General features: G+C 36.3%; 16 protein-coding genes, 2 long non-coding RNA genes and 1 other non-coding gene across 19 annotated transcripts; 7 read left to right on the forward strand and 12 right to left on the reverse strand.

Moving 5' to 3' along the window:
- Nucleotides 1–16,542: 16,542 nt before the first annotated feature.
- Nucleotides 16,543–101,547, reverse strand: b3glcta (beta 3-glucosyltransferase a). The gene is made up of 15 exons (XM_028045145.1): nucleotides 101,275–101,547; nucleotides 88,011–88,048; nucleotides 69,690–69,729; nucleotides 53,486–53,595; nucleotides 47,522–47,598; nucleotides 46,841–46,952; nucleotides 42,668–42,804; nucleotides 42,502–42,565; nucleotides 40,659–40,790; nucleotides 36,149–36,218; nucleotides 33,854–33,967; nucleotides 21,464–21,563; nucleotides 20,966–21,085; nucleotides 18,833–18,977; nucleotides 16,543–17,061 (listed from the first exon to the last, which is right to left on the reverse strand). The coding sequence occupies exons 1-15, from the start codon at nucleotides 101,336–101,338 to the stop codon at nucleotides 16,894–16,896; spliced, it is 1,491 nt and encodes a 496-aa protein (XP_027900946.1). The 5' UTR covers nucleotides 101,339–101,547; the 3' UTR covers nucleotides 16,543–16,893.
- Nucleotides 66,176–66,249, forward strand: trnai-uau (transfer RNA isoleucine (anticodon UAU)). Its single transcript has one exon. It is a non-coding gene; the product is annotated as a tRNA-Ile (tRNA).
- Nucleotides 101,548–107,657: 6,110 nt separating the features above from the next.
- wdr95 (WD40 repeat domain 95) lies at nucleotides 107,658–143,741 on the reverse strand. The gene is made up of 31 exons (XM_028045147.1): nucleotides 141,443–143,741; nucleotides 141,066–141,252; nucleotides 140,397–140,977; nucleotides 139,753–139,858; nucleotides 138,691–138,856; nucleotides 137,605–137,658; nucleotides 137,446–137,529; nucleotides 136,465–136,530; nucleotides 135,900–136,130; nucleotides 134,584–134,669; nucleotides 134,400–134,492; nucleotides 134,278–134,323; nucleotides 133,679–133,725; nucleotides 132,421–132,538; nucleotides 130,053–130,122; nucleotides 129,444–129,684; nucleotides 129,234–129,339; nucleotides 128,275–128,426; nucleotides 127,984–128,086; nucleotides 127,326–127,432; nucleotides 127,166–127,245; nucleotides 127,034–127,088; nucleotides 126,909–126,954; nucleotides 126,529–126,588; nucleotides 123,126–123,288; nucleotides 122,956–123,051; nucleotides 122,798–122,856; nucleotides 110,559–110,691; nucleotides 110,391–110,430; nucleotides 109,893–109,981; nucleotides 107,658–108,294 (listed from the first exon to the last, which is right to left on the reverse strand). Exons 4-31 carry the CDS (start codon nucleotides 139,818–139,820, stop codon nucleotides 108,077–108,079), a joined length of 2,877 nt encoding a protein of 958 aa, XP_027900948.1. The 5' UTR covers nucleotides 139,821–139,858; nucleotides 140,397–140,977; nucleotides 141,066–141,252; nucleotides 141,443–143,741; the 3' UTR covers nucleotides 107,658–108,076.
- LOC114161675 (uncharacterized) lies at nucleotides 115,193–117,812 on the reverse strand. Its single transcript, XR_003599062.1, has 3 exons — nucleotides 117,703–117,812; nucleotides 116,747–116,961; nucleotides 115,193–116,612 (listed from the first exon to the last, which is right to left on the reverse strand). It is a non-coding gene; the product is annotated as an uncharacterized LOC114161675 (long non-coding RNA).
- Nucleotides 143,742–144,179: 438 nt separating the features above from the next.
- On the forward strand, nucleotides 144,180–148,196 carry hmgb1b (high mobility group box 1b). Its single transcript, XM_028045146.1, has 5 exons — nucleotides 144,180–144,459; nucleotides 145,551–145,706; nucleotides 147,050–147,195; nucleotides 147,303–147,477; nucleotides 147,624–148,196. Exons 2-5 carry the CDS (start codon nucleotides 145,560–145,562, stop codon nucleotides 147,753–147,755), a joined length of 600 nt encoding a protein of 199 aa, XP_027900947.1. The 5' UTR covers nucleotides 144,180–144,459; nucleotides 145,551–145,559; the 3' UTR covers nucleotides 147,756–148,196.
- A 19,196-nt stretch (nucleotides 148,197–167,392) lies between these two features.
- On the reverse strand, nucleotides 167,393–168,388 carry LOC114161992 (olfactory receptor 2AT4-like). Its single transcript, XM_028045736.1, has one exon. It carries the CDS (start codon nucleotides 168,386–168,388, stop codon nucleotides 167,393–167,395), a length of 996 nt encoding a protein of 331 aa, XP_027901537.1.
- Nucleotides 168,389–173,900: 5,512 nt separating this feature from the next.
- Nucleotides 173,901–174,836, reverse strand: LOC114161382 (olfactory receptor 52N5-like). The gene has a single exon (XM_028044630.1). It carries the CDS (start codon nucleotides 174,834–174,836, stop codon nucleotides 173,901–173,903), a length of 936 nt encoding a protein of 311 aa, XP_027900431.1.
- Nucleotides 174,837–175,912: 1,076 nt separating this feature from the next.
- On the reverse strand, nucleotides 175,913–176,890 carry LOC114161381 (olfactory receptor 2AT4-like). The gene has a single exon (XM_028044628.1). The coding sequence runs from the start codon at nucleotides 176,888–176,890 to the stop codon at nucleotides 175,913–175,915; it is 978 nt and encodes a 325-aa protein (XP_027900429.1).
- A 4,325-nt stretch (nucleotides 176,891–181,215) lies between these two features.
- On the reverse strand, nucleotides 181,216–182,193 carry LOC114133297 (olfactory receptor 2AT4-like). The gene has a single exon (XM_027999086.1). It carries the CDS (start codon nucleotides 182,191–182,193, stop codon nucleotides 181,216–181,218), a length of 978 nt encoding a protein of 325 aa, XP_027854887.1.
- Nucleotides 182,194–190,499: 8,306 nt separating this feature from the next.
- Nucleotides 190,500–192,044, reverse strand: LOC114161993 (olfactory receptor 52K1-like). The gene is made up of 2 exons (XM_028045737.1): nucleotides 192,038–192,044; nucleotides 190,500–191,449 (listed from the first exon to the last, which is right to left on the reverse strand). The coding sequence occupies exons 1-2, from the start codon at nucleotides 192,042–192,044 to the stop codon at nucleotides 190,500–190,502; spliced, it is 957 nt and encodes a 318-aa protein (XP_027901538.1).
- Nucleotides 192,045–193,136: 1,092 nt separating this feature from the next.
- On the forward strand, nucleotides 193,137–193,567 carry LOC114133613 (uncharacterized). Its single transcript, XR_003593218.1, has 2 exons — nucleotides 193,137–193,303; nucleotides 193,415–193,567. It is a non-coding gene; the product is annotated as an uncharacterized LOC114133613 (long non-coding RNA).
- Nucleotides 193,568–196,240: 2,673 nt separating this feature from the next.
- On the reverse strand, nucleotides 196,241–197,173 carry LOC114161995 (putative gustatory receptor clone PTE03). The gene has a single exon (XM_028045738.1). The coding sequence runs from the start codon at nucleotides 197,171–197,173 to the stop codon at nucleotides 196,241–196,243; it is 933 nt and encodes a 310-aa protein (XP_027901539.1).
- A 2,421-nt stretch (nucleotides 197,174–199,594) lies between these two features.
- On the reverse strand, nucleotides 199,595–200,533 carry LOC114133415 (putative gustatory receptor clone PTE03). Its single transcript, XM_027999304.1, has one exon. It carries the CDS (start codon nucleotides 200,531–200,533, stop codon nucleotides 199,595–199,597), a length of 939 nt encoding a protein of 312 aa, XP_027855105.1.
- Nucleotides 200,534–203,601: 3,068 nt separating this feature from the next.
- Nucleotides 203,602–204,537, reverse strand: LOC114161996 (olfactory receptor 52J3-like). Its single transcript, XM_028045739.1, has one exon. The coding sequence runs from the start codon at nucleotides 204,535–204,537 to the stop codon at nucleotides 203,602–203,604; it is 936 nt and encodes a 311-aa protein (XP_027901540.1).
- A 4,587-nt stretch (nucleotides 204,538–209,124) lies between these two features.
- LOC114161997 (olfactory receptor 52N4-like) lies at nucleotides 209,125–210,063 on the forward strand. Its single transcript, XM_028045740.1, has one exon. The coding sequence runs from the start codon at nucleotides 209,125–209,127 to the stop codon at nucleotides 210,061–210,063; it is 939 nt and encodes a 312-aa protein (XP_027901541.1).
- An 831-nt stretch (nucleotides 210,064–210,894) lies between these two features.
- On the reverse strand, nucleotides 210,895–216,419 carry chrna10a (cholinergic receptor, nicotinic, alpha 10a). The gene is made up of 5 exons (XM_028044544.1): nucleotides 216,296–216,419; nucleotides 214,629–214,774; nucleotides 213,972–214,126; nucleotides 212,619–213,151; nucleotides 210,895–212,518 (listed from the first exon to the last, which is right to left on the reverse strand). The coding sequence occupies exons 1-5, from the start codon at nucleotides 216,354–216,356 to the stop codon at nucleotides 211,833–211,835; spliced, it is 1,581 nt and encodes a 526-aa protein (XP_027900345.1). The 5' UTR covers nucleotides 216,357–216,419; the 3' UTR covers nucleotides 210,895–211,832.
- Nucleotides 216,420–216,588: 169 nt separating this feature from the next.
- On the forward strand, nucleotides 216,589–219,872 carry LOC114161325 (post-GPI attachment to proteins factor 2-like). Its single transcript, XM_028044543.1, has 6 exons — nucleotides 216,589–217,178; nucleotides 217,408–217,581; nucleotides 218,210–218,459; nucleotides 218,642–218,748; nucleotides 218,848–218,956; nucleotides 219,119–219,872. The coding sequence occupies exons 2-6, from the start codon at nucleotides 217,414–217,416 to the stop codon at nucleotides 219,247–219,249; spliced, it is 765 nt and encodes a 254-aa protein (XP_027900344.1). The 5' UTR covers nucleotides 216,589–217,178; nucleotides 217,408–217,413; the 3' UTR covers nucleotides 219,250–219,872.
- Nucleotides 219,873–223,122: 3,250 nt separating this feature from the next.
- Nucleotides 223,123–239,666, forward strand: LOC114133307 (alpha-2-macroglobulin-like). The gene is made up of 36 exons (XM_027999097.1): nucleotides 223,123–223,220; nucleotides 223,320–223,500; nucleotides 223,616–223,772; nucleotides 224,343–224,395; nucleotides 224,607–224,627; nucleotides 225,004–225,172; nucleotides 225,262–225,346; nucleotides 225,435–225,576; nucleotides 226,518–226,635; nucleotides 226,770–226,879; nucleotides 226,964–227,131; nucleotides 227,243–227,461; nucleotides 228,128–228,188; nucleotides 228,294–228,439; nucleotides 228,546–228,695; nucleotides 229,561–229,704; nucleotides 229,821–229,902; nucleotides 230,000–230,162; nucleotides 230,331–230,556; nucleotides 231,868–231,994; nucleotides 232,145–232,266; nucleotides 232,414–232,465; nucleotides 232,874–232,957; nucleotides 233,095–233,271; nucleotides 233,447–233,522; nucleotides 233,996–234,152; nucleotides 234,269–234,343; nucleotides 235,661–235,823; nucleotides 235,910–236,097; nucleotides 236,335–236,547; nucleotides 236,704–236,822; nucleotides 237,799–237,889; nucleotides 238,513–238,581; nucleotides 238,665–238,770; nucleotides 238,883–238,993; nucleotides 239,150–239,666. Exons 1-36 carry the CDS (start codon nucleotides 223,123–223,125, stop codon nucleotides 239,344–239,346), a joined length of 4,620 nt encoding a protein of 1,539 aa, XP_027854898.1. The 3' UTR covers nucleotides 239,347–239,666.
- Nucleotides 239,667–242,072: 2,406 nt separating this feature from the next.
- tbcela (tubulin folding cofactor E-like a) lies at nucleotides 242,073–249,905 on the forward strand. The gene is made up of 11 exons (XM_028045093.1): nucleotides 242,073–242,192; nucleotides 243,984–244,090; nucleotides 244,206–244,270; nucleotides 245,021–245,200; nucleotides 246,604–246,743; nucleotides 247,058–247,239; nucleotides 247,495–247,751; nucleotides 248,515–248,641; nucleotides 248,763–248,879; nucleotides 248,983–249,094; nucleotides 249,452–249,905. The coding sequence occupies exons 4-11, from the start codon at nucleotides 245,053–245,055 to the stop codon at nucleotides 249,656–249,658; spliced, it is 1,290 nt and encodes a 429-aa protein (XP_027900894.1). The 5' UTR covers nucleotides 242,073–242,192; nucleotides 243,984–244,090; nucleotides 244,206–244,270; nucleotides 245,021–245,052; the 3' UTR covers nucleotides 249,659–249,905.
- Nucleotides 249,906–257,545: the final 7,640 nt, after the last annotated feature.

Here is a 257,545-nt window from a genome sequence, read left to right on the forward strand (position 1 = left end):
CCTGATTCTCCAGCTAGATTTGCATGATAAATTATATAACTGACTGAATCTTATTAATTTGATGTTTATTCAAACATTCTGACATTTAGTCGCTGTAGTTTTTATTGACTATCTAGCTAGTAAGAGTATCACCTTATGTTTTTATCGCTACATCCTAAATGCTAAATACCAAAGAAAGGCTCTCATTCTGTGACTTTCTGAATCGTCTCCAAAGTCTCGGTTGGCAGGATGACAGCTCCACAAGGCAGCAACTGTTAATGCCGAAAGACACTAAAGATAAGAGGGGGCAAAATCTCAGCTCTGACACAAAAATGAGCTCTGTGAATACTTGGCGACAAATTTTCAATATTTCATTGAGCACTGGCGGGATAAGAAAAATGTTTTTCATATTCATTATTCATGATTCTTAAAGGTGAATGTTTCTTACCAAACACATCAGCCTTGGGCCACTGTCAAAACTGTTGCATAAATTAAGGACAGCGTATCACCACATCAAGCATATACATTTCCATGAAGAATAATCCCCCCCTTAAAAATTTCTTCTGCTTTTGATTTTGTCTCACTTAAATATTTTAAATAATCTAAGAAGTTAACACTAGACGTATAATCTAAGTAAACAGATCATGCATATTTTGAAATGGTGTTTAATCTAGCTTTCTACACTTACCTTTTCGTAACTGGAAAGGTAATTGCAGCCTAAATCTAATGGTTCCAATACCTTTGGCAGCAGCAACGACTATCAAGCGAGGAATTTTTGGATTCAAATTTAAACCCATGGTTTCAGTATGGCTGCTCTAAACTTTGATTTTGAAACCAAACCATTCAGAGTTTTAGTTTGTTCTTCTGCTGCATAACTAAAAGCATTGCCAAAAACTTTCGCTCAGAATTTTCTGGTAGAGAGCAGATTTCATGGCTCCATCATAATGTCAACTTGTTCACTGTTGTCCAAAGAAAAGTAATTTGCTACAGTGCCATCAGAACAAGAAGAAGGTTTAAGGCTACAGTTCCAGAAAATCACATTTCTGCTTTTAGATCGTTTTAAAGGCAGACACTGCATCAACTCTTTTAAAACTCAAAATCAAAAAGGAAAATTTTGAAAGAGATCCATTTACTTGCTTAATCTTAACCCAAGGGTCGGCTGGGCCCTATCTCCAGCAGGCCAGGGAACTTTGGAACACGGTGACAGACAGCGTAACACAGAAACACACCATATAAAACAACCATGCGCACACTCGGTCACACCTGGGGGAATTTAGTGTGTTGTAATAACCTAACGTACACAGTTTGGCCTGTGGGAGGAAGCCGTAGTGCCCAGAAGGAACCCATACATTAATAAGGTGAACATAAAAACTCCACACAGAAAGACCCAAGGGCCTGGATTCAAACCCAGAAACGTCTTGCTGAGAGACATTAGTGCGTATGACTGCTCTACTATGGAGTCCATTATCTTGCCAAAGAAGACAAATTAATGCCAAAATTGAAATAGTACCTTTCAAGCAGTCATGTTTAGCGTATGCAGGATGAACTGTAGTTGTGTTTATACACAGCAGAGATAAAAACAGCTAAAGGCTTTCAAAATTCTGACAAATGTTTTCCTCAAGATGTCATTAGTTCTTTTGCATCTTATTATTCGTTAGGATTTTGAGTCTTTTTATTGTGTTTAGTGCAAAACAAAATATTTTGGGGGGGAGTGGAGGAGGAACTGATTTCTTATTCTGCACAGACCCAAAACAGAAGGCATGAACACTATTCGTTACGTTTGTGTTTTCTGCATTTCAATATGGTCATCCTCACAGAAATCATTGCTGATAAAATATCCCAAAGATTTTAGGTTGTACAATCATAACTAAAATATAAAATCATGTGATGATTTAGCTCTACAATTTGAAACTTTCTCAAGTCAAACTTATTTTTAAATGAAATGCTGCATCTGGAACTGAAATCCACTATTAAAACATATAGTAAAGCTGAAAAAGCAGGTAATTTCCAAAGTCAATTAGTTACAGTAGATTTTATTCAGGGGTCTATTTTATTTATACATTAGAAAAAGTCTATTTTCCCTCACATTCCCAAACATGCACCACCTTATTTTGGTAAATCCTGTAAAATCCATGCAAAACACATTTTTATTGTAACTTTACAAACTTTACAATTTCATGGGGTATGATTAGTTTTACAAGAAGCAATATATTTCATAATTTATATACACTGTTAAGACTGTTTGTTTCTTGTCAGCTGGCAGTGTTTGCCATGGCACTCCTTGCCTTTAATGCACTGCTAGCCAGTTGGCAAACAGTGTGCGACGCCCTGCAGCCTAAAATCTTTGAACAGCTAATAGGACTGTAATGGCTTTTTCTCTCTGCTTTAATGTTTTGCAACAGCACTTATTTGCAGTTTTTGGTCAGGAGATCTGTATACTTTCTCTTGTCTTGTTTCAGAGACTTTCGCATGGCCAGCATTTTACAAAAGCCTTGAGAGATTTGCTAGTAACCAGTAGCTTTGATGTTTAATCTTTCAGCTCCACTTTGACATGCTGATGTAGATGTGTCTCCCTTGTAGATATAGGTCAAGAAACTTACACTTTTTAGAGCTTTGGGTGAATTTATAGCAACACAGTTATTATGAAAAGCTTCTGATCCTCCTTGTTTTGCATAGAATCAATGGCACTGTACTTTCTAAAGGAGACCAAGCATCACATTACTGTAATTTTCAAAGAGCTGCTGGTCCTCGTTCCATTATTTCTGTTTCATCCTGTATAATGAACCATCTTAGTATAATTACTCATCCTTGATTACTGAATCTGATCTGGGCTTTTTTGTTGTTGTTGTTGTCACTGCCACAATTATTACTGATGACTCAGTGTGTACAGCAGGCAGCAAATAATACCAGAACAAACTGATATAGAAACCATGGCTATAAATGCAAGAACACAGCTGTACATTGATATGAACAGCTGCGGTTATGTCACTTCTCTGTAAAGGAAAGTGAGATTTGTGTATCACTTTCCCGTCTCTCCAGCATCTTCTGTCTGACTGATTTTAATCTGTACTCTGCCAGTTAATCTCCCCTGAGGAGGACGGGAGGTCCAGGTCTGCCATAAAAACGCACAAGAGGGTGTCTTTTTAATCTTCCATTTTATCAAACCCTCTGGGAATATATAACACGTTACAGAACAGCTTGGAGTTATGGGGCTGTAGTTGGAAACTCTTTGAGAAATTGCAAGATCTTATCACATCAGGTGACTTAACGCTGACAAGTGCATCCTCAGCTCCGTCAAATCTGCAAGGGTGCACAAAGCCTGTTTTGGTCCGATAGCTGAAAACGACCAGTCTAGACAACACTAACGACTCTCATCTGTCACTGCAAGACATCTGATAATATTGAACCTTAATTCTGGCTGTCACTCCACAGCCTGCTGAAAGTGCTCAAACATTTATCTCTGTTGGAACATGCTTTGTCTTGCAGCTCAGTGTGTCCTTTGATCATCTCCTAATTAGGTTTGATGGAAAATGCATCCACCTTTTGTGTTTTGCTCTGATTTGCAGCACAACAGCCGTTCAGACAGACAGCGAGAGGAAAACAAAGGAAAAGATTATACAGGAGGTCTTCTGCACTGAGCACATTTGTTGGGAGAGTAATGCAAAGAGATTGAATCATATCATTCACAATATATCCAGAGATCTCTCACAGCACACATAATGCTGCTATCACTCATGACGTGACATGTAATCCAGCTCGGTAAATTGAATAAAGCTGAACAATTTTAAAGTCTTTACAGGTCTTGTGGAATTTAGTTTTTACCTGTTTGCAGGTATGGAAAGCCTGTTAAATCTGACCGACATTTCAACTAATTTACCATAGGTGAGTATAGCACGGTTCATTCAGTTCAAATAAATGAAATAATGTATTTTTCACTCAAATCAACCACTTGCTTGCAGTACAGAGGGATGAATAATGCATGCAAAGCCAGGTACAGTTGTTGAAGCATTGAGCATAACGATGTGCACATTTTTGGTCAATAGTTTTCTGCCACAAGTTGTTTTGCTTTTTGATTCACTGTAAAAATGCTGATAACTACTGTATTTAACACCATCAGAGACATACAAATTAAATGCGCTTTAACATGGAACTATTAAAATGGCACAGTTGGGGCCAAATTTGGCATTTTCTATATGTCCACTGGATTGTTTACATATTACAACGTCTCAATTTTTCCTCTGCTTAACTTCATATACATATTTATTTGTTAATATGTTTTGAGTTGACAGAGGTTTGGGGCTTCATTATAATTATTCTCTACAGAATACTTAGTCTAAAATTGTTTTTTTTAAAGGTGAACTAGAAACTTTTAAATTTGTTCTGTAACATCTGTACTGATATTTACGACTCCTGACAAATTTCACGATGTTTCTCTTTGCTAGAACATAAAATAAATTCCAGATAGACCTCGTGGTTGTAGAAACACACATTTTAATATGGGTATGCCATCTTTCAAGCAGAGAAGAAAAATACTTAATCATTTTAAAATGGTAACATTAACAATAAGATAAGATAACAGTCAAGAAAGTTTTAATCCCTAATTGAAAACATTACATTATATATATCCAATGAGAAAATATTTTTTTATGTTTTAAATTCATTGATTTTTGAGACAATATGCCTACTCTACTATTAGAAGCGATCATCTGATCCAACACAACTCCTGACTCTCTGACTGCTTCATGAAGCTGACACTTTGTTTCAAACGTCAAAAGAGCTTCTGACCTAAATCCTACTGAGATTTTGAAGCAAACATTTGCGTTCTTCTGGATGAGCAACTTTTAATGTTCTTCATCAACATCTGGAAAGTATCACTCCCTTGTGGTAGAGCACTGCTTTTAACGTCTGACTAATTAGTAAATTTTAAGAGTTACAGCACACTCCCATTATTGGTTGCTAGTTTCAAGGTGGTGTTGGGTTAGAATGGATTAGGTTTGTTACAGTTTATTGTACCTCATACCCACTTTATACAGGTAACATGTTCGAGGCAGCATCGTATTGAGGGACAACTCAAATAAAAAACAGTTATCTGTCTATTCTCTGTTGCTTACCATCATGCTCCATCAATGACGAGTGGGTGTTTTCTACACAGAGAAAGAAAATATGGCCAAACACCACAGCTGGACAATTATAAAGACGCTCAATTCTTGATTCACTGCTCCCAATATGGTAATATTTTATTTCTCTTAAAGGAATATGAATTGCATTTGATCATTTCTTGTTCAAAATCTAAACTTTTCACATACTGTCTTCAGATATTGCTGGGACCTTCTATTATTAGTTGTTTTGGGCCTGGGGAGCTTGTTTATGTAACAAGTTAATTATATTACTTGAAGTTAAACTTCGAATTCCACCAAATCAGTCATTGTATGTTATGTAAATCAGTTATTTCTTATTATAAGTACCTGTTTGAAGTGAGCAGTTAGTTTTCCTATTGCACTTGAACGCACCTCACGCAGCGTACTGACGTAGCTTGTTGCATGCGGAAGTTAAACGCTGCGCTGGGCTAGCAGGAGGCAAGACGTGCTACATTATCGGTCCAGATGTAAAACATTTTTCTTGGTTAATTCACATTTCATAAGTTATATATTTATACCAGTATCTGAGGGAAATGTTTTTTTCTTGACCGTGGAATGTTATATGGTCTATTTAAGCCGGAATTAGATTGTATTTAAATGTACAGCAAGCTAATACGAGTTCCTGTGGTACAGTTACGCTAGCTTCATTTCACGCAATTGTGACGGGATTTTCTTGGTTGTTTTGATTTGATTTGACAATTTTTTTCTTTATTTTGGATGTTATTTTCTTGCAAAAGGAGGCGTTTTGGACCAGATTGTGCAGAGTGCTCACTGCTGTTTCTTTTGATATTTGAAACAGACAAAAGATGGTCGACCCAGATCTGGCTCCTTATTTGATACACCAATAGAAACATACAACGGCGAGATAAAGATTGGACCGGTCACACTTATAGCAGCTTTTACAGATGAACTGTTGCTGCTCACAACAAAATCATGGAGCCACTTTAAGTTAAAAAGGAACAACTGTAGAGCTTAAATTTTAACCAGACAAAAGATTGCATAAAAACAGCACTAAAATTACAAAGTCAAAGTACCTAGAATATTAAAACAGCACTGTTTTGATTAAATCAGACCACCAAATTGAAGTAACAATGGTTATTCATGAGTACAGGGAAATTACTTCATAAAACCTTAGTGAAGCGTGTCTGTTTCTTGTCTGCTGCCCTTTAAAACAGACCCCCAGTCTGTTTTAAATATCACACTTGATTAAATTCTTGTTGCAACGCTTCGATAAATATTGCTGCACTATGACTCCATTACTGCTGTGTGAATGTACATTAGACCTGCTTTCAATGTGGCCAGAGGGAAAATAAAGAAGCCAATCAAGATAATGCAATAATTATAGCAGTTTAAGTCGTATTAAGGCCAACTGGGCCATTGAACTGATCTGAGCACATTTATATCGTTGCGCATGCCTGGCTTTTTTAAACACCGACAGGGGACAAAACTTTGAGTGCTTATGTGTCTATTAGCAATATTTTTCATGTTGGCAATACGCCTGAGCAGAAATTATATCACTGACGAAGCCATTGAAGCCACTGACAGTTTAATTACACTGGTTAATATTTCAAACACGCTTGAGGATTCACTATAAATCATGCCTCTCATTTTAGCACTGTTAAGTTCAGGCTTTAGACACTTGTGAGAAAAATGTTTCTTCTCAAAACAATTTCAGCCACAATTTTCTAACCAACTGACACAATTCTTTGCCACTTGAGAGCAATATCAATCAGATCCAATCAGATATAAAGAGCTTGAAAAATAAAAGCAACTACTCCCTAAAAACTGCATCCAACATGGGTTACTTTGCTTTCCGTCATGGGTCAAATTTGTATCAGTCCACATTCTGTCATGTTAGATCCAAAAGACTCAACGCATACAATTTGGATTTTACATAAGAGATAACAACCAAAGCTTTGCTAAATTTTTGTCAAACCTTCTTATATGTAAAAATCTGCTTGTTGAACTGCTGTGTTCTGTTCCCCGAGCTAAAAGTCCCACTTTTTTCCATCTAAAAACTGACATTTTTGTCCATTGTTCACAGTAAATAAAACACAAACTCAGTTAAATTAGATAAGCGTTCGTGAACCTCCAGTTTTAAGAATTGTCATATGCTCTCAATTAGGTGAAGGTGTAAACTGTAAGTGGGCCATTCTAACACATGAATATACTTTGACCTAAGCTATTTTAACATAGCTAGCTAGCTACGGTATGTATTTAGCTTTGTCTTTCCACACTTCCCTGATCCTGCTGCAGAAAAGCATCCCCACACCATAATGCTTCCACTATCATGTGTCTCTATAGGGACTGTGTGTTCAAGTTGTCTTGAACTTAAAGAGTTTTGCTCTTTTTCTAAAAATTCTGGTTTGGTTTCATCTGATGAAAAACTTGCCACTTGTTTTCTTTGTCCCCTAAATTAGTTTCTGGCAAAATGGAAACTGGACTTTTGTGTCTTTCCTTTAATAATGGTTTCTTGCAAATATTCAGGTGGAGTCTGTGACTTTTGAAGGGAAATATATGCACTGGACTTTATTTGGGAGAATCAGAGTAATAAGGGGTAAATACAAATGCAAAGAACGTGATAATTGTTTTCCAAAACTAATTGAAAACAATGCATGTTTTTCTTTTCACTTCTAAGGTGTGTGATGATTTTGTTTAACTATTATCTAAATCTGAAAACAGTACAGAGAACTTTGTGGTAATGATGCAAGAAAAAATGTCCAAAGGATTTGAATACTTAAATACTTCTAAATATTTAAACACATATAAGTGTTTAAGTATTTAATAAGCAATTTTACCATTAAACACTAGACACAGAATTTACATTAAAAAGTTTACAACAGTAAAAACCCTAATGTTAGAATATGATTAAGATCATTTTAATCAAAACTTCACGAAGTGATTGTTGTTTAGTTGGAGTTGTCATGCTGCTTTTCATTTCCCAATACCTGCACACGTAGACAAGGAGAGTAACCGTTCATGTTTGCATTCTCTTTTTGCTGCTGCCATCACTGTGATTATGCTCTAATTAGCCAATGTTTAAAGCGTGCAGCCTGGCATGCTTTTAGAAAAACAGCAGGATGACAAAAGAATGACAATACATAATTGTTGCTGATTGCAGTCAGACCCATCTGAAGTTTCACTGATTTCATCTTGAGTCAGAGTCCTGATTAAAATGCAGATTGTTTTCCCCTCTAACACTGCAGAGTATTGTTCTTACTAAAGGGCCACAGGTCACAAGTTCAAGATGTTAATATTTTATCCTGATATGTTCAGCCAAAGTTTTTCCATACGTTGAAACATACAATTAAAAATATGTGCTTTTCATTTTATTCATAAATCTGATTCAGACTAAAAATATCAGTACGGATTAATAATTTTTAAATATTTCCCACCGATGTAAAGCAGGAAATATAGTTTCTAGAAATACAATACTTGCACTGATTTTGTGTTTCCATGTTACAAGAAGACCAACTAAATAACTTTTGAAATCCATCTTGGTATCCAAACAACATAATCATGCAGTTTTGTTACTTAGAAATCAATAGAAAGTAAACTTTTATGTCAAAAATGGAAAAAAAGGAAACTTCAATTTAGATGATCTTAGTCAAGACAAAGATGATGAAATTGGTCTGCAGCATTGCAGGAGTCTGAGTTTCAAAAAAACTGATGCCAGATGCATCATGGAGCTCACGGCTAGCTGTGAAAGTACAAAACAAAAAGTTTTTGTGGCTATCATAGCTTACTAATGATTAAAAAAAAAAAAAAATCTTTGTCTCAGTTTTGTCCACATCTCTCCTTAATAAGATTCTGCTGAGTGAGACATTAAAACAAGCTCCCTTCCATGTATTATTTCCATTAACTTGCACAAAATCCAGAGTTTTTCTCTCATATAAAAAGCCACAGATGGAACCCGAGCTTGCCCTCACCTCTCAAAATAATTACATTTCATGCAGAGATGAATGTGAGCAGGTGGCCATTTTTCTCTGCTTGCTGTGTCTCGGAGATAAATGAGGGGAAAAGTGTGTGAGGAATTTGGACTAGGTGCTGTACCAAGGCAAAGCCACAACACAGTGAAATGCTTTTCTTGATGATTACTCAGCAACTGTGTGGAACTGTTTCATTCTAACACAAAATTATGAACACAGAAAAGTATAAAAAGGCTCCTTGAAATGCAGATGTTCACCTGGTACAGCAGTAGGGATTTCTGTGGGTAAAAAAACAGGATTGGAGCAAATTCAGAAGACACAATTAGCTGCAGGCATGTGCAGCGGTTCTGCAGAAAACATTATTGCAACACATGTTACAGTCTTTGGACCACGATAGAAGGAGACAGACACAGCCAGGTGTTGCACTGCTGAAGCAAAATCAAGAGTGTGAATCTGATCTTGTGTGACAGCAATACAAAAGTCTTCCTTACTAACTCAGCCATGTCACACAGCCCTGCAGTACGTGCAGTTTGCACAGTTTCGGAAATGAAAAATAGAAGTTCCCTTTAACAGGTGCTTTCACTCTTCTGTCACCAAATACAATGCACTCGTTGGATGTGTTGTAAAAGTATTCATAACTCTTGACCTTTTCACATTTTGTCATGCTACAAACACAAACTTTTAATTATTGGGAGAGACCAAATCAAAGTGATGTAGGAACGATTGGTTTGCGCACTGTATATATAAACATACACACACACATGCACACACACACGTATGTATGTGTGTACGTATGTATGTATGTATGTATGTATAAATATATAATGTAAAATACTATATAGGCTGCACAGTGGCGCAGTTAGTAGCACTGTTGCCTTGCAGCAAGAAGGTCCTGGGTTCGATTCCCGGCCGGGGTCTTTCTGCATGGAGTTTGCATGTTCTCCCTGTGCATGCGTGGGTTCTCTCCGGGTACTCCGGCTTCCTCCCATAGTCCAAAAACATGACTGTCAGGTCAATTGGTTTCTCTAACTTCTCCCTAGGTGTGTGTGTGAATGGTTGTTTGTCCTGTATGTCTCTGTGTTGCCCTGCGACAGACTGGCGACCTGTCCAGGGTGTACCCCGCCTCTCGCCCGGAACGTAGCTGGAGATAGGCACCAGCAACCCTCCCGACCCCATTAGGGACAAGGGTGAACAGAAAATGGATGGATGGATGGAAATACTATATAATTGTAATGGTGAATTTTTACAGTTAACTTTTGAGATTTGTTTCCTCGTCTCTCCTAGAAACTTGGACTTCTCATTCAGATTCAAGGGCAATAAATGTAGCTCTCTAATCTAATCTTTTTGTGCAATCAGCAGCTGGCAGATAGTGAGTATCCAGAATAATTTAATCTCTCTCTGTTTCCCAACACTGTGACAGCACACTGTTTATATTACTATTAGACCAGATATAAACTGGTCTTGCACAGCTGACAGTTGAGAGCTGATCACATTTTGACTTTCAGTGTTTGTCCTCTGAGGATTTTGCTGCTCTTACATGTAACACTTACAGGTTGCATTTTATAAATTGGAAATTTCTCAAACTCAGTTATTAAATTTGCCACTCATTTTGTTCAATCAAATTAACCTTGAAGAGAAAAACAATGTATTTCTGAACATAAGTAATTTTTCATCCTTGACAATGTTCATTATTTTTGGGTCGTTCTTATTCTCAATAGAGAAGCAAAGAAATTACTCCTGCTGAGGAACAAACTTTAAATGTGGTTGGCTACTAAACATATAAGTTTGACTAAATAGGATCTTTTGACAGCTTTTCCAGGTCTGTATCAGTGGGAATATGTTGTACTCAACCAAACTGTTTGCTGACATTGATGGTAAAACATCAAAACCATTTTCTATATATAATTTATTTTCTATATATAAATTATTTTTCTACATATAATTTATATATAGGAAATGTGCAATATCTGACCCAAATGTAAGAATTCAGTCCATGTATATCCTCTAATTATACGACAGAGCGTATCATGTTCAGGATATACACTCCTGCAGATTTATAATTTACAAAGATTGTTTTCAGCAATGTGTCAGATGTCTACATTGGTTAATGGCTTGTTTAAATTACTGGAATTAGACTTCCAAGTGATGTGGAAAGCAATTAGGGAGTACAATACCATGGATACTGTGTGTGTTCAGAGGATAATGTGAATTTAGCTCTGTAGGCTACTTAGAGAGGTACTGTGGGAGTAATTATCTTCGTCTTCTTGGGTCTCATAAATATCTGCACAAATATTGATCCTTATTCGTAAGATGTTTGCATCAAAGGATTTATTTTGCAATGATGGACAGACATTATTTTGCTGTATTAAATACAGCGGAGTGGAAATATTCTGCTCAAAGATTTGTTCTATTTTGCTTTTTGTCACAGTTAAAATGTTTCAAGGCATTAAACACATTTCTATGAGACAAAGATAACCAGAAGAAAATAGAAAAAGAAGCCTTGGAACTCCACAGAGCCCCGAGTGAAAATGTTGGGGCTCTGTGGATCAGTTGTGCTGCCATAAACAGCAACAACAGACGTCCGTAAAACTGTCAGCCTTTTACATCACTTTGGAGAAAATTGGTCCCACTCATCTGTGAAGAATTGTATTGATTCAGCCACAATGAAACAATGGAGGATTTTTGAGCACAAAAGGGAGTATTTAGATAATCTCACTGTATCTCAATCCAATCTGGACTTCATTTCCTTTTTTGAGTTTTTTAAGATGACATTGCTGTTGTTCTGATAACTTTGCTGCAGCATAACACAAGTGTGACGGAACTTGGGTTTACAAAACGAAGGCTGGACATTCCCCATCAGAATTTTATGCTAAGATCAGAATTCATGTTTTCATCCATTATGACAAATCATCCAGGTCCTGAAGCACAAGAAATCTATTTTGACACTACAGCTTTCCATCTAAAATAATCTTTGCTGCTTCATAAAGCTCATTCATGAGAAAAGGGAAGAGATTTTGTATTAAAATTGCTCCTCTTCTCTCTGGTATGGAGTTGCATCCACTGTGTTTGTCACCTTCCTAAAATCATGACTGATATCATGATTTTAGGAAGGACATTGAGGAAGATGGAGCTTGTTGATATCATGACTGATATCATGATTTTAGGAAGGTGACAATATGATCGTTGGAGAACTGGTAGACACTAAGCAATAAGAAGAAACCGTTACATCGGCATAATACTTTAGTTTTAGTAGAGGATGTCCTCTCTGAGTGTTTTAGTAGCTTTTCTTATACGATCATGACTGTAGCTTAAATAAAAAGTGAGATTTGACTCCTGCACCTCTTCTCATCTGCTCTGTTCTGATGGTTCTGCTGGTGAAAGTGAATGCAGTTAACAGTTATTGAACATGTTTGGCATGACTTCAATGTTTAAAGCACCTTAACGGTCAGGGTGTGTTGATGGACCCATTGGATGACATGTAAACAGTTTTAGGGTTAAAGCAACAACTGAATTCTACAATTCACATTTTTCTCCCATCAGCATGGTAAATTTGGAGGTGAGGGAGGCCCGAGGGCATATGTGTCAACACTAACTGCAGCTAAGCAGCTATAATGTTACAACCACCACAGGCCTGGGTATTAAAGAACATCCGGGTGTTCCCTGGGGCTGCTTTTAACAGGCTCCCAGCAACACATCCTTTAGGTGCTGTGAGGAGACTGTTGGGGGTTTGGATGGTTGCTAGCAGACACTAGATTTAGATCTAGAGATTTTAAAAACAGAATGAACAATTCAAACAGTTTGTTGTTTTTTGTCATTGAGGCTTTTGGGTTGCAGTTTTTGCAAGGTCCACTGCTGTTCGACTGAAGTGAGGCTGCTGCTATTCATAAACTCTGTTCTCATTCATTTAAAAATGCTTGAATTAATGCATCATGCAGTCCAAAGAGAAATTAAATGTTTCAAACTTTTTTCAAGAGTCGTTATTTCAAATTATGATGGCTGTGGAGAGGAAGGACTTCTTGTAGCAGACTGGATTGCAGTGAACCTGAAGAAGACTATGACGAAAGACTAACCCATTACAGTGTTGTGAAGAGGATGCTGAGGGTTATTCACTGTGCTTTATGTTTTATGAAGCATCCATTTTTGCACAGCCATCTCCAGAGGCTCCAGCGCAGTTCACAAAACATTCAGCATTCTTCACCAGCTTGTTGAGCTTAAGTCGCAAGACCTGATACTATTCCACCACATGATAGCAAAATAAATGACACTCTCCACAACAGACTTTTAGAAGATATGCAGCATCTTGCCTCAAACAACAATGGACCTAGTATTCCTCAAGTACAGTCTGCTGCCTCTTTTTGTATAAAACGTGACGGTCTTCAGTCCTGACTGTTGTTTGCGTAAACACTGAGGTATTTATACTCCTCCACTTCTTCGCCTATGATGGAAATAGTTTTACACACTACTGTTTGTCTTAAATCTAAAATCCTATTTGTTTTTTTGGTCACATTCAAGAAGAGAGGATTCTTTTGACACCATTACCACAGAATGGTCCACCAGTTCTCTTTCTCTCTGTGAGGATTTGCTGACACTGGAAAAAAAATATCAGGTTCAGTAGAACTGCCAAAGTAGATTTAATGCAAGTTTAATGCTAGAATGTGGATTTTTTAAAGCTGCCGCATGTCTTTTATGAAAAATAAGTTTTTAACATATTTGTTTAAACTGTCACAACGTCATGGCATTATAGTTTCGAGTTCCCCCACCTCTTTCCAGTGCTCCTATTGAAAATAGTGAGGAATCACAATAATATGAAACAAGGACAATGGATTTCAGAAACGGAGTGGAAATCTTTACTCTGACATGGATTATGACCATGAAACAGCAAAGGTTGGACTGAATTCATGGTTTTGGCTTTATGAAATGAGCCATGTTTTAACGTCTTTGGCTGCTGGTTCAATGAGTTTTGCATGTAGTGTGGTGATTCTGGTGCCACTGGAAAGAGCAGAACTTGGATTTGAATCTAATAGGTAGTTTGTGTGGGTAGGACCATATTGGGCTGCCGTGTGTTTTACCGCGTCTCTAGCATCTATTTATGTTTATTTTTTTCATTTAACTGCTTAGTGTTGAAGGTAGAAAATCTCGTTTATATCATTTTGATAAACTTCTGCCTGTTACATGGATATGCTATATGCCTATATTGGTTAATGTATAAAATGTGTTTGGATTGATCACCCAGAATGCTGTGCGGTACTGGATCGGAGTTCAGTGAAATTATTGAACATGCTATCAGACATGGTATCTATTGTTATTGATCAGGTGTCTATCACAATACATATATTTATTATTATGATATATATTATTTTTTGTCCAGCCCTAGTTGTAATGTGAAAAAGTTCCAGTAGTGGTTATACTTTTACAAGGCACTACTGTAGCCGTCAATGAATTTTATCAACAAAAATAATCAACAAATACACAAATCCCTCTGTCAGTAAAGTTCACAACCTTGCACTTTCCAAACTAGCTATAAAACTCTGGCAACAAGCAGAACAACACTGCTTTATTCATAAATTATAGAGTTGCTGATCTGCCCTTTCCCTGGTTTTCCACAAATACTGAAGACTAGATTTAATGTGATGAAGCTGAACCTTGCTCTTTCAATTTACACAGTGATTCCACCTGCAGAACACTGCCTCAACACCTCTCTCTGTTCCTGTATGGGTAAATCCCAAAAGGTATTTAATTTGTTTCCTGCAAATAGCTTACATTTCATAGGTGTGTTAGAGGATGTCTACTTGAGTTACTGCACTGCTTCAAACGCCTGGAGCTATTAGACTTCTCATGAAACCGTGCCAGAGCACCGTACTATCAGGGCAGCATAAATCTAGAACCACAATGGAGACACAATCTCAAAGGAGAAGAACACATTCTGCTTTACAATGCGATTTTCCTACTTGGTAATGAGTTTTACTTTATTAACTTTTTATATTTGGATTTGATGGGAGCAATATGAAGCCTCTCATTATACTGAGCTTTGCAAAAGCTCTTATTACCATTGTAAGACAGCAGTCGCTTCAGGTTTTTTTTGTGAGATTACAGCTGGCTTGTGTTGCTTTTTAAGATGGCAATGAGCCAGAAGAAGAAATGTTTAATTTCCCGACTGAAGCTTTTACAATAACGGTCAGCAAATTTCTGAGTCAGCTCATTAATTGTCACAGGAAGTAAAAAAGGGAAATGAAAAATTGATTAGACTAAATTTCATTTCTTTTTCCCTCTTCCCGGTAATATTTATAATAATAATAATATAATATAATATCTTACAAGAACGAGTGAGCATAAAATTTTGCACTTTTTCTACCTGTGCCTCAGTTTGAGGTAAAAGTGACAGAAATATATATATTTTTTTGCCAAAACCTGCATAGACTTTAAATTAAAGATAATCGGGTTTTCCTGCCAATAAAAAGTAGAAATTTTTTAAAGTTCCCATTGGTGACATTTTAGAGGTCACTTGTTCCAGACTGAGCCAGAATTATGGCATAAAAAACATTCAGCCAGAGCCTCACTGGTCTCAGCAAGGCCTTAGAAGTCTTCTGGGGTGAATCATGAATGCGTTCCCCATCAGGAATGATGGAGGATGCAAGTTCCCCAACTGCTTTGAGCATGCACACTCCAATATATGCCATGTAGTTTGCCTATAACACTGAACTGCAAAATTTTCACCTTTCATTCTTAAACATTTTGTCATTTGATACCACTTAAAAAAATGTTAGGAATAAATTACTTTGAAAAATAATAAAAAAAGTTGTATTTGTCCTGTTAGGAGTATGGATATGCATCTATATTTGAAGAAAAATAATACATTGGGATTAAAACCTATTAACTCCGTGAAGGAAACTGAGTTTTTCTCACTGCAGTTTCAGGTTTATAGGGTTTTTTAAAGAACAATTCAGCATCAAGCTTCACAGGCTGTGTGTAATCAGCAAACAGTGATTAATAAAAACACAAAATTGGATTTTGTGCAGCTTGCAGAGTACTGCACCGGCTACGAAAGCCATCTAACATGTCTCTTCTCATGTTGCTAATGAATTGATAAAAAATCTTAAACTTTCTCCTCTTTACCAGCAAGGTTAAAATTGATGGTGCAAAAATCTCCATGATGTGTAGGGAGAAATTCTCTAATCTGTAAAGAAACTTCTTGGTGTGGATGTGACAGCCTAGGCAGTTGCACTTTGGTAACATGGTCAAGAAAGCAGCAAATGAAAATGTATTAATGTGTTAATAGTGTCAAGGCAGCCTTCACACTGAAAGAGGGTTTTCTAGATTTAGTAATGTTGGAACAGTCAAGACCATCCTAAAAACATGTTTAAATCTGGTGTGGACAAAATCCTATGATGGCTTAAAGTCATACAGCAACTCAATAACTTTAAACAACTTAATTATTAAGGCAGTGTTGCACAAAAGTCTGATAAAAGGCCTCTAGTGAAATTGAGATGCAAAACATGTTAAAATATGAATACTTTTATGTCAAAATAGAAGGCATTGTACAGCATCATTGATTATTTTGAAGATTTTTTAAGATACAGAATCTTGTGGAGAGCAAAAAAGTATGAGCAGTGAGATGTGTTTATATATATATTTATAAATGAAATATAACCTCAACATGCAATCCCAGTCCTGATGCCGCACCCCCCGCCCCCAAAACACACACCCTCACATGTTTTTTCTTAATAATAATAGTAATAATAATAATTCACAGTAACAATAGAAAAACATTTACATCTGTGAACTGGTACCCTTTAATAATACAAACACATTCTATACATACATGTTTTAACAGGTTAGAAGGGTTTTTATCATAACTCTGTTTTACTCTTCTCATTATGTTCATCTGAGGTATTTGTTCTCCAGTCATCCCTTAACCACTTATTGAAAACAGCAACAGGGTCTATGTTCCAGTGTTTATGGAAGGATATAGGCACCTGGTGAGCTAAGAGGTCCTTGGAGTAGTCCTCTGGGCGCGCCTGAAAGCAAATAACATATCCAGTTAATGTATTTATATTTCAAAGTAGCCTCAGCAACACTGAATGATAAAAAACTCAAGGAAATTATTGATGTAATTATGACCTCAAATAATAAAATATTAAAGCAGAAAAGCACACGTATAAATACTTAAATGATTGATATATAAATTCCTCCTTGCCCTATGGTGCCTTGGAAAAACCGTAATGACACTTAAATTATTTTTGAACATTTTGTTACATTAAAACCACAAACCTTAATGTAATTTATTAGAATTTTATATAATAGACTGACACAATGCAGTATATAATTAAAGTGGGGAAAAATATGTATGGTATGGCATACATACCTATTGCTGAGTCTTTTAGAAAATTTCTAAGTCTTGCACATTTAGAGATCAAATTTATGCCCATGCAAACTATCCCACACTATGTTAGATAGGATGAAGACCGCATGCCTTACTGCTAATATTTTCTGATTCTTATTTCCTAAAAGAAAACAAACTCTTTGCACTTTATAGTTTTGCTTATTTTTTGCTGGTTTGTCACATGAAAATCCCGAATAAATTAAAAGATGTTTGTGGATGTAATGTGACGACATTTAAACACTTTTAGAGAAATGCTTTGGCACCACATGTTTTAATATTATGGGATTTGCAATAAAGATGCTCACTTTGCAAACTTTATTCATCTCATAAAAGTGACTATCCTTCATCCTTCTTTTATCCATTTATTCAACCATTTATTTATTTTCATCCATTGTAATTGCTTGTTTTGTTTTTAGACCTTTGTAGCCTTTGAAATCTCAAGATATAAAGGGCATGATGAATAAAATATATTATTATTATATTGTACAAAACAGCAGCTGTAAGGTTCTGAAAAGCAAATGTGGTCTACATTAACACTTATATTATTGTTAGGCAATTTTTTGTTACTGTTCTTAACACATTCATGACTGCGACAAATACACAGCTCAACAAAATATTAATGATGTTTGCTCACCATAACATGTAGGACTTTTTCTCTATGGCTTTTGCTTTTGTAATTTTGCTTTTATCCATCAAAAGATATGATTCAATTATTCTGCTTTCTGACTGAACATTCTTTGTACCAATTACCTTTTAGAACCACTTCAGCTAAGGTTCAAACTGAACTTAGCTCATCCTAACAAGCAACATAACACTTCAGAGGAGAGTCAGGTCAGGGGAAATTCCTGCAAACAACCGTCCACTCTTTGAGGTCTGCAGCACAAAGTTATTGTGCTCATTCTAACAAAAACGCATCGTGCAAACTCACCACGTTTTTGCCGCCACTGATTTTCACTCCACTGAAATAATGAGTACATCATGTTCACACATAGAGCTGACTATCTGCAGTGAACTCAGATTTTCTCTATCTCCTTGCATGGCTGATTGCTTCATGACTGACTGGTACATGTTCTTTCATCCCCCCCCTTAACTCTCCTTGTGCATAAAATATTCCAAAAACAAGTCTAATATCCTTTTCCTTATGTCTTTACTGCAACATGACAATCAAGTAAAAATAAATTACTCAAAACTTTGGAGTGTGTCAGTCCATTTGTAATTAATTAATTAATTGATATGTGTTTCACTAAGTGAATTGAGTTGCTGCAATAAATGAACCTACTATGCAAGAAGCACAATTCAAGGCAAAATAATAACTTTAGAGCATTCTATCAAGATAACATGTCATAAAACATTGTAGCTACAAAAAATAAAAGGAGAGACATTGAAATGAAAAATCTGAATACAACCTGGTGAAATAGTGGACTGTGTGTGATGGGAAGCCCGAGAGCATTGAGGCACATTCCCAGCACCATGTCATCAGGCGCATCGTTACTGTAGCACTTGCAGCCGCTGTTAAGAAGTCGGACCACAGCCTCCCTGCTGAACACCATGCTGCAGCAACACAGCAGACATTCAAAATAAGGCAAACATACGCCAGCCACTGAGGCAGCAAAGTAAATCAACAGTGTACAGATCCTGAAGAATCAGAATCAGATTTATTCCCAAGGTCGTGTGGACAAGCAAGTGCTCACTGCATACAGACAGCAAATATATACAAACTGTAGAGGAAATAAAGGATAAAGGAGCTTTATGTGCATCCATTTGCAATCATTTATAAAGAGAGAAGAGGAAGGATTATTGTGACAGTGTTGTATTTAGTGTCTTACACGGTAATTGGTCATTTATGTTGGCTCATTATCCTGTTTAAAGACCCAAAGATGACCCATTTTACATTTACTGATAGAATCCAACAGATTTGCATTTAAACTATCTTGTTGTTTGAAACAGTTTATGATGCTTTGTACTCTAATAAGGTCAGCAGAGCCTTTGGAAGAGAAAGAGTCCCAGAGCATCACAGACGATACAATAGGGGCAACTTTTGTGCCCTGGGTGAGCCTCTCCTTCTGCCACCCCATACACAGCCAAACACACCGCCGCTCCTCTGATGAAACCCATTTTTCAAAAAAGAAAAAAAACACAACCTTCTTACTCTGTAATTTAACTAGAAGCATCAGAAACCAAAACAAATTTCTATTCTAGACTTATTAATTCTATGCAGTCAATGAACTTTTTAGATTTTTATAAATGGAAGAAAAGGTTTCAAAGGTCTACAGATTTCATTGGAGAACTGTTCAGTCCAGTTCTAAGTATTTCATATTTTAAAAAAGTAAATGTAATTAAACATCTTCAGTGTGTATTGGTGGTATATTCAGAGATTTACAAATCAGGGAACTTAATTTAAAGTCTATTCTCTGAGCTACAAGAAGCCAGTGTAAGAGCAAGTGCTCTTACACTTAAATAAATAAATTAAAGCCGATGTGCTTTAATTTATTGTTTTACTGGGAACAGTGCAATTTTGGTGCAGTTTCTGAAAATTGCCCAAGGACAACACAGGCTGGCTAATAATACACTCCCAAACAAGAGTTAGTGTCTAATGGTAATGGAGACTCGGTGACCCTGACAAACCACTCTTTTTTGCAGTTCTCCAACAGTGAGCTTTGGAGTTTTCTTTTTCTTTTTTTAGCCCATCTAAACCTCCTCTTCAATTTTGTAGTGCCAAGAAAAATATAGGGTTCCTAGTCAAGCCTCGTGGTCAGCTGTTAAAAGAAGAAGCACCTCTCTGTCACGTCATATTTTCCCAGAAAAAGATTCATGAAAGAAATAATGAATTTCTGAGTAGAAATTCTCAAAGAGTAAAGTATGAAAAATCATATTTCTTTGCATGTCTTGGCACTAAAGAAATACTTTTTCACATTGAACTTTGAGCAAAGTTGCAAACTGAGCTGTTACTTGCTAGAAATGAGCAAAAGCTACAAATGAAAGGAATAGAAAACCTGTAAGCTATCGGAGAAGTCACTCATCACCTGTGATCTTTTTTTTTTGTGGGTGACACCTGAATGAGGAAGTGTCACAGCAACAGCGAGGTCCTTAAATAGATTTTTCCTGCACCTCTCACTCTCAAGTTCAAAATTCATCTTATGTATAAGCTTTTTCAAACGACCGAACGCTGCATCAAAGAATTTTAAATAGTAAAGCTAGGGCATTAAAATCAGAATTTGATCAAATCCACTTCTTGATAAGCTGATTTTTCTACCATTGATTAGCAATTAGTCCTTCTGAGAGAACCATGGAAACCATCGAATAACTGTCCTGTCATATCAGCTGATTAAAACTGTTTATCGACTTTCTTCTGTGGTGATTTACTTCAAAATATTTCATCTCTGTAGACAGCAGCCCTGTAAACAAGGTTTTCCTAAAAGCTCACTCAAATGAAATCGCAAAGGTTATTCTGTAAATTAAAGATAGCTGGGGTTTTATCGCATGCTTTATAATTCATCTGCTGCTCCTTATTCCCAAAGCATCTGAGCAGTCAAACTTACCCTCCACCTCCTGTGATGTAACTGTAGCCACCTTGGCTCAGTCCGTAGCCGTATCTCTCTCCGAGGCACACCGGCGCGGAGGGGTCGTAGCAGCTCAGCAGGATTCGTAGTCGGGGGAGGCTACGAAAAGCACAAGTCAAAGGCATGACACACACTCTCATCACACTTACACACGTGTGCCTAAATGACTATAAAACGCTCCATTTAGAAGCTGGGACAATCTTTCTCCCTCCAGAGCCTTCTGCTTGAAAGGAAACCTAACTGCAGGTGAATCCAGCTGGAAGTGTGATTTTAAATCTTTGACAGGATGTTAAGTGACTTCTGGCATTTAGGAGTTTTTCTCTTTCACTCTGCAAATTATTTTAAAGGTTGGACTAAACCTGTAAAAAAACATTTATGAATAAATGTCAGCGAATCTTGGGGGACACAGTGAAGATATCCCTGACGTGCAAAAGTAAAAAACGGCTATGCTGAATATTCTTATTAAAGAAACCTTACCTGATGAGTGTGTCATCATCCACAATAACAAGCCACTTGGTGTCAGGCACAGCGCTGCTCAGGAATCGCTGAAGGATTGCAAATGTTTTCCCACAATGACCTATGAATGGAGGCATAGCATCAACCAGTCTGACTGAGTCACATATTGACCATGTGCAGAGCTGTGGTTCGCAAAGATAAATGACCCTGTGAGGAAAGCGAGGCACAACTGCATTTGTTTAATTGATTTACAAAATTCACAGAACTGAGCAACATAATTAATGTCAATTTATCATGTTGACCCTGAAGAGCTTAAAAAGCACGAAGCTACATATGTGAGCAAAAGTCTTAAGACCTGATGACATTTTTTTAATGTATTGAAATATTACAGTCATAAACCTTATTGTATTTCATTTGGATGTCAAATAAAATATCAACACAAAGTAATGAATAATTGTAAAGAGGAAGAAAGTTGCATAATGTTTTCAAATAAACATGAGAAGTCTGGCATCCATTTCTATTCAGTCTGATAAATAAATACATTTAAAAGATCCTGTGAAATGCAGGTCCCCTAACTATTAAATAGAGTCCACTTGTGTATTTATTCTCTGTATTTAGGCCGTTGCTCGGCGCTCAAGGGTTTGTTAGAGAACAATAATGAACAAACAGAGTCACAAAGACTAAGGAACACAGCACACAGATCAGGGATAAAATAGTTGTGAACTGTAGGTTCAGTATATAGTTCAGTCCATTATCTGAAAAAGCCAGGAGTAATTTAGACTGAAAACTTTCTAAGACGCTCCTCTCCACTCTACACCAAACAGAGGCGTTGCATCACTTGGTTTTCTCTGCAGATTCGCCCACCTGAGGCTTTACTTCTCACCAAAGTGAACCTGTTGCTATTCTGCATCCAACCTGACTGAGAAGAATTGGTCCCGATTTCCATCTCTAGATTTTCAAAGCTGGCAGAGATGTGTGGCAAAAATAACTGCAAATGTAAAGGCAGCAAAAAGTCATTCTAAACAGTTAACCTTTCACTCAGGGGGGCTGAATAGATGTGCACAACATTCCAGACCTTTAAATAGAAAAAATAAATACAATTAAAAAAACATAATTTTCTTTCTACTCACAATTATGTTTGTATCTCACTTAAAATCCTAGTAAAATACGTCAAAGTTTGCGGCAGTAATTTGACAAAACATGGAAAAAGTTGTTTTTGCAAGTTGCCGTATGAAGAAAAAAAAAAGATAGAGTAGGAACTTCAACCAGATTCTATAACAGAAACCTTTAGAAATGTAATAAATAGATGTGAGAAAAAAGCTTCAGAATATGCACTACTTTGTGTTTGCAGCTTTTGCGTGACAGCCTTGTGCATCGTAAGCATAAACATGCATCACTTTTGCCTTCTCAAGGACACCGTACGGTACTGTATATTTGGCTCCGGGTGCACATATCAGCTACTCCCTGAGATCAAACATGTGAACTCAGGCTTACTCTGTCTTTGCTTCAAAATATTCATATTTGTAAGACCTACTTTGCACTTCAGCCAATATGATTTCCTAGAGTTAGAGTTTTTATTTTAAAAAAACTTCCAGCTAAACTTTGCCAGCAGTAGAAATGTCAACTTACTGATATGTTAGAAAAAATAATGAGAGTTTGGCAGGATCGGTCGCAAAGATGAAGTGTTCAGCCTGACATGTTTGACATGACAGGCAGAAGGAACAAAATGCTATGCCATCTCCTAAAAACAAAAACCCATAGTATGGTTGTGAACAAACAAAACCAAGAGCCAAGAGAAATGCACTCGCCAGATTTCAGATGTCTACACAGCAACGGAGGCACAGAAATCCCTGGTGGCATGCATTACTACGAATCCTGAGACCTTGCTGTATTATTTATAGGGAACCTTAGGTATTTTTTAGTCTTTTCTTTGCTGAATATAAAATGAGAAAGGACACTGACAGAGATATAATCCAAAATCCCACTTTTTAGGGCAGATCTTCTAACAACACTGGTAATCCTATTTCAAACAGGAAGTGGTGAGTAATGCTGCTGACACCGGAGAGATGAAATAAATAACTTCTTTTGTACTTTCTATGATCACAAAATACACACATAAGACTTTAAAAAATCTGGTAAATTTAAAGCTTCTCTTAGGCTGTTTCTATATGTTATTTATTTTTTAAGTCAATATGGGGTAGGGAGGGAAGAATGTGCATTTTCTTGTTCTGCCACGAAAATTTCAGGATCTTGTCTCATCCTTTCTTTTCATGCACAGACTAGATGTCAAAATACACATTTTGTGAGAAGCTGTTGGTTTTTCACCTAACTTGGTATCACTTTGTGACAGCAGGGTGATTAGACAGATGGTCTTTAATTAGGTCATTGAAGCAAAATGGAGGCTGTTTCTTTAAAGGGGCAGTATTATGCATTTTTCAGGCACATGGAGACATTTTATAGCATAATTATGTGTTTCCTTAGTTGTTATAAAAATTGTGTATATATCTGACGCTGCAACTTGGCACCTTGAAATTGGCCTCTGTCGCTTTAAGAAGCTCCTACTCTTTCTGAAACTCTGCTTTCAGCACATCACCACAACAATGTTCCTCCATTAGGCCATTTACAAACGTTCTTAGGAGTGCTGGACAGAGAACTAGTTTGTGAGCAAAGCCCAGCTCCACTGCTAGCTGGTGCTGTCGCTAGTCTGGAGGAGCTGAGTGGAGAAGGCGTTGGGGAGTGCTGCTCTGTGAGGTGGAAGCTATGCTGGAGATTGTAGCTTCAAGGAGGAGCTTTGTGGAAATAGGCGGCACTTTGAGGGAGAAAGTGTTCAGGCAACCCCCGAATAGCTGCCATGGGAGTCACACTGTTGCATATTTGTTTTCCATCTCCATGTTGTGTGAAAATACATAGCTTTAGCAAAATAACATTCCAGCTTTGCATTTGATCCCAAACTGACCATCTCAGGTTCAAAGCACAATGCGCTACACACAATCTATAAGTGCTCTCTTGTGGTCAGATAATTAGTTTGATTACTCAAAAATATATGGCCAACTCCACTACCAAATCAGCCACTTCAAACATTTGGCATTTAGAGATGACTCAGACCTCATTAGAGCAGAAAGAGCCTATGATTAGGATATCATTACATGAAATAATCTCACTCTCAGGTCACTGTAATGACTTTTCTACAGCACTTGGGAAACTTCCCAAGTGCTGTAAAAACATTCAGTGTCTTACTGAAGTATTCATACAGCTAGAATATTTTCACCTTTTATGATGTAAAAGTCACAAATTGTAGGAATATCATTGTATAAAATTGTAAAAAAAAAAATGCAACTGTTGATTTTATTCCTTTTTGCTCAGGCTTTGCTGCACTGGATAAAAAAAAAACAACAACTCTATTTTCAAGTATTGTTTTAAGCCTGGTTTCTGACTGTATCTAAGAAACATGAATATTCTTTAATCTGATTGGCTCCATTATATTACTGACTGTGTGTTTGGAGTTATTGTCTTGCTGGAAGTAAACTTTCACCACAGTCTAAAGCCTTCTGCAGCTTTTAACAAGTTTTCTTCCAGGACCTCAGTTTGTTATAATGTGACTTCTTATTAACTTAGCTTTTTACTACAGCTATGCAAATTCAAACATCTTGTTTTGAAGTCATCTCACCAGAGCATCTTGTACCAAATGTTTGTCATATCCCTTGGCTTGTGGCGAACAATGACAAATTATGATTAATTGCTTTTTGCTCATCTTCTTATAAAAGGCACAAACATGTTTTTTACGCAGACTGATCATATTGCATTTTTTTTTAGGTTCAAACTGCAATCCATCAATTCATTTTCTGCAGCTACTAGGAGCCTTGTGCCCGTCTCCAGCATTCGGATGCAAATTAAAATCAGAGTTCAAAATCCATCTCATGCACATGTACTCCAATATATGAAATCTGTTATAAGCTACATTTTACTGACAGTGTTTACTGACAGAAGCTTTGTAAACTGGCTGTTTACCAAACCCCGATTCCTGCCAACATTAGATAGATGCCTCCTGAAAGCAAAAGTCTGGCATACATTTCAAGTCAATACTGTGAAGGAGACACTATCTTCGGGATGATCCTTGAGAGAGACTTTGCCAGGATTCGCATTGAATAAATACTGACATAAATCTTTGGATGAAAAAAGCAGAGCTGCAGCTTTTTGTTGAACAAGATGTCAAACAAGATTTGGTAATGCACTTTCTCTTATTCTGTTTATGAGAAATGAAACGACTTTGTGTTTTCTGGTGTCGGGTGTTTTGCGTTGGTTATTTATGCACATCTCCAGTGTGTTTGTTGCAAGCTCAAGATTGAACTAAAACAATATTTAGAAATATAATTTTAATTGTCAACTTTTTTTAGGATGCAGGAGCATATGTTTAAGTTGCCCTTTTGTTATATGACACAATCCTATAGTATAACAAGTTATGAAAAAACAGTGACCTGCCAGGGTATTTATTCCCCTTGAACTTTCTTACAGTTTGAGACACTACAACCAGTACATAATCCCAGCTACTGTAACCCTTCAGTGAAACGTGGGAATCATTTTCTTTTCAGAGTTATTGGGCATCTTCCAGGCTAAGGGGGACTACATACAAATAAACATGACACCTTAAGACAAACCATTTAGAAAACATACATACTTGTCCTACTGTCACAGAATTATGCATCAGTTTGTGTTGATCTGTAACGTAGCATTCAACACATTGAGGTTAGTTTTTTAAAATGACTAAATGTCCTGGAATATGAATATTTTTGCACAGCAAAGTAAATGATTCCTAATTGAACTTAAAGTGACAGAAAGTCTTTAGACCTGTTTGGTGATGAAAGACCAAAGGCTTAATTTATCATAATATAACAATAATATTGATCTGGCTTTTAAAATAAGAAATAAATTGTGTTAAGAGAATGAGTGTTGCAGTGGCTATTGCTCAAGCCTATTTAGCTAGATGATGCTAGACATTTCAGCATAATAAATTCACCATTTTAATACACTTTGTATTGTTTTTGTTTTATTTTTTATCTATCAATTGGCCAGCTCATTTAATCAGTCTCATCACACATTCAGATACAAGGATAAAAAAAAAATGCAGCTTTGCGTAAGATAAGCGAGTGATGCTTCATTTGTAATCTTTAGTAAGACAATAATGCTATTGTCAAAGAAGAAAGTAGAAAAAAGGTATTTTGAAAATGTGATTACCAAAAGAGGGCTGCACAGTGGCGCAGTTGGTAGCACTGTTGCCTTGCAGCAAGAAGGTCCTGGGTTCGATTCCCGGCCGGGGTCTTTCTGCATGGAGTTTGCATGTTCTCCCTGTGCATGCGTGGGTTCTCTCCGGGTACTCCGGCTTCCTCCCACAGTCCAAAAACATGACTGTCAGGTCAATTGGTTTCTCTAAATTCTCCCTAGGTGTGAGTGTGTGTGTGCATGGTTGTTTGTCCTGTATGTCTCTGTGTTGCCCTGCGACAGACTGGCGACCTGTCCAGGGTGTACCCCGCCTCTCGCCCGGAACGTAGCTGGAGATGGGCACCAGCAACCCTCCCGACCCCATTAGGGACAAGGGTGAACAGAAAATGGATGGATGGATGGATGGATGGATTACCAAAAGATTAATTTAGAAAATACCAAGACATTAGTGCAAAAAATTTAAATCATTAGTTGCAGCAATTGATTCAATTAGCTGTTGTAATATGGGTTGTTTGAACAAGCCCACATGACATTTTCAGTCCAATTAATGCTTGAAAGCCTTAAAGCCCATCTCTCTTTCTTTTTTATTCTTTATTTTCAAAGATTTCCTGTCAAGTTGCAGCAGAATGGTATTCCCATTGCATAAACAGATAGTGGGAAATAAATTAAGGATGGTTTTATTTTGATAAAGATCCAAGAGTTGGGTCATTTCGAAAAAGTAAGAAAAAAAAACGTCAAAAGAACAGAAAGCAGGCTGCTTTCACTCAGATGTGGTCTGGCTATAAACAGCAGCCTATTAGAAATGCATTATATGCTGCAGAGTGGCACTCTGCTGGCCCAGGGGACCACGCTGTCACCTCCCCTTTCAGTCCTGTCATATGAGGCTTCAAACTGAGCACTTGTAATGTCATCTCAAAATTAATAACTTTTTTTTTTGAAAAGCTTTAGTGAGCATTAATGCTCACTAATTAGGTGAACATCCATCTATACAAGCATTAGGTTGTATAGATGGATGCTAACTGCAACAATGAACTTTCTTCATCTAAAAGAGAAAATTAACCTGCAGGTTATATTTCACGTATTAAATGAAAGATTTTATCATTTTACACCTCAAATCAAGTGACAGCTGAGAAAGGTTTTGAAGCATTAAAGGAAAACTGACACAGACAGCAAATGTGAGAAAAAAAAAATCTAACTCCAGGATATAAAATCTACTATTTTCTTAATCTTAGAAAATCAAAGCATCTTTTCATTCAGTATTTTTCTGGCTGTTGATGAGGAAAGTGGCTATATTTCACATACTGACTACATACTGACTAACCACAATGAATGTTTGGTTACGTTCTTTTTTGCTGTCGTGTTCCTGTTTTAAAGGAGCGAGTAAGGATGTAGCAAGAACTCGTAGTGTGAAATTTCATGATATAAAACCTGCACAATATTTCTCGTCACAGTTAAGCATGTGTGGCGTTACTGGTAGAGCGGGTGCCCCATATTCAGAGGCTATTACTCCTTGAAACAGCTGTCTGGGGTTTGATTAGAGACCTTCAGACCTTTAGTCCTTTTCTCTTTGCCCATTTCCTGTCTAATTACTGTGAATAAATGCTACTGGTACCACAAAAACGTTTTAAAAAATCCTTTCGCAAAGTACTTTCCAGTTACCTTCAGTATACCACTTCATCTGAGTGAGTGTTAGCGGCTGTTGTAAACCTGTGACTTAAATATGAGTAATTTAATGAAGCATAAACACCTTGGGTGTAAATAATAACTTACAGAGCTACAGTTTTATAGGTTATTCCATATGTCCTTGTACAACCATAGATTTCTACATAGTATATTCTTAAATATGCAAGTAGTGGCCCAGGATTTTAAAGCAAATGAAATCGACTGCCTTGCTAAGTTGTTTTTGTCTCATTGTCATGATATGAATAGTATGTATGAAATTGAAGAGTTTTGAAGTCTGTCTCATTGGTTGACCCAAGGAATATTTTAGCTGAAATTAAGCTTGAAAAATCAATGACCAAATACTTTTCAGGGATTAATAATCAATTACAATGTCGTAATGTTCATCTTAGCCACAATGAAAGCTCTCCAAGTTTTTTCTTGTGTAAAATTATAGCTTCTACATGCAGGCATGCTCATCTTGATCCAGTTAGGGATTATAAGTTGTCTTTTCCATCAAATTAGCACCATTTGTCGTCATGACATAGATGATTTTAGATCATCGTCTGCTCCTTTATTGTGTGGAGTACCGCAGGGCTCGATACTTGGACCTCTTTTGTTTTCTTTATATTTGCTTCCCCTTGGGTCAATATTTAGGAAACATAATATTGCTTTTCATTGCTATGCGGATGATACACAAATTTATGTGCCCCTCAATCGTAAGGGAGTCAATACAGTACCAATTTTAATGGAGTGCCTTGATGACATAAAAACTTGGATGGCTCTGAATTTTTTGAATTTTAATGAAAGAAAGACGGAAGTTATTATTTTTGACCCTGGTACTACCTGCAAGTCCACTCCTGTGGATTTGGGTCCGCTATCACATTACGTAAAGCCATTTGTTACAAATTTGGGCTTTGTAATGGACGCAAATTTTAAGTTGGATAAACAAATCAGTGCCGTTGTGAAAACGAGCTTTTTCCATTTGAGGCGGCTTGCTAAGATTAGGAATATGGTACCAGTGGATTATTTTGAAATATTAATCCATGCTTTTATTACAACACGACTGGATTACTGTAACTCCTTATATGTGGGTGTCAGCCAGTCTTCTTTGTCCCGTCTTCAGCTGGTCCAGAATGCGGCTGCTCGGCTCTTAACTGGATCGCGGAAGAGAGAACATGTTACCCCGATTTTATATTCTCTGCACTGGCTGCCAGTACATTTCAGAGTGCATTTTAAGATTCTTTTATTTGTATTTAAATCTTTAAATGGCCTTGCTCCCTCCTATCTCTCTGAGCTGCTACATATACACTGTCCTCCTCGAGCTCTTAGATCAGCGAGCCAAATGAACCTGGAGGTGCCGAGGACTTCCAGGAGGCAGAGAGGAGACAGGGCGTTTGCTGTTGCAGCTCCCAAACTTTGGAATTCTTTACCTATGTTGGTAAAACAGGCCCCCTCTTTAGCAATTTTTAAATCTGCTCTTAAGACTTACCTTTTTCGGTTGGCCTTTGATTCGGTTTGAGATGCTGCTTTTCTGTATTTATCTGGGTATGTTTATGTATTATATAGAGTGTTTTACGTCACTGCATTGTTGGTTTTGATGTGTTTTAATTTTGTTTTTATTTGTTTAATTTTGTGATTGTACAGCACTTTGGTCAGTGGTACTGTTTTAAAGTGCTATATAAATAAACTTGCCTTGCCTTGCCTTGCCTTGCCATGATCCAAAAGTTGGGACCATCCAGTTATCAAATGTGCCAGAGTGAACCGAGCAGGACTGCCTTCTCTCCATGTAGTGACCTTAGAATGATGAAAAAGCAGCTTCTGCCAAGACCCAATAGTAAGTGAGCTGAGAAATAAGTGGCAGAACGGCAAAACTAGCCCTGAGAATTAGAAATTAGAAAAGGAAATGTGAGAGAATCTGGAGTGACAAATTGGACCTCATAGAAGCTGGATTCTTTTCGCTGTTGCTGTTTGCTATGACTGACTAATGAAGGTGGTTCTAGGACTTTTGTTTTATTCACTTTCCTTTCTTTGTTCAGGCTTTGTTCTTACAATTCAGAAATAAGCGATAAAATGTCCTTCCTCATGACTTTTAAGAAACCAATAAGCTTCTGGTAATGCTCAGATTTGTAATGAGTTTAATTATGGTTGCCTTAGTATTTACTTCCTGAGGTATCATTCTGTCTTCATTAAGTAGGGTATTAATAAGAATTAGTCTTGTTTTGATTTATTTATTGTTGGTTAATTTATAGATTACATTACGTTAACCACAGCAGCTGTTGGTTGAAATTTTTGTCTCACCATTTGCAATAGGGGTTAGGGTTTACAGCAAGGTGCATTGTTTGGAAGAGAAATCAAACATTCTTACTCAAAATAGGAATGACTCAAATAAAAGTAAAGAAAATTTTCAGGTGATTCTCAGGAGCACTTTACTGAGTTTCTGCCAATTAGTCACTCAGATTTATAGACTAAACTGTTTCTTACACACATATTTGTGTTGTTTGGACTCCAATCTAAAATCACTCTGTAATTCCAATAGATTGTTTATTCTCTTAGATGTAGAATTGATTTTAAGTTTTAATACAATGCTCTGACAGCAGCTCTATTGTCTGGCATTTTACCAAACCAGTCGATGATGGGATGTGGATTGCTGCCAGCACCAAGTTGTTGCTTTCCAAAAAAGAACCTGGCATGCCTTAGAAGACAAATTATAGAGGACACACTCTCTACTGCTTGATCTTTTACAGAGACTTGGCCCAACATTGACTTCCAAAAATACCAACACCAGTTACTGGCAGGAAGGATGTGTGGATTTTTCTGGAGAAGAAAACTTAGAGGTGGAATGAATAAAAGGTTTTGGTATTAAAGGTAATGTAATGCCCAAACACACAGAAAATTCAAGCTGATTTTTATTTTTATTTTTGTTAAAGCGCAGTTAGAAGAAGGCACTTTCAATAACAAATACGCAAACAGGAAAAAAGAGACATGTTTTACTTTGAAATGAATCCAAGGATCAGTCATAAGGAAGAAGATATGAAAAATGCGATTAAAAATATGTCTATCGTCACTAACATCTTGAGTCCATCCATCCATCCATCTTCTTCCGCTTATCCGAGGTCGGGTCGCGGGGGTAGCAGCTTCAGAAAGGAGGCCCAGACTTCCCTCTCCCCGGCCACTTCTTCTAGCTCTTCCGGGGGAATCCCGAGGCGTTCCCAGGCCAGCCGAGAGACATAGTCCCTCCAGCGTGTCCTGGGTCTTCCCCGGGGCCTCCTCCCGGTGGGACGTGCCCGGAACACCTCACCAGGGAGGCGTCCAGGAGGCATCCTGACCAGATGCCCAAGCCACCTCAACTGGCTCCTCTCGATGTGAAGGAGCAGCGGCTCTACTCTGAGTCCCTCCTGGATGACTGAGCTTCTCACCCTATCTCTAAGGGAGAGCCCAGCCACCCTACGGAGAAAACCCATTTCGGCCGCTTGTATCCGCGATCTCGTTCTTTCGGTCATGACCCAAAGCTCATGACCATAGATGAGGGTGGGAACGTAGATCGACCGGTAAATCGAGAGCTTCGCTTTTTGGCTCAGCTCTCTCTTCACCACGACGGACCGGTACAGCGCCCGCTTGACAGCAGACGCTGCGCCAATCCGCCTGTCGATCTCCCGCTCTTGAGTTAAGGGGTTTAAATAAAAAATCAGAGCTATTAAGATATTGACATGGCAAAAGTTACTGCACCTTCATATCACTAAATCTCAGTACTGCAAGTCCACATTTACCAACAAGGGGCCAGTGGCAACCTACCTCCTTTAGTCTCTGAAAACAGGTTGCAAAGCAAACTTGTTAAGGAGCTAGAAAGCAGCAGAAGCAAGAAAGGACTAGACTTTTTTAGTGCAACCTTTACCCACTCTATTGAAGGCTGAAAATGTCTACAGCCATTGCACATCCCATTAAGTTGCAACATGAATCACAGGTCCATAGAGCAATTCTTGTGCCAACGGCAATCTCACTGTAGAGTAAGTTTGGCTCCAGCCTGCAGCAAGAACAGAGGCAGAGAGCTTGTGCTGGTTTTATGTGAGAATTCAAAATATTACCTATTACACAAACATTTTGAGAATGCTCTCTTGATCTGCTTCAGTTTAATGTTATAAAGAAATTCTAAATTTGAAAATGTTTGGGCATTTGACTAAAATATGTGAGGTGTCAAGACAAAATGGCTCAATGGCAGAGACAGGAAAAAATAGACCTTCCTGACAAGTTCATTCAGAAATGACGTGACTCGCACTCCAAATCTTGCCTCGGGGTGAAGCTTATATAAAGGTTTACACAAGGAAAGGCTGACTCTGCCATATTAAAATACTAATTAGCATATCAATAAATGTATTCAGCTAGAAATGAGGGCAAAAAAAAGATATTCACCATTTTGTCCTCCATTCCATCCATATAACCGTCCATCAGTATAAGATGCATCACAGGGACACTTGCTATGTCCCAAGGTCTCCTTCTTCCTGTCAGTTATCTGTAGGGCATTCCCAGAGGGAGCCTCCTTTGGGCTTTGTTGCCAGGTGCAGCTTGAGGTTGCTAACAACTAAGCAAATGCCAGACTGTAATGTTTTCCTCTGGGTTTATTTTTGTTCTTAGAAAGTTGAATTACAATTTCGTCATCTAAAATCTTCTAAGATAAAAAATTTAATTTGAGTTTATGTAATAATTAACAGATTGATTGTTTACCTTTATTGTTGGATTTAAAAATTAAATTTTTTCACCTATACCCATACTACCCTTAGGATTGTATGATTTTTACAGGATGTGAGGTATCTTGTAAGGTAATTTGTACTATTTTATTATCAAATAAGAGCTTAAGAGAAGTGATTCAGCAACATCTGCTAAGAGTGAAAGGGCTGACGTGTGTTGGGTGAAAACAATCAAATTTGCATACAAATTAACTAAACATTTCCTCTACTAATACAAAAACAAAACTGCTGTTATGAAGAACCAAGTGAAACACATTAGTCTAAAAATATCTGTGAAAAATAGCAGATGATAATTTAACAACTTGTTCCAACTAGCGTTTCACCCCTGTTATTGTTCACAGCTGCCAGAAAGACCCTCCCAATATTCAAAAGTAAAAGGGACACACAGATGCATTTATCACCACCTTGCAGTTTTCCTCTGAAATATTTTTTAAAAATTGAAAAAATAGGTGGGGATCTATCTACAAAAAGCTGACACTGAACCAAAAAAAAGCTAGTGTAATAGCCTATTATTTTTTCCTTTTCAGAGGTAACATAAACACAATTTTAGAAACAATCTGTGGAGAAATTCCCTGCTGACACTTCATTTACTTCCAATTTTCCTCCAATATTCGGTTTGAATTACATTCCCTTCACAAGGCCTTAGACTGTGTAACTTTCAGCCTCAGTTTGCCGGATCATTTTTCATTTACCAATGTGTGCAGTGCAGCTGACAGCGTCAGCCAAGGCCACTAACTGCATCTACTGTGGAGAGGCTGAGGGTGTTGAGGCTTGAAAAAGGAGGACTCACCTCTCTCAGTGTTTGGCACTCCTAAATTAATGGTTGGTATGGAAGGCTCGGCGTGGTCGCTGTAGTACTCTAAAAATAAGGCATCCTTTTCCCAAGTCTTCTTTATTACTGGAACTAGAGCAAAGCACAGGAAAAATCAATACAATATTCACAAAGTTTATAAAATAAGCAGGTCTTTGGTCTCTGAGGGGTATACACAATTTATTTTGCAGCTGATCTAATTACTATTTTATATAAAGTGAAAGCACAGATATAGAAGTACCCTATCTTTCTGTCTGGTATTGGTGAAATGTTTACTTGTTGACTGAAAAACCTAAACCGATCAAAAAAATCTAATTTGGAAACAATGCAGACACACGATACTGTTTGATTTAATATTTTTTCTTTATTTGGTAAAACTTTAAATTAGCACATATAGCAGATATACAAAATCTTTGTATATCTTCTAAATACCCAAATAATGCAAGACTGAATTTTTAGAGTCAAAAGTTTATACAAATAAATGTTCAAATACATTTATCTGTATTTGAACAAACTTTCAGATTATGTGACTTGAGCCAAACAGTTTGATTATTCTTCCAAAAGCTTCACAATAGTTTGCTGGAATTTTATCCCATTCCTGCAGACACATCTGGGGTCATCAAGGTAGGTCAAACCATTTGAGCCCTGCCTACAAATTTTCTCAGGAAATGATATCAGCGCTTTGTCAAAGATACTCCAAACCTTTGGCTTTGTTGTGTTTAAGCTCCTTCACACCTTGGTATGCTTTGGGTCATTATTCATTTTTGCCAAACTTTTAACTGATGTTTTGTGGTGTTGCTTCATTATTTCCATATAATGTTCTTAAATTCTTAAAATGTTAGAAGACAGTGGCATGTAAATGGTGGGTTGCCAGTTCAAACCACTGCTCCATCTGTCTCAGTTGTCGTTTTCCTTGGGCAAGACATTTCACATACCTTGCCTACTAGTGGTGGTTAGAGGGCCCAGTGACACCGACACATGGCAGTCTTGCTTTTGTAAAGTGGCCCAGAGCAGCTGTGGAAACAATGTAGCTCACCACCTTCAGCGTGTGAATGACTGAAGGCGCTTTGGTCTCCTCTCAATTAAAGGTAAGCATTAGACTGAATGAAATGCGTGGAAATATTGACTTTTTTAAATCTAACTGCGGAGAAAATTGTTTCTTTCCAAATGAACATCTCACATTTACTCCTTTAACGAATGCCAGCTGGCATATGTACACAAAAATCATTTACAAAATGTGCTCATTCAATTGCCAAAAAAAAGAAAAAAAGATTTCTCAGTAAATGAGACAATAGAGAAGAATTGTCCTTCGCCTTCTAATATCGAAAAGTTTACTCTCATAATATTCTTATTGTAAGCGTTACTGGGCTAGATTTTTCAGAAATACAGAATATGGAAAATAGTAATAACCACCAAAGCTTATCTGTCAGAGCTTGATCTTTTTTTGGAAGCCTTTGTTATCTGATCCAGGTATTATCAAGCATCTCCAGTCTAGCCAGCTTTATTACTTTGTGTAGCTGTGTGATGTCACACACATGTTACACATAGGATGTTTACTGTTGTTGCAGCAGTCATTCTCTAAATGTGCTATCAAAGCATATCATTGCATCCGGCAGGGAAAAGGATTAGGCTTTTTTTTAACCCAAGTGAGATATTGAATGAAACACAAAACATTTCTATGTTGCTTACTTTATAAGTCTGAACTAATCTGTGTTATTAGTAACCTGATTATTTCCATTCTGCCAATGTCTTAACGTAATATTAACAGCTTGGAAAAGGAAGCAGTAATTAAAGTAATTAATGAAATTACATTTCAGGCACTCCTTTTAAATATAACACACAATTTGTCCGATCTCTCTATAATTAATTTGCCATTTGCTCTATTGACTTAACCTACTCCATTTTCATCAGGTTAAAATAGCAGCAGGACTACTGTGAGAAGCTTAATGGTGGCCAGAATGTGCCAATAGGAGTTACTGTTGGATGAGTATGCTTTTCCAGCATGAAACACAGTATTAAGTACTTCCAGGGTGAAACACAGCATTAAGTATTTCACACGTTTTTTTTTTCTTTTTACTTCAGTACAAATAAATCCTTTCAAACATGATGGTAGAGTAATTTAGTGAAGGATTTTAGTATAATAAGAGAAGGCACTCATACAGTTTCACATGTCAGGGGTAAAACAAATCCATTACCCAAAACAGCAGGGCATAAATGTGAAATATTTACATGAAAATTAAGTGGCTTTTTTCTCAGAGTGAGAGCGTGACTCACCTCGTTCACTGTGAAACTTTCTGCAGGTTTTCACAGCAACAAATATGTCTTCTTTTTTCACAGGCTCCTCCTTGTGAAGAAAAGATCAAAATTGAGTGGAAAATATGACGCATGAGTGCTAAAACAAACTCATCGTTGTGTCTATAATATGTTTTTATGATCATAAAACATTATTTTAAAAAATAAATTTAAAATAATGTTCCTTCACACAGGGTTACAACAGTATAATGACATTAAAAAACAAAATTAATATGAATGTGGAAGGACATTTCAGGCTTCTGGAGAGGTCTTTCGGGATGCAACAAGAGTTCAGGTCTTTCGGGATGCAACAAGAGTTCAGGTCTTTCGGGATGCAACAAGAGTTCAGGTCTTTCGGGATGCAACAAGTTCAGGAGCCCACCCAACTGTTTCGAATATCAAAAAAACTTTTGCACTGAGATCAGTGGTTCAGTACACCGAGGTCCCTGATGTGGTGTGCAGTAGCCTGTTAGCAGCAGCGGAAGATTATCCATGACATCCGACCCACGCGCAGTTGAAAGAATTTGCTCTCCATGCTAGCCTGATGCCAAAGCTGCAACCTCGTCACGACTAAATCATGCTGGCTGTGCTCCAAGTAAATTACTGTATTGGCGACAGGGTTGCTATGGGCATCGAGTCCTGCTGCTGTTAGCCTCAAACAAAGCTCAAATCTCACGGTGTGAACTATAACTGAGGTTGAAGGTGAGCACACATCACATATTCTGAGAAATCCTGTATATTTTAAGGTAAGGTGGTGCAGATGTGGTGGGATGGACAGCAAAGTAGCAGTGGAAATCCTATTTGGCCAATACTGAAAGCGTAGCAGCATCTTGTTTTTCCTCTCACTCAAATTATTTTTGCATTTTCCAATTCGGCTGGTTTGAACAGACGTAGATGTCCTGGAGATGGTGAGGTAATTTTAATCAAAGTGTAAGATAACATTTCAACGAAGTCCTGTTCTGTGTTTGTGTCTGTGTTGCATCACTGCTTTTTAAATTAGTATTATTATTGGATAGATAGAGAGAAGCTTAGGGCTAAAAAACAACAAGAGGATATTTATCCTAAAGAAACTTTTCTACAATATTCAAATGTCAAGTAACATGAACATAACTAAAAGTTGCCCAGCAAATTTTAGGGGTACTACATGCCTAAGAAAATCATGTAATTAGAAGACTGGAGTAAAAACTGAAAATAAAACAAACAACAGAAATCTTCATGATGCTAATACTTTAAAAAGTAAAAGAACTTGAAATCAACAAAATAATGTTTCACTTGTACAAGGCCAGGCATGGTTGTGCAGAAGTCGAACTACAAAGGTGTGTAACACTACATGTTTTGATATTGATCAGATGACAAGTAAAAACAGGAGGTATTGGTATCGCTGATGATGATATTTTTATTATTTAAGTCTGATATATCATCAAATTTCTTACTTTTAGGTCTGACTTTTATCTAAAAGCGTTTTTACTTTTAAAAACACAGCTATGTTAAAAATGTATAACCTGAATAGTAATCTCTATCTAATTTTAAACAAACCCAAGCTGCCCATAATGCAGTAATTTATTGCCCACCTATTATCTCTCAAATATATGGGAGAATCTAAAAAAGATTACCACCCACATAATTATTCTTCGCTGATCTTAAGTTCAGGACTTTCAGACAAAATATTTTTTTTAAATCTTCCAAGATAACGGCACTAAGTGCAATGTTGAAGATTCGTTGACCAAATTCCTTTTATTCTTAATCTGTCTTTTTCTGCTCATTCTTGTTTGCCTGCCAAGACCTCATGGAATATTAGATAAAAGGGCCTGAAAACCATGAATGTATAATGGGAAACCTACCACCAGCCAGTCCTGAAATGTCAGGCATACTGAGAAAAAGCATACAGGACCTGATGAGTTGCTGCCAAAAACAAAAAGGATGTGTTGCACAGCCCTCTGAAAGTTGCCCTTCATCTTGGAAAATCTGCCTCTCGAGAATCTGGACTTTTTTGCTGACAGTGAAGCCAGATGCCATTCTCAATGTACTTGGCAATTTACCAAGCAACTATTTTATAAAAAAGGCTGAAAATGCCACGTCACCTTCTGTTTCCAAGAAAAACTTCTCCCTGAATAGTTATTAAATTTATGACCTCTACTGTTTTATGTCGAAGATAATGCTGTGGCAGTGTTTTCTGTTATAAGACACAAACTTTATGAGGACCGTGATGTCTTTAAATAGGATGGATCATGGCAAACAAACCAGACTCAAACTAAAGTTGCTCTGGTTGTGTGTGTGTGGGGGGGTGTGTGTACATGGTGCGTGTGTCTGTGTATGTCCTTTGAATGCTAAAGATAGTGATTTCTGTTTCAATCAAAAGTGTCTTATAGGGAAGGAAGAAAAATGAATAAAGACACCTTCCACTGCTGTTCTGGCAGCACAAATATATCTCAACTCATCAGTCAATAAATCTAGAGACACAAACACATCCAAGCAAAACTTCAGCTTCTTTCCAACATTACTGACATTTTTCTCAGGGTTGTCAACAATGTGAGTCTTACAGAATTACTTTTAAGTTGTTTTTTTTCCTCTGGAGCTAAAAACTGATCTTTCCTCTGTACAACATTCAGGATTACTCACAAGTTTTCCTGGTGGACACTAAAATCACCACCTTTAATGTGGGGATATTATGTAAAATTGTCTTTTTTGATGCTGTTGCTTTAAAGTGGGAATTCATCTCTTCTACATTGCGTCTTATGTGTCTAATCTTCCTCTCTACGGGGTTTAGGCCAGGCCAGTTTGCTGGCCAGTCGAGCAAAAATGATACCAGGTGATAAGAAACCAGATACTGGTACTCTTAGAGTGGGCAAAATGATGATTTAATTTTCCATCTGACAAATTAAATCATCATCTCCATATAGTTTAGCAGTCGGCAGCATGAAGTGCTGGTTGATTGCTGTGTGAACCTCAAGAAATGTGGATTCTGTGTCTCCCAACTTTGCTCCAGTTGCAGGGACCTTCATTACTGACTAAATGCAAAATCTTATTTTCATCTTAATCAAGAACTTTGGACCACCGAGTTACAGACCCAGTTCTTTCCTCTTTAGCCCAGATAAGATGTTTATGAGATTGAGGAGGATCTTTAATCACTGGTTCAAGCCGAAGTCAACATCTCCTGAATTGATTTTGGTGCATAATCTTTTAAAGGCTACAGTTCTTCCTGTTCTAACATAGTTTTTTGCTTCCCTCAGTTTTACATTTACATCCTTAGACACAGAGCTCTATAAATAGCCAGCCACTTAAATAGTGACCTTTTGTGCCTTATGCTCCTTGTGTAAGGTGTCAATTAATAGTCAAGTCAGTTGTCAGATCAGAATTCTGTCCATTAATTTATGTGCTTCAAATTCTTTTTATTATTATTAGTCTTATGTATTACTCTGCTTTTCTAAAAGTGTATTCACACCAGGAAAGTCCTTTGGTCTGCTTGTTTGGCCGAGTCCAAAAGTGAACTGTTTACTTTGTTTGCTGCGGTTTACATTCAAATTGTGCATTTTAGCAAGCAAACTACAATTTGTAAACAAAGTCACACAGGTGACAATCATTGAATAGATAATTATTGTAATAAATTACTGAAATAAACCCACTTTTGTATTATATTTTAGTTTACTGAGATGCACTTGTATGATACAAGTTGGGACTATAATGCTATAGAGCCTTTCTATATCTCCAAAAAAAGCAGTGACACTTTATAAGCCAAAGCATCAGATGTGAAGGACCACAATGATAGAGAATTATTTAATTAAGCCATTGCATCTTCCATTGTCACTGAAACAAAATTAGCCACATAGATCACAGAACACAAGCAAGCAAGTTACCATGTGGACCATCCTTTGCAAAAAGGTTACTGTAGAAAATACAGATTGCATATAAATAAAGCATGGATGGTGATTTGTGTTTAATCAGAATAGCAACAAATGTAGAAAATTTCATATTTTAAGTGCTTAAAGATAAATAAATCCTATAATAAGAATGCTTGTTAGGAGAGCATACGAGATGGGGAACTTGAAGCCTCTTTCAATTGTGTCATTGTGCAAAATTTACATTTTAATTAAAACGTTTTAAGTCCTGTAATCTAAATAATGAAGATAAGCTACAGTGCAGTTTGGCAGGCTTATTATAATAAAATTAATTGATAACAGAAAGTATAAACTTGAAAAGATTTAGATTAAAGAAAATAAAACGGAAGGAAATACCAGGAAGAAATATGAGTGGAAGTTGCTTAGCAACAGGGGGTGACTTCAATCTTGGCACAAAACTAAATTTAATTTAGTAAAACAAAATCAAGACTTTTTCCTTATAATGCCATATAAAAGCAAGGCTGAATCAATCCAATGTCCACCAGAAACAAACAGTACCCTACTCTTGATGTTTGGTAGTAATTTAATTTTTAATTTACATTTTTTTTTAGGTCTTAGGACAGTTGAACAAATGTGGAAACAGAGCAGACACTCACACACAGTGGAGGGTCTTTTCTTAAAGTGGTTGCACAATGCTGAGCATTAAGAGAGCCCTCTGGGTCCATACACAATTCAGGAACAGCAGTGAGATGGGGTCCGTTCCCACCGTCCCAGATATACAAAGCAATCTGAGAAGAGAAAAAATAGATTTATTAAGGTAAATGACCTAAATTAATTATACATTAAAAACAACAACAACATGACATTCAGTATTATTTTATAACTAAATTGTATTCACAACAAAATCAAATTCAACACATGTACAGAGTGAAAATAAATATCAGAAAGGTTGACAGAAGGACACAAGGGCAAAAAAAGAGGCTGAACATGCTGGTAAAAAATAATCTGCTGAATGTTACTAAGTTTTTAAGATGACTAAAATAAAACTGGATTGTCCAAAAGTAACCAGTCAGCTCTAAAGGCTGTTATGTTAGTGCACAAAAAACTCTGATTGAAGTATCATCATATCAAGATCTAGATAATGTACAATTTTCAAAGCTCTGATAGTTTAATTCATCTTACTTTTATTAGCTCAGCTTGTAAATGAATCACAGTAAATGCTTAAATCTTGTAGAAAATGATACAAATCAGCTCAGAAAGCTTTTATTGGAAAGCATTTTTCTTCTTTGTATTCATTAGTATTTGGTGTTGTGATGATTTTTGTACATTTTCCCTGTTTCTCTTAATTTATCTGGCTGTTTTTATTATGTCTCTTTCAATTTAAACCTCTAAAAAACTATACAACCATTCACACAACCATTCACACTCCTTGAACAGTAATCACATTTTGTCACATTACTTTCACAATCTTGGCTAGTCAGCACCGGGTAGAGTAGGACTGTGAAATGGAAAGAAAAAGCCCACATGGTTTCAATAATAATAATAATAATAAAAAACAATCCAAAAAGTGCAGCATTCATTTGTACTTGGTCTCCTTTACTTTGACACCTAAATTAAATCCAGTGGTAGCGACTGGATTTAATTTACTTTGTATTTCAGAAGTATGAAGTATGTACACCCTTATCCCCTATGGTGTAGCAAACATGGTTGTAACATGTTGTCAGCATATAAAAGGAAGCTGATGAGAGTTAAAGGCAAGATGGTTGAAGCCAAACACAGGACAATCCTGGGTGAAATAAACTGTTAGAGGCTGAAAATAATTTCAGACTGCGCCCAACGTTCACCTTCCGTCAGAACAACGACCCAGAACAAACTTCCAGAGTGTCGGAGTGACTCAGACTTAAATCGAATGAGAATTTTTGGAAAGAAATGAAAACTGATTCATGGCATGCATGCTCACTCCCCATTCAATCTGACAGAGGTGAGCTATTTTGAAAAGATGAATGAGCAAGAAAAAAAAAAACATAATTACAAGCTGCAACGACAGTAATAAGTAATGCAGCTGCATGTCTCAGACATAAAATAAGCCCATGTGCCATTTCTAAACAAAAATAGTACCAAAAATAGTATACATATTTTCTTTGTATACCTAAGGAAAGCACAGCACATTTTATTTAAATCTGCAGGAAAGAACGCATGCCATCTAAAATTCAACCACCTTAAACAGACGTCTGATCATGTCGTGTTTACTCAACCAAATCCCAAGATGCTTCCCTGACTGAATTTGGTTGATAAAAAAAGAGCCTCAAAGCCACACTATGATTATTCTCCAAAGTAACAAGATTTACTTCAAGGTTTAGATGGCTGCCATGCTTTTTCTCTTTCTGTGCAAATAGATTATGCAGTAGCAGACCTGTATAGAGTGGAGTCTGAGAATTAAAAAAGTTTTAAAACATTGAAAAAGTTGCAGGTAAACATTCAACCCTTGTATCTCTTTACCTCATGTTTTAGGTCAATAGTGAAGTCAGATTTCAGTGGCTCATCTCTCACTTTGTTGGCAAGCCTAAAGAAAAAAAATCCAAATCATGAAAAATAAATACCCACTACAAAGTAGTTTGTCTATTGACTCCTGTTTGATGTCAAATCTGTCAAATTTTCGACTCACCGAACAACTAGCGGCATGCTTAAGGCCCAAGCAGCAGCAAAGTCTGGATATTTAAAGATTGAGGGATTTTCTGCAAAGGCGTAGTGATGAATGATGGTCGACTCTTCATCATGCAGAGGCTTGCCGAGAAACCACTCCTGCTAACAAAATATCCAAGGACAGACAAATTTCATCATGTTAGAAGGAAGTAATTATTTATTTATTTTTTTTACTTTTACTGTACCTTTAACATGCTATAAAATTGAAAACAACATTCCAGCTTCTGGCCTAATTAAACAAAATTCATACTGCACTTGTCAGAAAACCTTTGAAATTATTTCCAGTGAGTAGGTTTGCAGTGAGCAGGTCTCTGGGGAAATAGCCAGCATTTTTGAGGGAATAAACTTAAAATAATGTCATATATTGCAGCTGATAAAATGCTGAGTGTAATGTTTAATATCTGTGGAGAAAAGAATTATCTTTACAATATTACCTATTCCTGGATAATTATGCCTGATAAAAATATATGTCATTAAAGTCTTTAAAGGAGATGCTGTAAGCCCAACTATATTATTTATGATAAAAAAAAACACATAAAAGAGCAAAGAGTTTTTTTAATAGATTTAAATTAGTAGGCACTGCATGTCACCAAAATAATATTTGATCTGTATTATTTCAGAACTGTCAACTTTGGAGATGTTTTATGAATTTATTTGTTAGTTTTCAAGCAAAATGTCATGACAACTCTGAAATGAAGTAGGTCATGGAACAAAATGTCAATTCAGTTCAAACTTTTAGCACTGAAATCATTCAACTGAATAGTTAAAGAATGTTTTGGCAAACATTTTCTAAGGTGAATTATTTTTGTTAGGAAACCTAATAACATTTGTGTGAAAGCAGTATTTTATAAAAGAATGGTACATTTCTTTTTCTTAAACTGTACAGCAAAGATCAACAGAAACAAACATTTAATTTCTTAACTGGGACAATTTGCACTTTAAGAAAAACACCATAAAGGACTTAAATTACTTCAGAGAGTTTTAGTCAAAAGGTTTTTTTTTGTTTTTTTAATGGTTTTCAGTGACTTTTTAATCTTACTCCACAAAATTGATTAATCAGAACAAGCCAGATAAAATGATTCATAAAAGGGGAGATGTGAGCCATAAAGGATGGAAGAAAGAAAGAAAACAAAAAAATACAAATAAAGGAAAAAGTAGAAAAGTAAGAATGAAAAAAATGGAAGGACGGATACAAGGTAGAAAGATTGACACATTCAGATAAATATTTTTCCATAGTCTTGTTGTCAGTTTCTTATGCTCAGCCAGAGGTGAAAAACATGAGGCCATTGAATGTGAACCACATGGAAATGTTTGAGTATAAATGTTTTTAATGTATTTTAACTCAGTTTAGCATAATTATTACATGTCTCTGGTTATATTTGAAGAACCACATCTTTCAGAAAACAATACATAAATTAATTTCTGTTAAATGTTTGTTTCAAACTGGTTTGGTAGAAAAGTAAATCTTTTTTCTTTTCTTGTGAGAGTGACTAATTTTCTGAAATATTCTGAAATGAAAACTTGGCTTGCCTTCTTCGACTCAAACTGACGCTGACCACACAGAGCTGGTAACACTTGAGAGAGAATATTTTAGCTGTAGGGCATGTTGTAATGAATCAAGTCATCAGGATGTTGTACTTTGTCTTCTCCTCCTCCTCAGGAGGAAGCTGTTAATATGCATACAATATATACCATCTTTTCCTTGGAAGTAAAACACCATGCAGGATTTATACAAGACGGAAAAGGAGCAGAGCAATGCTAACCTCTGAATTTGTTGATGGAAATGAGTGATTATTAAATCCTGCTGGCTTCACATCAAAGTGTAATTAGAGCAAAATGTATGCTCTTGTTTCAGACAGTGTGCAACCAGCAATGAAAATGCAAATAATTAAATGTTAATGGTACAGATCAAACAAAAATGTGCCCCAGTTACTTGGATTAGCTTGAAAAATCTCAAATAAGCAACTTAGAGGAGGGAAATCAGATGATTTATTACTGTGTCTTTGATAGCTTTTTGCATCATTAACTAATTTATTATCTGCCAACTTTATTAAGCAATATAGATGGAGTTTTTAAATGCAATATTTAATTAGTGTTTAGATGGCATCTGAGACATTTAATTGAAGGGTTGATATAATAAGCTGAAGGAGCTTTGTGGATTTTAACAGACACTGATGAACTACAGTCATGATGGTATATTGTGCTTTAACCCCTTAACTGGCGGCATCCCAGCCATGGGACAAATCTAGTTTGTTTGAATACAATGCCTTTTTCGCCACCAGTTAACGGGTTAATTAAATATTTGCAGCCCTTGATTTTTTTCTACATTTTGTCATGCTGTAACCACAAATCTACTTCCTTGCTTTTTTATCATCAGACCAACATGAACTCATTATTTGTAAAGATAAGGGAGAAATTATTCATGGATTCATTTTTACAAATAATCTGAAAATATGTCCTCCCCTTTTCTCAAAAACTCTTAAATAAAGTGCAAAAAAAATCAGTCCTTTATGTAAGAGTAGGAAGCAAAAATCTGTTGATGCATTTTGCCACAGTTGACAAGTTAAAAAGAAAGCATTCTTTTCATATGGGACAAAAGAAATTACTATGTTTTGTCCACATACCAAGTGCTATATTTGTCAGAAAAAAAGTAAGTAAATATTGAATGTTTTCCTTCTGCATAAAAACACTTATTAGTCAAAGTTAATAAGAAGGTGGATAGAGTAATATCTAAAAAATGTAAATAAGATTTGATGATGACAGGAAACACATAACCAAAGAACAATTTTCCAAGCAAAAATTGTCAAAAATCTCAGTTTGCACAAGTGCAAAAGTGGCGAGACACACCCTAAAAGACTTGGGCATGTTATTACAGCAAAGGTTTGTTTACGTTTTGGCTCAAAGGAGCTGAATACAAATGCACACAGATAAAACATTTTTAAAAAACATGTGTAATATTCCTTCCGCTTCACAAACATATAGACCAACAACTCCGTGTTGGTCTATTGCATGCAGTCCCAATAGCATACATTGAAGTTTGTGACGATTTTGTGACAAAATATGAATAGGTCATAACGATATGAATTAGAGATGTTAGGCTGAACTGTGTGCATCCATGTGTGGGTGCGGATGTAGAAGATGTAAGTGCATCACAAGAGCAGCTGTGAAAAGAAGAGATTAGATCTACATCCATCGTTTTTTTACGATCTACCATCTATCAAATTTGATCCGTTTAGTGAGATACTCCACGTGCATTTTATTTTTAGCATTATCCACTCAAATTTATGATGAGATGACGCCTCCTATTGACATTTTCTAGCAATGCTTTGAATGGGCACCATGGGTTGGATAAACAACTGTAAGAATAGTTGATGATGGAGGATTAATTAACATACAAACCATCTAACTATATATTAGTGTAGTTAACCTTATTAATCACTTGAGACAAGGCCGTTCTGTAAATGTGGAGGTCTGCTAGTGAGTCAGTTTTACCTGCCTCAGGTTTGGATTTGTCTCTGGTGAGGCGCTCTAACTTTTCTTTTGTTCACATCCTCTTTTCTAACACCTCCACTTATTTATAGACAATTCCACATGTCAGCACTATATTTAAAAATATCCAGTCTTACAGACAACAGCGCTTTCAGTACCTCAATACATAATTCTCTGCACAGCTATAACGCACTATCATTACAGTTTGCCTAATTATAGAGATACTGGTTTAGCACTGAATGTGTTATAAGTTATGATACAATAAGTTATGAAAGAAAAGTCTTTGAAACACAAGCTATTCATAAAATAGAACATCCATTTTGCCGTTAGTGTTAAAAACTTCTGCAGTCTGGAAGGTTTTTCATGTTCCAAAAAAGCTAATTATTTCTGTTCAATTTAAATCAGGTTTTATAAAACTACATTGCAATCATTAGATAAAACCTCTGTGAAATATTCTGTAGTTGTCTTAATAAGTTATTTATTATGTACTTAGCTGCATGATATCATTCCTTTGCTTTGTCTTATAACCTATAACAGACTCAATCATGCAAATAATTTTGAAATTAACTGTATCTTTGAATTGGAATGAAAAGTTTAAAACATATAACAGAATCATTTCACGATTGGCATAATTAAACATGCTCACCTTATTTTTGGGAAATTTTGCCAGGACTTGAAGAAGAGTAATTATCTTCACATTTGTTTCCTCCTCAAGAAATACAATCCAGGATGAGTTTTTCCCAAAAGAGCGGGACAAACTGAACAGACAGAAAGAAGAAAAAAACAGGCTAATCAAAGCTAGAGCTGCATAATAAAGCAGCGATAAACAGAGCAGTGACATGCACAACACAAACAGACAAAAAAGCTGAGAAACAATCCAACTGGGGCTCCCTCTCAGCCAAATCAGATCAAGGCAGTCACAGTTTCATACAAGCGGAAATAAAATAAAAAAAAAAGGGAACTAAGTTTACACAGTCAGGCTGCATAATGGTGTGATCTTACTTTAAAGCTCCAAGTGCTGAATCTTTTTTATGAATAAGAACTACAGAAGTTTCAAGATTCTTGTGAAGCACGGAGAATTTTATCCTGCTGTTAACGCTTATGATTAACTGCACCAATAGGCCCATTTTAATACCCACAAACAAATTAAAAATGAATTTATCATAATGTGAAGCCATCAATAACAATTACTGTGGGGCTTTGAAGCAAAATTAGTAAACACACAAGCAGAAAACCTTAATAAAATCTTAAAACTTCCCCAACAACAGTGGAGTTGGGTGAGAATGTGGTTTTAAAGTGATTATAAAATGTGAACAGTGATACTTACTAAGGCAGAAGAGGAAGAATGCTCCAATCACCTTCATTGTCTGATAAAGTGTGAAGAAGCAACACCGCAGGTGGCCTCTGAAACAAAACAAAGAAACCAGAGAATTCATAATAACTTAAAAGCTAAAGATGAACTAACAAGAGACAAAGAGAAACTGAAAGGCCAACACTTTTAACAATGCTCGAGTGAAGTTTTGCCAAGGTCTTTTATTTAAAATGTGCATCTCCATGGTTTTGAATGTTTTTGCTGTTTTAGAGCTGAATTCATACTGTATTTTTCTGGGCATATCAACCTCTCAAGTGTTAGTGTCAATATTTTCACAAGTATCATTTCCTGCTCTTCACAGCTATTGTTTTGTAGACCGTTTATGAAAGCAGTGCATGCTCTGAGTGGAAGGACTGCTTGTGGGCATGTAGGAGTTATGAGATCAACAAAAGGAAGATGAATCTGCGAATCCGTGAGGACAAGAAGTCTTCATCCAATTAGGTCGGGGTCACTGGCTACAAGCATACTGCAGAAAATAGAAATGGGAGCTATTTATTTTCTAGAAAGGATTTCCTCTGAGAAGAGTGTACATGTAGCAATGAAATACATGCAATAAGTCACTAAGGAGATTATCTCCAGTTGAATATTTTCCTCATACTGTAATTTCTTTAATAGAAACTCTTATTGACATTACACTTATAGTGCCTGCAACACTGACTGCCATTCCTACCAAACTTAAAGAAAATCTGTACCCACCTGAGATGAAAATTTAAAAAATAAAGTGATTAAAAATGATCACTGGAAAGTAGGAGAAGATTGATTGAAATAAAAACAAACAGTCAGACTGAGATGTTATGATTAAGAACGGCATGGTTCAGAGGCAACAATGACGATTTCAGGCTTTCTTTAGTGATTTCTAGCTAAAATTAAATTTTATAACATTAAGTGGACCAAAACAAGCAATCCAGCTGAATAATAAGAATAAGGGAAGAATGTATAACATAAATAGTTCCTTAATAGAGCCAAGAACTCAACCCTGTGGTACCTCCAGATGTCAAGCTTCAGGTCTCAAACATGATCTTGTTGACATGATTCTCTTGGGAGGATTTGACCAAAACCACTTTATAGCTGTATAAACTGATCATAATGTGGAGCCTGCTAATTAAAATGCTCTAATTGACAGAGTGAAATACAGAAGTAGATAAAGTATGGCTTGACCTGCGAACCAAACTGTGCTGGTTTACTACCTGTTGCACAGCACCTTCCTCGAGAGAGCTTGGAAATACAGTTTTAAAGTGATTTGGAAGCTTGTGATTTGTAAAGGCTTCATTTGTGAAAAGAACAACAAGAAAAGGGGGCTGTTAGTTTTTCGCAAATATACTGTAAGTATCCGGTCTCGACTAATTCTCGACCAAAATATCTGGTGTATTGTTAACCCTCAACCAGTCTGCTAATAGTCATCTAATACTATTAGAATTTTGTTTAGATGTTCTGTTTTCTTTAAGCCCAACATATGAAGTAAAAAATATCTAATCTACAAAATGAATAATAAAATGACCTAAACTGTATTAATCAACAGAAGCATAGATTATTGATATCTTTTCTTTCACTTAATTGCTTAACATACATGTTTGAAAACTATCTTTAACTGTGTATTATTCATGTTATGAAAACATATGAATTATTATTTGCATATAGCATTCAGTATTTGATTTACTCCTTTTTGTTTTTGAGACGGACATTGAGAGATTAACAGCTCACTGTCGTAACATCTTGTCACTGAGCTCTGCTGCCGTCTGCTCTCATAACAAGGGGTGAACTTCTAAAACAGAGAAAGATCTGAAAACAAGCACAAGATGTTTCGTAAAAAAAAAAAAGGAGAAAAAAGACAGAGCTCACAGTTGCCTGCAAATGAGAGGAATATGTTTGAGCACAATTTTCAGTCGTACAGACAGGAAAAATATGCGGGGATTTTCAAAGCGAGCTTGTGCTGGCAGAGAAGGGAAAAGCAGCAAAGTCTGACCCAGTGGTTCATTACATCACGGTCCAATCGTCAGACAGCAAGCCAGTACAAAGACTGACCCACTGTGTCTGACTGCCGCTTGTTTCTGATGCTGTCTGATTAGTATTAGTCATTAGTTAATTAGTATTAGTCAGTCAGGTATGTTTTGTATCAAACCCAATCATCTATATTAGCGAGTTAAATGATTATATAATATAATGGATCTCTAATGTCCATCTCTGCTAATCTATAAAGAAAGCAATGATGAAAAATACAATACAAGGAGTGAAACCTTTAGCCAACACATTTTTTTGTTGACGTGGCTGTGATAAAGTGGCTACCCTCACAAACTCTATAAAAGCTCTGTGAGAATAAAGTTGCAATGAACAACAAACCAAGTGCTTTGGCATCAATAAAATGAAGGTTAACGGAACCTTAATGGCTACAAAAACAAACAAAAAATAAATAAATAAGTAAAAAAGGACAATGATTCGTTTTTGGCTTAAATTATATTTTAGTTGCTTCTTGACTCTACAAATGGCTACACTCCAACTGCTGCATTAAATGCATGTTAAAACAATCTTTTTCGCACCACTGATGGAAAAAAAATTTTTTTGCCTTGCTTCATCTCATTCCCGCTCCCGGTCTGTGTCTCTGTGGATAACAACCTTGGCTAAATGACAAACATACTTCATAAATGGATGTGAATTTTCCCAGAAGGCAGAATGTTGGACTGCAAAAACGCAGGAGGTGGGCAGACTCACACATATGTCTCTGCTTTTAAACAAGCAGCTATCACATTATCTTCATCTGCTATGGGCGAAAAAAACCCAGAGGTATAAATATTTATAGTTCTGAACAAGTTCATGTCACTAATCAGGTAGTCTAATTATTTAACACGTTATTAATACCATCTTGACATTTTTCACATTTTGTACAGCATAAGGTTGACTTTAACTGTAGATAAAAGACAGCATCGTGATTTTGTTGTACAAATCCTATGATCTTGATTTTCTTTGTGACTGGTTAATTGCTGCCTGCAGCTTTTTTTTTTTCTTTTTTCACAAGATGAGCAATTGCAGATTTTCTTATTCCAGTATTCTCTCTTTTTCTGAGTCACAACATGAATTTCAAGATATTTAAAATGCATAATGCAAAACACCAAAATCCACAAGATGAGAATGTGTGAGTCTAACACTTTGGTGTTCAAGAAGCACAATGTAAGACTTAGAGAACATTATCTGCAAAACTGCTCTGTTTTGTCTTGGTGTCTTGGAAGCGGAGGAAGTCATGGAAAGGTCAGTATAATTTATAATCAGTTTAAGAAGAAAGGGAGGAGGAATGTGTTAGAGTTTACATTTTATTTACCAATTCCAAGTTTGTCTGCACATATCTTCTTCTATGTTTGTGATATTTCCTTGAATATCTTCCTTTATTATCGACCGGTAGCATAAATTCTGATATTGGTAAATAAATCTGATGTACAAAGTGTGAATGTAATGCATGATATTACATGACGCCATTATAAACAGCTTAATTCCCAAACTACTTCTAAATAAAAATAACTCAAGTATTCAGGAACTTTTACACATTTTCTCAGTTTATTGCCTAAAACAATAGTGCATTTAATTGGGATTTTATGTGACAGCAAAATGAAAGTACTGGATTAATAATGAAGCATTGTTTTCAAAATCCCAATTTTAAAAGTGCGACATGGGTTTGTATTAGGGTTCTAGACTAGACCAGTGCAGCCATTTGTTTTTGAAAGGAACTTGATTAGAATTTATTTTTTGAGTTATTTAAGCTCAATAATAATAATAATAATAATTACTAAACAGATAGCAACATGAAGACCACAAAACATATCAGGCTGCTTTGGAGCAGAGCTTTAAGCCCCAAACTAAGAGTAATAAAATAACCTAAACTGTATTAATCAACAGAAGCATAGATCATTGATATGTCTTTTCTTTCACTTAATTGCTTAACATACATGTTTGAAAACTATCTTTAACTGTGTATTATTCATGTTATGAAAACATATGAATTATTAAAGTTCTTCAAACTCATGTCTAACACATTTAATATGAAACTAAAGACAGACAAATAAACAAACAAATCACAAACTGTGCAACTCCTAGAAGGAAAATGAACTGTCCAAGTTGATAGTAACAAAACGTCACAAATAGACTTTACAATCCACACGCTGAAACCCAACAAGGCTCCTTACTTAGCATTAAAGAACACTGAGATCAATCTAAAGCAGCTGAGAGGAATCCTTTGGCAGATTTGTCTCCAAACATCTCACAGTGTTCTGCAAGGTGTTTGGCAAATGAATTTAAATAACTAATTTCAACGCACACTCTGACACAATATTTTTACTCTATTAATTTTGCTTAATTTTGCTAAAAGCTCACTTGTAAAACTCAAATTATAGCACACGTCTAAAATGTAATAATAATTAAAAAAAATCACCATCTACCAAACCTGGAAGCACTATTCTGTTGACATAAGTTTGAAAAAAACTGGGTCAATCAGGGCCATTTACTGCAGTGGGATCTTTCCCCCAAAGAAATGTTTGGTGAGGATGGATACCCAATTCTCAATGTTTAACATATTTTACTCCAACCCTTTCCCTTTCCGTTACTGATCTTTAGTGCACTAAAGATGTTAAGGTTCGATTCACACAGCAATTAAATGGTGCTAAAAATTTGCAAATCTTAATCTGCACATTTTTCTAATTCTGAATCTAGATGCAAGCGCAGATCTGTTCCTAAAATTGCATCACCAAGTACGTCACTTTGTTGATGCGGTTTGTTAAAATGAGGCAAAACATGTCAGGATATTAATCCTTTCTTCTGATGAAATCTGTCTGATATTTCAGCAACTAACTAAAGATTCAAATAAATTGTCTAAGCCAGGGGTCAGCAACATTTACAATCCAAAGAGGCATTTTAAAAATTATTCAATTTGTGAAGTCACAGAAATGGTAACCTGGGACCTTTTATTCTAAAATAAAATTTTGAATATCAAGAAATGAAAACACAAATAAAAATGGAAATTGCATTGCACTATTTTGAATATGAGTCAACAGGAAAAAAACACAGAAGGTATACAGATTCCTCTTTTAAAAAAAAAAAAGAAAGATATCAGAAGAAAAATGACTAATGTTATGTCATTTGCATCAAACTCTGTTAATTAACCCAGTAAGGTCCATCAACATAATCATTGAAGGGTAAATTATTTGAAATTTTAGCTACTTCTGCTGCCTTCGTGTTTGTGGCTGAAGAGAGATTATAAACAACAGGTGCAAATTGCTCACATTTGATAGGTGGAGCTGCTACTGCATGTATTTAAATCAAACTGCTTTGTAAATCCAGAGCAGAAATTAAGCGAATAGCAGAATCAAAGCAATGGAAAGAAAAAAATAGCAGATGTAACTGCTTCGTAAATTTCTTCCTCAGTGTTCCTAAAATGTGGAAATCATTTTAGGGCATTGCCATCATTTTTACCTCTGCAGCACCATCAAGTGCAGCACATTCAGATACAGTGTCCTCAGTCTCCTTTAGAGTGCTGCTCAAGATTTCCTAATTATATAAAATTATAAGTAACCACATGTCACAAAAAGCTAAAAGTGTTAAATATTTTACACTGTGCTTTCATATTTAAGACTTAGATGTGCTTTACACGCAGGAGCTGTAGATGATATAAATAATTCTCAATGCTATCATTTAATTTAAAATCTAGCAGTATTTCTTTATGTTATCGCAGATGGAAAATGAATTTGTTTTCAGTGGAAATATATAGTGTGTAAATAATGTTTACAAACCACTGGTGGCAGCATGGGGCATAAACATTTAGATTCAGGGATGTGTTCATTTTTATGACATGAAAGATTAATTTCAACACATTAACGCTCTCCTAGTTTATATGTGCTGTTTTCTGTGCCAGTCTAACTGTAACAGAGACTCAAATCTTACCTCTGTCAGACCATGCACCTGCTTCAGTAAATCTGCTCTCCGCTCTTCCGCCTGCCTCACGTGGAAGGAGTTCCTTTGACTCTGGACAACAAACACTATCTCCCGCAGGTCTAGAGGAACACAAAGGACAGAGATGTGGGACGGCTGGCGTACTGTGAAAATGGATCATGGCAATCGATGACCTTCTGAAAGTAAGACAACACAAGAGTCACAGCCAGAATAACTGAGGTGACTTTGGCTAATCTCCATTATTGGCCTGATGATAATAACCACAACTCCATGAGCGTAATTGACTTGGGAGAGAGTATGTAAATGCCACAGCAAAGACTGTTTTATTAAATAAAAGATTAGCAGTCAGATGGGGTGAGGTTCAGTAATACCCAAAAGGTTGACAAAGCCCAGCTGTCCACTTCTGCTGTAATTAAAGTGGTTGCAGCATCAGTAAAAGTCAGCCATGAAAATGAAATGTTTAGGCTTTAAGGATAATAAAATCTGCTTATGAATTGATAATAAAGGCTGTTCTGACATCATGCATGGATTCTATTTTTGTCATTGAATCAAGTGGCTGCAGGTCGTCTCTGTGTGAAATATATTCACAGGACTGTAAACAGAAAACGGCTCAGGGAGGAATCCTGTTATCTTCACAAACAAGTCCAGATAAACCCTGTAGCTCTCAACAACAAGAAACAAAAACAAAAGACCAGAGGGAAGGGATAAAAAAAGTCTGTCATTTTGTCTTAGGCTCTGTGCAATTACATTGGACGACTCTTCAATCCCACAAGCTGTCCTTTATGTCAATTTAAAATCTGCAGAACCTGACAGAAATGACTGCTACAACAAAAAAGCTGCACAGTAATTTAGAGCTCGGAGGTGGGGTGCAATATAAGGCCAGAAGAATAATGAAAACAGCCAGCTTGGTGAAAAATGACCCCACATACCTCAGCAAAATTTATTGGTTAGTTGAGTATTTGCACAGCATATGGTCATAAAGTGTGTACAGTGTAATAAAGTTTAATTACCTTACAGAATGATCTCATTGTAGACTACCAAATTTGATTACCAACAGAATTTTAACATTTCAAAAGTTAAATAGGAACAGTGACTTGCAAAATTTATCACATCCCTTATACGTTTACAGAATTCATAATGTGATAGCTGCAAACTTCACTGTATTTTGTAACTGTATTTTCACTGTATTTTGACTGTAACTGAACAAATAAATAACGTAATTATGAATAAATTCAAACCTATAAAGTGTAGTCTGCACTGGAATTCATGCACTCTAATTTAATGCACCTTAATAGGATGCAGCAATACTAATTGCCAAGCACTTTGAAACAACTGTAAGCGTCCCAAACATGGCTGTCCACTTTATATGACAGGCTACGCAAGGCAAGCATCAATCAGGGGAGCAACTCTGGAGGAGCCGCAGAGATCTGACCTTTAGATGGGAGGATGTAGTCAACATTAAATCGGGCCTTCATGCAACAATGCCAAGAAACAGAAATCCATAAAAAGCTCCTGCTTTTCACAAGCCAAGAAAAGGACACAGCAATCATGTGGAAGAAGATGGCTTCTATGTATTGTGATTATCAAGTTTTGCCACAGAATCTAAGCTGGATTGAGATCTAGACTTTGACTGGACCGTTGTAACACATAAGTATTCTTTGATCTACGCCATTCTATTGTAACTCTGCCTGTTCCTTAGGGTCATTATAATGTTGGCAGTTGAACCTCTACTCCATCCTCAGCCTCCAACAGGTTTTCTTCAGGGATTTAATTTATTCTATCCATCTTCACATCAACTCTCAACAGTTCCCATGCCCCTACTGATACACAGCATCCCAGCAGTCAGGATGCTGGCGGACCTGTTAAACAGTGGGGATGTGTGTTCAGGGTGATGAGCACCGTTTATTTTCCCTCACATTTGTTAAATTGACTAAAAATGTTTAATTTTGGCCTTATTTAAGAATTATTTTGTATTAAGCACCCAAGTCATCTTGGGGAAAAAAAGAACCAATTTAAACAGGACACAGATGGTCTAAAATGCATGTGGAAGAACTGTCCAGTGCAAGGATTAACAATGGCAAGATGAGATGGATTAGCTCTACTTCAATTACTTGTCCTCCTAACACTACAGGTTCAGTTATCAGAGGCCAAGGTTACAGACAGACAAGTCACAGTATAGTATCTGTGCTAGATCTTTTTTAAATATATATAAAAAGACAGGTAGGAGTTTAACACCCTTATCTAGTTAATGACAAATATCGTCTTGAGCCTTGAGGTCTGGCGAGGCGAGAAATTACTCTCTAAATCTCTGCATGTCCATCTCAAAACAGATCCAGTCTCAAGAGTTGATGTCAGTGAGAACACCACCTCCAAATGTCCTTCTGCTGTCAGTGCTAAATGAGTGCGTGTGTGTGAGCGTGTGTGTGCATTGAACTAGTCCTAAAGCAGCCATTCTTGAGATCCCCAGTGGGGCATCAACCTCCTGATGCTGCACTGTACTGCAACAGCAGCTAAAAGACACTGAAGGCAAAATCAGATAAGCACTTTGCCAATTTCTCATTGTGTAGATAATGCATACGTTGTGTCAAAGTAAACGAGAATGAGAAGCAAAAAAAGAAACTAATTAAAGCTGAATTCACCGGTCTTGACTCCACACTAATGGCTTTCGATTAATCATCCAACTACGAGGCAAAAAAGGGGAAAGGAAAAAATCCTGTTGTTGTGCCCTTCTTCCTCCATCTCTATCATTCCTGTGTCCTTCCGCTTGTTCAAAATCACCTTTGTGCACCACGCTGATAATCAAGGCAGTGCAACCGTCCAGTCAATACAACTACCTGTCTTAAAAGGAGGACAAATGGGACTTATAGCAATGCCTTTGGAGGCAAATATGCCTGAGGTTATTTTTAATGAAAAATAAATACACAGTAAATATTTAAAAGGTTGAAGGTAGAAAGTTATTTGAAACACTACAGTAAAAAAAAATATGTTGGGACTTAATGGTTCAGTTTGGACTCATGATGTGGTTTAAGTGACAGGGATCAGTGCTGGGATGAATGTTATGAGACTTTGCTTATTCCTGTACTGTAACAGAAAAAGTGAGGCGCTAGAGTTGAACTAGGGTTGTTCACTGTGAGATGTTTGTTTTGCAATCTGACAAACGGTTTATATTTAAGATCCTCAGAGCCAGAACTGCACCAAGGGCAAAAATAACTCCCAGTGGTGGCATGCCTTTGCTCTGTTTGATTCTGACAGCATGCTGCAAACTTTAAATGAAGCCACCAGCGCATTAAAACCCACAAATCTTTCAGCATGAGTCACCTATAAAACACAATTATAATTCTTCTTGCAACACTACACTAAGTCTAATACAGTAATTATATAATTCAATAATATAGCCATATATTTTCATGGTATCTGCTCTTGAGGAACAAATACTGATACATACATGTTCTCTGTGATTTAACACATTCTTGTTACACAAAATATGCAGGTTTTCTGAAACTTAGCAGTAGCCCTCATACATTTTTATATTGACTGAATGAACACATTTTATTTTAATTGAATTCCACATGTGAAAACACAGAAGATGATAAAATTTAGAAACATTTCCTAATTATTACAAACATTGTGTCCTACTTTCAACAGAGTTTACAATACCTTGGAAAAGTATAAGCACCTCTTTAACATGCATATGTTAAAGGGTTGCTTATACTCAAGCTTCAGTGTATTTTGTTGGGATTTAGTGCGGTGGATTAAAACAGAGTAGAGCATAATTGTTAAGAGAAAGAAAAAAGGATTTCCAGTTTGCAAATATTTGCAAATAAAAATGACTAAAATGAAGGGAACATTAGTATTCAGTGCTCCTGAGCCATTACTTTGTTGACTCACTCTACAAACTTCCAATTGGAGCTAGGTCTGAATGATTTGACAACATGAAGATAAATATATTCCACTGCAGGTCTGGCTGTACTGTAAGTTTAGGGTTGTTGCCCTGCAGGAAAGTTGACATCCTCCTCAGTCTCAAATGCTTTGCAGCCTCAAAGAATTCCATCCATCTTCCTATCAACTTTGAAAAGCTTCTGGCCTGTCACAGTCTCAGATGTTCAACCTTTCTTCTGTGTTCCTTGGACTTCATGATTCTGTTTGTTCACTGATGTTCTCTAACAAACCTCTGAGAATTACAGAGAACAGATGGAGCTATAGCGAGATTAAATTACATAAAGTTGGATTATCTGAATTATTTCAAATGTAATTATTAGCATTAATATTTTAAATACGAGTGTCAGAGTAAGTGGGGCTAAATAGAAATGAGAACTTTTAGAGATTTACTTAAATAAATAACTGTATAGTCTTCCTTCAAGTTCACTTGTTATACATTTATCTATCATAAAGCTTCTCAAAAACACAGAGTTTAAATAGACAAAATAGAAAAGAGTTTAAGGATTATGAATACTTTTGATAGATATGATAATAAAATAATTAAGTTGCTATGAAAACATATTTTCTTTGCTAGAAAGTTAAACCTTAGAACTGAAAAATCAGTTCTTTCATACATGGAGCAGGTAAGAGAGGGGGGAAAAGAAGATTGGAGGTTTTATGGGAAATGCAGTTAAATCCCTGGGCTCCTCAGTGCAAATGATGTTATTTTGCCAGGTTGATGGAACTAGAAAGCATGAGTCCAGAGTTCAATTATGTCTACCAGTTCAGCATTGCTCAGGGGCCACTTCATGAAAAAAATAAAAGTCTGCATCAGCCTTGAAATATACTGGATGAAATAAGAAAGAGGAGAAGTCTCCCTCCCCGACTGTGTTATTATCTGATGCTCTTCTTAAGGTGCAGAGCTATTCTCTGAAGGCCATCACCATCTGGCTCATAGTGAGCTCAACAAACATTTCGAGTGCGCAGATGCTGCTTCAAAATTTTACATATGAGAACTTACGCAATTAGTCTATTTTGTAGACTAATCATCTATAAAGTATCTGTTTTTCTAGGTGATTGTATGTAAAAAAAGACTGTATTTTCCAGGCCACTTGTGATGCAGTGTTGTCACCTCTGACGCAAATTGATAGTGACACTTCCTTAGAGCAGATTCCAGATGTCGCCAAGTGGTAGAAGAGATGAGGCTGCATCGACCTCCAGGGACTCAAAAAGTAGGTGTGTGTAGTCATGGGAATGGTTTATTTTAGCTTAGAGTATTAGTATCCACACCGCCCAAAAATGCAATATGGGAATGAACTGCAAACATGCAAAACTCATTCAGCTCTAGCTCACAATTCTGCAAGAGCAATGAGGATTCTCGGTGCAAAAAGTGGATAAGTAGAACAATTTTCATGATAAATGTCTGCAGAAAGCCTGATGGATCAGATTCAGTGGATGGGGCCATTAGGCTGTTGTGGGAGCAAATCAGGTCCACAGCATGTCTTTGCATGCACACAGGCAGAGAAGTGAAAGGATGTCAATAGCTTATTTCCATACTATTCCCAATTGTGCTGGTGTGAAAACCTGATCCACTCCAATGCCTCATATGATTGGACTCCTGGAGACAAGAGGGTCCAGAATTATCTCTCACCATAAAAGTCAGCTTCTATTTTTTCCCACATCATGTTCAAGACAATGCAGGGGAGAAAGACAGTAAAATCATATTATTGAGAATAAAAGATTTAGGAAGTTAAATATTTAACACATTACATTTTTGGGAATTGTTGAAAGTTTGATTTAGATATAAAAACGATTTATTTCCCTCCCACCGACACTCATCTTATGTGGCACAAGCCTATGGATCACGCGGTAAGTGCAATGATTTTCTATCAGCCGCCGTCTTCTGTTAATACATACTTTTAATTGCCTTGCAAAAGATCAATACAGAGCATAGTGTATTTAAGTTTCAGCATGCTGCAGAAAAAAGAAAATCAATATCACAAATATCAACTGATAAAACACAGAGAACAAAATATCAAGGGGTCAGCAACCCAAAATTGAATAAAATGAAGAAAAAGAATCAGCAGGGAGAGCAACAAAGTAGCAGAATCATCCGAGGCATCAAATTAAGAAAAGAGGAAGACAGGTTTTCAACTTATACTGGGTTTATATGTGTGTTGTGTGAAAGCACTGCAGTGGCTAAATGGACAAAAAGCTGCCTCCAACCCACGATAATTACATTTATTTGAGGTTCTCAGAGTTCAAGACTTTTTGCCTGAATATTCTCAAGACTAATGAATGCTGAACTCAACCTCGGAACCTCACTTAGCATCAATAATTCAGGGAGTTCAAGCAATTAATTCTTAACAGATTCCAGTTTTTGCCTATGAAGTCCATTTATCACTCCTAAGACCTGTGGATTAGTTGAAAGAGTATGGGACATGGCTTAAATGCTAACTATTTTCTTTAAAAAAAAGAAATCAATAGAATGCATGATTTAATTCTTCTTATGCTATATGTAGTCAGGGCTTCTGGTATGTCTCACGATGGCTGGCTGAGTTTGGCTTGAGATGCAGATTTTATTAAAGCCAGTAATATGGCGGATTCACTCAAGCTGAAAATAGGCAAATTTGAGGCTGCACCCAATTTTTGGGCACATCTCTAGATAAAATAAAACCAAAATGAGAAAGGAGAGCTTAAAACTTGGGGGGGCTTCAGAAAGTAATATATATATATATATATATATATATATATATATATATATATATATATATATATATTCATATTCCTTTATTTAATCAGGTAAACCCCGTTGAGATCTAGATCTCATTTTCAAGAGGGACCTGAGCAAAAATTTGCAATAAATTATATATATATATATATATATATATATATATATATATATATATATTCTCCTTGAATAACACCAAGTTAAAACTATGAAAATATAAAACTGCAAAAAATAAATTCTTACAAAAATCCTCTTAAAACTTCAGTTCAGTCTGCTCGCCTATGTGCATTTCTTTTTATCTCAAGGATAAAGAAATCTCCCGGTCATTTATTTTCCCACACCAGCAACTCAAAACGTCTATTTGGTGCCACACTCCATAAATTCGAATAGCACGAGTTTACTTCTAAGTGCCTGAATGGAAGGTAGCTGCAATTTCTTTTCCTGGTTCTTAAAGGCTTTTCACCCCTCATCAGAAGGGCTTCTTCACTTCTAACTGACTGAAGAGTTTCAGGCTCATAAACCTTTGCAGGGACATTAACTCTTTCAGCATCCTTGGATCTTGTCCACATGAAAAAAACCAGGGACAAGTGTAGTATATGCAGCCTAGTGAGGTGAGGAGTGCACAGACCACAGTATAAGAAAACTGAGAAGCTTATTCAAAAGCATGTTGCAGATTACAGAAGGCTTGTCTCCTTAGCTCAAGACTAATAAGGACTTTAAGATAGAGTATATAAAAAAGAAGACAAGCAGCAGTAATTGTCAAGATCTGTGCTTTCTGTGTTCATTTAGAGTTTTTTGTGTCCTTGAGTCTCTTCGTTGTCCTGTCCTCCCCTTGATTGTTCCCAGGTGTGTCTCGTTCTGTCATTACCCTCCCATGTATTTAACTCCACCTGTGTTCCTTGTTCCTCGTCGGGTCCTTGTCAATGTCTTGCCAATTCGTTGTCGATGTGTCCATGTGCGTGCTGCCAGTTGTTTTGGACTGTGAGTTTCTTCATTAAAATCATTATTCATCCTACCTGGGTCCGCTGCGTCTGCCTCACCACCAACACCGCACCGTAATTCATGACAGTAATAAAGGAATCAATGTTGAGTCAAGTATGTTAAGTGGTAAACACAACAATACTCAGCGGAAGAGGAGGCTTCAGCAAGTATTTATTCTATATTTACAATCAGGGCTTGATACCTCGACTTAGAAAGTTTTATGGCTATTTAAACCTTGAAACATGCTAAATGCATTCAGGGTCAGTGACTCACATGTACCACAGGGTTGGTGAGTGAGTAAGTGACACGTAGTCAATGACTCTCTCAAGTTCAACCAGTTTCTTACAAAAACTATTACTACGCCTTTTGACATTATTTTATAATCACAAAAACAAATGCATTTTAGTTATTAAAAATCCTTTTCTGAATAGATCAAAATAAAGTTGCACATAACGTGGAACAAAAACAACAGCTATGGATTATGACTTTTTTTTTGTTTTACAAACAGGCCACAGGTGCTGTGTGAATTGGCTTTCCATTGAAGACTTTGTAGCCGCCTTTTACTGCACCTCCATCTCGATCTTCACTAAAAAGTATCGATATAAGAATCAGCATCGGTGATACTGGTGCTATATTTACGAGGTATTGGATCAATACCAAAATATGCGGTATTGTACACCTCTACTGTCTAGTGATGATGTTTGTTGACTATTAAACCTCTGAAATTTCCATGAAGCAGCTGTGTTTAAGCTACAAATTACTAACGCAGGTCATAATTAAATTGTGTTTGAGGGCAATTAGTGGTCATTTAGTAAAATGACTGTTTTTTATTGCTATGTACATAGTCTAATAATATTAGTATCACATTTAAAAATAGAAGAAATTCAATAAGCCTAAAAAAATGTGGCCTGGATATTTAATAAAAGATTCACAGTTCTTGCTGTTTTTCTACAATCCATGTCCACACACCAGCTCTTGTATAAAAATATAAAATATCATTTCTGATTCAACTTATTGACCGTGCTGTGAGAAGGTTATATTCTATAAGGCCTTTGGCACAATTGGAAAAAGATATGCATCTCTGCAGGTTTTAACACTTATTTTTGTAAAAAAAAAAAAAAGCCTTTTTATTTTATTGCAGCTGGGTGAATGATTTCTTCTCCCCAGGCATTCAGGTAGAATATGCTCTCCAAGGTTTTTTTTTCCCTTTCTCCCAGATTTGCTGAGATGAACCATGCTGCATTTTTAATAAGACTATGCAGCTGAATATGAATAGATGAATACTGTTTCTTTTTAGTTTGTGCCCAACATTCAGCAGCATAGCAGAAAATGGGCATTGTGTCAGATATTGTTTACCATGAAGTGAAATGAAAATGAAAAAAACTAATATATTGATTATTGTCTGCCTAACATGTTCAATATTAGAAATTAATTCATAATACACTTTCTGTGAAAGGAAATTAAATTGCCATTATAACACAGGTACAGATCAACATGTTTTTAATTTCCAAGTTTTATACTTTCACAGACTCAAAATTCTAAAATTCTGAAAGTCGAAAGACAGTTTTTGATAGGACAGCTATAAAAGGGATGGATGGATGGATGGATGGATGGATGGATGGACAGACAGTGGCATGTGGAAAACAATTGCAATATAGACATTTCTTCCCATTTTCTATTTGTTGTCAATATTTGGAAAATACTTAATCTTAATTTACTGACAGTGATCCTGTAAAGACACTATTTAGTTGGTTGTACAAAGAATCTCTTTTAAACAATTGTTGATAGCACTGTATCATTTATATTTTAAAGGTTTCTTAAAGTTGTCTCAATCTACAGTCATCGGGGTCATGTAAACGCAAAGAAGCTATCTGAAATCATTGATGAAATAATTGATGTAATAATTGATGTACACAGAACCAGGTATGGCTGTGTTAGCTTTCAAGGAGAACTCCTACTCAAACATTTTTATAGACCTTTAAGAAGAATGAGGTCAGCCCAGCTGCAACATTCACAAAGCTCCATTTAAAAGAAATGAAAGAAATAATTCCCTTCTTTGTACCTAAATATCTTTATACCTAAAAACAGCAAGTAAAATTTACTTCTAAAGAAAATTGTTTAAAATAAATCTGACAACATTTCTTTTAAGCAAGGGAAAGAAAATTCACCAGTTTTATCTGCCACTGTGGTAAATCTTATGGGCTACCATAAAAAAATCCAAATCATCATTGAAATGACATGATTAAAGATGAATTGTTTCAGACGTGTCACAGAAGACACAAGCAAAAGAAGACAGCAGGAATATTTCAACCAGTAAAACCAAAACATGTAGCTTTATTTTTAACTTTACAATTAGGCTAAATTCAGCATAAGATAGTTTTTTTTTTTGTTTTTCATTAAAACATGCATAAGGAGTTAATGAGTCATCTGTCTCCAGTCCCCATTATAGCTTCCTGCCAACATGGCTAAATACCTGTTAATAGCTCATTGCCAATATGTCAACTTTAAGGCTTTGTTCTTTATAAAGCTCTGGTTTGACTCTATAACTGCTTACAAGCTTCACAGATGTCTTGAAGCACTGTTATAATAAGCTGAGATTCTGTTTCTAATTGCAAAGAATGCCAAATAAACAACATAGGGACTTTATGCCTGAAGACGTTTGACAAATAACTGGGACACAACATTCGAGACAAGAGCCTGAGGCATTTATACTGACCTCTGACCTTCAAATAGCATATTTTAAAGTTAATTAAAGCAACTTAAAGTACCTTAGTAGTCACAACACACTAAATGCTAAGTGCATTGTGTGCTCAGATTATACTATAAGCTATTCCTGAAATCAGTTTATGTGGTGCAATTGCAAGCTTGTTATTTTTCCTAATTAAAACACTAGAAATAATATCAAAGCTGAGTGTAGTATGACTAATGTTTGGTATATATAAATTAAAGCCAAAACAAAATTATTTTAAACTACAGATTTAGGTTCAAAAGTAATATTTTCATTTTCACAAAATGTTTCGTCTGACTGGAAGTAACATTAACATTTTTGATCAGCCCAGCAAGAATATCAAGTTAAATCTGAAAGAAAATCTGGGCAGGGAGCTAAAAAATTATGGAGATGGCAAGGAGGCCATCCAACTTCAACGAGTTGAAGGTTTAGGGCAAAAATTAAAATTCTAAATACCAGACTAAAAAGCTGCTCAGTAATTATCAGAGTATTAGGGTTTGATTGCTGATGAGGCACAAAAGATTTTTAGACCATTATTGAAAAGAGTATAAACTAATACTGACATCTCATTTTTTTAAATAAACTGTAGATGGAGTAATAGTGTACGTACGCATTTTACATTCTAATGTACAAAAGTTGTCAAGCTTCTTGTAAATTTCTAATTTCTAATTTCTTATGTTAAGTCTATGGTTATTTAATTGGAAGCAATATCGTCTTAAACCATTCTTGTAAAAAATGTGAAAATATATAAATAAGTCTATTGTTATTAGACTTATTATTCATATATATGCTTACTTTTGTTTATTTTTTTATAAAGGGAATGTCACTGACACATGCTCCTACACTTAAGCAATAAAAAAAATCTAAATGATATGATAAATTACAGAAATATAGTTGAAGTGTCGGGTAGAGAATCAATATGATTGAGTAAAATGTTAAAAAACATGAATATATTAACACCAACAATAGTTGTGCAGGAAAGGTAAAATGTAAAGTGTAATATTTTTAGCTTGAGCAAACCTTTACCTTTAGCAAACTTGCAATGCATTTGAACAAAATTGTGATAATATTAATAAAAATAATTATGCAGACGCAAATTTTTCCAATCATTACATCCTTCTCGTTGAGTAATAAAGTTTAAATTAACAAATCAACACAAAACTTTAAAAATTATTTACTGAAGCAAAATAGGTATAGAATTATTTTCATAATGAAGCACATCTGCTACTAACTGATTTGTCAGGATTGTGTACAAAAATATTTAATAAAATATGAGCTAATTGTGTGAGAAATTCTAAAATATCTCAATAGAATTAAATTGTGAAAGCAGAATGTCCTTCACAGATTGAAAGTTGCTCTAAATATTATATCCAAAGAACTACACAGTCTAATAACCGAACATCACCAAAACTCTGTAAATATATAAACCTTAAAGTCAGATGAAGTGTGAAAAGAGATTAGAACTATGGAAAAAAATCCTTAAAGAAGAACTAAGCTAAGAATGTTACTCTTAGCTTACCAACACTACGAAGTACAAAAACATCTAAGATCATTTTTATCTTAAGAAGATAAAAAAAATCTTGTCATCTTTGACTTGATGTCCATTTTCTTTGTGTAAATTAGTTTATGCATGTACAAATAAATCGAGCATTGTCCTCCCGCTGAAGTCAAATTATTGGAAGAACGTGTCCAGTCCAAGCGCCTTGTTAGACATAACCTCTTTTAAAAATAGAGGTTATGTCTAACAATATATTAAATGAAACCATTATGCATGTTGATTTTGAAAAACATTAGAATATGAGCATTTTTCTCAAATCTTCATTGTGGTAAGATCATGCAAGTTATTCTTAAATCGATGAAGACTCAACATTATGTATGGCCGGTTAGCTTAGCTGGTCAGAGCGTGGTGCTAATAACGATAAGGTCATGGGTTCAATCTCCATACTGGCCAATTGAAACATCAAGTTTTCACGAAAATCAACACTTCAAAATAGCAGGAGGCTTTAAATTAAACCATTATGCATATTGATTTTGAAAAACATTAGAATATCACAGCTTTTGTCAGGATCATGTCAGTTTTTCTTAAATAGATTAAATCTCTAAGTTATGTATGGTTGGTTAGTTCAGCTGGTCAGAGTGCGGTGCTTATAATGCCAAGGTCATGGGTTCAACCTCCATACTGGCCAATTGAAATCTACACAAAATCAACACTTAAAAACAGCAGAAGGCTTTAATTTAAACTATTATGGATTTGAAAATATCACAGCTTTTGTCAAGATCATGTCAGTTTTTCTTATATCGATGAAAACTCAATATTATGAATGGCCATTTAGCTCAAATGGTCAGAGTGTGGTGCTTATAATGCCAAGGTCATGGGTTCAATCCCCATAATGGCCAATTAAAATCTAAACTCTTCAGAAAATCAACACTTAAAAGCAAATAAGTTGGGTTTTCCATTTGATACTGATAAGTCAAAGGAACTCTGCCTTTATTTCATTCCTACCACACAGCACTCTCAGCAGGATTGTTTTGAGCTATAACACAGGCAGCAACGATGAGGGTGTTAGAGAATGCAGCTCCAGTTCTCCGATGGCTGTTTGTATTTCCTCTCTGTGCTGAGGTGCCAAATGAGAGACTTAAGAAGTTGCTTTTGTGTTTGTTGTGACCTAGTTGAAGGGAAGGGCAGAGGTCCAGAAAAAATGGGCAACCAAAAGTTTTCTTTTTCTGGTGATTCTATGAGCTTCCTGAAACACAATTGGTATGAACTGAAATCTTCTTACTCCCTTATAAATGTTGTTGCTGCTGTCCAGTTAATGCTAAAATGTTGCACTGAAAATCTACAAGCATTATGTTCTGATAAGACATTCTCAGAAATAATCTTTTCTTTAAATATTACTTCTATAGCATATTCCTTCTACCAGGAAATACAGGTCAAACATTAAATACAATAATGAAAATCAGAGAGAATCAGAGAGTCGAAATGTCACTGTGATGAATTCAAAGCACATAATCAAAGATACCAACATCCAGAAACTACTATTCTTTTCTTTATGAATTGTAATAATTAGATAGAGCAAGTCGATTTTGGTCCTACTAAAAGTCAATAAAAAACAGTTGTGGATATAGATATCCTTTGGTGTTGAAAAGATGTAAATATGAAAGAAAAAAATTATAATTTTTCATGACTCCATGCATAATTTTACAATTATGAAGCTATGATATTCTCTGAAATTCTAAAGTCAGAAATTGGAATGAATTAAAAATTCATAAGTTTTAGAAGGTTACAAATGTGCTCTAATGTATAAGTTGTAAATTTATGAGATGCACGCCTGGATATCTTCCAAAGTGTAAATGGTACACCCAAACTGTTTTCCTGTTTCAGAACATCATCTCCCAGGTGCAGACATGCCGTCAAACTTCAAACTAGATCCAGAATACATTCCTGAGACAGAGAGGAAGAAGCTGTGGCATCGTTGCATTGGGGAGATGTTCTGATACCAGGAAAGACCCAGGATGTTTCACTTACACTTTGGAAAATATTGAGATGTGCATCCCCTATTTTTACTATGTCAATCTCGGAGGTCTTCTGGCATGTCTTGTTGAAAATAGTTTTTATACTGTCAGAGAATATTTGAGTTTTAATATTTAAGCCTTTAATGATGGCAAATTATGATTTCTCACAAATTCTGAGTTCTGGTATTTATTCCTTGTGAGTATGTGAAATTAATTTAAAGTTTTGTAGATTTAGGGTGGAAATTTACTCGTCTGTGGCCAGTTATAATTTTTTTCAATTATGTACCATAGCCCTAAGACTCCTCTGTATAAGACATCATTGCAAAAAGCCAAACAAAAACATATGCATGTAGTTTTGTAATCATAAAACCAGACCACAACACACAATTATACATATTACAATACTGGATTCATGAGCACAAAATAATACAAAATGTTAGCTTTTTTAGTGCATAATGTACACTGCTATTTTTATTTTTGTGTAGTTTAACTGTAATCCAATGTGAACTAGTGAACTTTCAGCACAACAGGGCAACTCAAGTCAACTTCTTTCTTTCTTCTTTAAAAATTAGTCTTCATGTATTTGATGAGAAGATTTCTGTTTTAATTTACAGGTACTTGCCTCCTGCAGACAGTCACAATGAGAGTGCTGATGCCTTACATACGTAAACCGCAGTTGACTTTCATTTATTTATATGTTTTTCTTTGTCAGTTAATTGTCATCTATGTTGAGTTGAAGTACAAATTGTAATCTTTTTATCTTGTGCTAATTTAATTCATTTCAGTTTTAGTTCTGTTTCAATCCATCTGACAATATACAACAGTGTCATGGGTTGACACATAAAATATCAAATAACTATAATGAAATGCCTCAGTTCCTTTAGAAACATTTGAGACCATGTTTATCACCGGCCTCTACTGTGTAAGACACAGTGGTATTCTGTTGTCATGACTGATTTGTTATTACATCAGCAGAGAGAACGCCACCTCTTGCCTCACTGCCCCTCCCGATATCAATTTTTACCCTGAAAATTAATCTTTTATTGTTACTCTATCTGCCACAAGTCACTAAAAATGACATCTTTACAGTGAGTGCACACTCTACCCATTTCTATCTGTTACGTTGCTCTCACACATTGTACATTATACATGTCAGGTAATAAGTGGCAGATATACTGCCTGAAAAATACACCACTATTCTTTAGAGCAGATATGTATTAGTAAATGTATACCTTTCAAATAATTTTTCCAAATACTTCACGTTTTTCATATTCTTTTCCGTCTTGAAAACTGTGCCTGATATTAAAATAGTGTAGCAAACATCAGACACCCAAATTTAAGAATGCCTTTGACAAAAATGTGAAGTTAATCGATTGGAGTATACACCATAATTTTTTAATCACAATAATTTTAAATGGTTGTAAATAGGGAGTTCCAGAACAATACATTTTTAATTGATCAGTATCAGAGTCTCAGATGAAACAAAATTATCGATACACGTTGCTGTTCTGCTGTTTGTGATTTACCAGTTTGCAAGCCAACTGAGATTTGCACAGTTCAGTTTTAGAAAGTCACAGCCTACTTCTTATATTTGACGCTTATAAAACTGTGCTATGGGATATGTATATTACTTACATTCACATTATAGTCCACAACTAACACTGATTTGGAGCACATTGTAGCTATCTTGCACAGGACAGACAGCATCATTCTGAATGTCATTTGTGAGTATGTGTAATACTGATGAAATTCAGTGTTTAATAATATATTTAACTGAACTTTGACAATACTGAGTTTTCAGACAAATACAACACACTGATTTTATTAACTTAGTGTCTGAAGGAGACTCGATGTGTCTAATTTAAAATCACTGGGGCTGGTGTCAGGAGGAAAAAAGTTCCAAACAGACGTCTTTAGTTGTAAGCTTGACAGAGTATTATTGTGAGAAGCAGAAAGCTCAAAGTGTACCCAGGCTGTTCCAAAAAGACATCTGAGAGGACTTAATGAAGGGATTGAAGCCAAAAGTTACAGCTACCAGAACTACTGCTCTGAAAACAAAAAGGCTAAGCATGCAGTTCTCTAACTGGATGCTGTAGTTCCCACATTATCCTATTATCCTGCTTTTCACATTAGCCCAAGACAGATTTCCGCTAGAAAAATACAAACGAAAAATACAAACGTGTTACCCCTTCTTCTTTTTGCTTCTTTAAGTACTGGCACCCAAATTGCACACAGCAATACATTTCCATCTATCTTACAGGTGGCATAAACTGCTAATTAACAAAGTGAGCACACAGTGTTATTATTTGAAAAATAAGACTCACCCAGCTTATTGTTGTGAGGGACATGCATGTCACTGTGGTTCTGAAAAGACAAAAGAAAAAAAAAAATTAATAATTCAGGCAACTCTCTTCAAATAACAATCTCTATACATCCAGTTTTAACAACGCATAACTAGGTTATGTGAAGATGCTGGTGTTCAGCCCAGTACTGAAGCTCCTCTTCCTAATCACTAATGAAGAATTAATGATACAAAGTATTGAATCCCCTATGGCTTATTTGCAGAAATAATGGGCAATACCCCATGTCATTAGTCCTTCCTAATTGTGTGGGTTTTGTGCCTGCAGCATTTAAGCTCCAAGTATTCAGCTCAATTAAGGCACTGTTCCACCTTCAGAGCTGTCAGCACAAGCTGCAGACCATGGAGCGATGACTAAATCAATCACAGGCCATCGAAACGTTTGACGAACCGCTTTCACCTTCGCTTTTCAGATAAGATCGTTCAGTCCTGGGAGAAGGCGAGAAAGCACAAGCGGCAGAGCGAGAGCGGCACAGTATTAATAGATAATGATAAACTGGGTTTGATTTATGACTTCCTCTAGACTAACAATCATTTCACTGGCGGGCTGTTGCAGGCTTCAGAGAGCCTAACTAAGTCATAAATTCTGCCTTATAGGATGTGGTGCGGTAGTGACAGGGAATCCCAAGTTTGATGACAGCAGCACCAACCAGCTTGTAAAGAATCATTTAATTTGGAAAGATTATTCATTTTTCAACTAAAAAATAATGTTGTATTTCTTCCACTTGGCTCTTATTGCTGTCCTCCATAATTTTCTTTCCAGACATATATTTTTTTAATCTCTTCTCTAATTTAAATCTTGGATGTTTTGACAGGCTTCAAGTGAGCTGAAGCAACAATAAGTTCACCACCTATGCAGACGTATTCATTGCAGTGATTTATGTGAGGCCTCGCGTCTTCACTCCACCCCCCTCAAGTAATCAGAGATACAAGGAAATGTATGCATGGGCAGACAAGATCATATTGGGGTGATTTGATTCAGAGGGTACATCAGCTTAATTGGACTCAGTAGCATTAGTCATGGCCACAAGGTTTCTGTCTCATCTCATCAGACACTCCTCGTATGAAATCACGATTTAAGCTGGAGAAAGAAGATGCCTCCGGAAAAAAAGAGAAATACGGAGTGTTTTTTTTCTGCTCAGAAAATGCGAGAACATGACACTTTATCAGATAATTACCCTTATAAGACCTCTTCAACTAGAAAATACATCCCACTTTGCAGGTTAGTATTATTGAGGTAGAAAATTCTCAAAAATTGAAGGCATGTACTGATAAAACAAATTAAGAAGCCTGAAATATGATGTACATGGTAATTCAGGAAGAGGACAGGCAGTTGTTGTTCATCATATCTCTTTCAAAATGAGGGTAACAGTAAACCACAGTGTTGTGACAGCCATGTAACACTCAATTTACTGCTCTGTCAAACATCACTAATTAACCTGACTGTACAGTGGGTGTACAACAACATGTTTGGGTTTTCAACACACATATCAAAATAGGGATAATTATTTAAAAACTTTTTTTTTTTATCAAATTGTGAGCTGGATGTATTGCTACTGATGTTTCAGGACAAGCGGTGTTTAGAATGTTGAAGTCATTCAGGTCATACAATTCAAAAAGTGGTCTGAGCATCCATCTGGGTCAACAAACCTTTCCACTTTTTTGCTTTTGTCTACAAAATAAAACTTTCCTGGATCTGTAAAAAATGACTTTCTAAATGTGTACTACATCAAATGTTTTATTATGGACAAAAGCAATATGAAACTAAAATGTATTTCTATTTTCAGCTTTTAAGGCAAAATGAATCTTCTATTACAAGAGGAAAAAACTATTTTGTAAAAGGAGGTGAGTCTTTTTTATAGGAAATATAGGTAGCTTAGTTTAAAGGTAGTTGTAGCTACTATATGCAGACTTTGCATAAGAACCTACAGGAAAACTGTTAAAATGACTATTTCTTATTTTGTGTTCATAAACAAAAATATTTCCTTTTTTGGTTTTGTAAGAGCTACAGTGGTGGAGCAAAAGTCTGGATCTAATTAATTGGGGATGTTGGCCAACTGCTTTAACTGTTACTTCAATTTAATGTTTTTGGTGGAAAAAAAAACTGAAATAATGCATCCAGGTCCACTAAAATGTTTTTAGGATGTTAAAAAAAAAGGGAGACAAATTGAATGAAAGACTGATGTTGCTGTGGAGCAAAGATCCATATGAAAAGGTAAAAGTGTGGACCCACAATTTTTCTCCTCCTTTTTAACTTTACCGCACTTCAAATGACCTGCAGTAACCTAAAAGCTTACACATGCTTTAATTAATTAATAACTCACAAACGCACAGATAAGCAAAGGCAGACACTCACTGAGGGGAAAGAATCCCCCTATCGTTGCAAGAACAACCGACCTGCATGCTTTTCATGTTTCCCTGCTTCAGCACATTCGATCTCACTGAATGAGTCACACAGTGGCTGTGATTTGCTAAAACTTAACTGTGCAAAACACAGCAGTCTTTTACAGACCTTGGGGACAAGTGGCAAAATTATTTAAGTAAACTGAACTGCGCATGTTGCAGTCAAAAAACACATCAAACCTTGAGATGTGTGTCAAATAACATAAAACCTTGTTTTAGCTGTATCGACGCACCTTGAGATGCATCGATACAGCTAAAATTGCAACACAAATCTTGTACCTGCAAAAGATACACACTTAAAAGCACAAAATATTATTAATGGACAGTATAACTATAGAGGAGAGCTGCACAGGGGTGAAGTTAGTGACACCGATGCCAGCATGAAGTTTGCATGTTCTCACAGTGAGATTTCTTCCATAGTTCAAAAATCATGACTGTTAGGTCCAAGTTGCCCATAGTTATGAGTCTGCATATAGTTGGCTGTTCTGTGTGTCTCATCCTGTGATGGACTGGTAACCTGTAATCACACCCAATGCCAATGACCACTGGAGATAGGCACCACTCAATAGCAGTAGTTTGACTTGCCAAAGGCTTCATTATGACCACACTTGGTTTGATGACGTAAAGAAAAAACACTTCTTTGCTTGAGCAAGGAGAAGTCTGGGGGTTCTGAATTTCTTCTAGAACATCAATTCAACTAATTTCCTTTCTTCTTTAAAAAATGCCATATCACTTTTTAATACACTTCTTTGAAAACATGCCAGGAATTTGCCAGGATGGCACACCATGATATATTGGGGACACGCAGCAGCACAAGATCATATTTTCATTCTTTAAGTGAAAATCTCATGATACATTGATGGTTAAATCTGTATTTTACATGAGCTGCATTCGACTTCCAAATCATTTGCAGTTATGTCATACAGTAGTGATGTATGACCTTGCTTGAGACCTTTCTGTCAGATTATTGAGTCATAAAAAGCCCCTGCGTTTATTTTAATTTGAATACTACTTTGGCACAGCCTGGATGCGGCCGTGGGGAACCCCAGGCAAATAAAAGCAGTTGGTCATCAGGTAAATAAACTGAACCTGGCACAGACTTCTGCAGTGCAACATCATCCAGTGAGACAGTGCTTAGTCAAGCATGTGTTCATTTTAGGCAAATTCCTCGTAGCAATGTTGTGATGAAGGAAAACAAAAGTTGCTGTGATCGTTTTCCAGAATTGTTTGTTACAATGTGACAACTGTCTGTGCACTGTTTTCATCTTCTTTTACCCGTCAAATTTACGGATCCATTTTTCAGTCCAGACTCAGTGATTCTGAGTTTTTTTTCTTTAACCTTAACTTAACAATGAATGCTTTTTTTTGAACTGCTATGTCAATTTGTTCATCTCTGATATATATCTTTCTGAATTCTTTAAACTTTTATTTCAATGAATAAAGACACAAGTGTTTAAATATGCACTCGTTTGAATAAAAATATGAACAACTTGGTTGACAAAATTGACGTTTTTGACTTTAATATATTATTAATTAGAAGAAAAGTACACCACAATGTGCTAAAAGTCTTAAAACACAATTATCTTCTTAATTGCCGGAACATAATTTCTAGAAAATTTTAAAAAGTCAAATTTACATTACTGAGTCGCATAACTGATAAATTATTGGCATCCCTCATAATTCTTAGAAAATAAATGGTACTAATAATTAGGACCCCTCTAAGTCTGGGCGTTCTAAGCAGCTGTTCACTTTGCTTATGCCTTGGGCCGCCTCATGTATTAATGTCATTTTAAAAAACCACTGATATGCTGTTTATTGGGGCATATTAAGAAAAATTGATAAAATATGTGATTTCTTTCAGTTAAAGGAAATGTCAAGATAATTAAGATACAATTTTACATAAATTAAGAGGAATAATAGAATGGAGAAAACAACCTCAACAGCTACAAAACCAACAGGAAACATCCACATTAGTGAAAAATCTGAGCAGCATTCTTTAACTGAAAAAACTTTTAAAAATGTCATTTTTCTTTAATTACATTTACTTTCACTAAGCATTTATGACAACTGACAGGGATTAATGGATAAGACGGCATTCATTTGCATTTACTATTCAGGTATTCTTGTAAGGGCAAAAAAAAAAAAATCAGGGAGTATTGGATAAAAGCACAAGTTATGTTAATATTGTAAGAGATACATTTTTTATTAAAAAGCTACAATCTATTAGGGAACAAGTTAAAGCAATATTACATTCAAATGGTAAAAAATAATTTTATTTTGATTGTTTTTTTAAGATTTAAGCCAAAGTTCAGTTATTAAGTCTAGTGGGTTGGACAACCTAGGAGACAGAAGTCCTTCTCTGATAAATGATCTCATTCTGCAGCTGGGAGATCTTAGATCACGCCCCATACATTGCTTTTCATTATAAAGTAGAGATCAATGTCTTGGCTTACAACCTGACTCTTTTCTTTGCCATCTGCAGCTCTGCACTCATGTAACATCCTCCCTCAATCTCATTTTTACAGCAAGCTGCCAGCCATTTCCAATGAGATTCCAACTCTCTTTGGTGTTAATAAGAAATTTCTCTGAGTCGACATAGCTACATGAGCAAGAGCTTTTTTTTCAAGATTAACTTTCATCTTTTTAATCAAATGCTTAACAACAGAGTTGAACTCAAACTTTAAGATTGAACCTCACCTAAAGTAAAAAAAAATACATTACTAAAAGTCTTGATCTACAAGAAAGATGTTCAGCCTACTTAATATGATTGTTATGTAATCAAGGGCACCCACAGTGACAACCCCTTAATCCCTGCCTTTGATTTAGAACCTCTTCACATACTCTGCTTCGCTCTATCTCTGAGCCCCAGAGAGCACAAGTGCTGCACTGATGTGAATGACCCATCAGTTCACATTAGCTTCCTATTCACTGATGGCAAGAATTATTGAAGGTTGCAGGATTTTCTGAATTTTGACACAGAAGAGGACTTTGAGCAGGCTAAGTACCTGAAAGGTCATCTTAATTTTGCAGCTTGAAGACATATTGAGCTATTAAAAGAAACCCCTCCTCTGCAGTAGAGTGACCAGAAAACTGATAGATTCAAATTTTATTCGGTAAGCACGTTGCACTCACCAAGCCTCTTAATGTGTAATGACCGACTTTGAAACCTAGAATTTTTTTCCCTGCAAACAGAAGCAGAATATAGATTTGTCAAGTTTTCATCTTACATATTTTCCTGCACTCTGCGAGTTTCATTTGGAAATCATGGATGCACAGTCCAATTTGGTCACTCAACTACATGACTGAAAGTTGATTGGTTAACGCGTTTAATGAGAAAAACTTAAAATGCAAATTACACTCTTATTAAAATATGTTTTTAGCATTAAAAGCCCAACCTCCTTAGTGAGATGTTCAGTTTACATCACAGGCAGTATTGTGAGAGTTAAAGACCACAGAACAGTGAACATTGCAACTACAAATTTCAAAATATTTTATTGCATTTTATGTGGTGCATATAATTTTCCAGATTTTTAGACAAAATGCCCTGCTCCACTGGCAGAGTATTTCACTTGTAACTTGTAGTTTTTTTAATCAATATTAGAAAAATATTTACTTAAGACAAGCTTCTAAATCATGCTTAAAAGTTACTTTTAAGTTAGTTTAGTCTTATTTCAAGAATAAGATATTAGAACCAGAAATCAGACCAAAAATATGCTATTTTTTGTAAAACATATTTGATAAAACTCTGCTACTGAGCTGAAACTATTCAGTCTTCCACCTTACTTCTTTTCTTATGATGTATGTTTGTTTCTTAAAAACCAAATACAAACTTTGGCTTTATTTACAGTTACTAGATCACTTATTTCTCTGCTCTGCAACAAGGAATTAAAATTTATTTTTCTTTAAACATAATGGAACAAATTTAAGAAAATAAATTGAATGGCATAACTTAAAAAATAGGCATTACTAACATTACTTTTGGCCAATCATTGGAACATTGTCACAAAACTCCTCTTGTTATAATACTTTAAATACAGTTTTCTGACCTAAAATTAGCATGTACATGCTAATATTAAAACCAATAGCTATCCGCTTGTGAGGGCAGGAATTGTACAGAGGAAATCAGAGTGTGTTTGCAGAGAAAACATCATTTTTTTTCTCTCTCTCAAAAACAGAGACACATCAGTGGAGTCTGCCATCGCTAATGGTTTTTCATGCACCGAAGACCGAATTGAAAGTACAAACCTACATGTTTGCATTAATACAAGAGTCAAGGCAAAAATAACCAATTACTCAAACATGCCTGTGTTAGGAGTGTGGGAGAGAATTGCAGAAGCTGAACTAAAACCCACACAGGCACAGAGAGAACAAACCAACTCCAAACAATCATACCACATTCCTATGGCAAGGTTTTGATTAGAAGATTCCCAAAAAGAAGAAAGTTTCTGGGGAACAACCAATTGACCAAAGGAAAAAAAAGTTCTCAAGAAAGATGAAAATATACCTTTGACAGGTAAAAGAATTACTATGAATAGCACAGACTGAGAAACAACTGAATTCCTCTTTCACATCCTGCATGACTTCTTTTAAAACTGATATTTACAACATTAGTGCCTCCTCTCACATTGCTCTTCAGCTCAGCTCAGAAAAAAACAACTCTACTCCTATACATTTCACAGCCAAGTAACCTTTCTGCTTCTCTCTTTAATCAATGTATTTACAAAGAAGATAATCACCATCAGACAACTTTCTGATTCATCCTGTGATAAACATGCATCTCCTCCAGATGCAAATCTCTGCTCAGAGAAAGGGAATTTATAAGACAATTATATTGCAGCCTTGTCAACATTCCCATTTCTATTATGGATTGATTTTAACCATTTCTTGCCTTTAATGAGAGCAAAATCATCAACACTGACGACATACATCAATCTTATCTAAATGCTTTCTTTTCGATGATGGAACAAAACCTCCTTTATCTGAATTAGAAAAACTTCAATAGAAACTGCTCTGACAAAGCAGTTTTTCTGTCTCACAGAGGCTCTCAAACAGCAAAGTCCTTGGTATTCTCTTATGTGACTTCTCTTTATATGACATAAACTACCGCAACCTTCTCTCAGAGACAGGCATAACAGACATGGTGCATTTGTCATTGAATGAAATCCAAGGTAAAAAGTCCAAAGTATAACATTAAGCTGCTAAGTATCTTTTCACATACAATAGGTCCTCCAGGGCACAGCTATAGGACACTTTCTTTTTCAGCCACCAGAATAACATAATGTTCTGTATGGATGATGGACAAATGCACCTGTCAGAAAGTGCAGCCAGCCTCTCTAAGATATTAAAATGAAAGAACAGGCCTCTTCAAAGTCACTTCCTTATGATGACAACAAAGACATAATTCCTTTCCAGGCAGTCTATTACGTGACATAACATTGACTCCTCTGTCATATGCCAAGCAAAAGTCGCAACTAATCAAGTTGTTATTAGTGGTGACCAGTTGTCCTTTTCTAACCATGTTCCATCTGTCTAATGTTTGCTTGTAGTCAGAAATATAAGAAATTTGTTAAGAAAATCTCTCATTTACAAATTTGCCTAATTTATTGAAGTGTTGTCACCATCACAACATGAGTAAGTGAAATATTAAGGGTTGAATAGGTGACAAAGCAGGAGTTATGATACCGGAGGAGATTGGAATATTGCAACCCTATCAATATAGTCATTACAGTATTTAGTAGATACATTTGGTGGGCTAGAATATTCCACGCACCATATATTTTTTATGGTGGAAAAGAAGCACAGCAATGAAAAGTGCTAGGTTTGACTCCACCTTATATCATCAATATTATTTTCATTTGCAACTTTCAGAAAGGCAAAATTAAATTCAAGTCACAAGTGCCTGCCTTCAGACCGCCTGCAGGTTTTTTTAACCAGAGAAATAGAATTTTATTCCGTCTCAACCAGCAGGCTCCTTTTAGGAAGGTCATCTTGCCCTACTGTTTCTATTGTCAAGAGATTCACAGTCCACACTTAACAGAGAGATCAGGAACAGCAGTGTTTCCTCTATCTGGCAACATAACAAAACATCTATGTTTTTAAAAAGTAAAATCATGTTCTTCAAATTTAAATTAGTGCAAGAATTGTGAATTATTCTTGCACTAATTATCCTAATTATTATTGTGGATAATTGTGATTAAAGTTGACACTTTAATCACTGTTTAAACTGCCCAACTTCCAATTAACAGTTGATTTCAGTATCCAATCTCTTGAAAAAACAAAGAACAAGTCCCCTGAGAATATGCATTATATTCATTATATGCATATATACAAAAAAAGACAATAAATAATGTAAATAAGTGAATAAATGATCTGTAAAACATGCTGTGATTATACCAGTCCAAAACAGAAGGGCCAAAGCAGTGTTTTGAGGCAGCTTTTGGTATTGTGGGGGAGCAGGGCTCTATTTGGAGGCTATTAGTCCTTGAAACAGATGTCTGGGGTTTGACTTTCTGCTGCACATCATCTTTCTTTACTGTTCCTGTCTGTCTACTACCTGAAAACTGTCAACAAACGCTGCTAATACCACAAAATCTTAAAAGCAAGGGAGAAAAAAATAAATAGCAATGCCTGATAAATTAAGCTTGACATTTTTTAGCGAACTAATGAGCTTCGTCAGAATATGCATAGAAACTAACTCATATGTTCCATTCACTGTTCTCAAGGACAAGGCGAATGACAAATCAAGGCACTGTACATTAGGCATAATAAGAAAAAACACTTTAAAAAAAATTAATGTATTTTCTTTTTTTTTCAGAAATATTGTGGGACATACACAAAAAAGGAGCTTATTATCGGCAGCTACCTTGTCCAAACACAGCATATCAATGAAAGCCTGAGTTTTCTGATTGTACTCTCTTATATATCCCACGTGAGCCTCCAAATGTTGCGCTGACGCATGAACAAACAAAAACTAAATGTTTTATTTTCTGAAATAAATACTTCATTGGACTGCTATAAAAATAAACTGCTTCAATTTCTCCATCTTGCTGAATTTCTGCAGACGGCCACAATGGGAGGAATTCGACTTTGTTCTTTTACGCCCTGGAGAGCTCTTGCCAGCTGAGACAACCAGCTGTTCAAAATCATTGACAGTTGTCCAAATCTGAATGTCTGGAGGAAAATACAACCTTCCCTACCTGACCCTGCTGTGCAAGTACTATATGGTCATATTATACTCAAGTCATGATAATAGAAGGTTGGTCCATAAATGCTTCTGAGAAAAAAAAGTCCCACCAATAAACTACATGTTTCATTATTCCCCAACCCTGAAATAAAATGCATCATTGTGTCAGTAATACCTTTTATACACTTATCCAAAAAGCAATATGGGTTGAATCCACAACTTGATGAGTCAATCACACTGTGGTTTTCAGTATCAAGATTAGGTTCTCAAATACTAGCAGCAGCTGAAATAAAGGATAAAATACAAACTGTACCAAGAAATCCAATCAATTTAGATGCCAAGTCATTAAATGATTGATGATACAGACATGTAAGTGGAAGTAGGTAGTGTATTTGCAGCTGTATGCTCTCAATTGTGTTTGTGGCTGGAACAAGTTGTATGTTTATCAGTGGCAGGATTTGAGTAAGTGCAGTTACTGATATTTCTGATAAAGTCCAGACATGATCGTCCAGCATTGTCTAGAATTCACTGCAAGAAAGGTCAGTTCAAGTCCAGTTGAAGTTCTGAGTGGTTCTAAAACAGTGTGCGTCAAGATCTGACAATATTTCTCAAAGTTAAAGCTATCAAAAAAAAAAAGAAAACCACTGTTCAGTTTCTGCGACTATGTGACTTTGATAACATTTGATGTCAGCAGTTTTCCTGAGCCCCAGATCTAAAGGCGAATACTTTAAAAATTGATAGCCTAGATCTACTGTATGTTTGAGACTCCAACTTGAAAAAAGAAAGGAAGTAGTCATTGAGCTGTCACACTCCTGTGTTGACCAAGTTAGCCAATAAAGATGACATAAAGCTGGCTGGCAACACAATGTTGCAAAAGCACTGAGGTGGCTCCCAACAATTTTAAACCATTTGCGAGGCAGCACTTTGGGTAATGGGTAGGAAAAAACAAACGGTGACAGAGTCACACACAATACAAAGAATTTATAAGAACAGTGAGTGGCTAAAGGTTAGCAGCTAACAACACAAAAGGATGCAAAGTACAAGTTTTTAAAAAACTCTGAACTGCATCTGACCATCTAAAGTTCTGAATCTAAAAGTCTAGTCTAGCCCTGTTCACACTTTTAGACATTCTTTGCAAATATGAGATTTATGTTTTTATATCTACACCTTCCATCCACATGCAAATGGAGTTTTCTTTATCTAAAAAATCAGCGACTATGAAATATAGTTTGGTGTACTGTTTCTATAGCAAAAAATAAAAAATAAAAATGATTACACATGGACAGGAAGTGTAAAAGTGAACAGGACCCTAGAATCTTAGATTCAGAATTTGGTCTCAGCAGAGAAAAGTTTTTATTGATTATTTGACATCTGTTTCACATTATTCTCACTGTCTTTTCACTGAAGTTCAAATATAAGCTGAAAAAGGTTAGTGACTGAGTTTATTTTTTCAGAAAGAGAAATCTCTAAAGGTCTGTACACATCAGAGTTCAAAGTACAGAACTCTGCCAAGTTTCTATACTTGGCAGAGTTTTTTTTCGTATTATTTAGGCTTAACTCTGACCTATAAATCAATAAAGGCAAAAAAGTCATCTAAAACTAAATTATAAATTGGTGAAAATTTATACCTATTTCTTCCAACATACCAAAAATGAAACTTTGACAAACCTAGCATAATATTGTAGCTTTAAAAAAAAAAAAAAATTAAAAATTAAAAATTGCATCCAGAAGATGATGAATTGCTCATCTCCTGGGTCCCGTGTCAAGTCTTTTCTAGATTTCCTCCCATTCCTTAAAGCCATGGCGTTGGCATAATCATCTCCTGATACTGAACGAGAAAGTCAGGAATGGAACTGATCCAGATGGTCTTCAAGAATTATTAAAATGTCTTTGTGTTAAGAACGAACATGCAGAGAAATTACCTCTAGGAACCTTTTCACAAAATTCTATATTTTATTTTCCATTTACTTAATAACAAAAAACCACAAGAAAACGCCTGTTAGTATCTATCTTGTAAAGTTGTAAAGATTAAAAGTAAAAAAAAGAAGGAAAATAACTCCCATTACTTTTAACCAAACAATCTTAAACCCCTCCAGTTTAATCATGTAACAAAAGCAGCTCAGCTGCTGCAACATTAGAGAACTCCATGCCTACCACTTCCAGACCCTCTAAAGTATATCCACCGCTCTGCAGAGTGACATGCTGTGACGCTGACCTGCCCAGTGTGTATGGGTATCACAGAGCAGTGTGTTGTGAAGCATGGTGATTGTATCAAAGCATCACTGCTACCTGTTCCATCTGTGTGTTTAAGCAAACATACACTCCTCCAGAGGTTTAATGCATGAGGTATTTTTCTATCATGAGCTCTGCAATGCCGACCAATACAACCGTCTGGGTGCGGTTCCACATTAACTCTGGTATCGTTCATTCATGGCGTGATTGTGAGCCAACATCAGTGCAACATAACTACCAGGTGTACACCGCAAGCATAAGCCAAACTCATTTCCATAACCATTATAGTAAACAAAGTCTGTTTCATAAAGCATAAAAACCAATGCAACATCATCTCAAAATCATTTGGTATACTTTTCAAATATTTTTGTCTGAAATAGTACCCAAAATCACACTAATGATAGCGTTAAACTCTGAGTGGTTTTACCCGCTCTTAACAGAGCATCTACTTCCTATATTTACATTTGGTACTTCCACTCCAGACAGATCTGATCAATAAACAAGCTAAACATTCCAGCTTTATTTGTAGCTATAGATTTTGGTCCATCACAGACTTCATGGTCTGTGATGGACTGGCGACCTGTCCAGGGTGTTCCACGCCTCTCGCCCGTTGACAGCTGGAGACAGGCACCAGCACTCCTCCCGACCCCGGTGAGATAAAAGTGTAAGACGATGGATGGATGGATGGATGGATGGATGGATGGATGGATGGATGGATGTACCACCATGAAGCCTAGAACTGATATTTTAACTTGTAGTTATGGGATCTTTAGGTTACTAATGGCAGCTTTCACACTGATATGTGGGCTCAATAAAATAACTCTTCTGAGCTGAGGTTGCTGCAGAGGGGTTTCAGCAATGATTCATACATCAAACTGGCACATCCCGTCTTGAGCTTAATTTCCTTAAAAGCACTACCTGAGGTAATAAGATGTGGGGAGATTCAAAAAAGTTCTTCTGCCTCAGAGTGACAGCTGTTTCGGATTAATGAATGATGTTTGGCAGGAAGCAAAACATTGTGACAATAACAAGTTAGTACAGAGTCAGATGTCATCATTTAAATGGAGAGTGTTGCCTCTGGATGATGAATACTGGTCATTTAGTACTTAAACATAAGTGGAGCCTCAACAGAGATGATCTCTAGTGAAGGACAAAGATGCTCAGAGTTCAAGGAAAAACCACAATTTCATAAAAACACATGAAAACTAGTTAATCTGGAAAGACACTGTTAATGTATTTCAAACAAAAACCTCTTGTTTTGCTTTTACTTTTCATTAATATTAAACAGAACCACAGGAAAGTTAGGCATACCCTTTCAGAATAAAGCCTCCCACCTGGGCCTTGAAATCCTTCAAGGATGTCCTCATATACCTAGCAAAAACTCAAAAGGATCAAAGCAGCGAGAACTACCAAGGCTTTTTATTGGCTTAGCAGGACTGTCAGCAGGAGGTTTGAAAGCAATTTTCTACACTGTGCTGTCCTCCTGAATCCATAATCTCACTATTTCCCCAGGCACACAAGATCAAGGCACTTCTGCTTACATGAGCAAAAATGTAGCATATACTTCTTGTTTAGACCCTTTACCAAGCCCTGAAGTGACAGAGACACACAGTACCTGTGCAGAGCTTTTCTAAAATCTTCAAGTCACTCACAGTTCAAACTTCTGTCATTCATCAAGGGCTTCAGGCTATTTCCAAAGAGAGCAGGGGGCGGGGGTCTATTTTTGATATGCAAGCTACTGAAATGTTTACAGCTGCAACTATACACTGTGCTTTACATATCATAACCTTTTTACCTCCTGCAGCGCTGATCAAAGCAGTGTGTCTGATGAAAACATTTTCCAGTAAGGCACAATAAACAGAAAACTTTTCCCCACAGCAGATCACACACACTATATACTGTACTTTACGTGATGGGAAGAGGAGCGCAGCTTTTTGAAGTCTGATGGGAAGCAAACCCTTTATGCTGATGATTGGGTTTGGTTTGATCATGGAGATAATCTCAAAAATAAAAATCTGGCTTAAGAACCAGTCAGGGTTAAAAAAAAAAAAAAAGATAAACAGCTGTTTACTAAAAAAAAAAAAAAAAAATCACTGATAAACAATTCTTTGTAGCAAATGCAAAGAATTTGTTGCTTCATTAAAGTGATAAAAAGCTGACACTTTTTATCACTTTAATGGAGCGTACAGAAAATGGGGTCCATGATCAGTGCTCTGCTCAATCTCTCATCAATAGTTGTTTGTTCTCTCATACACTCTCTTTTCATATACGCTCATCTTACAGGTTTTCTATATTTTTTATGACTGAGACTGAGATAACTATGAAGGAAGGTTGACTAGGTGGCTGATCAACCATTTCAGTGCTGATTTGGCCAAATGGTTTTTGGTCACTGTCTCATCTTTGTTCTTAACTGCGAGAAAAATTTGGTTTCTCAATCAAATATCTATTAACAATTCCTCTGACTGTAGAAACGAACTCTTTCTTTTAGAGTAGTAGCTGTTTTCTTGTATCCATTTCCTTATTTTTGGAGATCACCATACAAATGCAATTATCTGAATAGCAAGATATCTTGTTATTTGTTTGCATATTTATGCTGTAAGGTTATAAGATTAATACATTACTTTGGTTAACTTTAGTAAGTATAACTAGAATAGTTACTGCTGTTATTTTTTTAATAATAATTGTTATGAATAGAGATAAATGTTCCACCTCTTCTTTAAGGAGAAAAAAAACTTTTTAATGTGTTATCTGGTTTTAAAGATTTTCTGCATTTAACCAAATTATTTGTAACTATGCATAGTTTGTTATTGTGAAAAGACTGGAGAAAAGAAAAAAAACACTTTAAATATAAATTGTAATGACTAAAAGAAAAACAATGTTGCATTTAGAAAACAAATCCAGCCATTTATTTAAAAAAAACAAACAAACAAAAAAGTTCAAATCTATGCCACAAACAGGACGGTTAACCAATGTTTTTTTTTTTTTTAAATATTACTATGAAAAGCAGCTCACTGATTAGATTTTTTTTAATTGTCAGACGTTGATGGTTAGAAACTTGGCAACACAAAGTCTCTTGAGACCGTTTTAATCTCGTCAACATATGACTGCCTCTCAAGGTGATAAGTACAGCCCTGAAAAGACCCCTTAGAAATTAAATAACACCCTATGGAATGATCCATAATTAATGGCTTTATTCGTAAGCAACTTAGTGTTTGGAATAATACATTAATTAGGTTTGCTTTAGAGGACACAAATTTATAAACATCTGTTGCAACATTTTTATATGGATGGCCTAGATCCAATTTCAATGACAACCCCTTCCCAGTGGCCCCAGCAGCCACCCTTCCAACCTGACTCAAGTGCCTCATTGACCTAAAAATTGGTATTCCTTCCTCATTTGTTATTGTTGGCCTTTGGTGCAATTCAGAAAAACTAAAGAGACAATCTAGTTCACATTTTATTTCTGGAAAATAGGCATGTATTAATAATAATATAAAGCATGTACTTGATGGGGTAAGTTTAAAAAATTAGCATTTCAATTTTGTGTGTTTAGGGAGTGAACAGAGCACATTGTTAGAAGGGGTAGTCAATATGGCAAAAATATGTCAACATTTTTTCACCGAAAAAAATCTATTTCATCAGAACCTATCAATATAAAAACAAAGCTCTTGAGGATTATCATTTATGAGAAATTAAATGAGACAATTAAACCAATATGTAAAGTGCAAAGCATACATACTAAGGAAACACAAAATTATTCATAGCATGACTTAAAGCAAACTTTTAATCCTGCTAATATGTTTCATCTGACTGCAACTAATGTTGATGGTTTGGCCTCTAAAACTTGGAGCTGATTACTAGGGTTGCACCGATAAGCCTGCTAGCCGATAAACCGGCCCTGATTTCCTTTATTTTGAAAGATTGGTTATCGGCCGATGCTTGTACGTGAAGCTGATTTTATCCACTGATATGATCTACTCTACCTCTGCAAAGGTCTAAAAATCAGCCATTGTACTCTTTTGTTCTGCCATGAGAGACGTTTGATTGACAGACTGGCCCACCAGGTCATGTCTGCGTGTCTGTAGTTAATAGTCACCCACTGTTGCCAACTCAACGGCTTTCTTGTTATATTTACCAATATTTCAGATAAAAAAAATCGATATTGGCCAAAATTGGAATTGCCAGGTTAGTGTTAGAGATCGGTAATGGCCAATCAGCCACAAAACTGCACTCGGTGCACCTCTACTCGTGACAATACGAATAGGTTGAATATCACACATTATTATTATCATCATCAATATTATTATTGTATCCTTCAGCATCCTTCTAACCTCATTTTGCAACATTATCCAGAAATACAGTACAACAATAAAAACCTCAACTCACATCTAACATCCCACACAACACAACTATCTCAAGTCAGCAAAATACTTCAAATCAATCAAATTACATTTACTGATGTAAAAAAAAACTATTACCTGGCTTTTATTCCTATTCCTCTTGACTCATGTGTCTCAGTATCTACTGCCTGAAGGAGGAATTTCAAACTCATAAAGCATTGCAGAAGGTAGATTTGGATTCCAGTGATGGTTCTGGCTATTCGTACCTGCTGCTCTTTCACAGGAAATGTGGAATATCTAATATTTTACTGGCTACTTTACCAATAACCTTTGTAGAACCACTAATTCTGATATTTCCAAATAAGACAATGTTAAAAAGTCTTGAAATGGATTTTGTTAAAAAAAAAACTTAGAATGAAGAATTAACATAAATCTATTCACCTTAAAAACCTCAAACCTCCAAAGAATATACAACTCTTAGTGACTATTATTAAGAATGGTTTCCAAGTTAGCCTGAAAAGTTGCTTTCATTGCATAATTTCACCACCAGCTCATGCTTGTCACCGTGAAACAAACTAACAATAAACATTATCGACTGTCGATTTGAATACATACCTGATCTCATAGAAACTAAGGTTCATGGTGTGCAGGACATACAATGTAACACAACTGAATACATCCTTGGGGAGACCCAGTGGATAAGAGATGATACTCAGACATTGTACCATTTTCTACATCTGTAAAACCTATCTGTTAAGAAATTAAAATCGAATTTATCAAGGTAGTATCAAGAATCATTCAACAGCTTGTGTGATAAAATTATTGGCTGAATAGTACTGAAAGTCAACGTGAAACCCACAAACAACAGGCAGGTGAAACATCCTAAAAATTTGTCAGCAATTACAAGAACATTTTGATACCTACTACTGAGTAGGATTTAAAAATATTGAAGCAATTTTTCAATGAAATACAACTAAAAGCAGACTTTTCTAAATTGACACTCTATTATTGTTATTTTTTAAAGATGCCTCTCTAGTTTCCTTTCCAACTTTTATATATGTCCAGCACAGTAAATCCACTTGTATTGATTTAGGTCAACTCTTGGATGGTTTTGGTTGTTAATAAACAAACCAAGCATGGGCTTCTAGAGGAGTTGTTTGCATGTTTCGTGCTACTTGCTACCTGCAGTGTTTCAAATGTCCTTGCCGTTGTACTTCTGTTGACTCATTTCTCCCTCAACTAGAGTATTTTGTCTTGGATATCTCCTGGTCAGATAAGCTTTGCAAAGCTGTCAGTGCTCTGTTTGACAGCCATAAAGACCAGCAATGTTTGTATGTTTTATTACTTGTCAGTGGGAAAGCAAATCTGCTGTTTGAACACACCGTGTACCCTGGATTGAACCTGTTGTCGTTTTGCAAAGAACTTCAGATTTAAAATTGTCTTTTAAGATCACTCCACAGTGTCTATGCTTGCAAAGGTTTCAATGAAGTTATATATAAAATAGCTTAAGTTATTCTACAAAACATCTGTAGATGTATCATGTAGAGCTGTTAAGCTTTGAGTTTTCAGATGTAGACTAATAAAATGGGAAACAGAGAAACTATATATTTTTTTTGTTTATATTAGTGACCAGGGGTTTTGCTTGATTTCCATAAGCTCAGTCAGTCAGGCTTCTTCCCATCTGCGGAGGCCACACGCAAGTTTTACCTTAAGATATTATTTTCCTTATTTTACACCACAACAGTTGTAAAGTGAACAAGCAGTAAAACTTCCTCACAGAGAAGAGAATTAGTTGACATCAGTAAAAAGGCAAGACAGTAATTTCCTATTTCTGTTATAGTAAGCACATCTGCCAAGAGGCTTACTGTCAACATGCTCTCACACCAATGAGAAGCAGAGCAACTGAACATTTTAATTTTTTATCAGGCAACAACTGCAGACTACAGAAAATGTGAAAGCAGAAAAAACATCAAAAGAAAATAGGCTTGTTCTGCTGAGCAAATGACAAAATCTGAAAACAAGTGATCAGCTTATCAGTGTGAATATTAAAAAAGTAAATGACAACTTCATAAGGTTGCATGTAACAACAAATTTCAGATGAATTTTTTAATGAAAGTATTTCTCTTACCTGTTCAGCTGATTCAGCTGGAACAACACTGATGGAAACTGCAGAGAAAAAGAAAGAAATATGCTTTCAAATTATCCTAACATTTCAAAATGCAACTAAATCATAAAATGTGACACCCAAAAGAGTCACAGTTGGATTGCAGAGTATGATACATCATTCATCCATCATAATTTGCAATTAGTGCCCAGAGAGCGTCTATCTAATTACATTGCTGCTGATGAGGAGACAGAAAATCCTTTGCAGACAAATTTGCAGAGTGATTACAAATCAATACATCAAAAACATTCTAAGGCACCCCCTCATAATTAAAAAGGATAATTAATTTAAAGAAGGGAATGGTTCAATCTCTTCTTTTGACTCAGCAGAGAAATGGTTACACGGTTGCTGATGGTTCCATTTCTAACCTAAACACAATGATTTAGTTTTTAAAGAGAAAAGTTGGCTGGTATTATTAGTGTAACAAAACCAAAACTATAATTTGTACTCAAAAAAGTTCAATATGATCTCCCCGCTTTATGCAATTAAGACAATCCATGACTTTTATGAGCCAATTAATAACTCTGTTAATTAAAGGCCAACTATTTCCTAGCATTGTCGATTTTTTAAACAATCTTCTAAGCTCAAAGCATCTTCAATTCAACTAATGTGTTAAAAGTAATGCATTTAATTATTTCAGTCAAGAAAGCACAAACATACAGTATATATACATACATACCAGTATCAATTATTCTGACCATTGAGTAATCAGAATTTTAAAAAAATTCCTCAGATTTTTTATTTTACCACTTATGCAACATACAGTATTACATTTACATAAAAACAGAAAGCAACTGATGATGTAATTCCTTTTTTAAACAAGACAATATGCAGAAATTGGTTCAAAATATGTTGTATTTAATTATTTAATACAACAAAATGTGCACCATTATGCATCGATATTATATCTTTAATTGTAATCCTTTTTCATCAAACAAGTGTCTTTGTGGGCTGATTAATTGAGTGTCACATTAAAAATGATTAACAAAATGATTAACAATATATCATGTTCCTTTTTTTTTAAAGGTCTGAAAAACTGGGAATTTTAACAAGAGTGTGGATACTTTTCAATGATTGTGCAAACTGGAGAGGATGTTGAACATTTTGCTCATACACCATAAAACAGACCGTGTTGGGGAAACTTATTGTTATAAATGAGTGATTATGTTACTGGTGCTGATGCCTATTATGAATGTCATGAATGCAGATTCATTGTGAGGGGAGAGGGAAGGAATATGAGTCAATTGTTGACACATTTAGCAAAATAAGAACTCAGTGCACAAGGCTTTACTCATTAATTAGATCTATGTGGGTCATAACTAGTGTCATCTCTGCAATGTTATGCTTGTGGCTTGTGCAGTACAAGTATCAGCAAAGGCCTGAATATGTAATGCCAGGAAACACACAAAAACCTCTGAAAATACTTATGTTTTCACAAATATACACTTTACTATTTTGAGTGTTGGATTGAACTGAATCATCTTTCAGGTCCACAAACTGCTTTTGGGATTATCCAAATACAATAACTATAAACTGTATAAGAATAAATGTTTTTAAGGTTTTTAAGGGAAAAGGAAGCCACCTTAAAAACCAGCTTGCATTACTCTATAACTGCTCATGTTTCATGTAAAAGAGAGACAAAGTTATGATCATTGGGGCAACATTGTTATATTGACAATCCTGATCCTAAAGATCGCCATTTAACACTAATTTTTTGATTAGAAAAGGAAACACTTATATTGGATTTCATTAAATGTCTCTGTGGACACATGGTTGATCATGATTACTTTGTTTTGATCAGTGGTCATAGTAACACCTATGGAAAGAGGGAATCGGATCCACAACCAATGGAGAAACCAAAAAAAAAAAAAAGATTTTTTTTTGGTTTCTCCAAAAAAATATTGGCATAATCAAAATAGAAAACTACCAACAAAGATAAATAACTGTTAAGTGGTTAAATACATCAGCTCGAAACCATGTGAAATGTGAAATAGAAACAGTTTTAGGTAAAATGGTAACATCTGCATATGAAATTGGAATATGAATCCATTAAAAGCCTGAAATCACAAGCTGCATACTGATGAAGAGACTCCAAATTCCTGATGAAGAAAAAAAAAAGCCAAGTGTGATCATTGGTAAGGTGAGTAGGGTCCTCCAACATGTAGTGCCAGGAGTGCTGGCTTCTAAAAGACAAAAGTGTGCCAGTTGTGAAAGAAAGATCATAAGTTGTTTATAAGCTCTAAAATCTACTTTGGATCAAATAGGTCTTCACTTCTGCTCTGAAGGAAAATAGAGTGTGCTAAATCCAAATCTTGTCATCTTGATATCACAGTATCCCAGTTTTCCCATATCATTAAAAATGCAGCATTTGCTGCAAATCCAGGCTTCCTACAGGAATATAGTCACATTCAAAATAATATATTCTGTGACAATGGTTCCGAATTTCCATCATTTCATGGCTTACCCCAGTGAGCGAGAGGGGGGAGTAACTCCATACATAATGTTGAGCACTAGGGAGCACCTCCATTTCATCGCCTCCTCATGCTGCATAATCAGAGCAGTTGTTTCCAACCAGCAAACCACGCCGAGGGGCTTCATGGTTGGATCTTTCTGGCATTCATAGAAGAAATTTTAGAAGTTATGTTAAAGGATAGAAACTATCACTGGTTTTGCTGAATATGTTTTAGCAGAAAGCTTAAGTCTTATTAATGGGACTATAAGAGCAGGAAATTAACAATGGGAAATTATAAAAATCTTGCAGAAAGAAACAATCCATATTGATAAAAATTATAATGTTAGGTTTTATTTAAAGGGAACATTAAATGCACAATTCACTTTTTTATAACTTAAATACATTTAGTTGTGTATTTGGAGTCTCTAGTAGAGAATAAAAGTTTAATTTAGTCTCTCCTGGTGCTGAGTAGATATTTTTTATTTTCTGTTTGTGACATGTTTTTCAATCTTTCCAGTTTTCTATATTCCCTATTTAATTTTTTGAAAAATTCCATCATGGTATTTGCTGCTGAATTGTTAAACAATGTCATGGACGTCCAGCAGGCAAATTTCCCAAATCTCATATTATTATTTCTCACAATAATTTTATAGTCCAACTTCAAGTATCCTGAAGTTAGAAGTCAAAACATTTGGTTGTTGAGTGTAATAACCCACACAATTCATTACACCGTCCCCCAGTATCAGAAGGTGGGGAAGAAAATGCTATAATTTTTGGAACTTTACCAGCAAGTGGGGAAAGTCCTCTTTGTTTGCACAAAGGACTTCAAGGATGAGTTCATCAGAAACCTTCATCAATATCAGAAAGGATTTGCCAAAAGATTTTGTCTGATTAAGAGGTTAGTTTCTTCTGTCTATGAAAATGACATACACAGCAAAGCAGTAAGCTGCAACTGATTTTAAAATGACAGCAAACTTTACTTTAGATATTAATTTATTGTGCTTATATGATGGCCTAGCCATTGTTTTGATAGCAGTAGCTTCATGCCTTTTGCTTTTGTAAGCACTCCATGCTCCCTTTCAGCTCCTTGAGGACATAAACATGCTGCATGTTTTGAAAAGCATTATTACATAAAAACTCTGCCATTGTTTTGGCTGTTTTTGTCTTGGGGAACACATGATCTAAATACATTCAGTGACGTTCTTGTCGCTAGTGTTAGCTAACTCACAAACTATGTTGAGGCCATGTTTAGAAGACATGTTTATTCATAATGTATTATCATTTTCTGGCTCAAACATGTAAGACTGAATGGAGAAGTCTTGCATTGTTTGGGAATAAAAACTATGGTTTTAGCAAACCGCCGCATTTCTTTGCCGCCATGTACATGGAGTCACGCCAGTTCCCTTTGTGAATGCACATAGTATGAAAAGTCAGCGCTGACTGTAGTGAATCAGAAATAATGTCTGTCAGATATCCAATTTGAAACTTACTTCACTGCAGGAGTAATCCAGGAAATTTGGAGTGAAGAAGGACTATCCAATCGAAACAGTTTTAGGGTGGAGTCTGATGTCCGACTTGGACTCTGCTCCATTCCCACTAACAAACCAATCTGTAATCTGATTGGACTGTTACATTTGTGACTGACATAAAATTGGCCAATCAGATTAAAGAAAGAAAATTCAGGCCCGAATGATTTCTTCCGGGTTAAAACTCGCACACAAGCAAGGAAACTTCAGCACAGTTTTACATGTTTTGCTTTATATTTGCAAAAGGATCCTAACAGAAAAATAGTTACTTTAATTAATTTTTATGAATACAAATCTTGTTTTACACACACAAACAAATTATCATCTATGGATGCTCAAGCATAAAATGGCCAGACATTTTGGTTTACAACGTGACGAAATTTATTTACAACTACATATTCTGGTTTACAAGCCTAAATGTATATACCATGGACATTTTACATGCACATATTTCCATCTATCCATTGTGAAATCAGATATTTTTGCCATTCTATGCTACCATGATACAAACTGCAATTTGCCACAACACAATTTGATAAGTGCATAATATTTATGACAAGAATTTGTTCCCATAGTGAAGATGCAATAAGAAGGAGTTCAGACCAAAGTGTTCCACTTTATATAGACCACCACTGAATGAATTAAATGTGAAAAGGAAGGATTTAAAGAGATATGTCAACTTTAAAGCAATTTCTTTTTCTATTGAACTTTTTTTTTAAATAAAATTTTTGTTTGCTTGTTTAAAATGTGTCATGTTTCTTATTCAGAGTTCTATTACTGTCAGAAATTAATGAGTAAAAAAGAAAAGGAGAAATCACATGTTAATCCTTTGAAGTCACTCAACCCTATTAACAAAGGCAGTTATGTAGGTGTGCAATATGCAAATGAGTAGGACAGCAGCAGCATTAAAAATCCTATGATCACTTTGTCTATGTGGGGTACACAAAAGCAAAATGAGACACCCAGAGGCTGCCAAACAGGTTGAGAAGAGAAAACTAAAATTGCAGCTGCAACTCTTCTGAAAAGAAAAACAACAACAACAAAAAAACACATCATCTGGTGAAAACAATAACATCTCTAAAATAATTTTAGCAACACCACGCCTGTACTGTTTGCCGCAGAAGTGCCACATCCACAAATCACTTCTGGGACCAATAAACAAATAGCTGAGGGCTATTGAACCTCGATTCAGCTCATACTCATCTCCTCCAGAATTACGGGGAGCACCTGCCGCCCTCAAGTTTACAGAAATGAACCCACTGAGTGGCACAATACAGCACAATTTAGAGGCAGGAAAAAAAATTAAAAATTCTGGTGCACCAACCAAAATATTAAAGGCTCCATTTCTCAGTTGGTTAGGTTCCAGTTATTAAAAATGCTGTAAAAGTAACACAACATCACCTGCTGTTTCCTTATAAAATAACGTTGTATGAGGCCTGTGCTGATTAGTAGCATAAAAGTTTATAAAGATCTTAAAATTAGGGTTTTAAATTCAATCAAATGGGACACAGAGTAACAGATGTCCATGGACCACCTGCTGTTACACAGTTTCAGTCAGCTGGCTTAGAGAAGGCTTTGACACTTTGCTTGCAGCAAAAACAAATGTATGGAAATTTTTAGTATTTACAAAGATTAAACAAATGCCATTAAAAATTTAGAATGTCATAATTAATGTCACAAGATTATTGCCCTAAATCCTAAATCAAGATTATTTTGTTATTATTGTGACGGTAAAACAATGGTATTTTTCCCCAAGTCTAACATATTGTGAGAATCTCAAACTGACACATGCATTTTAAAAATGTTATGTGGAAAAATAATAGCCATATTAATCATAAGATTGGTTAGATCTCTTAACTTGAAGCATATGCATTTCTATAGAGTAAAATGTTTCCAATTTAATGCATGAAATTAATATTATTTTGTCAGTTACGCAACATTTGAGTTGTGCGTTGCTTCTGAAGCAGTGACACACATGTGCAGTGAGGCCTGCAGTTGAACTTTTAACCATGTCCCAAAATGTTGCAGCTACCTGGCTTAGCTGATGATATAGTGTGTTTTTATACTGTCAACAGTGTAGTAAGATCACAAGCTAATATTAATTTACTAAGACATTCAATGCCTGTCTGCCAGACATGCTAGATACACAATAATGTGACAAGGTTGTTGAGCTGATCAAACCTTAGATGCATAATTCTATGATGAACACAAATTCTTAAAAAATTTAATTTGATTTGAATTTTATGAAACCTGTAAGCCTGACTGTTGTTTGGAAGCTTAAAAATGCCAGTAATTTCTCTGCAGACACACTTTGAGCTGACAAACAGAAAAATCTATTATAAAGCACTTTATCAAGAGGTTGGCACAGATGGCACACAGTTGGAGTCTCACAGACAGTAGTTATAATGCTATTGATTTGCACCTTCTTAAACTGTGTTCAAAACTGTTATGTACGCAAAACGCACAAGCCTCATCTGGAAATGTGCCATGTTAAACTTTAAAGCTCAAGCTTCTTCATCAGCAAGGGGAACCACACTTAACTCTGTGGAGTCTAAGTAACATGGCTTCTAATGCAAAAAGGGGGAATATTAAATACAAATTTAGATCCTCTCTTGATGCAGCGATGCTGCAGAAGTGGGTGTCTTTGCCATAGTTATGGAAGGTACACATGTCATCACAGAGCTTCCTTCCTGCAACTCCTCCTCTTCCTCTTGAAGCAGAAAGTAGGTTAATGTAGTGCATTGTTGAATCAATAGTTATCCCAGCCTTCTGTATTCGGTCCTTCATGGCCTGTGGTCCAACAGGGAGCTGCTTCTCACTTTGAAGCATCATCATAAAATCCTTTGAAAAATGCTTGACAAGGCCACAATTTTAGAAAAAAGTAATGAGCCAATCAGAGTTCTGTGGCAAATTTCACAGTTTTAGTCAAGCCTTGACCTACCAACGCTGATTTTAGCCAATTTCTATTCTCTTTAAGAACATCCGTCTATTATCTGAACACGCTTATGCTTGCAGGGTCGCGAGAGGGGTCGGTGTCTATCTCCAACAGTCGTACGACAAAAGGCAGGGTCTTTAAGAACATTAATAAAAATGAAATTCAAAGTATTTTTTTCTATCCTTCCTGCTGTCAGTGGTCATTAATAATTTACATTAGGAACAAAGGAAATGTTTCACTATGTGAGAAAGAGCAGTAAAGCTTTCTACAAGACAAAATTATTTGAATCTGTATCTTATCACAGCTCACTAAGCATCTCTCGCGTGCAATTCCTAATGAAAACAGACACTAACCTTAACTGAGATTTCCAATGTAACATTGGACATTTCAAAAAATATCATGTGTAACATAAAAATTAAAACATTGAAATTAAAAATTCACATTACTAGAACTTCACTACTGCTTCATTTTTAAGCCGCTTTCTGATACTGCAAATAACTAACTTTCAGTCTTTTTCCCACAGAAGCAATTTCCACACTGAAAACGGTTGGGTTCTCCATTCACAGGTGATGCAATCACTGATCACATAAAGAGTTTCTTACAGACCAGTCAGAGGTCTGTAAGATGGTGCCTTGGTGTCTCTCGAAAGATAAATAACTGAGATCTACGCAGCATAAATGCATGCTTTCTGTGCAACATGAAAAGCATATTTTTTCACGAAAGCATGATCCTAAACCTTTTGAGAATTGCACTGAAAGGAAAATTTCAAAAGCAATGCCTTATGTACAAAAAAGCAGAGTATAAAAGATATTTGATTTTAAACAGATATGTACAAATTATGTAATTTTCCAAAAATACAACTGACTCATATAATTGTGAGCAATTATGCATTCAACTAAAATCTGTTTATACACACATCTGCTTGGAATAATTATTTTTATAGAAAGAATAGACCTTAATTTCACTTCTGAAGTCTCCTGTGGATAAAATCTAGTCTCTGCTTTTTGAACATCACAATATAAATATGCATTCCTATGACTATGTAAGGTATAAACAAACAAAGTAAATTTTACATGAAGTTTTCTCTTTTCTTGGTAAAAATTCTGAACCTGTGTAGACCTTTCCTCCCTGCAGACATTGTGAGTCACCGTAGGAACAGCACAGGTGTAATAATGAGTCCTGCATTCCGCCGAGGAGCGGTCCTGCTGTTGTACAGCCTGATTTGCTTTCATGACTTGCTGGGAAGCTTAATGTGCTTTCACTAATTTAAGGAGCCCACAATGCCTTGCCTGAAAATGATCAGTATATTGGGAGAAACTGATGAAACTAATATGAACTATTACTGGCAGTTCTAGCTAATCTTATTTTAAAACTAGCAGATCTAATACATCCAGACAGATATCTTTAATTGGGGAGTTGTTTCAAATAATTTGCTTTTATAAAGAAATCTTAGTTCAGGATATTGAGGGTGTGAAAAAAATCTATAACATTTTAGAGAAAGGGGTTTCTTTTAATCAAACTATGGCAACCCATTTGTTCTTTACTTAATAACTGCTCATTCAGGGCTGTACTGCCTGGGTAATCTCAGGGACGTAACAACAGCTGGAGAGCAAATTTACTTTGAGCTTCGGTCCTCCAAATTTCATCACCCAGAGTGACTCCATCTAGCCTGCAGAGAAAACTTAACTTACTTTTCTTCTCAAATTGCAAAAAAGGTCCAGAAATTTCCTCGGCTGAAGTAAAAAAAAAACAAGGCTTTTTATCATGTCAATGATAAGACTGCATACACTGTTGAGTGTACCATTATTTAGATTGTTTTATTATGTGCTGTATTGACGAATAATGTTTTTTACTATCAAGAATCTCCTTTCTGTGTACAGCTAACCCCAAACTTCTTAATTCCCTTTGGTGGATTTACCTTCTGGTTTCTACCTGATAAAACTGAAACAGATAATCTCTAAAAGATTATCAAAATGTAGCAGAAGAAATATGAGCTTATTTGCAATTTTTTTTAACACAAAAAGTAATCCTGAAAATAATTTTACCCTTCTCAATACTCACTGGAAAAAATATTTTTGACCTTACGGCATTCAGATCTTTCTTCTAATTCCTGAACGATTCTTTGCATGTTTCTGCTGGATTTCTCAATGACAGACTGACTGACCTTTTGTCAAAGTCACTTACAGTCACAACAAAGACTAGTGAAAATGCACTTTACATCGCCTGATATTCCTTCCAACCACTTTTTTCCCTGTGTCCAACTTAGCTTCAGAATGATCCAAAGCAGGAAACCATTCACAGACTTGGATCAAAAAGCCGATGCGATACCTTTCTTCCGCAAGACAACCTTGAAGCTCGTTTGAACAGCTGTTGGGCAGAGATTCCTTCCTCTACTGAGCTCAAAAAAAAAGATCAGGAGACCCAGTCTGGTTCACTAAGAGGTGAAACAACGAGATCTGGAAGATAACGGCTCCCTGAGTGGGAGGTTTTATCTATCAGAACGATTTTACAATATATAATCTTGGGATATTTAGAGATTTGTCAATATTTAATAAGACTGACAAAGTATTGATGTATTGATATGACTTAAAACAGCATCAATCTGCTATATTAAAGACAAAAGGATTTGATGAATAAAGTAGTGGTAATCCTGTAATGCCATAATTTCCACTGAACTGAAAAAATACTACCTCCAATACTGAACTTGCAACACATTTTATTCTCATTCATGCAACATTCTCCAAATCAGATTCAGCAGGTCAGACCTCAAAGTAAACCACCATCAGCCTGAAAAGGCCCGAAGGGTGCATGTCAAGTCACTAGCAACTTGTCTCTTGTATAAAATATGTCTTCATTTCTAAGTACGTTTTAATTAAATTAAGTGTTTCCATTATCTTGTGCATCATTATCTAACACCAACCTGCTTCACAGCTTACTGTCTCAGATCGAATTTTTAAAAGTCCAACAACTTGTGACCGCAGCGGAGGGTCAGAAGAAAGAGATTTGTCTGAAAGCTGCGCTCTGCAGCTCAGCTTTCACCACCATCTCTTGCGTCAATCTCTCAGGCTTGTTTTCTGTTGCTGAATTCATCTGTCATATAGCAAAGAGATGAAGGAAGGCTTCAAAGAAAACGGGCGATTTACAACTCAAACAGGGAGGCTGAAACAGCAACCGTGTTTGAGATGTTTGAAATGGAAATGACATCTGGCAAGAAACCTGCTGCAATTAATATTTCTCATCACCGCTTCTCCACCAACCATCAACTACCATTTAGGATTTTGTAACATTTACATAAAACAACATATTATTAAAAAAAAAAACAGCATTTGATACAGGTTGGATCTACACTTTGTTTACTGAATGATTTCCTGCCTGAATAAACAAACATATGCGACCGTTGCAGAGCCACCCCAGCAACCACAATTGAAATGCGCTCTGAGCAAACAGAGGCAGAGTGCTGTGGCCTGAGACTGGGAGGTGCTGTTCCCCATCCAGACTGAGTCACACTCAGCTGCAAACCGCTCCAGTGCACATCAGAAATGACAGTGGGTGGAAACTTCTCGGACAACATCATTGAAAAGCAGCAGACGTGGTAACCTTATGTCACCAAACCACTCACTCTCCCTAACCTCAGAAGAGCTGCGACGGTCAAGTCCATAAATGTTGCGTTCTGGGAGAGTCGCGACGGACTTGTCAGAGTGTGAAGTCCGGCTAAACATCCTTGACTCAGTGCCAAGCAAGTAAACACAGCTTCTGTTTGTACACGTGCTCGTTTGAGACATAATATCACTGCTGCACACAGTGAACGTAGTGCGTTTCATTTTTAACCCCAGCTTCAATAAATGTTTGAACTGATATTTTCTTAAATCATTAAAGTTTGTAAAGAAGAGCCTTATGTTATTTTTATGGCAGGTGAGAAGGGGTGATCGTGATTGTGATCGGTACAAAGTCTCCTGAATTTTAAGGAGATCAACATTTTTGAAGATGAGTTGTGGGCATAAGGTGAGCAAGAAAACAATGAAATTAAACATAATACTGAATTTGATTACAATAATTCGTTATATACATGTCTGAAAAGGGTCTACTACTTAGGTTTTTTAAGCATGACATTGGTTAAATTTGGTTAAATTAAAGATGGCACCAGAGTGAGAATCTGGTATTAAATAAAGCTCATCATCAGGGACAAAAAAGTTATAATAAAAGACTATACCATCATTAATAGTATAGTTTTATAGATTGCATACATCAGTGGTGTCCAAGTGTTTTTTTCACCTGCTCAATAATAAACAAAACATGCAAAGTTTTAGCAAAACGAAACAGACCAATTTCTGTAGAAAAGGTTTTTTTTTCTGTCAACATAAAAAGGCTGTTACACATTTGCTTTATTTTTAAAAAACTACACAATCAACATCTGCGGATCTTCGGTGTGGTTTTTTTTTGTTGTCATAACTGCATTTTCCCCCATGACCCTGGCTCACACTCCTCCTGCTCTATTCTCGTGCTCGAATGGATCTCCACACTGCGCTCGAGTCACTCTGTACAAACCACTTTCCAACTGCAGCAACATATTTTGCTGTAACTCCCTCAATTTGACTGACTGGGTTCATCACAGACTATATTCTGCACTATATAGTATAGAAGTGCATAGAATTTTGAATTGGCAGGAAACATTTCTGAATAAAACTTCATACTTGTATTGTTAGTTTGATGTTTTACATTTTGATCAGTTCTACAGCTTAGACACTACATACCAAAATTAGACTACCATATACATTATTTTGGTAACAAATCAAATGCATAGTCATTTATCTGAAACATTTATTCCTGCGTATTTGATTGATTATGACAAACAGCTAAAGGGAATAATACATTACATTAAGCTAATAAAAAAGGTTGTTAATACCACAACATTGACCCAGTGAGTATGTTCATGCATTGTACAGTGCACTTAATATCTTGGTTGGTGTTTCTTTTGTACTAATTACTTCAATGCAGTGTTGCATGGAGGCGATCGACCTGTGGGACAATTGGAGTAAAAAAGAAAATGTTGCTTTAATAGAAGCCTTCAGCTCATCCTCAGCCTAATACCCCTGGATTCAGTCTGGGGTTTACATCAGGCCAGTTTGCTGAACGGTCAGGCAAAGTGGTAACATAGTCACTTAAATCAGGTATTATTGGCAGTTTGTATTGGTGCGTGTTTAAGCAGAGGAAAGCATAGTGCTCTAAAATCTTAACTGCTGCATTGACTTTGTAATGTATTAAAGAGAGTGCGCAAACACCAGCAAATCCTCAGCGGCTGTGGAAATATCACACTGGCCATTTGAATATCAAACTCTTGAATAGTGTGCTTTGGAATCCTCTTCCTGTTTCATGGGCACCTCTTTAGACCAGACTTTTTTCCTTCCACTTAATCTTCTATTAACATGCATGCACGCAGAACATATTGATTGTCTGATGGGCAACTATAAAGTCATTATCTCAATAAAGATCAACTTTTACTTTTAGCCTAATGTGATATTTGAGAAACTGCATTCTGGTTTTCCACAGCTGTAAGCCATGATCTTTAAAATGAACAAATAAATGTTATGTCACAGTGACCAATAAACATATACTTTATTAGTTTTACTTATCTCATTGAATTAATTAAAAATAACTTCTTGGTAATATTTAATGCAATAAGGGAGCCTCAATGTATAAGCAAAGCAGAAAGACACTTTTGCAACGCATTGGTCAAGTCTGTGCACGCCTATTCAAAATAAGACAAAAACGTGTTCAACTGTAGATTTGTATGAACAAATTAAGAGCTCAGATGTCGACTGACAAATTAAAACCCAGATGCAGATCGGGGGGCACCAGCGGAGGTGCACTGAACCCCGGGCGTGAGTCCTGCCAGCGGAACGTCGATGTGTCAGGAAGTAGCAGAGCGAGAAGAGGGTCACATTCCGAAAAAAAAAAAAAAAAAAGTCTGTGATTTAAAGTGCTAGAGCTTTCAACCTTCGCTCTGTAATTAACTCCAGAACAAACTTAGAGCACTCTGAGAGCCGCATGCTTGCCGAACAGTGCGAATCGCCTGGAAACTCCTCAGGAAGTTGAGGCGGATCATGGCTCCTCACTTCTCAAACAGTTACACTAATGCGCTCGGCTCTCGTCCTCCTGCCCTGCTCATGCTCTGTTCGGCTTCTGTCAAAACACAAGCTTCGCCTTTTGAAACTAAACAACACGAACTGTTCACTGTTTGGACCGCCAGCACGGTCCTTGCAGCTGCCTGCTGCGAACCTCCTGACACAAGGATTAGAAAGTAAAGTGAGCACTTACGGAAGGAGAGAAAAATCCCACAGACTGCCACTTTGTGCCCGATGTGTGGGCTGCTCGACAGCATCCTGAGAGAGTCCTGTGACTGGTGTAGGCGGTGGAGAAAGCTCACAGAGCATGGGCTTACTGGCAGTGGATTTTTTCTTCCCAATAAAAAAAAGACAGGGTTATTCCTTGTCACAGTTTCACGGCAAACTGGGAGTGGGTTTGTGCTCAGCTAGCAGGCATCCCCAAGCTTCTGTCCAAGGCGCAGGGACGCGCTCTGCTGGCGGGATGAATTCAGCTGACAGGAGGTCTGAGCAGATGGAGAAAATCAGAAAAAAAAAAAAACACCCACACGATGCTTTCTGCTGCTGACTTCAGGTGCTCTCGTGAAAATCAAAACTGTTTTTAGTATTAGAGACACTAATTTACCTTGGGCTTTTGAATTTTGTACACGTTGAAAGTTTTTTTTTTCGTGTGTGTTTACCTTTTTTAAAACAAAAACACAATCAAGGCACGCAAGGTAACCGTGTATTAAGTAATGAAACTGTGTGGCCTCAGAAAAATGTTAATGTTGTTCACGTTTGATCACTTTACAGCTTCAAACTTTATTTATTATATTTTGCATGATACTAGCATGTACACCAAGACCCCAAATTGTTTACTACTGGTAGATTTACATTTAAAATTATTTTTCATTCATGGCACCATCCAGTTTAGATTTTCTTTCTCTTTTTTTAACCAAGATAAAACCATGTTTCTACTGTCATTTTGTTGAACTCCCATCATTTGTGGCTGGAAGGGCCCCTGGTCCCATCACAATAATGTTTAGGTCTCTACACTGATTGTCTTCAATTAAGTTTAAAGGCATGACTCTTGCTTGGCTATTAGAAAACGTTAATATTACTTAAAGTCAGAAGAAACTTGTAAAGTAAAAAAAGTAACTTTATTCCTAAAACTAGCAGGGAGAGTGAATAATATTTTTTTTAGCTGTGATGTGAAAAGAAAAAAAATAAACTTTTTTTTTTACAGTTTAGAACCTGAGATGTCTGCATTTTATCCCGACCCCTTTAAATCTGACAACCCCAAATAAAATCTAGAGCAAGCATCTGTCTTTGTATATCAACTAATTAGTAAAGACTCCAACTATGTGAAAGTAGATGTTCTGGTAAAGACTCAGAGGTTTGTTCATGAACTTTGGTGAGACACATCAGAGAAAAACTTGGGGTGAAGTTTGAAGCAGGGTTGGATTATAAAACAATAACCCAAGCTGCAGAAGCATTGTTCAATCTACTTTCCAAAACAAGAAAGAATGTAGAACAACATGACATGACAGACTAACAACAGCTTTGATCAGTGAAGTAGTCACAAGTCATATGGTAACTCTAGATGAGCTGCAGAGATTCCCAGGTGAGAGACCATGTCGGCTGGAAAACGTTAAGTCATACAGTCCTCAAGTGCGGCTTTATGAACAAACAATGAAATTAAAGCCACTGCTGAAAGGAAACCATAATAAGGCACAATTTATAGTTATGGGTTGGTGACTAAATACGATGGAAACCTAATAATGCACATAATCCTGAAAACACCATTTCTACAGTGAAAAACTGTGGCCGCCTCATACTTTGGCTGTGCTTTTCTTTTTCTTCAGTAGTGGTAGGGAAGCTAGATACAGGACAATCTTGGAAGAAAATCTGCTGGCGGCTGCAGAAAACGTCAGACTTCACATTCTAACAGAACCCCTCTAAACTTACAGCCAGAGCTACAATTATTGGTTTAGATCAGGTGTGTTGAGGCAGAAACACATCTAGAAGTTGTAAGACACCAGCTCTCAATGACTGGACTTTGAGACTTGAGGTTTAGATCAAACTTTGATTGTCTGTTGGAATTCACTATGTAACTTAAGCTCATTAAGAATCTGTAGCAAGACTTAAAAATTGAAGTTCTATCCAATCTGACTGAACTTGATCTACTTTGAAATAAATAATGAGTGCAACCTTCACTGCTTAAGTGTGTGATGGTTGAAGAGACACAACATGTGTAAATGCAGCAAAAGAGCCTTTAGGGACTATTGACTCTAAGGACAAGTGCACTTTAAAATTTTTGAATTTTTTATTTGTGAAGACAATTCAAAACCATGTGTTCTTTGCCTTCATTTTTTCAATCACGACTCATATTTTGCTGATCTGTCATATAAACTCTAAGGAAAATACGCTGAAATTGTGACTGCAGCAGAGCAAAATGGGAACAGTGGAATGAATAGGAATGGTTTTAGAAAGCAAAGCACTGTACATTCAGTTACTTGACATGTGGCTCCCTATGGGGTATAAAAGCCGAAACCAACAAATTTCTCAAAATTGTATGTTGCAGTTTGACAGGAGTAACACAAAAGTGTTAATACTTGAATTCAAAAGTCCCTGCTTGGTTTGAGGAATTTTAACTACTAAATTATTTTTGAAATTACCCCATTTAAAGAAAAGAAGGAATTTAATCTTTTCAAAAGGGATTCTAGAAAGATTGAGAATGAACTCCCCTAAGGATGCAAGTGACTCTCTGCATAAAATGTACAGGCTTTTCTGAATTTTCAAACCGGCCTCATTATTCAGACCAGGCGGTAGCTAAGGAGATAAAGCAGAATAAAACACATGTGTGATTTCAGGTAAGTGGTCTAACCTCACCACTTAGTCAGCATGCTGCTGTAATAGCTGGACCCTGAACATGGGGATACCAAAATAGAAATAGGATGCTGTGTGTGCATTTGGCAGACATTTTATCCTGAACGACTTACAAATGAGGATATAACAATGCAGTGAATATCAAAGCTAATAATAAACCACCAACCAGGCTCAGTCAGAGGTGACAGTGTTAAAATAAAGTGTAGGGATAGAGTAAAGACAATAAAGAGAAACAGTAGAGGGGTAGGTGAGTACATGATGGTGCTACAAAGAAACAATAAAAGAAACAATAAATGCTGAAAATGAAAAGTTCTTAGGTTTTTGTTGTTCATATAATTGACTGTTGTTTACTGTTGAAGTGTTGGGAGCTGTGAATCTGCCTCATGTCAATATTATTGCTGTCTTTAATGTCTTTTTATAAATATAAAGTTAAAGCTAAGTCATTACTGAACATATTTCACTAAATGAGTCTTTTTTTATGACTTTGAACATGAGTTAACACTGCTTGAGTTCATTTAAACTTTCAGGGATAAACGTCATTCATATTCAGAACAAGACAAACAAAACATGAGTGTTTCCCAGATCTTGCCAGCTTTCTATTTCCTTCCTACTAGAGTAATGCCAATATGTATGACATTTTTGTTATTCTACCATTCAAAAAGAAAGAAGAAAAAAAGAATTCATCTTTTTTGTTTTATTGTGTTATGTACTGTACAACTGCAAAAAAGCGTTTTGTGAATGTATCTGAAAGCCAAGTGCATGTTTTTCCACTGTTAAACACAAATATAGCAATTAGACTAATTAACTGTTATAAGAGCTATTTAGTCCTTGCACATTGTGAAGGCCCTTTCTGATCATGCTCTTTCATGTGAGCGCCTTTTCTTCAGAGGCATTAAGATTCACTACAAAAGTTGCATTGTGATTTTTTATGCTTTCACAGTTGTGGATTGCATAATATTCATGAGGATCCTCTCTTAGCATTGTAATGAAGCTGAGAAAGTAATGATCCTTGAGAAATGAGCTGAAGTGTTACAGAAACACAAGGCTTGATTTTTTTCTTCAGATGACAGAATAACCACATTTGGAGAAGCACTGTCGTTTCACAATCAGTGCCAGTTTATTTTGTCGTTTGATTCATGAACATTTAGGCCAACTTCCACATAATTTTGAAAAATAAAAATCATTCAGATAAGCTCCAACAGATCAGAACAGCTTCAAGGTACAGCAGGAAACAATGGGATTGAAACTGCATCACACTGGATTCTAGAGCTAATTAACAGACAGTGACAGGACATAACCTGAAAACCTTAAAGGGGAGGTAGGATGTAAAATCGACTTTTTTGAGCTACATATCATGTTATAATGTTATTCCCACATCAAAAACATCTCTGGAGTGTTGCTTTGATTCTTTCATGCATGTTTGAGAAACCCTTCAATCTCCCCCGGCAGTCATTCGAGGTTCCTAAGCACTTGCTGTTACCGAGCGCCGCCTTTTCCACACAGCTCCTCCTTGGAGCTGCAGTTTCCAAGCCGAGCTTCCGTCTGACAGATCACCCCCTATCCATGATTTCCCCTCAGCTCCTTCAGACTAGCAGCAGCAGCAATCAGCAAACACCTGGTGTAACTGCAAGTCTGCTGAGTTTATCAGATGAACTACTTCTCAGTGCTACGCTCCTAAGAACAGCTATACTGCATAATATTCCGTCTTGAATAAAAAGCACTGTTGCAGCACAACTTGGTTAGAACTGAACCAGGCATCAACCGACTAGAGTGAGACTTAATATAGAATGGGCTCAAGATTTCTTCCTCCTTCTCCTCTTCCTCCAGTTTTACTAGAGCAGCTAAGTTGTTTTAATAATGTTTTTTATAACAGTGTAATTAACATCCATCCATTGTCTTACATGCTCGGGGTTTCGCGGGGTGCTGGTGCCTATCTCCAGCAGTCAACAGGAGAGAGGCGGGGTCACCCTGGCCTGGACAGGTTGCCAGTCCATCGCAACTCAACACAGAGACAGACAGGACAAACAATCATGCATGCACTCACCCACGCCTACGGAGAACTTAGAGAGACCGGTTAAGCTGACAGTCATGTTTTTGCACTGTGGGAGGAAGCTGGAGTACCCGGAGAGAACCCATGCATGCACAGGAAGAACATGCAAACTCCATGCAGAAAGACCTTCTTGTTGCAACGCAAACGTTCAACCAACTGTGCCATTGTGCAGCCCACAACAAGTTTAATGTTAGTAAAAACAAAGAGTCGCATTATATCTCTGTCTACCAATTTCAAGATGACCTTTCTCTTCTTCCCGTATTTACCGAGCTTCCCTGAATAATTCAGTCCTCATGCAGCCCGAGTTGTGAGTGTGAGAGTAATTATGTTTTAGAGTGGAGCTAAGTGCTAATAGTTATTGTAATCAAAAAACAAATTAGATGTGTAGAGCCTCCCTTCAAGTAATTAATGCTTGCTTTCACAAAGTTGCACACCCTCCATACTTCCTATGTAATGGATTGATGAGGGGAGTTCAGGTGTGTGCATCTCTGTGTTTGTGGGGGTGGGCAGGGGATGATAAATTGCAGGCTTCAGGATCTCCATGGATATCGTTTCCATGAACGGTCGGACCAGCAAAAAATAAATACCATGCTGACAATTTACTTGATGGACTGTGCAAAATCTAGTTAGGTTCCCACATTATATACCACACCACACTCTCTCCATTCTTATTCCATGACAAACTTTGTGGGGGATTTCTTTTTTCAAGACGATGACACCTACCCTGTGTGCTTGTTACCTTTACATCTTTCTGGAATTATTATATTCACCATTGACATGCTCAAGTATATATTTCTATCTGCATGGGTAAATCTTGTGAATCCACTTAATACATTTCTTACTGTCACTGCAGCAGCAAAAATAGCCCTAATAACCTAAGCCAAGGGCAGACCAATTGAACTACGATGTCTTACTTAGAAATTAAAAGGCTGGCTGGTTTGAAAGAATGAAGGCATTTATTAATTATTCATAATGAAATGAATAATGAAAATATTGATTCACTGCCAATAAAATACATTATATGTCATAATTATATATGAATTACATTTACTTCATATATACTGTATTACAATGCCTTGAAAAGATATTCATATAACTTGAATCATTATGGATTTTAACATTAAAGTCACAAACGTAAGTGTATTTATTCTAATTTTATGTGTTAGAGGTTTTATCCATTCATCCATCTGTTAACTGTAGCTGCTTCCATGCTGAGTTGCAGGGGATCTTAGAAGCCTGAAGGTGATTTAAAAGCGGCATTGGTGCCCAGTACTTCACAACCCAAAGACTCACAGGACAGAGAATCATGCACACACACACTCACACAGTTAAACGTAATTTAGAGAGATTAATTAACCCAACAATAATGTTGGGAGGAAGTTGGAGTGTGTTGGAGCAATGCATACTAACAAGCACAGAAACCAAATGAAAATAACAAAGAAAGGTTGTTTACACTGAATTCAATTAAGCTTTCTTGAAAGTCACTAAACTGAGTTTGAACTGGACACCTGTGGAAATGTGTTTCTCCACGTCAGAGGTCACCAGGGTTTTGGTTTGTCCGCTCAAAGCGTTATTCCACCGCATCCGAGTTGTGTTAAACAGCAAAACATACGTTGATTCATAACATTGCAACTGACCCACTTTCTTAGTTTTGATATAATGTTATATGTTGATATATGTTTTCATCTCAGTCAGCTAATTACAGTTCCCTCATGAGGCTGATAAATGGATCAATACCAGAGAGAGAGTCTGGGTGGTTCACAGGTATTCAGTTGCTCCAAGGTCCAGAAGCCATTCAGGGTAAAGTTGTTTGATGGTATGTTGGTATTCCAGTCAATTTCTTCACACAGTCTGAAATAAAGCAGAAAATACAGTCCCTCCAAATACCAATCCATTCTTTTAGTCTGAGTCAGGTGTTAAACAGGTAGTACATGTGTGGAGCGGTCTGTTCTATTGAAATGGTTATAATCCAGGCCAGACTCCTATTCCTCTGGGTGAAATGTGCTCCTAAATCTCCCTCATTGTCAGCGTAACTGATGAAATTCGAAGGATCATCGGTGCAGTGTGACAACAAAAAAGAGACGAAAAAAGGAAGAGCTCAGGTAATCATTTTTGAAATATTGCAGTTCACCTTTAGTTCTCCTCTATCAGTCGGAGTCACGTCAGAACTGATGGCTTCGGAGAGATGAGACTTTCTCTTCAGAATATCATGATGTGGCATACTGAGAGGATCAATCAGAACCTCATAGGGGACACCTGGATGAATCCAGGATGAGGGAATCTGGACGCTCCACATCTCAGGCTGGCCAAATGTCCCTGCAGATGGAAAATCACATTTTAACTTATGTTCTAATAAATTGCATTTAATGGTGCTGAACAAATTTGACTGTGAAAATGCAGCTATTAAAATGTCATATTTCTGAATGACTTTCCCTGCAATGTGTTATGATGTGGAGAACATTTTGTGCTGTCCTAGATAAAAATGTAACTTTTCTCTACATTCATAAATCTACTAAAGGTTAATTATTTTTTTTCTGACTTTTGCCTTACTTCTGGAGCTTAATTTAAAAATAACAATGCAAAGGGTTTGATTTCTTTGAATGCAGAATGTCTGCTTCAGCCTGGTTATCATGCAAAAATCAATAGAGTGGTATTTAGTTGACAAATGACTCAAAGTGGGATCGCAACATGCATCATAAACAGCTGTGCTCTTTTTAAAGGTGTATGGATTCATCTTTCAAGAGTTGTTAAACTCACTATCTGGAGAGATCAGTCAATCTTCTCCCTATCGGCCACATTCCCGGCTTGCCAAAGGAGATAACACAGCTCATGTTCTTACGCTTTTGACACCTAATTTATATACTTGATGACTGATTTGTGTTTGGCTGAGAGGTTTAGAACAGATCTTTCTCTAGTGTGACAAAGTCAGAGCTTTGTTACTGGCTGCTTTTATTCAAGCTCTTGAAATCCATTCAGGTGTAAGTTTTATATCTATTGCTCAAAATGCAAATACTGAAAATAGATTCAAGGCAAGGCAGGTTAAAATGTTCTGCATCTGGAAAAGGATTCATACCCTTATTTTATTTAACTTTTTTTTTTCACAATACAACCACCTTGCAGCTACAAATTTAAACATACTTTAATTGGGTTTTATATGACAGACCTACACATTCAATACTTTAAAGATCCAACTTACTGCATTAAAGTTGAATGTATTTTAATTAAGATTTTGACTACTTTTGAAAATCTAAACACTGACATTTTAGCCCATTTGTTTGTGTAAAACAATTAAAGCTTGGTTAGATTGAATCAACACTGTATTTGAGCATCAGTTTTCATCTTTTACCAGAGTGTCTAAATTGGATTAAAGTCTTTACTTTGACTAGGTCATTCTAACTCACACATAAGCTTTGACCTACACCAACACATTTTAGCTTTGTGTGTTTACAGTTATCCCCCCTTCACTATCCCAATTCTCAATTCTTTTGTAGCCTCCAAGATTTTTCAGTATTTTAGCTCCATGATCCATCTTCCCAAGATCTCTAACAAGGTTCTCCATCCTGACTGAAGGAAAACGTCGCCACCATGTTGCGGGTTTTATTTTAAGAGCCATAAGATTAAATGGCCAAGTACAAATGGAGATATTTTAAGGGGTTTATGTTGAAGTTTCAAAACCCGTCATTCTTTCCATACATAAAAACCCTCCAAAATACATCCATGTTTGTGGCTGTAGCATTACAAGGTATAGAAGGTTGTACAGGAGGAATATTTTGACAGAAAATGTGTGTTACATGCTGTGAGTGATTTGCACTATAAATAGTCTAGGTCAAAGGGGTAAAGGTTCAGCTGGGAAGTCATTGTTAATAATACAGCAGATTAGAATAAGTGGCTGAATTGCAACTGTTGACACCCACCGATGAATTCTCCTGATGCACTCCAGAGCCTCACAGTGTGGTCAGTGGATGAGGTAAGCACCACTTGATCACTGGTGACAATCTGTAAGCTGGACCAGAAAAAAACAACAACATAAAAACATGATAAAACAACAGATGGCAGTTTTCTTATTGAAAATTCAATCATCCACACAGAGTTCAACAACAAGGTCAGATTTTGCAATGCTTTCAAAAAGTGCGAAAACCCGACAACTCTAGTTAGCATTTAAAGGCAGCATCACAGGCTGCTCATGTTGTCAGCTGAAGACCTTCCCACACATTGTTCCACACTGTGCCTACAGCTGCAGAACAACATTACCCTGCTGCCTCTACAGACACTGTGAACTGGAAATAATTAGCTCAATTTGGAGGAATTACCGGTAGTTAAACGTTAGGTGTTAAAAAACATAACCAGTCACCTGACAAGATGATTTTGTAACAAACATTATGGTACACTGTGTATTTTTGGACTTTACATACCTGGTAATTGAGCTGGTGTGGGCACGCCAGCAATGTTCAGCTGAGTGAATTGTTAAAAACACAACAGGGAGAAACAGAAAGTCTGAGAAAAATGTTTCATAAACAATATCTATCCTCACAGTTTCACTGCAGGCCTAAGTCAAAAGTGAGGGAGGATGGGAAGCCAACCTCTGGGTGACCTTTGCTCTGGGTCAAACGTCTCCATGTTGTAAATATAGATGTAACCCATCCTGTCAGCAGCGTACAGCAGTGTTTTCTCATCCGTGATGTACAGTTTTGTTATTTTTTGTTGATATTTCGACTGTGTGGGACACATGTAATGTCAGACCCAAAACAAAAAGCATTACATACGAGTCAGTTAATGCAAACTGTAATTGTCATTTAAGTTTTATAAAACAAAGATTAATAGAATAAAAGAGACAGTTATTTTCCAAATCAATCTTTCAAATCAAAGAAAACATTATGAATAAGAAGAGAGAAAGATGGGACAGAACTCCCAACAGATCATGCAAAAAAAAGAAGAAAAAAAGTTTGGCGAAAGATCCCTCTCTCTAAAAGGTCACAGCTGAACACATAAAATGAGTTCTGGAACAATTTCTTTTGAAAAGATAAAACAAATACAAAATTGTTCAGACATAATAATGCAATGTTTCACATACAATAAAGATTAAACACAACCAGTCAGCACAAATGGCAGGAAGCTATCTTTAAGCATGCCTGAAAATCTACTGGGGTATGGCAAAAATAATAATAATAATGAAAAAATTAGATAAAAAGGCAAAGTGTTGCAACAAAGCAAAGTCCAAGAGTTCAATGAAATGAAACTGCACAAAGAAAACTGGGTCAAATTTTACCACTGCAATGAAAGACTGAAGAAGTGTTTTAAAAGGAGAATTTCACACTGATTCCATGTTCAAGTTAGACTTATTTAGAATAGTGTAATATGTAATATGAAATTTACTATTGTTTACGGTGGCCCTGAGGTGCAAAGCACAACAACATTAACGAAGCACAATTACAAATTCAAAAACACAACAACATTAACGAAAACACAACGACATTAACGAAAACACAACGACATTAACGAAAACACAATGACATTAACGAAAACACAACATTAACAAAAACACAACGACATTAACGAAAACACAACATTAACGAAAACACAACATTAACGAAAACACAACGGAAAAGGTATGTCCCAGTGGGAGACCTAAGAAATCGCTGATTGGACTACAGCTCGTTTTACTTTTGAACCGGAAGTTATTCTGGCTACAACGTGTTTTTTAATAACATGAATGTTCTCGGTGATCCAAACCTTACTACTGCTATTCGAGAGTCTTTTGACTCAGGACATACATATGAGGTGATACTGGACATGCTTCGGACCAACCACAAAGTGTCAGTTAGTATGCGTTCACTAAAGACTTATTTAAAAGAAGCGGGGCTACATAGAAGAGGCAACTACTCTCCACTTCGGGAAGTGAGGCGTGCCATTACGGCCGAGCTGAGAGGACCAGGGCAATTATTTGGCTATCGGACCATGTGGCAAGTTCTCAAACAAAAACACAACCTGTGTGTCAAACGTGATGTTGTAATGAGACTGCTGAGGCAGCTGAACCCTCAAGGCATCGCTCTGAGGACTCGCAGGAGATTTACAAGGCGCACCTATCACTCTATGGGGCCCAATTACATATGGCATGTAGACGGCTACGACAAACTGAAGCCATTCGGCTTGGCCATCTCAGGATGCATTGATGGATTTTCGAGAAGAATGATGTGGCTTGTTTGTGGGGCAACAAACAACAATCCTTCTGTCATTGCCCAGCATTATATAAACTGTGTCAAGAGTCTTGGAGTGATACCAATGAGACTACGAACAGACCTCGGCACAGAGAACGGGACTGTGGCAGCAATACAGTGTACCCTCCGCCATGCCCATACGGATTATTATGCTGGGTCATCAAGCCACAGTTACGGATCATCCACAGGGAATCAACGCATCGAGTCATGGTGGTCTTTTTTCAGAAGAGGAAGGTGGGTACATATCTGTGTTTTTCAGATGTCAAGTACAGCGAAAGCTGATCACGGTCTGAAATCCGCGGAAGCATACAGTCTGAGTTTAAAAAGGATTTGTAAAGTAGGTCCAAACTCTTCGTGTGAAAAACAAGGTTCTGGTGACTTTAGTAACATACAGTACACGTAAGCTCTATGTTAGTTAAGCAAATTTTGCAGGTTCTGCAGAAAGTACTACAATACATATTTGTGATATTAATTTTAGTATTACACACAGGTGGGTAGAGTACTCAAAAATCGTTATGGAGTAATAGACGTTACATACTTTTACTGTTTATAAATAAAAGATGAGGTGAAAGCTACTTCTAAGCTTGTGGTTTGTTTATTGTTGTCATGGCAACTCCATAGGAAGTTCCTATGGAGTTGGCAGTCACATAGCTGTCGTTTTGCCAGTTAACATGCCATATTGAATTAGTTTCAAACATTTATTTTCATAAGGCTTTAGCAAATATTTTGTTTCCAAATTAGAATTTTTCATTGTTTGGTTACAGATGCTATACAAATTTTTAGTTTGTACTTGGAAAATTAGGATGCAATATTCCGTTTGACATAGATTTAGAGCATGCTTTCAATGTTATGGACATGGAGAAAGACAGACAATCTTTTAATCATTTTAATATGAAAAAGAACAGAACCGTTTCTAATTCAATGTATCCTCAGGTCTCAGTTTTGGATGGACTTGTTTGGAGATTTAAGAGACTCCGGAAACTTCAATGGAAGCGTTGAGCACCAGTGCTTGCTCAGATTCTGCTTCACCAGAGTTCTGCAGAAAGACTTGGATGAATGCAAAAATCTCTGGAATAACCACAGGATCCGGCCAAACAGACTTGCATCATGTCCTGGGGGGATTCCAAACGAACTCTACCTCTTGCCTCACAGGTAATTGACATCTTCACAAATAGAAATAATGCTTGACATTACATAATAATGCAGAAGTGCTGTTAGCACAAGTTAGGATATCTATTATCTATGTACAAGTAACCTATAGCTGTTAATGTATAGTGTATCACAAAAGTAAGTACACCCCTCACATTTCTGCAGGTATTCAAGTATATGGGATGACACCAACAATATGACACTTTGACACAATGAAAAGTAATCTGATTACAGCTTATATAACAGTGTAAATTTATTCTTCCCACAAAATAACTCTATGTAAAGGCATTGATGTCTAAACCACCAGCAACAAAAGTGAGTACACCCCTAAGAGGTCCCTAAGAGTACTCACCAAACGCCGCACACTACATCAAATTAGTCTGCATGGCTGTCACCCCAGAAGGAAGCCTCTTCTTAAGTCTGTACACAAGAAAGCCCGCAAACAGTTTGCTGAAGACATATCAACAAAGGACATGGATTATTGGAACCAGGTCTTACGGTCTGATGAGACCAAAATTAATTTGTTTGGTTCAGATGGTCTCCAGCATGTGTGGCAGCTGTCAGGTGAGGAGTACAAAGAGAAGTGTGTGATGCCTACAGTCAAGCATGGTGGTGGGAATGCCATGGTCTTAGGCTGCAGCAGTGTAGCAGGTGTTGGGGAGTTACATTTCATGAACCCGAATATGTACTGTGTATAGAAGACTGTTTGCGTCTAAACAGGCGCTAAATCCAGATCTCTCGTCAATCGACTCTTCCTCGGTCAGAAGGACTAGGGCGACTCCAACGGTGCAGCTCAAAAGTTTATTGATGTTTCGTATATGAGAGTGTGTGTATGTGTGTGTGTGTGTGTGTGGTTATATCATAAAAACGCACACAGGTTTCGTACACAAAGGACCCAAGATAGGTTGATGGTGGATGTCAGCGGATGCCACTTTCATGCCACCGAGCCACACAGTAGCACAGAAAAACAAGCCACTCAACTACGTGAAACGGAATCACAAAATGAACAGATGCATCTTGGGTAATGTAGTAAACTAAACTAACCGACGGACTTTTAACACTGTGAAATACTGAAGCAGAGCATGATCCCTTCCCTCTGGAAACTGGGTCACAGAGCAGCGTTCCAGCATGATAAAGCCCCCAAACACACCTCTAAGACGACCACTGCTTTACTGAAGAGGCTGAGGTTGAAGGTGATGGATTTGCCAAGCATGTCTCCAGACCTAAACCCAATAGAACATCTTTGACATGTCCTCCAAGCCCAGGAGAGTTAAGGCAGTTTTGGTAAATAATGGTGGCCACACAAAATATTGACACTATAGAAATCTTCACTAAGGGGTGTACTCACATTAGTTGCCATTAGTTTAGACATTAATGGCTGTATATAGTTAGTTTGCGGGAAGAATAAATTTACATTCTTATATAAGCTGCACTCAGACTACTTTTCATTGTGTCAAAGTGTCATTTTGTCAGTGTTATCCCATGAAAATATATACTTAAATATCTGCAGAAATGTGAGGGGTGTACTCACTTTGTGATACACTGTATAAGCTGTCACTGATAGTGCTCACTTATACTGTGTCATATAGCCAGCAACCTCCCCCCAAAAAACAGACAATTACAAGTACTTGTACTAAATATATAAAATATTTGTCACAATTCTATTACTAATTATATTCTGACTTTGCAGATATGGTTCAAGAGATTGTGGATTTCCTGTTGAGGACAGTGATCTGGATGTTTTCCCAGAAGCAAGTCAGGTGACAGAGTTGTGTGGTGATAAAGACATCGAGGAATACCTACAGCAAGTCATGCAACAACATGGACAACAGCAGTCACAAAACTGGGAGTCAGCTATGGAACTGTATTTATTCCTCAAACACATAGCAAGGCTGTAGACACAAACAACCTGAATAAATTTTTTTTTTATATATTTTGTGTCCTGTTCATTTTACTCAAATGAAAACTCATTGTTATGGTAAGAACATATAACATAAAATATTATCTATTTTTAGATATTTTCATATGATAGCAAAATCATATGAAATCATGCTGATAACTGAATAAACTGCCACTTTAGAAGGATAGCCCTTCTAAAGTGGCAGTTTATTCATAGTTATCAGCTCATGAAGTCAACAATCCCTTTGGGCAAATTCTGTTATTTGAGACTGGTGTATGTCTGGTTTAGGCTCACGATACGGGCATTTGTCAAAGCTCTACAATATAAAATTTTGTATCATTTTAAAAGGGAATACACTCGGCTTTCATTTAAGCCAAGCTTCGAATCTGACCAACTCGGAGGTCACCACAGCTTGTTAAACAGAAATAACACAAACTCTTTTTGCCTTACCAAGAAACATTGTTTTTAGTCCAGTGGTATCCAGGGACATCAGGGACACAAGAGTTGACAACTGAAATACTCAGACTAAGAAATCTGGAAATGTATACCATATACTGTTTTTTAGATTAGTCCACCATTATGTAATCCATAATAACCACATAAAAACATGACTGCATGGTAGTATAGATTTGGTACATTTCAGGATTTCTTAGTCTGAGTATTTCAGTTGTCAACTCTTGTGTCCCTGGATACCATTGGATTACAAACAAAGTTTCTTGGTTAGGCGAAAAGGATTCATGTTATTTTGTTTTAACAAGCTCTGGTGACCTGAGTTGGTCAGATTCAAAACTTGGCTTAAATGAAAGCCGAGTGTATCCCCTTTTAAGATGATACAAAAAACTATATTGTGGACATATTAGAAATGCCCGGACCATGAGCCTAAACCAGACATACACCACTCTAAAAAAAAATACAGAATTTGCCCTAACGGATTGTTGACTTCATAAGCTGATGTCCCTTTCAAAGCTATCACTTTGAAAAGGACATCATATTATCTAATCTTTTCAGAAATTATGGCAAGGCTTTGCCACCCAGAAATGGAGAACAACATGGACCCATGGAGCAACCATCACAAAATTAGCTGAATGCCAACAGCATTAGAACAAGACTGCCAAGAAATCTCTTCTTTCAGTTTCAGTAGCATCCGAATCCCGGAGCATTTTGTATTCCAAAGTCCATGTTAGCCCTAAAAGCAGCGTAAGATTCCAAAAGTGGCAGTTTCAGTGTATTTGCACAGGTGTTTGCAACAGGAAAGGGTGAATCACTCAAAAACTCAAGATGTGGGGATGGCATCATGCCTGCTGGTGGAATCGCTGTCAGACCTGTAGCAAACATCAGGACTTCCTCTAGACATACAGCAGTGTTTTTCTCTGAAAAATTAAAAACAATGTAGTTAATAGATAATGCATTGCACAAATGATTTATTTTTATGTATGCTTTCCTCCTAATAAAACAAAGGAAAAAAAAACAATTTTAGAATAAAACACAATCCGTCCTTACTAACCTTCGCAATCAAGCAAATAATCTGCCCAGAAGACGATAGTTTTGCCCTCCTTTTGCCGCCTATTGGTTCCTACTGGGCTGAGATCTGGTTTGAACATGGTCTCCAAGTCTGAAGCAGTCAGGGCCTTGGCAGAGAAACATAGGACTGGGGACAGGACACTGGAATGCTGTTGCAGTGCACCGAAAAACCCCAGACTTGCCAGTCCATCTTTGAATCTGTTAAGGATAAAAACATACACACTGAACTTTATTCATAGCATAGATATGAGGTATTCTAAGTCCTGTGTAAATGTGAACCACATTGTAGTACAATATGTCTAAAAAGAAAAGAAAATTAAATATACAAAGTAAAGCTAACCTTTCACAGTGCTCAAAAATCATCATTAAAAGTAAAAATTTATCATTTCAAACTTTAAAAAAAAATGTTTTCACTGTGCAAAAAAAACAAAATTGTGTCATGCAACAGTATATTTTTAGAAATCACATTGAAAAATTATTCATGTGCCATACCTATGATTAATCTGACAATGATTAAAAATATATATATATATATATATTTATGATGACAAAAGAAGATTATACCTATTGTACATAAAATTCTGAATGGATGATAAAAGTGGTGAAACTCAGAATTTGGAAAGTATTACTCAATATATTACAACATTTCACATAATTTTTCAGAAGGACACACAAAGATGTTACCAACCAAAGATAAAAAACAAAATCAATTAAGGAAAGAAGCTTGTTAAATTTGATATCTGATCAAGTAATTTCATATCTATAATTTGATCACAATTTTTTATACCCAATTAGTTTTTCATAGTAAATTACAACGTCATGATATCAGTGGCAGGTGTGAACAACTGGAAATATGTCATTGATCTTGAGTATTGAGCATCGAATTTTAAAATCTTTATAACATAATATAATATTAATAGCTCACTGTTTAGTAATTACCGTTGAATGGCACTGTGGTTTCTGTCAAGGATGTACCATCTGAGATACTCCTCTACAAAAGTTTTCTTCTCAGAAATCTTCACACTTCTGAAGCAACCAGCAGCTTGGAACATCCCGCTGTTTTGAAAAATTATATTTAGCAGAGATTCATCTGATTCAGCTTCCAGGACCTATAAAACAAGCAGTTTATTATAAGAAGAAGTACAGAACTATCAATTTGACAACTTCTTCGTTATGAATACAAAAATAGCATAAACATTTTGTGCATTTGTGATTTCACATTTCTTGAGATAGGCTGAAATCAGGCCTTTCAAAACAAAAAGATTTGTCAAGCTTTGAGAAAACGAAATTACTATTTTGTTATAATAATTTCCTAATCTTAATCTGAACGTGAAAATAATCTCCAGTTGGCATACAATAAATCTATTTCCTAAACCTAGGTCATTTCCTACCTGCTTTAGAACTTTCCCTATCTCCTCATCTTGAACATCTTCAACAGTGGCGCTGAAACTTGGATTCCCTATCATGTAGTTGACCAGGTTCTTTGAGAGGAAATGTGGTGCCGGTCCCCCATGTACAATCGATACAGCAATCATCTTTCCTGCTAAAAAATACTCATCTTCCCTGGCAGCTGTTGTACAGAGCAAATTATTACTGTGGGTAATTAAATCTTAGATCTGCTTATGACAGACACATAAGCACATGTTTCTGCACATTTTTATACTACCACTTCACTAACTAAGGTTAGTTAGGTTCACTAACCCAAAAATGACTCACCTCTCGAATTGCACCCAACGTAACGAGCTTCTGGGGGTCCATCAAAGATAGGACGATTTCTCAGAATGGCCATAAGAAGCGTGAGAAACTCACGCCTCGGGCCACCTGTGTCCAACCCTTCCTCCAAACAGCCAGCATCATCGTTAAATTTGATGAACATGTCGTTCTTGTCGGAGTATGTGCTCCTCTGAAAGCCCCGAACAGCTCCATCCCACACATCAGTACGACATATGTTGAACCGGCTGACTTTCTTGTGGTCAATATTCTTGGCCAGTTCTGCAATAATATCATGTGGCTGCACGTTTGTTTGTCTAGAAAAAAATAAACTTATTTTAAAACAGTTGATTGATCACACTTAGCATTATGTAATTACGTTCAGGACCAGGATGCAGATTAATTTAATACAAAATATTAAAATTACTAACTTCTGTTCTTCTGGGGGCAGGTCCTGCTTTTTGTCTTCTGTAAAATATTCAATCTCATCATCATCATCAATAACAATGGGCTCAAAGAGAGTGGTGTAGTCTCTGTGGAGAAAAAACATGCACAATATAGATGAGGTAAAAAAAAAAAAAAAGCATAAAGGTGTACTTCCAACTTTCCTTCACAAAACATTCAATTTATGTCAAAAATTACATATACAACATCCAAAGTACATACATTTACAATAGATGTATCAGTATTACTTTGTCATGATGACACTACAAACACACTTCTTTTTTATGACAGAAGCCCCTACACACCTGTAACAGGAGCTCTGGACAGTGAGACATTGACTGGTGCCTGGATTGTTGCCATTGTTATCCAAGTCCATAACCTGAAAACAGAGAAAAGACCAGAGTAAAACTTAATGATTGACTAACCTGCAGTTATTTTAATATTTAAATATTTTACTTAAAGGTTTGAGATAAAAATCTGTGGATTGTTGTGTGAGATAATAAAAAGTTTGTACCTGTTGTACTTCATTTGCAAGTACGAGATCCCCAACACCATTCCTTAGAGGACAATGGAAAAAAACATATTAATGGGTATTTTGGGCATATGCTGTCAAAGTATAAATTATGGGTTTTCTTCAATATCTCAATCATTTTATTGCACTGTAACTCCTCTGTCCGTCATCTGACTAAAACAGACATAACTTAAAACATGGAATGCCTAAAAGCAGTTTTGGCAGTACAATGCCATCTTTATAGAAGCAAAGTGATTTTACTCATTATCGCAAAAAACATGCAAAACTATTTGACAAAAGTTATTTACTGAAACTCTTGTGAACCTTTTTGTTATATTTACCTTAACAACTGTATACTTGTAAAATGTATAAGACATTGAAGAAAGCAAAGGTAGTGTAATAATTATTTCCACGCCAGTATATTCAACATTTAAAAACAAACATCTTGAAAAAAAATACAAATACTTCCCAGGACATGTTCCCATAACCACATAATTTAAAAATATCCACATTCAACATGTCACCAGTACATACTGTATGAAAATTCACTGAAGGCTATAATACTTTTGATACACATACACACACCATGCTATGGCATGTACCTAAAATATAACTTACTCTGTTTCTGCCACCTTTTGCAAAGGACTGCTTTCATCCATAGGTTCCCATGGCTGAAGAAAATGAAACACAATTTCACATAAAAACATCGGCATAGTCCTATGAAGCTTAGGTAAAATGCTCTTGTTGTGGTCACTCAACCAAATAAAAACAAAAGACCAAATACATTTTAAGTTGTACTTACCAGCGTATCAGCAAGATCAAACTCTGAGTTTTTTCTAATAACAATCTCTGGGTCGGAATCGGACGAGTCTGACAATTTTCCAACTGATAAACAAGGAAAAAAAGACAAAACAAGCCAATTTAACTTCTACTAAGTGATAGTACCGTGTTCGGTCAACTATATTACATTGTATCTGGAATCATAAACACAGCACTGGTAAAAACTAATAACTGAGTGTCTAGCTATCAAGTTTCCAGGAAGTAAGTTTACATTTAGGAGCCAATCTATGTATACTTTTTACTTGATTGGTTCATGCCACCAATGCTTAATTGCACAGTTTTAAAATGTACATTTATTGAAGTTAGTGCAATGTGCCAAACAATACACACAAACAGCTGAGCTTACCTTCTTCAAAGTCCCTTTTCAAGCAGAGGAAAAGAGAGATCCTTTGGTATGACTTGCCAATTTCAGCCTTATAAGCTGCAAGAGTAAACGGTGTTTGTGTCCCAGGGATATTAATAACCTCTGTCCCATCTGGGTACAGAAGGAGGAAAGGTCCATCTGTTATATCTTTGTTGAAGTCCTTCATTTTTTTAGCAGCAAGACTGAGCAGAGGTGTGGCAGAGACATCTGGATCTGTTGCAAGCAAAATGGTTTTTCCACGCTGTGGCTTTAGACCATTCTTGTGAATGGTCATCAAGCCAATATTTATCTGAAAACAAAAAAAAAATTATGCGGAAGACCGAGCAATGTTTTGTTTTAGAGAATACTCTGTTGTTTTCTTTTTGTTTTTAATTCCTCCTGTATTATGTTACAAAAACATCCAAATAGATCCATTAACTATTATTAGTCATTTTCAAGCTTTTACTTTTGAACTGATGCAAACAGAACAATGATTGGAAAATTATTATGCAATAATTAATCAGTAGATGATTTACTGTTTTGACTTATCATTAATTGACAGTTTGCTGTTACTGTTAAACAATTATTCTGTATAGTTTTGCTACCTGGAACTTTCTTTAAGCAAGTCTATTATGGTACTTAAAAGCTGCTTGTTTTTGGTCGGAACAAAACCGGACCTACCCTAACTTTCTTTTTTTCCTTTTGCTTTAACCCCTTTTTCCCAAGAGAATACTTTTGTCGCTCCTCATTTTTCTTTTTTCTGTACTCAAGGAAGGTACTGAGGGCTGGTGCAGGGCAGGATGGAACAGGCTGTTGTGCTAGAAGTAAAGTAAAGAAAAAATGTTGCACATCACATTCATGCAAACAGACGATATGTATTACAAACGACACAAATTACTTAAGGCTGTAACGGACCTTACTATTTTTAATTTAATTTAATTGGTTTATTTGGTAGGGACAGACATACAGCGACATGGACAAACTGAACAAAACAGCAGTCTCATGTTTACATCATAGTGCAATAGCAACAGCTAATTCGCAGCACTTGTCCCTAGATGGGCTTTTTCTATATATGGCTAATACCATGCTGCTGTATTATATCGAGTTTGTGTAGTTTTAACTGCATTTACAATGAACAACTAAATAACAGTGGACACGGTCTGGAGACCACTAACGTTAGCAAGTTGCTACATCCATAAGAAACATAAATATTTCTTTATGCTTATTAACTTACTTGAACATTGTGGAGTATCTTCCATAAATATTTCCTGAAGTTGAAGCCTCTTGCCACAATTGCTGCAGAAGTTTGGTGACGGCTCAACCAGCTCTTTCCCGCAGTTTGGGCAAAACATTGCGACGTGACCGTATGCCCGCTTCTCATTAAAACGAAGCACACCAGAGTAACTTCCGGTTCAAAAGTAAAACGAGCTGTAGTCCAATCAGCGATTTCTTAGGTCTCCCACTGGGACATACCTTTTCCGTTGTGTTTTCGTTAATGTTGTGTTTTCGTTAATGTTGTGTTTTCATTAATGTCGTTGTGTTTTCGTTAATGTCGTTGTGTTTTCGTTAATGTCGTTGTGTTTTCGTTAATGTCGTTGTGTTTTCGTTAATGTCGTTGTGTTTTCGTTAATGTCATTGTGTTTTCGTTAATGTCGTTGTGTTTTTGAATTTGTAATTGTGCTGCATTAATGTTGTTGTGCTTTGCACCTCAGGGCCACCGTAATTGTTCATAGAAGGGTTGTATTTAGCTAGATTTAAAATGTAATTAAGCTGTAACAATCCTTACTAAGTCCTGATAAAGATTTCAAATTTAAAAGGTGAGTTTTTACTCTGACTAAACTAAGGCTGGTGGGAAACTAAGCAGCAGCATTAATTTTAATTTTACACATTTTCACAATGTTTCTTTCATCAGTGGAATTTCTCAAAGCACCATTTTTTATTTCAGTTTTAGCAACTCTCTGTGCCTCATATTTCACCCATCTCACAAAAAACAGAGAGAATATGAGATGCACAATATTTACCTGCAGGAAAGATATCTACATGTTCTTCTCAACAAAACATAGTAATTCTAAGCAAAGTACTCTATAATGGCTTTTCTATGTCTTTTTCCTGCCATTTGGGAGACAAAAGTAAAATAAGAAAAAAATGTATACAAAAAAAGAAAAGATAAATTTTAAATGTCTCACAACTTTGAAGCTGCTCACAAGCTTCCGTCCATTGAGCACATCCCAGAGATTTACCCACCCTTTAAGAAACCAAATGAATAAATAATGCTGTGATGAAATAAACCATGGAAAGTTGTAAAATGAAGTCATGTATTATTATCGTTTCTTCCAAGGCTAACCTCTGACTCCAGATGTCAGGAGAGCAGTAGTTGGAGACAGCTGCATCAGTCTTAAGTTTCTGATAAAAACCATGCTTGGAACACTTGTGTCCAGTCCTATTGTTAAAAAAATATTTCAGAGGTTTAATCCCATCTTATTGTGCAACCCCTCTTTATAGCTTCTAAATCACCTTTAGTGTTGTGATCTTCAGCTGAAAGAGGTCCAACAAACCGACAGTTTATAGACCCAGAATCTGTGTTCCAAACTATGATCTCTCCATTGTAGCTGCCGGTGGCCAGAAGAGAGGGAGGACTCTGCACCACACAAAGGATGTCCTCTGTATGGCCATTTTGCTGCAGGCAGACAAAAACCCATCTTTTTAAACAGTTCAGTTTATTCCACAGCTCTGAATTTGACTATTTTTCTTATCACAATGAGTCATTGTAACAAAATATGAAAGTGCATTTAAGCTGGGGAGAAGAAATCTCTTTAAATGGACTGAAAAGTAACTTTTTGATAGCATAAAATAGCTTGTGGAGAGAAAACATAAAGTCTGTTGTGTTGGTAATGGTAAAATGTTATCAAACACTCAGCAGAACATTTATTCAGGAGTTATTATATTTCTGCAAAAAGTATAGATGTTATAGTTTACTGCATGTCAAACATTTGACGTACTTCATCCGTCTTTTGTGTAGAAAACAGGTGTAACTATTTTATCTTTTAAGTTTCCAATTTATGTGTTTAAAGATGTGCACCTTCCCATTTATCTGTGTGAATAAAGAAAACAAGCACTAAGTCAATCAAAAATATTTTCATTTAAGAAATTAACAGAATGAAGCACATAAGGTATAGTCCTCAAAGTTACTGTTGAAAAACAAACATTTCTGTCGTATTGTGCAGATGAAAAGATTGCTGGATGAAAAATATTTAAATTTATCTATAGCCATGGGCAAAACAAATCATGATGCCATAGCTTGTAGCTTGGTAGAAATAACTTTAAATTGTTTTTTCTGTATGATTTATTAAATCTCTTACATTATTGTGGGGAAACTTTGGCACACTATTCGCTACAAAATTGCTTGACATCATGGAGGTTTGCAACACCTTGTTTTTGTTCATTATCAGACATTCTGCTGTAGATTTACTGCTGTGTTTGGGGGTCATTGCCCTATTGATGAGCTGATATCAGCCAAGCTTCAGTTGTCAAAAAGATGGCCTCATATTTCACACTAGCTTTACATAACAGAAAGCATTACAATGTTCATAAAGCATAATAACCTCGTAGCCAAGCAACTCTATTTTGATAGTATCCATCAGTATAACGACACAAACTTCTCTGGTTTGTTAAGATTCAACTTTACAAAACTAAATCATAGTGTCATATTGTTTTCAGAGAGAAGAAGCTTCCTCCTTTAACTCTTCCTCCCCACCACTCCAATGACCTTTCTCACTGCAGAATAACAGGCTTCAGATTGTTCATAAATGGCCTCATAACCCTGTCTGGATTGATCAGAAGGCACAACTGCTTCTCTAATAGTCATTGCTGATGTCTTTTCATTTAGGCATGGTGTAATATGCTATTACAGATTTGATCACATTTGATAATAATTAATACGTTCATTTAATTGGCATCACTTAACTGCTATTTTCCTTAAATCCATAGGAAGTAGCAAAGGTGTATTTGCTTTTTTTCAAACTGGCAGTCATGGAAAATATTATTTTTCTCATTGCAGTAAATGCCAACCAGTCTTCAATGTGCTTAATATATTCTGTTCAAGTGTACGACAACTGGATTAAGAGCTTGCTGGGTTAACACTAAATGATTTGAAACTGGGCTCACAAAACCAAACAGAAAAACCTCACAGTGAGAGTGAGACATGGAGGCTAAAGGGAAGGAGAGTCATACATATAAAACAAACCATTGATCTTCCTCTTGCAAGCCACTAATGAAAGGTTTCAGTAAGGCCCTCTGTAGATAATCAAAGGGGTCACTTTGCTACTCAGTGACGGTAATCCAATATTTCTGAACTGATAATGGGCTTATATGTGGGTGAATCTAACCACCAGTTTCAATGTAAAAGAGGTCTCTGAAAGTCACCTCAACCAATGGATCATACAGCATTAGTGAGAATCAGCTCTCCCTCCAGAGAGAGCAGCAGCCGGCAGACAGAGATAACTTAAATGCATTACAGAGGCAAAAGCAGATAGAGAAACCATAGTCTGCTGTCTGACGCTTGAGAAAATGTATTGGGTGGTTGGTAAAGCATAACTCATCCAATATTTGTCAATTCAAATATGCAATTTTGTGTTTTAAATGTAAGAAATTACTCAAGAAAAAACAAAACAGTAAAAGATTTTTGAGGTAAAATTCGCTGCAAATTCTGCTGCTGGTAACATAAGTTATGATGAAATATATTTCTGATTCAACCAAATAAGTCAAAAAAATCAATTCCTTCAATATTTTGTATTTCCCAGAAATTACAAAACTCTTTAGGTTCTAGTTTTTGGAGGATTTTCTTTTCACTAACTTCAGTTTTCCAACTCAAGACTTATATTATTTAAGCTTTCGTGAATTTGATCAACAAAATAAATTAGTATCTCGTAGGAAGAATGCAAAAATTAAACACACAAAGATGATCATTATGAGTTTTCAATCCTTATTGGACACTGGAACATCCAGTCATTTAAAAAGAAGCACATTAGCTACAAAAAAGTTAACAAAAGAAGTAGAAATCCAAACAAAAGCAATATTTGTTTTCTGAATTAAAAGTTTTTATGCAAGTAAAAGGGAGTGACTGTGCAAAGAAGTCATGAATACATAATAAGGAATAAATAATCTTGGACAAAAGAAAACAGTGAAGCGGTGATGAAAGTCCTTTACTGTTTTTTTATTCCTTTCATTGCTGTTCTATTAGAGAGAAAACAAGAACGTTTTTTCTTCATAACCTCTCTGAGTTTTCCACTCAGAGAAAATGCAATTTTCAGGACATTTTTCAAACACAGTGTCCTCTGTGAATCTGTGTCAAAGACTGAGCCATGACGCTTTATCTAAATAAAAGTCCTTCAGGTTGAAAGGCAACTGAAACAATGGAGGTAGAGCATTGCCTTTACCTCTCCTGCACAGTGCAATGTGTACAAATGAGCTTCTCTGTTATAACTTAGAGCAAATTCTCAGTCAGCATCAATGTTTACTGCTTTTTAGAGCTCAGAGTAAAAAGAAGACGCAAATACAAGAAACCACTAATTAGAGATAATTGTCATTATTAAAAATTAATTTAAATAGAATGGTAAACAACTAACCTGGGTACTTCAAAAGAGAGAATTAAGCAGTGATTTGGGGATTCTCATAGATGGATTTAATTATATTCACAAACAAGTTAAATAAAATATAATTATGTCTGTAAACACTATAGTAATTCATTTATGAAACATTAAATCTCTTCTTTACCTTGTACAAAATGCACAGCACTAAAGAGCTCCATGTTTGTTTTATTTGGCATAAAAAACTGTAAAAGCCGACTGGATTATTGCTTTGGTCCACATGAACATCAATAATAAAGTTATTACTGAACCAACTTTCTGCTTATATTCACCAAATCGTCTTTCCATGAAGGCTGTGGTCTCTGGACATGATAAAGCTCCTCAGGAGAATCCTGAAAAAAGTTCAGATATTCAGTAAAAATCATTTAGCTTTTTTATCTCCCTGTATGAATAGAAAGGATTAGTAAAATCACTGGGGACAAAACCTGATCTTAAAAAAAAGAGTTAGATGAAAGTGTGCACAGCTTTCTCGGTTGAGTAGTTCCTAATCAAATTCTGCTTGTATTCTGAATAAGTTCAGCTCCCAATAACAATGCAAAAATGCAAATGAAATTAACTAAAGGAAGAATTGTGCAATTTTAAAACTTATTGGAACGAGATTTCAAAATACAAACACAAAAATAATATACATTGGATTCTGACATTTACTCACTGAGTAAATGTCAATCCTCCGGTCTCTTCCGACAGCAATCACATATCTTCAGACAGAAATTGCACAAGCTCAGCATGGAATCAAAGTTATATTGAACAACTGTCAAATATCACATCATTACTCACGAATTTCCTTGTACTTTAAGAAAGGTGCAGTCACACACCTGATGGCATTTACCCTCTGATGGGAAATTAAAAAAATACATATACATTTTCATATTTATCCTTTTCTACAGCGATGAAACAAACTATACCCACCTTTCTTTAATGTCTTTATACAGTGGCCACTGTTGAAGTTCCATACCTTTATGTATCCATTACTTCCTCCTGTGATGAGTCTACAGTAGCAAGAGCATATTATAAAACCGATGCATACAATTTTCTTTTTAATAAAAGGGAAATTATTCCTTATCCGTACCTTCTTCCCTTAATGTCAAATGTCATGCAGGTGATGCTGGTCAGGTCTGGTGTTGCGGTAAACTCAAAAACTTGCCGCCCAGTATCAAAATCCCAGACTTTCACCACCTACAACCAAAAATACTATAAAATACATAATTTTTTATTTATCACAGTGTATGTTTCTGCACCAAAGGAAAGTGTATTGCTAAAGTACTCACGTGCTTCTCCTTAATCTATTTTTTTTTTTTACATTACAACCACTACATTTTGTGAAAGGGAAAAACAACATACAGTGCCCTGTGAACTTATTCACCCCGCATAGCATTTTTTTGCTACCTCACAAGCTGGAATTAAAATGGATTATTTTATGGAGCACACAATCATCTTGTGTGCTCCCCTCACAAGATGCCACCCTGAATGGCTGCCAATGTTATCCACTGGAGATAGGAGATCCACTGCATCTCCTAGATGCCTTTTGGCAAACTCAAAACGAGCCTTTCTGTTTTTGTCTGTAAGTAAAGGCTTTCTTCTGGCCACTTGTCCATAAAGCCCAGTTTTATGAAATGTATGGCTTATTGTGGTCGTATGGAGAAATACTAACATTTCTAATTTAATGTGGCAAAATGTTAAAGAAGTTAAAGAGAGTATGAATACTTTTGCAGCCCTTGTTAACTCACAGCCTCCTCGCTGCAGCTCACAACCTGCCGGAACTCCTCGCTGTAGCCACAGCACATTACAGCCTCATCATGAGAAACAGAGATGCCACTGTGAGGTTTTGGCCTGACGGGGCAAAGACGAGATAAAATCAATGAAAGTGATATTAAGATCAGGGAGCAGCAGACACTATCAAATATAAATGTGTCATCCCCTTTAGATCAGTTCATCCACAGAACATTTTCAATGTACTTTAAAGTGCACTGGTATCTAGAAATAGAAGAAAACTGAGTGTAAAGGCAAAAACAGCCAACCTCAACATCAAGGGGAGAACAGCTATGCAGTCTGCTGCGATGTACAGAGATCTCATGGCAGGGGAATAGGAGCATGCAGATACGTCGCCATGAATCCCGCTGGCTGTGGGGTCGGCTGTGAACAGGCAACACTGATCTTCAATGTGCCAAATCTGACGTGAGAGCACAGCGAGATTTAAAAACTTACTAATGTGACGAAGGCTACAACTAAATTTAAAACCAGTAAAATTTTCAATGTATTTAGGAGAACTTTTAAGTCAGAAGTAGTGAATGGAGGTGAAGCAGAGGGAATTATAATTTTTTACAAATAATAATTTGTAAATTTGTACTTAGCCCCCTTTAGTCCAAATAAATTCCAATGCAAGAAATTGTCTTCAAAGGTTGAATAATGAATCAGCAGAGATCCCCTGTTTAATTTAATCTCACTCTAAACATGACTGTTTGGTTCCAAGGAGGCCTCAGACATTTGTTAGGGATAATCAATAAACAAACATAATCACAATGAAACTGGGTGGTTGCCCAGTGACGTGTGAAGGTTTTTTTTTCAAGTGTCTACAAGGTCACTATGAAATCTGATGAAGCTATAGATATTTTGCACAGGAGAATGGACAAAAATGGCAAACACTGTAAAGAGACATGGCCTATAAAACTTGCAGCAAAATGTATTTCTACAAAGTATTGACTCAGGGGAGCTGAATACCAATGCAAGCCACAGTTTCTGAGTTTTTATTTGTGAAGAAAAATTGAAAAGTGAATTTCGCTCCACTTCACAGTTTCTTTTGGTCTTTCATTTATAATCTATTGATTATAAATGATTATTTTAGGCAAAAACAAGTATAATTAAATAAGGTGTTTTACAACTACTGTATTATTTTAGCAATGTCTGTATGCAAATCTTTAAAATGTGTTCCACATTTGCGATCTTAATTAAAATATTAATGGAAAAACTCATGAATCACCTTCACAGTGTTGTCCCTGGAGATAGAAAAGATCCGACCATCCTCTGATGAGATGAAGAGGGAGAAAATGGGAGCAGAGTGGCCTTTTAAAATACCAGTGGGTTTTCTAAGGAGAAATTAACTGAATCAGTGGGAGGAGGAGGAGGAGATGTAAATTTAATTCTAATGATGCTTGTCTGAAAAATGGCCATCTGAATTCAGGTTCCTCACTCTGAGAAATATGGGTTCCACAGGCGTATGAGTCTGTCCATGCCGCCGGTCACCAGCAAACTGTGCTTCTGACAAAGGTCAAAAGCCTTCACACCTTTGTAGATAGAAAAAATGGTCTGATCCCCGGATGCGCGGACATGTGGAGTCCAGCTTAGTTGGATCTTCCTGTTTTTACCCTCATAGCACGACTCTCTGATCTCCCTAAGCTGCTGTGCAGAATCTGTTGAAGGCAGCATACAGCCTCAAGAAGAGAGAGGAAAAAAGGAAAAGCGTCACACTACAAGAGATAGCATCAATCAAAGTGTGCTTCTGGAGCGAGGGTAAGTCATTATCAGAATAAATGACCAAACCTGCCAGTGAACATGCCCACATACAAGGTGATCACACTCTCACATAAACAGACAGACTGGCATTGATTGGTGAATTTGTGATAGATCATGAGTCATCCCTCATAGATCTCCAAGCAGACTGACCAATGCCCTGCACTATGTTTAATTACATTACAGTCCAAAGAGAACAAAGTCAATATGCAACATTAAGTGCTTAATACTAGGTTAATTTATATTGTGAGAAGAAAGAAAGCCAGAAATCAGAATAAAAAGGCTTTACCTAAAACAAGAGAAGAGGCATCTTCATTTGATGACGAGACAACAGCTTGAAAATTGTGAAAATATTTTACCTAAAAAAAGAGACAAGCGTTTGTATTTCAGAATTATCACAACTAAAATTATTATTCTTTTTTTTGGCAACTGTCAACCATGGAAACTTTCCTTCAGAGAGAATTAACAGGACTGTGTGGAAAAAAAGAGAATAAACCTGGAACTTAAAATATTTACAGTTGGACTTTTGTAACTTCTGTTGCTGTTTTCCTGTTGGTTTATTCATTTGTTTGACATGTCATTCATTTGTATGCTTATTTTTTTATTTGTGCTGGTATTAGCTGTCATGATTTAAATTCAGAGTATGCCTACAAACAAACAATTGTTTCTAGACAACAATTGTTGTGTCTCTTTGGCAGAAAGGTGTGACTGCCTAGACACACCTTTCTTGTGTCTAGGCAGTCACAAGAAAAGCATTTGTGTCTGCCTACATTTGGCGAGACTTACAAGCTCACCAGGAATTTTACATTTTAAAATTTAGGCAAATATGTGTTATATATTGACAATATTGACTAAAATGACTATAAAATAACATTACTAATTATACAACCAGATTCCATGCAAGTAGACATGAGTGTACTTGTTTGTTACATAACAGATAAAGAAACTATTAGATTCCATTGTATCCAAAAAGTTTAGATCTACAAAAGTAATATCTCATTGTTTCTTAGCAATGTGATTTAGTGGACTAGCCACACTGATGAAATTGAAACCGGTGTCTGAATGACCTTTAACCATTTGGGTAATTTGTACGGGTGTGTGTGTAGGTGGATGCATGTGGGGGTGGGCATGAATGTGTCACCTGAAGGTGCAACCTTGTTAGAATGGTGAAATTGGCTGAAACCTTGCAACACAGTGCCCAAGAGCAACAAAGGGAAGGTAGCAGCTCTAAGCCCCCTGACAGATTAGCTATATGCAAGACAGAGAGGTAGGGCAGCAGTGAAGCACAATATCAGCAGTCACAGGGCCAAAGAGGTACAGGGAGAGATGCAGGGCACCAAACCCCTGATCCAGCCCCACTGCCACATTCCCTATTGCAAGCCAAGCTCAGAAATGACCATGGCAGCCAGGTGCCCACACCAAAACCTTGGAGGAAAGACTGTCCAACACTCCAGAGAGGAACACCAGACCAACTGGCTGGAACGCAGAGGAACCAAAGAAGGAGGGATATAGTGCCATCCCATCCAACCAGATAGCCCCAGGGAGGCCCAACAAAGCATTACACAAATCCTCAAACCCCTTCCCAACGCTAAACCCTCTTCCACCCCAACCATATCCCCACATTCACCATCCCAAAGCCGGCAGCTGCACCAAGTTTCTCAGTGCACTCAAATCATTCAAATCAAAACATTCTTTAGTTTTTAATTCGTTACAACAAATTATCTCCAGCACAATTTTTTTTTACTTGGAGCTGCATAATGGAGCACTGCTGTCTCACAGTAAGAAGGCCCTCTGGTCTGATCCATCCTGAATAAGTGTTTGGACACATGGCTCTGTCCTGAGTACTTTTGTACCCTGTGACGGAATTGCAATCTGTGCACGGTTTATCCCGCCTCTCGACCATTGACTAGAAATAGGCACATATACTCAACAAACAAGGATTAGGGGGATTTAGAAAATAGGTGGAGGGATATTTGACTTGGCTTAAGACTCAGTACAGGCTGAAAACAAAATGGAAAACAAAGTGAGTTATTTTTAAGGTGAAAGAAGGACTCCAAAGGTGAGAGAATTTCATATAAAGAAAAAAATCCAAAACACAAGAAGGCTTGTAATTGCAAAATATTATTGGCTTGACAGATTTTTATCAAATTGAAGGACACACGAGGGCCCAACTGGACTGAATCATTGGTAACTTGGTCAGGACTAGTCTTCATTTCATGCATGCAAATGAAATGAAGCCTTGCTCCTCAAGCATAACTGAATAATATGATCAAAAACCAATTTTTAGTTATTCAATTCAAAAAGGCATTTTATGCACAGCATGTGTTGAATTCGAACTGGAAATCGGCGACAAATTAAATTCTTCTCTGGGCCTCCTACAATTTCAGGATGGCTCTGCCCAGAGAGACCAGACACTAATTTTGCTATAAAAATATTTAAAGCAAAAATGTTTAAAACCTTCTTTTCCTCTGGAGACTTCTTAAAGCAAAAAGCAAAAGCAAAAATGTTGAATCTCTTGAAAATGATTACAAAAAGAACTCAGAAAAACTGCATTTTGCTTTAAAATGTCAATAAATTTGGAAAGGCATTTTTAAAAGAACTCTAATTTAAGATTTACTTGAAACAACCAAGAAAAGGAGACAAAAACATCATCTCACCTGTGTCACCCAGTCATGATGAACCTTCCATCTGACAAATGTCACGTTTTTGGAAAGCACAGCATTTTTAATAGCAATATTAGGCACATTTTCAGCCTTTGGTAATCTGTTCCACAACCTGTGAAAGGAGAAGTTCAGTCATTCATTCAAGTTTGAAACTGATCATCTGAAAAATTCAGCGTCGCACAACACATAACGTGTGTTTGATTGGTGAGACCTGCAGTGAGGCAAAGGTATAATTTTCCATCACACACTGTTTGTGTGGACGTGGCGACATAACCATAGGCTCTACTTTTTATTATAAGGTCTCCCACTAATCCTCTGTATAGCCTCAAAACAATTTCTCAGCTGTGACAGACATGGCATGAGTCAAGCGAATGAGTCTACTTTTGATGGCTCATTTCACCTTTTAACAGATCCTCAAAATATTTAGGGAAAAACTGCAATTGGGATGGATTAGCAGCTAGTTTATTTCAACTCATGTCTAGGGGTTCACAGATGTTCAGCTCAGCTTTTTATGCTAATAACAATTATATAATAATTTACCGATAATTCTTGTACCAAAGATTGTTGCGTCTTGAGAATACATCACATGTCAAATATAAAAACCGCAGGTGAAAGTATTTCTCTTTTGACAGATTCTATGTTCAGACGAACACTTATACCAAGTGTTCGGTATAAGGTTCTTATTTTATTTGCATATTTCCTAATTATCATGCTGTGTGATTTCAATTACCCTGATGTTTTCCAACTGTCGTAAGGCTCTGACACACAGGAGACTCTGCTTTCACACCTTCAAAAACATTATTTTAAAATGTTGGAAGAAGTTGTCCCTACTGTTTTTGAAAACTAATTATTACTCTCCTTTTTTAAAGGGTTGTATCGCACATAGTTTGTTATCCTATTTATCCCTTAACCAATGAATAATGACCATTGATAAAAATTTGCATTCAAGACAAGAATATTAATTATTTTTTTATGTAGCTGTATCAATTTATAAATACAAAGATTTCTTTTTTAATTGTGGTTTTTAATTATCCTCTTTTGATTCTGATGTAGACTTTTGCATGAAATGCCTCTCTGAGTGCCATTGCCCCCTGCTATGAAAGGTCACTTTCCTTAAGAATAATAAAACTCAATACAAATGGAAATTAATGCACCGCTTATGTCTCTTACAGTTCTGATTACAGAATAAAAATGTGTAATGGTGCTAAATGAATATTAATAAGGTAGTAGGTCCTCATAACAGCAACATTACCTGAGGGTGTCCTCAGCAGGGAAGAGCAAAATGATGGTAACACATCCCTGAAACACAGACACATTAGCGGCCTCCTGCAAAGAGCTTATATTTTTACAGAAGTGGACAGTGACACAAAAATCTGTAGTGATGTAAAAATAAACCTTACTTTAAAATGCTTAACAGTGCAAACTGAGGTGCAAAAATATGAAATTATGTACAAAATCTGGTATGTTTAAGGATTATATTTAAAAAAATATGGAAATAAATAACCTACCAACAAATGAGCAAATTAAAGGATAGAAACAAATATTTTCTCACTGTGTTTTGTCATTATTGACTTATGTGTTGGAGTACAAGCTACTTAAAGGGATTAGAAAAACTATATATTAAGTTCCCCTTCAAATGGCACAACAGGCTCAGAAGACAGAAAACAACATTAGGACAAAATCTGTGCATCTGAGACATCTCCCTTTACCAACAAAACTTGTACTCAAGTGGAAAGATAATAATATTCCTCCACTAAAAGTATGAAGTTGTTGAAGTAAAACTATTCCTACAAGTATGGCTTGTGATGTAACACCTCTGCATGTCGGTTATGTAATTTGATTAGGACTTACCTCCATATCTCCATATAGAAAACAACATTTATCAGAGCCAATGTAGCTGCATAGCAAACAAACAAAGTAAACACATCAAGTAAAGAACTGTAGAGTAATTTTTAAGATCTTATGCAGCTCACCTGTAGCTTAAAGTTAAAGGTATAGTTTCCAGGCCGCTGATCTGGCAGTAAGGCTCTAAAGTGGAAAGTTCATAAAACTGAATCTCTCTGTCCCTGAAAAATAAAGTGCTCAAGCAGATTAAATCTAAATCCAACTTCTCATTAATGAGAAAAAACATCAGTGAGGTCAATAAAAAGTTCTCACCCTGTTCCGATCATCAGCTTGTTGTATTCTGACATCATAGTGAAATCGGTTATCCACTTTGAACTTCTTTTGCCAGATCCCTGACTCTACAAACAGGACCAAATAAAATTTAACAATTGAGAACAGAGTTTTGTTTAAAACAAATTTAAATGTATCTGTACTGTTCTCCACCAATAATTTAAAGGCTTTGGACCCTACCTGTTTAGTAGTAAGTGAAACATTAATCAACATATTTGATTTGTATTTGCTTCAAGATTTTAATGATGACATTTAGTCAAAATGTAATGTTTATTACTTGTTTCATAATTGATGAGTTACGTTTTTATGATGCACAGCACTTTGAACTGTCTTGTTGCTGAAATGTGTCATACAAATAAACTTGAATTGACTTAATTTTATTAACTTCAGTGTTAGAGTAGATAATAAATCACTAACCATATTTGAATAACAGCCTGTCATCTGGACCAACGTCTTTAAAGATCTGTTTTGTTAGCATGGATATGCACACTGGTCTATAGAAATAGGACATCCCTGGGAAGTTTCAACACTAACAACAAAATTTTAAATTTAGCTACATAAAAGAAACAAGTTCACTTTATGAAAGACATAAACATTTAGACGATTCTCATTTCACCCTTTTGGAATGTCGTATATTTATATTTCTGAACGGTTTGTCCAAGCCTTTTTAGATTCTTTGGGTTAAACATCTTGTTCCCACCATCTTTCATTTTGCATCTGCTTTGAGAACATTTTATAACCATTTTATCAACCAATAACTTTACTTTATTATAAGGTCATAGTTTGCAGAAAGGCTAAAAAGAATTGAATCCCTGTAATATGCATGTTTAGTCTTATTTAACTAGTCAGAAACCTTGTTTGTCAGATTAAAATCACGTTTTGGAAAAAATAAACAAGCCTTAAAGCAGGTATTAAACACACTGTTTATTAAGCACTAATTTATGTACAAAACTGTTTTTATTGGGCTGATTTAATATTCTGATCTTAAATGTAATGTTTTAATTAGCTGTAAATGAAAAATAATTATAGTTCACTGAAATAAAGGCTTAAAGCTATAATAATATGTGTAATTAAGCAATATATTGAGTTACACAGTGTATATTGAGCTATGGAAATGAATTAATATTTCATTAAGATTATAATATATTAAATAGGTCTGACTATTCTCTGTTTTTGCTTTATGAGATGTTGTTTTTCTTCCAACTACTTTAGGTGTTTTAAGAATAGAATTTTTTTTTAAATCCTTCATTAATAAATCAATTAACATTCCAGGAGCAATTCTAAAAGCTAATACCTACAAACATGTGCTTGGTCCTCTGAGGTTTAAGGTCAGGACTCCACTGACAAATGAATCCATCTTCTCTCATTGTTAACACGCCGCCATCGTGGGTGGAGTGGATGTTGACTACAGGAACGCCATGTCCGCCATCATTCATGATGGCTGGCAAATGAAAGGCCACCTGCTTCCTGCGTCTCACAGTTTCCATCTTTGCTTCGTACTGCTGGAGCAGATAGGTGGAGAACTCCATCTGCATCACACATCACATTCCTTCCTTTGTGAAAAGTGTCCAAACATGTGGAGATTTACTGAGATACATCTTTAATGATTTGTCTACTACTTTATGTGCGCAAATAACTACTTATTTCTCTGTATCATAAGATGTCTTACTAGGTAAAATTCAAAGACTGTTATATACAGTGATCTTGACACTACAGAGGCAACTATATCCCAAGGTACTATGCTGATGTCTGTCCCAGTTACAATTGATCAATAAATACCAGCTCAAATATAGTTGCCATTTTTTCTACAGATATATTTCATACTATGCTCTTTTATACTCAAACAGAACTTGACTGACTTACCCATGAAATCCTTCCTTGATCAGAGTAATCAATCTTTTTGAACAAACTATATATCTCTTCATTGCTCTGTGAGATACAAGAAACGAAAAAAGAAAATTAACCTTTTTTCTAAATTTACATTGCCTTGATACAACCACAAACTGAAAAATATTTGATTGGAATTGTATGAGATGGACCAACACTTAGACTTAGACTTAGACTTAGACTGACTTTATTGTCATTTTGCATGCACAGGGTGTATACAGAACGAAATTTCGTTGCATACGGCTCAGGACAGTGTTTTGAGCTTCCAATGTAAGCTCAAAACACAAACTGGAAATTAAAAAAGAAGACAAATCACAAATTAAATTTAAAAAGTTTGATGTTAATTTGTATTTAGCCTCATTTGGAGATATGTTTTTATAACATTTTTACCCATGGAGACAGTTTTTTTTCTTTCTTTTTAAAATACATCAACCTCAGTAAAATTAAATAAAGAGCATATCAACAGTAATTTTTTGTCAAGCTGTTTGCTCAGGGTAATTATGCTACTGGAAGATGAACCTCTCCAGCAGACTCAAATCTTTTGCTATCTCTAATAGGTTTTCTTCTAATATAACTAAATATTTAGCTACATTGATCTTCCCATCAACTCTCATATTATCCCTGACTGTGGTTAATAAAAGTGTCCCCACAAAGTGATGCCCGCACCACCATGTTTTACAGTGAACCTGTTTGCTGTGTGTGTGGCAAATGAGATTTATTTTTGCCTCACTTTCAGGTGACTTCTGAAAATCATAATCTTGATTGTGCTCCAAAATTATACGCTACTTTGTGTTGGTGTTTCATTTAAATTTGTATTTTTTTTTAATCTATGGAAATAGTGTTTGTTTTAATAAAACAAAATGTGAAAAAAATAATAGTAATTAAATCATTTTCCAGGCTGTATGCCAATACTTGTGAAATTATGGTCAAATGATATAAAAATAATTATTGTCTTACCATGTCAGAAACATCCAAGCACTTTTTCAGTATATGTCCAAAATTCTTTGCATCAGTGTACCCTGCCCCACTCACATCAGATTCCTTTGTATGAAAATTATAATGTGATGTGATAATTTTTACATGGGTAAAATTTGAAAGGTATAATTTTCAAAGTACCTCAAAGGATAATTTCAGTTTCTGGAGTTCATCTAACGATATCTTTTCATTGATCTTGAGATAAAAGGAGAAACATAAGTTACAGCATTAATCATAATTATAGAGATAACTTCATGAAACACTTTGGCCACTTGAAGGATTTTAGTTGAATATTTATTTCGGGTCCAGACAGATCCACTCACCAGGCAGTTCATAAAGTCAGAGTGCTAAAAGGAGAAATGAATGACTTAATTTGATCATTAATAATCAGCAGATATGGGCAGGGCTTCACCTTTGCCTATCAATGACCCTAACGAGCGCGTTAGAGCCCTCAGCCAGATAACAGGCCACGCTCTCCGAGTTAACAACTCTTCTAAGTTTTTCAGCTGTTTCCTAGCAACTGATCCTTCATCTTGGAAGCTGTTTGATCTACCATTAATAAATAACAGGAATAAACAGCTTAATTCCTCAAGGATGTAACTAGAGCTGAAGTCTCCCCACGGTATTCCCTGAATTTATAAGATAACTGTTTAATCACTCAAAGTGATGAAAATGGTGAGAGCATTCGCATATACTTGACTGCTTTCCAAATCCCTTCATAGGAGATGCATAACTTTGAACTCCTGAGCCTGCTTCTCTTAATCTGTTATGGCACATTGCTTGCTACATTAAGCAGGAGAGTGTGACTGACATCTGCAATGGAAACCCAGAAACTTGAGCAATGCATTGGCAGCCCAGCCTCCTGCATCCTTTTATCGTTCCTGTCAGCTCAGAAGCTCAAATTCGAATTTCCTGGGAAACCTTTTATGAAGTTGGCTCAACTATAGCTTGAAGTGCTTTGGGGCTCTGGGAAGATTGCCCTGCCTGATGTACTGTCAGGCTGTGTGCAAACTGGTCATGAACTTTATTTATGTAAATTAGTAAAGCATTATATCGTTTTCTGATAGCTGAGACCAAGCTGGGAAACAGAAGCGCTGCAGCATACTAGTGACATCTTCTGGCTAAAAGTCGAAGCTCCTCAAAGAAGGCCCATGTAAGGACTGAGTAACAGTGTTACTAAATTAGCACAAGATTTTTGAGACAGAGATACTTGTTTCAGTACTGTACCTCAAAGTGATGTGTTGAAAATGCACAGTGCTGCAGTTCTCTCCTGATTTTAGATTCTTCCATTGAGTGTCTTCTATTGTTCTGTTTCAGCAGCTCTCGCTCCAGCCATGCTGGTGTTTCCCTTATCCTGATCCTCTGCTTTGTACTCCCCAGTTCAGAGAAGATGCTGTAGGATTTCACATTATAATCAAATGTTTGTTTTCATCTTTTGACAAACTTGCTATGGCTCTTACCTAAAGAAGGTGAAAGAAGTTCATGAAACAGTTCGTGTTGATTCAAACCTTTTTAGGGATATGGAGTCTCATCGTGTTTAACAGTAGAAATATACGGCCAGAGGGTGTATACCCCTTAAACCATTTCATAATTTGTCATGTCACAGCCAGAAAGATCTGTTTTCATTTAGGTTTTTGTGCTCAACCAACACAAAGAAAAAGATGCGAGATAAAAAGGCAAAGGACAAACAATTTCCAAAGCTTGTTTTGCAAATAAATCCCTTAACATAAATAAATACCAGGGATACCAGAGATAAACAATATGCCAAGTATGGAACAATAACAGTAACACAAAAATCAAAGTCCCACAGATTATGACAGGGTTAGGCTACAAAACAACATACCAAGCTTTGGCCATCTCACAGAGCACTGTTCAATTTATCATCTTTGTATGTAAAGAACAGGCCACCACAGCAAACCAACACCGTCACATGGTCCACCTAAACTATCAGAGAGCTTTAATCAGAGGGGCATCTGAGAGCCTCTCATCATCAAAATCTCATAAAAATGCATCTAAGTGTGTAGTAGCATGACAAAATGTGAAAAAGATCAAGGGGCAGGAATACTTTTGCAACACATTGCAAAAGTATTCTCCAGAGATCAAATTTCCTGCAACTCTGCGTATTGCTTTAAGAGCCATGACAACAGAAAACATTTCTTTAGATTTAAACAGAAGTAAAAAAAAGGTCTGAAATTTATCTCTCAACCAAACAATTAAAGAACATCTAATCAAAGATTAGTTTTAGGATTTTTTTCCCACGATTGTCTATATCATGAGAATAAGGAATACCTCGTCATATGTATGCTTTCCAATCTTCCTAAAGCTGATGAAGGGCGGGTGGTTTTCTCCTGTTGCATTCTTGCCAAAAATATTTAAAGCTGTTGTGACCTAAAAACTAAGGGACAGAAATTTTCTTCAGTCCATCCACCAAACAGCCATTAGACAAACAGATTCCACATTTGTCTACCTGACACAGGATCTAGTATTACACCTGAACAAAGCAGGTGGTAGATGGTAACCAAGAAACCAAGTGACAACTGAAACCACAAAACTGAAAGCATTGCCCCTCTACATACAAAGAAAGAAACAACTATCATCAAACTCAGAGCACACTGAACAACTGAAAGTGAGAATATTTTTTATATTTTATTTATTTATGCTTTCTTACAACACAGTGGTTTAATTTTAAAACATAATAAGCATGCCTGGTAGACTATCAAGAAATCATTTTTCATCCAATGAGAAACTGTTGTACTATTACACATAAAAAAACTATATGAGATTAAATTATTGTATTATTTTCTGTTCATTTATTGAGACACACAACCAAATGAAAAGAATTTAAAAAACTAAAAAGATATATGATATGTAGGTCACTATTTCATAACATAATGTAGAAAAAGAATATCGCAATATCTGTTCTATGCACTCACTCCTTTAACATGATATCTTGTAAAACTTCCTCTCACTTCATCTGGTGCTAAGAGTTGGAGCATATCTTTGACAGCTTTATACATTTGAAAAAGAATATTTTTCATATCTTCCACTTCACAGATATGTACTACTTTCTGCTGGTCTCACCAAGAAAATCAATCCCAATTGAGTCTGGAATGTAACAAATGTCAAAATGTTAAAGCAGTATTCATTCTGTTCATTCAGTTAACATAAAGAATCACTTTGTAAAATTCACAGAAATAACCAATTTACTAGTAAGGTTCAGAAAGGTCTGAGCCAACTTAACAGCCAATCTGGTGATTGGAGATATTGCAAAACTGCAGCGAGTTTATTTAATGTTTCCTGATTTTCTGAACATGTTTTCACTTAAAGCAACTCACACAGCTTTGTGACCTGTAAATTCAAGAAAAAAAATACAAATATAAGAAAACCAACCTTTTACAATTAACTTGTTAAACTACTTGCAGTGCTAGCCTTCATCGGGTAACAAGTGCAGGATAGTTAAACGTGTCATAGGTTGTCTACTGAATGTGGACATGTCTTTGAATAACTATTAAGACTGCAACGGAAATCAGAGAGCAACATAAAAAAAACTACAGCTGGTGTTCATGTTCATGTTAAGAAGTTTTAGAAAAGACACTACTTACACCATGGCAGATAACTCTATAATATGTGCTGCTGTTCTGGAATATATTTTGCCAAAAGTTCAGGTTTTCACTTTGGCAGCCAGTAATTGGCTGTCATTTCAGAGTCAGTAGGAAGAGTTGCCTGTTTGTGAAGCCTGTTGTGCAGAGGTGCAAGCTTTTCATCTTGTTATTTTGTTGTCATTATGTCCTGTCAAAAAAGCAACGCAAAAAACAAAAGAAAATGAGCTAATTAGAAAAATGGGATGTTGGTTTTGAGTGGGTGCTTTTTCATCTTTACTCAGTTTCTACTACATGATCAATGCTCACAAAACCATGTATGATGTATGTTGAGATGAAGTCAGGGTGTAGGTGGAACGGTACCGTGCTAAAAGCCTTACATGTGTATCTCCCAGTCAGATGTGAGATATTTCCGAGGAAAGACTGCAGAACAGTGTGGAGCATACCTTTGGCAACTTCCATTCCAAAGTTACCCTGGGGAAAAACTGCTTATTTTAAAGGCTATGTAAATAAGGACCATTCAGATATTTAATACTCAGGCTAGCACAGTCTAAAAACAGACTTGAGTGGGATGTGGGTTGTTTCTCAGATATCCTGAGGCTGTTCCTGTGTAAATGTGATCAGGTTTACAATGTGGTTTCCAGTAACATTCCCTACTGTATACAGTTGAGCCAAGAAGTCCAGAATGTGAAGAGGAGCCTATAAACCAGATAGAAATGGGGTGCCTATGTGTGTATTAACATGGAGTTAGATACACAAGCATATAAAGTCTTAGCATTCATTCTTAATTTAGTGCCATGAATTAGTTGTGCAACAGGATATCAGCAGCTGAGTGTGGTTAGGAGACAAATTGTCTTCTGAGAGATGCTTTATTAAAATTCCAACACTGCTAACACTCTACAGACAAAGCAAATAATAGATATACAGATCTGTGAAAGTAATGCAGGCATTTTATTGAGCAAGATAACGATAATACACTTCCGTAAGGGCTAAACGCTGCAGATTGTAATAGAAATGGCATATAAATAAACAGAAATTAGCACCTTGGAACTTGATTTTAAGATAATAAGATAATTAGACTAGGCAATTAAAGAAGTGATGGACTGGCGACCTGTTCAGCGTGTACCCTGCCTCTCCTCCGCTGAAAGCTGGAGACAGGCATCAGCACCCTTCACAACCCCACAATGGAGAAGGGTGTTGGATAATGGGTGGATGAATGGCTGTGGCAGAACGGAGCTTAACAAGTCCTGGGGAAAAATGGAATTGTAAAAATGTGAAACATCAGGAAAATAGGCTTTTGACTTTTAAATCTGTGTATATTTCTCAGGTCTTGCTGTTTGAGTCCATTCTGATATATCGTAGAGTGCTCCCTGGTTCAGTACATCTAACATAATCAGACATCACTGTTTTACAGGCTCCAAAAGACAATAATTATCTTTAATAATAATTATCTTTCATTATCAGGTGTGACAATGGCAATTAATATTAGGTTGTCTTTATCTGTTATTGTGTGGATGACCATAACTGTAAATTGGACTGGATCTGTCTAAATGTTAATTGTGTAAATTCTAACCAGGACTAAACAATGTGACCACATGACTCAGTTATTTACTTTCTTCCAAGCCAGCAGAACTCGGCACCTGCCCTCACTGCTAAAGGTACCAAAAGCTGGTTTACTGACCATGGTGTTACTGTGCTTGAATGGACAGTTAACCCGCCTGACCTGAACCCTGTAGAAAATGTATCTGCTGTTGTCAAGAAGAAGATGGAAGATATTAGAGTAACAATGCAGATGAACCGAAGGGCGCTATCAAAGCAAGCTGGGCTTCCATTACGCAGACGCAGTACCACAGGCTGATCCACTCCGTTCCACACCCCAATGATGCAGTCATTCATACAAAAGGATCCCCAGCACAATGTTGAATGTAGACAAATGAACAAACTTTTCAGAAGCCTGACATTTCTGTTGAAACTATCCTTTTGTGTTGATCTTTGGGGTCAAGATCAACACAACACATTATCTTAATGTATACATGTATACTTAATGTATACATTAAGTATACATGTTACTTAATGTATACATGTATACATTAAGATATACATATATAATGTATACATCTTAATGTATTATCTTATGTATATTATCTTAATGTATACATTAAGATAATGTATACATTAAGACATACAGTATATCTGTGTAATATATGAGTTTAGGTTTCTGAAATCAGTAAGAAAAATATTGAACTTTTTTCCACAATATTTGCATTTTTGGGGATTTTCCTGAAGTTTCAATAAACTAATAAATGATTCAAATACATAATAAGCATAAAAAATATTTTGTCTTAAATATTAAGCTGGTCACAGCTGATATTGACTAAAATTGTCAAGCGTACAAAATAAAAAGAATTAAGGCTGTGATCTATAACATGTGTAGTAAAAGAATAAATTAATTATGCTAGAAATTGTTTTAGTTGGGGTGTATCTACATAAATATCTCTGCCATATAACCTGGTGAGCTTTGTTTTATCTGTATATATTCAGTGATGCAGAAAAGGACATCTGTGTAAAGTTGGGTCTTATTTTAGAAATCAATACTATTGTTAATATATGCTGATGAGACATTTTGACTTAAAAAATTCAGAAATTAGAAAATAAATTCTATTCATTTTTTAGTCCTTAAAGAGAAAATATGACAAAATCCAGCTAAAATTAGCAGTTATTATATCACAATAGTCAGTGTTTGGTGACATTACATGATACATTTAAAATAGAAATATGTTTTATTTATATAAATTTTACTAACATATTGTATAGTATTTTGCAACAAGATTAATGAGCTTTAAAACTGTATTTCTCCCTAATTGCTGATACCAAGTTGTAGAAAAATAACGTGAAACTAAAATAACTAATATTCTTTCATTTTGTTCATGTCATATATATATTCTAATGAGGTTCAGAATTATTTTACTTTTTGTGCTTTTATTTATTTTTTTGTTCTTAGTAGTAGTAGTTTTCATTTATGCATGCTATTTTTATGCATTCTCTTATTTCAGTAACTTTGCACTTCCTGTTGCGAATGCAACAACAACAAAGTATTTTACAACGAACGGCTTTGTTGTGGACTTTTGTATTATTTTTGTATCCTCATACTTGGAGACATTGATTTTCAAACTTTAAGTTTAGCGCCACCGTCCCGTGGTGTTTTGGGCAGCCAACCGCACAACAAACGGGGCTCGGGCAGCGAGTGTCCAATAAGATATCCAAGAAGTTGGCGGCAGCCAATGTCCGACAGCCGGAGCCGAATACACCGGATAAACAAGGAATCCTCGTAGGCAAAAGACCGCGCACTCACGGTGCTACTTGTCCCATTGTTTGAGAGATACAACTAGCGAAAGGGGTAAGCATTCCTCAGTATTATCCTGTGTAGCACATATGAGAGAAACTCTGGGGTGTTTTGTGTTTTGCATTGTATGCTTGCGTATAAAGCTGAGCTGGATGGGATGCTTATCCTTTATGAAGCTGGTTTATGATGCTCATTTCACTACGTTGACGCCCTAGGCTGCCATTAGCTGCTACTAACGAGACAAAGGATAACTTATCCAGTAATTGATTTAAAAGCTACTTATTCTGCGTTAGCAACGTCACCTCATGTGTAAGCAGCTGACAGAGAGGATGGCTCCCCTGAACGTTAGCCCACTGTGCTAGCCTGTTAACGGCAGCTGCTTATTGAGGCTGTGCTGGTATGTTTGAAGCTAATGCTAGTTTCTGGTCGGTTAGCTCTGAGTGGTGCTGAGGCAGCCCGTCTGCGATGAGACGGGCGGAGCATCTTTTTCCGACATCATACCCACATAAAACAAAACTTTAATACAAATATTAAAAACAAAATACTAGAGTGAGCACAACTGCTAGTTATATTAACGCGGAAAACCAAAATGTTTGTGAAAACAAAACGTCTTGCCCTTTTAATAACTCTAATCAGCCATTTTAATGGCTGCCTGTTAAAATGAGCAGTCTGCCTAGCTTAGCTCGAAGCTAATGCTAAAAGCGAAAGGACACAAAGCAAGAGCGGAGCCATAATGGCTAACGGCTAGCGGAAAATCAAAGGAGGCGGAGGCCATTGCTAATGTATTCATTTACAAACTGAAGCCGGCTCACAGGAGCGCTGTCATCAAGATACTTCATATAAAATATAGCAGCTGCCTGATTTCACATAGTTAGCACTATATGGCTGTGGATGGCTAAAGGTACAGTAATGAGACGCATTTTGTAGTTTACATAAATTTAATGTTGGCCCTTTATACAATGGATCATCAGTCACTCCAGAAGCCCCCCCCCCTCCTCCTCCTCATATCCTCCCTGTTTAAACAATAGATGGGACTGACAAAGCAGGAGGAAGACAGTTCAGCAAAGATAAATTTGCATAACACTGCTGTTTTATGACTACACTTTGATGACTATTTTTTATGTCGTTTTTTTTTCTCCTTTTAGTAAGACAAGATGGTGAAGGATCCCAAGAAGCCCCGGGGCAAAATGTCCTCATATGCCTACTTTGTGCAAACCTGCCGAGAGGAGCATAAAAAGAAGCATCCTGATGCCTCTGTCAACTTCTCAGAGTTTTCCAAGAAATGCTCTGAACGATGGAAGGTAAAAATTGTGGATGATTTCTAAATCGATGATTTTTTTGTAAACCTTTAATCTGCCATTTCTGATTTGGGAACATTTTTGAAATTGGAATATTTTTTACCTCCGCTTTCTAGATAGAAAAAAATATATACATATATGTATCTTGATAAAATGTCTAAGAAATATACAAAAAAATATATTTTATATCATAAACAACTACAAGTTGTAAAGCTGTACAGAAAGAACATCTATTGGACAGCTTGTCTGTAATACTTAAATCAAGATATCAATGTAAATCAATACAATATGCTTTCTTTACCGGCCAGACTTCAGTTTAGTATTTTTTTCACTACATAGATTGAACTTATAAATCTCTTCTTTATAGATATTCATGGTATGTTGACATCAATCAATGTTAGTCTTTATTTATTTATTTTTTAATTTATTTTTTACATATGTGTCCAATTAGTAAAACTGGTTTGATATGAATAAGCAGTGTATATTTCTATATTGTTGCCATTTGTGTAAGCGATCTAGGAGAGTGTTGTCCATGTAGTATTTTTTAGGCATGTGACAGTGACGTGCTGTAGAATTTCAAGGTGTTTAACGGAAGCAAAGAAGCAATGTTAGGGCCATGTTTTTTTTGTTGTTTTTATTGTTTAGGAAGGTTAATAGTATTGAGATTTATATTTGCCCAACTTTTCATTGGGACCACCCAAAATGATTCACCAAAAAAGCCCAATCACCCAGGTGGAATCACAAATGTGCACACTTCCATACCAGGGTTGAGTGCCTTGGCCAAGGGCCCCACGTTTGGTCACCTCAAAACATTGACGGGCCCCTATATGGAAAAGATATACAGTAACAAATCAAATTAAAATCCTTAAACAGATAATATAGAGCAACGTTCCTGTGAAATGATCAGCTTCTGGTTATATGCTGAAGATTTAGCTCCTTAACTTCCTCTAAGCAGCCTGGAGCGACATCTGACATGCTGCTGTAAAAAAGGCAAATGAAAAAAAGAAAAGTTTCTTTCTCCAGCAGTTTTTGCCTCTTACCAATACTGAAACTACCAAGACTTTTTATATCAAGAACAACTTGCATGCAGAAGAGTGTTGCTGATAATGCAGCCTGGTTTGTTCAGTTAAAGGTAAAAAAAAGTCAAATATTTAGTTTCTGACACTCTTATTAGGGCTGGTAAAGAATCAAATCATCCAATTCAGGTCACAGTCCAGTTCTTGGTACCTCTTTGATAAAAATCTAGCAGTCAGAAATAAGCTTTATGTTCTAAAGGTATTTCTTGTACGGAGTTCTATATTGTAAATGTGTTTTTATGTTTATGCTTTATTTTTTTTGTCTTAAAGACAATGTCACCAAAGGAAAAGGGAAAGTTTGAAGACATGGCCAAACAGGACAAGCTGCGTTATGAGAGGGAAATGAAGAACTACGTGCCCCCTAAGGGCCAGAAAAAGAAGCGATTCAAGGACCCAAATGCCCCAAAGAGACCACCGTATGTACCCTGAAATAAAATCACTGTCTCAATTTCCTTATATATATTTCACAAGTTGTTTTTCTGCCTGTAGCTTTTATATTAATAATAAATCCCATACCCTATAGGTCTGCGTTCTTTCTCTTCTGCGCCGACTTTCGCCCCAAGGTTAAAGGTGAGAGTCCTGGACTCTCCATTGGGGACACGGCCAAAAAGCTTGGAGAGATGTGGAACAGCTTGTCTGGAGAAGAAAAGCAGCCGTACGAAAAAAAGGCTGCCAAGCTGAAGGAGAAATATGACAAGGTGAGTGGTAACTATGCTGTAATTAAAGTGAGTCTGATTCAGATCTGATGGCCATGCTATTTCCTTTAAATACAGTTTAGAGATTATTTTCCTATTGATAGAGAAAATTATTGTCATTAAAAAGATATTTGTCCTGCTCTCCACAGGATATTGTGGCATACCGCACAAAGGGCAGCGTGGATTCAGCACCAGCTGCTGCAGCCAATGACGATGAGGACGATGACGAAGAGGAGGGAGATGAGGAGGAGGAAGAGGAGGAAGAAGACGATGATGAGTAAATCTCATAAGGATGGGACCGGAAGTTTTTGTTTATGCCATGTAATCCTAATGTACTCAGTTCACCATCTTGAATCATGTCAAATTGAACAGGATCATGTGTATATTTAATGTTTTTATGATGTACAGTGTTAATCTCATTTTTTTTGTAAAGTTAACACTACATATCCTAAGTTTGAAAATTTTCTAGTGGTAGTTCTGTATTCCTGCCATATTATGTAACTATTTAGAAGGACTACACATCACTATTACAGTAAGTAGTCTTTAGGTGTTACAACTCAAAAATGAGATTGATGAGTTGGTAGTGTATCTTTTTTTTATTTTTAAAATTATTTTTTTATGTGCTGTCCCAGTGTCTTTTTATTGTCCTTTTGAATACCACTCTAAAATCAAATGCAGCTGTCGACATTAAAGAATGTCTTCAATAAAAATTTCTTTTTTAAGATGTTTATTTCTCTTCCTTAAAAGTTACAAAAAACCCAACATGAAGAATCAGTTTTATGGCCTCATTCTGCATTTTGGGTCTTTTATTTTAATGCTTGGAAACATCAAAATATGGGGGGGGGTTGTAAAAACTTAAAATACGAGTTGAGGTGGCAGCATATATTGATTGTATTGTTTAAAAAGTATTTAAAATTATCAAACTTTTTATAAAAGGCAGCATCTGAGTTACTGGATTTTTCTAAAGATCACTATCTTGAAACATTTTAAGAACGGCATAGCAGCAGGATTTTTTACTTGGGAGTTTATCACTGAAAACAAAACAAAATCAAACATTGTCATCCATCGGCAATGCTTGATGTGGTTTAAATGTGTATCACTTTTACCAATAAGTAAAAATGAAAATGTCCTTAAATGTTGGACTTTGTGACAGAATGTCAGAATCTGGACACTACAATCCCATGGCTTCTTTTTGGTTAAATAGATACAGCTGTGGTTGTATTTTTTTTTTTTTTTTGCCCTAAAATCTTTAGTGAACATGTTGCCATTGTATTTGAAAGCATAAAACCTAGATACATATGTAATTAATTTTCATTAAACAGATTACAACTCCCACTGGTTTCTAACAGTGGATCAGGAATGTGATTTGTTGCATCTAATTTTATTTGCTTAAGAGGGACAGTGTGCTTCGAACATTTTGAATAATACGAGTCTGATTGTATTAGACTCGTATTACACGAGTCTAAAAAAAGACACTGAAATACTTGGGTAAATACAGGAGAAATGTACGTTGGGTTCAAAGCAGTCTTCGTTTTGCTTTCATAAACTAGCCATGTCTAGTTTATGAAAGCCTGTACCTAAGACGGTACAGGCTAAAAAGACAAATCAAATCTCACACATGCACATCTTGTATCTTATGCTGACTTGAGAGGTAAATTAAATGTAGCATATAGTAGCCAATACATTAATATTTTAAATAACACTCAGCACCCATGCTATTTATAAAAGTGAATTAGAGCCATGAAGGTACAGCAATACAACCTCCTTGTCCTGGATTTGTTTCCATCCATCCAACTTCTACACCCGCTTAACCCAGCAGGGTCGCAGGGGGAGCTGCTGCACTTCTCCAGCGGTCATTAGGCGAGAGGCAGGGTTCACCCTGGACAGGTACCCAGAGGGGACCCATGCATGCACAGAGAACATGGTAAGGCCAGGATTTGAAGCCTTCTTGCAGCGATGCTACTAACTGCTCCAACTTACATCCTATGGATTTATTTAATTTTTTTAAATGTTCTGAAATCCTTTGTCCAGAAGGTGGTGCTGTAATGAAGTTGCCCCTTCTTCCAAGTTTGTGCACTTAAGTGTTCAACTGGGGCTTAATAGAGAACAAGGCATAATGTTTAATGGGACACACTAGTTTGGAGCTTAGACTCCTCTGTACAAATCTTTACAGAAACGCTCACAGTCCTACACCATAACAGTCATACGATGAAATTTTGCTTTTGGATTTTTGAAAAAGCAAAACTACTTGTAAAAAAATCGTGACTTGATTAATACGTAAGTACCTAAACACAAGCAAACATCATCCTTTCCCCTTGAGGAACGAAGTTCATTTGTTCTTGTTACAGCAACCTAAAATTCCACACAGAGACACTTTATAACAGTCCAACTGTGACATTTTAAAGTTAAACAAAGTGCATCTTATTCTGTCTGCTCAAAGGCTAAAAAAAGAAGTGAGGACAGTGCTTCCTGTGTTTTGTGTTTCTCTCACCTTTTAGTGTTAAAGTAATGACCTGGTTTTAGGTTCTCACTTGGAGTAACTGGAGAGAAAAATCTTGCAGTCACAGTGACCACAATCACTTAGAAGGGATTCAGATGTCTGTTTATTGAACTCCTCTCAGCAGCAGTGTAAAAAAGTAAGCTTTTCTCAGAAGTGTTTGCCAGTAAGGTAATGAAATCCTTGTCCTTCTTTCCACAGTCTTAAAAATACTAATCCTGAATGTAGGTCAGTCAGATTTCTGAATTTCTGCTATGCTGCACACTTTAATGTCAGTGCTATTCTAAAACCTATTATTCCGAGTGGAGCCGCCCCCACCCTCTCAACTTTCTCTCATTTTACTCTGTGAATGAAAGCCTTGCTGTGTCCGAACCAATCCTGTCCAAGAAGCAGCCCAAACTGAGAAACATGCTGCTGTTCCTTTTGCACAAAGTAATCTCAGCAACAAAACTCTATGGAGAGAACACAATACCGGTGGAGTAAAATACATGGTAGGATAAGTTATTATTACTTCTTTTACTTTTCAGTGTTTGAGTACATTTTATAAGGAAAATGTACCCACACAGCTTTGCAATATGCTTTTTGAGTTTTGTTCACAAATACGTCTTTATATCTCATTGTTTTTGTTTTGGCAATTAAAGGATTTGGAAAGGCAAAGTTGATTAGTCACAACAATCAGGATTACGAACTGAGGGGACTGAGCAATCCCTATGGACAAGGTTTTCCATTTGGAGAAGTTATATGGAGTAAGCTTACAGGACCTTATCTTTTTATGCCACATTCGTTTTGCTTTGAACAGGATTTTCCCCTCCAAGCTGATTTTGTAATCACATCGAAGAAATGGGTACTTAGGAGATAAACATTATAATGGAAACTACCAGACACCTAAGAAAAGTCATGCTTTTATTACTGCTTCTTATGGTAAGTTGTTCATCTAGTTAACATATTCTAATAATGGTTTCTGCACTATAGTAGCATGCCATATTTGTGTGTGAGGACTGGAAAATACATCAAAAGTTGTTTATTTTTCACCTTGTAATTACACAGGTGTTTAATATGGGGGTCTCTCATGAAAGAAATCCAGGGATTCTGAGGACTGAAAGTGAATTTTCTGGTTTTGTTGACGAGCATCACAAGCCTCCCTCCTGGTATAATGCATCTGTTGATGCAGAGCTGAAGCATGGGGCAGTCAGCTCACTCGCTCATAGCAGATGGCAAACGCAGATGGCTTTCTCACAAACTGTTTATTCATTTCAAGTAAAGGAAGACACCGTGCCAGGTTCATCATCTTTTCTTCTGTTAGCAAACACGCTTGTTTGTTTACAACAGTTAATTTGACCATCTCATAAAATTCTCCAAGTATCTTGTTGTTGTTGTTTTTTCTTATTTTATCTTCAATTCGCAACACTAATTAATTTTCCCCCCTGTAATTAGCCAGATGTTGTGTTTTCACTCCACTGTTATCAGACCAAAGAGTAATTAGCTCTGGTTCACTGTGTTGACAGGAACAGTTGTGGGAAAGGTGGAAGCACAGATGGACAGTCCCACGCCTATCACATACACAGTTCAAGAGGACGATGGGGAGAACATGTTTCTCCTCAACCCTGTATCAGGGGAGTTCCTATTATCCCGCAGCCTGGACTTTGAAGCACAAAGGTTCTACATTCTCACCGTAGAGGTGCAGCAGGGGCACTCGCAGGTATCCAGTGTCAGAGTCTACTTTAATGTGCTGGATGTCAATGACAACCCTCCTGTTTTCAGTCAGAACAACTTTACTGCATCACTGCTGGAAGACACACGTATCAGAACTTGCTTCCTGTCACTGAATGTGTCAGACAAAGATGATGGTAAGAGTTAAAAAATCTCCAGCAAAATGGAAATGAAACAAATAAAAAAATAGAAGCTGCATGACTGTGTGCAGAGTACCTGCAGATTAAGAAAAAACTCTTACCGGTTGCTTCCCATCTCTCCCTGAACATATAAGAGCAATAACATCTGACTATCTTATGAATTGGTAACAAAAACATTAAAAAGAAAAATATAATCATTGCTGATGTTATACCAGCATTTTAGTTGAGGCATATTTTGACATTGAAAACTTGCAGAATTCATGCTCAGTTAAAACCCTCACAGATTAGTAAATAAATAAACCTCCATTTCATTTGTCCTGAATTTAAAGAAAGCTGTCTGAAGAATCAAACATTTTAAGTTGATTTAAGGCCAAACATACCTGATTTTTACTGTTATTTATAGTACAAGAACTTTCCCAAGTTAATGTTAAAACCCAAACAGTACATTTGTCTTGTAAATTCTTCATCATGGCGAGAAAACACATTTTGGGAATCAGTCATTTGCAGCCTACATTTGTGCATAATTTGTGCATGATAGTTAAAAATCAGAACTGCTATTTTATGAAATTTAGTACAATCTATATGATGAAACTTTGATATAATAGAAAGAGATTGAGATGAATCTGTTTTTGTCATCTTGATTTTAGGTGAAAATGGAGAAGTGGAACTGACAGTTGTCAGCGGTGATGAACTGGGCATGTTCTTCATACACTCAACAGGTAGTTTATGCCTGAACAAAGAGCTGGACAGAGAGAGCCAATCTTCCTATAACTTGACTGTGACAGCAAAGGATTGTGCACAGCCAGCAACTTCACAGCTCACCAGCACTGCTCGTGTAGTTGTGGAAGTGGAAGATATTAACGACAACGCTCCATTTTTTGTTTCTGCCCAACATGCTGGCATACCAGAGGACTCTGCATTGCATTCTGTTGTTATGACTCTACATGCTGAGGATGAAGACGTAGGATCCAATGCAAAGATTTTGTATTATTTAATCAACTCTTCTGGTGGGACATTCCGCATTGACAACACAACTGGAGAGGTGTTCCTGGAGGAGATATTAGACAGAGAAAAGGCAGACACTCTTAATATTACAGTAACAGCCACTGATAGGGGTTCACCTCAAATAGCCACTACAATGAATTTCACAGTGCATGTTGAGGATGTAAATGATAATGACCCTGTGTTTTCACACAGCAACTACAGTTCGTTCATCAAAGAAGATGTTCAGAGAGGGACAAGCCTGTTTCATTTTGAAGCTCAGGATCAAGATATTGGATCAAATGGGCAAGTCCGGTACAGCCTGACACCAGCTGGTCCTTTCGCGGTTGACGCAGTTCGAGGTGTGCTGTCACTCCGGGACCAACTTGACAGAGAAAGGGACTCAAACTACAGTTTGATTTTAACTGCCTCTGATCAAGGGGATGTACCCAGATCTGCGACTGTTACTATCAGCATTACAGTGTTGGATGTTAATGACTTTACACCCCAGTTTTCTCCAGAACTCCTGATGATTCATGTCAAAGAAAATGAAAAGGATCCGTCTCAGCTATCATACCAGGTGCTGCTGGACGTCTTGGTTCATACTTTGTGCAATTATCTCTAGGCATGGGCTGAGATGAGATTTTCACTGCAAAGAAATGATTACGAAAAATATAAAACACTATCTAATGCCCCTGTGATTTGCATGAATTACAGGTGCAACTTTCCATCAATGAATTGTAGCTGCATGACTACATGTAGAAATATATGTTTCTGCAGAGCAAATATGGATAAAAATGTAAGAGAACGTCACATTTTTAAGCTTGAACAAAAAGCTATATGGCATTTCCCCTTTATCTTTCATAGATTGTTAGGAAGACCTTCAGAAATGGAAACTGATCACATATGAAAGTGTATTTAGCTACTTCGTTCATTGCTGTGCTTATAGAAGCTTTGAATGACCTAAACTGTCTTTGATTTTAAGTTTTCTTTTGCAGTTTGAAAATGAGGTCTAGGCTATAAAGTCCAGGATTTTGTGTGTTGATAAACACAAAATCAGACATACAGGGCCACTGCCAGGAATAGGATGGACACCTAGATACAGATAAACTGGCTCATGTCTAATCAACAGATGTTTTTACTTTTATTCAATTAATGTTTTCAACTCTTTTTCAACCAGGTTTCAGCTTTGGATGAAGACTTGGGGATCAACAGTCAGCTTATTTATTTTATGCAAAAAGAAAACAGTGATGATCTGTTCTCTGTCACTCCCAATGGTGTGTTCAAGATTTTACACAGCTTGGACAAGGAAAGAGAACCATTTTACACTGTCATCATAACAGCTGTTGATTCAGGTAATTCATATTCAAGATCAACATGAATTAGATTCAATATGTAAATAACACCCTAGCCAAAATTTTTCACACAGGTTTAACTTAATGAATGTCACTTTGTAAATTTGAAGGTTTTCCACCACTAACTGGCACTCTGACTATCCATATCACTGTGGATGACGTCAATGATAACCATCCAGAGTTTTCAGAGGAAGTCTACAACATCATAGTGTCTGAGGACAGTCCAATAGGCACAGTGTTTGCAATGATATCTGCGTTTGACACTGATGAGGGCATGAGTGGTGAAGTAAGGTGAAGAATCACATCAAAAAGAGATTTTATGTGGTAGACCAACACAAATTTGTTGCAGAGTTGTAAGGTGAAGGAAAAACGATACCTGGTTTTAGATTATGTTTTTAAAAATATGAATTTGAAAAGGTTGGTTTGCATTTATATTTATCCCTCTTTACTCTAATACCTCTTAATAAAATCCATTCCAACTAATTGCCTTCAAATGGGTTCTATATAGCAAAGAAGCTCCATTGACCATATGTATAATTTGATCTCCCATAAAACACACATAATGAGCTATGTGTGTTTCATAAACCTCACACCTGTATTCAGTCTGGGTAATGGACTGGTTTTGATCTAAGTATTATGTGTTAGAATGGTTTATTAAATGTACTGACCTAATTCCAACTGAGATCTATTGCAAGACTTGAAGATGGATCTACTAAGTATTGAATCAAATAAGCTGAATATATACCTATGTCATGAATAATTTTTATTTGTGAAAAAATAAAAACCATTGATAATTTTCTCTCCACCTTTCAAAGATCTGTCATATAAAAACCTAATAAAATACAATGAAGTTTGGAACTGTAACTTGTGGAAAAAGTTTTACAGCATAACTGTTTTAGTACTGTGTACTAAAAATGTTTCACTTTTTCTTTAAATTAGGTATTTCATGGAAAATCACGATGCGCCATTTGCTATTGAGGAAACATTCGGAGAACTGCTTACCACTGATTTCTTGGACAGGGAGACTGTAGCCTTTTACACACTGACAGTGATTGGCATGGATATGCATCCCACACAGCCGCTGTCAAGCTCTGTACTTGTTACTGTCCTGGTTGGTGATATCAATGATCACTGGCCTCAGTTTCTGGACAGTCCCTTTGTGGCTTATGTGCCTGCAGAGTTTTCTCCAGGTGAGATGCTTTGCTTCCTTGTGACAGTGAAGGTGACACTGTTGAAACTGAGAACAAAATTTACATATTTTGTTGGTATTTTTCCACAGGCTCAGTTGTTTGTGCAGTGAGAGCAATCGATGGAGACACTGACATGAATGCAGAGCTGCATTACTCTCTATATGGACAAAGTTCAGACCTGTTTTCAATTGATCCAAACAGCGGCACAGTATTCACTTCAAGCTTACTGCAGAGCATGGATGATATTGTCATCAACGTGTATGTAGAAGATGCTGGAGAAAACCCAAAATTTGACATCACTACTATCAGTGTCAGGTTTCACAACATTTCTGACTTCCCAGAGATGAGTGTGGATGTTCTGAGTTATTCTCTCTTTGAGGACGAGCCAGTGGGAACAGTAGTAGCTGTTATTTCTGCAGCAAGCATCAGAGCTGAACCTGTCTCTTTTTATCTTGCTTCTGGAAACTTTGAAGAAATGTTTCATCTAGACCAATTAGGTGGAGCACTGACAATTGAGAACCCACTTGATTATGAAAGCAAAAAGGAATTTTTTTTGTTGATAGAAGCCAGAGACTCTGGTTTGCCTCCATTTTCATCATTTTTAGAAATTCACATAAACATCACTGATGTAAATGATAATTTTCCCCAGTTTACCCAGACTGAATACAGGTGTGAGGTTTATGAAAATTCCCCACCATCTGGAGTTTGTGATGTTCTTGCTCTCGATGCAGATTCTCCCAATTTCAGCACAGTATGGTACAACATAACAGAAGGAAATAATGATGAGTTTTTTACACTTGACCCTGAAAACGGTTTGGTAAGCACCATTGTAAGTTTAGATCGAGAAAGCATTCCCTTTTTTAATTTAACAGTTGAGGCCTCAGAACCTGACAACCCCTTTCATACAGACCAAGCAACGGTAATCATTTCTGTTTTGGACAGGAATGATAATGCACCTCGATTCTCTCAGATACATCTTGCAGAGGTCTCTGAAAATGCTCCTATAGGGCACACAGTTCTGCAGATAACCTCAAATGATGATGACGCTGATTCTAATGCAGTAATTAATTATTATATACCTGAAAAAAATCAGGATCTTCCTTTTGACATTGAATCCACCACTGGCTGCATCTTTGTTAGAAGGTCTCTGGACAGAGAGGCACAAGACCATTATGTCTTGAAAGTAAATGCCAATGATTCAGCATGGAGTGTTAGCACTGATGTCAGTATATTTGTTTTAGATTTCAATGATAACCGACCAGTATTTTTTAGTGATTTGTATTCAGTTGCTATCCCAGAAACAAAACATTCAGAGATTTTTGTTTTGCAAGTCTTTGCAACAGACACAGACATTGGACAAAACAGTGAGATTTTCTATATTGTTGAACCTCCAAATGAACTATTTTGGGTAGATGCTTCTTCTGGAGACATTTTTTCAAAGCAGCCACTCCTTTTACATAATTCTACTTTTGAAATCTACGACTTCACAATTGTTGCATTTGATTGTGGCAGCATTCCTCTACACAGTAACACTACTGTTACAGTGAGATTAGAACAATTTAACCTCCACCCTCCAAAGTTTTTGCCTTCACCAGCACTGGTTGCCGTTCCATATGACCTGTTGGTGGGAACTGAAGTGGCCAAGTTTATTGCAACAGATCTAGACGTCAATAGCAGTGGCTATATTGAGTATAACATCAGTGGAGGTAATGCTTCTGAGTTCTTCTGGATTAAAGCTGACAGTGGAAAGTTATTTTTAAGTCAAACTTTAAAAGAAAGTGAAAATGAGTCATTTACTTTATTAGTTGTGGCCAAAGATCAGGGCTTTCCTCCTTTGACCTCTCAAACTAAAATCACCTTTGAAATTATTGGGAAAAATCACTATTCTCCAAGGTTCAGTGAACCAGAAGTCATGTTCTCTGTCCCTGAAGATCTGCCTGTCGGATCAGTGGCTGGGAAAATTCAAGCAGAAGATGGGGATTATGGTCCCAATGGTGTAATTAAATACCACATTAGTCCTGAAAATCAATATTTTCCGGTCTCTGTTGGAGAATTATCTGGGCTGCTAACACTTACCAGAGAGCTTGACTTTGAAAAAGAAACCAAATATAATCTGCAAATCAAAGCAACAGATGGTGGATGGATAGCTAAGTCTGCCTGGTTGAATGTAACTCTGATTGTTATGGATGTAAATGACAATCCGCCTGTCTTTTCATTGTCAGAGTATACCACAACAGTGCCTGAAAATTCAAAAGTCAGAACAAAGGTTCTAGATGTAAAGGCCACCGATATGGACTCAGGAATAAATGCACAAATATCCTACTCTTTTATTGCTGGCAGTTTGGATAAATTTGCAATCAACTCAAGAAATGGGAGTATCACTACTTTGGATGTCTTTGATTACGAGCAAGAGCAGATGTTTGATTTAACAATCAAAGCTTCAAACACTGCCAGACACAACTTGTTTAGTTTAGCTCATGTTATTATCCACATCCAGGACCTCAATGAATTTAGCCCAACCTTCACAAAAGAAAGCTTTAGCTTTTCAGTATACAAAAATGTTCCTGTTGGAACATCAATAGGAAAAGTGAAGGCCACTGATAACGACAGTGGTCCTGAAGGTGAGGTGTTTTATCTAACGTTTGGCCATGGCAAAAATTTTGGCTTTGACATTGGCCTACTTTCTGGAGAGATATATGCAAGTCGTAGTTTGAGGGATCAAGGAAACAGTAAAGTAATTTTGAAAGTCTTAGCAAAAAACTCTGGTGTTATTCATGGAACAGACATAGCTGAGACGTTGGTCAATATTAATGTAATTGGGACTAATGATGCACCCTTGTTCACCTCCACATGGTACGAGGCAGATGTTAAAGAAGACACCCCAACTGGGACATCTGTGTTAACTGTAAGTGCTTTGGACCAGGACTCTGTACTGGATTGGAATCGATTCATCTTTAGGATTGTAGACGGAAACACAAACTCCTCTTTCTCCATTGATCCACTTAATGGCATTGTGTTAGTAAACTCTGATCTTGACAGGGAACGCTGGCCAGTTTATAATCTCACTGTCACAGCCACTGATCATGGTTCTCCCCCAGCCACTGGGACAACAAATGTCATTGTGAATATAGTTGATATTAATGACAATGCCCCCCAACTTGTGACAAACAAGATTCAAGTGAAGGAAAATCAACCTGAAGGAGCCATAGTTGCCAGATTAAATGCATTTGATTTTGATTTACCTCCAAATCAAGGTCCTTTTACTTTTTGGCTATCAAATTTGTCAGCAGAAAGTGCTTTTTTTCTCACTCCAGATGGAGTTTTACTCACCAGACGTGTTGTTGATCGGGAGCATGTCTCTGAATATCGATTACTGGTGGTGGTAAAAGATGCAGGGTTTCCTCTACCACTGTCGTCAACAACAACACTCCACGTTAGGGTGGAAGATGAAAACGATAACCCCCCATTACCACGAAACATCTTTATTGAGGTGAAATATTTTGGCATTTCTTTTAATGGCGGCATGATTGGTAATGTGCATCCTGAGGATCATGATGAGTCTGATGCATTCCTCTGTTCCATTAGAAGTGGCCCGATTAACATGTTCATGATACCCAATGGTACATGTGAGCTATGGTCATCCCCTTTTCAGGGCGAGGCCACATTCAATGTCACAGTTGAAGCTACAGATCAAGTTCATCTTCCAGTAAATAACAGTATCTATGTGAACTACAAAGGTTTCACAAATGCATCTGTGGACAGTTGTATTTTTTTCTACGTGGCCTCACATTCAATGGAAAACTTCTTGACTAATAGGTATTTGCGGTTTGTGAAAGCCTTGGATAGTCTGTTCAACCTGCAGGCCTCAAAGACTCATGTTTTTGGAATCAAACATATTGGCATGGAGATACTACTACTTGCTGCAGTGAAAAACTACAATGGGCAATATCTAAGCAGAGAGGTAGCGAGTAGTATATCTGCTGGACATAAGAAGTTACTGGAGTCCCAAAGCAATATGACAATTTCTCACATCACCAGTGATCCATGCCTCATGAGACCCTGTCAGAACGGGGCCACATGCAACAAAAACATTTACATCAGCCAGGAGGTTGCTGTCCTGGAAAGCATGGCTGTCATCTTTGTGTCGCCACAGAAAGAGATTTTTAATTGTACCTGTTCGGTCGGGTTCAGTGGTTCACTCTGTGAAGATGACATTGATGAATGTGAGGCGAATCCTTGTCAGAACAACAGCACATGTGAAAACACGGCAGGAAGTTTTCGCTGTCACTGTCAGAGTGGCTTCTCTGGCTCAGTCTGCTCGGCTGATGTGGATGAGTGCCTTAAGGTGAAATGCCAAAATGGTGGGACATGTATTCAGTCACAGGAGGGATACCACTGCCAGTGTGCACCTGGATTTGAAGGTAGAATAATCACAAAAACAAGCTTGAATGTGTTTAATTATACTAACCAGAATCCTTGCAAAAAGTATGTTTACCTATATTTGCAGGAGAAAGGTGTGAACAGCTCAAAGATCACTGCAGATCTACACCATGTTTTCAGGGAAGCTGCATTAACCTACAAACAGGATTCCTCTGTATCTGTCCCTTTGGTAAGAGCAAACATAAAGGCACATGATGCAAAATGAGGAGATTGCTATAGAAACAGAAAAAAATGTGAGCTTTTATTAGCTCACAGTTTACTATTTACTAATAACATCTATTGCTTTGTAACAACAAGATTTTATATCAAAATTGATAAGTTTTCTTCTGTTATTTAATCTTTTGTCAGTTGAAAGCTTCATTCCTTTCAGATAACCAATCCTTTGATCTATTTTTATAATGACCAATGGTTTCTAAGCCTTTACTTCATTATTAGAACAGAAGCATGTCTTATTTTTTGCTTCCTTTTTTCATTGATCATCAAACAACATATCCAATCTTGAGTACAATAAATGTCACTAAATTTACATACTTTAAATATATGCATTTTCAGATGTAAAAATAGATAATTTTAGTAGTATTCTCATACATATGTTATTTCCATAGAAGAATAGGTGTTCTATGATACGACTAAGTTCCAAGATCACAGTCATTTGTATGACCAAAAATAATGCTTCTGCATTGCCGTATTAGGTATTTAACACTGTTAAACACAATCTGATCACTACATAATCTAGGTCTACAAAGATATTTTAGGCATGCTAAAAGTAGTTTTTAGTATTACTGAACGGTAGCACCAAAATATCTGTTTTAAACAAATAACATCATCAGATTACTAAGTATGTCAATTTTAAGATCAAGTTACTGCAAATTATTTTCTTTTCAGGAGTCAGTGGTGTCCATTGTGAGGAACTCAGTTATGGCTTTGAAGAAATGTCCTTTGTGGAGTTTCCCCCACTGGATCGCAGGACTAATTTAATTTATTTTGAGTTTGCAACAGTGCAGAGGGACTCCCTACTCCTGTACAATTCAGGAATATTATCCAGCAGGGAATTCTTTGCACTGGAGATACTTGACAGCAGAGTACAACTCTCTTATGACCTTGGCTCTGGACCTGTAAAGCTGCAGACGCATAAGCAAGTTGCAGATGGACATTTTCACAGCGTCACTGTCAGAAGGATTGGCAATGTGAGCTATAACTATCTACACAATGTAGACCAGTCATAAGTTGATTAAAATATTGATGTGGATCTGTATATTTTTAACAGATGGGGACTTTGCTTGTGGACAACTGTACAGATGTTGTGAACAATGGATTTTGTTTTTCAGAGTTTGATGGCACCATCTCAGAAAGGTACCCATAAATGAACTCTTACAGATGGCAATTTTTGTCATTTTCAGCCTTATCTGAACAATCTTAACCTGAGTAAATAATTTATTTTCATCTTTGCATCTCTTAGGACTCTTGATGTCGGAAACACAAATATGACATTTGGTGGACTGAGAAGTCTGGAAGTAATTTTGCAACATCCAACTCATATAAAAACACATGACTTTGTTGGATGCATTCGAAATATTCAGATTAATGGCATCTTTCTGAGACCTTCTTCTGGCCTTACAACATATAATGTATTCAACAGGTAGTGTTTTATGCATTTAAGATATGATAAATCAACCACTAAATCTGCAATAATAATGCTACACGTTTATTTATTTTTTATTTTGTTGGAATGTGTTTGAATTATTCTCCAACAACGTATTCTATTTCTCCCTTTAACAAAGGTGTCCTCGAGCAACATTGTCAGGATGCAACAGCTCCCCATGCAAGAATGGAGGGGTGTGCCATGACCTTTGGTCTGAATATGTTTGTGAATGCAAAACTCCCTTTAGAGGAAGAAACTGTGATACAGGTAAATAAATACATAAGTAAATATAGAGAAGTGGATTGACAAGCCAACCGACAATATTTTCTTAAAAACTAGTACAGCAGTTTTAAGCTATGAAATGCTATTTAATAATGTTCATAAATTAATCATGTCCATTATCTGTCAAAAATCATTCTGTAGGATGAATCTTTTCTAACTCTATTTTCTGTTACTCAAAAAAAATAACGAGATTTCTATGAAATCCTTTAAATTATAATTTATTTAGAATAAACACTGAACTAGCATTTTAACAAAATTAATCTGAGTACTGTACTATCAATCATAGCTAATAATCATCAAGAATTAATATTATGATTTATCACACAATAGTAAATCCTCCAGAGAGCGTCTCCAGGGGATTGTTCCAAGACAATCTGCTGTGGATTTGGAGCCACAGCAGATTGTAAAACTTTATGACTGGAAAAGCGCTGTAGTAATTCAGTCTATTTGCCATTTAAGATGCAGGGTTGCTCTGGGTGAGAGCAACTGGGTCAGGCAGGCTGTCAATGCAGGCAGAGATATTGGTGGTTTGGTTATGAGTCTGGGTTTCAGTGGGACCGAACTGGAAATATAAAACAAAAAAAAGAGAGCTTATTAGATTTAGCTGACAGATTCACCGTGGTGTAATGACTGTTAGCTGACAAACAATCTTCCAACTTCAATTGAACTGGGGCTAGTTCAGCACTCCATCTACAGTTAGACAGGATGAAAACCTTTCAGACCATCTTGTATTGACCACAGTTATTTCTTTTTGGGGTAATTAAGTCAGGTGGGACAGAAGAGCCAATCAGGTGCAGGTTTAGGATATGTACAAGTCTAAGACAACTTAAACCTTAGTCGACAATGTTTGCACTAACTATGTATTCCCCTTAGGAATAATACATTTTTCTAATAGGCTATCACTTTAGCCACAGACATTTTCAAGGTTTGACACAATTCATTATCAATATTTAAAATTAAAACCCATAATTTATTATTGCAAAACCTTATTTACCTAAAAACACTTCAAACACATTATATTTACTGGTAGTTAAACAAATGCTGTAGCAATACAGCAAGGTCATATCTTCATATTTTTAAGATATTAAGATGCCACCTGCTGGAGTAGAAATGTAAATTTGACTGAACTAGGGTATGTGTGTCAAAAAGATACTTTAAGAGGATTTAAGTTCAAATTCACTACAATACAAATGAGCAGTTAAAATACTGGAATTTCCATTAATATCTTAAGGATTTGATCAAGGAAAAAAAAAAGGTTAACTTTATTTGTAAAGTGATAAAGAGATCCTGACAATAATTTCTATAGTTTGTCTCTTCATTAACTCTGATAGCTTGATAGAGCTAATGTGGAGTTACTGCATGTTAGATTTTTCTTTGCTCAATGTTGGGACTGAATACTTGTTTCCTTACCTTTCTGAAACAGGAATATCTGAAGAACTTGTATTGCACTTCAAGGGGATTGATTACATTGAGTATGTCATTAAGGAGAGATTTAAGAGAGATCTTCTGCTTAAAGACCTGCAGAATGGTGCAAAACAGGAAATCACAACAGTCCAAACTCTCATTACTGTCAAGTTTAAAACGAAAGAAGATGGAACCCTGCTCTTTGTTCTTGGAAAAGGACATATTGTGTTGATGGTTTGTAAAAAGTATATTTAATATGTGGGCATGATATGTCTGAGTATATTAAAACCTATGACAATCTTTTAAAATTTATTTTCAGGTAAGAGATGGACGACCTGTGTACACTTCTATTGATCTGTTAGGACATATGTCAGAGTTTACAGTGGAGCTGCTGGTTGCTGATGGTCTTTGGCACATCCTGTCCTTATTGACCAGTGGGCGTAACAATTCACTGTATGTTGATGACAAAATGGTCTTGAACATTACCCAACAAAACATGGACTTAAGACTTTTTAGTTTGGAAAAGATTATTCTTGGTGGCGCCCCACCAAGACAAAGAAAGCTCCAACAGTCAGGTAATCCTAATACTTATTAGGTCTTTTTTGTTTGTTTGTTTGTTTTTTTACAGTCATGTCTTCATTATATAACCCTTGCCAGTACCAAGTTGGACTCCTTTTTATTTCTGAGCCTTAGTTTCACAAACTCATCTAGGTGTCAAAAAAATCCTCCAGAGATTTTGATCAATATTAACATGATAGCTCACAGAGTTTCTACAGATTTGTCAGTTGAAGATCCAAATGCACATCAAATACATCAAAATGCACTTAAATTTCTTTCAAGTTATGTTTGATATATACAATTAAAGGTAAGAAATTCAATGTAGAGCCAAATGTAAATGCTATTTTTGTCATTTTACATTGACAGCCATGATATGCTCAAAATCAGTTAAATCTTTCCATTTTGATGCTTATTTTTACAAAAGATTTTGAGTTGTTTTTTTGTGTTAGACAGTTGAGCGGGTACACTTAATGAAGTCGCCAGTATTATTTCAAGAGAGGCTTTTCTAGAGTGAACGTGACGTCTCTGAACTTTCTTGTGGTCACAGGATTTAGTGGATGTGTGGAGTATCTGAACGTCAGCGGTCATACTCTGCCTGTCAGTGGACACAGTTTAATGGTGGAGGTCTGGCCGAGCTCGACTCTCCCGCAGCCCAGCTGCAGCTCTCCAGGTGTCTGCCTCTTCTCACCATGCACTGAAGAGACCACCCTTTTGAGAACATGTCTTTCAGACTGTCAGAACCGGAGGCCGTGCAGACCTGCAATACAGGATAGGCCATGCATGTGTCTGCAGAATGTCTCCAATCATTTTTGTGATATCTGCATTCCCACTGTCAATGAAGAGTGCTCAGAGAAACAGCACAACAGGCCTGTTTGGATTATAGCGGTGGTTCTCCCTCTGATCTCCATCCTGGTGATTGTATGTATGTTTGCAGTTCTGTACAGACTGAAACAGCAGGATTCAATTGTTAAAAATGAGAACCTTACACATGAAACAGGGCAAGAAACTGAAAACGCAACAATTTGTTTTGATGGCAATCAGGTGCCTAAAGCTGGACTTTCAACCTCAAAAGGGAAACGTCTTGATCGAATATGTCCAGGTCAGTCAAATGAGAATCTTAATAGTTATGGACAGCTGATGCTTCCGAGTGAGCTGGAGTATTATGAGATCGGCAGCATCTGTAGTGCATTTAATTCTGACAACAATTCACCAAGACTCAGCTGGCACAAGCATTTATGCAGTACAAAACGTCTTAAAAATGATTCAAACCAGTGGGGGGATCTGAGGAGGCTGCTAGGTAATTTAAAGAAAGACAATCCTGGTGAACAGAAATGCCCTCCAAATGCCCACCAAAACATGTCCTCATTTCACAAACAATCACTGTGTCAGTTTGACGCAGAGCAGCAGAGGCAGAATATGTCCTGTTATACAAAAGAATTCCCACAGCCAGGGCTCCTGGAGCCAACACACCCACTTAGTTTCGAAGAAATTAGCAAGCTGAATGCTCCTCTTGAGCCAGCTTTTTCACATCAAGCGCTTTTAGAGACTGGACCCCTAGAGTCCACTATGACAACAGAGACCTCATCTGACTGTGAAACAGACAGCATGTTTACTTGCTCTGAGTCTGACTATGACCACTTTAACATCATTACTGGCAAAAAATATAGGCATGAGCAGCCATTCCCATCAGAGTGCAGAATAAGCCAGGATGTCTTTGAACTAACATCCTCCTCCACTTTATGTCAGGATATTTCCAAGACGGATCCCTTTACTATGTTTGAACAATGGGAAAAAAATGTAAATGTGCCCCTGACGTTTGGAAGCTACGCTGCAGTGTTTGAGGACATTGCTGGTATGCCCATGGAGTTCAGTCATAGCAGTGATATGCCAAGTGATGAGGAAGAAATTATTTGAAAGGTCAGAGCAGATGAAGTAGTTGATGTCAGATTCACTACTTGCAGAAAATAATGTTCTACTGTATTTAAATCTCTAGGACAAAGTTGTCTTTCTGGTCAATCGCAAATAAGTTTTTTCTTTTTGTAATCTGCATCTTCCAAGCTTCTGTTTAGCTGAGTCCTGTCTTGAGATGCATGTTGTTGTTTTGTGAAGTGTTGTTACACAGGTCTAACAAGAGGAAATGAAGCTGATTTTGTGAAATATGAAATCCTTCCACCTCTTTCATCTTTTGCTTTTATTGCATTCCCATTCTGAATAATGCATTGTTAAGATATGTAATCCAGTGTTCAACTATATCAAAATGGGTTATATTATTTTTTTCTTGCACTATACTATACATGCAGTCTGACTGTGTTTTTCTCTATATTTAGGGATCATGTGTCTGTGATAGAAAACCTGACGCTCGATGAGTGCCCCCCTTAAACAGGCAGCATATTATTAACCAAATTATTCAGGATCACATTCCGTTTTTAGGTTTTCAGCATCCCAAGATGAATGAGTCTTCCTCAGCTCAGACAAGTTGTTTGGACTGTGTGCAAAGTCATGTGCTGCATGATATTTAGAGACATTATTGGGTTATTATTGTGATACTTGAATAGCAGCTGTATAGAGATTTGTGTGTGGTATACACAATAAGCTCAAAGCAATGATATCCAGTAGAGTGATGAGGATTTTATCTCGAGAGCTTCTCTGATAAAACCTAAATGAAATCAGTTTGAGAAATATGTGATTCATGTATGTGTTGGCTTTCATTGTATTAAAATTTTAATATCCACGACAAACTAATTTATTCAAATGGAGTAGAAACCAGATAAAATTTGTAGTTTATCAGACAAAAATTAAGCACATAAATTTAATTCTCTACACCAATAAATACAAACTCTCCATAAATGTTCTTTGTGTGAAAGAAAGCCATAAGAAGTCATGCTTGCACAGCAGTGTATAAATGCTTTGAAAATATGCAAATGTTATATTGTTTAATTTTAATCTAATACAATGTTTCAGCTGTTATTCCATAAATCCTAAAACAAGCACATTTACTTCAATCTATAATCTTGTTGGTTCAATAAAGCACAGAGGTGGGATAAACCCTGCACAGGCTGAAGGTATATCACAAGGCTCCAATTTAATGTAAAAGTGTTGAGTATTACATATATTGTGAATCTGGACTTTTTGAAAAGCATATTGACAGTTTTACTCCATCTAGTGGTTAAATCAAGGAGAGCTTTAACTAAACCATGCGAGGCAATGTGAGACAGAACTCATTCCTGCAGAAAATAAAAATATATATACATATATAAATGCGTGTGAAATAAATAATATTCCAAACTTATCAAGACAAAACAATATTTTAAATCTTTACAGTCAACATTGGAGCAGACAGTATTCTCATTTCAGTCAAATCCAATTCATCTGACACACAACTAGGCCAGATTACATCAGAACCTTATGAAATGTACTGCCTACATAATTAACCACAAAGGCATATTTTAAAAGTACATAGAGAATTAATGATAGCACAAAGTTTTAGTTTCAGGGAAAAGACAAGATCTGTCTTTTAGCCTTTTTATGTTCAATCTTTAAATTTTAAACATTTTTTATATTTGCAAATGGTTACCTTGTTCCATTTTTTTAACTAATTTAGCTAAACACAGAATATATGTGCTACCTGCCAAACTCCTTGTATAATTTATAAGCAAACAAACAAGAAACAAGAAAACTTTTCATGAACTAAAACCAACATTCAGTTTTATGTAACAAATCTATGCATGTTTACTTGTCACAAGTTTGGTCTCATTTTGAAATGCAAGGTTTATTTTTCTATTACTGAATCTCTGTGCCAAAGCGTTTTTGATTTCCATAGTTTTCAAACAGTATATCACAGGGTTGACGGATGCAGGTATGAGGCTGTACAACATTGTTATAATAATACGAGCATCAAGGCTAAATTTAATTCCTAAAATGTCAGTAAGATACACAGTACATCTTGGCATGTAATATAGACAGGTAATGAAGAGTTGAGGGGCACATGTGGACAGGAATTTGTAATCCCTTCCAGAAGCAGACATTTTCACAACAGCCATAAAGATAGAAACATAAGAAATAATTATAAATGTTAAAGGAACTAAAAGAGTGACCATAGCATTTGCAAATGCAACCCATTTTACAAATGCAACATCATCCCCACATCCCAGCTTGGTGATGGAAATATGATCACAGTAGCACTGCATGATGGTATTAAGGTCACAGTAGGGCAATGTCAAAGCATGTAGCACAAGTCCAAGCATTCGTATAAAGGTCAGAAACCAGCACAAGCCGCAACAAATAGAAATGTTTTTGTTTGTAAATAAAACTGGATATTTGAATGGAAAACATACAGCAACAAAACGATCCAAAGCCATCATCAGCAGAATTAAAGACTGAATAGCTCCCAGAGAGTGAACAAAATACATCTGTGCAAAGCAAACACCAAATGAGCACATCATATCATTCCACCAATATCTGGCGATGATTTTTGGGAGTGTTACAATGCCAAAGAACAGGTCTGTCATTGCAAGGTTTAAAAAGATTATGTACGTTGGCTTGTGGAGAGTCCGCTCACATATGATGACAGCTAGAATAAAAACATTTCCAAATAGAATAGAAATAAAAACAAGTAAGAGAACAAACGATACTATGCCATAGTACTCTGGTGGAAGTCCAGGGAAGCCAATGATCATAAACTCTTTCACATTTGTAACGTTTCTGTATTTGATCATTTGTACAAAAAAAGGAAAAAGAATGTTAAACAGAATCAAAATGAAACAGACCTTCAATTGGAATTAAAAAGTCACAATAACTTCAGTTCAGCAGTGCGCTTGCAATCGCAAAAGAAATAGTTCAAAAATATTTCTAGAATATTCTACAAGTGAACTAGTTCCTCTGTATGTTATTTGTAGACATCATCTTTGTGCCTCGAACAGAACCTTGTTTCCTTCAGGTAATGCAACCCTGCAGTTTCACCTGCTGATCCTGTCTCTCTATTTAAAGCTTTTCAACAGACTTTTCTGATGACGTTCATCGAGAATAAAACTTTGAAGAGCAATATTCCCAAAGAGTCAAGGAGTATTTTAGCATCTTCATGCTTACCTCATTTAAAAAACTGTTTTGAATGGAATTGGTTGTTTGTGATCTGTCATAAATTCTGTGTGATATTAGGGAAATGTTTAATTTGCTCAAACAAAAATAAAGCAATATTTTACACCTGAACCGCAGTTGGAAAACAAAACTTAAGCAAGTAGTTTGACTGAATCTCTCTTTTTCTGTTTTCTCAAAAGAACGGATGCATTTTCTGTTAAAAATCGGTATAAAAAAATTTGTTAAAACATATAATACCCAAATTTATTTGAAAATATTGTACAGGTTTCTCTGTAGTACAGAGCAGCAATATACTGTGGTCAAGTATTGGTCAAAAATTATTTAGTGAAAGTCAGACCATGCCAGAACAAGTGGAAACTGAGTTCCCTCACAGTATTTTTCTCTTCTGATGTCTTAACTAGTTTAATGCAAAGTAAATGACAGCCTGAAATCAGAAGAAAAAAATTATTTCTACAATAAATTGTAATTTATTAAATTTTCCACTGGATCTACTAACCTGTTAAAATGTTGAATATGCCTTAGTACTAAAGGATGTAAAATATTTTGGAAGGCAACAGTACCATAAAAGTTAATATTGGTTACATATATTTAAAACTAATTTTCAAATAGATGAAGTGAAGTAAAGAGAGCTATGGGTGAAATGATCAACACAAAATAAGATTTTCTGCAAGCATACAACTTTTGCAAACTACTAAATTGGGGTCTTGCCTTCACATGAACCCCTTTAAACTTCCTTCACTGACTAACAGCTGTCGCTTACTTATCCATTCTTTTAACTTAGCCCACATTTTCTATTTAGCACTAGAACTACCAAAGCTTCCCAAAATGGGAATCTTCATCCAGGTACCAGTGAGGGGCCAGTTTGGCCCTGTCCCTAGAGCTACCAAAGAGAGGCCAGTTTGGCCCTCCAAGAGAGGGTGTGAAGAGGCGCCTTTGTTATGTAAATAAGGCCATTACTATCCTGTTCCAAGGACAATCAGCGTGAAAGTTGATGTAGTGAGTTTGGCTCTCCTCCCCCCCTGCTCATCTACAGGGATGCTAATTGCTAATGCTTTTTCTGTGCAATCCTTTCTGTGGTATCGGCTGCTTCAACCCAAATGCAGTATATTTCAAGTCCCATGCATAGTTTCTCTTTGCATGGTAATTCTTACAACAAATCCTGATGTTGTTTTCTAAGTTTTGTCCCTCTAGTACCTTGTCTTGACTCTCAATTTTCTTTTTTAAACAACATGTTAACCAGTTTAATAGCAGATGCGCTCTAAAACTTTGTATATTTTGCATCCTTTGTTTACGGCTTTTTTTTTTTTTGCAAACTTTACAACAAAATTAAATGTCTTTTCTTAGTGGTTAAATTATCAGCTAATAAACTGTTCATGATCTACTGCATACGTTTTGTTAGGTCAGTTGTTAACCTAACAAGCAACAACAACTGCACCATTTAATTGATTTTAAATGTGTACTATAGGCAGAAATGTCTGTCCACTAGCCTATATTAATTATTTAGTAATAAGCTGTTGTAATGACTGGTGGATGGTTATGGTCTTTTCTATAATTTCTTCTCTGAAATTGCAATAGAGGACTGGGGTTTCACAGCACACTATGGTGAAAAGTCAATTTAATGATGTCGATGAAAGGATGTTAGCTGCCATCTTCCAGGTGTGTTCAGTTGGAATCAGAGAGTAATTAGCAGGAAAACTAAGAGTACTTGTTCCATGCAGGTCATCTACATCCTTTCAACAATTGTCAATGTCTAAGCCTATCACACTGCATGCATCCTCACCCCCGTCTGTTGACTGCCTCTTCAGCTGTTGGTTTTGTAGGTTTAAATACTCAACAAGCTGTCGATCTTTTACACAGCATCAATGTTATTCTTATCTCTATAAAAAACACAGAAATAACCCCCGGCATTTATGACATGGAACCATAAAGAAATCGAAAAGCAAACTCTGGTCTACCTAATAACCAGGGTTATTAGGTGTGGTTTGAATGCATGAGTATGTGCCAAGCAAAGTGAATACCATTCCAAAAGCAAAACGTGAATTGTATGTCAAAGCATTCTGGATAAATAAACCAAAGCAAATGTGCATGTCTTGCGCTAGCGGGAGGAATTGCTGGTAGTCTATTGCCAAAGATAAAAATGAAGTCATACAGCTGCTAAAATCTGACGTGACTCTGTTTTTGTTTACATTTCATGATAATCATTACATTCAAAATTGTAACATTTGTTACATTTTAAGTTGATAAGATATGCTTTCACACTGCATTGTGTTAAACAAATGAAACCCCATTAGCAACTTGTTTATCCTCTTGCCTGTGAAAATGCTGCACTAAGAATCACTGAAGGAAATGACAGAACAAAATCTGAACAAGACACTAAGCACAACTTGATTCTTACAAATGTAAGCAAAAGTGGGGTGGCCTCAGATTTTAGCTGTTGTTGGATGTTTATTTTGTCTTTGGGTAAATGTGAAAAAACAAACACTGTTCAACAAAATCTGCTCAGCATGAGTCGGGGATGAGGCATCAAACTATGGAGAATGTTGTTTTTCACACAAGTACCCTCTGCTGTAGTGCGTTTCCTGCTTTTGGAGCGGTCTCAGGACCACTTGGCATTCACGTATACATTCAAACCGCACTACAGTTCACTTCAGCTGAACCGAGACCTAGGCTTTTAGGAGGACCAGAGTTCACTTCTTTGGTCCGCATTAGAGTTTGAGTACACATTCACACCTCCCTAAATCAACCAAATTTTCTAGGCAAATGAAAAAGAGTATTAACGTGGGCTAAAGAGGGCTGGTGTGAATTTACCCCAATTCTCCTGAAACTTTGGGAACCTGTGGCAGATGTGTGCAAATCCACTCTCAATATCTTGTACATCACATGCCAATGTGTTATAAGTGGGAAAGGAAATGCAATTGTTTTCAACTTGTGGAGAAGATGAGCTATCTTATGCTGAAGATTGCTGTGTATTTTATCCAATTCACTTGTGAAAAAAAAGATCACAAATGCATTGAACAAAGATACATTTCAAACACTTTTCATGTACAATATCAGTAAATACAAAGTTACACAGAAGCAGCACAGCGGTGTGGTAATTACCAATGTCTCCTTGGAAAAAAAGATCTCCAGTTTGAATCGTAGCCTTGGATTTATTCTGTAGAGTTTGCGTTCTCTCGTGCCCTAGTGTTAGGACTTCCTCTAGCAGTGCTAAAGCATAAATATTAATAATATTCAAAATACCTTGTTTTAGTACATCTAAGTAGCCATCTTGGTGTGTTTCTGTGTTAGCCCTGTGTTGAACTTTAAATTCTCCCTAAGATACATTCTGCCTATCATCGACAGATAACTGTATCCAGTTTTTGGGCCTGAATAAGATGTAAGCTGGTACAGTAAAAATGTCAGAAGAACATTTCTGAATTGCTTGGGTAAAGGTATTGGTCTCTGTAACTCAATTCCATCAGGGTTGATAAAAATGTAAATTCAATAAAGAACCTTGGATTTGATGAAAATGTTTACATTAAACACTTTGGTGAGCACACTTGAGTCTATGAAACACAAAATTCTGCCTTTTTCACATGCAAATGGTAAAAATTGAGTAAAAAATCTTAAAAATAAATTATCTTCTATTCCATTTACATAATTATCCACTGAAATGTTTTAAAATTAAGAGAAACAGTGCAATTGCACGTCTGTTTGCAGTCATTTTTATATGTATAAAATGTGAGCATACGCCTAAATGTTGAATTGGGGAGTGGGGAGAAGGTGACATTAACTGCTGTGTATTGAGCGTGAAAGTTGATGTAGTGAGTTTGGCTCTCCTCCCCCCTGCTCATCTACATGGATGCTAATTAGACCATTCAGAGTCGTCAGTTTGGCCACATTTGGATGCTAATAACCCAGTTTGGCCCTCTCTCGGTAGCTCTAGGAAGATACCCAATTTGGCCCCTCTTGGTAGAGATAGGAATTTCTCAAAATCCTGGTAGTCCTATATTTTTTATTGGTCTGATAAAATATTCTAACTTTTAATATTGTGCTTTCAATAGCTGAAAATGGAAAATCATAATAAACAAGAATGAAACCTTGAAAACATTGGCTTGTATGTATTTAATGTATAAAAATATTTTTCATTTAGTGAATAGAGTTAATGAGATAAATAGACTTTTCAATCATGCAAAAATAAATAAATCTCATCTCTCAGCTGAGCGCTGAATTGGTTTGCTGTTTGTCATGTGAAGTTATTGCAGAGTTGTCACTACCTTTCATTGAGCAGTCACCTTGTTTATCCTGATAAAGGGAGGAAGTCTCACAACTTCGATCAACATTTTTCCCCAAAGCACATCTGGGATAAGTTCCTGGATTTTACCAGGTTTTTGTTTTTACCTAGTTTTCAGGAGGCTTAGCAGTAAAGTCGGTGTCTATCAACCCAAGTTAGGAGGAGCTCCAATAAAGCTGCAGTGTCACAAAACCATCTGAGGGGATTGATTCCATGTTCTGGTGTTCACTCACAATTAAGATGGCTGTTTTTCTAGGACCTCAACTTTAATCCTGAAACAAATTACACATGTAATTTACACCTAACATGTTTTATTTTCAAAGAGAATTGATGATTCTACAAAACCAGTCCTCATTTTTTATTCAAAACCTTACAACATTTTAATTTTTCAATTTTGTGCCATATATCTGTAGAAATCTGACCGTGGAAAAAAACCTCCATTAATTTGACCTTATTGTTGACCTGAGAAATTTTACACTCATAATATATTTTTACCACCTGAATATAGTCTTTACCCACAAGTAGATTTATTGTTCATACATGTTAAACAAAGTTATAAAGAGATATAGAAATAATAAATTCACTTTACAATTTGCAGTTGAAAGGATCTATATATGGTTTATTTTAGGGTTAATACATTTATTTTATAAATTAAATTGACAACAGACTAAAAGAACAGTAAAAACAAAAATCTAGAATTAAATTTTCATTAAAGAAAATTCTTTTGACAAAATTAAAGGCAACTTGACTGAAGTATGTAGAGCTCTTTCAGTCTCCCAGCTACATCTGTAAAAAGTCTTTCTTTTGCTGTCTTCTTCTTCTTCTATTAAAATTTAACCAGCCTTTGTTGCTATATTAGTTCATTTGGTAAAAAGCTTCATTTTTAAGCTGTCTTTGATGTCCTTTGTTTTGAAGCAGTATATTAATGGGTTGACAACAGCAGGTAAAAGACTATACAGCATTACAACAACAATTCGAACAGAAGCACTGAACGTGTAGCCTACAAAGTTAGCCAAATAAACAAATAACCTTGGCAGATAATAAAGGCAGGTGATAATTAGCTGAGGTGTGCAAGTCGACCAAGCCCTAATGCGTCCTTTAGAGGATGATGTTTTCAGAACAGAAGCGATGATGATAAAATAGGATAGAACAATAAATCCCAGAGGTAACAACAAACAGAACATGGCAAGACCCAATCCCAGAACTGTTGAACTTCGTACATTCTCACATCCAAGGTTAATTATTGATAAATGGTCACAGTAGCAGTGAACAATTATATTTGAATTACAAAAAGGTAGACTCATAGCATCAAAAACCACACCAAACATCCATGAAATCGGCATAAACCATGAGATTCCACAAAGCGCAGAAACAGTTGTATTTGTGAAAAGTGAATTGTAGCGCAGAGGAGAGCAAATTGCAATGAAGCGATCCAGCGCCATCACCATCAGAATGAAAGAATGAGTTGATCCTAAAAAGTGAACAAAATACATTTGGGCAAAACAACTATAAAATGATATAATTCTGTCGTTAAACCAGTATAAAGATATTGTCTTTGGTAGCGTTACTGTTCCAAACATTATGTCACTAAGTGCCAAGTGACAAAAGATGACATATGAGGGTTTGTGAAGAGACCTTTCATATCTCACAAAAACTAAAACAAAAATGTTTCCAGCTGCTATAGCCAAATAAAGCAGAAAAAGTGTAGCTGAAACGGGGCCATAATACTTTGGCATAAGACCTGGAAATCCAGTGATGACAAAGTTTTTTATCGTTGTTACATTAGTGTACAACATAATCCTTGCGATTACAACAGTAGAAACTGTGACTAAATATCAAACACAAATGTCTAAGCAGAAAACTACAAGTTATGGAAAACAGTAGATGAACTCACAAAACGTGGAACTGTTAACATACTTCCTGCTATTGTATATAGAAAACAAAAAAGCATTAGACACAAAAAAAATCATGTAATGTTTGCCATTTAAATCCACTATATCTTCAACAGCTCCCTACACTTTTATCTAAAACATGTTCATCATTTTATTTGTTACTACACTATAAGTAGGCATAATAGCTCCCAAATGGACAATGATCTCTAATGGTTTCCAGTTTGACAAACAAACATGACTGCCATTAGTACAATGCATGTTGTTGCATTTCTGCTTGAAGTTTTGTTGTGTTACTTTGTATTAAACATTATAGCACTTTTTAGATCATTTTCTTCCTTGTTCCTTCAAAAGTGCAACAAATTTACTTTCAGAAACACAGTAGGTTATAAAACTCAAGTATAATATTAAATACATACAAATAACTATAGCATGACCAGAGATTGGCCAGAGTTTAAAATCTATAAAACACAGAGTCTGAAGTGGAAAGAAAGGTTACACCATACAAAATGGAACGTGACTCAGCAGAGTAGACATGCATATGATGGGGATGACTATGGTTGGTCAGACTCTAAAGGGCCACAAATGCACTTTAGCAATCCAAAAAGTATTTGAACTATAAGAAAAAGACTTTTAATGAAAATATGCTAAAGTTTCTTTTTTCTTAAAGTAGAGTAATCTTATCAGACACAAGACTTTCTGAAGGAGCTCATTGTGTTTGGAGGCCATGTGTTCCAGAACAAAACAAAGCCTCTTTTTCATGCATCACATTTTGTTCCACCAATGGAATCAGTTTTCACAATATTTTGCGTTTTCTTCTCTTACTTTGGACTACTTTGGCTTCTGAACCAAGAATTTAAGGATGCTTTAAAGATTTTTCTCAAGCTAAAGATAATTTTCTCAAATTAGCAACAAGTAGAAACCAAACAGACATTTTTTAAGGACATCTTGATGATTGTATCATCACAGTTTCTGATCCTTGTTTAGTTACTGGTCCAGATTTTTAACTCTATTCCAATTTTAGCTGTTTTTATTCTCTTCATCAAAGTGTGCTTTATTTCTTGGGTCTTGAAACAGTATATTACCGGGTTGACTGCAGCAGGAAGTAAACTGTACAGCAGAATTAATAAAATGCGAACATCTACGCTAAAAGAAAATCCAACTGTGTTAGCTATATAAACAAAGCACCTAGGGAGATAGAAAAGACATGTTATGAATATTTGTGGAGTACATGTTGCCAGAATTCTGCTGCGTCCTGCAGAATTAGACATTTTTAAAATGACTATAATAACAGAAACATAAGAAATCAGTATAAATGCAAGAGGCACCAAGAGACAAAACATAGCGATACAAAGGGTAATAATCACTGCAATCTTCAGATCATTTCCACATGCCTGATTTGTTATTGAGATGTGGTCACAGTAGCACTGGGTAATAATATTTGACTGACAGTAAGGTAAACTGAGGGCTTGGAATATTACAAACAGCATCAAAGGCAGGGGTAAAAACCAAGCAGATCCACAAAGAGCAAATATAATATTGTTTGTGATTAGGACAGGGTATCGCAGTGGAGCACAAATTGCTATGAATCTATCAAGAGCCATTACCAGTAACAAAAATGACATTACTGAACCTAAATAGTGAACAAAGAACATTTGTGTAAAACACTCATAAAATGAGATGATGCTGTTTCCAAACCAATATTTTGAAATGATCTTTGGGAGTGTAACAGTCCCAAATGATAAATCAGTCAGTGCAAGGTGACAAAAGACCAAGTACATAGGTTTTTGAAGAGATTTTTCATAGATGACAAATGCCAAGATGAAACTATTTCCTACTAAAATAGCTAGATAGACTAGAAAAAGTACAGCTGATGCAGGGCCATAGTACGATGGTGAGAGTCCAGGGAACCCAAGGATGAAAAAGTTGTGTATCCTTGTGATGTTTGAGCTGAGCACCATTATCTCAAGTCCCTGTGAAGAAGCGTCATACATTTATTCATTTTTAATTGTATTTAAATGTCACCACAACATCAGTAAAGATATAATTAATCTTTATTATCATGCCTCTTATGCTGCTAAACCATTGAGTTAATTATTTGAATAGTATTAAAGGTAAAGGTAATTTTACTTATATAGCACATTTTCAGCAACAAGGCAATACAAAGTGTTTTACAGGAATTAAAAGGAAATACAAACAAAATAACAAACCAGAGGAAAGAGCAAAAGAAGAAAAACAATCTAATGTTGATCTAAAGTATGTAAACTAGGTGCTTCTGTTCAGGGTTGCTAAGTATACTGTGGTCTAATTCTTCTAATTCATTTCTGGGTTGGAAGAACAGGAGTCTAAAAAGTAGTCTAATAGTGTTGATCCGAAGTATATAAACTAGACAAAACCCTATTCAGGGTTGGTTGATAAGTATAACTAAGTATCCTCTGGTCTAATTCCTTTTCTGGGTTGGAAGAATAGGAGTCTAATATGTAGTTGCTAAGGTAGTTTTTCTGGATTCTAAGTTTGTTCTAATTCCTGTTCTGGGTTGTTAAATAAGTGTAAGTAAGTATTCTCTGGACTTTCTAAGTATGCTCTAAATTTGTAAAAGTAATGAGTACTCCGCAGTTTCTAAGTAATAAAAACTAAACTAAGAGCTTTTCTACAAAAATACACATTTCCATGCATACTTTTAGTAAATCTGTAAATCTCTATATAGTTACCTATTATTGATGAATAAACTCAACACATTAAAGCAGATGCAAAATAAACAAATGATATTTGACACTTTATAATGCAACTGTTTTCTATTTTAGAAACAAACTGTCCAGCAAATATTCTTTGCTCACAAGCTTTTATGATTAGACATGGTATAGTCCTTGATAGTAACTGAGAATGTTATATACAACAATAGAATAATCTTACCTCAATAAGGCAGCTCAACAAGTGACGACTTGGAGTAAAGACTGGTTTACAGCTAATATCTGCTGGTTTTATCCAACCAGGTGCATCCTCAGGTCTTATTCCCACATGAACAGTAAAAGTTCTCAGATGTTTTGAATGTATCTTTTCATATCATTCTTATTGTTCCTATTCCCTTAAAAATGACTTTCACTGTGCAAGATTATTCACCTTGTATAAGGTTGTATTTAGACTAAAAGAGTTTTATTTTTGGATTTAAAGCAATGATTGTTTTTTATAAGGATTTTATGGCTCAAGAGACCTTGGCTGTGAATTGATGGCTGAACAGGAAAAAGGAAAAAGAGAAAAAGGGAAAACAGACAGTAAATGGGGGGGAAAGCACTGGAAATAATCTTTATTGAACTATCACAAATTAAAGATTTGGGAAAAACTGGGTTTTGATATTAGCGTAGAACAGTCTAGTCCAGGTTTGATGAGCGTACGTTATTCAAATGCTTAAACAACAGCAGACTAAAGAAGTTAAGTGTAGTGAAAAATTAACTCCTTTAATTATTTTCTGAGTCAGAAACTTCAGTCTGAAGCCAACTTCAGCTTTGTATCACCCTGTTCATGCAAATCCAAGAGGCCTCTCCATTCTGTTAAATAAATAGTAAGAGATTTAATATGCGCTGTATGTCTGAAGTATAGCAGACTACAATTCTAAAACAGCACAGAAAATTGACATCATCGTTCACAACTTCTTCTGTTCACTGATTGGCCCAGTAGAAAATCTGCCAGAAGGAATCCAAGCAAAGGGCAGAAAACACAGTTTGTGCAGTAAGTAAAATGTTATTCAAGTGGAATTGCAAAGGAAGGCAATGGGCAAGCTACTTTTCAGCGTGACAAATGGTACACAACTAAAGCGTGCAAGATTTTTTGGAAGTGTGACTGAAAGAATGCAATTTGGATGACTGTAGCACGAGCAACCATTATGGACATCAGGGATTGTAAGGTAAATGTTTATTGAACAGGGAAAATGTTTGAATGATTTGTCTGCAGGAGGAAGAACATCAAGCTAGGACCGGATCCACACTGGAAGACAGGGAGACTGTTAACAGGTGTCTTTTACTGGAGAACTGGTTCACCAGTGGAAGGAATCCGATTCTTGCTTTGTGAAAGGAGAAAGCAATCGAGAAGAGGTACGAGCACAGATCTGGTGGTTGACTGCTTGGTGTTCAGAGAGTCAATCGTGATCAGTAGTGTTACTCTCCTTAGCAGGAAGAGGTGAATGGAGGGTGGACAGGCAGGCAAGTACTGGAGATGGGCCACAGGTGGGTGATCTGAACAGGATCAGCGAGGAGGACAAGAGCGAGACGCCAGGAGAGGAAATCCACAGGGCCGAAGGACCAGCGTGGAAGCAGAATGCAGAGGATCTACGCGGAAGGAGAAAATCGAAGGTAAGTTATATAACAAAAAGTTTGTTATATAATGGAGCACAGAGTCTGGTGTAGTTACCATGAGTAGCAGTAAACCATCTGTTGTCTGTCTCTGGGAATCCACTCCACTAAATCCTGCTTTTTGATGAGGGTAATTCACACCACCTGGAAGCTGCACCTGCTGATAACACCTTACAGAAGAAGAGGAGTAGCAGTTTTGGGGGGAATTATATTTCAGTTAATTATTGCTGGCTTAGGTGAACATTGAAGTGTGGGCCCACATTAATTAACATAGGTTTTGTGAAACCAAAAGACTGAAACATTTACCATTTCTGTGAATTTATTATTGTGTTCAATATATGTTCAAAATCTCATACAGGTGTGTGTTTGATTTCTTGTAGAATAGTATTTGGAGAATATTATTCTTGCTCAAAGCTATATTATTTGGTGAAAAGAATAGAAAAGTACTGGTGTATTATTACTCTAAAATGAAACTTAACAAAGGGTTAAACACGAGAGTATTATTTGTAATTTAATGGGTTTAATGAACTCAGGGGCCCTTACCTACTTCAGACCGGTATAATTGGGCTACACTACCCACCAAAGAAAAAAAAGAACTGTTACAACTCTTAGAAAAGCATGTCTCCGAGGCTCATGTAGAATGTTTTACTCTGAAAGGTTCATATTTAGTCCCCTTTACCTAATCACCATATAGCTTTGCCCACTGACAGAAGACAAGTTGATGTAACTTGTTGTCCAAGCCCCATGAAACCATCAAAACATGACTGAAAATTATCCTATTTGTCTGAGCTGGCATATTTATAAGAATGTTTATTAATGTGAGATTTAGTTGTTTTTTTTCCCAAAGATTTGCTTTGATACAACTGGCATTTTTTCCAGTAATCAGACAGAGAGAGAAGGGGAGGAAGATACACAGCAAAAATCTCAAGGGAAACAAACTTTAGACAGCTGTTCTGCAGACTACAGCCACAATATTTAACTTTGGTTTAAATATTCCAACAACTGTATACTTTATTTATCTGGTGTTTTCCTTTCTCTTCACAATGTTGTTTGTTCAGTAATGTTCTCTGTGTCAGGGCTCCTGTGTGTGTGAGTGCGAGTAATGCATCTGTTCCAGTGAGGATCTTGGGTGAGAGCCGGGGCAGCCTTCACAGGTGGAGCTCATCAGCCTCATCTGAGTGCTGAGAATAAAGGAGCAGCAGAGCCCTCACTCAGCGCTGGATGATTGACGTTACCGGTTCTTGGCTCGTCACTGTGCTTCTCTAGAAGGATCCGTTCACTGCAAGTCTCCTGCCTGCCCCCTCCGCAGTGTTTCCCCAGCTTGCTCTGCCCCATCAGACCTCTGGCTCTCTGTCATGGCCTACCTTGCACTCACCTCTGGGTCACCACCCTCCACACAGGACCCTGTACACCTCTTCCCCAGAGCTTCCTAGAACCACTCTTAAGTAAGCTGCTCCTATTACATTTCTGATCCCCTCAGGCCTGACCTTCAGTAACTTACTTCTCATTCCAGGCGCCTCCGATTGTGTGACGCTAGCCGCTCCCCAGAAAGGGTCTGAAGACCTGTCAATTGTTTGTACCTTTTGAAAATAAACCTTATTTCCTTACTTGGACTTGTTGGTTCTGCATGTGGGTCCGAAGGGTGAATCCGAACATGACACTCTGTCAGATCTCTTAATTTTTACCGGCACTGCAGTATTTCTGAGTAACTTGGACACATGAATAAAACAAAAATTATGAAAATATTTTATTTTTCTTACAGCCAACAAGTATGTGAGTAATGCGATCTATCAAATCAGCATGCTGGAAAGAAACTACGAAACAAGCCACTGTTTGCTGATATTGTTCTCATTTTATTTTTTTTTAAAAATCCACGGATAATTGAGATGGTGCTTTTAACATGATATTGTAATAAACGAAGATAAGGATACCACTTATAATTAATGCACTGGTCTGTTCAATGTGAATTGCTGAAACCTGGACTTTTCTAAGTAGAACTGTTTCATCAAACACTCTCTGATGTCTTTAGCTCTTAGGCAATATATGAGTGGATTTATCATTGGAGGGACAAGGCTATAAAGCATTATGATTACTATTCGTAGACCAGCACTAAAATTAATCCCCACTTGACTAGCAAAATACACAAAACATCGAGGTACATAGTAAAGTGAGATTATTATCAGCTGGGTACTACATGTTGACAGAGACTTTCCAAAGTTTCCCAAATTTGTTACCTTACTTATTTCTATAAATATTGAGCAGTATGAGAAAAGAATAAAGGCCAGTGGTCCTAACAGTGTAATCATTGCACCCACAAAAGCTGGAAAAGAATAAGGGTTTCTGTCTGTGCAGGCCAGAACTGTTATTCCAATATGATCACAGTAACAGTGATTGATTATGTTTGATGCACAGTAAGGAAGAGGATATGCTCTAATCACCATCATTAGAGGGATTGGAATAGTAATAATCCATGCAGTCACACTGAGGATATGGATTGTGAATTTTGTAACAATAGCTGTATATCGGAGTGGATGACAGACGGCACAGTACCTATCAAAAGCCATCAGTGAAAATATAAAAGAATTTACTGAACCCAAATAGTGGACAAGGTACATCTGGACAAAACAAGCAGTAAAAGAAATGCTCCCTGATTGAAACCAGTATCTACTGATGATTTTAGGTAAAGTTGTTGTGCTAAAGAGAAGGTCGCAGGCAGACACATTTAAAATGATGTAGTACACTGGTTTGTGAAGACTCTTGTTGGATGCAAATAAGAAAAAAACTGCAGCATTTGCTTTCACAGTTACCACATAGACTAAAAATAATACAGCAGAAGTGAGACCATAATATTGTGGATGGAGTCCAGGAAATCCAGTTAATATGAATTCAGTTACTCTGCTTTGATTCCCCTCTGGCATGATCTCGAAGAAAATACCTTTAAAAACTGAAAAGCACACAATAGATCAAACTGAATCCTTATTATGACAAAAAATATGCTTTGTAGTAATAAGTTCAGATATAACTGATCACAAATTACTGTTCTGTTGTAAACTATTCATAGTATAATTATTGATGTCACTTTTGTTTAATTACATTTATTCTGCTAAGTTATGGTTGTCATTCTAATAAATAAATGTAGATGTAGCTTAGATGACTAAATTTGTAATTAGTTGTTTCATTTCACACATACCTTTCACAAAAGGTGCACCAACGTTCTCTGATTTCTCACCAGGTGTCTGTCTGCTTAAAACCCCTCCTTTAATACACCTTTTGATGCAGGCAGAGTTATTGTTCGTCCTCTTTGCTTTCTCTAGGGATTCCTGATGTCTTCATTTAGTTCTCAATTGGGTGATAGTTTTCATCTCTAACATGAACAAAGGTTAAAATTTCATTGGTTGTCATTATATTAGTTGTGACGCTTTCTCAAGACATTCGGTAATACCTTTCCTACCTTAGCAGGCAGTCAGTTTCCTACATTGTTGCCATTTGTCTACTAGGTTAATATTTCTACACAGTTTTTTTTTAATTTCTAAACATTGGTCTCAAAAGTACGGAAGAGGATTAGGGCCACCGGAAAAAAACAACAACAAAACTTTAATCTGTCAGAAAAAAGTCAGAAAAAAAAAGAATTCTGGCTTTAAAGTCATAATTTAATCTCAGAATTCAGACTTTAAAGTCATAATTCTGACTTTAATCTCAAAATTCTGAGTTTAAAGTCAAAATTCTTTTCTGACTTTAAAGTCTCAGAATCTCAGAATTCTGACTTTAATCTCAGAATTCTGACTTTAAAGTCAAAATTCTTTTCTGACTTTAAAGTCTCAAAATCTCAGAATTCTGAGTTTAAAGTCAAAATTCTGAGTTTAAAGTCAAAATTCTGAGTTTAAAGTCAAAATTCTGAGTTTAAAGTCAAAATTCTTTTCTGACTTTAAAGTCTCAGAATCTCAGAATTCTGACTTTAAACTCAAAATTCTGACTTTAAAGTCAGAATTTGATCTCAGAATTCGGATTTAGAGATTAAACTCAGAATTATTTTTTTTCTGACTTTAAAGTCAGAATTCGTTGATTTCCTCTTCTTTAATCCTCTTCCATACAAAAGGCAAGTGCAAATTACTGTCATTGTTAAAAATGATAAAGACTGACAGATTAATTCCATATGAATTCAATGATTTGCTATTTAAAATGCTATCCTGGTACACAGGTGGGCAGTTTGAAGATTTGGAATATAAAAAATTGGAAAAGTTTTATTGCTCAATAAAACAGCCATTCATTCTACTGGTAAGCATATTTCATTTGAATGAAAGGTTGCATTCCTGGATCCTTGAAATATAACCAAAACATAAGACAGTACAAAGAATAGATTTGTTTTTTTTTTGCTTATAGACAACATGAGAGCGGTGGACAGAGTAACTGACAGACAAACAGTACTTTTGAGATATTTCCGCTGCATATTTGTTAACTGCTCTCTCACAACAAAAATATGGATGGCTGCTATCCTTAATTTTTTAATTCTTACAAAGAGCTTTACAGAGTATTTTTATAAACTTGTCGGGTATTTTTGAAACATTTGCTTGGAATTAAAACCTTTTTCTTCCTAATCATTCATGGAATGTACATATGGTGTCTGGTATTTTACTGAACTCTTTCAAATACACCGGATAGTTTTCACAGCTTGTCTTACATTCCTCTAACTTCTCTGATACTTTCTAAAGAGTCAGGAAAGAACGTCTTCATTAAATTCTAGAAGATACCTTGCAAGTGCTTTTACAGATTTGGAGAAAGTATCTAATATGTTCTAGCAAAGATCCAAAGTGTACGTGAAGACAATTAAATCTCTTTTTTATAGCTTTTGCCTGCACAGTCATTTAGTATGCTAGCCTTATCACTTATAGAGGATGAATAAATATTCAGTAGGTGCTTAGCTTTAAGTTCATCTGTGAATAAAAAAAAGTAGATTTGTAAACTGAATAATGACTTTTTATGAAGGTAAACAAACACAAGGGGTAAAGTAGAAAAAAATCTGCAGAGTTTTCTAATTGATGTAATCCAGTTTTTTGGACTTTTCCTTGAAATGAACTTAAAAATAGCTTGTAGAGAATGACATGAATTTGAAAACAAATTCCCAGAGAGCTCAATGGAGGTAAAACACAGCTTTAATAATGCTAATGGTTTAGGAATCCCAGTAGAGTAAACAGCTGCATTTTATGATAAGCCCAGTGAGTATTTAAAGTGATGGTAATAGAGGACTGCTAATATCCCCAGTGTTCAATGGAGGTCTCAGAGCATATGTTTCGTCTTACCTGAGTGGATTTTGTGAACCACACATCACCCAAAGTCTATGTGAGTAATAAGTACAGGATGTGAACAATGTGAGAATTTTAAACTGTCGTAGCTTTTACACATCATGATTATCATTATTTATGAGAGCAATAGTTTTAGCCTACCAATAGTGTAAGCGATGGAAATATTTAACCACATTTAAAAGTTTTACATTGTCTTGTTTTTACTTTTTAACCTGAAAAGCCTTTATGAAGCGACAAAAACTTTCCAGTAAACAAACAGTGATCTGCAGCAAGAGTGTATTTTTAAATAAAATACATTTTAAATGGGAAAAAAATATTTTTATTTCACTTCGGTGAAATATTTGACTTCTCTTAGATAGAGGTGTAAAATTAGAAAGAGAAAAATAGACTCTTTTTGCATTAGTCAATTATGAATCAATTATTTTTCTCCTCAAATAATTGATTCAAAATGTTTTCATTTTTTAAACATTTTTAAGAGATTCTTATTAAGGAAATTGAGGTTGAAACATTTTGTCACTCTCTACAAGTTGTTAATTGTTTGTGCCACGCAAACACATGGAAATAGGATATTTAAGGAAACTACAAGAGTAAAACAGGTCCCAGAGTGAAAATTTCACCTTTGCATAATCACGTGGATAGCAAATGTGAAATTGCTAATCTTTTAGCCCACCTGTAACCAAAACACATCATACATGTAACACAAACAATGTAACACCCATATGTTGTTGTGTTGACTATTAAACTCTTGTGCAGGCTTTATGCACATGTCCCATACTCTATTTTTATCATCACATAACAGGAGTAAGAATTGTGATTTGAGCCACTCTTGATGTTTCTGTGTGGATGAAACTTTTATGGAATCAACACTATATAAATGTGGGTGTTTTTTTGAAACTGACAACATTTTTTGAGAAAAAACATTCCTCTGTTTGTGACTAGAATGCCAGTGAATGTATATTTTGAATGTTAAACATTTGAAATCTTTAAAGAAAAGAATTTCTTTAATGAACAAGTATGTAACATCGGAAAAACTATGTTTGTGCAAAAGTTTAACAAGGAACAATGTTGCATAAGATTGTTTTCAGGTGAGAACGTTCTAAGGTGCATTGTGGGAAAACTAGCGCGCTAATTACACCCTTGAGATGACGACTGGCATGAGACCTCATTTAGCTTCCTCATAACATTCATGTGTGCTGTTTGTTTTTTTTATTGTTTAAGGTTTGAAAACAAACCATGAAAACTTTGAACTACTGTAAACTCATTTATCACAAATTGAATTCATATATCCAGTCACATGAATAAGACTGCTAAACAAGAGGAAGAAGGGATGAAAAATATTTTTTATATGGAATTCATTGGGTCATTGAGCGTAAGAGAAATCCTGTAAATTCTAGACACTAACAGGTACCACAGAATTGCACAAAAATCCGTGAGGGACGATGGAGTCCCTGCTCAAAATTCCATGAAAGAGGTGTACGGAGCCTCATGCCGGAAGCCTGTTGAAAGGCTGTTTACATTGTTTTAAACTGCGTGATTGTGAGCGTGAGTAGGAATAAAAATACCAATAGGTATTTCGTTCCATATAACACAGTAGGAGTGTAACCGGTAAACCTTTTATGGATGCAAAACCAAGAACCCCCAACTTGATGACTTTTTGTTTCTGTGTTTGATATGATGTAAAGCATTTTGAAATGCCTTGCTGCTGAAATGTGCTATACAATAAAATTTGATTGATTGATTGATTGATTGATTGATTGATTGATTGATTGATTGATTGATTGATTGGTGAAGAGTGAAGAGAAAATTTCTATACATGTATATTTATTTGTGAAGATAAATCCTGAGTGTTTGAATGGTGGCCTTGCTAATGCCACTGTTTACCTGGGGCGGAAATTTTACAGTTAAAGACTGTGATAATTGAATTAAATTAAATTAAATTAAATTAAATTAAATTAAATTAAATTAAATTAAATTGAATTGCACTCCTTTCCCCAGACTCAGATCCTTCAGACTAGCCAGCTCCTTTGAACTAGCCAGCAGAAATTAGCAAACATCTGGTGGAACTGCACATCTACTGAGATCATTAAACAAGCTACTTAGTGAAACGCTGGTAAAAGCGATAATAGAAAAGAGATGTTATGATGACTTCCTGAAGATGAAATTTCAGAAAAAGCAAGAGTTTTTAAAGAGACAGGGGTCCAATTTCTAGGTGTTAAATTACAACATCAAATTTATATTAAGTCATATTGGATATATACAGCATTTTTTATATCAAATGAAGGTAACATGGTTACTTGCTATAAAATGCATAATATTGGCCCTTTAACATAAAAACTGTTGAACTGGCAATTCTGTTTTGATTGACTGATTGACTGATTGATTTTTATTTAAGGATTGTAGCTATATGCTTGTTCAGGAGAAGTTATTTCTGAAAAGTTAGTGATGTAATTGGCTGTGTTTCCTCAGATAGAAAACTTTTAAGCAGTTGGAATAATAAACTGAACTTGGCCTTAATGTTTTATAATAATAATGAATTTGAAATGTATATAATGGGCTTTGAATCTGTAAAGTGCACTGAAACAATATATGATCTGAATTGGCTCTGAATGGAATAAACCGAAAACAAATGGACTTGAAATTAACTCAACTGAAAAGAAATGATTATGTCACATAGGCTCTCCAAAACTGCCTTAGTCAGTGTTGTTTTTTACTTATTGCACATTCTGAAAAATATTGGAAATTTTTAAAAAGTAACAAAATGTGACCATCATTACATTCCTGTAATGCTGTACTTTTAAAACAATGGAGGACACTGTCTGTGAAATGACCAGCATATTTTTCCCACTTATACTATGAATGTGTTGGAAGAGTAAGAAAAAGAAAGGATTTCATGGAAGGAATGTTTTATCTTTGCATTTTAACCACTCACAATTGGTGCAAACTTGCTTCATCTTTCACACAGATGAAATGTCGTTAGACATTTAGGTAATGCCTAACAATAATTAACCATTTTGTGTTGAGTTGGACTTTTTCCCCAACTTAGAAATGTAATTTCTTAGCTTAGCAAAGTTAGCAGCCTGATGTGAAATGCCTATAAAAATACTTTTTACTGGAAAGAGGTTTAAAAGTTAGGCCAGCCTCCCTTTCAGCACAAATAACAAATGCCAGTGCTGCCACCTGCTGGGAGAAAAAGGAAACACTCATTGTTCCATTTTGATACAGCATAAAATTTGTTCGTTTAGATCACTTTGGTGTTGTTAGAGTGATCTACACTTTATCAACACTTTATCAATGTTAGATTTTATGTCATAGTTGACCTTACAGGTTATGTATGTTTGCATATAGTTGCTGATAATTGTATTACAAATTATATATGAATTGTCACATTAGCACTGTAATTATGTGTAAAAAATATGAAATTTCCATAAAAATTTCAACAAAAGCAGTTAAAAGGGAGCTTGTCTGTCAATAACTAACAGGCCACTTTTACTTCCCTGTCCAGTTCTAACAACTTCCTTTTATTAAATTTCATTTAAAGAGTCCAATTATATTCACTATATCTATATAGATACAATTCACAACAAATGTAATCTTTAGGGACTTTACAAAAAACTCGTTTCAGTTCAATCATACATACATTCCAGATGCTCAGAATCTGCTAGTTCTTCCACATACCAGACTGAATACCAAGGAACCATTCAGCCATTCAAGAATTTTGAACGGTGTACCACTACAGCTGTGCTTAGTTGATTATGTGGATACTTTTAAAAAGCAGTTAAAAACATTCTTGTCTGAACGGACTTTATTTTAAATGTTTAGGGCGACTCTGTAGGTAAATCCTGACCGTTTGAATGAGTGTTTGACTCTGTGGTATAGGTTCGATCTCAGCTTCCTCTTGCCACAAGTCGATGTGCCCCTGGGCAAGGCACTTAATCCCAAGTTGCCTACCGATCTGCGTATCGGTGGATAAATGTGCAAATGGATGAATGTGACTGTAGTGTAAAACACTTTGAGTGGTCAAAATAACTGGAAAAGGCCTACATAAGTTCAGTCCATTTGCCATTAATTTTCATAGTGTACTATATGTTGTTTTATCTTTTTTATGGCATTTGATAGTTGCTTCATTGGTTTTCTGTACAATGCTTAATGAAGGGTTTGTCTCTGGAAGGTGTACAAAAAATTAGGATGAGTCATATCAAGCATCATCACCAAAGTGCTCATGTAAAAATGTAAAAAGCAGGTCACCATTGAAGAGTTTTATTGCTGTAGTCTCAAAACATTTTTTCCATTGATTGTTGAGAAGGGTAGTTTTTGAGCAGAGAAAAAGCGACATTGTTTCAATAAAATGCATATATATTTTTTAAATCAGCACAATGTTTTAGTCTTTTGAGAGATCCCTGTCTCCTTTACGTTCAGAAAAATTTATTGGTTGAATGAATCAAATTAAAAATCTAAATTTGTTAGTGGTAAGAATAAATTTGAGTTTTACTGAATCTGTTACGTTGAATTTGTACCTTCATCTATAATAAATAAATAAAACCAACAAGACAATGTTATTTTCAAATGACTTTTTCAGACAACTTTAACCAAAGTTGTGAAACCAAATAGAGCTTGTTTACAGCATTGCATCACAACACCCTCTGAGGTTCATTACCAGGGAAAAGTACAGAGGAGATGTCACTCTGGAGGGCTCACTGTGGCACTTCTAGTGTTACTTCTTTGTAAACAGCTAGGTCATTAACCTAATGAGCAAAGTTTATATGGAAACAGTCACCAAGCATTGGTAACCATAACACAACAGTTTTCTTTTCAAAGTACCAAAGTTCAGTGAGGAGTTAATTCCCATACTGGGTGATAACATTCTCAGAGCCAACCAATCAGATGACAAATATTAAAAAGAACATAGTGCTGGCTGCTTGTCTTCATCAGTTCAGAAGTTATAGGCAAAGAACACACCATCTGATTTCAGTTTCATTATTTTTATGATTTGATGTACTGTGGGATTTCCAGTATTGCGTTATACACCGCATAAAACCTTTACAATCAGGTGACATCAATTCAGTATTCAAACATTCATTGAGCATACAGGAAACAAAAACATTTTCTTTTTAATTACCCTGGATCAATCATAGTTATTACTTTTAGTAACAGTAGCAGCAGTATTACTATTGTTATTCTTTATACAAATGAATTTTTCAGCTTACTTCTTCTTGTACTGCATAATTTGCTTTGCAAAAACCTTAAATGTATTTTGTAGTCTTAATGACCGTAAGAAGTGTAACATTTGTCCTTATGTGCAAAACATTGAAGAGTAGCAAAATCTTAAATATACCTCCATTCCTTTTATTTTAATTAAAGTTAGATATTTAAACAAAAAACTGATTTATAAGATCAAATATGTATGCATCATTTAAATTTGCAAGCAAACAACATAACATGAAAATGCAATATAAAAGAGCTGTAAGTGCAAGAGACCAGGTTCATTTAAAATATTAATAAAATGTTCAACATAGTAGGATGATGAAAACATTTTTATTGCAATCCCAATTATATTGTTCGGGGGAAAGCAAAGTATCACGCAATAATGACATTACCTCATACAGAGATTTTGGAAAGCTGCACACGATAACAAAAAAAGTAAATTAATGGACTAACATTGTTACAACAAACTTCACTAGGATAGAAGCCTAGATGGATTCAACTTAAAGTAAATTTATGAACTGAATTACTCACAATAATTTTTTTTTAAATCACATACAAACTGAAATGTTTCTAACATGCTCCATATATCTTGTGGCTCTATTTTACAATGATCACATAAAGAAGAAAACATTCCTTGTAGGGTTGGAAACATTACAAAAACTGATTAAATGCAAGTCCACACAACAAATAAAGCAGTTTGCATTAGCCACAGTTTAAGTAAGCTATTCAGAAAGAATCAGTTTATTCTTGAAAAAGTTAAGCACTTTTTCATGAATTTCTTTTGTTTTCAGTCCATAAATTATTGGATTTAATGTTGGGGGGAAGATTAATGTCGACACTCCCATAAATCTTCTTAAATGTGGTGAAATATTCTGCAGTCTGTAAGATATGATTGTAAAGAGGCCCAAGCACTCAAACAGCAGGAAAACAAAAAGATGTGTGGCACATGTCTGCAGAGCTTTCGCTTTGGTGTCTGACTGTCTGGATCTAAAGCACGCAATAAGGATGCGAAGATATGTATAAAAAACCAGGCCATTAGCTATCACTTGTGTAAAAGCGCTTATAAAAAGACCATAAATGTTATTAATGGTTGTATCTTCACATACCAAAGTTAACAAACTTGGATTGTCACAGTAGGAGTGCGTTATTTCAGATCTACAGCGGTACAAACGCAAAAGAAGAATGAAGAGCACAGCTATTAAAACCACACAAGAAGACCAAACTAATATGATTATTTTCATAATGTGAGCATTAGTCATTACAGTGTTGTAACGCAAAGGGTAACAAATGGCGATGTATCTGTCATAGGCCATTGCAGTCAGGATGAACACTGAACCGGCTGCATAGATATGGATAAAAAAAGCTTGGATAATGCAAGCTGAGAACTGAATCCTTCTGCTGTTTGTCAGTATCTCCTTAATGAGGTGTGGAAAGAGAGCTGAAGAACCTATCAGGTCATTGATGGGAAGATTCACCAAGAACAGATGCATTGGCTGGTGCAAAGATTTGTTCAGCACAATGGTGAAGATAATAGTAAGGTTACAGAAGAGGATGATCATGTAGTTCAGGGTTGCAAAAAGGAATGCAGGGAAGACGCCTTCCTGAGGGAGATCATAGCCTTTCAGCTGTAAGACATATGATGTGTTATCCATGTTGTCTATCCTTTCAGTTTCTCAAAGTGTGAATAAAACAACTATTTAACAAGCTCTGAAGCTCTGCATTTACAATATCACATTTACGAGCAAAAAGACATCAGAAGACTTCAGAAGAATGGAGGGTGTTGGCATGAAGAAAAATCTTAAAATAACATTTATTCTGATAAATTTCCAAACTCTCCGGGTCTACAAACAATTCACATACGATTTTTAACTAATTTACCACTAGAACATAATTTCAAATGAATCAAGTGAAACAGCAAAATCACACAGTCTGTACTCATTCATAAAACAGAGAACATTTTTGCATTGTTGCCTATCGACCAGTTGTGCTGATGTACAACTTTCTAGAACTAATTGGCAAGACATTGGAGGCAGTGCGATATTTATTTTCTATACAACTCCCATGGGAGTCACAGGATATCTGTGTTTTTTCTTACAATATGTGGTTAACAGGGTAACGGCCAGGGATTAGAAACTGTCTCTGTGTCGGTTAATTTTTGCTACTAGTGCTCTGTAATACAGCCTTGAGGATAAAAGTCTAAATAACCAGTGACCAGGATGTGTTGGGTCAACAGAAAGTTGCCCTTTTGCTGTAACTGTACCGGTCATGAGTAGAGGAAAGGTCAGTTCTGATAATCCTGTCTGCAGACCTGATTGTTCATTGCTGTTTGGACCTGTCCTGTTTTGTGAGTGAGCCAAACCACACAGAGATATGAACACAGAACATTTTTATTTAGAAAATATGATGGCTGGAGATTGTAGGGTGCTATGGCTAAAATTAAATCCACAACTTTCAACTTTTTTTGACATCATATGTTTTCTAAAGACTAAGGGAAATAAATGTTACAGCTCTTGGTTTAATCAGACCTTTCATCAACTAAAAACATGCACTTGGACCATTTACAATTAAACAATTAGTCTTTTTTGCTGAAGAGCATTACTGCATTTGAAGCTATGATGTTTTCCAGACATCAGTAGAGGTGGAGGAATGTATCCAAGAATCACTATGTTCATAGTTAATTAAGTTAGCAGAAGTTGTAAAGATTGGTCTCCTTGTGTCTTTATTGGGATACAGGGAAAAGCCATAAGGGTCCAGAGAAGTAGTTATCAGGAAACTGATAAGGAAATTAGAGAAGGTAACCTCTGATGGTTAAAACAATTTCAAAAAGAAATCCAAATTTGACTAGCAGCAAATGTAACAGCTTTAGTACAAGCTTTAGTTTCTCTGTTTGAGCAATTCAATACGCTCTCATCACAGTTCCTTGGTGAATAAAATAGAAATATTGTATGTAGAAATATCTATTCTATTGTTCCACAGTGAGAAAATTAAGGAGTAGGCTACCAACAAATTAAAGGTAAATGGAGGCATCCACTTTCAAACTTATGTTATATAAAACAGAAAAAATGTGCAACTGAGTAGAGTCATTAAAAAAAAAAAAAATGTTTATGCATCCTGGTCCAAAAATGTTTTGACGCTACTGGTCAGATTCATGGTCTGTTTCCTTCAAGAAAAGGAAAACAAACAGGCCATTACCAAAGTTCAATCTTCTTAAAACAAACGCATTTATTTTTTATGATGCAGGAATATTTCAGACTTAGATGGCATATACTGTATAGACCATATGTGTCAAACTCAAGGCCCGCGGGCCACATGTGGCCCGCTGCGTCATTTTATGTGACATTTTATGTGACATACCTATCTGTGCGAACAGATGTTTTCAATAATGAATTTAAACAAGACCAAGACCAGATCGCGCATTACTGACGAAAACCTACACGCCATTTTGCGCACAGCACAAGAACTAAAACCGGACATGGACGAACTGACCAGGGGAAAACGGTGCCAGACATCCGGCCAGAAAACATTGGTAAGCACGAACAAACTAAATTGAAATAGAATGAATGTAAAACCAAAACTCAGTATAATGGAACATGCATATAGTTTATTGATTTTGCTTGTGTTTTGTGTTTATTTACAGAACACAACACAATGAGGATGTGTGTGAGTTGGTGACAGGGTGAAGAGGGATCCGCTTTGTGTTCAAGGACCGGAAACATCTCCTCATAGTTTTGTTCTTATGTGAAATACATGTTTGTTGTGTAATAAATAACGAACAAGTTTTGTGAATGAAGCTGAAAGTTAATATCAAAACTTGTTTTTATTCTTTGTCTGCTTATCTTTAAAGCAGACAAAGATTAATTTTCCCAGCGAATAAAACTGAAACATCGACAAGCTAACAAGCTAAAGAGCGAAGTTTAGCTGAGCAGCTTAAAAATACTGAGCATATTTTTAAACTGCTCAGTTTAAAAATATTGTAATTTTTAAACTGAGCAGTAATTTTACATCCATGCAAACTCAAATGTCATATTTAAAACTTGAACACATAAAATCAGTTATTTAACAATATGAGGTGTTGTTTAATTTATTTTTAACATTGTATTTTCATAGATTTATTCTAGGGTTGCCCAAGTCTAGTTTTCCAGACCTATCACTCTGCAACTTTAGATGTGTTCCTTCTCTAACACACCTGGATCATTGACTCATTCATAGGCCTCTACAGAACTGAGTTGCTGCTAATGAGGGAAGTCAGCTTTTTGTCTGGGGTATGTTTTAGCAGGGACGCATCTAAAAGTTGCAGTCTGGAGGACTGCACTTGGGCATTTCTGATTTATACCGTCAATGTGGCCCATTGAGGGTGGCCAATATGCTGAAGTGGCCCTTGGTGAAATTGAGTTTGACACCCCTGGTATAGACCCTTCCATATTCTTTTTGAATTTAACAACCACAAGAGGGCAGCATATTTCAAAGTAAAAGGGAGTTTCATGACTGTGAAACTGAATGATGTAATGGGTTACCAGTGTGCAACCTTTGGTGTGCATAAATTGTACTGTGATACATAGTTGACTATATATCATTCCTTTGCTTTTATTTAATGGGTACCTTTAAGCAATTTCATCTCATTTTATTAGTTGTGCCTCAAACAACATGTTTATCATTTAATTTGATAAACATGTCAAATGAAAGGGCCCATAAGATGAAAGCAAAAACAGTTGCATTTTGAGAACTTTATTCAGTTGTCCATCCATCCATCCATCCATTTTCTGGTCACCCTTGTCCCTAATGGGGTCGGGAGGGTTGCTGGTGCCTACCTCCAGCTACGTTCCGGGCGAGAGGCGGGGTACACCCCGGACAGGTCGCCAGTCTGTCGCCTTATTCAGTTGTTGTACTTAAAATAGGGATTTAATTTTGTTGTTACAATTTAGTCAAATTGACACAGTAAATTCAATCACCTGTTTGAAAAAAAGAAAATTAATGGACATGTATCTCATGAGCTGAAGATGACATTTTGTTCTCATCCTCATATTATGCTTTTAAACAATAAAGCTATTAGCTACATCTGACTTTCATTACGTCGTACAATGATTTTAGAAAGCTGCACAGTATCACACATGAAAAGCAAATTAATGCATTTGCAACAGTCCTCACTGAGAAACAAACTGTTTAAAAATAGTTTTTTATTAAACGTATGAAAATGCTGCTTGTCATAATCAGATGTGACATTTAGTAAATTTGAAAGCAGCAAAAACAAAAAAAATTAGCAAGAGTCTTAAATTACACCTAAAATGATTTCAAGAAACTCTTTTACTTTTTTTTAATAAGTCAGATGTAGAAAAGTGGAATTTAAATATAGGATAATTATCTAACATTACATTTTACAACTATCACTTAAATGATAATTACAGTGAAACCTTCACTGCTACAGGCTTTCTTCACAACTACAAAGTAAAGAAAGAAAGACAAACCATTCCAGGTGCATCTTTAAAACTTTAGGATTAAATTATTAAACAGTAGTACTTTATTTGTGAAAAAGTTTGCTACTTCTTCACCTTTGGATTGTTCTCCATAGAATCCTTATCAGTTACTGTGGCCTCTGCATGACACCTTGCAATTCAGTTCTTTATTGGTGAAAAATGTCTTTTGCTCGCTTGAAGCTCTTCATCTTCTCTTTGATGACTTTTCGGGGAACTTTAAACTTTGCTAATCATTAACTTTCTTTCCAGAACTGCTATGCTCTCCCACTTTTGGGGTGAGTGAATCATTTCTTTGTTTTTTAAAGTAAATCAACTGTTTTATGAACCCGCCTGCCATAAACAGATGTGTTTGTAGTTTTAGGATTAGACTCTGATTCAAAAACCACATGCAAACCACACAATTAGTTTTTTTTTATTTAACAATTATTACTTTGTTTTACAGATGCCAGAGCAGGAAAGTTGTTGCAGGACTTGATGAGGTAAAGGAAACACAAAGATGGAACAAAATGTCCTTTTAGGGTGCACATATATACCAGCACAAATCTTTATCACATTACAATAAGTGTAAAAAAAATCAATGCATGACTCGTGTTAAGAAAAAGCCTGAATACCAGTTTAATTACAATCTGCACCAACTATTTTTATTCTTAAACAGAATGTTCCACACACTGAACACACATTGTTCTTTAATGCTCCCTAAATAGCCCAGCGAATAATATATTTAGGAGGAAGAGCTAATTAACATGTCCACGTTAGTCCATATTCTAGTAAAACTTGCTGTGACACAATGGCAGCACTCAAATGTAACTTTGATATTCAATCATTGTCCTTAAGTAGCTTGAGGAACATGGAAAAAATAACAGTCTACGATTTTCATTATATATTTAAGATATAATACAATGATCTACAGTGAAAAGTATATTTGGTGAGAATAAAAAAACCTTAAAAATAAATGTTACCGTTTTGAAAAGTTCCGATTTTAACACAGTACATTAATAAAAAAACAATTTCCTTCTAAAAAATGTCATGACTTTTTCCCGAATTTCTTTTGTCTTAAGTCCATAAATGATTGGGTTTAATGTTGGGGGGAAAACTAATGTTGACACTCCTAGAAATCTTCTTATGTGTGGCGGAATATTATTTATTCTGTATGATATGATGGTAAAAAGACCCAAACACTCCAGTAAGAGAAAAACTAATAAATGTGTAGCACATGTCTGCAGAGCTTTTGCTTTAGTGTCTGACTGTTTCGACCTAAAACATGCAATGAGGATCCGAAGATATGTATACAAAACCGTTCCATTAGCTATTATTTGTGAAAGAGCACTTATAAAAAGACCATAGATGTTATTAATGGTTGTATCTTCACACACCAAAGTCAACAAACTCGGATTATCACAGTAAGAGTGTGTAATTTCAGATCTACAGCGGCGCAAGCGTAAAAGAAGAATGAAGAGCACAGCTATTAAAACCACACAGGAAGACCAAACTAAGGTGATTATTTTCATTATGTGAGCATTTGTCATAACAGTGTTGTAACGTAAAGGGTGACAAATGGCGATGTATCTGTCATAGGCCATCGCACTAAGAATAAACACTGTACCTGCTGCATAGATATGGATGAAAAAAGCTTGTGCAATACAAGCGGAAAGCTGCATCCTTCTGCTGTTTGTCAATAGCTCCTTAAGAAGTTGTGGAAAAAATGCTGAAGAACCTATCAGGTCATTAATAGGAAGGTTCACCAGGAACAGGTGCATTGGTTGATGCAGAGATTTGTTCATCACAATGGTAAGAATTAAAGTAAGGTTGCAGAAATGGATTATCATATAATTTAGGGTAGCAAAAAGGAAAGCAGGAAAGACGCCTTCATAAGAAATGTTGTAGCCACTTAGCTGTAAAACAGATGTGTTATATAGACTAGACATTTTTCAAGTTGTTCATAGCATCACATCATCAAGTTTATAAAATAAAACATAGTTTAAGCATATCACCACTCTTTCAGCTCACAGAATTTACATTGCAATCCATAAATCACATTCAGAATTTTAAGCGTACCTCTAAATGTTTTAGACAGACAATAAAAACTAAATCAACCAGAGATAAGCAGACCCCCCAAACAAATTTCTTTCACCAAAAAGGGGGGAAAAAAACTATGTTATTTTGTGGTGTGGCTGGTGATCAGTTGAGCTAGTGCTCATGTTTTTAATGAATAAATGGTTAGGTGTAGAGAAGTACTCCCATCTTTATAGGCGTAATTATGGTTGAACAGCATCTGATTCTCAGAGGTGTTATGGGTTTTCAATGGTTTTTTCTTTAACACTGATTCTCAAGGGAGTCTGGGAAAACATAAACATGACAACAGTTAATAAACCAGATTTCTACATCTTAACACATATAGAAATACTGCTGGGATTCTAAATGGTTGTAAAAGCTCATTATGGCTAATGACCGAAATAATAACAACCCATTACTGACCACATTTACGCCTATGGTTGTGGGTGCAAAAGGGAAAAACAAATGTATTTTTCCCCAGGCATAAAACCTATTATTTAAACCAAAGTCCATCAAGTTCAATAATATGTATGGAGACTAAACTATATATAACAGAATACTTTCATGAATTTATAAATTACTTGTCAAATCATAAAGAAATTAATAAATAAAATAGCTGGTTTCTTTTCAGGATTCATATAACACTTTTCTTTTCTCCCCTCCAGGGGGTCTTTTGTGGGCTCTAGTGTCCCTTATATGAAAGTAGGCTGACAGGAAAGGGGGAAAGACAAGCGGCAAATCGAGGGAATCAAACCCGCGACGGCCGCGTCGAGGACTCAAGACCTCCAAACGTGGGTCACGCTATCCCCTACGCCACCATAGCACGCTCCCTATATCACACTTTTGTAGACTTATGTGATATTTTCCAACAACAATGTTAACCAACAAAAGGCATTTCTGGACTCCACAGGTTACTGTCCCATAATTTACTCATACGTTTCTCTTCCAGAATTGATATGTTACACTAAAGCAACTTAAATGTTATTTCCCATAGCATTTTGTCTTTCAATCTTTCAGATTGTGCTTAAGGCTTAGTGGATGGATAACTTGATGGGTACTTTTCACACATTCAGGTTGCTTTTCAAAACTTATACGCTATTTTCCACAACTTATAGAGAATTTTTTTCCGGACTCATGGGTAAAATAAGCATAGAAACGTAACATCCTGACATAACCTCCACCCTATAATTCTCAGTGTCACCCTCTCTGTTTGTGAACCTCAAATCTATATTCTTCTTTGCTCCTCTACAACTTTTGGTTATGGGATTCTGTGTATGCTTTCCAGGCCAGGAACTTACAGTACACCCAGAGAAAGAGAGGTGTAGGGAGCGCTGTGTTTTTATACCCCAAGTGACGAAGTTGTACTAAGCTGTACCGCTACAACCAACAGAAAAATGAATCTGCTTAAGAACCATTTGATCGAAGAGGTCAGTAGTGAGACAGTTTTAGGAAATATAATGCAGAACTAAAAGAATTTCCCAAAAATGTCAAAATTCTCACAGAAGCATAAAGACAGAACCCTAAATAACCCATTTAAACAGTTTATCAGCAAAAACAGTTAATTTGGGAGTGAGTTTAACTTTAAGTGCCAATTAAATGATCATAACATCTGATTTAATATTTTAAAATTATGTCATAGACAGACTCAATTTATGTGCAAATTCTGGTATTTTGAAGACTCAATTAAATAATGTAATTACAAAATAAATGTAAACAGTATACAAACTTTTCTAAGCTGCATTTTTTTCTTTTTCAAATTAAACATATGAAACTACTACTTAGGGTAGGTGATGTATGTTTTAAGTACTTCCAGTCAGAATGCATTGTGCTCACCATATCTTCACTTGACCTCCAAGTGGAACAAAATGTTCAGCTAGAAAGTAACAGAGCAACAAAACTTGTGAGCAACTCATCACCACCAAAACATTCCGACATTGACTTTGCATTAGTGAGAAACAAATGTACAGAAGCATTCAGCATTTGTCTTCAAAAACCTTTTATTACAGTCGCAAAAAAATAAAAAATATACTACCAAAAAACACAACAACTAACCAACAGTCTAATTTAGTCTCATTTACTCTTCAGAAACTCTTCAGTAGGTTATGCAATGGGAACACAAGTCCTGAGGAGCATTCAAATAATGAAAAAAAAAGAAAAGAAAATTATGTGACGATCAATTCTAAGCACCGGCATAATTATCTAAATGTATTTCCAAACAATCAATAAAAATAAAATAGGTGTCACAGGAGTTACAAACTCCCTTTGATAATAAAATCCACACAAAAAAAGGAAAGCTACTTTGTTAGTCCCACTTGCCTTTTAAGAAATGTTATTATACTTTTCTTTAGTTCTTTGGTTTTAAGTCCATATATTATTGGGTCCAATAATGGTGGAAAGATCAGAATAGACACCCCACAAGCCCTTCTCAGAAAAGGGGACACGTTCTGAAAGCGATGAGAGATGATTGTAAAGGCACTATTAATTTGCAGGACTAAAAAAACGACTAAATGGGTTCCACATGTTTGAAACGCTTTTTTCCTGCTGTCAGTGTTATTATTCATAACGCATGTACGCAAAATCTGTGCATATGTGTAAGCTATTATTAACAGTGAGCCTCCATTAAGCATGCATGTTATGAATATTCCATAATAGTTGCTTACACGGTTGTCCCCGCAGGACAATTTTTGAAATGATGGATTGTTACAATACAGATCTTCAATATCTGTCCTACAAATGTTAAACCGTAAAGTTAAAGCAAACAGTAAGGTAATAACTACGAAATCTAAAAGCCATATAAGAGAGATTATTCTGATAACAAAATTTGAAGTCATGATAGTATTATATTTAAGTGGATTGCATATTGCAATGTATCTATCATATGCCATGACACTTAATATCAGAAGGTTTCCAGCACCGTACAGATGGATGAGAAAAGCTTGAGTTATACATGCAGAAGTGGAGATAATTCTGTTCTGTGTCAAAATGCTGAAAACAAGCTGAGGGAAAAAACCTGATGCGCCGAGAATGTCACTGATAGGCAGATTAATAAGCAGAAGAAACATAGGTCTATGTAGCCTTTTACTCACTGCAATTGTCAATACGACCAGTGAATTGCAGAATACAATAATAAAATAGGTAAGTGTTCCAAATATAAATGCTGGATAAATATGGGTTGGAGGTAAGCCCAGGGTCGCCAGTATAAAAAAATTCACTGAAGATGAATTGGCAGACATGACTCTTGTATTTTTTCTTCTGGTGTCAATGTTGCTGCGAAGAATTGCAGCCTTTATCTTTCCAGATGACGTGGTATTTCGACCTGAAATAAAAAACATATTTTAAAGCAAAACCTACATTCAGTGAAATGTTTAACACCTGTGAGTTCTTACCCTTTGCAGTCCGTTTTGTCATGCTCACCAGTTCTGTCATGGAAATTGTTTGCCTTTTATATAAGCCGCAGGCGACCCATGAGAGCATGTGTGAGATTAAAGACATGTCACTAAAAATAACATCAAATACAGACATCTAAACAAATCATGATATCCATCCATCCATCCATTATCTAGCATTCTTATCCTTGCAGGGTCACAAAGGTTACAAATCATGACAAAACAATGGATACAATAAATACCTCATTATCAAGAACTTTGGCACAGATTAAGTATGTTATTTATTTACTCAATTATCCAGAAGAAAGCAACATGTTCAGAAGCTTTTATGCTTCATTCATGTAAACATATTTATTTAAACCAGCAAAGTATTACATGTGTTAATGTGCCTTCTTGGTGATACATGTAAGAGAAGAAACCAAATTAATTTTTTTTAAAATGTTGCTTAAAGATGTTATATTTCTATGTCTTTTGTCAAGTAAATGTGTTTGTACAGCACATTTACTACAAGGCAGTTCAACATGCTTTATATGATGTAAACAACAAAATAACCAATTATGTTGGAAACAGCAAACAAGCAACTAACATTACTTTGTGTCAAATATCATTATGAAAATCATAGAGTGATCATCAAATATTGAAAAGAAGACTACAATGTTTCCGTTATTATTAATCCAACACAACTATTATCAGCTGGGTTTATAGCCTTGATTTAAAACCAAGATATTTTAACATCTTTGCAGTTTTCTGGAGGTTAGTTCCATATTAGTGATGCATAAAAACTGAATGCTGTTTCTCTGTGTTTAATTCTGACTTTGGGAATGCAGAGTAGATTTGAACCAGAAAACCTGAAGGTTGATACAGTGACAAGAGGTTTTTAATGTTCTTTGGTTCCAAGCCATTCAGTCAAACTAACAAAAGTATTCTAAAGTCTGTTCTCTGAACTACAGTGAACCAGTGTAGGGACTGGGTTGATGCACTCTCTTTTCCTAGTTTTAGAACATGAGCAGCAACGTTCTGTATCAGCTACAGCTGTCTGACTTTTTAGACAGACCAGTGATCAATTAAAGTGATCAGCAATCATTTAAACTAATGATAAACACACAGATGCATTTCTAACAACCTTATTGGGACAATAGCAATGATAGAAGTCTGACTTTGTAACTGTCTTTATGTGTCTATGAAGGTTCAGGTCTGCGTCCATCACTCCACCCAGATTTCAGACCAGATCACTAGTTTCTATCTTTAATAGCTCAAGCTGCTGACTCTTGGTTGTTCCTCTTTAGGTCCAAAGATAAACTGAACCTTGGGCTACCCCACATGTGACTAATGTCTGTTCCAATAAGAAGTTACCTATTGATAAAGAAGAAAGTCCCCGTTCTTTAGGCAAAACTTGAACCAGTGTACCACAGAATCCAGCTCTGCTTTCTGGTCGTTTCAATAATATGTCATGGTCAATCGTCTCAAATGTTGCGCTGAGGTCCAACTGTGGTTCCTCCATAGTCTGTATTTATTTGGAAAACACTGAACATTTTGAGAAGGACAGTACTGTGGTGAGCTTATCGACCAAAACCTTTGACATTTTATTTTAACAATCAGCATAATTATCTGGCATTAACATAAAAAAGCAACAGTCCATATTACATAAAAGCAACAGACACAGTATTTACTTCCCAAAAGACGTAGAGCTTTAACTTGCAAGTGTCACATGTTACATAACAGAAGCTGAAAGACTAATATGGATAAAACAGATCAGCATTGCTGTACTTGGTTTAGCCTTCATGTCTTGTTGAAAGTGTAACTCTCTCTCACTCTTGCTGCCTAAGTCAACTGTTTTAGGCAGCATTAGCTTTTCAGTCATTTACTCTGTTTGGAAAAAGAAGATTTGATTTTTTTTTTTGTTGTTTTGAAGGGCAAGTCACCAGACAGAGCCAGTCAAACTGAAATTCATCCAATTTCAGTTCACTGTAGAATTTTCTATGCATTCCTTGAAGTACATTTTCTATATGAAAGTGACTGTATTTTGAGAGAACTCTCTTCAGCAGTGTAAATCCACGAGAGCATATAACATGATTTTCTTTCTTTAGATTTTAGTCTGCTTTGCAGAATGCTAATTTAGATTTTTTTGATCATGATTCAGTATCATTTCAAATGTGTATTGAGTTTCAGGGCCTAATTTCACCTCAAGAGAAAAACTGTGCTGACCCACAATGTGAACCTTTTTGTAGGGATCTGGAGTAATCAGTGTATTAGAAATAAAGAAATGATGGTGACCTTGAACTTTGTTTTAGAAAGTCAGTTTTTATTATAGCATCATCATATTTGACATCTTGTTTATTTACATTCTTTTGTTTAAATCACACAGCTTTCTTTCATATGAAAAACATAAATGGTTCAAAACACATTGAAAAATAATATTTAAGAGTAGTCCATTTTAGATGTTTTACATATAATAATTGCAAAGGTCTTAAATGTTAAATTGTGGACAAAACCACTCATAATTTACACAGCCAGTAAAAATCGTACATGTAACTAGAAGAACAACAACATTTTACAGGTAACCATTGTTTTCAGTTCTATAAAATAAACTTTTGTGCATAGTATATCAGGATTGCAAATTACAAACATAATAAGCCACAAGAAATTTTGATTCAAAAAACACGACACTTCCCATGAAATACCTTCTCCAATCAAGAGTAAAATGAAAATAACGTTTTCATACACAGTAATAAAAACACTGTGTTTTTGTTATGGATTTATAAAAACATAAACTATGTATTTATTATGGATCATTCACATCATGTTTCTGATTGTTTTTTCACACAATGTAGGTTTAGATTTCTGCCTTGTTAAATTTGTGACTTTTATCATATACAAGATTAGTAAATAAAAGTACTCCGGGATCTGAGTGAAATTCAAAAACATATTCTGCTCTTGAAGACACTCAGAAAGGTTCTGCGTATTTCACTGGTATAGAGGCCATACACAATAGGGTTAATAAGTGGAGGTAAAATAAACATTAGCATCCCCGTTACCTTTTGTAAGTCAGGGGAAATATCTTTGAACCTATGCGATAAAACAGTGAAAGTTCCTGCAATCTCAAACATGACAAGAATAACCACCTGTGCAACACATGTGTTCACTGCTTTCACCTTTGCATCAGATTGCTTCCTACTCAAACATGCAACCAGAATTTTAAAGTAAGAATAGGCCTGAATAGACATACTTAGAACTTGTATGAAAACTGTGATAAATAGCCCAATTATGTTGTTGAGAATTATGTTCCCACACGTGAGCTTCAGGAGAGATGGGTTGTCACAAAATACGTTCAGTATTACAGATCTGCACCTGGGCAGCCCTGACTGAAGAGAAAATAGTGACAGGATACAGACAAAGTCAGAACTCCAAACCAGGAAAATAATAAGAGCAACAATCCTTGGAGTCATGACAGAGCTGTAGCGTAATGGCATACAGATGGCAATGTAACGATCAAACGCCATTGCTGCAAGAACAAACAAAATTCCACCGGCGCACATGTGCAGAAGAAAAGCTTGTAGAACACAGAGCGGATAGGAAACTTCCGGAGTCTCTGTAACAATATTTGAAAGTATTTTTGGAAGCATGGCAGTTATTCCGATTAGATCATTCACCGGCAGACTAATCAAGATAAAATACATAGGCTTGTGAAGGTTTTTCTTCAGAATAATCAAAGATATCAGAGTCAGGTTGCATGACATTCCAAATAGGTAAATGGCTAGACCAAACAAAAATATTGGATACTTTCCTCCAGGTGGAATAAAAAATGTCTCCAGTGTTAGTGGAGAACTAATTCCAAATGAGCTGTTTTCCATTTTAATAAGATTGATCGAGTTAGAAAACAATCATTTATACCCATTACTGGAAATCAAGCCAAAATTTGGAGAAGTAATAGTTGACATTTCATTTTTCTCTAAATGGCAGGTTGGACTGGTGATGACTGCCGTGCATCGCTTGTTTTATTGTTTGTCACTTCCTCGTTTCCATCACTATTTACCTCAGGGATTATCAGTGGCTTTGCAGGATAAACAATAACGTGACAATTGAAAGGCTTTAGATCAGCACTTCTCCAATATTTTAGAACAAGGATTACCTCAGCAAACATCTTTTCATGTATCTCCAGTCTGGTAGACTTTTTTTAAACAGCAGAAGCACAAATCTACATCGGTACTACATGATCTATTATAGGATGTAATTTATGCAGAATCAAAACCTTTTATGGCTTTGACCTCAGAAGCTTAAGTGTCCAAGTTTCTTGTGGAAAAAGTAGCAGAACCAATCTTCTGAAGTCAGAGTTGCAAGTGGGAAACTTCAAAGTTAAACCTGACTGCACTGTAGGCAGAAAGCTGCTTGTAGACCAAACAAACAAAGCTGACAATTTTTGTTCCTTAATAGTGCATTAAGAACAATGCACTATTAAAATTAGTTTAAAAAGCTTTCTAATGAATCCCTGCAGATCACAACATTCACTCCTTCTGGACCAGCATGTGTTGCTTGCGCTGTGTCATTTACTTTACAGCAGACTATTACAGTGTCCAAAGTGAGGCCCTCTGACAGATTATGAGTGGCCCTCAATTCTAGAAAGATACAAATCTGACCTGCAAGCACAAGTGTTTGATTCAAATGGACACTTTTCTTTTCCATCTTTTCACAGACAAATAAAATCTTCTTAAAACAACAACATTTTAGGTACAACAAAAAGCATTTCTCATTTATTAACCAGGCTTTTGCATCCATCTTAATTTTGTAGTTATTGGAAGTATAAAAATTCAGCAACTTTAACATAGAAGCACACCTGAGTGCATCCAGCCTTACTGGTTAATACAGCAAGCGTTGTTGCTGAAAAAGTTCTAGCTAACAACAAATTAAAAAAATTAGAAAATGTCTGTTTACTAATAAAACAGATGTTAACGACTTTTTATATGCTTATACATATAAAAAGTGATTTACAGATTTTCTCTCTTCTACAAAATCTGTTTTTGTTCATTTAAATAAAATGCTATATGTTTAGTTTATTATTGCACAGATAAAGTAAAATAAAGACAAGAAATTTATTGGCTAACTTAAAAAAGTGGCATCCAAGTGCTTTCAACTAGACAGTTTTGGCCTTAAGGGCAAAACGTTTGGACACTTCTACATTGCAGAAATTACAACGATTTGGAACCTGAGATCTTCCTGCTGTAAAGCAACGTTGGTGACTGCAACTCTGGTCAAAATATTTTGCATCAAATTTACAGATCAGCTCAGATATTACCTAAGACAGTGGTTCTCAAACTTTTTTCAGTGATGTACCCCCTTAAAAATATATTTTTAGTCAAGTACCCCCTGACACGGGCAAAACATTTTTGGAATTAAAAAGGGGTACAGTGCTGTAAAATCACTGTCTGATTTATTAAAGCCAAACAACTTATATCAGTGAACCTGACAAATACATCCATATTGCAAACATTGCATGGTTAAACAAAAAAGAAAAACAGAAGACGGTGACCATCAGGAAGGTATAAAACCAGTCAAACCGTTTTATTTTAAAGGATATTGAAACTAAATACTGAATATAAAATTCAGTACATGAACACACATTTATATTTTATCGAACTTTTCACAAAATAATTTTTCCCAAGACTTATTAAGAGGAGCCTACTGATTTTTTAAAGATATTTTGAAAAGCTTCACGTACCCCCTGCAGTACCTCCACGTACCCCCAGGGGTACACGTACCCTCATTTGAGAACCACTGACCTAAGATGTACAAACCACAATTATTATTATTTTTTTAATTGTGGTTTATGAAAAACATTTGACGGGAGCAAACTGTTAGACCTCTGTGACATGATGCTCTTCAACATGGAAAAATTGCATCAATCGGTTGTTTCATTATGCTGTCAAAACACTCTTAATAATGAGACCCTTTGAGATATGATTAAATTATTGTTATTAACTGTCTCACAAAGTAATTAATCCCTGGACAAATGCTAACCACCTCGTACCTCCATCTACTGTAAATGTTATTTCCCACTAAGGGATGTTGTCCAACAACTATCTTGGGAGGCGACATGTAAATCAGTTGTTAAGCTGGCAAGTGAGGCAACTTTGAAAACTTCCTAGTGTGTCATTTACTAAATGAAATGAGCAACAGTGGTTACAAAATAAGCAAAAATGTATCATTAAAAAGACCATTTATGTTGTTTTGTTCCAGCAGCATAAGTAATTGAAACAGAGCACTGGAGTGGTCATCTTAGTCCACAGGGAACAGAGACCTCAAAAGCACATTTGGGACATCGGGAAAAGCTAATCATTTTACCCCAGAGAAACTAGGTTTATTAAACTGATGATGATTTCATGGTCATGCTGATCTTTTGCTCATTTTATTGTATCTTTCTTAGTTTACTGTATATGAATCATTTTACCACTTGTGTCATATCACATTTCAGAGCATGTTTTTTGTTGTTGTTTGTAAGCTTTATTTCCAGACATTTTCTGGAAATATATCTGGAGTTCTCACAACAGAAGGCCATAACAACGGCCAGAGTGTGTGTATATGTTTAAGTGGCCTATTTTTGTTGAGCTGGCTTGTTCAATCGTAGCAATAATGATGACATGATGAAGAATATACTTTTTCCTTTACCTCCACTGAATGTGTTTATGTAATAAATGTTCTTAAAGAGGTCTGTTGTTTTTTTTTTTTTTCATTTTTCATCTGTCATTGTCAAGAACCCATTAGTCACAGAGTGGGAATCCCCGTGATGTCATTAAATAACAAAACTGTAGTGCACAGAAGGTTTTCTTTCTCTTTGCTCATTGAGAACATGCATGTGAACACCGTAATATTGTTGGCCAAGTAAGAAGACCTCTTTGATCCAGAAGGTACTGTTTGTGTATCCTCGGACTGTACCCCAGACAAAAATAAGTCTAAACTTGGCGTGTCTGAGCTCCTGCAGAAAGGAATCTGACAAAATGGTTGCATTTAGAGGAACCTTTGATTTTGAACAGCTTTGCCGCATCACTGTGAGGGAGCCTTCAAATGCCCCCTTTAAAGGATACAGCCCTTGAATTTAAATACACACATTATCATACCCCTTCATTCACCGTCTTGTTGTGTGTCCATAAACTTTTGAAGTTGTCATCTTGGTAGCCCATTACTCCATTAAGTCAGTCACTGTCATGGTTAGTTGACACATTGAAAATGAACTGCCCAAAATGCCAACTATTGCTAATATAATTTTTTTTTTTAATTCAAATTCCTCATATTAAACCTTGGTTTTTAAACCTACATATTCACAGTGATATCAATGCATCATTTAATGGGTTATTGGTTTTGGTTTATTCTCATTTGTTCTTTTTTTACAGTTGTTTTTTATTGTTTGTTTTATTTTACTTCAAAGTTTAGCTTAATATTTCTAGCTAGTTAAAGCATTTTTTCTGGAAGTTTAGGTATTTTGTCAATAAACTCATATTCTGAAGAGAAGAAACTAATTTGTGTTTATGGTGTATGTATAAGAAGTGCTTGATGTTTCAGAATGCCAGTGTCTTAATAAGACATTGTTATGCAGTGTGTTTCATTAAACCGCACCTCGCCAGGAAGGTAAGAAGGTATTCATAAAGCCATAATTTACAGAGACTGAGAGCTGTTTGGTTATGCCCTATAATCAAGTGATGCCCGACTTGGTAACTTTAATAAAAATTGCCACCTTTGTTAATAACTCATTTTGCCAATTCATGGTCAAACGAAGCATTTTCCTGCACATCTTTATTGTAAGTTTACTTAAAGATGGCAAGTGTTGATTTGTTTAGTTGTTTTGCTGCTTTGTTATTCTATCCTGATAATACTGTAAACAAATAAAAATGTTGTTAATGTAATGAAGAAAACTTACGTTATAATGAATCCCACATTTATACATGTGGGAAAATCCTTCTCACTTAAAGGCAGGGCATAATCTAGCTCTACTAACCCATAAAAGGAAATAAAATATCAGCATCTAATTAACTTGGGAATCACTCCTACCCCAGCAAAGTATTTATGATTGCAGACATTCTTCAGTCTGGCATCAGCAGTTTTGGGGTTTTGTAGAGTACCTCTATTACACATGTATGTCAAGAGAAAAGGTAAGCATGTTGCTTCTGATCAATATTTTTTACTTGAAATCAATTTAACCTGTATGGTTTTTTTCTCCTAATTTATATTATTAATGTAATTGATAAGGCATTACATATAACATTTCTGCTCAGATGATGGTTGGAAAGTACATGCAGTGATATGAAAGTGTTTTTACTGAGTCAATAAATAATGTAACATTTTATAAATATCCTTTAGTACACACAATTACGTGTTTCACTTTGGTCAGTGTGCAATTAACTTGTTGCAATGTACTTTTTGTTTTTAGATTTTTCACCATATGAATAAAAATGAAGGAAAATTCTTCAATGCCATCTGATATCCTGGAGATCCAAGGACTTGAAATATCTCCAGAGTACATATACCCTCTGTTTTTCTTACTTTTGTTTGTATACTCGACTCTGCTCTTTTCTAACATCGGCGTTCTCACACTTATCATAAAGGAAAAGAGTTTGCACCAGCCCATGTACTTCCTCTTCTGTAACCTGTCTGTGAATGACCTGATCGGCAACACAGTCCTGCTGCCTCAGCTTATGGCTCATGTCCTTTCCACCAAACGTTTCATCACCTACAACCAGTGTTTGCTTCAAGCTTTTCACAGCCACACCTTTGGATCTGCATCGCACATGATTCTTGTTATCATGGCTATCGACAGATATGTGGCAATCTGCCACCCTTTGAGGTACAGCTCCATCATGACTAATAAAGCTGTGATCGGCCTGTCTGCCACTGCCTGGGGCGTTTCCTTACTGCTAGTGTCTGTGCTCTTAGGTCTCACAGGCAAGCTGTCCCGCTGCAGATCAGTTATACAAACTGCCTTCTGTGACAATCCATCACTGTTCAAGCTTTCTTGTGAGGACGTGTCCATTAATAACATATATGGACTGTTTATTACAGTGCTGCTGTTTACTTGTTCGATTACAGGCATCACTGCTACTTACATCAGAATAGCTCTCATATGCTGGATGAAGAAAAACAAGGAGATGAATAACCGAGCGCTTCAAACCTGCTCAAGCCACCTCATTCTTTATCTGATTATGCTTTGGTCAGGGTTCCTAACTATTATATTGCATCGATTTCCAGATTATCCAGACTTAAGGAAGCTTGCATACATTTTATTTCATGTCGTGCCTGCCAATTTAAATCCTGTTATTTATGGACTACAAACAAGATCATTACGAGATAAGATTATTCAAATACTCAATAGAAAAACTATCATTTCCACCTAGATTTTTTTTTCCTCTGTATTTTTACATTTTTATTCTACTAAGCGGATTTTGATTGTATGAGCAGTCGGCTGTGGAGTACTACTGTGGCTAAAGATTTCTAGTTAAATGTGAGATTTAATGACCTCTAAAAAAGAACTGTTTTAAAAGACGAACTCCATATCTAGTTAAAATATATGAGGAACAGCAAGAAACGTTTCCTTTATCAAACCTCAGGAACATAATTTTGAGTGAGTTGTCAGTTAAATTTGAATGTTCTGCAACAATAGCAACAGCTTAATGAATAATTTCTGACACATTGCTTATTACTTATGCCTTCTGCTTTTACATCTGAAATCAGCAGATAGTTTGTAGAGTAGTGAAATGACAAGGTTTTCAGATGTATTGTGCATGTTCTTTTATTTATTATCACAACAATAAACTTCATTATTTTTATTTTCAAGTCACATACAGAAGATGCAAAAAATGTTCTTTTAAACTGTAACATAATTTCCCTTATTGTTGTTATTCATTGACAACATTGTGTTAATCTGAAGTCACTAATGACTTTAATTATTTAAACTTACCAGATACATTTTTAGTTGTTTTTTGGTTCTTATTATATATTATGAAAAACAATCCTACACTTAATAAATCATTATGTCCTTTGATCTTTGTTTGCAAGAGCAAACATGTCAGTAAATATCAGATTTACTAAACATATCATGGGGAAAATGGTATGCACAGACGCTCAAATTATTATGTTCTTTGAGCTTCTCAACTTCAAAAACTTAAAACATGGAAATTGTACACTGCCTATCCCATGACTGTAACCTCTTATGATTATTTAAAAACAAAAACAAAGGGAAAATCAGTTAAACATGGTGCTGATATCTATTTCCATGAGTCATTTTTATCCATTAATGTCCATCAATGAACCTTGTATTCATTGATGGACATTAATGGGACAGTGACAGCTGGGAAAAACCATGCAATACAATCATCTAATAGATGCATCTCTACTCTGACACACCTGAATCGAATAGGTCAATTTACTCATCCGTTTGCCATTCAGCTCTGCAGAGGCCTGCTAATGACTCTTTCATTTTATTCAGGTGTGTTTGAGGTGTGTTTCACCTGCCAGTTTGCTCTATGTCATATCTATCACCTGGTTCACCTGTGTCTACCCGTTCTCTCAGCTCAGTTTGCCTCTAATTAGGTCTCCTTGATTTGTCATCTCCACCATTGTATATAAGCTCATTGGTTTTCTTTGTTCTTCATTTCAATTTCTGTTATATTTACACTTCCTGCTCCTGTCACCCTGACACCTCTGTTTCTTAAGATAGAGGACTCATGTAATGTAAGTTTTTCTGTTCATAATTAAATTCATTTTTATCATACATCTGTCTCCATCCTGTTGCATTTTAGTCTCTTCTAAACACCAAACATGACAGTTGTATATGACAAAAAAAAACTCTAAAAATGTAAGGTGTATGAATACTTTTTGAAGACACTGCCATAATGTCAGACACCACTTTCTTATGTCACATAGAAAAATTTCTCTATATAATTTATAAAAAGAGCTCGGTATTTCATTACTTAAGAACAAGAAGAAAATTTACCCGAGTTAAAAACAAATATAGTATACACCTTTTGTTCTTGATTTGCTAACAAAATTAGCCTTTTATGGGCTGCGAATATAAATATGCTACACATCTTTCTTAAAGATCTCATTTTACCGTTTGGAATCGAGGCTTCAAAAGAATTTTACAATCAAATAAAAGTAGTGCTGATTAAACAGCTTTGCCCATGATAAGGAGGCTCATGAAAAACACCATTATAAAAAACATCCACATGAAAAAGCGATCTAAAACTTTGGCTACTTTCTTCCACTCCCCTGTTCGTTTCTGTGTGGCCCTCTGATCTCTGTAACAGTTGGCGATGTATTCAATGTTATGCAGCAGTGGCCCATCGTTAGGATGAGTGTTACAGGAAATCCCGTCATCTTTTCTCTCCACATCACTCACGCCTCCCTTTCTGCATCTCACCGGATCCCCTGACTCCCCACAGTCCAAGAAGATGCCATTCCTCCAAGTGCTGTTTGTAGGATTCCTCCTTACTGATCCTAGTGGACTTAGGATTTGATCCATTTCTTCTCTCTCCTCTGTGATGACAGATCCAACCATTTCCTGACCACTTTTGATGATGCAGTCGTCCTCTCTTCCTGGACACACCTGCCCGTTCATGGGGCAGCTGGTGTTGCTTACAAGTGCAGGTTCCTGTCTGTCTGACTCTGCCGACATGCAGTTCTCCCCAACTTCATAGACAAAACACATCTGGGCCATGTACTGCAGAATGACTTTCTTAGCCCACTTGGGAACGGGCTTGGCATCTGGGCCGCAGTGGTGAATGTTCATGATAAAGATGGTCAGGGCAGTGGAGGTTGTGATCATTGTCATCGTTGCAATGTAATATTTTCCTGCAGTGGTTAAAAAGGCAAGAAAAATAAACATTTGTGCTATGTGTCTGTATGTTGCAATTATGTAAAGTGGGATTTGAACATACATTATTTTCCTCACCAATTAGTGGCACATTCTCAGAAGGTGGCATAATTTCTGCAACCAGCAGCTGGAAGACGGTGAGTGCCAGCATCACAGTGACACCCAAAGAAACCTTTTCCCCAGAATCAGCAGGCAGGTAGAAACCCAGTGGAGCCAGAAAAGAGATCATCACACACGGTATGAGAAGGTTGAAAACGTAAAAGGAAGCTCTTCTCTTTAGCTGCAGCGTGTAAGTCACGTCTGGGTATGGGTCTGCACAGCATCCATATTGAACAATATTCTTCTTTGCCGGCATGCCGAGAACTTCCCACTCCACATTTTCCACCAGGTCAGCCAGGTCGGCGCTCTCCATGGCGTTCAGGATGTCCAGCTGGTTTCCATTGTAGGTCCAGGAGCCGTAAGTGAACCTGCACTGCTGACCATCGAAGGGGAAAAAGGACACATCCACTTTGCATGAGCTCTTTGTGATGGCAGGGGAATCCCACATCATCTGGCCGTCGTGCCGGATCACCACGTTGGTATCCATCGGGCCGGTAAAATGGTTGTCTGCGCTGGAAAAACAGTTAGCTTAACTCAACAAGTAGGCAATATTGTTCACAGCCATTCCAGAAGAAAAGACTTGATCTGTAAGAGTGTTAACTTTTTAAGTGTTTCTGCAATTTAGAATTTCTCAGTTATTGTTTTTGCCAACATCTGGTCAGTCAGTGTAATGTTTTTGAGTTTTTTTTTTTTTTTTACTAATATGTTATGAACTACTGAGGACCAAAAATGACTTAATTAAAATTAAAAGAAGAAATTTACAAAATACCCAATAAATACATTGATTTACTTAAAATGCACAAGAAGAGAAAAGTTTTCCTCATGTTTTATTACCTAAAGCATTTTTATTTTCTTCAATTTATACATGCTGCCAGCAATAACCAGTAAATCACTGTATGATGTTGTTGAAGTGATATTAAATAAACAGATACAAAATAAATTTAAAATATGAAAACTGTTGTGAAAAAATTAACAATAACATAAAATGTGACAGTAACTAAAAAATAATTAAATAAATGCAAAATATGAAAAAAGAAAAGAAATAAATGGTGAAATAAAAAATAACTAATAAACCCATAAGAGTAAGATTGGAAATAAATTGGAAAATTAGAACAGTAAATTAACACTGTTAAAAATAACAAAGAAATATTAATTTATGAAAAAATGTATAATCAAATAAGTTGGGAAAGTTCTTTATTTTTTGGATGCAACATTTGGCACATAATTTACTTCATCGGGCCATTTGTTTATTTTTATGTTTATTGCCAATTTTGGCAGGATGTGTTCACCAAATTTACAAGTAACTGAACTATCAACACCTGTCCAACCTACCTGTTATAAAGGACTATATCAGGTCTCCATACATAACTACCAGGAATACAGATGGTGTCGAGTCCATCGTATTCATCTTTATTCCATCTGAGGTGCGCATCAAACCAGACTAGCCTTATCCACAAATAAGCAGTCAAAATTTGATTTCGCTCATCCTGTAACAAAAGAAACCGGGCATTAAAAGGTATGACACATAAAACGTTACTGCAAAATTATAAATGAATAACAGTATTTGGTGCTCCGGTTAAATATTTAAAAAACTAAATGGTGAGATTAATTTCAATTGGTTGGCTCTTCCAACCAACATTATCCTTGCCACAGTGACCAAACAGCTAATTTCTTTTATTCTCACCTGACTCCTAGCTATAAAATAATTCAACCTTAAATCCAGGTTCTATTACTGATACACATTATTAAAGCTGTGTATAATGTACACAGCTTGAATCTGTTTTCTATCTGTTTTTAAAATTTGTAAGATAGCAAATGTCTTTTTCATGTTACCATACAAACCTGTACGCACAAATCTGTGTGGATTAAATAAAATTTGTCCAAATTCTTGCTTTCAAAACTCATTGCAGAATTATGTTATATAATCCTTTCAAACAGGGAAAAGTTGAGTTGAAATGCATCCGTAATGTTTGTGCTCTTGTGTTTTACCATGTCGATGATTTGTGAGAGTGTAACCTGCAGAGTCACATTCAGGATGTTATTTGTGTCCTCCACAGGCCTCAGAGCACTTGTGTAGTTGGTCATTAGGTCTGTCAGGAGCTTTTGGGCATATTTGGCATATGCACCCTCACATACTTGGACAGAAATGAAAAGTTTGCATTAGAATTTTTTTAGTAGAATTTTGCAGTAAGTAAATAATTATATGTTCTGTTGATTTTTCTTTATTTGAAAACGTAAAGGACAGACATTTGCACAAAGGGAGATTAAACAATGTGTTTCTTTGCATTTCAGGGCATTGACATCCACGCACGTTAGAGTGGACAGGAAGAGAAACGTGACAGAAAATGTGATTGCCTGACAGATGGGCGGGGAGGATGTAAAGTGAATGATAGACTACAATCCCTTTCTGTAAGTGTCTAAAAAAGAGTTTATGAAAATTTGACTTTATGTTAAACGGAAATTTTAAGACATTTGAAAATGAATTTAATAGGACAAGGTGTATCTGCAGCAGCAACAATGGATGAAAAGTTACAGCTTTGGCTGCAGAAATGGATTTGTGCAGTCCAGATGTCAACCCTAAATCACAGTTTAAATAAAGCCCCTCAGCTGGACAGACTGTCTGTGGGATTATTGCAGCACAATCTCTTATGAACAGGTCACACGTTTGAGAACTCTGAAAAAGGCTTGAGGATAAGAGGAGGGGATATGAGAATAAATGTATATCACATGATATTAAAAAGGCAGAAAACAACAATTCAGCAGTTCTACAGCTTTTTGTTTATTCTTATGAGGGATGCTAAAGGTAAGCCACAGAAGGAATCAACTATATAGGAAACTGAAATAAAAAATTTGAACGATTCTGGGAGAATCAGACATTTTGTCCTGGTTCCAATCGATTATTGCGACTCTTTGTCATTTCCAAAGTATAATTGATTGTTTTTTGACAGTGGGAGACACAGGAATTATCTTAAGCAGAATAGGCTTGAAAACCACAGCCCTAGTTCATGAGCAGCTACACTCAGTTACACTATGAAATCTAAAAGTTCCAATAAACTTTGGGGCACTTAAAGGCAACTTGTGGAAAAACTGTAAGATTATTAATATACCATCTTATCTTAACCCGACATGGACATATTTACAAAAGGGAATTTAAATGGTGTCTCCAGCTGAAACTATGATGACAGAAAATCCAAAAAATCATTGGGTTTTCATGATATTTCAAGACTTGGCTTTATTTCTATGAAGTTCTTTGGGGTATTTTTGTCGGCTAATTATGTCGCCATGGTACCATGGTTATATCATGAGATCAAGCAGGTACCTTGCATTGCTGTGGCAGACCCCAATGAGTGCTTGAAATATTTCACTCTGTTGAATGCAACACGAGATTTATTTTGTAAACTGAAATACTGAAATGAAAAAAAAAACTATTCAACGATATTTTAATTTATGGTATTTTACCTTATATAAATACATATATTCTTATAGAAAAAAATAATAATTATATTTTTTTTTTTTCTGTGACTCTATTTGCTGTTATTGCCTGTCACTTTGCAGCTGTTGCACAGAAATCTTCTCCTTTCTTGTCCAATGTACGACAATAAAGAATATTTATATTCTATAAAAACTAAAATAAAAAATAAAAAACAGAAACTTACTTGTCATGGCACTAAAGAATAGAAATGAATGAAGTAAAGTCGGACTTCTCCAACGTAGCATTTTCCAAAGCAAAGTATCTGCGGCCAAGGACTCTTTGATTTGTTCGGTGCTAAACTAGTTTCCTTAATAATAATAATAATAATAATAATAAAGCCGCTTATTCCTGTAGTAGCGTGTGTACTGTCTGCCTCCCCTCTTCAGCGCAAATATTCGGCTTATGCAGATTGTCAGTTGTGATAACTACACAAGTATATCCTATGCACGCATGCCATTACATGACGCAGTCTTCCGGAGGCGCGGGCTCCAATGCGAGCATTGGATTTATAAGGGCTTTTAAAAAGAAAAAAAATCTGAAACTCATACTGCACAGCGTAAAACACTTAAACAAGCCGTCACACAAACCAAGAGCGAACTGATGAAGGACCAAAGAAATCGGTCATTTGATTGTTGTTTTTCAGCACCGCGGAGAGCGTCCAGCAACAAAGCGCTGCTGACGCAGTATTTTTATTTCATTATGTTGCATACCTTTGGCCAGTTGCTGTGACCTGTTTTCGTTTATTATCAAAACGGTTTCTATTATTTTGACACATCTCGCAGTCTCTTCCGGAAACTGCCATTCTCCTCCCACTCATGTTTTTCCTCCCGCTCTCTTCCACGCAAGGATGACAGCAGCATCCTTAGGCCTACCATCATCTGTTAGGAACATCTGGATAAAATTATAAAGATGAACGTTTAGAAATTGAAGATGGCTAGATGACGTCCCAGTCTCTTCTTCCTGGCTCGATGGGATCAGAGATTTGCAGCTCCTTCGCACACTGACATTGTTATTGTTGAGCCGGTTGTAACTGCAGCGCCTGCTGGGCAGCAGTGAGCTGGGTGGAGGTAAGGGTTTTACAGAGTGCATCCTTTTAGAAACAAATCATACGTGAATGAATTTATCAGAATAAAGATGACCACTCCATGACTCAAATCCTAGCCGGGCATGGCATGCACTACTAATTATTATAACAGTAAATATGTATCATGCATGCATAATTTTCTGTGAATAGAAATATGTTGCCACTTTTGTGACGGTGTGATTATTATTTTTTTTATGTTTCTCCGCTTGCAGGGTAAAATGATCCAAGGCTCAAACATTTTGGGCTATGAGAGGCCCCTGGTCATCAGGATATCATTCGCCACTTGTATTGTTGTTACTGTGTGCCTGCCACTGTTAGGACTCATCACTTGCGTCTCTATATCCTCTCTCTTTCACTTTGAAGATGCTACTGGTACACATTGCCAGGTAATCTGTTATCTTCCAACAGCTTTCTGGAAATGGTTATTTTATTAGAAATTGTTTCTTATTACCAAGAAACCATTATTATTACCATTACTACTAATGGTAATAAGAAATCATTTTCTTTTGTGGAAAGAAAATAACCTTTGCCCTTTTGTCTCAAGGTCAAAGGTATCTTAATATAAACAGGTTTTTTTCAGTTGCTTCAATACTTCTTAAATATTTTTTAATTTAAACTTTTTCATTTCAGTACATTTATTCATAAAGAATACCATGTTTTTTGTTGTATTTATTTAGTTAGTTAGTTATTTAATCAACCGAAACATCAAACAACTTTCTGTTACATTTTACACAAATCATGACATCACAAATCCTCTACTGAACTTAACAGTGTTCAGTTACTATTGGGTGTAATAGTAACCCAAAAGTAATGGGTTACTATTACATTAACCCACCTGTATTGTTTGCCAGCAGAAATCTCAACCTTACATTTGATCAAAACACAGAGAGAAGCAGAGAGTTTACATTAAAAAAGTACCTAGAATGGGTTCTTCCCACATTAAAACATTTTCACTTATATAGAAGGTTGTTGGTTTTTCAAAAATAGAATACATTCCTCCTTCTTTGTCTTTAGGTTCCCAACTACCTGCCATCCATCAGTGCCTCTATCAGCCTCAGTCCTGAGTGCCACATCTGGCGGTTCTGCATCGGACTGCACTCTGCTCCGAGGCTTCTGGTGGCCTTTACCTACTTCAGGTTTTACAAGTCCCGCTTTGCTGCCAGGTCCTCCGAGAGCGCACTCAGCTGCTTGAACTTGACCTTTTCCATTTTTGAGAACCTGGGCCTGCTGCTTCTTACATATGTGTCATCTAATGAGACATACTGTGAGTGATCCAGTTATAAAATACCATAAGACATGCATCCAGTTTTTTCTTTTGATGGTGGAGTCTGCCTTGTGGTTCATACATTTCTTTACTAATTTAGCAATTATTTTGCTACTGAGTCGTCATGTGGAATATTTTTGCTGCCTGTTTCTGAACACGTTTTCTCTTTCCTCCCTGTACAGTTGTGCATAAGGAAGGTTTCGTCCTCTTCATTGTGAGTTCACTTATCTACATGCTGATAACCTGCCGTTTGTGGAGATCAATTAAGAAGTATTCATTAAGTCCCGAGGTAAAGAATACTAAATATAAAACACCACAATGCAATTAAAGCTATCCATTTTAATTGCAGTATTTGAGCCTTGTTTGTGATGTTATTTCTTCCTTAAAGGATGCCAAGTCTCATCTCTGGAAGGTTCGCTTCTTACTCCTCAATGTTTGCTTCTGTGCTTTTGCTGGATTCTTTTACTGGAAACACAACATGTACTGTGAATCAGGAAGTAAGTTTTACCTTGTGTTATGTTTAATATTTTAAAACGCTGACACAACTTGTAATGAGACAAAAATAGTGATGGATATTTTTGTCAAGTAGTGTATCTGTGTTATAAACACTATAAAATGCTGACCAACACATGCGTGTGTGATATCTGTGTTATTTACAGGTTACACCTTTTTTGCGCTGTTTGAGTACCTTGTCGTCTTCTCCAATATGGCCTTCCATCTGACAGCAGTGTGGGATTTCAAGAGTCGGGAGGTTGTGGTCATTTCCTCCTTTGAGGACAAAGACTTCTGACTAGAACCTATAGATGAGCAAGATAAATGTGCCAGCATTAAACCACATGAGGAAGACAGCAGCGATCCTGTTGAAGAAGACTGGGATGGGCTTTTCCACATTTTTTCATAAGGACTTAAAACTTAAGAGCTTAAAGTGTGTTAATGTCAGTCAAGTGCAAACAGATGATACACACATATATACATGATGGATGGAGAAGCAACTTTTGTTCCAATGTTACTTATGGTTGCCTTCAATTTCACACAATATTTTGGGTGATGTGAAATTTTACTTTGACATCAAGCACAGCAAGTACTGTATGTCTGCCAAAGTACATTATATGTGTTTTAGTAGTCTGAATACATCCTCACAAGTAATTGCTTCAAACACAGAATTTTATATCCTAACCAAGTATATTATTCATATTGTTGTTGAGACCTGGAAGTGGTGTTCCAGTTGTGTTTTATAATAAGCATTTGAACCCAAAATAATATTAGTTTCTCTGCTCAAGAATAAACTTACTTTCATTAATCGCCAATAAAATGGCACATACCTCCAGATTGCCATAGATGACAAAAGTCAGATGTTATCTGTCATTTGAACCTTTTACGTTACGTTTTGTTAATAAAGTATTTGTTACGGAGGAACGCCTTTATCTGTGGAATACAACACTAACAGTGATGTTTGTTTAAAATAGCAGTAAATGTATTGCATATTACATTGTGCCGCTTCAAATGTGCCACACTCATCCCCTTAACAATCTGTTTATTTGTATATGAAACTCTTTTTTAGAGAGATCTAAAAAATTATGTTTCAATAATTTCCTGAATTTATTAATTTTTATTTAGAAGCGAAAAAAAATAACTATAGTGGTTTTGTTGGACTCCATGAATTAAACAAGATTCCATACATTAAAATGTCTAAAAATATAGGAGCCTTTTAGTTGTTTTTCCCTGTGAATTGGAAAAATAGGAATTTTAAATGATTGCTGTAGAAAAATCATTCGCTTGAAGGGTTTTTCGATGCTTTATTGTGTCCACTAGATGGCTCACTGTCTCTGCACATGATTGTACGTCACGGATGTTTTCCGTGGAATAATATCTCCCACACCATTACATCCAACTCTGCGCATCCGTACATTTAGTTGTTTCTAAATTAACCCACGGGCTGTAAATGACTGGATTTGATACCGGTGTTAATCATCTAACATCTAATCTGTCAGTCTACCAATCCGTCCATCTCTGCATTTATTCGTTCTACACAGTTCTCGTAATGTTTGCATAACAAACTCAAACAATCGATCCTGTTTAGAGGGCACTGTTGCACAGCTTTGCTAACTCTAATCTCACATTTTTCACTTAGAAACACACAAAAAAAAAGTAGGTTATTTCCACTACCAGAAGGAATGCAGATTAGTAACAGCAGGACCAAAACAATTCAGCAGGAAATTAAAAATTAATTTAAAATCAATAAAATTGATCTTGGCCACTTGAAAACCTTCAATCTGACCTTGCTCAACAAGTAGCAAAACTTTGAACATAATATTGCATGTTTAAATAATTGCACCATACTAACGAATTATTGAGTAAAAAAAAAAAAAAAGAATAAAAATAGGGGCTGTTCTAGAGCCTCGTTGCAGTGCTGGACATAATGGACCACCTTTATGACACTGTCCTTTAACAGAATGTCTTCAGTCAGAGACTTCTCAGATTGGCTGTGGTACCAACAGCTACAGGAGATCCGTCTTGTCCACAGCCACTACTGTACATTGACTGTTTGAAGAAACTTGGATAGTTTTAGTCACAACATTTACTTTTCATTTAATTTCACTTGGGTTTGATAGGTATTTTTAAAAGGAAGCCAGTGTTAATGCTATATCCCTGCCTTTATTTGTTTTGCAGCATATTGTATCGACCAGCTTTGGAGATTTAGGTCACCTTTTAAACCTGAGCATCAAGTATAACAGCATAGCACAACACCATTAGCAAACCTGTCAAACTATAAACACTATGTGGAAAAGACTCACAATTTTGACCATTTATATGCAAAGAGGTGTTACTGTGTGTTGGGGTTCTTCTTCTGGGTTTTAAAAGCCACTGACAAGTCAAATGAAAGCTGGATTTTATTTGGGGACATCGGAGAAAATGGGTATTAATACAAATGTAATGTCTTAGGACAAATTTGAAAACCATTTTATTTCCACTTTACAACTATGGATTAATTTGTGTTGGTCTATCAAATAAAATGCACTGAACTGACAAAATGTTGAAATGTTAATGGGATGTGAATGCTTTTGTAAAGCACTGTATTTAACTAGCTTATTTAGACTCACAATGAGTCTAAATGAATTGTCTATATTGTGAGTCATACAGAACGTTTCTGAACATGTTTGGACAAAGATGCATCAAACTGGTGACAACATGTGCAACATGAGAGAAACCATGTCCTGAGTTCTTGCAGCGGTTGGCTAAAGATTGAGATTAGGACTCAAAGAGACTTAATCAAACCTTCCCAAGATAATCTGTGCACTCAACCACTGATATGCTCAGTACAGACAAAAACAACCTGTTTAGCTTACACAGGAAAAACAGAGCTTTTTTCACTCTGCATGAATTCTTACTCAGTCTTACTCAGCACTGCAAAATAATATGAACTTTTCTTTTCAGTAATATGCCTAACTGTTCAGTTAATTCAGAATGACTATTGTACAATGAGTTCATTTATTAATATGCTGGATTCCCTTCTTGTCAGATATCATGACTTTGTTGGCGATAGTGACTGTTGCTGGTCTGTAAGGTTAGTTGTTGACATGCTGCAAATTTGGATCTACGTAACACCAGGACTTTCCTTGTTTTTCTATCACCTCCCAGATAAAAACAAGTTGTTTTTGTCTTCCCCTATTCCAGCTGAAGGATAACCATTCTGTCAGCTCTACATCAGGTCTTTGTGCTTTGCTTTCATAAAGTTACAGACAGTTTTGACCTGTTTGTTTTGTACAGTGTGACTAAGGCTAACCAGATTGTTAGAAAATAAGGAGATTTGTATTTGCTGATGCAAACTCTGATTGAAATCCACATTTTCATTATTTAGTTTAAAAATATTCTGATTCTACTGGGATATTAGCAGAAATGTTCTGCTGAAAAGTTGATTTTTGTAAAAGAGCTTGGGTATCAAATTAAAATTTCATGTGGTTGGGGGATCATTGAGTCAACACAACAAACATTCATTGACACACACATACATTTGGGCAACTTAGTGAGACCAATTAACGAAATTGGTTTTTGAATTGTGGGAAGAAGCCGGAGTACCTGCAGAGAACCCACATATGCACAGGGAGAACATGCAAACTCCGTGCAAATCCAGGCCCTTCTTGCTGAAAAGCAACTCCAACCATGCCATTGTACTGTCCTTATTTGTCATCTAGCTCCACAAACTGTTTTTCACACAAGTTGTTGTTTAGTGTAATTATTACTTTTATCACATTAAACGGCCATGCAAATAACAGAGTTGGAGATCCACTGTTTTGTAATTTAATTATCTTCAATTCCAATTTTTGTCCCCAAGTTACTGAGAAATTAGATCTGGCTGACAGTTGTATGAGCTCCCATTTCCTGTTCAGTATTTTGGTCTTTTCCTTTCAGTCCTTCCAGAATTGTAAACAAATTTTGTTTTGGATCAACCAGCAGATTAAACAGAAAAGCATTTTTATAATACTGGAGTTATAATAAAAATTGGTTTGCACCACATTACATTCTGAGTATTGTGTGAGATGCATAGATAAGGAGGAGCCAATGTTGGCTGATTACAGCAGTATGAGTGTGCCGTATGGTTTAATGGGTGGAGTTCAGCTTCTCTCTATTTAACAGCTTCTTTCTGTGAAGGACCATCACAGTCATGGCTAAGCCAGGGATCCAGATGTGGACTCTTCTTGTCTTATTTTTTGAGATGTACATGGGTCAAGTGTCCGCTTCTGATAGCGCCAACTGTCCAATGTAAGTTGATGTGTAGATGTGAGCGTGAAATGTTGCTGTCCTCCATGTTGCCTCAAATCTGTGTGTAACATCTCTGTGTCTCGATTTGTCTGTTTGTAGACATTATATGGCAAGTGTTCCAGGCATTCTTGAATCTGGATCAAAGAACAGGTTCTGTCTGAGTCTCTCGCAGCCCAGCTATCCTGTATTGGTGAAGGTCATTCTGAAAGGCCTGGACAGCCAGAAGATTCTGCTGAGGAAAGGAACCAGCAATGGCTTCCATAAATGCTACCAGTTTTTGGTGATTTCCCATATTGAGACAGGTGTTGGGGCGCTAAAATATTGAAATAAAGAATTTATACATGACATGTTTGGTAATCCTCCGAGTGAAATTAAGGTTTTAAAATGTCTTTCAGGTTCCTTCAGTGAAAGCAGAGGAGGAGCAACTATTTGAAGTGTCAGTGAAAGGCAACAATTTTTATTCTAGAGAAATCAAGAGAGTGCTGATAAAAAAATTTCAACCAAAGACATTCATCCAAACAGATAAACCGATCTACAACCAAGGACAAACAGGTAACTTTGAGATGGTCTACTAAGATGACAACACAGGCATTTTTTTTTTAATATAAAAATAACCACATTCTTTGTGGTTCATTGACTTGAATACAATGATTGTAAAATATTTTTAACAAACAAGTCTATGGAAAAACGCAGAGTTTGAATATTTATCTGGGTTTTCACCAAGTTTGTTCTGTTAAAATCTGTTAAAAGCACAACAAAAATTTATTGAAACGTGTCTTGATTTGGGAAAAATTTTCTCTGATTACATACATTTTCCCTTGAAAGATGTAACAATATTTCAAGAAAGACAAAACTAAACAAGTAAGGGGAGTAACTGTGTTTAATAAAATAACAAAATGATTAACTTTTATAGCCAGTTAATGATGTCAAAAACAAATTCTTGTTCATCTGTCTTCTAGAAAGTGGTAATGTGGGCTCTCCATCGGTCTGAAACCCAAAAATAGTGGGAATCACCGTAGCAAATCGCCAGATATTGTTTTTGGAAAACAAACAAACTTTACTAGCTTGTAAAGGTTATGATGATGTTTTCCTTAACCTTCATATGACTTCTGTGAATTTCAGTGGAATTCAGAGTGGTCACACTGGGCACAAACTTGAAACCAGTCGAGGGACATGTGAGTACTTCTATTCTCTCGTTTTTTGGATCAGTCTCAAGTCACCTGTTTCCGAGGTTTGTAATGACCTGCTCGTTGCTTTCTTAAAAAGAACAAAAAACATGGAAAAAATTTAAGGAAATAATCTGAAAGTGTTTTTGTATTTGTGAATCACTACAAAATTCAAATGAAAGAAAATTTTAAAAGTTAATTTCTCTCTCCTCTTTCTTAGTATGGCGCCATTGTGATCGGGGTAAGAAAGTATCAACAAACCATTTTCTATGTATCTTTTTGTAAATTTATTATTTGAACTATCTGGGAAAGTCTAGAATCCATTGAATTCCCTCTAGCAAACAAATTGCTTATTCAGGCAGGAATTGGTTCAAAATTGAGACATGTCACCTGTATATGTATTGCTCTAAAGATTTCCCAGAAATCAATGTCATAAAATAATATAGAGGAAGAACAAAATAGATTCAAGTAAAACTTTGCTCCAGTTTATTAACTCACCAAACCAAACTGAAATCGATGACATTCTATCTGCACTCTCATTAGGCAGCAATCACCTATGAGCTTTATTCAGAACTGACTTGGTTTCCTAACTGTCTGTTCCTTGGGTACATCAACAGGATCCTCACAACAACAGGATTGCACGGTGGACAAATCAGACTGCAGCTGCAGGAACCATTTTGCAGTTGTATTACCCTTTGGGCAATGAGGCCTTCGAGGGGTACTATCGAATTATTGTACAAATAGGCAAAAACAGGGTGTTTCACAGCTTCAAGGTCCAGAAATATGGTGAGTTCAAACTTTTTCTTCCTTTTTTCATATATGATCTGTTTTTATAAAAAAATATATATATTTTTTTTCTTTTGTTTTGTTTTCAGGTTTGCCTAAGTTTGACGTTGTAGTTACCATACCTAAAGAAATAAGTATTGGGCAAGAAACCTTTGAAGTTACAGCATGCGGAAAGTGAGTAAAAGACAAGGCCTTCTCCATGCAAATCTGAGGCAGAACCAGTCTAATAAGCAGAGTCATTTTTGCTGTTCTTTTCTATTAGGTACACGTACGGAAAGCCTGTGAATGGAGATGTTACACTCAGGATCTGCAGACCTCTGAGGAACCGGAACTCCTGTAGAGCTCAGACCAGCTCTAAAAATGAAGCCAGACTAACTTCTCTTTGCAGGACAAGACAGAAGCAGGTGCAGTTGCTACAGTTACAGTCTTCATATAAATGATTGAGAAAGAAAGATATTTAATACCAATTATGTTTATCTTTTTTCTAAGACAGAATAGTCTACAATATATAAACAATGTAGGACCAACTTTTATATTAAGTGTCTTTTCATTTTGAATAAACATGCAGGCTTTAGCATCTGTTTTCTTCTATGAAGGATTCAATCAGAAGAGGCAATGCAATCTTTAGCATAAGAAACAAAGTAACCTTGAGATGCATCTGATTTAATTTTTTAGAAGTTGAATCTATCTTTTAGTCTTTCCACTTGCCTCATAAAAAAGATGAAAGAAATTACCAGTTGATAGACTAATTGTTTGATGATACGCCCTGTTTTATTGTCAGCATCACCACATTTGAAGCTATTGCTGTTCTGCCTTTTTAACCCACTATATTCCCCTCAGAAAGGATTCATATTCATCCTTATTGTGCACAGTGCAAACACACACGTCTACTTAGTGAAGAAACTAAAATTAGCAAAAACTACAACCTCGTCACACCCACTTTGGGCTACTAGTGTTTTAAAGCACCCTAATTTATTATATTTTTTTGTGAATGGGGTACTGCCACTGCATACATCCCAACTCAACATAGAGTAGGACTCCTGCTTATGGAGATGACCACATCGCGCCAAGTTGGGTATATAGGTTGCTGGGAGACCAAGGGAAGTTATTTACATGCAAAATGTAGCCATGACATTGTCAATAAAGATGGAAAAGGATGAGGAATATTTTCTCGGAATACAGCAAAATGGTAAAATTGTTAAGGAAAATGACTGGTTTCATTGACATTGATGGAGATCTGTGTCTGATGGTGATTGCCCAAAAAACTGTTGTAGTGAAAAATTGGAGCTGAGCAATAACACCTGCAATGTGGGCATATTTTACGTCTTTGATTGCTGTTTCCCAGGCATGCAACAAGGGCTGTGCCACATTTGTCTATAAAGTGTCAGGTTTTACCAGACCTGACCCAAAGCCATTTCTGGATGTGTTGGATGTCGGTGCCACAGTAGTGGACAGGTTGACATGTAAGTCCCACTTTTGTTCAGATTCAATCCCCCCAAAAAAGTTACTTCCAAACTCATTTTGAAGGTAAAACATGTTAATAAAAACAACGCTGAAGCATGTCAGTGTTGTAAAATGGAGATTTTCTGCTGTTCAGGTGCTTCGTACACACAGTGGGAGAGGATAAAGATAACCTACCTCGTCGGAAAGTTGTTTTTCGAAAAGGTTCAGAAGACTTACACCCAAGGAACAAATCTGGATGGAGAAGTGAGTTCAGCATGTGGGACAGCACCAGATGAGACTGTTTAAGTTTGTTGGACTCACAGTGGCACGGTCTTATTTCATGTCCAGGTTAGAGTGGTGGACTACCTCGGCAATCCTGTCCCTCAAATGACGGTATACCTTTTCGTGGGTAAAAAAGGCTCCCCTTGTGTTGTGGACACTTTAACAACAAATCACAAAGGAATCGCCAATTTGTCTCTTGAAACAGAAGATTTCAGAGGGGAGATGCAGCTCTATGTATGTATGAGAAAGCTTTAAACAATGTTTGTGCATTCAAAACTGAGCCTGTCTGCCTGGATTGTTCACCTTAAATGTGACTTTTTCTTTATTCTGTTTTTGCCTAATCAGGCAAGCAGCACAGACAACCTGGAGCCCCCGGGAAAAAACGTTCCCTATTATGACGTCGCAACGGTCACAGTTTATGAATCTGGTCCTGGTCCCTCAGCATGCGGGTTTCTCAGAGTAGTTCCAATTGACAGGCCACTTCGCTGCTATAGACAAGAAGAGATCACTATTCAATACAGTTTAGAGCAACAGTTGTTGAGCTCTCTGGACATAGTATACCTGGTGAGTCAGTCTCTGCTTTTTTCAGTTTCTTATCTCCCCGACGAATGAACAGTAACAAGATTTTTTCAAATGTAAAAATCTAAATCTTTTATGAAAGATTTGCATTAGAAGGGAATGCCTTCCCATCTGTGGAGAAATTCAATAAAACCTCACATGACTATATTACAAAAATGATATATAATCATTTCATAAACACATGAAGACATTTTCCACCACAAGTGTCAGGCAAACTTGCTCTGTTGCCAATTAATACCCACATTTCTGCCCTGCCGCTTTTGTTCCCTCTTCCTTCCATTTCATACCTCTTAATTAACTAATTTATACCCATGCATTTAAACCTTGCATTGACAACTGATTCCCTAATTAACATATTTATACCCTTAATGCTCCCTCGTCAGTGCCGTTGTAACCTTGTGAGCTCTGTACCCACCACCGCCTACGTAGAAGTAGCCATAAACCTTAAACAACTACTTATTTTATTCTTGATCCTTGTTTTGTCACCCGATACAGAAAATTGATGATAAAATTTATGACTCATGAGCAAACCAAGGGAACTTTAAATGCCATTACTCTAAAAGCGAAATGAATATAAAATATTAATATAGTCAAACATCAAAAAATCCCAGTGCATTTTTTATAACTGGTAGCTTCTGTTGAACTCTGCAGATCTTGTCCAGAGGAATCATAGTACACCAAGGATTTGTTCACCTGCATATGGATTACCCAAGTATGGATGCAACGCCTGCTCTGATATTTTATTAGCTCCATTGAAATATAGCTGTTGAGAAACACTTTCTAAACAACACAATCAATGCTCTGTTTACGCTTTCAGAAATCCAGGCTGAATTCTCCTTCAGTTTGACAGTGCGGACAGGATATGCACCTTCCATCCAAGTTGTGGCGTACACCGTTCTCGAGTGTGAGAGAGTCCTCGCCCACAGTGAAAGGTTTTACACCGAGGACTGCTTTAGCAACCCGGTTAGTGGCCCTACTTGTCTTCTAGCAATAGCAGCTAAACACACTGACTTAGGAGGTCCAAATTATTGGCATTTGGTGTGCTTTTTGTTGTTTTTATGTATTTCAGGTGTTGCCAAAGTTTTTACCTTCTCCAGTCTTCGCTGGTGAGGATGTCAAATTGTGCATTAAGGCCAAGCCTAATTCAGTATGTGGGGTGAGCCTTATAGATCTGAATGTACTCTCAAGGGCTGATGTAAGCAATCTGGACGCAAATCAGGTAACTAGAGACATGAAGCAAAGAGGGGCATGGGGGATAGTTCAGGACTTATGAGACAGGATTGTGTTAAAAGCTTCTGCACAATTACTATCTTACCTACAATAGATGAATCTCTTGCAATCTTAATTTTTTACAAACTCAGATTACTCAGTCCTGGAGGCAGAGGCTTCTGGCTAGTCTGAGACTTCCACCGTTTTAGTACAACTTCAGTTTGGGAAGTATTATAGCAGTTTACGCTAATGTTTTCATACCAGACAAGGGAAACAAAAAAATAAAACAAACAAACAAATAAAAAACAACTTATCTTCACTGACTGGCAAGTTTCATTAAAAAAAAAAAAAGACCAAAGCCGGTTACTTCAATTTGGCATCATTTAAATAGAAAGATAGAACAATCCTAGCAACAGTACCAAGGTTTCTTTAATGGACATATGGAACAATGTCCAAAAACCCCAGAAGTTGCATTGACATCTATTCAAACTTCATATACTTTGCATATACTGTATTTTGCACAACGTCTGGGAACACAGATATGTTGAATCTATCTGTTGAATGGTTATTCACAAAGAAGACCAGGACTATTTTCAAAAAAATTGGAAGATAGTGATAGTGCGTCACTATCTTCCAATGTGAAACACACACCAGGTGCAGAAATTATAAACTGTTTCCGGTCAGAATACCTGAGTGTTGATAATACAAAATATAGTGGTTTAATTAATTTTTCTTTGCGAATTTCAAAAGATTCTCCACAAAAAAATTAGACAAATTGAAAGAAAAGAAGAATTTTGTCTTGCAGTAGCAAATCTGTAGAATAAATTTACCAATTTTTTTTGTCATAGGTGTTTTGTTTTTTTCTCGTTCTTCAGATTTATGGATATCTGCCCATCAAAAAACCAGAGCCTCTTCCCTCTGAACTTGTGGATGAACCTGAATGTGTAGAGGTGAAACCAAGGACCTCTTATCTTGCTTTCACCAACCAAGAGAAAGAGGATGCCAACACAGTTTTCACAGTATGACTAACACACATTATTTCACTTTTACTTAGTTTTTAGGCACGTGTTGTTGTACTTGTACACTGATTTTTATTTTGTTGGTAATCATTGATTTTGTACATTGCTTAATCCAGACTCAAGGACTGCAGCTGCTAACAAACCTGCCCATCCAAAACCCCACATGCCTCAAACTGGGGGGAAAAAATTATCATGAAGGTTTTTATTTTCTAACTGAACCATTTGAACCTTCTTCCTGTCAGGCATAGTAGGCTAAATCACATTTAATCATTTAACTTTACATTACATTTTCTAGCTATGTTATCAAGAAAGATCAAACCCCAGTATTCAGAAAGACGGGCTTTGGAAAGGCGACCAATTCCTGATCCAGGAAGACTTTCATACACCTGCTATGATGAGCTGGAGCCTGTGTACAAGCTTTCCACCGAGACGTGGCTGTTTGGCCTGGTGAAAGTTGGGTGAGATGTAGTTTTAAAAGCATTTCATAATTTTAAAAGGGGAAATGTTTGTGATTCCTATGCCTCAGTGAAGATTATTGAGAAAAAGAAACTGACTCAGTTTTAAATCTAATCATGTGCTTAAATTTGACCACCTGATACAGTGTGTTTGTGTTATTGCTGCTCCAGAGAGACGGGAAAAACCTGTGTGCCTTACGCCGTCCCCAACATTGTCACCACCTGGAATACAGAAGTCTTCTGCATGTCACCTCACGCTTTTGGTTTGGCCCATCCTGTACTGCTTAGTGTCTTCAAGCCATTTTCGCTAGATTTCAAGCTTCCTTACTTCATCATCTGGGGCGAGAGTCTCGAACTGAAGTCGATTGTCCATAACTATCTACCCACCCCACTCAAGGTAAAAGATGATTTTACATAAACTAGTTTGATAATTAAAGACAGGAAAAGGAAAGGATTCCTAAATGGCAAACTGCATTTTTTTTTTTATCTTTAGCATAAAATAGTCCAGTCCAGATTTGAGAAGTTTGTATATGTGGTTTGTATACTTTTCTAATTCTAGTGATGCCAAAAATTATTGGAAATGTTTTCTTATATATATTTTTGCAAACAGGAAAAAAGTTTCATTAAACTCAAACGCTAATGCTGCGTAATATATCATATCCCAGTCAATATTAAAATTTTAGAGTGTTCACTATCGCAATTATAAATGACAACTTGGATGCCATATAAAGTGGGTCTCTTATTTTAGGCTTTAAAATTAATATTAGTAATTTAAGATTGATTAATTTATTTCTATCTTTGATAAAGATGCCAAGGATCCTGTAGGTCACATGGACACAAGATCTATGAAAAGGCAATATAAAGTGAGTTGATCTATTAAACTGAACAGGATGAAAATGATAAGTATAGACTGGGGTATACACTACTTTAGATTTGTAGTGTCTTTAAGAGACTGGTGCTTTTTATTTTTATTATTACATTAAATAGTTCATACTTAGATTTTTTAGTAATTTTGTTCCAGATTGACTTAAAAAGTGTGCTATTGTTGTTACAGCTTACATTTCGAAGCTGCAGAAGAGTAATTATTAGAAATGGATCAAAATGAATATTTTAGCATCTATATCTGGTATTAAAACTGCTATTATGGCAGAATTTAAAAATATTTACTGTTTTCATATGTATTTCCATATACTTTCGATACTATGTAAAAACAACCACACCACCTTTGTTGCTTTTTTGCTTTAGTTAAACATCTCATAATCATGCTCTGATGCCTCAGACCCACAGTCTGCATTTATAAAACCCAGATGGGTCCAATTTAGGTAGGAAATTTGCTGAAAAAAAACACCAAATGAGAACATCCACAGGCTGTGTAATAGCCCCTATGATAATTGTCTTTGTGGGTTTTTTGCAATTAACTCTGGGTAAAAAGTAGGAGAAACGTATATCTTGTGTGATTGATAACGCATTTTTGTCATACCAATTTTAGACCCAACTCAGCTTAATTGGTTTATATTCCAGATAAAAATGTCACTCAAAGATGGGCACAAAGACTTTCTGCCCATCTAGCATTAAAAAAAACTCTAAGAGGCCTAAATGTCTCCAGCTACAGCTCCTACGGTTCTAAAATATTTATTCTAAAATATTAAATGATTTTGGAAATACATGTAGCCTGTTCAAAAAGTGAACTCAACTTTTTCATCAACAGATAAAAATTACTGCAGCTGCATCCTCAAGTTACATCCTTACTCCCCTGTCTACTGACCAGAGTACGTTTTGCCTCTGTGCGGGCGAGCACAAGGTCATCCGCTGGACCTTCACGCCAACGTACTTAGGTAGAGGAAAGGGAAGACTTTTTTTATGTAGAAAGTGGCCGAATGACTTTCCTTTGTTCGTCGGCTCATTTTCATTCCTCACGACAATTCACTGCAACCTCTCTGCTTTTCAGTATTTTAGGAATTAATAGAAGCTGACCTTTCTTTCAGGGGATTTAACGGTCAGTCTGACTGCTGAGGCTGTATCTTCTCAGACTTCTTGTTGCGATAAAGAAGTGACGGTGCCAGAAAGTGGTCACAGCATTGTGGTGACGCGGCCTCTCAAAGTGAAGGTTGAAATAATGTGTTTTTATAACAATTAAAAAAAAAAATCCAGATGTAGAAATATTACTGTCAAAAGCATATGGACTCATTAATGTCATTAAGGAGGTGGTGCTTGCTATACAAAGAAAATAAATTCTCTTTAATCTCTTTTTCAGGCTGTTGGATATGAAATAATAAAGACATACAGCTGGCTGCTCTGTCCAAAAGGTCAGTATGGGTTTGCATGATGTTATCCATTATAATTAGCCATCAACTTCTTTTAAATGTTAATATATGAATCTATAATAACAATTGCTGTCTAGAGAATATGTTTCATGGTGCTAATCTTCCGGTAGGGGTTGTGAAACTTCATATTTTTACACTTTTATATTAATTGGCTAATAATTATCAGATGACTTGTGTTTGCATATAGAATAGAATAAAAAAACATTTCCAGGTCAGTTGATGAAATTATTGTGACATTCCAGCAAAGCTAATGTACCAAGTCAGAACACTGCACATTTGTTTTTCAATTCGCAAACATGGCAAATGAAAAAATACTTGGAGCAGCTTTAAAACCAGTTCTTCCCTTCTGCTTATGTTTAAAGTGTTGTTTTTGTTTTTGTCTGTGCGCAGGACGCTGTTTAAGTGAAAAATTGGAGACACATATCCCCGACAATGTGATTAGTGGCTGTCTGAAGGCCAAAGTCTCAGTTTCAGGTAAACTGATTATATTATCCAAGATAGATTTATTTTTACAAAATAATGTTGGGATGACACCTAAAAATGTGACTACGAATCGATTTGAACTCAAATGTCAGAGCATGATCAGCTTCCATGAGTCTGTTTTTATGCAGGTAACATTCTCAGCCGGAGTGTGGAGAACCTGGGTGATTTGCTGTATCTGCCGTATGGCTGTGGGGAGCAGAACATAGCTTTCATGGCAATTGACACTTACATCCTGCACTACCTTCAAAAGACTAACAAGCTGTCCCAAGAAACTGAGAAGAAGGGAATCAACTACCTGATTACTGGCAAGTTTTTGTCATCTTTTGAATGCAGAGAGAGGTAAAAGTGTGTATTAAATACATTCCTGCAATCTTATGTTAGGTTTTTGTCTGTTTTAGCTTCCTATTCATTAATATACTTAAGAACACAACAAACCAAAACGGAATCTTTACCTACTATTGCCATGTTCACTATAACCAGGCTACCAGAGACAGCTGGCCTACAGGAAGAAGACGGGTGCATTTAGCACATTTGAAAAAGGAGAGGAGAACACTTGGTAAGAACACAGCTGATAAGTTTAGATCCAAAATGTTTTTACTGATAATCTTTTGTAAAGATGATTTTTGTCACAATGAAGTATTAAGTTTCATGTTGATATTGGTTATCATTGCAAACTTTAGTAATCTCGCAGCCTGAGACAAGAAGCTGCTCTGACATCAGTTGGCCAAGAGCTCTCAAACGTCTACACACCCATGTTAAATGTTTTTGTGATTTAAAAAACATTTTCTATGGTTTCACATATTTCAAGAGGTTTTTAAAAAGCTATAATCTTTGCCCTCAATCATTCAGCCATCAAAGTCAGAATTTTTTGAAAATTATTCTTTTCTGCTTCTTTAACCTTTTATGCACCACATTTCTGCTGCTGTTAAAGTCTCACTCAGCAGCCTCTGCTAATGTGGTGCTGTGTATTCTATTATTGTAGTGTTTGTTTGCTAGGAAAATGTCAAATTTTGTTTTTCTCTTCTCCAGGCTCACTGCCTTTGTGATGGTAACATTTTACAAAGTTCAGAGCTTCATCTACATTGATCCGAAGATTATTGAGGAGGCTCGGAAGTGGCTGGAATGCCAACAGCGGGACAATGGTTGTTTCAAAGTGTCCGGAAAACTCTACAACAACTATATTAGGGTAACACAATTACACAAAGGATTTTTGCAAGGGGCATGTCAATTGATATAATTCTTACTAAGTAGAATAAAGACAGTTAAACAGATGTTAATCTGTCCATGGTTCTGTCTACGTAGGGTGATGTTTCTGATGAAGTAACAGTCACTGCCTACGTCACTGCGGCCTTACTTGAAACCAACGTACCAGCAGATGTAAGTTAATTTAATAGAGTCCAGATTTTGTGGCTGATTTATCAGAACCAAATTTGTAAAACTCTGACTTTTAGATACCAGTTTCAAACAAAATCAACAACCAAAACATTTTTATCTACCATATTAAAATTCTGTTTTCATCCTAAAATGTTTGTAGGAAATATAAAGACAGCATTCCACAAAAAAAGAGCAGAAAGTTACTGGAAATCAAACAGATGCAATAAAATCCTCCAAGCTTTCAGAAAAATGTGTCTCTGCTCTTACAAACCAGCTGAGAAATACTTAGAAATTTACATCATATCTCATTTATTTGTTTACAAAACAGACTGTGGGACGTTAGCCTTTTTGTGTGTTTTAACTACTAAATATTTTACATTAAAAATATGTTGAGTCTGGCAAGGTTTAAATACCTTAATCATTCATTTGTTTATTTTTTTCTACAGAAGACTATTTAGTTAAGTTTAGTTTTCCGACAGTTTTCAAAATGCCTGAATCTTGACACTATCTGATTTCTAGAAGTAGTACCTGTAAAAATCTTATTTTACATTTATCATGGGATTTAGATTATGACATCATAGTAAGTAAGCTATTTAGACCAGGCATCAGTCTGATACTACAGAACAATAATTCTCCTGTGCCTATAGCTGTAGTACTTCAGGTTCAAATACATTCAAAACTACAGTAACCCCATGTTTCTGTTTTGCAGACTAAAAAAAGATATATTAAAGGCTAGTTACTTTTCCATGTGACTGATTTGTTTTGATTTCAAACAGTTTTTTAAACATCATTCAATAAATCAATTTTCTATACTTGCTTAGACATGATGAGGGCTCCAGAGTCTAGGGGAAGGGTTAGATATGCATCTCCATTTAGGCAGTGTGCAAAAATAACCATAAAAACACACCTAAAGTCAATTTAAAGTATTCAGTCAGTGTTAGGATATATTGAGTGTGTGAAGAAATCAAACCCATGCACGTGGGTAATCTGCAAACTCTACTGAGAAAGGCTCCATCTAAGTTTCAAACCCAGAACGTTCAGTCTGTGAAGTAACAGTGCTAACCACCGGAGCTATTGTGCCTCCACATCTACAAGAAATAAAAAAATTAAAAAAAACTACTGATGGATCAAAATCAAATATGCATTGTGCATAATTCCAAATTCAGTCTACCAAACTTATCTGAAATGTCCCTTTATGTTTCAGTCATTCAAATATTGCTTAGAACTCTCTGAGAAAAAGAAATATACACAGCTGTATAACTGAATATTGCCCATGTAATTTTTCAATGACAATAATTTTGTTTTCTTTCATCCGTTAAGAATCCTGTGGTGAAGAAGAGCTTGTCATGCCTGAAGGACTACATCTATGATTTCAGCAACACTTACACTACAGCTCTGCTTGCATACGTCTTCACGCTGGCAGGAAACCGGGAGGCTCGCAGTAAGCTTCTGCACTACCTTGACTCGGTCGCGATAAAAGAGGGTGAGTCAGCTTCCTGATATAAATCATCCAGGATTTACCACCGATGCATGCGCTTCTACTGCTAACACAACTGCATACTTGTTTAGGAGATCTTCAACACTGGTGTTTGACACCAAAGCAAAGCCCATGTCCTCTGTGTGTGGAGGTCACTTCTTATGTACTACTGGCCAAAATCGGTGACTCTCTCTCTGAAGGAGACCTGTCCTGCTCCTTGAATATCATTAGGTGGCTTATTAAGCAGCAGTCCTACTACGGAGGCTTTGAGTCCACCCAGGTATTGTGTTGGATTACAAATCAAGATGCTGCTCTTTAGTGCACATACCAGAAAATCAACATAAACTTACTGAACATGCCAAAATCAGATATTCTACTAAAAGTCTAACACTTCTGGTTTCCCTCAAAAGAATATTTTTGGGGGTATATAAATTTGCACTTACTACTGTCATCCATCTATTATCTAATGTCTGGGACAGGATCAGGTGTAGTAAATGCTGTGTGTTATATGTTGTAGGACACAGCAGTGGCTATTAAAGCTATGACCCTCTACAGCGCCAAAGTTTTGAAACAAGAAGGTTCCACCTCTGTGACTGTGTCATCCCCCACTGATCACCTGTCATTCCAAGTGAATCAAAACAACAAGCTGGTCCACCAGGAGCTGATGCTGCAAGACTTGAAAGGAAAGTACTGGCTGAGGGCTGAGGGCACTTCATGCTCTGTAGTACAGGTCAGTGACTAGAACAGTTGGATGATGGTCAAAGAATAAAAAAATAAATAAAAAAAAGACCATACTTTTTTGTTGAAAAGAAATGAGATCAGGTTGTTGAAAAATATTGGTGTAAAGAATAATTGTCTTAACTTCCAATTTTCACCTGGTTTCCAGGTTACTTTTGTTTACAACATCCCTGTTTCAGCTGTTGTCAGCAGTTTCAGCGTGGAAGCCAAAGTAGAGATCCACAACTGCTGCCATGACCGCTTAGTCACGCTGAAGCTGAAGTCCTTGTAAGTAAACAAGCAAGTTACTGTTGCAGACAGGAAGACTGTTGTCATCGAGCCATTCATCTTTAATACATACAAGTTTTGGGGGTTACTTGGAGCTGCTTCTTTCAAAGCAGTCACTATTCCAAATTTGTGTTCACTCTAGACATGTCATCAGTCTATTTCAAGGACTACATAGAGATAAGCACCATGCTATTCTTTTGCACTGTTGGGAAAAAACAAGATTAGCTGGAGGAAAAGTGTGAATTCACAAAAAGAGAAAAGCACACAAAACCTCATTAAGAGAGGCCTCAGCAGAGATTTGACCTTGCAGCCTTTTCGCTTTGAAACCACTGTTGCCCCACCATGTCACACTATTCTGACACAATAACTCTTTCCATCAATTTCCTATACCTGCTTTATTCTTGTACGAGTTGAGAGGATATGGGAAGGGTTCGCTATGTTCAACGGTCGATACCTAAAGTCCAGATCGTTTCAATACCTAGAAACGGTCTGGACTGTTCCCTGAACAGACCAGACAGATTATTCAATAATTAGCAGCAAAAATGATTATTGAATTGTAAATGTTGTATATTTTGTTGACATACAGATTCAAATTAAAAACAGCCATTACAAAACGCAACACAAACTCTGTGAAGAAACATTCCAGTTTGGATTCAAACCCTGAACCTTCTTGTGTCAGTATGTCATGACACAAGAATGGCAAATTGAAAAATTAATTCATTTTTCAATCAGAAAAACTGCAAACTTCAGATGGCAGACTGAATTATCTAAGATCTTTACATTCTGTGGGTCTTTACCAACATGTATTGACTTCTGCTGATTTAACATAAACTTTGGGATCCAATGGTTTATCAAGAACGATTCCTACTTGATCATAATGGTAGATGATGGTATACTTAGCTCAATTCATAGACACTGAACAAAAGACATTGGTGTTGAGAACAAAAGTGTGACAATTTTCATCCTTGCCTTACAGATATAGTGAAGGCCGTAGCTCTACCAACATGGTGGTCCTGGACATTGCAGTGCCCTCTGGATTCTGGCCTGTTCCAGCATCCTTGTGGAATGTGAGTAACTCGTTAATGTGAAGTGAAATGTTGCAATAAAGTGTGCATTGATACAATTCCAATAGAAACTTTGCATACACTCCCACGCATGACTATGACTTGAACTTTGTGCCGTCAGTAATCTTATTTGATGATGTTTGCTCTGCCTATGTGCGAAGCTGCAAATTTCAGTCATCCTTAAAGGGATTAATATTGGAGATGCTTGTAATTCAGACAGAATCAAGATGCCCTAACAGGACAATAATCCCAAACATACACCTGAACTGGCTTTAGAATGGATTAAGAAAGCGGGCTTTAGCTTTTTGATTGCTCCCAAAAGCCCTAAATTTATAGAATATTAAAAATTTGTAGAATATGCAAATAAGAGACACGTCAGTTGTAATAAAGCAACATATTTAAATGAACTCTACCAATTTTGCCAAGATGAGTGTTCAAGTGTCCAGCCAGCAACATGTCAGAACCTACAATAAGCTTGTGTCCCAGGTGCAATTTGCTTAGCTTAGTTGCTGTTTGTGCCTGTAATTAAGCCCCTATGTATAATTTTGACCATTTGAGGATAAGAGATAATCCATATCCAAAACACACACACATTAAACATTTACCTGAATGTCTTCTCCTCACAGCTAAAGAAGGGGGTGTTGGTGAGCAACGTTGAATACAAGGACGGTCATGTTTTTGTGTACCTACAGGAGGTGAGAGGAAGTTAGTGTATGCTACAACAGATGCTGCTGGTGAAGTTTGTTGCCTGGAGTTGAGTTTTTTTTTTCTTGTTTAGTTACAAAAGGATATTCCTGTGTTCCACGAGTTGGAGATGATTCAGGAGTATGAGGTGCAGCACCTGAGGCCATCGACGGTCACCATCTATGATTACTACTGTCCAAGTAAGACTGCACAGTTTAGTGTTCAGCAAATCAAGCGATTACAGATCTGAATATGATTGAGATTAAATATGTTTGATCATTTAGTTAAATTTCTTTTTTCTTTTCTTTGAAGGTGTCAAGGGTGTGACAGAATATTGTGGAAAGAACTGCTACGAGATAGCAAATTCACATGATCACTATCAACCCCAGGAAAACAGTTATAAACCCAACTACCAAAACCGTCATGACCACCAAACCCACCACAGTAACTCCCGTGATGACCGCCAAAAACACTACCATGACTCCCGTGATGACCGCCAAAAACACTACCAGGACTCCCGTGATGACCGCCAAAAACACTACCAGGACTCCCATGATGACCGCCAAAAACACTACCATGATGACCACCAAAGACACCACCACGACTCACGTTACCACCCAAGCCACCCGGGACCGCTCCCACACAGATACCACAGCCGACTCCGCCACCGCCACCGCCACCATTTAAGTCCCTTCCACCACTATAGGCATGGCAGCTACAATCACTATCACAACTACCCCAGATATGACTATGACGATGATTATTACCGTGGCTAAAACAAGGACTCAGTCGTCCAACAGGCATGACAGTCTCTGTTTAAAAATCAGTTGGCTATTATACTGGCCACATACACTGTTCAAACTGCAAATTTTCTAATATTTTACTAATTATTCTATTTTTTGAGATTGTAGCCATCCTCAAGGTCATCAGTGATTCAGACATTATCTAAACACCTGCTGTTTTTTAAATGCTGTTTGGTGTTTAATATGTTCTCCTGCAATCTATGCTGAAATATAAAGAGTTTTGTGGTGCATTACTAAATATAAACATTAAGGGGCATAAAAACCTAATAAACTAATTTGACTGAGACGAAAAACCTGTGTTCATTTTTTTCACATTCTCATCTGCTCACACAGCTTTGTACTTTGGTATTATTATATAAGCAGAAACAAGCACTGGTTAAAATGAAAGAAAGTATTGGATAAATGGTTGTGTTTTACATATTTTGTAAGAAGCTGGTAGAAAATGTGTCTGTGATAGAGATGAGTCTATTCAAAAACAAGACGGGGATAGTTCAATCACCAAAAAGCATCAAGTGTCTCTATCCATATTTCCTTAACACTACCCTAGCTGTAAGGTCTATTGTCGAATCGACAGGAGTGACAAATTAATACAAGGCTTTTTTTTTGCGGGGAGTGGGTTGGTATCTGGCAACATAGGGAAACATTTTTATTAAAATCTTTAAAATTCTTACAGCACAAAAGAAATTGCTACACACACTTACCACTAGAATGGCTGGAGTTAGGCCATTTTGACATATACCTATTCAGGCTAGAGATAGTCCAACTGGCCTGAAGCCCGTTGCACTGAAGCCCTTTTGTTCAGTAAATAGGGCCATTACCTTAGAAGTACCCTGGTAATGGCCTCAACGCATCTCACAGTTGCACAATTGTTCCTTAGACTTCGACTTCGACTTAGACTGACTTTGTTGTCATTTTCAATGCACAGGGTGTATACAGAACAAAATTTTGTTGCATACGGCTCAGGACAATGTTTGAGGTTCCAATGTTGTGAGTAAAATAAAATACAGTATAAAATATGAATATAAATCTAAATATAAAATATAAAGTGCAGGACTGACAGTAAAATAGAAGTTATTTAGCTATGTACATGTGCAAGGTACCTAGTTCTTGTGAACTAAATAGGTGAAGCAGTCACCTATTTATCCTCCACAGCACAAAAGGCTGCATGCAAATTTGCATGTGCAAAGTCTCCCAGATCTCTTTTGCTTACACTTTTTGCTTGATTTTTTTGAGGTGGATCAACACAATTAATTTGGTTAGTTTATTTCTAAACTGTCATTTTATACCCTCTTAGCTTTATTTCAAAGAAAAACATTACTAATTTCTTTTAGAAAAACCTTTGCATATTTCTTGAAACAGATTGTATGTTTTGCAAACTCTATGTACATTTGGCAAAATGACCTGGATAATGCAGCACAACATCATGGATCAGCTGCAAAAGGTCACATCTCTCCAAAAACACTTCATGTATGCTTCAAAACTAAACTGACGAGCTGTAGGTATCATAGATACCCACCCCCAACATGGACTATTCACATTCCTACATTCTGGCCTGACGGTCAACGGCCACATTTACAATTGAAGAAGAATGCTAATTTGAGCCATCAGAGTCGTCAGGGTGGACTCAGGGCCTTTTGGCCCTGTTCAGCCATTCTGGGGAGAAATCGAAAACCCAGCCATTCTATACAGTTGACTGACACCATTTGCTTGATTTTGTAAATGTGGACAGGCTAATGGAAGTTTAGGTGGGACCTCCGGTAAGTCTTTTGCAATGTTCCAACAACTTTCTTTCAGGAATAATCCCATCAACACTCCCATCACCAGTCTCCTTCTTCCTGCTTTAAAAAAAAGCATACCCACAGAATGATACTGCCACCAGCATGGTGTTTTCAGGGTGATGTGTGTTGTTAAAGAGGGGCCCGTCCAGGGTACCCTTCCTGTTAGCACCACCACTGGCTCTGACAACAGGTTCAGGTCGATAATTGAATAATTCAAAAGAGCATACAACAACAATTTAAACTTAAATGTGAAAACTGATTTACTTTTGCACTGTACCAACTCCCGGCCACATGCAATTTCATTTCCTCCGGTCTGGGCGATGACGGTCAATGGAGAGATCTGCTGAAACTTCTGTCCATAAGAGATGGACCCTGCAGTCCATAAGAGATGGACGCTGTCTAATCCATCTCTTATATTTGCAGGTTTTCATCTGAATCTCCATGTTTTCCTTCCAGGATGGAACCTGTCTGTCAGTGTTTAATTCTGTGTTTTTAACAGAGTTTATCCTAGACATTTTGTTGCACCTAACTGGGTTTTTTTCTCTCCGTTCAGCCTTTAAAATCAGAGTTAAGTTGTTTCTCTAATAAAGCCACCAAATTAGCTTCTACTCTACTGCAACTAACTTTCTTTTCTGGATCATTTCCTTTTTCTTTTTCTGTCTCTCTCTGCTCTGTTCTTTCACATGAGACATTGCTTAAGCTTACTTACTTTACTTTCAACCAAATAATTAATTATTTACTTAATTAACAAAGTACTTGTGCCTTTTTATTTTACAACACTAGTTCTTGCACACAAATTTCTTTTTTCCTCAACGGTTTTTTCTTCTTTCCGTATTTTCTTTAAAAGCAACACATAAACCGGGCTCATATAAGGAAACACTTAAACATTTGCCACTGAGCGTTATTAGATTATAGTGTGCAGAAAAAGGAACCGGGAAAGGGCTTTCGGCAACATGACGTCACTTCCTGGATGTAGGGGGGAGACCAAATGACAGCTGGTTTGTTTTCATCAACAAGGGGGATCCAGTGTGGACAGTAACGGTACGTACTGCTACCATCGTGTCCTTGTCTGTGCACAGCTCAGAGTGTTATCACCTTCCTGGAGAACATTAACACCGCATTTCTACGGTTTCCTTCTGTTCTCCGTTTCGGGCTCCATCGAGCCGTTGCTCCTGCTGCTGGGGGTCAGACTGGTTATTTTTAGAGTAGACAGGACTCTAACCGTGAGATACAAGCAAGATGTAAAGCTTAGTAATCTGTTTATAGTAGTCATTCCCCTGTTTATGTTTTCACTGTAAACGGGAGCTGTTACCATTTGGATTAGGTTCTCCATCCTTCTGCTTCTAAACACCAGATTCCTTTAAGAAATCGGTGAATTTTAGACTCGATGGGGCCTTTTAATCCAATTTATGAAATGACACCATAAATATAAGGCGGCGGTACTTTCGGGAAATTGTTTACATGGGATCGGCATTATTTATTTTCAAAGAAATATTTAATATATGCTTAAGTCAGTAACTTTTTGTCGGATTCATCCGTGGTTGCCAAGTGGATTTTTTCTGGTGCGTTCGAGTCGACCTCGATTGTCGGAATTTCCGGTTTCCAAATTGGTGAATCGGGAAATGGATTTCGTATTGACGTCACGCCCAACTTGAACTGTGCTTCATATGCCATTTCTCTTAATGCTGTAAATATGTACCAGTCAGTGAATGAAATTTGCAAAAATAAACAGTTTTTTGTGTTTCATTAAATAGTTGAGGGACACTGTACTGTACTTTTGTTTGCATGTTTCTTCATTGCAATGTTACTGTAATGAAGATGGAAGAAAAAACAAGAAAAGAAAAAAAAAGCTTGCCTATACAGTGAAGGATTTGTAAAATTATCTATGCTGAATTTCCTGTTCAAAAAATATATTTTTCCATTAACATTGAAATAAAATAATAAAAGAGAAAATCATATTGCTATTCTAAGGACAGTGCCAGAAGTGGTAAATTCCCTCTGAAAACGTGTTGTTTTCACCACTGTTACATACTTCAAAATAAATACAGAAGTCACAGAATATTAAATCTTTTATTTGTACCGTAAGTAAGACAAACTGATAGTGTTACAGGTCTTATTCGAAGGTCTAAATTGTTTTCTGGTTTTCTTGTAAAACAGAAAACAATAGAAACCACGCAGCAACAGGTGGAGAAGGGGCAATTCTGCATTACCCATTTGTCCATACAGTCATTTAAAACTCTGTCACTTTCTGTAACAAATTATTAAAAATGTTTTAAACTGTAGGAACAGCATGACAGAGTGTTTTTCTGGGGTTTCAGATTGAAATTATAAAAACTTTTATGTTACTTTGATACACAACTGGCCAAGAGCGGGCTCTCCATATAAGCGTATATAAATCTAAAGATAAGGAAACGTTTGTGGGGTGAAATATTAACTATGGGTTAGAAAATTCAGTAGTCTAAAAATAAACATTTATTAATGAATAAATATGTTTATATTTATGAACTGGCTCTCAGTGTTTTCTAGAAGTTATGGCAAATGTGAAATTCATGCTGAAGAAATAATGCTTTTTGATTTACAATAGAAATCAACAAAGCTAGTTTAATGATTAGCAAACCACAGTCTCTTTAAAACTGATTTCTTTAATTAAAACACAGCCTATAGGTTCATTATCACTAACTCAGAAATAGATATTTAATGTGTGAAAAGGTTTTTGAATAAAAGCATCTCTATCAGCTTGTTCAATAACGGAGTACTGCTGTTTGCACTAATGATTTTTATTGGTGCATGTCAGCGAGCAGAGACTGATCTTTGACCTTGTTTGTTCTGCAGTGACATGTGATGATCCTCCTCCCTTAACTGGCCTGACAAGAGCGCCAAAAAGGGAAGCAGCTTTTTCTTTCTGCAGACTTCTCCTCACTCCTTCCATCCATTCTGGAGTAAGATGTTAATCCCTTATTTAATTAGTCGCTGCTTTCGTAGGACATCTAAGGGATGATCTGTGTAGATGATTAGATCGGATATAAATTTCACTTATTCCGGTGTTTCTGACAGGTCGCCCGTACAGAAACCGCACCAAACAGCTGATTGCAGCCACATCAAAGCAGACGTCGGTTCAGGTATGGCGACTGAACCCCCACCATTAGAAAACACTGTAATGTCACTTTAGGCAGCTGCATAAGACACTGTAATATGATCCTTTATATTTTTATTCAAGCAACAACTGATACATAATTTATGTTTCCCTCCAGCATATTCCACAGTGAGGCTCTGCCTGCCAAGCCTTATAAAACAGATGCTGGTAATTTTAATTATGGGAAGTCAAGTGATTATCTTGGTCACGTGCTGCGCTTTCTTTTTCTACGTTTAAAGGGGAAGCCTTATGTATTTTCTAGGAACATAGTTATATGTTACCTTCACTAAAAATGCTTTATATAGCAAACAAGTTCAACAGACGCGCAGTTGCACCAGCTGTTTGCTGTTGCTACTAGTCTGAAGGAACTGAGTGGGAAAGGCATAAGAGAGGGTGCTATCTTTTTTTTTTTTTTAAAGTATTGTTAGAGTCCTTTTAAGCAGAAAAACATGCATTAAGTAGGGAGGTACAATGGGCATTGGCAGAAAAAAGCAGTGCTGTGCTCAAGACCGCCCTGACTATCATCCATCTGAAAATAAATATATTTATTGCATGTTAAACAAAATCACTACAGCGCTCCCTTCTTATTTTTTTTGTTCCAAAACGAGTTCTTGAACTACATAACTATGCCTACGTCTTATGAAGTCAAATCAACAAAAAACATTGCAAAGAGGTCCCTAGCGGTGAGATACGTTTTTGAAGGGTCGCGACATTTACCTGACATACATTTCCATAGCTGAAGAGGAGGCCGCTCAGCAGGAAAGCGTCATGGAGCCTCGAGAAGACAGGGAAGGTCGTTCCTTTGTGGAGGTTATCAATGAGAAGTACAGCCCAGAAAACTTCCCGTACCGCAGAGGGCCTGGGATGGGAGTGGTGGTGGTTCCCACTGCAGGTCTCCAGGGTTCCCCCATGAAGGGTGAGATGGAGAGGTCACCTTTGTCGTGCAAGCAGTATATTTATTTTATTTCTGCTAAGAGAGGCGTTTTGTTATTTATTGGCACCAAGTTTTACCCTGTGATTAAAATAATCAAAGTACTTGTTCATTCTTGCACAATGACTGTATGATGAATGAATATTTTCTTATATTTTTATTTTATTTATTTATTTATTTTATTTTATTATTTCTGTCTCAAACCAATGACATTGTTTCTATGGTGCCTCACCTTTTTTTGGTTGTGAATTGATTCAGTTTTTACATTTCCTGAAAGCACTGACAGGTCAGTAGAAGGAAATGTCAAACATTTTTCCCCCACTAATTATAACCATAATCACACAGATGCCCTAACAACATGTTCTGTCACATCTATGTCTTACATGTTAATATGAAGTGTTATGGTGACTTTCTTTTAAGTAATAAGAACCACATACTTGAGGGAGCAATGTGACATTTAATATATTTGACCAAGAACACTTTACTTTAAAAACGGCTGCAGTTAAAAGTAATAACCTAATCAAAGTCTGAATCGCAGGGTGTTCAGTGGTGTAGCCAGCAGAGCATCTTTCCTTCTCCTTTTTCTGTCCATTTCTTGTCACTAAACGCCACTTGTGCTAAACGTGCATAAGTACGTTGTTCAATATCAGTTATTTGCTGCTGTCGCCCTAACATTTGACTGCTTAAACTGCGCAGAAACGACCGCGTTACAAATCAAAAATACCATGATTGACTTTATGAATGATTTCATTTAAAGGGTGGAGAGATAAAATAAATTTACTCTGTATCTAACACATTGTCATGAAGTAAAGATATTTATTTAAAAATTGTAAATAATTAAAAGAAAAATTCTTAATAAATCATTTTGATGCGTGCATCTGAAGTTTTAATAATATTTTCACACATATAAATATACATTTTGAGACTTTTTAAATTGCATTTAATTGTGGCCCTTTTGGCTTTTCATACCTGCTGATGTCCACATTGTTCATATTTTAAGCTCCTGTTTGACATGTTTGGATTTGAGCTCAAAATGCCACGAGCAGAAACGTCCTGCAGGAGTTTAGATTTTTCAGCAGTATCTTCATGTCATTCACGATGGATCACCTGCAGCCACAAATTCAGCTTTTCTTCCCTCTTACTGTAAGGAGGGAAAAACAATCATTTAAAAATCAAAACTATTTCATGCAACTTAATATAAGGCCTGCATTTTCTTTCACAAACAGACCTATGTAGAAAAACTATTCTTTCCCCACCATAGTTGTACAGTCCAGTTCTGCATTCTGAACTACTCCTGTAACTTCTAGTGTTCACTCTGAACTTCCAGACCTAGTTATGTTCACAGCCCTTAAAAAAACTTTAAAATGTCCCTCTGTCTCTCACACTAGACCGTCTGAACTTGCCCAGTGTGCTGGTGCTGAACTGTTGTGGGATCAGCAAAGCAGGAGACCAGGCTGAGATCGCTGCCTTCTGTGCTCATGTCATGGAGCTGGATCTATCGCACAACAATCTTCAAGACTGGCAAGAGGTAACTTTGAAATCTCTCAGTTCTTTCTGGCTGTAGATAGCATTAAATCAGTAATGTCAAATTAGGTTAAGCAATGATTGTTTATAGTTGTTGTTTTTATTGTGTTGAATCAACTGTTAAAAAAAACCCAGAAAACTTTTGAGTAGTACGATTTGGACTTTTCCTCATAGTCTTTCCGGTGTTAAATTTGAAAACAAGGTTAGATACGCAGATATGCAGGTTCTCAGCCACTCAGTGTGATATATTTTCAGATTCATCGTTTTTAAAGCTTTCTTTGTGTATCAGATTAAAAATACTGATCATACTTTTTTCAGATCAGTAAAATTGCATCAAGCATCCCCAATCTGGAGTTCCTCAACCTGAGCTCCAACCCGCTGGCAGGAACCATTCTTGAGCCGCAGTGTGCTGAAGCCTTTTCACGAGTGCGACGCCTGGTTCTCAACAATACTCAGATATCCTGGGATACAGTGATGCTACTGACCCAGAACATTCCTAAGTAAGAAGAGCTGCACTAAATCCCTGTTTTTAAAGAAGTGGTATTATGTATTTGGTTATTTGACTGTCCTTTAATTGGTTGATTGTTTTATTGTTTGTTATTTATTCCTGTAAATTTAAGTGTACATCCAAAGCAATAGACACATTTTTTTTCCAGAAAGTAGGTGTGTGCTCTCTTCTGAGATCCATTTTATGTCTCTCCCTGTTTTTCCCTTCAGTGTGTATTTTCCTCAGCTCTCCCTTTGTTCTTCTTCAGACTTGAGGAATTGTTCCTGTGCCTTAACGAGTACAGTAGTGTGAGTGCCTCCAGCGTGGCCTGCCCCACCCTGCGCCTCCTTCATATCACCGACAACAGCCTCCACAATTGGGCCGAAGTGGGCAAGTTTGGCTCCATGTTCCCCAGCCTGGACACTCTGATCATGGCTAACAACAACTTGGCCTCCATTCAGGACAACAAGGATATTCTGGCACGACTCTTCCCCAACCTGCGCAGGATCAACCTAAACAACTCAGGTCAGTGGGTCGCAGTGTGGGCTTGTTTTGATTCACTGTTAGACTCTTTGAATTAGTCTCTTATGATAGTTCTATCTTGAACATTAATGTTGCTTTAGCTGAGTGGTTTCATTTTGTATTGTAGAGATTTAAAATTAGGTTTTAGTATCATGGCAGCATATAATTTTAGAACAGCAAGCATGGGTCGTTTTATTATAAAAACTTTGTTCTAAGAGTCCTCTCCACATAGCCTTTAATCTCAAGCAGTGTGTCTATTTACAGAAACAGAGTGAGGCTTTATTTGCAGAGCTGTTTTCTGAGGGAGAAGGACAAAATTAACATCAGAGAAATGTTCAGATTATTTATTTCCATTCATGTATCAGACTGCAAATGTCTGACGTGTTTGCCACCTGAAAGCCATCCTTCGTCAGAGTTATTCTTTAAATGACAAATGTATTTATTGTAAACATTATTTGGAAAGTGTATTCGTTAGCATATTAAAATATTTGGAGCAGTTTTCTTGCATCAGGATAATGTGCTGACGGCAGGCAGGCAATACTGTATTAATATAATTTCTTTATATAATTTTTTTTTTTTCTTTCAAAAATCATCTTAAAAGTACTTTTTCTAACTTGAGTATAAACTGCTGGAAATTCTGCCAGAAACAAAAGCCGCTGCCTTGAACTGCTTCAACACCTGAAAACCTATTATAGGTTTTCCATAAAAACGTCATGTTCATTCAGTTGAAAGTGTCCGCTCAACTTTTTGGCATATGTGTTGTCAGGTCTCAACCGATGGGAAGACATTGAGAAGCTGAACTTCTTTCCAAAGTTAGATGAGGTGCGACTTCAAGGCATTCCCTTACTGCAGGCTTACACCAAGGCAGAGCGCCGCAACCTCATGATAGCACAGTGAGTCTCATCTGTCATGAATAAAACTGTTTGAGACCATTTTTGTCTCCTGATTTGTTGATTTTTAGACTCATGTCATTCCTAATGCATAACTTGCTCATGTTTACATGGTTCTCCTCAGGCTTCCCTCAGTATCCAATCTAAATGGCAGTGTTGTGACTGACAGCGAGCGAGAGGATGCAGAGAGGTTCTTCATCCGTCACTACCTAGACTGCCCTGAGAAGGAGCTACCGTTCATGTAAACTGCACAACTTGGTTCTCTTTTATCATAACTTCAAAAGTGAAGTGTGTTTTGTGTTTGTTTGTATAGTTAAAAAAAACCCTGCTCTTTCCGTGCGCAGATACCATTCCCTGGTAACCAAATACGGCAAGCTGGAGCCCCTCGCTGAGATCGACCTCAGACCTCGCTGCCGGGCTCAGGTTGAAGTTCATTGCGAGGAGAAAGTAGAACAGGTTAGTTTGGAAATGATTTAATTCCAGAAGTACCGTCATAACAAAGTACCTTAGGACAAGTTTCCCTCTAAACACTGAAATAATCTTATGGCCATTTAAGGTTAGCCAGTCCTTGTCTTTATTAGGACCAGAAATGTATGTTTCTGAGCCCCAAAATTACTGTTACTGTCGAAGACATTTTTTTTAGTTCATAGCTTCCATTAAATTGAGCTATACAAAAATGTTAAGCCAGTCTTGTTTAGCCCATTTCATGTTGTTTAGTTGGATGGCCATATATCTGTATATTGATTGAAAATTTGCGCAGGGGTTTATGATGAAACAATGGTGTAACTCTGGTTCCATTTGGCTTTGTTTCAGCTGTGCATCCGTTTGGACCAAACCGTTGCTGAGCTGAAAAAGCAGCTGACAACTGTGGTCCAGCTCTCCACCAACAGTATGAGGCTTTACTACATCGACAAGGACAGCGCCTTTGGTCCAGAAGAATTGAAGTACAATAACCGAGCTCTCCACTCCTACAGCATCCAGGATGGTGATGAAATACTGGTAGTGCCCAAGACCAAGTAGAAGCCTTTTGATTAGAAGCTTGATAAGAAGGATTTAGATGTCTAGGACTATGTTGATTGCTTAATTGTTATTGCTTGGAAACACTTTTGAAACAGCAAAGGTGGCATGTCTTTTTGAATGGAGAGAGGCAGTAAAAGGATGAACGCCATCTTGGAGACTGGAAAAAGAAACTACGGTGGGCCGCCGGTTGGCTCTTGCTGAAAGTCCAGAGATGATATATTTCAGCTTTATTTAAAGAGAAACTCAAGTGTGTTGACAGATTTTTCATGCTAAAGGCTAAGAGAGCAACATGGATTCTGCTTGCAGCGTTAGCAGAAAGGAGGGCACTGCAGCAAATCTCAGCTGCTTATTTATTACACGGCATCCACCAAAGCACCTTCACCGACAAATGCCCAGCACTGCTCGCTTGCCCACCTGTTTTTGACATAACAAGAACCTGTTGCCACGTGGAGACAGACGGCTGCTCTCAGGTGCACTTTGGCCTTTGATACTACAGAAAATCTGCCTAGATTAAAATGTCAGACGCAGGAAGGGTGATGAAACTGGGTCCAATTCTGATAGAGGATGTTATAGTCATGTTTTTACAGTCCATATGAAAGTACAAGAAGTATTAAACTGACCACCCCACCAGTATTGTGTAGCTTAGACTGATGGTCCACGATTGGTGCTTTTATAAAACAATAATCGCAGTTACAGTCTAATTTCCAAACTGATTTCAAAATTGATATAAGCTAAATGTAAAATGTGTTTCCTGTTAGCAAACAATAAGAAAGTTGATAGGAAATGAGTAGAAAGAGCTTAATTATACCAATTCATCACAACAAACCCTCAGCTGCCAATATTATGTAAAATCACATTACACTGAGATCTGATATTTGATATCACAAACCTCTGTATTCACTCACTCAACCACAGGTGTTTAATGTTTTATGCTGCCCCCTGCAGGCCTCTTTGTGAGGCAAAACTTGATGCATAAACACAACTTGAATGACAATCTTTGTGGTCAGCCTTTATGATTAGACAAGTGTGTTTGATTTTAACAGTTCTCATTTAGTTTTGTATGTTTAATAATTAAAAAGGGATTCTATTCAGCAGATTAATTTATCTCTCTACAAACAGTAGAGACTGAGAAATGTCTGATCTCTGATCAGTATCATCATGTTTTAAACAATACATTTCAATTTTTATTGCATAAGCCTGCAACACATTCCAAATTAGACATTTGAAGTATTTCAGAGTGGAGATTTTCTGGCATCTGAAAATCAACCAGCTTTCTTTAAACATGTCTTAGAAAGTGCAACAGTAAGGAGTTTTCATCCTCTTCAAACATTCAGTTTTAAATTTCTCCACAGATTCTCTTTTTTACATCAGATCATAATCATATTTAGGTCAGTCTCTTTTCTTCCTCTCCATATTATTATGGACAATAATATTTTACACTGCCTTCTTGAGAAACATGTGAATCTCCTAGTGGAAGACCCACATGTTGTTCTGAAATCTCTGCTGTACTTTTGTGCATCAAAGCAGACATTGTAGAGGTGGAAATGAGGGCTAGGTAAAAAATTACAATAACAGTAAAAATAACCCTGGCCTTCGGATGAGATGTTGATACTCCTTTTCATATTCAGTCTGTGTACAGAAATGAGCAGTTTAAGCCTGTGCACTGACACCATAGTCATTTCATGATATTCTGGACTGTTAAGGGAGAAATATGCAAATTCCATTTATATTAAAGGAATATTGATTTAGTGCCTTGCAATATAATTCACACTTTTACATAGTTTGCCAATTTGCAATTACAGCTTTAGGGGATTTTGTGTGACAGACCAAACCAAAGTAGTAGACTGGGGAGGAATATTTATTTTAGTTAATAAAAATCATTACACCTCTCATCCAAAAAGCTTCTTCAGTTCTGAAATGGGAATTGTTGCATATAGTTACAGGAAGAACAGTCACACTCAAAGATGATCTGAACAGGTCACCTAACCATGCAACACATATGTGTTTATTCACATCTCAAGTTGTGAATGGTTGCAAAAACTGCCCAAAGAGACAGGACAAGGCTGCATTGTAGGCGTTAGAAAGATGGAACCTGACACCACCACCTCTGTAGCCTGCAATCTAGGGTAAACATAGAAAACCAGAAAAGTTACCCTGTCACAGAAGCAGCTTTTACACCAAATCATATCTACAAAAATCAGATGACTTCACACATTTTAAATCCCAAATTTTTCTTTCACTTTACAAAGAGCCATTCATAGATTGTCTTTAAATGTGTTGCAGGCTTGAAATGCATAATAAATGTCACTGAATGCAAAATATTACAAATCTCAGCAGAGTACAGTGACTTCATTGAAGGTTTGCACTTTATTTTTTGTCTTATTTACATCTTTGAAATGCTGTATAAGCAGTGCATAAGCAGATGCTGATCTTAGTTGTGGCATTTAAACACACTTTTGACCTGCCTTGGGGACATTTATGTATTTTACCTTTCCATCCATTCTGCACAAAAACACTTTCACCAAACACTGAATAGTATCTTAGAATCAATATTATTACTGTGATTAAATTTATTACAATGTGGTATATATACAATAGTTATTGATTTTATGAGAACATATCCTTATTGTAAACAAGAAGCATTGACCTTAGAAGTTTGGTGCTAATGATTTTCCTTTCACAAGCTACTTAGCAGAATCCCAAAACATCGTTACAGCTATGGACAGCTACGTTAATACTAGGTTACTGCTCAAAGACAAAGCTGATTTGTTGAGCTTCAAAATGAAATATTCCTTCCTAGTTGCTCCTGGGAGACAAATCTCTAGATGTGGTCTATTAACAAAAAGATCCAACTCTCTTTTTAGGGAATCTGAATTACATTTTAACGTCTGAAGTTCAAAATCTTTCAACTGATCAACCTTGTGTAATTTGCTACATTATACACCGGTTCTTTAGCACCAAGTTAGAAATTATTTTAATTCTCCATTCTATTTGTTAAAGCAAAAAGGGACATTTTAAAAGATTGCTTCTCCATCAGAGACGCATAAGATTGAGACAATAATAAAACTGCTATTTTTACCCAGGATAAACTTGAATTAAATTATTTTACATTAATAACAAATTCTTTAAGAAACTGTTTTAAATGTTGAGGTCTAATTTGCTTTGACATTGATATTCTTAGCTCTCCAATCTATGGTTAGCTATGTATTTTACTTTCCACTTCAAAGCTAGAGAAAACTTTATATTTGAGTAAATTAGGAATCTCCATTTTAGAGCTGATGCTCGAAGGTTTTTCCCTTTTCTAGAGTGTTTGTTCTTCTAAATCTACAGCTATACTTGAATAAGTGTTCATGGAGAAAAAAAACAAAGTTGGACCCTTTCCTCCATATTTGATCACGGCAGTTTTGAAATCAATGTTAGTGTAGCATGAATAGCAGCCATACTAAACAGAACAAAGAGGCAGTAATGTAGTGCAAGCACCAACCATCAGGTTTTCAGTACTACTACCTGAATGTGTCTTAATCAACATGAGCTTGTTTGGAATAATAGAATGTTGCATTAATTTGCAGCGAGGGATGATATAATGATATGCATGTTATCTATTTATTGATTGTGCATTCACAAGGAAAGTTTTTACACCTGCCTAGATCCATAGAGTAATGCACTTCATGACACTGTGTCTTAATTTAACAGAGAGCGGATGATTTCAAGCCTTTATGTGGAGATTTATCATTTCTTGAAATTCTGGTGTAATGTCTCTTCTGTTGTGAGCTGAAATTTAGCCTTTTTACAGCCCCTTAAAGTATCATACAGATTTTTTGTAACAAAAAAAAGATTTGAGTTATGTTTGTTTGACATAAGACGTTGGCATCAAAGTTTTTCATATTTAAAATCCACAAGTAAAAGGCTTAAAAACAACAAAACTCCCACACACATAGGTCCTTAATTGCAAAATTTTACCTTTATTAAGTTCCTCTTTACCTGTCTGTTTAGCTGTTTTGTGCTGCAGTTTTTGCATATGTCAGAGTAAAGGAACAATCAACGTCAAGCATCAGTTTCCAAAGAATCCAACTGAGAGGTTTTCATTTCAAGAACCATCTTTTATTAATTATTCAGCAGTTCAAGATGGAGACATCCACCACACAAACCAAAACCACACCAGCCATATCTTCAGTAGATCAGAATGCACTTCAACTTTATTATTGATATCTTTACTTTTTATTTTAAATATGTGTCTTTCGTGTTTTTTGCACATTGATGTACTGTAACTTAAAACATTGTAACAAATTTTGTTCAATATTTGAAAAAAAAAAAAATCCTTATCTGCCTTTTTTGCCAAGAATAACATGAGGTGATTAAACCACATATATTTCTACACACTGGAGATTGTTAGCTTAGCTTAGCAAAAAAAAAAAAAAAAGAGTGGTGAAATGAGTCAAATAGGAAAGAATACACCTGTATGTTCTTCTGACTCTGTTAAACCCTGATCTTAGTGCACAGTTATATATAAGTAGAGGCTATTGTTTCTAACGTCTATGCTCCCCTTTTGCAGGATTTTGTGCAAAGCGAAGCTAGTTAGGTGCCTCTGCTTCCTTACATTAACATTAAGACCTAATTGTGGTGTTGAATTTCAGATTTTTACCCATCTAGTTGAAACCAACATAATATCCTAAAAACAGTCATATCTTAAAATATTATGTGGTAAAGGAATTCACAATGAGTGTTAGAAAAAATGCTAATAAAGCCTATAGAGATTACAAAATGGTGGTAATGTCATTTAAGTAGTCGGGTACCATCCCACTAATGTTGGATTTTGTTTAGTTCTGGAAGTACGAAATCTCAAATTTAGAGTCTGAAAGATCAGCTAGAGGTGCCTTAACAACCCTGACCTCGAAATCCAATATGGCTGCCACATGTAAAGTGATAGCTTCAGTAAAATTGTTGATTTAAACAGTTTATTATTGATATTCCTGTTAGTTTTTTTGTTCTCTTAGCAAAACTAGCAAATCACTTTCTTTTTTTTTTACTTGCACAATGAATCCTTCCAAACTAGTCAGGATTTTAGGATCTGCCTGACGCACGAGTGCAGGAGCTTTCTTTAAACCAGTGATGTCTAGAGTCAAAGGAATACTGCCAGCATGTTTTACATCTTTCCATCACACACCTGAATCAATTGAATGATTCATTAGCAGAAAAACTTCAGAACTCAACAACGCTCTGAGAAGCTAATTGTCGGTGCAGAAATTAATCTAAAAAATGCAAGACACTGGCCCTTGAGTACTGGAGTTGGACATTCCTGGTTTAAGGTTGCACTGTTCTGGTAAATTGATGTTTTCTGCTAACGCGCATTCAGTATGGGCATTCAAGAGTTCTGCTAAATATGGAGGGCCAAACTGTCCAAATTATATAAAAATAATTTATTAAATCAATATTTTGCCTCTCAGAGTCTAAATCATGGATGGATTTAGATCCATGTTTTAATTTTACAAATCTTATTTGTAAAATTGTTATTTAAATCAAATGCACAACACTTTTTATTGAAAAATCTCATCATTCCCATCTGCAGAGGCTACATGGCAGTACAGTTGTAATGAAGAAGGTTGTGGGTTTGACTCCGGGCTTGGGGTCTTTCTGCATTAAGTTTCTACCTATGTTTTCATGGGTTAACTCCTGATTCCGTCTTCCTCCCAGTCTAAAAACATGCATGTTAGGTTAATTGGTCTTTCTGAAATGCCCTTAGGAAGGAGTGTATGTTTGCATGGTTGCCTGTCCTGTTTTTCTCCTTGTTGCCCTTATGACCTGTCCAAGGAGTACCTTGTGTCATACCTAATAACAACCGGAGTTAGGCACCAACCGCCCACAACCCTGTAAAAATAAGTTGGTATAGACTGATAAATGCCTTGCAGAACACCATGACTACTTTGGTAAATAGACCCCAACTTTAATGGCTAACCTGCCGAGCAGGTTCACTTCAGGTCACATTATTTGAACAATAGAACTACTATTTTCACTTACTGATTGACCTTCTTTGTTTTTAAGTGCCAAAAATTATTTAATCAAGTAATGTAAGTCATATAATTATAAATGGATTAATTATGTGTTTATTAATTATGTGTAACTGTTAATTAGTACATAACAAAATATGCATAAGAATATTTTATTTACAAGTACTTGTTTTTATTAACTTGTAAACTATTCATTTCATAACCTAGTTGCAGTATATAACTAATGTATAAGTTGTCAGCTTTCCTCACCTGGCTCAATGGGTGGGATTACCAGTGCTATAACTAAAAGTGATTGGGCTGAATTTGACTTGCTGAGCAGGTAAACCAATCAGATGTTAGTCTGTTTGATGGGCCCCAGAGAAAACCTAAAGAATTTCAAAATGTTTTCCAGCACAAGAACTATAAGAAGGTCAAATTACAGAAATAATTAGTTAAGAAATTCAACCCATAATAAAAATTTATTTCATTTGATTATCATATTTAACTATTTAATAATTTAATAACTATTGTATAGTTAATAAATTTACAACGACATAAATGTGGATAAGATTCACAGTAATCATGCAGGAACTGGTGGGCAGAGAGAAGAGGGGAAAACATGCAGCTAAATTCCCAAGGTCAGAAATTGAACATTGGACAACTTCATCAAGGACCAAAAACTTCCATGTGTGAGCTGCCTACTCTATGGCACACAATGTGTATATTAAGTGCATTTGTCTGCAATTGAAAAAAATACAAAATTTAATCTACATAATTTTTCATTTATTTGATTGTGATACATTTGGACCTCCATAGGTATTATCTTTTCAGATTTTCAATATATACTGTTAAACATCTTGCAGCTTTTGTATGATACATTATGCCACTAATTAATTTACTAAATCAGTACTTGCTTCTGTGGATTCATCAACAAGCACACTTCATAATATGCCTGTTTTGCTTATATTTCCCTACATTTATAGGAATCAAATGAGATATTTCTGCAGGTTATACACACCAGTATTTAAGTTAATCATTTCACACAGTCTCATCTGTGGCAATTAAATCATGATTTTGCTTTCTATGGGTTTCCAAGAACCCATAAAAAGTCTTTTTGTTTTTTAAAGATTAGAGTGAGTCATCTTTCTTGGGATGAAAGATGCGTCACTGAATGTTAATAAATGGCCGTCTCCCTCCTCTGTTGTCTGATGCTGTTTCATTCACAGTAGCAGTTTTGGACCCAGGCCCACTGTTTGGAAGATGTTCAGTATTATAGCTCAGCAGAGGGAGTGCAAAGCTCAGCATCCATTACTCATTCGCGTTGATGCAGAGAGCCAGTCACTTCTTGCTTTAATGCTGCAGCTAAGGAAATAAACTGATAAAGTATAGCATTGTAACTGAAGTGGAAATCACTGATGGTCTCTTGATCATGGTTATGATCAAGGTTATTAGTGGACATGATATATTAGGCAGCAACCAAGTATTTTACCTTTGAAGACCAAGAACAGCAAAATGAGGTTTTGAGATGATTTGAGAAGAGCCAATATGGGATGGCTAGACGACCTTGCTTATCTGGAAATGGAAAGGCACTAGGATCCACCATGAGAAGAAGGCAATGCTTTGGTCAATATTCTTCTGGAAAACTTTAGGATACTGTTGTTCATATGAATGTTACTTTGACATATCCTAAGCATTGTTATGCCTTTTTATGGAAAAACTATTCTCTGATGTTGGTGGTCTCTCTCTCTCTCTCTCTTTCTCTTTCTCAGCAGGATAATGCATCCTACCATAAAATAGAAAATGGTTTAGGAATTGTTTCAGGAGCACAACAAAGACTTTGATGTGTTGACTTGGCCTTTAATTTCCCCAGATCAAAGTCTAATCAAGAGTTTGTTAGATATCC

The sequence above is a fragment of the Xiphophorus couchianus genome, chromosome 18 (assembly GCF_001444195.1).
Source record: "Xiphophorus couchianus chromosome 18, X_couchianus-1.0, whole genome shotgun sequence".
Classification (NCBI taxonomy): Eukaryota; Metazoa; Chordata; class Actinopteri; order Cyprinodontiformes; family Poeciliidae; genus Xiphophorus; species Xiphophorus couchianus.

Coding starts and splice junctions, on each gene's coding strand:
- b3glcta (XM_028045145.1), bottom strand. CDS start 101,338: ATGCTGTCGAGCAGCCCACACATCGGGCACAAAGTGGCAGTCTGTGGG. Junction 69,730..88,010: donor CAGCTGAATCAGCTGAACAG/GTAAGAGAAATA, acceptor TTGTCTTTTCAG/AACCACAGTGACATGCATGT. Junction 42,805..46,840: donor CAAAATTTCCCAAAAATAAG/GTGAGCATGTTT, acceptor TTTTGTTAGCAG/GAGTGGTTTCTCGGCAAGCC.
- wdr95 (XM_028045147.1), bottom strand. CDS start 139,820: ATGCAACAGGAGAAAACCACCCGCCCTTCATCAGCTTTAGGAAGATTG. Junction 134,493..134,583: donor AAGCTGATGATCGGAACAGG/GTGAGAACTTTT, acceptor TTTATTTTTCAG/GGACAGAGAGATTCAGTTTT. Junction 129,340..129,443: donor TGGAACCCATATTTCTCAGA/GTGAGGAACCTG, acceptor ATTTCTCCTTAG/AAAACCCACTGGTATTTTAA.
- hmgb1b (XM_028045146.1), top strand. CDS start 145,560: ATGGTGAAGGATCCCAAGAAGCCCCGGGGCAAAATGTCCTCATATGCC. Junction 145,707..147,049: donor AATGCTCTGAACGATGGAAG/GTAAAAATTGTG, acceptor TTTGTCTTAAAG/ACAATGTCACCAAAGGAAAA. Junction 147,196..147,302: donor AATGCCCCAAAGAGACCACC/GTATGTACCCTG, acceptor CATACCCTATAG/GTCTGCGTTCTTTCTCTTCT.
- LOC114161992 (XM_028045736.1), bottom strand. CDS start 168,388: ATGATCAAATACAGAAACGTTACAAATGTGAAAGAGTTTATGATCATT.
- LOC114161382 (XM_028044630.1), bottom strand. CDS start 174,836: ATGTTGTACACTAATGTAACAACGATAAAAAACTTTGTCATCACTGGA.
- LOC114161381 (XM_028044628.1), bottom strand. CDS start 176,890: ATGGTGCTCAGCTCAAACATCACAAGGATACACAACTTTTTCATCCTT.
- LOC114133297 (XM_027999086.1), bottom strand. CDS start 182,193: ATGCCAGAGGGGAATCAAAGCAGAGTAACTGAATTCATATTAACTGGA.
- LOC114161995 (XM_028045738.1), bottom strand. CDS start 197,173: ATGTCTAGTCTATATAACACATCTGTTTTACAGCTAAGTGGCTACAAC.
- LOC114133415 (XM_027999304.1), bottom strand. CDS start 200,533: ATGTCTGCCAATTCATCTTCAGTGAATTTTTTTATACTGGCGACCCTG.
- LOC114161996 (XM_028045739.1), bottom strand. CDS start 204,537: ATGGAAAACAGCTCATTTGGAATTAGTTCTCCACTAACACTGGAGACA.
- LOC114161997 (XM_028045740.1), top strand. CDS start 209,125: ATGAAGGAAAATTCTTCAATGCCATCTGATATCCTGGAGATCCAAGGA.
- chrna10a (XM_028044544.1), bottom strand. CDS start 216,356: ATGCTACGTTGGAGAAGTCCGACTTTACTTCATTCATTTCTATTCTTT. Junction 214,775..216,295: donor ATTCTTTAGTGCCATGACAA/GTAAGTTTCTGT, acceptor TTTCTGTCCAAG/TATGTGAGGGTGCATATGCC. Junction 213,152..213,971: donor GATATAGTCCTTTATAACAG/GTAGGTTGGACA, acceptor CTGTTTTTCCAG/CGCAGACAACCATTTTACCG.
- LOC114161325 (XM_028044543.1), top strand. CDS start 217,414: ATGATCCAAGGCTCAAACATTTTGGGCTATGAGAGGCCCCTGGTCATC. Junction 217,582..218,209: donor CTACTGGTACACATTGCCAG/GTAATCTGTTAT, acceptor CTTTGTCTTTAG/GTTCCCAACTACCTGCCATC. Junction 218,957..219,118: donor CATGTACTGTGAATCAGGAA/GTAAGTTTTACC, acceptor TGTTATTTACAG/GTTACACCTTTTTTGCGCTG.
- LOC114133307 (XM_027999097.1), top strand. CDS start 223,123: ATGGCTAAGCCAGGGATCCAGATGTGGACTCTTCTTGTCTTATTTTTT. Junction 228,696..229,560: donor GCAATCTGGACGCAAATCAG/GTAACTAGAGAC, acceptor CTCGTTCTTCAG/ATTTATGGATATCTGCCCAT. Junction 236,823..237,798: donor ACGCTGAAGCTGAAGTCCTT/GTAAGTAAACAA, acceptor CTTGCCTTACAG/ATATAGTGAAGGCCGTAGCT.
- tbcela (XM_028045093.1), top strand. CDS start 245,053: ATGGAGCCTCGAGAAGACAGGGAAGGTCGTTCCTTTGTGGAGGTTATC. Junction 246,744..247,057: donor ATCTTCAAGACTGGCAAGAG/GTAACTTTGAAA, acceptor TACTTTTTTCAG/ATCAGTAAAATTGCATCAAG. Junction 247,240..247,494: donor CTGACCCAGAACATTCCTAA/GTAAGAAGAGCT, acceptor GTTCTTCTTCAG/ACTTGAGGAATTGTTCCTGT.